At 42.9% G+C, this 288,358-nt stretch overlaps 2 protein-coding genes and 1 pseudogene across 3 annotated transcripts in view; 2 read left to right on the forward strand and 1 right to left on the reverse strand.

Moving 5' to 3' along the window:
• Positions 1 to 6,291, forward strand: part of DCTD (dCMP deaminase) — a 48,462-nt gene extending 42,171 nt beyond the window's left edge. Inside the window, exon 7 of one of the 2 annotated variants that reach the window (XM_039250694.1) lies at positions 6,131 to 6,161. In XM_039250694.1, coding sequence (XP_039106625.1) covers positions 6,131 to 6,146 — 16 coding nt within the window. In that variant the 3' untranslated portion in view covers positions 6,147 to 6,161. Of the gene's footprint in view, positions 1 to 6,130 lie in introns of both variants that reach the window. The other variant, XM_039250693.1, reaches the window with a different exon arrangement.
• A 38,588-nt stretch (positions 6,292 to 44,879) lies between these two features.
• Positions 44,880 to 239,223, reverse strand: TENM3 (teneurin transmembrane protein 3). Its single transcript, XM_039250689.1, has 26 exons — positions 239,160 to 239,223; positions 234,570 to 234,807; positions 208,711 to 208,949; positions 184,072 to 184,194; positions 164,193 to 164,407; positions 157,610 to 157,820; positions 157,083 to 157,184; positions 156,692 to 156,886; positions 155,347 to 155,547; positions 148,461 to 148,646; positions 123,774 to 123,920; positions 109,558 to 109,774; positions 108,426 to 108,545; positions 107,631 to 107,892; positions 101,867 to 102,134; positions 100,402 to 100,545; positions 95,791 to 96,040; positions 86,113 to 86,345; positions 84,663 to 84,817; positions 82,769 to 83,643; positions 65,173 to 65,348; positions 63,701 to 63,936; positions 56,797 to 57,093; positions 52,237 to 53,848; positions 49,530 to 49,660; positions 44,880 to 47,173 (listed from the first exon to the last, which is right to left on the reverse strand). The coding sequence occupies exons 1-26, from the start codon at positions 239,221 to 239,223 to the stop codon at positions 46,418 to 46,420; spliced, it is 7,653 nt and encodes a 2,550-aa protein (XP_039106620.1). The 3' UTR covers positions 44,880 to 46,417.
• Positions 239,224 to 250,798: 11,575 nt separating this feature from the next.
• On the forward strand, positions 250,799 to 252,367 carry LOC120244283 (annotated as a pseudogene).
• Positions 252,368 to 288,358: the final 35,991 nt, after the last annotated feature.

The raw sequence follows: 288,358 nt of genomic DNA on the forward strand, positions 1-288,358 counted from the left end.
GAGCTGAGCATTAGCGCACTTTACCGCTGCAAAGTGGCAGTGCCGTCCCCGGGAGCCTGCATGAAATGCAGGAGTGTCTTAAGAAAGTACTGGTTTAATTTTCCCTCACAACTGCACCAAAGCTGGAAATGCAGGAGTTTGGCCCAGGCGTTTGCAGGGGGCACAGAACACCCCCGTGCGGCCCAGAGCACAGGCCTTCCCGGCCCCGCCAGTCCAACCGGCCTCAGAGGCTGGCGCTTCTATTCTGTATAGCACCTGTCCTGTCTGTGAGGCCAGGAAATGGGCCTCTCTGGTCAACCGTGTACCCTCGGCATCTAGCACAGGTCTTGACACACAGGACATACATGGTGAGCTGAACCATTATGTTCGAGGCCCCACGGGAGCTACAACACAGAGTCAAGGTCCCTGCAGGTAACAGGCTAGAGGCTTGAGCCAGAGCGGGAAGTGCTGGCCTGAGCTCAGTGTAAATCTTAAGTTTCAGTGACTGGTCACAAGTTTTCAAAATTTACTTTTCTATCAACTGCTCTTAGCCTCCAATATTACCGCACGGCTCTATATAATTCAATAGAACTCCTTCAAGCCAGTTGCTACAAGCTTTACGGACTTTGTCATCGTGCGATTGCCGGACCAATCCTAGAAAGCAGGTGTCATTATTGTCATCTCATTCAGAGATGAGAAGGCAGCCTTGGGGAGATGTAAGAACTTGCCAGTTGTCACGTGATTGCTAAGTCAGACAGGTAGAATTGGGGTTCGCATTTGAATCTCAGCCCAGTTCCCTCTCATGTCTTCACCTGCTTCATGACTATTCACTGGACATCTGAGCCTGGCATCGTGCTGAATGGAGGTGGCGGTGGGGGTGTGTGTCACGGTACATTGACTCTGCCCTAAAGAAGCTCATAAACTATTAGGGAAAGCTCATTTGTACACACAAATTATCACCCAGAATACAAGCATTCTGAGAGTGGAGTAGACGGAAGTACCCTTAGCCACTCTAACCCACAGGGGAGGTAGTAGATGGAGGAAGGGTTTCCAGAGGAGGGATACTTCAACTAGTTCTTGGAACACGAACGCTTCTTGCCAGGACAACCACAGAAAGAGCAAGAGTGGAGGGTCTGTGCTCAGACAGCGAGGCTGTCCCGGAACCCCCTTCCACCATAAAGCTCAAACTCACTACCCCTTGTCCACAGCACTTTCAACCTCTTTTATTTTTTTGTTTTCCATAGAAGTCAACACATACAACATACGGCATGTGGATAGGCTGGTCCTCCCAAATGCCCACGTTCTAATCCTCAGAAGCCAGGAATATGTGAGCTCCTATGGCCAAACAGACTTTGCAGATGGGATTAAGTTAAGGATCTTGAGATGGGAAATTACCCTGGCTTATCTGGGTGTGCCTGATGCACTCAGGAAAGTCCTTGTAAGATGGATGAAGATACACGTATGTTCAGAGAGAAGAGAATGAGCTTCAAAGCTGCCTTTGAAAATGGAGAAAGCCACTAGAATACGAGAGGCCAGCAGTCACCACTAGATGCTAAAAAAGGCAAGGAAATGGACTCCCACCTGGAGCCTCGAGAAAGAACCAGTCCTGCTGATGCCTTGACTTTAGTCTTCGAAGACTTGTTTTGGATTTCTGACCTCCAGAACTGTAAGGGAATCAAGTGTGCGTTGCTGTAAGCTACTAAGTGTGGGGTGATTTGTTACAGCAGCAATAGGAAGCTGATCCAGCTCATCTCTGCGTGTGTTCATGTTTATTAACTGCTTCTACTGGAGATGAACTCCATGAGGCCTGGACTTTGTCTACTGTCTTCACTGTTACATTCTTAGTGCCTCGGACAGAGTGTTGAATGAACAAAGACGCAGAGGCAGTGCAGGAGGAGAGACCGCTGTGGGGCATAGGGCGAGGGGAGGCCCTGAGGTGTGAAGGTCAAGGCGTGCTCTGCAATAGCAGGTGAGCTGAAATGGGACAGGTGGGGGCCTTGGAGATGTTGGAGGAGTTGATTCTGCAGCATTTATTCTGCAAGGGAAGAGCTGGTGATGGGTTTTATGTAGAATGAGAGCACGATAATATTTGCTTATTGCTTTTTAAGTAATTTTTGAAGTCATTTTCCCTGTTTATTGTTAATAATTGGAGATACATAGAGACATGGGCAAAAAAATAAAAATCACCCATAATCTCATTTCCTAGAGAAAGCCATGCGTAACCTCCTAATTTTTTTTTTTTAATGTTTATTTGTTTTGAGAGAAAGAGACAGACAGAATGTAAGTAGGGGAGAGTCAGAGAGAGAGGGAGACACAGAATCTGAAGCAGGCTCCAAGCTCTGAGCTGTCAGCACAGAGCCCGATGTGGGGATCGAACCCACGAACCATGAGATCATTACCTGAGCCCAAGTCAGACGCTTCACCGACTGAGCCACCCAGGCACCCTAGCCATTGTTAACACATTAGTTAGTGTGTCTCTTCAAAATTGAGATTATATTTTATATACTATTTTGGAACTTGCTTTTTTCCTTTAATGTGAATTTTACCATGTCATTATTCTTCTAAAAATATGGCATTTAATGACTACATCGTATTCTCTCATACAAAAATAACTACATTTATTTAACTGATTGTCTCTAACTGGACAATTCATTTATTTCTCCAACAATTTGTTATTAAAAGTAATAACAGTCGTGCCTGGCATATAGGGGGCATGCAATATTTGTTGAATAAATGGATGGATGAATAATTTCAGGACACTGTCATGCATAAATCTATATGTCTCTGATTGTTTCTGTAGGAAAAAGATTCTTACAAGTGAGTGTCGGATCAAAGGATGTATTATTTTTTTAAAATGGCTTTCAATACATATGGCCAGATTGCCTTTCTAAAAGGTTACAAAAATTACAACCCCACTAGTAATATTTGAGTGCATAATTTCACTGCACTGATGGTGGTATTGTAATTTTTTAAGCCCTTACTTGTATGTTAGAAAAGTTACCATGGGGACAGGTAGGCAGTAGTTAAGGGGTCTTGTGAAGTTCAGGCAAACAATGGTAACAACCTTAACTGTAGCCATGGAGGTTATATGAGCAAGGAGATCTGAGCCCTGTGTAGGACGCGGAATAAATAGGACTTGAATGCAGAAGGTTGAAAGGATGTTAGAACGATTCTCAGGTTTCTGCCCGGGTAGAGTATTGGTTGGGATTTTCTGTTGCCAGTGACAAGAAACCACTCTGATTTAGTTCACAAGGCTTATTGTAAGGCTATGGAGCAAACCAGAGTCAGAGCTGAGGCAGAAGTCTCCAGAAACACCGGGATCCCAGCACCATTCAGGAATCCAAGAGGAAGAGAGGAATGCACAATACCTCCTCGGGCCCCCCGCCCCAGGATGTGTCTGCTCTTGAGTGTCACATTCCTTAAGCTTCCAATTCCACGGAGAAACGTTAATCTGGTCCACTTTGGGTCAATGATCTAGCCTGTGGCCAGAGGCAGAGGGACCTCTTCACAGACAGCCTACCAGAAGAGAGAAGGGTCTATGGTGTTACTGGCAGCAGACCATGTGAATCAATGCCCGGCACGTAAACATTCATGGCCCCGCTGGAATGGGGATGGAGCTAGTACAACGGAAAAATCTGGGGCAGTGTTTTTTTTTTTTTTAGAAGATGTGCCTTCTTCACTCCCTACATCCCTTTTCTTCAGCTCAAAGCAGAGGGGACATTTGAGGCACAAGATACAAGGAGCCTGGGACACAGAACTAGCGCGTGGAAAGGCTGGCTGTTGAAGTGGAGTGCTACATGAGTGAGAAATAAAGGTTGAGATCGCCACACCATTGAAATGTTGGGGTTTATTTCTTACTACTGCTAATTTAATGACCTCATAAACACCTCCGGATACTTGTTTCATAAAGGGCTGAGAAGAATTAAATGAGCAATGGGTGAAAGAGTAGCATGATTTTTTAAAAATGATTTTTAATGTTTATTTACTTTTGAAAGAGAGAAAGAGTGAATGAGCGGGGGGAGCAGAGAGAGAGGGAGACACAGAATCTGAAGCAGGCTCCAGGCTCCAGGCTCCAGGCTCAGTCAGCACAGAGCCAGATGCGGGGCCCGAACCCACGAACCGCGAGATCATGACCTAAGAGAAAGTCGGACGCTTAACCGACTAAGCCACCCAGGCGCCCCAAGAGTAGCATATTCTTAAAGACACCGGAAATAATCCTGCAATTCTACTTCTAGGTAACTGCCCAAGAGTAATAAAAACATATATTCACACAAAAACTTGGGTCTGTGGGTACATAGCAGCATCATACATAATAGCCCCAACAGGGAAACAACATAATGTCCATCCACTGATGACTGGATAAATAAAATGTGGCCTCTCTACATAATACAGTTCAGCAATAAAAAGAAATTAAGTATTGATCCATGCTATAATACGGATAAACCTTGAAGACACTATGCTAAGTAAGAGAAGCCAGTTACAGAAGACCACATAGTGGAGGAGTCTGTTTATAGGAATGTCCAAAAATAGACAAATCTACAGACAGAAATAGATTAGCTGCTGCCGGGGGTGGGAGTGGGGGGGTTAGGTTGAAGGAAATGGGGAAATGACCACTAATGGGTGTGGAGTTCTTTTTGGAGTAATGGGACCGTGATGAAAATGTTCGAAAATTGATGGTGGTGACGTTTGCGCTGCTCGGTGAATATACCAGACTGAATTGAACACTTGAAGTAGGTGGCTTGCATGGTATGTGACTCTTTCTCACTAAAGCTCTTGCTTTTGTAAAAAAGACAGCCACGCAGGGGATAATCACACAGTGAGGCCACGATGAAAACAAACAGCTCACCCGGCAGCTCTTCTCCCAAGTGCCCGTGTCCCGAGCACAGCAGCGGCTCTTGGGGCTCAGCTCTCCGAGACTAAGCCCAGTACTTGCTTTACGTAGAGGGCGAAGACTCTGGCTTCCAAGGAGAGCAGAGCTTTGTTTCCAGGCGATGTACGAATATGAAGGTCAAAGACGAGCTGACCGAAGGCCAATCCCCAAACAGTTCAAGGGGACTGTTGCTCTCTGCTGGCACAGGTTTTACAAATAATGCGACAGAACCGGAGACACTGGAATGGGGGGCGGTGGGGGGGGACTGCGAGGCACAGAATGAGTTTGGCAATATCCAATATCCAGGGCACAGAAGGGAGGTTTGTGTGGGCTCGCGGAGTGTGTAACCAGGTTAGGGACAGTTGAGCTGAGCGCAGGTCAGACGCCCGTCAGAGGCTCTGAATGCAAAACCGTTCTGAAAAGCATAAAGTGCTCTCCGATGTGAGCTGCTAACGGGATGTGCGGAAAAATTATTTTCATTTGAATGGAAGGAGAGAAATAAACAAACAAAAGGAAGCCAGAAGGCTTTTCAGGTATTTAACCGTGAATTTGTACTTTGAACGGAGAGGAAGAAAACAGAATCCATAATGACGATTAGAAACTTATCATTGGTTACCAGCAGAGACCAAAACCTGGCCTTAATCTCGGCGGGACTCTGCTTGCCCCAGTCAATGAATCAGGGACTCTTAAGCCCTCTGTTGTTGAGCACACTTGAACCCTGAGCCTCAGCCTCCCTCCTGGGCAGCCTGCCCCACCCTGGTTTCTGAAGCTCAGGGCAGAACCGTGCTGAAGACGAGCTTGTTTAAGAGATTTCCTTTTGCGGGGAGCACTTGGGTGGCTCAGTCAGTTAGATGTCCGACTTGGGTTCAGGTCATGATCTCTTGGTTCCTGAGTTCGAGCCCCACATCAGGCTCTGTGCTGACAGCTCAGAGCCTGGAACCTGCTTCGGATTCTGTGTCTGCCTCTCTCTCTGCTCCTCCGCTGCTCATACTCTGTCTCTGTCTCTGTCTCTCTCTCTCAAAAGTACATAAACATTAAAAATTGAGATTTCCTTTTTTTAGTTTTATTTATTTTTTGAGAGGGAGAGCAGACAGGGGAGGGGCAGAGAGAGGGGGACAGAGGACCCAAAGCGGGCTCGCCACAGGCTGACAGCAGCAAGCCTGACATGGGGCTCGAACTCATGAACCACAAGATCATGACCTGAGCCAAAGTCTGATGTTCCACCGACTGAGCCATCCAGGTGCCCTAAGAGATTTTCTGCTCTGTGGCTTTTGTCTTCAGGTGCTCCAGACTCTGATGGACTGCAGATAAGGAAACCTGAAAGATTTCTGCCAGAAGAGGGAGGCATACAGCATCGATAGGGAAGTTCAAGTTTGATGAAGAGAAGAAAGGCTGGCCTTGCTCCAGAAAGCACACGATTTTATTCGTTTTGTAGTCTTTTCTCTTGAAGAAACACTTCTTGCTGCCTTTCTTGGGGAAGAATTCCTCTATTTTATTATGAAAGAAGGAAAGAGCACAAGCCTGGTGGGCCTTCCCATATTCCTGCAATGTGTCAGGTCAGTATTATTTTATAGATGAGGACACTGGACATGGATGTTTATTAGCCCTCCGTGGGCCCATGTCAAACGCAGCTCTGACCTCCAAGTTCATTGTCTTTCCATCGCTCCCCACAGCCTCCCAAGAAAAATGGCTTCCCCTTGCCCCCCTTGTCCAGGAAAAAGGAGTTTCCTTGTTTCCTCTGGATGGGAAATGGCGGGAATAAAATTACCATGTTCTAACAGGTAGTTCGTTCATGCTCCTGGCTGCACTGAATTATTATTTATTTTTTTATTCTTTTTTAAAAACTGAGTCAGAGAGAAATATTTTATTTTATTTTAAGTTTATTTACTTACTTATTTATTTAGTGAGGGCACAGGCAGCGGAAGGGCAGGGAGAAGGAGAGACGACCTCAAGCAGGTTCCGTTCCATCAGTGCACGGGCTGACATGGGGACCGAACCCAAGAACTGTGAGATCATGAGCTGAGCCACAATCAAGAGCCAGACACTTAACAGACTCAGCCATCCAGGCGCCCCTGAATTATTATTTTTCAAAGTTAATTTATTTAATTTTTTAGTAATCTGTATACCCAACGTGGGGCTCAAACTCACACCCCTAGATCAAGAGTTGCCGGCTCTTCTGACTGAGCTGGCCGGTGCCCTGCCCTGAGTTGTTTGAATCCAGCTCCTCAGCCTCAGGCACCCTGACCTTCAGAACGCTTACTTATGGCTTATTTTCCGGTGCGAGCTGCGAGTAAGGCTGATGTCTCTCTTCTGCAGTGACCTCAAACCCTGAACCTGGCAAGAGCTGGAGGGAAGCTGTGGAATGGGATTCACGCTCAAGGTTTGCCATCCGAGGTCCCCACTGGGATAAAACGCCACGCGGGACTCCAGATTTTTGCAGGAAACCAGGGGCACTGACATCAGTTTGTTCCAGCGGCTTTTCTAGGACTCGAGTGTGTGTTAGAAGAACGTAAGGTGCTGTGTGCTTAGTCACCAGGTTTGAGCTGGTCCATTTGCTACATGGAGGAAAGGCTTCTCATTCACTGAGATTCAGAGTGTGACCAGGTCTTTCACGTGTTTACGGTCCCCAGCCTGCCCCCCACGGCGTTTCTCCAGTGTGGGTGCTTATTTTTGCTTCCCTAAGCCACTGCATAAACATTTCAAAACGTTTTTTTTGGAGTGTGGTTTTAAAATAAGTGTTCTTAAAATTTTTTGAGGGGGGGGGCCAAGGCACCCCTCTGAAAATCTATGGACCCTTTTTCAGCATTATATATATATAATAATATATATATATCAAATATATATATATTTGAGAGAGAGAGAGAACACGCATGCACAAGCAGCAGGGGGCAGAGAGAGAGGGAGAGAGAGAATCTCAAGCAGGCTACTCACTGTTGGCCCTGATGGGGGGTTTGATCTGACAAATTGTGAGATCATGACCTGAGCTGACACTAAGAGTCTGACATCTAATTGACTGAGCCACCCAGGCGCCCTCAGAATAATATTTTTAAATGCATAAAATAAAATACACAGGGTTACAATGGAAACCAATTATATTGTTATATAGTTATCAACATTTTTTTAAAAGCTCATTTGTGCTAGAGTAAATGCTGTTTTTTTAAATTAATGAGTTAGATAAGATCTCACATAGGTTTAATACTATAATTTTGAAGTAGTGATAAATATTTAAGGATAATAATATTTAAGGATAAATTAAGGATAAATATTTCAAGATACGTGTAGCAACTCACAACGGAATAAGAACATGTGATTTCTGGGGGGAACAAACCACAGCAACTGACACTGTGATTCAGCGTCCACACTGCTAGCGAAAGGAAAAGCTGTTTTAGCTGGAGGCTAGTGACAATGAAGATGTAATTGTCTTCCTACCTGAGCTGTGGGGTCCCCCTGAATTCACAGGCCTCCTTTCAGCAATGGGAAAGCTCAGCTTTTTCCACTCAAGAATTTTTAGGGAAACAACTAATTGAGTATTGCTGTTCCAGACCAGGTTGATTTCTCTTGTTCTGTGCAGCTTCAGAATTCTTTCCTTGGTCTTTTGAACACCTTTCCTTAAAAAACATTTTTTTTAATGTTTTATTTATTTCTAGGAGAGAGAGAGAGAGAGAGAGAGACAGCGTGGGCAGGGGAGGGTCAGAGAGAGAGGGAGTCACAGACTCTGAAACAGGCTCCAGGCTCTGAGCTGGCAGTCAGCACAGAGCCCGAAGCGGGGCTCGAACCCACGAACCGCGAGATCATGACCTAAGCGAAAGTCAGATGCTTAACCGACTAAGCCACCCAGGCGCCCCAAAAAACAATTTTTAAAAAATGTTTTAATGTTTATTTCTTTTTGAGAGAGAGAGCGAGAGAGAGAGCAAGAGAGCGTGAGCAGGGTAAGGGCAGAGAGAGAGGGAGACACAGAATCTGAAGCAGGCTCCAGGCTCTGAGCTGTCAGCACAGAGCCCTATGTGGGGCTTGAACCCACAAACTGTGAGATAGTGACCTGAACTGAAGTCAAACTCTTTAACTGACTGAACCACCCAGGTGCCCCTAAAAAATTTTTTTTTGATAAAAAAAAAACTTTTTAAAATGTTTTATTTATGAAAGAGAGAGAGAGAGAGAGATAGCATGAGCAGGGGAGGGGCAGAGAGAGGGAGACAAAGAATCCAAAGCAGGCTCCAGGCTCTGAGCTGTCAGCACAGAGCCCTATGTGGGGCTTGAACCCACAAACTGTGAGATAGTGACCTGAACTGAAGTCAAACTCTTTAACTGACTGAACCACCCAGGTGCCCCTAAAAAAATTTTTTTTGATAAAAAAAAAACTTTTTAAAATGTTTTATTTATGAAAGAGAGAGAGAGAGAGAGATAGCATGAGCAGGGGAGGGGCAGAGAGAGGGAGACAAAGAATCCAAAGCAGGCTCCAGGCTCTGAGCTGTCATCACAGAGCCCGACGTGGGGCTCAAACCCACAAACCGTGAGATCATGACCTGAGCCAAAGTCAGACGCTCAACCGACTGAGCCACCCAGCGCCCCTAAAATAATTTTTTAAAATTGAGGCATAATGGATATTTAGCATTGCATTAGTTTCAGATGCATAACATCATGAGTCGATAGTTAAATATCTTTCCTTTTTAAAAAAGCCTTTTACTTCTCTTGGTTCTGTAAATACAACAGGAAATCAGAAATATGCAATATGCAGAAAATGGGAGGGAGGGCAACCTAATATGTGTTGTAGATAATCTCTCGGGAATGGGGTGGCATGTGGTACCCGTTCACCTCTCACTCACGCGCCCCAGGGCTTTCAGCTGTGTATGGTTCCTCATTGTCACGGCCACCTGGACGGTGGGGCTCTCGTGCCCTCTTGAGCCCCTCACCTGCGACGCTACCAGCAGTAGCGTCAACATTTTGCCTGAAGAGCCTCTAGAAGAATTTTGAAACCCTAGATAATCTCTTTTTGGGATACACATTTTTAGATAAACAGCTCAGAACTTCAATTACGAGTTTAAGTCGTTCTAAAAGATTCATTTTCTTGCATATTGTATATTGCCTATCTGGTTTAAAGACATATTTTGTACAAACTTTGGAGTTGCACATTTTGTCTCGTTACATGAACTGGATGACAAAGCCCCTGCTCAAGGTTGCGGTCACACCAATCGGCTAAATCACACTTACTCTTATTAAAAAAATTTAACGTTTATTTACCTTTGAGACAGAGCGCATGCGCGCGTGCAAGAGAGAGAGCACGAGCAGGGGAGGGGCAGAGAGAGAGAGGGAGACACGGAGTCTGAAGCAGGCTCCAGGCTCTGAGCCGTCAGCACACAGCCCTACATGGGACTCCAGCTCAGGAACCCTGAGATCATAATGTGAGTGGAAGTCAGATGCTTAACTTACTGAGTCACCCAGGTGCCCCTGTTATTATTGATGACCATCTCAATTCTGAATTTGAATCCTGACATGGCCAGGGCTCAGATGGAGAGGGAAGCCGCTGGTAGAGACGGCAGGAGGCGATGGATTGTGGGTGGGAGGGGTTCTCGCACCCCCCCTCCTCCCTCCAAACTTCCTCGAAAGCTGTCCTTGCCACGCCCTCAGGGCGTCCTTGGGAGCATTGCATTCTACAATTGCCCCTTTCATGGTGTCCTAGAGATGTGTACATTCCAGGGCGACCCAGAAGAAGAGCGAGGAAGGCCTTACCTTTGTTGGCAGAAGGGACAACTGCAGGCGGGAAGGTCAGGTGAGCACAGTCTGGGACCCATCAAGCTTCGGAAGTGGAGGAAGGACCTGGAAATGCACTCCCTGGAAGCAGCCCACGGCCCCTGAAAGACTTGGCGGACCTTGGTTTCCTGGAAGACTCAGGAAGTGAAGGAAGGGCTTAGTCCCGCGGAGATTAACTCTTTAGACCAAGCAATCGTGATGCAAGCACTTGGCGCTTCGCGGGCGTCATCGGGAACGTCCTGTGTCCAGCACTGTCGCAGCTGCTGGGAGAGGCACGTGACGGGGTCTGCCCTGCCCGAAGGAGCCTTCCTCCCTGGGAGCTCAGCGCAGGTGTGCGGGGGGGGGGGGGGGGGGGGGGGTGTGGGGGGGAGCCACCCGGGGACACCGCGTCCGTGCTGAGACCCGAAGTGCAGAGCGCGGGGAAGGGCACCGCGGGCGGGGGAACCTGCGTGGCGAAGCGTCCCGGGGCCGCCCCGCCAAAGCGCGGGGGCTCGGGAGGCAGGGTCCGCTGCCCGCCTCGCGGGGGCACGGCCACATCCGGGCCACACGCTAAAATTAGCGGCAAGCCTTGAATGACGATCCAGACGTCTCAGCTGGAAGGGCGGACCTGTGACCTCTCCGCATGAGAGGCGCTTATTTATTCCAGCAGCTTTTGACTTTAAGGCGTGTAATCACTGTTGATTAACGAAGCCTCTGACCTTGCAAGAGTGCGAGGTAGGACTGTCTCCAGTTCAGGGAGGCGGAGAGTCAGGGTCCGAGGAGACAAAGCCGTCTGTTTGGTCTGTTTCGGGGGAGCTCCGCCTGGGGGCGTCAGGGGGTCCCGGGGCCCCGCCGCACGTTCCTGCCGCCTTCCAGGTCCTGTCTCGGAGAGTCACCCACCAGGCGCGGCGACAGCCTGTGGCCGACCACCTGCCTCCCCCCCCCCCCCCCCCCGCCCAAGCCCAGGCAGCTGCAGCCAGGCGCGGTTGCCTCTGGGTTTGCTTTTCCTTCCCGAACTTGGCACAATGCAGCCAGTCCCAGGAGGAGGACTCTTTCCCAAGAGGAGGTTAAGCTTTTCCGCTTTAGTTTTAAATAACGACTTGCTTTACTTTGATTCTTTCTTTCTTTTTTCCACTCTGCAGAAAGCAGTGAAAATCCCACAGGTGGGCTTAGCTCTTGCCAAAGGGACAGAGTGCCCAGGCCCTGCAGAGAAGGCGAGGAGGGAGCTGACCCAGCGGCCAGGGAGGTGGGGGGAGACCGCCCCAGACTGGGTCTCCGGTCAAGGGCACGGCACAGCCCCCAGGGAAGGTGGGGGTCGGTGGGGAACGTCAGGAGGGTACCTGGATTGCCGCTTGAACAGAGCACAGGCAGCAGCAATGGCTTTTGCCATTTTGTCTTCTAAAGGCTGTCAGCTGGTGCCCAGCACGCACCCACTTTAATTTCTGGTTTGCTGGAGCAGCTGCCTCTTGGACGAGGGCAAAGCTGAGATCGACCCAACTCCTGGTGGCTGTGCTCACCCGAGTGTGGCAGTCGGAGCCACGCTCTGCCAGGGCCCAGTAGTAGCTCGGGGGCCTGGGGAGGAGGCCTCCTTTGAGCCAGCTAGATGCATCTTTCTCCAGTTGGCTTTCAGGCTGCAGGAGAGCAGGCCTGCCTTGTGGTATCAGCCGGCCAGGTGGGCCACCTGCCGAGTCCTAATGGGGCTGTGGCAACAGACCTGCCGCAGGTGTGAGCCAGGGGTGGGGAAGAGAGATGGCTGGCTGGCGCTTCTGCCTGTCGCCTGCCCTTGATTAGCCACTGCCATGTGCATGCTCGCAAATGGCCCTTTACCCTGTGCCGTCCGGGAAACAGCGGGTCCTGAAATCAAATACGATATCAGTCTCCATTACGTGCCATTCTCTTTGCTCATTTTTAAGACTTAGACAAATATCTCACGGCCCATAATGCAGACCAGGTGCTCCATAACTATCCTTAAACAAATTAGCAAATTAAAAGAAATAGCGCTTGTGGTATCATCGTGCTGGCCTTGGACTCGGCGTCCCAGAAAATAAGGGCAATGTCTTTTTAATAGGCTTCATGAGCCCCTGGCACATTGGGATAGGAATTTTCTAATATTTTGGTGATGATTGTTGATATGCGCCTGTGTTTCTGATCTAAAGAATAATGGGATAGCGGAGCTTGGAAAGTATGAATTGTGTATATTCATAAGGAAAATCAGCACAGAAAATTTGAAGTCAGAGCATCCTGGGACATACACTCACCCGATACAATAGACCTCTCAACCTAGAAAGCCCTTAGGGGACACCTGATTTCTTTCTCTGCCCCAGTTTATGCCTTTATACATATATATATATATAAAGTGAGTGGGAATGTATATCAGCTTCCTAGGGCCGCCATAACAAAGTACCTCGACAGAGTGGCTGAAACAAAAGAAATGTATCGTCTCACAGTTCTGGAGGCCAGAAAGCGGAGAAGGCCCGAAACCTCTGGTAGCTTGGGTTTCTTCTGAGGGCTGTGAGGGAGACACAGTTCTGAGCCTTTCCCCTGGCTTCTGCTGAACTGGCCATCTTTGGTATTTCCTTGGCTTGTAGAAGCATCGTCGTGATCTCTGCCTTCATCTGCCCACGGTGCGTTGTCCGAGTGCCTGGCTGTGTCCAGATTGCCCCCTTTATAAGGTCACTGGTCGAACTGGATTGGGGGACCACCCCATCCACTTTGGTCTGATCTCAGCTTAACTAATTACATCTGCCAAGAGCTTATGCTTTCAAATCAGGTCACATTCTGAGGACTTCAGCATATGCATCTGGTGGGGGACACAGGTCATCCGGTAGCAGCCTTTCCATAACTTTGAGAAGGGAGAGCGAGAGAGACATCTAAGAGCAACTGCATGTGGGGGGTTAAGGGGGTAGGTGGGGGACAGGAAGGAAGTAGAGCAAAAGCGACAGCATTAAGAAGGCAGCCAGAGGCTGCAGTGTCAGAGCAGGGAGTTCGTCACAAGGTTGCCTGCCGCCTTATGTTTGGCTCATTCGTTCATTCATTCATTCATTCGTTCATTCATTCATTCATTCCTGAGCCCCTGCTGTTTGCCGGGCACTATACCAGATGGAGAGCAGGAAGTCTATTTCTTCAATGAGCTTCTCATTTAGCTCATTTATGTGGCTTTTACACTGGTTGGAATGCAATAAAACTACAAATCCAGTTCCTCAGGGCCGGGAGGGGCCTCGAGGCCTTTCTACAAGCCCCTGCCCTGCCTCGGGACTGGCCAGGTTCTGAGGACAGGAATAGAAGTCAACATAACCTAGTTAAGTTAGACAGACGTCTGATGAATCATAAGGTGTCTTTCAGTAACAACATGGGTAACATGCTTTTAAGGACTGAATACAAGCTACTTTACGCACATCCAGGCGGGAGACAGCAGAGCAGACAAAACCTCTGGTATGACAGGGTCTCAGAAGCAGGGTGTGATGGCCGATGCCACCCAGGTATTGACAGGCCAGGACGAACAGGGGGTGACCTGGGATCACCAGCGAGCAGTCCACAGGCTGCACGGACACAGCCGAGGTCAGGCTCAGTGACGGGTCCTCCTGGCGCGCTTTGCTCTCTGAATTTTAAGAGCAAGAAAGTCAAACTGCAGCAAACCCAAAGCAGAAATGAGCAGAGGTTACGAAGGAGTTGGAAGTCGTTTAACTTGTAAAAGAGAAAGGCAAGAAATGCAGAAGCTGGAGCCCATGTTCTCCTGCTCTGGAGGGAAGCTCTTGTAAGCCCAGACCCCCTTCACCTCCTCGGAGGACAGAAGAGGCTGAGACCCCCTCCCGCTCCCGCCCCAGCAGGCGTGTGGGGAGCATCTAGGAAGGTTGTTAGCTTTGTAATCAATAGCCATCTCCTTGGGGCAGTGGGGGCTGCAGGCTACCCCGGGGGCGGGGGCCTGGGCGGGCAGCACTGTGCCTGGCATACAGACTTCCCAGTCCCCAAATTATCCCAGGTTCTCTCGAGATGCTCTCGGGTTGTTACCAAAGCCTAGAACAGGCGCCCCAGCGCCTCTCACCTGGGTCGGCGGCGCCCCTCTCCTCGGAGGCTGGTGTTCCCTTGCATGTTGGGGAAGCCCGGGTATGCCTCCTGGCCCGTCCCCACCGTGGACCCCCTTCACCAGGTGGCACGGGCCGAGGGGGCAATTTGGGAAGCATGCACTGGGTGCGCTGAGCTCAGCCTTGCCTTTCTTTCTCGAGGGAGCGTCACATGCAGGGATGACTACTCCATCCTTCAAGGGGCCAGCTCTTCCCTCGCCTCGGGCCTGGGGACCCACCAGTTGTGGGGGTCAGTATTAGGAAGCCCTCCAGCTCTGATACCTCGCTTATCAGCAATAAGGATGATGGTTTATTCTCCAATTGCCTCTCCACTCTTCACGATCGAATGACTCAGAAATTAGGCAAGAAAGAGGAGTGCTAATTGAGGCAGCAAGAACCACAACGATCTCTCTACCTTTGCCCCCACCCCGTCCCGGAACGCATTCACACTACTGTGGGAGCTCCCCAAAGTACAAATCAGACCACGTTCCTTCCTGCCCCAAATCCCGCGCTGGTCTTTCCCTGCAAATGGAGCAAAACTAAACTCTTCTCCGTGACCCCAGCACCCGGCCTGGGCTTCCCTGCTCTGGCCCAGGTCACTCTCACCCTTGCATTCAGGGCTCCGACCGCAGGATTCCCAAGCCTCGTGGGGCCCTAGGGACTCGGCAGAGGCGTTTCCGCGGTCTGCGGGGATCTTTGTGACAAGCATTCCTCGGCAGGCCTCCCCAGAGAGCCTCCTCTCCCCTCCTGCCCCAGACTAGTCCCTGCCCCCACTTTCCACGGGCTCCTTTTGTTCTCTTGATTAGGGCGTGCACCCCTAATGCCTGCGTCATGCGTCCTCATGGGCTTCTCGCCGGCTCCCTCACCACCACCGGGAGCCTTCCGACCAGAACAGGGATCTGGTCCCTCTCCCTTCCCTTTGCAACTTTGGCGCCGCCAGGCACAGAGTAGTCGCTCATTAAATAGCCAGGTGGTGACTCAAAGAGGGGAGTGTCAGGGAGAAGCCGCAGGATCGCCCCCCGCTAGTGAGTGTGCGCCCTGGCGCTGCTCACTGGCCTCTCCTTTCCCCCTTCCTTCGTCTCTAACGAAGCAGCCTTCACTAGCTGCGCTGGGAGAGTCTTGGAAATCTCCCCCTGCTGCTTAGAGGAATGTGGGTTCCGGGCGGGGCTCCCCTCCAGCGGTCAAGGCCGCGGCTGAAATCCAGCCGCGCGCGCGCTGTGGGCCCGCATTTGATGGGCAGGTAACCTCACAGGTGAGGCAGCGCCGTGGCCTCGTCCTTGCGGCTGCGGGGCTGCATCGCGACGTCACCGACACAAAGAGTGAAACAAACCACAGGCACAGATCACCGCAGCGGCCCTGCGGAGCGGGAGCGAGTTTCAACCCGGGAGATTAAGGCCGGGCCTAATGCAGCCGGAGCGAGAAGCGCCTGGGCCGCGCCGCCAGCACCCGGCGCCCCTTATCACCCTCGGAGAGCGTATTATCTTAATGGGAAACACAGTGAATTGCAAACTAGTAAAGTCACATTCAGGCTTGGCCCCCCCCCCCCCCCCCCCCCCCCCCCCCCCCCCNCCCCCCCCCCCCGGGAGTCCGGTGACAGGCCTGCGCGTTAATAAGTTTCTCCTCATTGTGAGTTTTCTCTGCAGCCCGAGTGAGTTCTGAGTCCCGGTCTTCGGCAAGCCTTTATCTCCTTTGGTACCTTTCGCTGAACCGTGCAATAAAGTCTCCTTTTTAAAGTACAATAAGAACCCCCCCCCCACCCCCCGTCACCCTCCAGCCCTATTCTTCTGGGGCTTTTATGACTCACAATCGGCAAAGGCCTCCCTAATGGAAATGCAAATTTCCTACCTGTCACAAACTGACAGTGCTTTCTGAAAACACAGGCTGGCCTCGAAAGCCCATTAGCATCTGCATATTACCGAGGAAAACTGCTTCCAGCGCGTTTGTGGGAGGAACAGGTTTATTTGGTGCTGGGATTGAAGTCAAGCAGCAGTGGCTAGGTCTCCCACGCAGGCCGGACAATTCCTTGGGGGGGGGGGTTCAAATTCTGTTACCCCTTTGGTTTTAAAGCACCAGTTTTCTGCAGATCTGAAGAGCTCAAGACTGGTTTTGCAGAGTCTGTGACTCGGGGACCAGGAAAGTGGGGTGTCCTGGATCTCCCGGCTGCTTTGCTGAGTCAAACCCAGCAGACGTCCAGCTGAGGTATGGGCACCGTGAGACCCGTCGCTTCTGAAGGAGGTGTGCCTCTTCTTTGTCCTGCTCATCACTGCCCTTTCTCTTAGTTTTCGTCTACTGCTATTATTATTTTTTAAAAGTTTATTTATTTTTGAGAGAGAGAGAGAGGGAGACAGAGAGAATCCCAACCAGGCTCCACAGTGTCAGCACGGAGCCCGGAGCCTGACGCGAGGCTCCAACTCATGAACCTCGAGGCTCCAACTCAGGAACGTTGAGATCATGACCTGAGCATGTCAGAGGCTTAACTGACTGAGCCCCCCAGGCACCCCTCTTTCACTGTTATTATTACTTAACTCTCTCTCTGTGTGTGTGTGTGTGTGTGTGTGTGTGAGAAGAACAGCAAGTATGATAGTCTTTACCTGGGGTTTTAGCGGAGAGAGGGCCTTGGGGACGCGTCCTGAAAAGTAGGGAGGTGGCTGCCTGCGCTGGAGTGCTAGGGCTTCCGTAACAGGGTACCGCTGACCAGGCAGCTTAAACAGCAGAAATTCTGTCTCATCATTTTGGAGGCTGGAAGTGAACAAGGTATCCGTGGTGCTGATTTCTTCCGAGGTCTGTGGGAGAAGGGTCTATTCCAGACTTTTCTCTGGCTTGGAGATAACCATCTTTTCCCTGTATCTTCACATCATCTTCTTTTCCCTGTCTGTCCTAATTTCCACTTTTTTAAAAAAAAATTATGTATTTGAGAGAGAGCGAGCGAGCGAACAGGAGAGGGACAGAGAGAGGAGGAGAAAGAGAATCCCAAGCAGGCTCAGAGCTGTCAGCGCAGAGCCCAAGGAGGCTCGATCTCATGAACGGTGAGATCATGACCTGAGCTGAAATCAAGAGTCGGATGCTTAACTACCCGAGCCACCCAGGTGCTCCCAAATTTCCTCTTCTTATAAGGACACAGGTCATGTCACATCAGGGTCCCTTCAGGGACCTCATTTTGACTTAATTACCTCTGTAAAGACATCATCTGCACAGAAGGGCACTTTCTGCGGTAAGCGGGTTAGGACTTGAGCACAGGGATTAGGGGGCGTGGGGGAAACACGAGGTGACCCAGGAGTGCTGCGTGGAGAGGTGAGTGGCCCCTTTCAGCGGAGCTCTGCTGCAGGGAGAGTGTCTAGACATGGGACACGTGTGGGCCATCCCCCGCCCTTGGCCCGCCTCCCTCCCTGTCACTGCAGCCATTGAGGTGACAGGCTTTCCAAGGACTCAGTTATGGGCCTCTCCTCAGTGGCCCCGCAGAAGTCCCAACTTTCAGCACGACATTTTAATTACGTTTTAAATGCACCCTAATCACAAAGACATGGCTGCAGAGAGCCTGACCGACCTGACTTTCTCGGCAGAGGGCCCTTCTCTGTGGGAGAGCCCTGCTCTCGCTCAGGGGACACTGAGGGTCCAAAGCTCCGGCCCCTGCAGTGAGACCCGGGCAGGAAATCTCCGCACCCTCAGTCTCCCCAGTGTGAAGGGTGGCGGAGCTCCCTGCGGTGCTGCAGACAGCCAGGCCGGCTCTGGTGTGTTCTCGGTGCACGGGGTGCCTGGGGTATCTGACCCCTGTCCTGGTAGCGTCCTCGGAGGTACAGCGATTTGTCAAAAATTGAAAGCAATGGAATAACCTGATGGGAAAAATTAACTGTATCTCATTTCCTTGGCTGTGCCCTCATAGATGGGAAAGAGAAAGAGACTGCTCCCCGCCTTCAATGCCGAGGTTTCCCCAGTGCTGCATAACCAAAATTCAACCGCGTAGATTTTAAAGGTCTAATTGGCTTTATTAATCAGTTTGTGAATCAGGCGGTCGCTTATCTAGCGGGTAGAAGGGAGCTCCAAAGGGCGAGAGGAATGGACAAGTTTTTCAGGTAAGAGAGGGAGGGGAGAAAGGGAAGTCGTGAGCAATCAGTCCAATGTTTCAGGCAAGGTTGTCCTTCTAAGGGGGATGGGAGGGGTCTATCAGTCAGTTTCCTAGTGCTGACCCCAAACTTGCCGTGCTGACTGGGTAAGGGTTACATTTCTGTGGGGGAGAAACCGCAGTTAGGTTAGCTAGTAAGTCTTGGTTTATGACCTGGAGCCTTAACCTAAGTGACGCCATTTTGGGTGTGTGGGTTTTTTTTTTTTTTTAAACACTAGAAAGAGCTTTAGAGTATTATTATTATTAATTTGTATTAGTTATTTATTTAATAATATATATTGTTATATTGGCTTAAAACAACAGATATTTATGGTCTCGCAGTTCTGCGGCCTAGAAGTCTACATTCAAGGTTTCGACAGGGCCGTGTTGCCTTTGGACCTGGAAGGGAGGCCTTCCTCGCCTCTGCCAACTTCCGGTGGTTTGCGGGCAATCTGTGACGTTCCTTGGCCTATGGAAGCATCGCCCACACCCTCCATCTTTACATGGCAGTGTCTTTCTCTGTTTCTGTCTTTACCTGGACATTATTTAAAGGTGTCTGAAGCCAGAAGCTATAAAAACAAATACCTCTTTTATTTTTATGGCGAAGAGTCAAGTGCTTTCAGGGGCGGTGAGTCAGCTCCAGTTTGCCACAGTCACCACCGCTCCCTATTGCCACCTTTTAGCTGCCATCTGGTGCTGGATTTTGAGATTCTAACCTGTAAACTTTTGGGGGAAGGGACTGCAGTTTGGGTCGGAGAGAGTGAAGGAGGGGGGTGAGCGTATGCAGGGGGGGGGACAGTAAGCTGCAGGGTATGAGAATGGCAAAGATCTGGGTCCCTTCCGCCCAGAGCCTAAGGTTGGCAGGACTGCCCCGGGAGGGGGTGACCAAGACCTTGAGGGACTGAGTGCGAACAGTGGCCTCTGGGAAGACCTGGTGGGTGACCTGGCCGTGGCGGAGGGGACACACGGGCAGAGGAGCCACGGGCTTTCAGTTTATCAGTGAATCTCGACAAACCCAACGGTTCTAAAGACCCAAAGTCTTCTCCACGGTTCCTGGATTTCCAAAAGCTAAAGAAGGGCCCTCCGTTCCAGAAAATGACTGATAAAGGCGGAATGGGTAGGGCCTTAGCCAGATCTATCAATACGTGTTTCATTGATTTTTTTAATCTTAATATTTAGCTTGTAATGTAGATTTTATTATATACAATGTATATATTATATAATATGTTTATTAAATGATATTTTATTTCCATAGTTAGACTATAATAATAAAATAAACACGTGCCTATAGTTAAACAACATATTTATTTTGATTTTATGATATGACTCCCCCCGGTGTTTTTAACATGGGGAACTTTGAACCAGTGTGGAAGGAAACGGAACTGTCTGTGTGCGTTCCCAGCACATTGTGATGATGGCCCTTCCTTTCTGCCAGCGAGCTGCTCTTTGGCCTTCCCTAGACTCTCTGAGCAACGGGGTGGCCAGGCCTTCCCAGACTTTCCCCACTTGTGTCCCTGTCAGCCGAGGAGGGATCAAGTCTCCTCTTCTGGCTTGGAGGAGGCAGGCACAGCCCCCAATTCCTGCGCCCTCGGGTGTAGGGAGCATCTGCCGACCCCCCAAGCGTTCCTGGGTGTCACACCTGCCTCCCGGTCCAGACAGCACGTGAGGGGCATGAATGCTTGCTGGCCACACCGTTCCTGGCTCGGCTGGCCTCCGAGCCTCTAGCGGGGAGGTCTCCAAGCAAACCTAGAGCTTTGGCAAAAAGCAGGCATTTTATCTGCATACTTCTCTCCAGCTCCCCCTTGACTTGAAGGTGTGAGAGCAGAACCGTTTCTTCCTTGCCCACCTCTTGGATGCAGGTGAGGACAGGCCTAAACCAAGCGGTCCGTACTTTTTGGAACCTCTTGCTAGCACCTCCCATTGCAGGGCAATATATGTCCTCCTTCCTACTCCTCCCTTCGGGGTGGGGGTGGGGACGGCACCTCCAACATTGCCGGAATTCTAGCCCCGGGCTCGTGCCCAGACAGGAAGTCTGGGCGCTGCCGATCCGTGCGAGTCCAGGAGTCCTCTTTCCAGGCAACCCCACGGCCTCCGCACCAGCAACTGCAAACTGAAAATCCTTTCTAAGCCTCCAGTGCCAGCGACTGAACCCCATGGCGCAGACTTAACCAGAACATGGCGACTCTGCCCCAAAGGGGGGGGACCCCTGATTGTAGCTCTCTGAATGCTAACCACGCCCTCCTCAAGGACGGATTAGAGTTCATTCACACACGTACATCCGTACCATCTTTACGGAGTGGCTTTCGAGTGAATCCTGGGCACTCTAACACCAGTACTGTGCCCAGAGAGTGTTCGTTGAATGAATGAATCGTTTCCACCTCTTAAAATCCAAAAACCTCAGTCACAGGGCCACCGGATGTGCAGAGAAGGAAGTGTGCTGGGCCATGGGGACCCTTGGACCATGAAACAGGTGACAGGGCCTCTGAGTAGGCCAGACAGAGCCGCTTGATAATTAGTCATGTTTGCAGTGGGGAGGATGCTAGCTCTGTCCAGAAGACGACAGTTTTAGCCTCGCCTGGGGAACATTGCAGGAAACACCTGGAACTCACTTCTCCCTTCTCATATGTTTCCCTTGGGTAAGGTCTTTCTTCAACTCCTGGCCAGGGGTGGGGCTTTTTAAGGAGATATAACTGGCATATAACGTTGTGTAAGTTCAGGGTGTAAGAGGTATCAATTGGATGCATTTACGTACTGTAATATGATTGCCACTGTAGCGTTAGCTAACACCTGCACCATGTCACATCATTATCATTTCTTTTTTGCGGCGAGAAGGCGAGAACAATTAAGATCTAGTCTCTTAGCAACTTAGAAGTTTATAATACGGTATTGTCCATAGTCACTACACTGTGCGTTAGCTCTTCAGGGTTGTTAAGTTTATGTGTTTAAACAACATCTCTCCAAACCTTCCACCCCTTCAGCCCCTGGTAAACCACCATTCTACTCTCTTTTTTGTTTATTTGTTTTTTAAGTTTATTTATTTATTTTGAGAGAGCGTGAGCAGGGGAGGGGCAGAGAGAGGGAGAGAGAATCCCAAGCAGGCTCCATGCTGTCAGCGCAGAGCCCGACTCAGGGCTCGAACTCACAACTGTGAGATCATGTTGATCTGAGCCAAAATCAAGAGTCAGACGCTTGATCGACTGAGGTACCCAGATACCCCTCTACTCTCTGTTTTTATGAATTTGGCTTCTTCCCCCCTCCCCCAGCTCTGCATATAAGTGAGATCAGACACTCACTTGTCTTTCTCTGTCTGGCTTGTATCAACATGACACCCTCAAAGTGTATCCGTGTCACAAATGACATGTCCTTTGTCATGGCTGATATACACACACCACATCTTCTTTATCCACTCAGCCCCTTGGATTCCTATTTCCCTAGGACAGGAGAGGCCATTCCTCGACTTTGCTAAGAGAGGGTCTCAAGGCTCCCAACTTCTGAAACGGAGTCTCTTTCCCTCCCTTCCCTTGCTTACTGTCCCAACCTCATTTCCCCACCATTGTCCTCACTGTTTCTCTCTGCCCTTTCCTCCTTCCTCGGTCCTTCCTTGACTCGAGGACTAGCCAACGGGGTGGGGGTGGTCACCGACTCCCTTGCAGCCTCGTCATTGAGGACGGATGGTGAATGAGATGGGGAGGGAACAGGGCTTCGGTACCTCCAGTGTCTACGGTCGTGTGGATATTGATTTTATTGCTAAGTGTCACTTATGAGTAATGTGACTTTGGTGATGAACATGTTTTGAAGGAGAAACAAACAGGGGACAATTGACTGGTTACTGAAAATTAATTAAAACTGGATTCCAGCAGAGGAAAGAGGAAAAAGATGTCAGAATAATTTAGAGGCATGGTAAAGGTAAATCACAGAACACTCGGCTTAGCAGCGTGTTCAATCATCATCATAAAGGAGCAGCAACATGTCCTTGGTAATGATTTTCAGACACAGCTGACTTGGGCTTCTAAGACTTGGCGAGAATGGACTCTTCTGGACCCCTAAGATCTTTGAAATCAGATCAGATTTATCTGTTCTTGCAGGGGTACGGCATTTCCCCCCTTCCCAAATGAAAAAAAAAAGAGTGTCGTTTCTGTGTGGCCATTCAGCCTCCTCCTCACCTGGGATATAACGTGGGTTACTCTGGCCCACTTTCTCTATTCCTTAAAAAAGTCCTTTCTAGGAAGAGCTGAAGCACAAAGTCAGGTGAGACAAGATAAACATTTCTAATTTGGACTTGTCTTCTTTAGGTGATCTTTCAGAAGGCTCCAGGGCCCTTGATAAATTCCTTCTTTAGCTCCAATTCCAGGAGCGATCAGAAGGGAGAGAGAGAAAAACCATGGAGAGAAGAGGAATTTGGAGGAACATTTGCTTGTAAAGGCCAAGGCTCACAGCCTTTCCGAGCAAGGTGCCACTGGCCCAGCCTGTCCCCCCGGGGTGCATTCTGGGTGGCCTCTGAGTGGGTAGGGGCAGGGACAGACCCTGTTCTTGGAAAGGGGTCTTTCATGTCACAAGCCCTGGGCTCCATTTTCCACTTTCCCACTTTGGTGACATCTGCCCTCCGGCCCCCGACTTTACCTCTGAACTGTAGCGTGTCCTTGTGAATCAGGGATAATCACAGTATCTACATCCCAGGCTCATTAAGAGGTTAAGTGATAATATCTGTAGAAAGCATTTCAAACAGTAATCCTCTTATAATATGTGTTAACATAGGGGCGCCTGGGTGGCTTAGTCGGTTAAGCGTCCGACTTTCGCTTGGGTCATGATCTCGCGGTTCGTGGGTTCGAGCCCCGTGTCGGGCTCTGTGCTGACTGCCAGCTCAGAGCCTGGAGCCTGTTTCAGAGTCTGTGACTTCCTCTCTCTCTGACCCTCCCCTGCTCGCACTGTCTCTCTCTCTCTCTCTCCTAGAAATAAATAAAACATTAAAAAAATTTAAAAAATATGTGTTAACATAAATGCATTTCCTTTTTTTTTTTTAAATTTTTTAATGTTTTATTTATTTCTAGGAGAGAGAGAGAGAGAGACAGCGTGAGCAGGGGAGGGTCAGAGAGAGAGGGAGTCACAGATTAAAACAGGCTCCAGGCTCTGAGCCGGCAGTCAGCACAGAGCCCGACGCGGGGCTCGAACCCACGAACCGCGAGATCATGACCTAAGCGAAAGTCGGACGCTTAACCGACTAAGCCACCCAGGCGCCCCCATAAATGCATTTCCAGTCTTCACAGCGCTCGGCCCTTAGGCCCGAGGAGGCAGGATGTTGCCTTTTATTGTTTGATTTCTCCGTTCGGTGAAAGTTTTGAGCCCCCCCCCCCCATACATGCCACACACCGCTTCAGGTGTGAAGGCTGTAGTGGTGGCTTCCGTTGTGTGTCCTCCTACTGAGGAAATCAGTCACTGAATGAGGGGCCACCCCAATGTCCTTTTAATTGGATCACATCTGCAAAGACCCTGTTTCCAAAGGTCAGATTTGCAGGTTTTAGGATGATGTGGGGGGGACGCTATTCAACCCCTTACAGTGAACTATGCTATAGAGACAAGGAAACTGGATTCAGGGGTACTGAGTCGGGGTGGGGCTTATGGCTGCTGGAGGTGGGGGTCTGGGATGCAGATGGGGGAGAGCTCCCCGAGAAGGTGACCTTTACTGCTCACATAGAAGGGCAATTGGATAGCAGGTGTGGGAAGAATATTCACTCCTTAGTGTAAATTCACTTTTTAAAAATTGAGATATAATTGACATAATATGCATTGTATTGGTTTTAGATGTACAACATAATGATTATATGTAAATAGACATGTATATGTATCAAAATGATCTAATTAATATCCATCACCACACGTAGTTACACATCTGTTTTCTTGTGATGAACACTTGTGAGATGTACTGTCTTAGCAGCTTTCAGAGGATTTTTTTAATGTTTTATTTATTTTTGAGAGAGAGAGAGAGCCAGAGCAGGAGCAGAGGAGCGGCAAAGAGAGAGGGAGACACAGAATCCAAAGCAGGCTCCAGGCTCTGAGCTGTCAGCACAGAGCCCAACGTGGGCCTCGATCTCATCAACTACGAGTTCATGACCTGAGCCAAAGTCAGATGCTTAACTGACTGAGCCACCCAGGCGCCCCGCGTCTTTAGCTTTCAAGTACAAATGACAGTATTATTCACTATCATGCTGTTCGGTGTATCCTCTGGGCTGATTTTTCTTATAACTACAAGTTTGTGGCTTTCGACCACTTTCCCTCCTTACCCCCTCCCCCACTGGCATTTCTTTTCAGAACTTACAATACATTTCTTTGTAGATTTATTTCATCTTTCCCCCTGCCAGATAGTAGGTTTTCATTCTGAGCTGGGACAGCTCCACACAGACGATGTGCTACACTGGTAAGCCTCAAAATACATCCGCCAGTTCTCAGCGCCTTTCAAAGAGTGTCCCTGGACCAATGTAAACAGAAACTCTGGGGGTTGGGCCCAAACGCGGCTATTTTGCAGAGCTCCCCATGAGAACCCGGGACCCTCATGTAGCCACGGCTGCACAGTATAGTCCCCTAGGTGCGTCGTTTGAGGCTTATATGGATGCTCTCATGTCGCCTCGTCTGGGTCATGGGGGATTTGCCGCGTGGGCTCTGCTTTCTCCAGCTCCCCTGGTCCATCAGGGTGTTCGGGGCAAAGCATGCAGAGGAAGCTAGAAAATGGGTTGGAAAGGGTCCCCATGATTCTAGGAGCTTGACACTTCGGAGGCCAGGGGGCAGCTGAGGGTCCCGAACCCTGACACAGGAGCTGCTGAGGAAGGGGCTCAGAAGAGCAGCTGAGAGCCGTCGAGGGCGGTGTTTCGTGCGAGGCCGAGCATGGAGCTTGGCGTTGGGCTGGGCACTCCCTGCCACTCTGGGCAAGCTGACTGACCTCTTCCGCCTCGGTTTTGTTCATTTCTGAAAAGCGAATATGAACCACCCCGTACGGAGGGGGTTGTGAAGCTCAAATTCAAAAATGCACAGAAAGCAGTTTGCTCAGCCCCTGCCGGGCATCAGCGCTCTGTGAATGGCGGCCTGGCCTTCCCTGAGGGCTACGTGGCACCCTCCTTTTGAGTCCCTGCTAGCCACAGACCCTCGGGTGACCATAGCTCACCAACTCAGCCCAGCCTGCTGGGCCCCCAGGTTTGAGATCATGGGAGTGGCGGCATTTCCGACCTTGCCAATGTCAATGCGGGCCTCAAGGCCAAGGTCAGTCTTTGCTGCCCATCTACCACCGGGGTGATGAGCAGCACCTCGGCCAGAGGGGCCACCTTGAGGGGGGACAGTTCATCGTCGGTGAGCAGGCCAGCCCCAACCCTGGAGACATGGGGTGCCTGGGCTCTGGAGACTTCCTTCTCAGAGGCCCCCAGAGTGCGCGGGGGGCCACCGCAGGCCACGCCTTGGGGCTCCAGGCGGGGAGGGCCGGGCTGCATCCCCGCGCCGGCTCCAGCAATGTTAATAGAGTCCAGCTGTCTCTTCCCACAGCACGTCCCATCTGTCTTCATTGAAGCATGCGCTCGGTAATTTCATTGTGGGGTTTTCCATTAAAAAGTTTGATTAATTCCATAAATATTAAAATAAGACAGATAATTAGAATCCAGGTACTCTATGTTACACAAAGCGGTAAAGTCTGCACTAAATTATTATTATTAATAATAAGCACTCACATAGCACTAGTAATAAGCACACAGAAAGAAACCACAAGGCCCGATCACTGTTATTAATATTGTCCCCCAGCCAGTCCAGGACTGGAGGCTGCAGGTCCCTGCTTGGGGGTGGGGGTGTGTGGAGGGGGTGAGGCAAGCCTGGCCAGGCAGGGGTGGGGGGTGGGGGGGTCTCGAGGATGCATTTCCTCTGCAGCTGCAGGGTGGGAACCCTGGGTTTGCCCGGGTTTCCGTGCTCGCCCCGCAACAGGCTGCTGCCTCTAATCCCCGGGGACAGGTGCTCGCACCTGCTCCTGACCCGCCTCCCCCGACATCTGCTGGCAGTGTCCCCGGCTCCCCTACTCATGGGACGGTGGCGGTGCAGAGACCGGGTCCCCTGGGTGCTTCCCTGAGAGCCGGAGCCAAACAATAGGTGTCTCCGAGCCTATCTATAAATCATGTAGACAAGTTTAAACTGTGCATCATTAAGGTCGAAGGGAGGGAAACGCCGAATTGATAAACAGCAAGGCAAGGGGACGACTCCGGGCACGCGGGAGCCCAGCGCCTCTCTCCGGGCGTCCTGTCACCGCCGTGCTGGTCTCACTGAGCGCCTGGTGCCTCACCCCTGAAGCTGTCCCCTCCGAAGCCGCACAAGGGGACTGCTCTGGTCTCCCCTCAGAGGAGCAAGCTAGCCCTCCACAACACCTTTCCTTTCTCCTTCTCAAGCAGTTGTTAAAGCAAAACCAGACCAAACCCCAACCCCACAGAAAAGCTTCCACAGCAGCTGAGGAACCAGCCCGACTTTGCTCCCTGGGCTTCACCGTCGGCGCCTCAGGGGACGGCTGTCGTGGACGGAGTGTCGCTAAGGCACAGTTGAGGCTCAGGAAGGGCCCCCCAGGGGAAGATGAGGGACCCCATCTGCACAGACAGCTGCTGTGCATTTCATCGGGCAGAGGCAGAGGCCCCGGCTGATCCGCCTCTTCTCAGAAGGTTCCAGAACAGTGCAGGAAGCCACTACTCCGTTTCTGACCAGGCCAGAGCGGAGTGGACGTGATGGCAGGCTTGAGAGACAGCGCGGATCTGCAGTGAGACGTCCTGGTAGGCAGGGGGAGGTGTCACCGGAATGAGGAAGGCGGATTGTGACAGGGCCCGGGGCCGGGGTCACCCATGGCTGGGCTTCAGGAAGGAAGGCGGGTGAAGGGGGATGTCAGCAAGGTGAGCGAGTGGTGGAGCACATCAAGACTGAGCCCCTGCTTTGGAGGGTGTGGCTGGAGCGTGGCAGCCTGTCCCTGCCTGCTTGCTTCTTTTCTTGTCTTTTTTTTTTTTTTTTTGAGAGAGAGGATGCAAGTGAGTGAGGCGCAGAGAAAGAGAGAGAATCCCAGGAGAGAAGGGCGGGGGGAGAGAAGCGGGGCTCACCCAAAGAGGGACTCGTGCTCACCCAGTGTGGTATTCGAACTCAGGAACCCTGAGATCATGACCTGAGCTGGAGTCAGATGGTTTCTATCTAGGAGGAGGATCTGCAGGTGGAAACAGGAGGAAGGCACCTTGGGAAGAGGAAAATCAGCTCCTAGAGAGGGGAGGGAGGCGAAGGAGAGCTCTCGAGAGCCTCACATGTGCTCTCCCCCTCCCCGGATGCTGGGAGGGAGGACCACATCCAGAGCCCCGAGAGAGCCTGGGGGAACATTCTGGAAGTCTGGGCGGGACTGTGGGCGGTTCTCTCACGTTGGGAGAAAGAGAGGAAAATGCCACAACCTTGGGGGTCCCCGTAAACTACGAGGCCGTACCAACCCAGGTCTGTGATCATCCAGAAAGGAATGTGGTAATGGTCAGCATGAGGTCACCAAGGACACATCAGGTCGTACAACCCTGTGTAGTTCTAGGGCCATTAGCCTGGTCGGTCAGTGGCAGGTGTCACACATCAGCGCCATCACTAGAATGCCCTCATTCATCCCCAGTTTCCACATCTGCTCCTGCCACAATCCAGGTCACTTTATTTACTTTAGGGCACTCTGTGAATCATCTCATTAATGTGTTTACTTTTTTAAGTGCTCTGTCTCTCCCCCGCCCCAACCCCCCATCAATTTAAACTCCCTAAGAGGAGGGACATCATCCCTCTTGTTCGATACAGTATCTCCACCCCTTGGAATAGTCCTTAGGACGTACGAAGAGTTCAGTATTTTTTGAATGAATGAATGCATGAATAAGAATGTGAGTTTCAGCAAGGCTTTTGGCCAATCCGTGTGTACAAGATGGAGAAGGTAAACTGGCACATGTAGGTGGACAGGTAACTGGGAGAGTGAATAAGGAGTGTGGCCTAATGGATCGCAGGGCTCTTGGCACTACCCACCCAACGACTTGTGTTTAGCATCTTAGGATGCCCTCCGAGTGTGGAATTCAGGGCTGAACTAGTCCCACCACACTTAGGTTAGTGGGTTAAGTTTAACCGAGATTGATGAGCCTTTTAAACGGGTAGATGTCCGGAGGAGAGTAGCTGGCTGGGGACAGTGGCTGGAGCAAGTGGTAGCGGGTGGCCAGGATCGCCCAGATCCTCTTGTGGAGGGGGGGGTTAGACTTGTTCTGTGGGGCACCTGTGCAAGCCACAGGTGTTCTGGGCCAGTACGGGTCAGATGTCCCTTACCTTTGAGGCTGGCCGGCAGTGGATTAGCCCTCATGAGGATTGAGAGTGTCCTTGTCGCTGGGGACATCCAAACTGGGGCTCTCTGGCTGGGGGCCATCCCTCTGTGCCAGGTAGGGGGCTGTCCAGAACCCGTGGAGGTTACCTGCTGAATAGGCGTGGCTAGCGCCACATCACCTGGCCCTGTCTGTCTGCAGAGGAAGTCTCCTTGAACCTTAGGCCTCGCACCTGCTGTGCAAGGTGCTTCTGGAGGGGTGGGGAGGTGACCTGACACGTGAGCAGCCTGTTTCAGATCAGAAACACAGCACAGGGCGGAGAGCCCCGTGTGCACCCGTTTTGTGCATTTTACTCTCTACTTCCTGGCAAAGTAGGCAAGTAAGATGGGGAGATGGAAAACAGAACCCTCACCTCTTTCTCCCCCATCCTTCTTCCTTCCCCCTCCCCTTTCCCTTCCCTCCTTTCCTTTGTTTTGTTTGCTCATTCTTCTCTTAACAAACTAGGTATTTTAAAAACACAAATATCTGACCCAGGAACATTAGGGCCTTTCACACATGGATTTAAATCTCTCCAACAGGAGAGCTTTCTTTTTCAAGTTTATTTGTTTATTTTGAGAGAGAGAAAGTGAGAGCGTGAGCAGGTGAGGGGCAGAGGGAGAGTGTGAGAGAGAATCCCAAGCAGGCTCCTTACTGTCAGCCTAGAGCCCAATGCAGGGCTCGAACTCACAAACTGTGAGATCATGACCTGAGCTGAAATTAAGAGTCAGATGCTTAACTGACTGAGCTGCCCCAGTGCCCCCCCCCACCCCGAGAGTTTTCTAGATTAAGTATTCTGAGAATCTGAATGTTGGAGCGGGCAGGGAAATTTGGGGGGTGTGAGTGGCATGAAGGGATTTATAAGGGAAAAAGTAAAATTATTTTTGATGTCAGTGGTTAGGGTTTTATACACCCATAGCCTAGGAACCCAGATCTTGACACTCGGGGCCCCACAGCCGAGCGCCAGGCTGAGCTACAACAGTGTCACTTTACTGCCCACAGAGCTGAAGGACTCAGGTGTGAGAGACACAGGGGTGGGTGGCCTTACAGTCACAGGCTGCGCAGGCAGGACCCTGAGCCACTGACCCATTATTCCCCCAAGTGAGAAGATCAGTGTGTTCACGGTCTTCAGCTTCTTTAAGACTCAATGCCTCCATCTGCAAATTGGAACTGATAAGAGCACCTCCCTTCTAGGGTTGTGGGGATTAAAGGAGATAAGGGAAGTAAAGGGTTCAGTTTCAGGGCCATAGGTGTTGAGTAAATGCTGACTTAAGCTTTTCTCCAGGAAGGTAATTTCAGCAGTTTCGTTGGCCGCCACTAGGGGGAGCGCCGGCCCAGTTCCTGCCTCAGGTCCTAGGGATGCAAAAGGGTGAGGGTGAGAAGGTGGTGGTGGAGGTCTGGGGAGTAAATGTTGATGCGTCGGGGTGTGTGTGTGTGTGTGTGTGTGTGTGGAGTCCGGTGTATTTACAGAAACAGCTGTTAGTGCTGAAGGATGAGTGAAGCCGGTATCCCTGCAGCCCTGCAGAGGAAGCGGGTCTCTGGAGCCCAGCCAGCCCCCTGGGACCGGGGACCAAGGGGTGTCCTCACTGAGGACCTCCTAAGACAGCAGAGTTTTGTAATGACCTCACTCTAGAGATCGGATTTGAAATACATGTCTCCTGTGACATACCTTTTTCTAGGACTGTGGCTTCTCCAGCTTCTGGCAGAAGGAAGCCCTCGGCTCTGGCAGATGATGCCAAATGTTGGAATCGGGGGCCATTGCAAATGCAGCAGATGCTCTGGGTGTTTACTTCTCGCGCCCCAAAGCCAGGCTCCTGTTGTCAGCTCTGTGCTTCTGGGGCTGCGGCTGCAAACCCACCTCTCTTTTGCAGGCTGAGTTGGCCAAAAGGACCCCAAGGAGCCAGGAGCGGGGAAGGGGGAGGGAGCGGGGACTTGCTGTTTCTTGTTTGCTCGCTGTCCCTGTGACTTTGTTCCATCCCAGTGGCAGGGGCAGATCTTTCTGCTGCGGGCTTCCTTGTTGCTCCTGGAAGCAGCCTCGTGATGCCTTAGAGTCTCCAGCCTGCAGCCCGCTGGGTATCACCCTATCCGGGGGGTCTGTGTCCCCGCTCTGTCCAGACCCTTACATTGTCTCCCAACACGAGGGATAATAGTGGCTTCCTAGTATTATTATCTTCTCTACTCCCATCTTTTTCCTTTCAGCCCCGCCATCACCTATGTGACCAATTCCCTTGTTAAATTCCCTCTGTTGAAATAACTTGTCCCGACTGGAGCCTTCAGGGGTTTTCAGCTGTAAATGGAAGTGGTTGGCCCCAGAGGTTACCATCTAAAGATCCGGAGAAGCCACTGGGCGTGTGGAGAGTTAGAGGATGGCGAGGAGGCCAGGGGAGAGGTTCAGAGGGGGAGAAGGGCACAGACACAGACTTGGCTAAGATTTGTAACGTTGTCCTGAGACAGAGTGGGGAAGTGGTGCATGTGCTCCTATCAGGGTTCCAGGAGCTGGTTTTAAACGTTGTACAATCTACATCACCTGAACAAAGAGATGAGCCAGACAGCAAGAAAGGAGGAGAAGAAGAAATAGAGAATTATCTACCCTTCCTTTCTTTGTTATCAATAAAGCAAGGGAAAATATTGGGAGGCTTCCTAGCTGGGGGTCACCTTCAGGGAAAGGGGGAGAGAGAAGTGGTTCAGGGTCAAAGGGCTCTGTGCTGGTGGCAAGGGCCCAGTGGGGGCTGTGAGGGGTCTGGACGCAGGGTGACACGGAAGACCTGTATCCCCAAGAGGCAGACCAAAGAAGATGCCAAAGTTTAGGGGGTCTAAATGCCGGGGAGGAGTGCTGTAAGCACAACTTAATTTTGAAATTTTGCTATGGAACTGACCTCTCCCCTTCTGGCTATAATAGATAAAAAAAATAGATTTTTTTTTAAAGGCCAGATATGAAATAATTTCTACCACACATTTCCTGCCATCTACCTTCTGGGATGTGTCTGCATTTGTGTGAACAAATAAATGGTGCTGGGGAAGGCTGGGACATGGAATCATTCTTGGCTCAGCCCTAGGTGCTGGGCAAGCAGTTTGATTAAACAGATTCTTTGAGGGCAGTCGAGGTTTTGAATGGTGGACAGAAGGTCTTCCCTTGATTCATATTTTCTTGCTTGGTGTTAAGGGACATCCTGGAAAAGAAGCAAAGAGGGATGATAGCTTTTAGTTTTAGTTCTGGGCGTTCCTGTGCTCAAAAAGCAGAAAGGCCTGGGCTCCCTTTCAACAGCCCCTAGAGATGTTCAGTGTGCCCGTCGAAAGGGCGACATTGATTGCAGTCATTTAGGCAAAGTGATGAGCATTCGGAGCTGAGTGCCAAAAGTGCAGTAGTGATCCCGCCTACCATGACATGTGTCAGAACAGGTTGACTGTGGGGCTTTCTCTGATGGCAACGATGGATTGCCTTCTGTCTCTGGCTTTGTAAACTCAGGCTTTGGCTACATTTTGTTCTGATGGTTGGCTCGTCACCAACACGCAGGAAGGCCCTGCGCAGAGGAGTAAAGGACTCCCCGAGTGGCCCACCCAGTGGCCTTTGCTGCGGGGTCCTCTTCCTCACTCCACCCCATATGTGGCTTGTGACAAAGCTCCCTTCTGGGCTTTGGAACTTCCCTTCAGTCAGGGACGCTGCCTCCTTTGTGCTTTTTTCTTCCTGGCCCCAGATAGGGAACTATAATACTCAAGGATCCTCTGTTGTTGTTTTTTAAGAGAGAGAGAGAGAGAGAGAGAGCGAGCGCACAAGCAGGGAATGCGGAGAGGGAGAGAGAGAATCTTAAACAGACTCCACACCCAGCGCCCAGCACGGAGCCCTACACGGGGCTCCATCTCACGCACTGTGAGATCATGACCTGAGCCGAAGTCAAGAGTCAGACACTTAATGGACTGAGCCACTCAGGTGCCCCAAGGATCCTTTGTCTTCTTTCCAGCGGTTCCTGGAGTTGCTCGTTTCCTGTGCAGGTGTCTCCGGGCTCAGGCCCTCCCCCTGGCCTCTGTCACTTCCCCATGAGAGGAAGACAGCCTGCCTCTGAACAAAGTATCCCGACTGAAGATGAGGTGTGAGAGCAGATTGTGCTCAGACACGAGTTACTCCTCTTTACATCAAAATATTCTGTTAATTATGTCAGGGCCCATCATGTTCACGTTACGCCGCGTTACGAAAGACACCCAGATCCTGGCACAGTAGGCTCTGGAGGCCACTGTACACAGAATGCACAGAGCAACGTGAGGGCTTCAAAGAACTCCCCCTTTGAATCTTTTAACGCCAGACGATGCCATTTACAGAGGCCACAGAATGGAGGATCCAAGGCTTTGAATTCCTGCTTCTCTGAAGAATCCCACAGGTATGTGAGGGTGCGTGACTCAGGCCGAGGATGGGGGGGAAGGATGTTTTGGGCCTTTACCTGATAGAAGCTGCCATCGGCCCAGAGAATCAAATATTCCCCTGCAGACCCAGCTGATGGGGACAGAGCCCCAGAACGACCACTGTCACCCCTAAGAGAGGTCGCCAGGGGCCCTGGGCAAGAATGCCGCCACCTCCCCATGGCAGGTACGGTGGGGATCCAGATGGCATGGCCCAGCTGCCTGTCAGGCTGCCTGGGGGCACGGGGGACATGTCAGATAGAGGGACGCAAATGAGAGTTGTCCACGAGTTGTCCATGAGCTGTCCACAGTGTGTGCACATGCCTCTGTGTGCCTGTGCACCTCTGTCTACGTGTGTGTGTGTGTGTGTGTGTGTGTGTGTGTGTGTGTGGTGGTTTTAATGCAGTAAGTCACAGACGACTCTCTTCTCTGTTACTATTTAGTACGGCTGTCCAGACGGTGAGCTCTGTTAATGAATTATTCTAGAAACTGAAGTGAGGCCTTCTCCACTCAGAAAGGCTCCAAATAATAAGGGAAGCACCCCAGGTCCGTGTCAGCTCTGAGGTTTTGTGGATTTTCACAACACAGGCCAAGCCCAGAGCCCCAGACGCCGGGGCTGGAGCCCCCACTGTGGTGGGCCCGGTGGGCCAGGGGCCTGGGACTTTGGGGGGCTCAGTGGGCTCACAGCCTGAGGGGACAGTCCAGGAAGCTCTTTAGGACCCTAAGTTGCTCAGTCCTCTATCTGAACCTCTTCCTGTTTCCTGCTGCCGCCATTTCACCGGCCAGGCCCCAGGCCCTAGTCACAGTAAAAGCCATGCTGAGCCAGCCACAACCCCCCTCCCCCCACCAGGGCCCACACAGCCTGTACTCAGGTCAAGAGGCAATTTTCACCTCCGAGATCTTCCGTCTCCCTCTGCAGGAGCTCAGCCTCACACAGACATTCAGGGGCGACTCAGCTCATGGGCCCGGGTGCATGAGGCCAGGGTTCTCCTGGGGCGGCACCGTGGGCGGTAGGCGGGTTTCTCGGGCCCACGGGGGGGTCCCTTCTGCTGGGCTCTCAGCAGGAACTGGAGAAAGGAAGCTCTGGGCCTCCTCCCTCAGGCCCAAGGTGACCCAGAGAAGGGTGGGCTCGGTGTCGCGGACTCTGCGAGCAGATAGCGGATGTCTCTTCTTGTGGTTGATTTTATGACCATCTGGATCTGAAAGTTTTCAGTGGGGTGGATGTGAGCGAATACAGACTGAATTTCTACTGTGTTGAACAGCGTCCCCTCAGATTCACGTGCACCAGGAACCTCGGATGTGGCCGTGTTTGGAGACGGGGCCTTTGCGGATGTATTTAAGAGGAGGTCATCCCCGATGAGGGTGGGCTGTGTTTACTCCAGAGAGTGGTGACCTGATAAGCGGAGACAACTGACCCACTGGGAGAGCACCGTGTGACGATGGAGGCAGGGATTGGGACGATGCTACCGCAGGTCAGGGACAGCTGGGAGCCTCCAGAAGCTGGAGGAGGGGAAGCAAGATTCTCCCCGAGCCTTCAGAGAGAGCAGGCCTCTGCCCATGCCCGGATGGCAGACCTGTGGCCTCCACAACTGTGAGGTGATGACAGTCTGTTATCGAAGCCATCCAGTTGGGGCAATGCTGGGGCCGCCATCCAGCGCACCCTCACACCCACCTCTCTTTCCTTCATGGAGCTGGAGGGCAGGTGGCTCTGAGGGGGAGACACCTCCTTAGGGCTGCCCTCCTCTCGCACACACGCAAAACAGAACAGGACAGAACAAAACAGGAGGCCCTGTCAAATGTGAATTTTGGATCAACAGCAAACAAAGCGTTGTGTTACTTAGTGTAAGTATATCCCAAATGTGTCATGGGATATACTTATACCGACAGTTATTCCTTGTTGATCTGAAACTCCTGTTGAGCTGGGAGGCCTGCATTTTATCGACCCCTCCCAGCCCGCCGCCCCCGCCGCTGCCTCCCCACCCTGCCGATTCTGTCCTCTAGGACCTGGCTCTGACTGCGTCCACGAAATTCGAGACGGCGGCTGAAGAGACCAATCCAGAGCTGCTCCTAAACCTGCTTGGTGCTGCTCTCCCCGGGCTCCCTGAGGCCTCCCGGCAGCCTGCAGTGTGAACATCATCTCCAGCAGCTGGGTGTAAGTGTAAGTGTAAGTGTGGCAGGGCTGGAACACACGGGGAGGGGCGGGGAAGGCTCAGCGGGAGCACGGAGCCCGCCCAGGGGAGGCCGTCTAGCAGGAGGCAGCCAGCTTCCCAGTCATTCCTGCTGGGCCGCCCTTGGCATCCGCCTCTGCACTTTGATTTGCTCTATTTTAAACGGTCTTCAATTTCCCTCCTGGGGGAAGGGAGGAGGGGGGTGGGGGACGGAGGTGGGTGCAGGGAGTGAATCAGGGGCGCTCGGGAGAAACTGGCTGGCGGAGTGGTGTGGAAATCTCAGGAACAGAGGTGGGGGCGCCGGCAGGGGGAGAGCAGGCAGTCAGTCTGGCCAGAGCAAGGGTCTTGGGGGGGTGGGGTGGGGGAGGGGAAGGTGGCTGGGAGGACACTGCCTGGGCTGGTGGCCACTCAGTTTGGGAGGGACCTGGAGGACTTGGGAACTGATTTGGATATGGGGTCAAGGTGCTGTTGAGAACACAAGTCTGCATTCTAGGAGGGCTGTGGTGCCATTTCCCAAAAACGGATCCCAGGAGCAGGGGCAGCTTGAAGGAGAGGCTCCAAACCAGCAGCGTGGTGGGGCGTCCACGGGCGTCGGGGGGTGGCCAGGCAGCAGCGTGGTGGGGCGTCCACCGGCGGGGAGGGACGCTAAAGCTCATTGCGCCTCGGGGCGCTTGGGTGGCTCAGTAGGTTAGGCGCCCGACTTCCTCTCACATCAGGATCTTTGCGATTCCTGAGTTCGAGCCCAGATTCAGGCTCTGTGCTGAAGGTGTGAGGCCTGCTGGGGATATCTTCTCTCTTCCTCGTCTCCCCACACCGCTGCCCCCCCCCCCCGCCTCCCTCTTCCACCACTTGTGCTTTCTCTCAGAATAAAACAATTGAAGCTCTTTGAGCTTCAGTTTCCTCATCTGTAAGATGGGGAGACAATCCAACCTACCTTGGGTTTCTGAGGACTTTCTTGTTACAAAACAAGGCCCAGAGGAAAGGGACCAAGGGCCTGGTGTGTGACCTGTCCAGTCAGGATACTTCTTGAGTATTTACTATTGAGTCATATTTAACCTTTATATTAAACCTAGTTTAGGTTTTCTGTCAGAGCTGCTTAGGTTCAAATTCTAGTTTTGACATCTGTGAGCTGTGTGATTTTCGGTAAGTTACTTTACCTTTCTGGGCTTCCGATTCTGCAGCTTAAAGAGGGGGATAATAATGTATCTATTGTGTAGGGATTTCTTTTCTTTTAAGAAAGAGAGAGAGGGAGCGAGGGAATCCCAAGCCGACTCCCCGCTGACAGCACAGAGCCTGACGTGGGGCGTGAACTCACGAACCGTGAGATCGTGCCCTGAGTGGAAACCAGGAGGGGGACACTTAACGAGCCGAGCCCGCGGCGCTCCTGCTGTGTCGGGGCTTCCGTGGGGGTGAGGAGGACCCTGGGCGGCGTGCGCCAGGCACTGCGACGTCTCTGTGAGTGTCCGGGAAGCCGTGCTGGCCGGCAGGACTCCCTAAGGTAGCCACAGCCTGCAGGGGGCGACGGGCGCCGTCAGGGCCGCGCCTCAAAACTGCCCTCTCCCTTCCTGGGACCACAGGGTGCCAGAGAAAACCCCCACCTCTACAGAGATCCACGGCCAGCGCTGCTGTATGGGTGAAATGTGGGGAAACAGGAGGAAAGGGAAGGTGTCCCCACCTGGTAACCCCAATTCCGAGCGGAAAGGCCACAAGCACAGGGAGGCCGAGGACACGTCCCGGGAAAGCCCCCCCTGGGGACAGCAGCCAATGGAGGGGGACCCCCACAGAGGCAGGGGATGGGGGGGCAGAAGGTCCGGGTGCCAGAGCAAATGAAGGGCTGGAGGAGGAGGAGCTGACGGAGTGAACCTGCGTGGTGGCGAGGGCGAGCGAGGAGGAGGGGCCAGGAAGGCAATGACCTTGAGGACCAGGATGTGAATCAGACGTGGGCGCAGCCGCAGAAGTGAGATTGTTTAGGAGCCGAGGGGGCCTGGTGAGGGGTTGAGAGCAAGACTCCTCCCGGGAGCTCGCCCCGAGGGGACTGGAGGTGTGAGGGCGAGGTGCCAGTGTGATGGGGTGCCGGAATGGCGCGCCCTGGGGGGGGGGGTCCTTATTTAAGTGGACGCCAGCTCCTTCCCGCCAGCTCCCCCCCGACAGCGATCTGCCCAGCTAGCAAGACGCTCCGTCGTGGCCGCAAAACCTGGAGAGCAGAGGACCCACAGCACGGACATCTCGGGGGACCCGATGCTTTCCTGTCTGCGCCCCAGGGGTCTGTCTCCAGTCTTCACGGCGAGAAACCAAGGTATTTGTCTAGTATGGACTGTTGCGCGCCGACGCTGGAGAGGAGCGCTCTGGCTCTCTCCAACAGCCCGGGGCACGGGAGGAAGGGAGGGGGTGGCTCAGGGGCAGAGGTCTAGGCCCACTTTAGAGATGGGGAAGACTGAGGAGCAGAGACGGCGGTGGTGGCCTCGCTCGGGCCAGGCCGAGTCGGGGATAAGGGCGGTTCTCCGCGCTTCCAGGCTGCTCCCCGCTGTGCTGCGTCACGAGGGAATTGCTAAGTTTGATTAACCGGAGCACTAATTGGCGGAGGCCGCAGAAAGAGCCCTGAGTCGTGGCAAGGCTGGTCCCGTTTCCCGGTGATTTACAAGAGCGAGGCGAGCGTGCGCCCCCATCTTAACAAGCGGCGGAACAATTGGGGAGTCACTGCTTTCTAAGAAGCCAGCGCCCTGGCTCTTCTCCCCCGGAGAGAACCGCGGTTCCCTCGGATGTGGCCGTGGCCGTGGGGCGACGGGGGTTGGGAGTGTGCCATGAAGCGGGGTCTCCTTGTCCGGAGGGCGGGGTCCGCCGGCGGGCGAGGGCTTGTGTTTTGGGCCTGGCTCCCCAGGTGGCGGGCAGGTACCCCCACTGGCGTGGGCGCAGGGAGGAGAGCTGGCCAGAGGCCCCGGGGGTGGAAAACCCTGGCTGGAGGCCGCGCGAGCCATGGGAAGCGTGGGTGGCACTGTCGGGTGGACCCAAGGGTCCTGAGATGTGGTACGAGATTCCTCCTCCCCGGCGCCTCTCAGGGCGCGTGGGCACCCTTGGGTGGCTGTGTGTGAGATCCCATGCCCGGTTTCCGCTGTCCCCATCACTCCAGCCCCGCAGAGGGCAGGAGGGGAGCTTACCCTCGCTGGGGGGCTGGGGAGGGTGATCTAGGTGTCCTTGGCCTGTGGGGGAGAGCAGGCCTCACTCCCCCACGAGTGGGGGGCCAGTACTGCCAGTGACGGGGGGGGGGGTGAGGGGGAGGGGCGTGGGCCTCTGGTTGGCAGGCTGTTTCACTGTTCACGTGAAGCCACATTCTTCAATTTGGTCTTCCTCTAAGAGGATGGTTTGGCTTTAACGTGCCAGCTTTGGTCTTTTCACTCCCACGGCGACTTGGGGAGGGGGTGAGGGCTGTTGGTTTCACGCGGGGGGCTCCGGAAATGACAATGGGCAGCGCGGGCCACCAGACTTCAGGCCGCCATTGCAACGTGTCATCCCCTGAGGGCGCCCCCGGGGGGGGGGGCAAAGGGTGAAGCCTCCGACTCTTGGTTTGGGCTCAGGTCAGGATCTCGTAGTTCATGAGTTCGAGCCCCGTGTCGGGCTCTGCGCTGACAGCTATGGAGCCTGCTTGGGATTCTGCGTCTCCCCTCTCTCTCTCTCTCTCTCTCAAAAATAAGTAAACATGTAAAACCAGTGGCACCCATTGGCTTCTCCGGGTGACGAGGGAGTAGAAGGGTGAAGCCCCTTCTTTCCTGCCGTGGCAGCTGCGGGGCTGGTCGGGAGAGGGGGACGGAGGCCGCCTCCACCGCGAAGGCCAAGATGGCCCCGGCGGCCCAGGGAGTCCGGCGGGAGCTCGCCTTCCGGGATGTCACTCCAGCACTTCCGGCGAGCGCCAGGCTCGCTCAGAATTCAGGTACTCGGTCCTTCTGGGAGATTCTTCAGGCAGCCGGACAGGCCAAACACACGGAGTTCGGGGTGGTGGGCGCTGCAGGGGCCGGAGAGCCGGCGGACGCTCCCCGCGAGGAAGGGCCTTCTTCCATCCGCCCGGCAAGAAGGACGTGGTTTGACCACGGCTCTGCCTGGCGTGAGCCGAACTCTTCCGGGAGCCATTTTTGCAAGGACCAGGCCTCAGTGAGGAGGTGCCTGAAGCGGATAGAATGTTTTCTGTGTGAAACTGGGGGCGGGGCAGGGACGGGGAGACACAGGCTAATTGGAATCGGGGTAACTGGGGTGGGGGTGGGGGCGGATGCTTTTTCCTTTCTGCTCTGGGCGCCGCTGCTCTGCTTGGGTCACGTTCTTCACCAACGACGCGCATCACTAGGGGGCGCTAGAGCCCTTCCCGAAAGTTCCTGGGGAAGCCGCACTCCCCTGGAGGGCTGGTGCGGGAGGCCTTGGCCCCGGGTCCTGCCTACCCCGGACTCGCCTTGGGATTTTAGGAGAAGGAGAAGGCGGCATCCCAAAGGCCCTCCCCGCGGAGCCCCCAATGTTGGGGTGGCTTTTCATTTCCGCAGGAGCCCGAGCCCTGGGGGTTGGGGGAAAGACCAGAGAACAGAGGGGGGCCGCCCCGCCCTGACCACTTCTCTCGGGGTTGTGCCTGCATCGTCTCTGTGGAATACAGCCTGCGCCCCAGCCCCTAGCGATAACGTCACAGCCGAAGTGGGGGGCGGGGGGGCTGCTCACATCTGCCTGCTTATAACCTTTCGTGAAGTCAGGTGGGGACAAGCGATTCCAATTTGCTGTGATGTCCTGGGTAATTATTTCAAGTCCATGTGATCTGGCCCAGGGCCGTGTAGGGTTTTCCTGCTAAGCCTTGGTAAGATACCCGTGTAGGTACAAGGTGAAGGGTTGCGGCCCAGAGAGCTTCTATGAGGGAGGGAGGAAAGGAGAGAGAGTCAGTCAGTCAGTCAGTCCTGGGAACCATGTTTTTTATAGACTAGAATCTTCCTGGCGTCAATCCTGAAGGGGCAGTTTCTTCACTTGGGTGAAGGTCACTAATCACTTCTGTGATGGGAAGTCCAGGTTGAAAGGGGCCTGTGGTGCGTCCTCACAGACCGCCACCGAGAGGCTCCATTGTCAGCCTTTCCACCACACAGACCTTGTCATTTTACCTCCGTGGTATTTATGCTCCCTTCCCACCCGCACCCACGAGTTAACTCGAGAGAATTTTAAGGAATCCCTTTTGACCCAGTCAGTGGACAACGTGTAAATCCTGTCTGCTCTATGCAGTGAGGGTTGCCCTGGACAGAAAGAGCCGTTGTGGGTGGAATTCAGGAACTCTGTGGACACGTGTAAACGGAGGCCATTTCCCCTCCTAAATGCACGCTGCACGCCTGCAGCCCGGGCCCAGCTCACAATTCACTCTGGAAGCAGTAAGCGCGAGGGTGTAACCAAGCCGCTGTCTCGCCCTGGAAGTCACAATTTATGCTCCTCATTTTAATTTTCCTCAGCGTAGGTCCCAAAAGGATTGATTAAATTTGCTTTGTGGAACCCATTAACGCTAAACTGAATCATGGTGTGGCCCTAGGTTTAGAATCCGTTTCTAGTAAATTCTCTGCACACGGGACCCTAGGAGTCCTGTATTCCTCTGTGATAGGATTTTAAGACCGTTCATAAATGAAAAGGCTTATTTACTCAATTTACCTAAAAGGTATTAGTAATTAACCGACATCAAGAGACCACCGCATGCAGAGGCGACGCATAGGCAATGGGAGCTTTTGCAAGAGAGGCTATTTGTTAAGTGGTTTGAATGAGAAGCTGGAAAACTCCAGTGGCTTATCAGTACGTCTTTGGTACTCTGGCTTAACTGTGTGTTAAAATGGGTAATCATGACTTATGACTAATTTTTATTTTATTGTTTCTTTAAAAAATGTTTAAAAAAGTTTTAACTTATTTTGAGAGACAGAGAGAACAAGCAGGGGAGGGGCAGAGAGAGAGGGAGAGAGAGAATCCAGAGCAGGGTCCACATGGTTAGTGTGGAGCCCGATGTGGGGCTCGAACTCAGGAACCCTGAGATCGTAAGCCAAGCCCAAACCAAGAGTCAGCTAATTAATAGAACCACCCAGGCGCCCCAAGATTTTCTTTGGTCATCGGACCGAGCCAGTTGCATAGCTTATGGAAAATCTAGATAAATAGCCTGACACAGGCATATATGCAAATTAATGGCCATTCTGTTTAGAAATCTTTTTAGAAATTATGAAATCATTAACAACGTACGGCAGACTTCCTTCCCTAAGACGAGGGGGAGGAGGAACCAGAAATACTGGCAGATGGAGGGGAATTCAAGACACATGGCCTGTGAGTGGGCCTGGGCGCATTTTCATATGATGAAAAACGTGTTCAGGCTCTAAAGTGTGGCAGCTTTGGAAAGAGTAAGTGCCCTGTGGGCATCAGGGCGCTAAGGGACATGGCAGTGCCTTCCCCAGCAGGGTTATCAGGAGCCCAGCCCTTGCAGTGGAGGGCGCGGACAGGGAATCTGGGCTCACCTTGGCCCGAGCCGCTTCTGTGAACTTGAATGACACACTCAAACTTTTCTAAGCCCCTTCCGGCTCCATTTCTAGAATGGGATGCCTTGGCTGGCCTGGGGTGCTGGACGTCAGCCCACTGGATGAAATCTGGGTATTTGTGAAGGAAGTTAAGGGCGAAGCCCTTCATGGCCTACCGGGGGTGGGCTGGCTCTGGTGGGTGGACCCCGTTCTCATTCCGGGCCGAGTTCCTCCTCTGCTTTACAGCAAGGCAGCTGCCGTGCGCGCCGCCCGGGTGGTTTGCCCCAGATGGAATGCGACGTGGGTCACTGCCTTCGCCTTCCACGTTTGGACTCCTCCATTTCAAAGGCCCTGCACACAGCCGATTTGCTGTTCAGCAGGTGAGAGAAATGGCTTCATTCGCGAGCAGCGCAAGATAAAAGAGAGAAAAGGCAGGGGGCACGGCTAGTGGGCATCGCTGGCAGCGCTCTCTTGTCGTCTTTTAAAGTGTTTGGGGGCTGATGGCACTCGGAGGAGTTTATAATCAGGCGGTGTGCAGTTGTGCAGGCCAGGCACTTAAAACCGCATGCGACTGTCAGGTAACGTGCGATGCACGTAAATGGGTGGATGGGAAAGTCACAGAGGTGCCGGCAGCCCATACCCAGAACATTCTTTTCGAAGGTGCCCTTTTTACCTGCAGTACCTTTCCTGGTGTTCGTTCAGACACTGCTTTTAAGGAAGGGAGAGTAGCAAACATTTTTCTGGATTTCCCTGGTTGGAGCGGGTTAAACTCCAGTTTCGAGGAGGGAAAAAACCGAGCGCCTTGCCAAGCAGGGTGAGCTGGTTCTTGTTGGATCAACATGTTGTCAGTACAAAGCAAGTGTGATGAAGCCCGCCTTTTCACACTAAAACCAAAGCCCTGGCCCGCCAGCCTGGAATTGCTGAACTAACCATCCTCTCCCATCAGCCGGTCTGTATGCAGATTTAGACCTCTCCCGGAGGCCGGGAGCCTATCAGGCCTCAACTGATTATTCTAATCAAGTGTTTTAATTAAGCACTTATTGCCAGGATCACAGGAACGAGGCCTGTTTCCTAGCAGTAATGGGCAGTATTTTTTTTTTTTTTTTAAGATTCTTCTTTACGGTGATAATGTTTGGCTTTGTGGGGGTGGCGTTAATGTTTGTCTCAAGTAGGCCATGGGAAGAGTCCCCTGTGAAGTCTGTAGTGCTGAGCTGGTAGTCTGGCCAGTGGTCGGAAAAATAAAAGAAATTCAAAGAAAAGATATTACCAACTAGGCTGCAGATATAGGAGTAACCCCAACTGCATCGGTTTGCACCCTCCCCCTAAAACACATGCTGGCTAGCCCCAGACTTAAAAAAATTATATATATATATAAACACGCACACATTGGGTTGGCTTTTATTGGAATGCCTAGATGCAATCTATAGTCAAGTTATGGAAAATTCAGGTCACATATAAAGTTAAGAAGGCAAATGAAAAGAACAATACAAATCAGACAAAATTTACATCTCAAAATATCATGAAAGCATTTTGACTGGCTTTGCCTAAAATACTTTGAATATCAATTTCTTTTTTTCTGTAAGCTAATTCTTTTCAGTATACAGTTCCCCCACCCCCGCAACTCTTAGAAAAAGGTCTTTTGTTTACATATTCCCCAAGGTCACTATTTAAAAGCATGTCCAGATCACAAGTCTTTTTAGAAAGAAATAGGCTCATTATATCTACTAACAAGACACTAATTGGGTTGATTTGACTTCATCTAAAAAGAAGCACCATGAGAGATTCCAAATTTTATTTATCGGTGCCAGTGCAAAGGACCAGTCCATGTTGAGAAGAGGGTAAGATTATGATTTCATTTCTGTCCTGTGGAACAAGCTTTTCATGGTCAATACATCAGAGACACTTCTGAGAATTTCGACTCAGAGCCTATTTCAACCAAAAGTACTTACAGCATGCTAAATACAGTCCAGCAGAAATTCCATCGGACAGAACTGCAAACACCTAAGTTAACAGGTAAAAAAGAAAACGTAAAACAGAGCCATGGTTATGTGGTCTGAAATCTCATAGTTTTTCTAAATCGGGGCTTCGGAATACTTGCCAAAGGATTTCCAGGATAAAAAATATTAATGCTAATCTGTGCTTTCATTCTAATAAAATATCAGCATTCATTAGAAGATTAATTACTTCGGTATGCTCTACCAAATACACAAAGACAGTAATAGCACTGATACTGTAAATTCAGTAGCTATTTTGAAACTTTCCCAGCCAATCTGTTTAATAAACACGCCTACTGTGCAATTTAGAGTATGTGATACACACAAAGCAGTTAGAAAATTATTTTCAATACATCACTTGAACCTTTATATTTATGACATGTTCACTTGCTATATTTTATCACCATTATACATAGAAGAAAACAGTGTGTACTATAGCTCAATGAACTGAGAAATCTTTTCTAAAAATATTTTTGTGGCTGAATTTAGTGCTCACGAAAGAGATTTGCGAGAGCGGTGGGCCGACTCAGAAGGGCAGGTGGCGGCCACGTGCGGTGTCACTCGCACGCGCCCGAGAGGGCACGGCTGTCCGTTAGCTTCCAGCTGGGTGTGGGCCCCCCCCCCCCCCCCCCCCCCCCCCCCCCCCCCCCCCCCCCCCCCCCCCCCCCCCCCCCCCCCCCCCCCCCCCCCCCCCCCCCCCCCCCCCCNCCCCCCCCCCCCCCCCCCCCCCCCCCCCCCGAGACAGAGCAGGGGCTGCCTTTCAGACCAGCTCCCAGCATGGTTGGGTCGTGGGGGGCTTATGGGAGCTTCTGTCTCCCTTTGGCATCTCTATTGGTGACCTGATGGTCCAAACCCAAGAGTAGCGGAGTGACCCTGACCACCTCCATCTGGCCCTCTCAGCGCTGCTCGGCTTCTGCTCTTTCCTAGATCTTAAGACACATGTTTATGGGCATGACTACATCAGATCCTTTCCTCCTCCCAAATGTTGTTTCCCGGAGCATCTGATGTGGTCTCTTGCGTCCATTGTGAAATGGGAGCTTCAAGGAATGGTAACAGTAAAAACCCTATGGTTAATTATATCAACTCCCCTCCACTGTTAGGGACGAGACAGGGCCTCTCCGGCCCAGGTTTTGTTTTTTCTGTTTTTTACCCCCATATCTTCCGCTACATTCCACCAGCCTTAGTTTTCTACGGTGCCTCTTAGTTGGTAATGGTTGAGGACACTGGCCTGATGAAAAAGAGAAGAAAGAGAAAGGAGTTCTCTGATTAGCCACCCACTTAGGATTGCTGTCCTATCCATCTAGTGATAGAAAGTTGCACATTTTTTTTCAACCTAATACAAAAATATTAACACTTCTGGACATTATAGGCATAAGTCGTTATATCTCTACAATATAATAATTTATACTGTACAGCTATAACAGATAACAAAAGGTGCAATCCTTTTAAAAAAATCACACAGTTCACATGTTTTTATCGTTTTATTTTTAAGTATAAACTTTTTAAACACTTTACATAAATTAACTCCTCTGAGACTAATATTTGATGTACAGTAAATTGTAATTCATATAAAAATCCATAAACAACTTGTCTCACATAATTTACAAAAAAATCAGGGTTTCCTTTGCTTATCAGTGACATGGATTCTATTTGCCAGTTTTTTTTCCCCCAAGGCAAACCACGTTAGCATTGTAAAATCCATTATGAAATCCCCGCGGTGGCGGAAGTCACTTGAGCCAACGTCCTTTTTACAAAGCAGCACAGGGAAAGCTGTTGGGTTGACTATAAACAGTAATTTTGCCCCACATTTGAAAATTAACAGATATAGATCACATCCTATGCAGACAGACTACTTCTTGTAAGCAAAGGTCGACAATTCGGTAATATCTGGAAACACTGTACGCATGTTTACCTTAAATACAGTGCCTCGAAGGAACCGGTGGCCTAGCACAAAATGTTTAGGCCTTTTTTTCCTCTCTTTCACTTATTTATTTCTCCTTTCAATACTTTCAGTCCAACTGAGTGCAGCGATATGCATATGTAAACATATTCTTTAAAGCCGATCACCTTTAAGGTCATTCAGAAAAAAAGTTTTTTTTTTGTGGATTTTATTATTATTTTTTTAATAGCAGTATCATTCTCCTGGAAGGCTCTTCTGTGTCGGAGAGTCCGATTCGGATTGTGCTACAGAGAAATCCGAGCAAAGGTGTGGTGTAGGCTCAAGAGAAAGCGCGCGGCGCACCCCGCCGGGTCCGTCCCCACCCCGGCAGCCGGGCCCGGGGCGTTACCTCTTGCCGATCTCGCTTTGTCGGAGGAACTGGATGTTGTTGGCGCTGTCGGCCAGCTCGGGGTACTGCTCCACCGAGAGTACGTAGTACCCGTCGTAGCCCTGCACCTTGCCGGCGCTCAGCAGCTGCCGCTTCTCGCCCTCGGTCCAGAGGCGCGCGCCCTCCTCGCCGTCGCGCACGCGCTGCTGCTCGCGCGCCCAGGCGCGGGCGAGTGCGCGCTGCCGCGCCTGCTCCAGGATGCGCGCCTTCTCCTCGTCCAGCGTCATGCCGTAGCGCACGTGCAGCGCCAGCGCGCCGAACTGCATCTCCACGTCGGCGAACCTGCGAGTCCTGCCGTTGACCACGGTCGTGGACTGCGACACGGTCACGTTGATGCCGTTCTCCAGGGCCTTGCGGCCGCTCGTCAGCCGCAGCGTGCCCAGGTCGCTCTCGGGCGTGGTGGTCTTGATGAAGTAGTGCGTGTCCTTGCCCTCGATGGTGAAGTGCAGGTTCTCCAGGTAGAAGGCGTTGTTGAGCACGGCCGCCACCTTGATGCAGTCCTCGTTGGCGATGTTGAGCACGTTGGTCTGCACGCGGCCCTGGCTGACGGCCAGCATGACGCCCTTGCCGATCAGCGACTTGACCGTGGCGAACCACAGCCACGAGGGCGCGCCGCCGCCCTTGCGTCTGCTCACCTGGACCTCTGCCATCTTCCCCAGGGAAAGGAAGGCCTTGGCCTGCCTCGCCACTTGTTGCTGAACTCCGAAGATGGGCTGAAAGGCGAAACAGAATGGGGGGGGGGGTCGGTTTAGAGAACGTCTGTAGCTCTCGGTTGCCAGGGAGCCAGGCTGAAAAGAGGTGAGCCAGGCTGAACAGAAAAGAGGTGGTCACGTGTGTGTGCCTGTGTGTGTGCTGGGGGGGGGGGGGAGGAGAGGAGGGAGTGGTACTTGTGTGGAGAGCTCCCAGGCATTTATTAAAACCTCAGTCAGTTCTTTAGCGATGAAAAAGCTTAAAAACCCTCCGGGCAGAGCAATTCGCTCAGGGTCCCGTCCCCTCAAGTTGATCCAAATGTATTCTGAAACGTAAATAGAGGTGACACCATCATGTAGTACTTAAGAGGTTTGTAGTTTCTAACGTGGGCAAAATATGGTTTTAGCTTTTCTCTTTCAATTTCTAGATGCTCTTTCCCGTGCCCATTCCATCTGGGGAGCCGAGCTTATGGGTGCCTCCATCACAGATGCTTTCTGCGTGGGAGCCCGAGGAATCGGCAGCCCGCGCAGGCAAGGCTGGAAAGGCTGCGGTGCTCGCTGCGGGATGACCGCGTCCCACTTCGCAGGCTTTGAAACGGGCGCGCTTTAATTTAGGTATACTCTGTACTCCCTCCTGGCGAACGCAGTTTTCGGCTGCATTTTCCGCCAGCGTAATGGTAGGAGTGTATGGGATGGGTGCACAGTGGGACCGTTAGAGGGGAGTTTTTATTACTTTAGGAAAACGCTTTTGGTGGACTTAGGGGCCGTGGACCATCTACACTGGCAACTGCTTTAAGCTGGGGGCGTCTTAACTCCGCCATGTCTTCTACTACCAGATGTTTGTCTGGCCAGTGTTTCCCAAACGGAAACATCTGTTTCATTTGCCGCAGTGAAAGAGACATTTGTTTTCCTGCACTTGGGGCAAGCCTCAGTGTCTTTGGCGGGGATTCCCTAAGCTGTCCTTATGGTGTGCTTCTCTTGACAGAGAACTTGAACCATATTTACAAGGCCGCCTCGGAAAAAACAGTTGGCAAGTCCATTTGTACAGTAAGACTTAAGTGTTTTCAGGCATGTTGGAAAGTCATACGCAGTTAGGACACGCCTGTTCAAAGGCCCTAGGAAACCTCAGTGTGCCTGGTCTTCGTGACGTTCGATCAGCGCAGACACGTTTGCAATTAGAAATGTTAAAATGGTTCCCAGACCTTGGGAACTCGATGGGCTTTGCTGCTTAAAATGTGAAGGTGACATCTTGAAGAAGGAATTGTTTCATTTTTATTTTAAAAAGAATTTTTTAAAGTTTATTTTGAGGGGCAGAGAGAGAGGGAAAGAGTGAGAATCCTTGTGCTGTGGGCACACAGAGCCCCACAAAGGGCTCGATCTCAGAAACCGTGGTATCATGACCTGAGCTGGAATCAAAAATCGGACAGTTAAGCGACTGAGCCACTCAGGCATCCCGAAGAGGGAATTGTTTTCTGGACCAGAAAACAGAGGTATTGGGTTTGCATATACTCGTGTCTGTGTGCGCGCGTGTGTGTTCTAGCCAGGATTGCCTTTTCTCTTTGTCTTCACTGAAATTATAGGAAATTGCTCAAGGGGGGGGGAATTAATCTTTCTAAGAAACTCTGCACTCTCTCCTCCTTATCATTATGGGGTAACCCAATTTCTTGATCTTTAATTATTCTTGCTTTAAGCTAGAAACTCTAGTTTCTAGTTTTCTTGTACATGCCTTTCTGATCTCTGAATGAGGGGAATTAAAAGTGCCATTTTCTGAAATGGCAGCTCTGACTTTCCAATTTTCCATTCTTTTTCTTTGGTTCTCAGGCCAATTATAGGCCTCCTGAAATGTTATTTTCAGGAAATTCTATAAACACCTAGCTGCAGCTGGAGCTTTACCAGAGGACATTTTATTTTTACTTTCAATCCTTCCCCATGAAACGCGGTTTGGATCTGAAAGAAGTGGAACTTCGTGGCATTGTTTGTGGGCTGCTAATTTGTAATACGAATTCCCCGCCCTCTTGTTAATTGTATCTTTGCCAAAAGGTCCCAAGTGCTATAAATGTGCTTTCATGGGGGTTCTCTGTAGAAACCCTGCACTCAAAAACGAGCGCCCTCATTTTATCACCTTCTGATAAGGTCTTTTTATGTTTTTATCAGCATCACTAAGAGCAGAGTTAAGCCTGTTTAACAGGCCCCTGCTTTGCTGAACAGAGACTTGGAGGGAAGTGAGGTTTTAAAAAAAAAAAAAAAAAAAAAAAAAAAAAAAAAAAAAAAAATTAGTGTCTTTGGTGCACTTTGACAAGGGGAGTCTGATTAAAGGGGGCAATAAGATGCAGATAAGCCATCTCTCCCCCTTTTCATAGTTTTGCTTTTTGTTTCTTACCGGCACATCATCCCACTGCTGACTCTTCACAAGTTCGTAAGAAGGCTCCGTCAAATCAAATTTGGGAACGGGGAATCCAGGAATAGCATTGTGCAGATGGAAGCCAAATGTCACCAGCCAGCTGTTAACATCTAGGAGAAGAATGTTCCGCAGGAAAGGTATTAGAGTTATTCTGTGCTTTCGTACATGTAAATCCTTACCTTAAAAAGAAAACACACCCAACTTCACCAGCAATAACTGACACATTTGCCTTCAGCTTACAATTCAAAACCCACCCTCTATTTTTAGGCACGAAGACAATAGCCTCGGTAATGAAACCGTGGCCAGGGCTACAGAAAACACAGTCTACTAGGTGCTCAAGGAGACTAGATAAACTGTCACAAGTGCGAAGTCGCATCCTGTGTGGGTAATAAGTGGTAACAAAGGGTAGTAACAATGCACAGCAGCACAAAAGAGATACAGATGAGGTAAACAAAGGGATTCTGTACTTAGCAAAGACTGGTCTTAACAAGAAGTTGTGTGTTAATGGCTTTCAAAAGCGACTGCCCAAGGATATGCAGCTTCCACAACCCATTTTCTATTAATAAAACCCCTAAATTGAGGGAATTAAAATCGAGAGTTGATTCTTAATCAAAGATGAATGCTGAAGGCTGGCAGAACGGGCCAAGGGCACACAAGTTTGATTACCATCAGCTATGACTTCAAAGGCTCACCGTGCACAGGTGGGGGCGAACTTTTTTGGGGAGAGAACCTGGAAACCTTTAAAACGGTATTTTAAAATATTTCCATGTGACCCCAAAAGCCATTAAGCTCAGAATCAGGCTTTTATTCTGTTCTGGAGGTTATAATGTTACAGAACTACTCAGCAGGCTTGCAGCTTTATGAGTACAGTTGGGTGTAGATTATTTTATATATTAAGCACATTGCTGGAAAATTTGAAATTGCATTTCACCTAATATATTTTATGCTATTCCATCTCTCTTTTGATGTTTTTCAGAAAATGCTGCTACGGCATTCCCTGTAGTCCACGTTGCTAGGAGAGGATGAATTCAGGAGCTGCGGGCTTTCCGGTGTTTCAGCGGGCCCCTGTCAACACCTCCTCCACAACCTGTGGTAAACTGCTTGTCAGGATGATGGAGAGCCACCTGCTTTCCTCTTTCCTTCTCTGGGGCACAAACTCTCACCTCATCACCAGGCTGGCAGACCCTCTGTCCAAGCATCACGTGGCTATCAAACCAGTGGGTTTCTCCCTCTTTTAGGAGGGGTGGTGGTAGAGAGAAATCCCAAGTTGATCATGTAGAATAGAAAGTGACGCTGTGTGTGTGTGCACACGTGTGTGTGTGCACACGTGTGCGCGTGTGTGAGAGAGAATGAGTGTGTATAAGATTACAAGGGATTTTCTCCTACTATGAATGATGTCTGTGTAACAGTAAAACAAAAAAAAAAAACCCACCAAAAAACACAGGGCCTTAAGTACTGAAAACTATTGCCCACATAGTGGGGACTCGGATGCACATGTGTACACAGACACCTGGAGAATACCATGAGGGTGTTGCTGAATCAGGATTCTGAAGGAAGGGAGCTTCAGCTGGTTCACGCGGAGGAGAGCTATGGCAAGCTTGCAGGAGGCAGATGTGAAATGAACAGAGGGCAGCATTTTGAGAGCTGTACCAAGAACTGAGAAAATAGGCATCTCAGCATGCCTCCAATGTTGAGCAAGAAAAGAGCCAGCCTGGAGAAGCATCTAACACAAGCCAAAACAGAAAGCCTTAAGCCGAACGGAAAACAAAAAGAGGAAACAGGAAAGAAGCTTCTTCCAGGAAACATAAGTGCAGCAGGGAGGTTGATTATGGTCGCGTAATTCAGGGGAGGAAGGGGGAGCCAGAGTGGTGCTTGCAAAGCCCTGGTCTCTCTCATCCTGGTGGCTTTGTGGGGACAGAAGTAGGAACAGAGGTTTTCAACTGGGTCACGCGCTCAACTTGGAAAGATCTCAGTGTCCCCACGTTGGCATAACAGTGAGTGCCAATCTTGCCACCAGGCAGGAGCTGTACCAAATGGCACAAAGGCCGTAGTGAGGACGGAAACAGGACCTACTTGCTAAGCAAGTGGTGGGAGAAGCTGTTCCTTTATTGTCCTGAGGTGGTGGTGGTGGAGGGGGACATGGTGAGGCACTCTGTGCTGTGTGTCACCTCGCTTCCTCCATTAGAGCTTCACACGTGTGTTAAGAGGAAAATCAGCATGGTACGTTTGCAAAGTAGTTACTGTTTGCAGCAGAATAGCGTACATTTTGTTAGGTCTTCTACCACAAGGTAGGCATTATTTTCCCCAGTTCACAGTTAAGGGAACAGACTTTAAAAATGACGTGACTTGTCTATAAAGCCACACCACTTTACAGACACGGGTTGGAACTGGAACTCTGACTTGGGGACTCCAAGTTCACCCCGTATCATCTCCCTTCCTTCAGCAGCACTTCAGAAAATTGTGGCCTTGGGCACTGTAGACAGACTAGGAAGTGACAAAGCGTGTCTCAGTTTGCCTTTCCCTTTTCCTTCTAAGGAACTATAGAGAAACAAATACATTTAAAGGTCAGGCGTTTGATTTTGCGCGAGTAAAATGTGAGGTCCGAGAGAGAAACTCCAGTTGCTTTGCGTATTCATGTAAGGATTAAAGTTACTCAGCACTTGGAAAGGAAAAAAAAAATGCTTACCTGTGATGTAATCTTTCACATCATGGATTTTGCTTGCAGGGTTGTTATTCCTAAACATGTAGAGGTTAAAAGGAGCTGGGTCCTTCCCAATTCTCTTCCAGATTTCTATGTCCGGCGTCGTCCATCGTCCTGCCAAAATATCATAATCTCTTTCTCCAAAGTGGATTAATTTTGTGAGTGGGTCATATAAGCCACCATGAAATCCAATTACCAGCTGAAAGTCAATATTGGAATCAAAGTAGATTTCACCATAGGCAGTATACTGAATCTGTTTCAGCATAAGCCCATTGCTACTGAACACAGCCAACGGTGTCCCTGTGTTATCCGACGCGATGTAGAATTCATCCCCGCTGCTGATTTCCATGGCAAAAAGGTGTCCTTGGAGATCATAATAGAGAGAGGTAATTTCTGAACTGGAATGGTTGTAGACATGAGTAATCCTTGTGGGGTAGGTTAAGTCAGCGTAAAAAAACTGCAGGTGCTGTCCGAGGCTGGTTTTGCTCGACACCCGCCTGCCCAGGCCGTCGTAACGATAGATCACTGTCCAGCCACTGCCTTTGCTATAAACTCGAGTCAGAAGCCCCTTGGAGCTGTACTCGAAGATCTCTGTGCCTCTTTGACGCAGGAAGCCGTCTTCATCCAGCCGATACTGAACATCCCCTAGTCGAGTGATTCGGTCTCGCAGGTCATAGCGAAGGGGGGTCAGACGCGCGCTGCTGCTCGGGTTCAGCAGGTGGAGGTTTCCGTTCAGGTCATAGTTGTAACGCCACATGATCTTCTCATTCAGGTAAACCGTCTGGAGCTGCCCATCGACGTCATATTCATAAGCGTATTTGGTCGTGTTGGCAAAGGGCCCTATTTTAATCTCTCTTTTGGTTACCCGACCCATGTTATCGTATTGAATTGTAATCCAGTACATGAGCGACCTGAAGATCTCATACTGAATTTCCTTGATGCGGCCGTGAGCATCAAAGTGCTTTGTGTACGTCATTACGGCTGTGGAGATGATCTGGTTAATGTCGTAATATATAACTCCAAATTTTCCAAACTGTTCAACTTTGCCAGAAATGTCATCAAACTGATAGAGGTCAATGGGCAGTGGCGTCTCGTTGATGACACCCTGCATGCTGGTCACTCGAAAGCTGTTGTCATAGCTATAGTCAAATCTCGCATTTACCATTCCATCCTCACTAAAGCGGAAAATCTGCCTGTCAATCAGGGGACCAATCTGCCTGTATCTAATGGTGCAAATAAAACCATCGCTCTGGAGGTTTACGGTTTTCAGGACGCCCGCAGTTTCATCGTAGGTAAAGCTGACCCTCGTGCTATCGTATAAAATTTCCGAGAGCCGGGTCTGCCTTCTGTACTTGAACAAGACCCTCCGGCTTGTACCCAAGAAGGCCGTTTGCAGAAGGAGACCTTCCTCGTTGTAGTCTGTGATGACGGAAGCGTTGCTTTCCGGGGGGTTGTATATGTTGCGGTAGTAGCCAATGGACCGGATGGTCTGCATGGTGTGGCGGGCCACGCTGGGCATGGTGATGGCCGACAGCCGGTCCCACATGTCATATTCGAAGATGTACTGCCTCTGGCTGTGAAGCAGGAGGACCATGGACTGCAATGACAGAACATCCCGTTACTCAATATTTTTGTGAAGGTGGGGGAGCAAAAGCAGATTCCGTGACCGCATATACACAAACATCCCACTGGAGTAAATGATTTTCATTTTAATTGAGTTATCCTTGACCTTACACGTTGTTAACGATCCCCTGCCTAATTTGCCTGGATGCTTAATTGTGAGGGGTTCTGCAATTAGTGGCTCAAGATTCATAATGTGCCACTTGTCACGATTGTACCATTCTTTTTCCAGGCACTCACAGCCAAGCGGCAGATTGTCGATGGATTTGGAGAAGTCATAATACAGGCACGCGCAAAGCTGCTTTAAAGACAATATTTCAAGGAGAAAACAGCATATGGGAGATGTGAGCCTATTCATAATTAGCAATTATTTAGTAAGGTGGCTTTTCCCCCTCATTTGATTGAAGAGCCACTCAGATCATGTCTTAATTTCCAGTGCATCTGGGGGAGGAACAAAGCATTCAAAATATTACTTTATGAAGAAGAGACCTAAAATTAGCCCCAAATGGATAATGTGTGTAGAAAGCATCAACGTCAACAAACTCCACTAACTCACATGGTGAATGAGAGGCATGATAGGGGTCCAGATATGGTTTCTGTTTGTGTGCAAATTCTTGCCTGTCATCTGGAGTGACAATGAAACCTGCATTTTAAAATTTCCTTTTGTGAGTATCGAGTCTGATTCGAATCCCAGGTGCTGTAAGAACGGCTTCTGGGCTACATTCTACTTGGGTGCTAAATGAGGGAGTGAATAGATACAGAAGTTAAAGTGAGCTCTGCTCATCTGCAGAAAGACAAAAGGCAATCGTTTCCTAGGCCGGCCTGGGAGAAGCTCAACCCTGAGGCTCAGGAGTAAACAGTAGAGCTCAGTAGTCATGCAGAGCCTGGGCGATTCTCTCCTTCGAGGAAGCTGCCGCCAAACCCCGTGAGGCCAAACGGAATGACGGCAGATCTATGGGTGTGTGCGTGTTAGGAGCTCTCCGGGGACTTCCGCTCAGCCCTTGCCAGAGAGGGACACGTGATCCCTTGTCCAAGGCTCGTTCCCTTTCTCGTTACTGTCCACTGTCTTGAGGACTATTCCCGACAGTCTGCCTTGTGCTAAGGAAGGCTTGGATTGCTGCTAAAGTCATAGATTTAGTACCTAGCTGTGTGGTCATTTAAAATCCCATCTGATGGTAGCTAATCACATATTACCTGTCTTTCTGTGAGTAAGTTTTGGCCTAGTGCGCCTGTCCTTGCAAGGAAATGGAAAAGGTCTGGGTGGAACTTAGGGATTGCGAGAGAGGAGGAAAGCACGCTTTGGCTTTTTGGATCCCCACTGATAATGAGAATGTGATCTCAGTTACTGCTCCTATCATTTCATGGCAGTGGCTCTTATCAATGACATGCTCCTTGTCTCCTTTGAAACATTTTTCAGCGACATTTACGATCATTACTATCAATTCTCAAGGTGTGGGTGTTTCTGTTACGCTTCTCTGTAATGTACTTAATTGGGAAAAACGTTCCAGGATATGAAATGGGGATCTATTCCCAATTTCTTCAGGAGGAAGCCGTCTTGGGGTTTGTTAGGTTGGAGAGTGACGGGTTTTCCAGGCCTGGGGATCTGCTCCCTGGGTAGTGGGGCTTACTCCGGGTCTCTCAACAGATCACCGGTCGAGTAGCTAACGAGTGTGACAATTAGTGTGGAGGGAAACCTGTCATCTAGTGGGCATGGGCCCTTGTCTCAAGGGGGAGTCTCTTAGAAGAAGAGCAGGTAAGCAGGCTGCGGGAGAACAGACTGGCAAGTAGGGTCCTGGCTGGAAGCCTTCCACGCTGGGAGGCGTCCAGTGCCGAACCTGCAGCTGACACTGGCTCCCTGGACGGGCAGTGTGGACCCCTCGCTGTCTACAAGTAGAAGGGATGACTCCCCTGCAGCAGGGTTAGGGTTAGACTGAGGAGAGCACCTCCAGTGAACAAGACCACGTGACGTGAGCACAAGAGGACACGGACGTGAGTTTCGGGTGACAGGTTACTGTGTGTGACCCACGTCAGGCCGGAGGCGGTCACCATAGAGAGCTGAGCTGAGCTTGTAACTTGGGCTGCTGCACGCTCAGAGGCGTGACAGGCATTGGAACGCAAAACGGGACCGTTTCCTGGCACCAACGTTCATCTCCAAGGCAAATGAAACCCTCCATGAACGCGCTCTTTGATGGGTTATGTTTTTTAAGAAGGGAATTGCAGGGAGGTGGCTGGTTCCCTGTTCTTTTTCTTCCGCTTTCATCTCTCCGGACCACAGTCCCTGTGCTCACACCTCTCAGAGTGCGACTTAGCATCCTGCACGTGGGTAACCTTTTTGGTGTTGTGCCAGTGCTTACGAATGGGCAAACACCTGAAGGCAGGATGCTTACCCCTTTCCCGTGCAGAACATGGGAGGGATGCCACAGAGTTCCTGAGACGTGGCTTTCCATAAAATAGCCTCTCTTGGTTAATAGTGCATAAACAGGACCTACGTGCCTTTTCTAGTTACGTTGAAGTGTTGCCAGCAACAACACAAAACCGACAGCTTCAACTGTGCTAATGTAAGGCTCTTTCTTAAATGAAAGAGGCAGCGCGGAGATTATTTACAAACGACTTCCATGCTCAAGGTCTAATTTGTGGATGTTGCCGACGTATAAACTTGGCAGGTGGACAGTATGATTGCGTGCTTGTTTGCGGCATCAATCACTTAAAAGGGTCTCAGGTAGTAGAACTTAACTAAGGAAAAAGTACTTTGCTAATGCAGAAATTCATCACCGCGGTCCCATGGTGACTTATATATTGATACTTAGAATAATAAATGGAGCTCGGTCCCACGCCACTGTTTTTCTTGCCCACAGAGCCCCCAGGTGATCGCTGAAAAATACTCATCATCACTTCCCTCTTCTGACCCTTGCGGCGCAGGCATACCTTTTCTAAGTAGGTGTAACTCCACGTTTTGCCATCAGCAAAGACTCGGGATACAATCCTCCCCTGGCTGTCATAATCTACTTTCTCGCTAGTGGTGCCCCGCTGGACGCTGGCGATTTGACCGGTGGATGAATAGGTGACATTTACGGCTATCAGTTTGCTGCTGGGCAGCCAGAGAGTTGGGTGCCCTGACGTGTCGTAGGCGATCCTCAGCAGGAATTTGCGGTGGTCGTCGTAGATCTTTTCTGTCTTTGTTGTTCGATCAAAGTCAACGGAAAGGAGGTTTCTGCCATTAACCTGTTACAACACAAACAGCGTGATAACATAAATCGTGCTAGCCCAACGCCAGCCCCTTATTACTCTTCAGAGTCCCTGCTATTGTTTAAACACCATTTATGATGATTGATTCTCTTCTGTCAGTAAATTAATTTAGCAACTTCTTGGGTACAAGTGCAAGGCAGTAGATTAACAGCTCTTTTAAGAGGTTTCATTAAGCAGAAAGACAGCCTGGCGTTTGTTCAAAACCTTTTCAATTAAATGTTGTAAACTTAAGCAACTGATAAGAACAAAATACCAAAATGTACTTGCTTTAAAGTCTGCTCAGAAGCTATGAAGGTGGTAAACATGACCTCTCTGTAAATTACTCAATGCCCCTCCCTCCAGAAGATACCGGAAAATAATTGCTTAGGAGATGAATCACGGCTACATTAAATAAAAGTGGTAAATGTGACTCCGGCCCTTTGAAGAACAGTTCAGTAGAAGTTGGAGCCCACGTTACTGTAAATTATTAATGAGTTTAAATAGCAGGAGGTTACAAACATGATCATTGCTTTTGGCCCAGTGCTGAAATGTCACAAGTTTTTAGAATGCCTTTTCCTTTGATAACATCTGGTTAACTGGCAGGGACTTCAGATGATTTGCTCCCACATCTATGTGGTCTGAGTCCTGTGGTAAGTTTACAAATCCAGCACCGTGTTGTTGTAAGAGGGTCTCTGTGTGGCTCTGTGCCACGTCTCTTACAGTCTGTGATCCAAGGCACACACAAACCAGCATTCGTTCCGGCAATGGAAACGTGGCCTTGGTTAAACTCTACTCTAATGGGGTGCTGGGTGGCTCAGCTGGTTAAGCATCCAACTTCAGCTCAGGTCATGATCTCACGGTTCATGAGTTCGAGCCCCACGTCGGGCTCTGTGCTGACAGCTCAGAGCCTGGAGCCTGCTTCGGATTCTGTGTCTCCCTCTCTCTCTGTCCCTCCCCTGCTTGTGCGCTCTCTCAAAAATAAATATTAAAAAAAATTTAAACTCTAAGAATGGTCTGCCACATACTGAGGACCCCCCTAAGAGTGGACTTTCAATAGCAAGATAGAAGCTTTGGGGTGGTGACAGCTTGTACATACCAAAATGTGCATTGACTATTGGACTGTTAAAAATTAAATGGGAAAATCTTAATCTTCCATGGGAATGTCTTAGCTAGAACTTTTAAGACAGACAGCTGCCGCTGATCGGTTATACACACCTACACACATATATATGCACTCCACATTCACACTTGCAATATATGTGAATATAGCTGTGTATGTACCTATGTAATGTACGTGCATATTTATGTAAAATCTGGGCTAAACCTAATTTGAGCAGTCTATCATCGACATTCAAGCCCCATGAAAAAATACTCTTTAGGCTTAAAATGTTCCAATCAGTGGTCCAAGGGGAGTATTGTAATGTCCATGGAAAGGTACGCGTAGAGAAGACAAGACATAAACTAGTAAGTTCATGGTTTATAGGGGAAGTGATGTTGGGGGCACCAAAGCACCCAGACAGGCGAGTCACAGGCAACGAGCAGGGTAGAGCCCCCGACGGAAATCAGGACATGTTCATCTTCCAGTTCGATCCTTGCAGATCCGGCTGTGGTGGGGAAAAGGCCCGCTGTGCCTTAGCAGCAACTGGTGTGTGAGGTGCGTGTGCGTGTGGGTGTGCCAGGGGGAAGAACCAGGGTCCAGAGTCTGCATAACTCTGGGCTCTCGCCTCTTTGAAGCTGTCTGTCCATCTGTCGAGCGCTTGCACAAGACGCTTGAGGCTCAGTCAGCGACTCTGATTTGATTCTACTCTCCAACGTGGAAATGTCTGCATGCTCATCCTCGCCTCCCGTGAATTTTGCGAAATATTTACGTTTGCAGAATGCTTTGTGGACCTTAGAAAGAAGCTGCTAGCTAATATTAACAAATATATATTTTAAAGCCTGTAGGAGGATTTGATTTGTGATCAAATTAACTCAATACCGAACCGGCAGAATCCAGCCTTCAGCTTATATTTGCCCCAAATTTTTGATGCCTTGGGAAGAGATTTTGCACAATTTAAATGGTTTCCTGTGGTTCTCATATTTCTGATTGTGATTTAAAAGAAATAAAAAAACCCAAAACAAAACGCCGAATGTTTCGATTTGCCTCCTCTTCTCCTTTCTTGGGTTCTCCCAGGCTGTGAGCCCAACTGAGTAGTTTCCACGGACCCGCCGCCCACAGGACCACCCCGTTTGTATTTTACTTTGTATTCGGTTCCATTTGTATTCCATTTCTTCACTGCCTGCCTTAACCGCCCTGCATCTCTGCAGCGCTGCTTCTGGTTAGAGCATCGGCAATCTGGACGGCAGGCCTGCTCGGAGGGCGCAGGCACCAGAAGGAGCCGGGCAGGGGGAGGCCCGGAGCCCTCCTTTTCCCCGCCCGCACCCTGATGCGGTGCCAGGTGGTGCCTCGCTCGCTTCTCTGGTTAGCGGATATGGCTACGCAGCACCAAAGCACCCAGGTGACAGGCGAGGGGTGTCACTAGGATAGCCATTGTGTGCGCCACCGTACCAAACACGTCACCATATGGAAACGTCTAGAAGCACTGCGAGACCCAACATCTGGGTACAAGTTTAAATCTTCCTTGTCCAGACGAACGCTGCATCTGCAACGCCTTCCCCATGTCCTCTAACTGAAGCAACGGGGGGGAAAGATCAGAAGGGGCTGTGTTTTTCCCAACATTCCCAGCAGGCACCAAGGTTTCAGCCACCCTTACTGTTTCCAGGCACCAGTCAATATTATTCAGTAGGCAAAACTTCAGAAGATACTAACAGATCTTTTGTTTTCTCTATTCTTCCCATACACAGTAGGCTAAACAACAGGCAGTGGTCAAGGGACATTTCCATCCTAGGACATGGTCCTGCTTTAACTATACCTTTTTGAAATTATGGCAACTTCCCAACCTTTTTTTTTTTTCTTTTCTTTTGACAATCATAAATGACTGGTGTTGTTCCATGCCCCAGTGGCCTTCTAATAAAGTTTTAATATAAAAAATATCAGTTTAAATGGAATAGTTCATCTAAGATGAAAACCCTTAGATCAGATCATCACTATCCCTCCAGCTACATAAAAATGAATCCAAATGTTGTGTTTGGATAAGAGATCCCATGAAGTCCTTTGTGATCTATAGCGTTGCTTTCAAGCAAGCATGGAAAATCCCCCATTTTCAAAGATCACGTCCAGCATGACTGTAATGAATCACAGCGTCCCTTTGAAATTGGCACGGGGGAAGTTACCATCTTCCCTGTAGAATGCTTGGAAAACTAAGGCGTAAAGATGTGACACCATGTCTGTGTGTTTAAAGACATACAGCACAATCGGATTATATTCACGGAGCTGGAATGTTATGGAGAGAAGCGAGGGAGGGCTGGCTCATTACTGAGGATATTTGGTGACAACGTCACGGCTCCCTTGTATCCCTGCTGGAACGTCAACTGGCTGCAGATTGTTTTGCGTGTCTCTCCGCATGTCAGCAAGTGCTAACTGCACTGTACAACCTGGTCGTAGGCTGCGCCCCTCAGCTTCAAGTGAGAAACAGCACATCACGCGAATGTGACTCGCAGAGTAAGATTTAAGTACGTGATCATATTTTAAACACAGTTTTGGCTTTCAAATTTTGAGGATTTCTTTCTGAAACGATTCACCAATTCTTGCCCTTTAAGCATCTGAATTCTGGGCCAGTTTAGAAGACGGTTTTTCTTTTCAGAAGGCCATAGCAGTTTTTTTTGTAACAGATTAAAGGCTGCTTCCAGTGCCCAGCACTGACAAAAGGCTGGGAATATTTACCAAACGTGATACGAGAAAGACAAGCAATTTTTATACCTGTGTCTTTTTTTTTTTTTTTAAACTGAGCAAGCAAGTTAAAAAAGCAAGCAAGTCATGGAAATGTCTGATCATATTTTGCACTGCTTTTCCACATCTCTCGACCTCATTTGCTTGTTATTTCCTACTGTATTTCCCTTTCCCCTTAATGCATGTTTCACAGAAAATGCTTTCCACGTTGCTGGTTTCTTATTAATTTTCCTTTTCAACTCCTTTTTAAAAAAAACTTTTAAAACTATAATATCTGGTGTTCTATCCATTATATCTATGCAGTCTACTCAGGTTTGTTTACAGCAGTCAAACATTTGCAAGGATGTGTTATTCATACAGCTTCTCTCTTAGATGTGGATGCAGAGAAATTATAAGGCTGGCTTTTTTCCTCATTCATTCATGGAATAAATATTTGAGCGCCCACTCTGTGTCAGGCACTTGGTTGAATGCAGGCATATACCTTATAAAACGAATGGATGTTTCTGCTAGGAGATAATGGAAGGTAAGAGAGATGTTCTCTGCTTCAGGAAAGTGTGGGATATAGATGGGTCGCTTTCCAGGCTGATTCAGTGTGCTGTGACGACCTTTGAATCTTTTCTCTTTTCCCTGTTTGGGCAGACTCCAGGTCGAGTCCTTAAACCAGATTTTCATATCATCACTTTCTCCCCAGAATTTCTCCCTTAGAACCACAGACGAACGGAATTAGCAGTCAGAGCTGGCACATCCAATCTTATCTTGAAAGTAAGAAACCCTCCCTTGTGATCTCGGCATTGGCTCTATGAGAGCAATCACACGTATCAGCTGGAAATCTGCTTCCAGGGTGACTGAACAGGCCACTCTAAATAACGTATTCTCTGGAATATCTTGCCAAGGCATTGTGGTTCCGCTATTTAGAAGAAACTAACACCCGTGCCTGCGTGCACTCTCTTTTCTTCCCCCAGAGAAAGTATTTGCTTCATTGTGAATCAGGCAGAGACCCAGAGACAGAAGACAGGATTTCCTCTACTCTTCCAAAATTTCTTTTCATGCCCAGAAAAGCCATGTTACAAAGAAACAGAGGATACACTTAGACATAGCTTGTCTCAAAGAAGAGAAGGCAACACGTTACGTGGTCAGTTTCTGGGCAAAGTATTTCCCATACTCTTTCTTTCCTCCTGTGTTCTGTGTTCCTAACCAGGGTGCTGAATGGCTTTTTTTTTTTTTTTAATTTTTTAAAATTTATTTATTTCTGAGAGAGAAAGACAGCAAGAGCAGGGGAGGGGCAGAAAGAGAGGGAGACACAGAATCCAAAGCAGGCTCCAGGCTCCAAGCTGTCAGCAAAGAGCCCGACGCAGGGCTCGAACTCACAAACCATGAGATCATGACCTAAGCCAAAGTCAGATGCTTAACCGACTGAGCCACTCAGGTGCCCCACTCTCTCCTTGAGTTTTTAAGCACGTTTTTTTTTTTCTAAATGGCAAGGGGAAGTAATTTTAGGAATAGTTATCTACATTTATCTACTCAACTAAAATCTGTTTGCTAATAGAAAGGATGAATCAGGTTCTGTTTATAGTGGTCTGAAGGCGGTTCCTTATAACTTGTGTTTTAGTGCCTAATCTGTGTTGTGTCTACCAAATAGCTGTCATAAATCACAGCCTGCTTTCTAGTTATATTTGGCCCATGATGTGAGAGGAGGAAAACAACAACACCCAACAAGGCAACACAGAGAAGATTCTGCAAAGATCAATTACATTAGCATAATCAGAAGTATCATTGTATTTCTCATAAAAACAATACAAATCAATAGTGAGGAGGCAGCTGTTAGGTTCTGCCATTGATCCTCTCCCATGCATCCAAACTATACTTTAAAGATATTGAGAATACATAGAAAGGATCCACCTTTCAATTGCCAGCTCATCTCTTTTCTTTTCAACGTTTATTTCTGAGAGACAGAGAGAGACAGCATGAGCAGGGGAGGGGCAGAGAGCGAGCGAGACACAGAAGCAGGCTCCAGGCTCTGAGCTAGCTGTCAGCACACAGCCCGATGTGGGGCTCGAGCCCATGAACTGTGAGACTGTGACCTGAGCCGAAGTCAGACGCTTAAATGACTGAACCACCCAGGCGCCCCAAGCCCATTTCTTTCAATGTACATATTTATGATCGGGGAAAACTTTCACTTTACACCAACACTTACCCTCATCCCCACATTAGAGAGCCATCACTCCTAACTGAGTGCATAAAGGAAAAGTCTAAGATTATTAAAATAATATTAATAAAACAATGGTTGGGAATGTCCTCCACGCATTTCCTGGTTTCTTAGGAAAAAGCTGATTTTTTTTTTTTTTATTTTTAGGTTTCTTTATTTTGAGGGAGAGAGAGAGAAAGCGCACAACTGGGGGAGGAACAGACAGAGAGCGGGGGAGAATCCCAAGTAGATCTCTGCACTTTCGGCACAGAGCCCTATGTGGGGCTCAAACCCGTGAACCGTGAGATCATGACCTGAGCCGAAATCAACAGCTAGACGCTCACCTGACTGAGCCATCCAGGCGCCCCAGGGAAGAAGTGATTTTTAATCACAGATATATTGAGGAAAAAAAGCTTTGTTCAAGGAGCCAGCTGTTACTACGTATGATCTAACGGCTCCGACGGCTGGAGAGACCTTATCCTCTGGAGGAAGGCGCTGTGCCGAGGGCCACACTGGATTGAGCACCATGCTAGAGTCCCCCGCAGGGACAGCTCATCCCCCCTCCCACCTGCCCTCCAACACCAGCTTACCCTGAGCTTCCGGCCAAAGACGTTGACTTTTCCTTGGGCTTGCTCTTTTCGGAACCTCCACTCCACCAAATTTTGCCCGTTTTCCCCAGGAAGACTCATGTTTCTCTTGGCAACTGTAGGATTCGCCGTGCCGGCCAGGACATGCGGCTCGGTCTGGTAGTGTGAGTCCAGGCCACTGGCGTAGAGGATCCGAAGCGAGCCGTCGTACCCAATCTGGTAGCTGTTGCGTAACTGATCTGAAGCACAAGGAGCGGAAAACATGAACTGTGAATCTGGACTGAATGTGGCTGGTTGTGCGGTGAGAAGGGCTCCACATTTCTCAAATGTTGACTGAGCTCCGCTTATAGGGAAATAAAAAGTACTTAATGTTGTCCTCTTAGAACATATCAGAACAACTTTGATTTCTGGCGTTTTATGCTGTGACAGAACTGGCTTAATATTAAAGGCAGACTTCAGGGGAATTTAAAAATCCTTCTCCACAGATGTGCAGAGAATGTTCTGCAAAGAGCCACCTCTGTGCTCTCTCAGGAGGCTGGCGTGTCACTGCCAGGATGTCCGAAGACTCCGCTCCCCTAAAACCCATCTATCATGTATTAAAAAAGATCTTTTGAAGAGATTTCAGGTCTACACGTTGTATATAAAAAACATAAGGTAATATTCCCCCCAAACGGACTTCTAAAAAAGGAATCCATCTTGTATCTTGTATAAAAATGCCTCTCATCTTATAGCCTTCTGCCTCAATTTAAAATTTTTGACTAGTATAGGACCATTTGGGGAAGGAAGGAATTCAAGCAATATTAATATTTGATGACTGTAGAGGTTACTTGGGAGAACTGGTAGAAATAATGAGTCAAAGAAGTTTAACTCAGATTTAGTAATTATTCTTCGAGCTATGACCTCAAAACTGCAATTGTCATTGTAAATAGGCTTTTCCAAGATTATGTCAAAAAGGAATATCGTGGGCGGCTCCATCATGAATATACTGGATACATGTGTCTATAGAATGAATGGAAAAAAAAGAAAATAAGGTCCAGATATTACATAAGCGGGCACTGAGAATTTGGTATCAAATGTCCAGTGCTCACATCGTACGTGGACTGAAATGCCACATGGTGTGCAGATTCAGAAAGGGCTCTGTCTGAAACGACTATACTCCGTGCCTATGAAGAGGTCCCGCTCCCAAAAACTGCAGACGGTCGCTTAGAAAGTGACTCAAAAAGGGTCTGAGGATACACACAAAAAGTTGGAATGAAGTTGTTTTTGGAAGTTGGAGTAGATACTGGGCGATCTAACATATGTACGTATCATGAAATAAACACTATCTGTAGATGATGGATGATTTCAGCTTACCTCTAGAAGTTTGTATTTTCACCTTCCCTTTTCTGTCTCATCTTACCAAATGGGGTAGCCACGTTCTGTGGGGATGTTAGTGGCATTTAAGATATCAGTTTAAACTTAGCTTTCGTGCTTACCTTGAACCATGGTGTAGAAAGAGTCGATTGAAGACAGATTTGAAGTGATGCTGACGTCTTCTTCGCGGCTGGATGACTCAATGTCCACTGTGATAGCCTTGTCCATGTCTCCATGAAGGCTTGTGACCACTCCAGTTGGAAATGTAACATTTGTCAGACGACCTTCGCTGTCATAGCTAAAAAAGAAAAGAGGCATTGACTCGGTGTTAGATAGCAAACCTCAGGGTCTTCTTCCTTGTAAACACAGAGTGCGACAATTTTAGCTGCACAAATTTGGAAGAATATTTGTCTTTCTGCATGAGCCACGCAGAGTGAGGACTTCAAACGTGCTTTGAAGTAATCAAAAGCCTGTTTAACACAGAAAAACCTCACCGGTGAGAGCGAGAGTAAACAGAGTAACCCTCTACCTCAGCATATTATTCTTTGAAGTGTGAACAAAATCCTCTTGCACGTCCAATTTGCTGTTTCAAAGGGAAGGTGTTTATCGATACTAAATGCCTTCGTATTCTTCCTATTTTCTATAATGTAGATTTAATTCACCGTTATATCTGGTTTTAAAGTTTTACTAACTTATGCTCTCTACAGCAGTGCAATATGAACATACAAAAAAAACTTAGTGAAACAGTGATGTGTACCCATGTGTACGTATGTGCATATGTAAAAATATCCTTTTAGTATCTTGAGACACCTTCAACAAATTAAGAGAATAAAGCCTTTAAAAAAAACTTTCCTATTTCTCAGTGTTGACATTCTTTATAATGGTAAGTCTGAGGGTCAGCATTTGAGAACTCACCCCTTGCTACAAGGGTCAGCATAGATGAGACAGATTGTCACCACCCCTGTCTACACTTAAGTCCAAATCTCACCATTATAATAATTTTTTTTAGTGTTTATTTATTTTTAAGAGCGAGAGAGAGACAGAGCATGAGCAGGGGAGGGGCAGAGAGAGAGGGAGACACAGAATCTGAAGCAGACTCCAGGCTCTGAGCTGTCAGCACAGAGCCCGAGACACGGCTTCAACTCATGGACCGCAAGATCATGACCTGAGCCAAAATCAGATGCTTAATGGACTGAGCCACCCAGGCGCCCCAGGATATATTATTAAAAAGCTGTCCTATAATCATAAATATGCATTGTAGAAACAGCCTTTCACCAAAGAATTGATTTTTCGGTGACTTTACACTTTATGGTGGCACCAGAGAAAATTTCAAAAATGACAATGTGGTTTGAAGAAAGAGAAAAAATAGCAAATTCCAGATGGAAAATGAGGAACCTCCTTGGGATACCAGCACACGTAAGCCTGGATGTCAGATGGGTACTAAGGCTGATTTGTTAAGAAAAGGTGTAACTGACATGGAGATTTGAACCACACCCCAATTACAATTAGCCCAGATACAGAAGAGCAGAGATGGAATCTTCCTAGAGGAAGAGAGAAGTTCTCAGGGGAGGACAGGATCCTGAAAACAGGTGTAAATATGGGCAACAGGGAATAGGGGTAGAAAAACGTACCTAAGTGATGCTTTGGAATAAAAGGATAGGGGGTTATAGAGGGTAAAAAAGCAGCTTTGAAAACGGTGGTTGGTAACTAAGAAGAAGATTCTAGGTAAGAGAAGTAGAGAAGATGAGGTAGAGGCAATGCCATGGCAGAGACGGGAGGGAGGGGAGAATGAATGCAAGAGAGACGATGAGGTGATCCCATTAATCCAGTGGGGACAGCATCAGTCACATGGAGGGGACGACTGACCCGATGTGACAATGTGCCATGCCACTTAGCCACCGGCCTGCAGTGGTACTCAGGAGAGACAAGTAAGCCACAGAGAAGCAAAGAGGAAGAAAATGTGCCGTTAAGTGCAATCATTGTTTGGGCCCATAAAAGGCAGAGCTGAGATAAAAAAGGCAGACTCCTTCCCCTCCCCACCATCAGAAATGCCCCGAGCTGATGAAGACATCGCTGAAAGAAATCCAACATGGCTTACTGCTGTCATTGCTTTCTTAAAAGAAATTACTGCTCTTGAAGAAGCAAACAAGGCATGGCTTCATTTATAGGGAATTATTGACAAAACCCAGCCTGAGGTTCGATCGCAACCCGAACATAATTCTTGCATCTCTTTGTAATTCTCACTTGCTACTGCGTTTTTAAGAAATGAACATCCGTTTGAATGCTCCTACATAGGAGAGAATTCAGCCCTGCAGCCCACCCAACTCCCATTTTACAGATGGAAGCATGAAAAGATGATGTGCTCAGGTGACTCGATCAGGCTCTCACGACATCCAGTGACTGGGCCATAGTGGGGGTTCCGTGCACCAGGACCCCAGATCCATGACCCTCCTGTAAATCACAGAGCCTGCTGGAAAGAGGCAAACTACAGCTTTATATGGATGATGCACCCGCAGACACTTGGCTGATTTGTTCTCGCTGCTGTCACTCACCTGCCCTTTTTTGTCCCCTTTGCTGGTAGATGCTTTCTAGCCTCCTTCAATCTAAGCGGGAACGTCCCTTTCTCCCGCAGAAAGCATTTCTCCAACCTTCGCCTCTGCTCTCTCGCTGGCTCCCCACACGCTCCGCGTCCCTGGGAAGGCATTTCCTATCACAGGCTGTGAGCACATGGCCGCCGACCACGGGATGCCGCACATTCAGACTCTAACCTACCGGCCTTTGGTTCTTTGGAAAATGAAGATACAAGTAACCTTTGTGGGTAACGGGAGTCAGAGTGGCACAGGGTTAAGCTGGGATCTTAGTGGCCCAGCTTCCCAGTGGAGCCCGGGAATTTGTGCCGTCGGAGCAGGGGCGAGATCAACGTTAAGGTGCGGGTGGGGGGCACGTGCTTGCACCAGACAGCTGCTCAGGGGTCCTGCCTCAGCAGTCACGTCGCTGTTCTGAACAAGCTCTCTGTGCAGGTTACAAGGCTGGGGAGCCGTGGGTACAAAGGGCACATGACATGTGGCCGGGGAGAGGGTACGCGTGTGAAAACTGGACACGGCAGCCACGGGAGGGGTACGGGCCAGAGTGCACGAGGAGGGGACGAGGTCGTGCTGCTGTGACACGGGAAGGGCCCCATCAAGGTGGGGACCTAAGCCCAGGCTTGAAAGAGATGCACGGCTTGGACAGGCAGATGCGGGGCGGGGGGGGGGGGGGGGGGGGGGGGGGGGGGGGCAGTGAGCGGAAGAGGGTCCACAGAGGGCCTGTTATTAGGTAGGGGCGGCCCAGACTTGCCGATGTTACAAACCGGGGGAAAAATCGGGGATCAGCATAGAAGTCTTGTCTAAAAAACCTATTACCCGTTACCCTCCATCATCTCATAAAGGCAGGCCACTCAAACAAACCAATGGGACAAAGGACCTAACTTCAGCGTGACAGACCATTGTTTCAAAGGAAGAAGTAAAGCTTTGTGGGGAAAAAAAAAACTTTCTCCACGTGCATTTATTAATTTTTCCTTTCAGTGTGGATCAGGGAAAACGCCTTCGTTATTAGCACCCACGTGAAGAGAAATAAAGACAAGATGGAGGAGAGACAGTAAGGTGAGCAGGAGACTGTGGATAAGGGAAGGAGAGAAGATTAAGTCATCAAGGATGACTTCCGGGTACTTTCACAAATGGCAGGCAAACCCTTTCCTCACCTCCACGGGAGAGAAGTGACGCACCGACAAATGTCCAATTGTCCTCTGAGATGCTCTGACCCACGTACTACAAGAAGCCTTCCCAGCAAATACATGCCTCCGGACATCATCTCTGCTTATGTGCAGCTCCATGGCTCTACTTAATGTTGCTTGGCCTTGGTGCTGAACCAGCCTGTACATCTGAGCCAGCTTTCTTTTATTAGCCCTTTTGAATTTACAATGCAATAGGCTCTAGGGAATTTGAATAGAACATCAACTTCACGCTCTCCGTTCACTCGTCTGGTCTTAGCCTCACAGCTTCAGATTCATAACACAGCACATTCTTTTCGCTCCCGATTGACCCTCTTCATAAAGGAACTCCCCGGCAAAGACAAACTCCCTGAGGCTCTTCGTGACCTTGTGCTCTTTCACTGATGGGATGCCCTTATTTGATGTTTATCTATTTGTCCGGCTTTAATTTTGATTGCATTTTTTTGCCTACACTTGCTGTTTTAGCCTTTGCGGTATATTTTTAAATCTCTTTTTAAGGTTCCTGAGCAGCGAGATTATCGACAAATGCCCCAGAGAGTCAGAGCCTCAGCCCTCCTCCGCTGAAATGCCGTGTGCATCCTGACGTGAGATCTCCCCCCACCCCCTCATGGAAGTTCTTGCTCTTCCTTCTTCCTTCTTAATCTCTCCGATCCCTGTGTTCCCATCCCCACAGCCCTCCCCACCCAGATGCAAAACCCCTCTTCTTGCCTCTCCCCACAGTCACTGATACCCGGTTAAGCTTCCGAAACACCACTGTTAGAATATTCCCTGCCTACTCATCTTCAGTAGCTCCTCAACTGAGGGAAAAATGGCCTGCGTCAGACTTTTCCCAACAAATGCCAACAGACTCCTGATACTGCCGATTTATCCAAGCGGGGACACTGTGCAGTTCTCGAACACTTTCTTTAAAACCCAACAACATGGGGCGCCTGGGTGGCTCAGGTGGTTGAGCGTCTGATTTTGGCTCAGGTCATGATCTCACAGTTCGTGGGTTTGAGCCCCACGTCGAGCTCTGTGCTGACAGCTAGCTTAGAACCTGGAGCCTGTTTCTGATTCTGTGTCTCCCTTTCTCTCTGACCCTCCCTTGCTCACGCTGTCTCCCTTTCTCTCTCTCTCAGAAATAAAAAATTAAAAAAATTAAAACCCAACAACAGGATTATCTGTGGTCTTCAGTGTTTTCCCCCAAAATGGCCTCTTAACTCAAATGTTTGTTTTAAAGATGATTTCCTTTTTTTTTTTCCTTGAGAAAAATCCATATAAATTAGAGTAGGGCTTTAGAGAAGCAAGCAAACCAGAGAAGAGAGGCGATTATCACTCTGGCGAGGCTAACGTGACATGGTCTCTTACTTTACCCCTGATTGTGGTCTTATAATACAGTCTGACAGTTGGTCTGTCTCAAAAAGGAGGCCAACTATTATATTTACTCAGAGAGCTGGCAGTGCCTCTCTCTCAAACCCTCATTCTCTTCACCTACAGAAGAGCGAAGCCACTGAATGTATGTTCTGGACGGACTTGTTTTCTCCAACCCAAACTCGGCCTGCTCTGAGAAGGAGAGACAGCAGGAAGTGTTGGTTTGGGTACATTCTGGAGACCCCTGGATGGGATAAATGTTTGAGCGAAGTCCTAACTGGCCTCTGCTTGTCTTCCCCAGGCCATTCCAGAATAAGCTTACTGTGAGAGCTGCTTATAAGCTTTAGGCTTCCATCCCAGCAAAGGACGCCTATGCGGGACTTACCTAACCTGCCTTTCTCCCCCTGTCCCTCTGCTACAGAGGAAGAATGTTCTCTTCCAATGGCATTCCTTAGGTTCAGACTTCCTTCCACAGTAACAGCCAGCAAACCCCAAACAGTTCCCCTAAATCTCGCCATCTGTTATGGCCATGCTTTCTCCCCCACAATGCTAATGTGAAACCACCTCTTACCTGTCATTGCAGTAAAGGAGAACAAAATGACTAACCCCCTCCTAACAAAACTATGCACACGTGGCTCCTCGATCCTCATTCCTGATGAAGCACGTGCACAGACAGCGAAAACAGAGGAGAAGAGCCTGATTTAAACTTCTAATGGTGGACTGACTGGAAATCGTAACAGCAAGGCTGTGATGAGTAACATTGGCACCACAAGAATTGACATTAACCAATTCTAGAAATGAACCCGAGGTCGATTTTTTAACAATTATCTCATAGGTAAATCATAATTTCTTTGAATTCAGTAGCAATATTATCAGTTAAGAAATCCTCAAAAATCAGGTTCTGGATAGAAAATGCAAAATACTTCCATTACCAAGGAAGCCAGGGTAATCAGCTGACTTAGAAATCAGAGGCCTGTCTGGGACTGAGTTGACGTCTACCTGCATATTACCAAAGATGACAGGGGAAATGCAAAAGAAGGTAGACCCAAGAAAGTATTAATTTCCATGATTTTTGTCTCATGCTAAGAGGTTCTTTTCTTGATTGATGAGCAGGGCGACCACAGCATGGGGGTGGGGAGGTGGCCAGCACCTATTTAAATTTCTCTGCAGCAGTTTAATCTCATTCACAGGTTTGCTGGTGGGGCCAGTTCTGAGGAGTGCTCTGCTCCCTAAAACCAGAAAAGGCAGTCGTCTGTGAACTTGAGCCACTACACCCTTATTCTAACACCCTGGGCCGCGAGTTCAGAAAGCCAAAGAACCGGTGGATCTTTCCTTCCTCATGTCTCTGGTCCACCCCTCCCTTTGAACATGGAGCCTAGCAACCGACGGTCACAGATGGGGCAAAATTTTGAAAGATCGAATTCAAGAAAAGTGACCCAATGCCTCTTTCCTTACACAGTCACGACCACACCAGACACAAGTGATGGGGAGAAAATGTCCAGCTCTGAAATTCTTCCTCCTCGAGACAAAGGCATCCAAGTCAGGGCATTCCAGGATCAGTTGGGATTTGAAACATTCTAGATTGGCCATTATTAAGAGGAGGATCATATTTAAGTCATTCTTCTTTTAAGAAAAAAAAAACCGGTTTATTGGCTGAGGAAGGCTGATATAAGGAGGACTCAATTGTTTGGATAACAGGTGATAGGCAGGTCTTAGCTTGTTAGATAGCCAATGTCAAGGGACATTTGGGCTTCAGAGAATCTGCAGGAAAGAACTGTGTTCTTCCCCAGTCTCCAGGATCTACGATTCCACAGGCCCTGGTAGTGTTCACAGGAGAAACCCATGCTTGTCCTTTGTCTCTGTGTTTTGGTATTTGTTCCGCCAAACACAGACGCCCACCGTGGAAAGGGCAGTCCCTTGCGTGATGACAAGGTGCCTTGTGGTCGGGTGGGACAGGCTACACAAACAGCAGGGAGCCTGTTAGGAAAGATAAACTGTACTTCTTAGTATAAACTGCCATCGCTAACATCAGCATGATACACAGGAGACCAGGTCTGATGGAAATGCCACGTGCCTTAGGGTCTTGGCAAAGGAGATCCGGTACCTTTTGAAATGTTTCTTTCCGAATAAGCCTTGAAAGGGGCCCCTGTGAAAAGCTGGGGGGAAATTTCGGAATCAGAGAGTTTTTAGGACAGGGGGGAAGTTGTGACTATTAAAAAGCCTTTCACTTCACGGGTGAGGGCGCCTGTGGAGGGGTGCTGGGACTTGCCCAAAGTCACAGAGCTCGGAGGAGGGGGCAAAGTCAGTGTGGGGACCCATAGTTTTCCTTCCCAAGTGCCCTGTCTTTTCCAGGCAGCCTCTGCTGCCTCCTAGGAGAGACAGCACGCGGACAATGGAAGGCGGCGACATCGAGGGACTCAGGAAGCATCAGCAACTTGGAAAAAGGAGGTGAACACGGAATACTCGGAAGGAAAAATGAGAGCAGCCATGGATCGATCTGGAATCTGGGATGAAACCATATCTGGACTAAAGCGCTGTTTACTCACAAGCTTTGAGACAAGCTGAGCATCACAGGGGCGAGGAGGGAGGGAAAGCAGAGGTATGGTCCCACTTGGGTCCTTCAGGTGCAAAAGGGGCTAAAGAAAGGCTTGATCCCAAGGGGAGGCTGACGCACAAGGGGGAGGCACAGGTTTGAAGGTTTCCAAGATCTAGGGCAAGAGTGGTGGAAAGTGGGCCCGGAAGGATGAACACAGGCACTGTCTTTATTACGAAGCCGCAGGAAAGCCAGTCTGTAAACCCACGTCCTCACACAGTTTGCTGCCTCGTGACTAGACTTTCCACCTTCTTTTCCCATGTGATTCCACTCAGCTCTTCCCAGGGCTCCCGTGCCCACGTCTCCAGAATTGGTTTCTCCTGGTGCTAGCCAGGCACTCGGACCACAGGCTGTAGACTGCACTGCGGTAACCTCGAATTTCCAAATCTGAGCTTGTTGCTGGTCTACAGCCTGCTACTTGCCTGCATTTCCCTACAGCCCAGCCAGCTCAGCTGGGAGAACTTTCTCCTCCTCCCCTTGCATTCAGTCACCAAGTTCTGTTTCATTTCAGAGTAACGAGTCCATCCCTTTCCCTGTACTTTCTGTGCCCAATGCTGGTCAGATCTTCATTTCTTTTTTAATAATTTTTTTATATTTATTTATTTTTGAGAGAGAGAGAGAGAGCGCGCGAGAGAGAACATGAGCAGGGGAGGGGCAGAGAGAGACACACAGAATCCCAATCAGGCTCCAGGCTCTGAGCTGTCAGCACAGAGCCCGACGTGGGGCTCGAACTCATGAACCGTGAGATCATGACCTCAGCCGAAGTCGGACGCTTAACCAACTGAGACACCCCAGTGCCCCCAGGCCTTCATTTCTTAACTACATTGACTGTCTCCTACCTAACTGCTCCTCCCTCCCCCTTGAGCCCTCTTTCTTCATTAAAGCCACCTTCACATTGTCACCAGCTCGATCACAGTCCCTCCTGTTAAACTCCTTTATAAGAGCCCTCTCAACACCCCCCACCCCCAACCATGTCACCACAAGCCCTGCCTGAGCAGAATTGCCATTTCCCTGGGTCCCATCTTCCTCCCTCCCCCTCCCCCGACCACAGGCCACACAGTCTTTCCAAAAGCTGACATGCTTCCTCTGGAAGACTCTAGAACGGCCTAGAACACACTAGCTCTTGTGGCTAGCTCTCATTCATAATCTTCAAGACGAAGCTTAAAAACAACCCCCCTTGGGAAGTGCTTCTCCCCATGCTTGTCATGCCTGTCCCCAGTCCCCGACCCGATGGAGAGGGTCCTCTTCGTATTCTCACAGCACGACTCACACTCTACCTTGGGGCTCATCACCCTTACAATGACCCCTTCTCTGGCTCCCTTTGGGGACCCTGAGCCCCTCGAAAAGGACGAATGTGCCCTTCCGCTCTGCACCCTCCGAGCGTGTAACGCTGGTGGCCGCCCACGCTGTGTTCTTACTGAGCGACGGTGTGCGAGTCAACAGAGGGATGCCAGGCAACCGGCCACATAGGAGACGCTGGATGTTCAAAGGGGCACAGAATCCCCGACTTTAGTGACACCTGGGAGGTTTGAAATAAGTGAGATTCTAATCCAAGTGCCTCTCCAGTGTTGCACTTAAAGAATTCCAGTTTCTTTATAGACTTTGTCTTGAAAGACTTTTATTTACTTTTAGACGGCACGACCGCGTGTGGGCAAACTGCCTCCCTCTGGGCTGCTGTTGCCTGGACCAGTCCCAAATGGGACTAACCGTGCCCGCGGGAACACCTCTGGGTGAAGGAGAAGGAAAGTCGCTTTACAAATTAAGTTAAAAAAGCGGAGCTCTTTATTAAATTAATAAGGCATCAATAAACGAGCTAATCTTGAAGGGAATATGCATATCCAGACGTGGATGTGAAGATAAGCTGCAGAGTGTAACCTTTCTCTAAGTTACAACTCATTCCTCTAGGTCTTAAACTTCTTAAAAAAAAAAAGGTTTATTTTTGAGAGACAGAGAAAGAGAGGCAGGCAAGAAGAGAGAGAATAGCAAGCAGGTTCCACAGTGTCAGCGCAGAGCCCTGATGTGGGGCTCAAACTCATGAACCGTGAGATCATAACCTGAGCCGAAATCAAAAGTCGGATGCTTAACCACACTGAGCCAAGCAGGCGCCGCTAGGTCTTTGACTTTTAAGATTCAGTCACCCTATTTCTTGATTCATGTAAGAACTGTCTGATGCTTCTGAGTACTCAGCCATTTTGTTTCCCCAGATTAAAATGCTCATGTCATCTTTCTTTTGTTACTTCGACACTAAGGATCCACTTTAAAAACATCATCTGTTGGGGCGCCTGGGTGGCTTAGTCGGTTAAGCGTCCGACTTTCGCTTGGGTCATGATCTCGCGGTTCGTGGGTTCGGGCCCCGCGTTGGGCTCTGTGCTGACTGCCAGCTCAAAGCCTGGAGCCTGTTTCAGTCTATGACTCCCTCTCTCTCTGACCCTCCCCTGCTCACGCTGTCTCTCTCTCTCTCCTAGAAATAAATAAAACATTTAAAAAATATTTTAAAAACATCATCTGTGACTAAAGCCTTTGCTTGCCTTTACTAGAATTGGGCTCTTTTTTCTCTCCTTTCCTAGAGGTGGATATAGAATCAAGTCTTCGTGCTAGCTGATGTTTGCCTTCTATCTATTAAGTACTTAAAAATGAACTACTCCTTCAGATAAACTACAGTGTTTTCCGTCTTTGCTCTGGATACCCCACCTTTCATGAAAATTTTCATAAAATTTTATATACCGCTTTTCGTTTTACCAGAGACGGGAAAGAACTTATAGAAGACTTACATTCTTCAAACAGGTTTAAAGAGAACAAAACCTAGTTTTCAGCCACAGATCAGAAGTGGGATTTCCTTACATTAACATTTCTCTGAAGGATTTTTATTTTCCTGGAGGGGGAGGTCTTACTTTACAAACTGCAGATTTACCAAGCTTTGGGATGAACCCAGGTCTGAGAAGGCTGTTTGGAAGTGGGTGAGTGCATAGTGATGGATGGGAGGGGTGCTGAGTGAGGTGCTGGGGTAAGCTGAAGCACGTGGACGGTACCCCAATCATCTCCTCTTCACGGATCGCCTTCCTCAACCCTGTGAGAGAGTTCTCCGCATTAGCTCTGCCTTTAAGCCTCAAGACATTCTGAAAACATTCCAGAACCCTGGAATATAGGCAAGGGGCTTTTTCTGGGAGGCTGAGGCACTAGGGTAGCCAGGAGCGAGGGCTGCTAAAGGTGATTTTATTTTGGAGGAAATTTTGGACGAGCCAGTCTCTGGAAAATACCCAACTTGGGATCTTCAGTTCTGTGATTGTTAAAAAACAAGAAGTTCCCTTTCACTGGTTTTCAGTGTGCAGTTTCTGGTCCTGTTATCAGATGATCGTTCAAAAGTGGTTGATGGCTAGAACTCAGAGTAAATTACTGGATAATCACTGTGGAAGGGGAGTTGTGGATGTGTGCAGATACGAGGCCATCAGATTTAGACAGTCACATAATTAGTTTAAGGAGGGAACTCAACACTTTCGGAAGCTGCACATACTCACTGTTCAACCATTATAAAGCCTTCAGCACATCTACCACATTAATTTGCCAAACGGAACCTACGGGAAGGGGTTAATGTAGCCTTATAATTATCGATACGATGCAAATGATACTGAGAAAAATGATACTGAGAAAATGATACTGAGAAATTTCGTATTTTCTTACCGAGATATACTGAGAAAATATGACTACTCCATTTTTATTTTTTCTGGGATTCTTTTCAAGTCAGATGAGTAACATACAGTATCTCCATTTCCCTTTCTCCTTTCAAATCTAGACAGAACTAACTATATCTTAAAACTAGACTGTGGAAGAAAACTGGATTCAATCAAGTAGTAATAAAGGCACTGCCTTAGTAGAGTTCAGGTTAATGTCTGAAATGTACAACGGCCACTTTATCCAATTGTCTACAGACCTTTTTTGTTTTTGTAAACTAATGTCCCTGGGAATATACATTCTAATTAAAAATTTAAAGCAGAATTATTAAACAATTAAACAAAACAGCAAAAACGGGAATCAACCGTAGCATTTCCCCATGATTTTAAGTGATCTGCTGATAAAAATCTCTTAAAAATCATTCTTAATGTCTCAAATGCTCTTTTTCATGAAGAAAGTAAGAAGAGAACAGGCTGAGGGCTGCCAGAGGGGAGGTGGGCAGGGGGGATGGGGAAACAGGTGATGGGGATTCACAAGGCACCTGTCATGATGAGCCCCAGGTGATGGCACTGAAGTGTCCTGTACACCTGAAACTAATATTACACTGCATGTCAACTAACCGGAGTTAAAAGAAAAAAAAAAAGTAAGTTTTGAGCGCCGTTTTTGGCCACAGCAACAAACCTGGATTTGGTGTTTGGGTTTCCAGGCGTGGATGTCAGATGCCAATCAGAACAAAGCCTATTTATCCTCTGCATTTTGGCCCGTGGAAGATGCCTGCACAGTGTTCCTAACATCGCAGGCAACTGCAGTTAACACGCACAGAAGGAGAACACGACGCGGCACACCGATGTCAGGTTACTGAGACGATTCCGTGTCAACAGGAGCAGATGACATCTTTCCTCATTTGGAGTCACTGTCACTGAGTTTCCCAAATTACCTGCACTTTCTGCGCACTGGTTTGGGTTTGGAGCATAGGCCCTCTTGACACTGCCTGTCCTTCCTCCTCCGGGACCCTCTCTTTGATACTGTCCCCGAGCATCAGAACTGATGTCCGTGGGAGTCACGGGTTTGCCACCGGCACAGAGTTAAGTTCATTATAAAGACATGGTTCAGAGGCTCATTCTGAAATTGCTAAGCTTGAATGAGGGACAATAAAACACGCAAATGAGAAGCTGGAGACCCATATATTCCTACATAAATGTGGAAAAGCTGAAGCCCGTTATTTACTCTGTAAATCTGAATATCGCTCACAAAAGATCACAGAGTCAGCTCCACAAATATAAAGCTCTAAATACCCAAAGTTCCAAGACAGAAAGACTGCCACCAGCCTGGTGGTGTGTCTGTTCGTATCACTCAGAACTCAGAGCATGAAACAACAAAAGAAAACACCCTCTTTAACAAGACAGAAGAGCTTTAGAAAGATATGCTCAAACGGTTTGTATTTTATGGGGGTAAGCAAGCAGAGAACGGTAAGATGCCATCAACTATCAAGTAATTTATTCTACTGCCCCATTCAATACACTGGGTTTGCTCTTGTGTGCATTTGAGTGTAAGAACTGTGGTTTCGCTTTGGGTCTGAACTAGCAGGTGAGGTTTTTTTGGCCACCCAGAAATTATTCTAGTTAAGGACTTTTAACGTGTGATAATTGTTTTTATATGGTACAAAGACCAGCGTGAAACATCCCCTACTACTAAGCAAAGGGAGTAACGAGTCTTATCACACTGTCCTCACACAAGGGACCCCATTAGCTGGCCAGACGTCCTTTGTACTGCCTGCCAAGTCAATGGAAGAGGAGGTCTTGGACGAGATGGCTTATTCAATCGGTAATAGATGTTCAGTTCATGAAACATATTAGTCTAACTCAAAGAGTTCAAAGCTGAGTTATAAACCCTGTGCTGCCTACTGATGTCTTCCTATCATTCCATCCAGGACCATGTCTAAGAACATTGGCCACCTCTCTCTCAAAACCATAGGAGGGACATAATCATTATAAGTAACACAGACAGCACCTGCTGTTGAGGAGAAAATGCTATCTCTAGGTTTTGAAATGAAGGTTCTTGTACTTTGGAAACCACCTAAAAAACCTTTTTTTGAAGAAAAAAAGTCACCGTCTTTTATTGGTGACTGATAGGAATCTCAATTTCTTTTCCTACAATCATCCTTTCTGATTCCAGGTACAACAATATACTTCGATGGCACTTACAATGGACGTGTCTTCTGTCTGGACTCCAAGCTAACTCCTTAACATCAACGTTTCAGAAGACAGTGCTATCAATAGGAAGTCATTTTTTTTTGTTGTTGTTGTTACTTATTTCACTAACAACACCAACTGAGGAAAGCCTGATTGCATAAAGCCAAAAGAAATGGAGTAAGCAGGTACTATTGGGTAGCTATATTTACAAATACCAACAACTAAGAACGAGATTAGGTAGTATTTTCAGTGTCCGTTATTGGTACAGAGAAGTGCAAACCAGTTCAGAAAGCAAGTGAGCAAAATTTACACGGTGCTTTTTCAATGGAGCCCGGGCCAGAGCCAGATATGGGTTCTGTGAGGCTCTTCTCTATGAATAATATACACTTGTCTACATCTTTGGCTTATCGCTCTAGTCCTTCAACCAACAGTTACTGGAAGAATTCTGTATGCTTTCTGGGAACCACAATTAGTTTGCATCTTATAACATATTTCCACATTTTATTCTGTACCCATAGCAACACTGTGGCACATTAATGGTAAACTAAAGATTGTACTATGAGAAAAGTAATACAAAGAAAACATATAAGGTAGGTAATTGAGCTACTTCGCTTTTAAAATTTCTTTGGTGGAAACTATGGCGACTTTACTTTTATCAGGAGGCAAATTTATTGATTCTGGGTCTCTGCCGTCTGTTTCTATCCTATAAAGCTTTTAATCTCAAGGCTTTTAAGGCACGAGGCTAGATAGAGAGCTAGACATGTAAGATTGGGAATCTGGGCTAAAAAGTATAATTTCTCTTCACGTGATATTTGTGCAGAAAGATGTTTATAAAGCCCGTGTCAACTCTAGGGACTGCTGTCATGAACGTCACAGAAAACAGGTGTTTTTCAGTTGGGGCTGGTGATTCCCTCCCCCACTGCCCAATCTCCTTATGGTTTTCATAGAACTCTGGCCATTGTCAAACCTCCCCACATTCCCTCTTTATGAAATCATCAAACGTTCCTATAAGGTCTAAATTAGATACGGAGTATTGCAAAAATCTGAGGGGGAATATTACAGATATTTCTAGTATCCTGGGAGAGTTCCCCCCCCCCACCCCCCACGAGCACCATCACCAGTCACATGTCCAAGGCACAACGTAATAAGCAGAACCTCTTGTCAAGGCTCTGACGAGCAGGGATGGGGGTAAGTCTACCCGTCAGCACAGGCAAGTTTACGCAGACAGGATGTGCTCGTCTGTCAGAACAGGGATGACCATGGGAGGGGCGGCCTGGTAAGGACACTCCCGTCCCTTCTTCTGCGCACTTGCTTTTGAATGTGTTTAAAGTTTCTGAAGCTTAGAAGAGGTGGGCCCTTGCTCTTCACAGCCAAAGTATAAAAATGTACAGAAAGAAAGAAAAAAAAGATCACTTGTTATTTGGACACGATGATTCTGAGTTACTTGGGTTAAGTGCCCGATGTTTCTCAGGCAGTTTTTAGTCATGCCTTTGCTGCAGGCATCTAGAGGAAAAGTAAAAGCATGGTTTTTAAAAAGCAGTATTTCTGTTAATTTTATTAGAAAAAAGATTTTTGAAGCACGGGTTTATTAAACTACTATATTCTTAAATGATAACCCAAACATACATGTGTGTATATTTAAGTATATACATATACACACAATGGTGGGGTTCATATTTGGTAAAATATTTTAATAACACTTTTGGTATTAGTTGCCCTAGCTTATTTAGATATGATTTAATACTTTAAATTTTATACTTTAAATATGATGTTTCATGAATCTGTACTAGTGAAGAAATGACTGTGATGCATTTAAGTCCGTTACAAACTTTTATTCTTTCTTTCTTTTTAAAAAAATGGTTAGTTATTTTTGAGTGGGGAGGGGACAGAAGATCTGAAGCAGGTTCTCTGCTGACAGCAGCAAGCCTGACGTGGGGCTCGAACCCACAAACTGAGATCATGACCTGAGTCGAAGTCAGATGCTTAACCGATGGAGCCCACCCCCTCGCCCCCCACCGCGCTCCAAATGTCTATTCTTTAAAACAATGCTTGCCCTTTATAGTCACGAGCTTGGCTTGCCAACTCAACCTCTACTTTAGCTGCTGCTTTGAATCTTAACCAAGTTTGAGGTTCTAAGTCTGTGTATCTGTATTTAGAGAAATATGCCCTCTTGGTGCACATCCTTTTTTTTTTTTTTTTTAAAAAGGTCAAAAATCCCAAATTTGTTTATACTATTCCAGATCAACTCCACCAATATGGCATATCCCTTTCTCTAACTTTCCAAACTTGATTAAAATCCATTTGTGGGTCCTAAGTAAACCACGGTATCTGCTGCAAGAAGTTCATGTGTCAGCAGTAACCTACACAATGAACTTCTATGCAATGTCAGTTTCTGGGACCAAATAAGGACACATTCAAAGGTGGCCCAGAGAGCAGAGCTTGAGTCCCAGACTGGACTGAAAACTTATTTTTTTTTCCTCCCTGGCTTTTAACTAAACTGAAGCCTGCCAATGCCACCATCATTTCCTGAAGGTCTTATAATCAGAGCAGCTCTCCTGCCCAGTCTCATCTGATGGGAGCACTTTTCCTGGACTCTTTTCTGCCTCTCTGGAAATGCAGCCCGCTATCACTTTGAACACGGTGCAAAGGAAGTGCTTTCCATTAACTTCCAATTTATTCCTTTCCTATTGCGATCCTAAAATGAGCCAAAGGAATGCTAAGAACAGAATTTTAATGTAATTCAATTGAAAAGGTTTGTTCCTCTGTCAAAACCATGCTGCTGGGTACCATTCATTTTATTAAAAGGAAATCTATCAAAAAAGAAAAGCAATTTAAGCGACAGGAGAACTCAGCTTTCTGGAGAAGCTACATTCCAGAAAAGTTGTACGGAAAATATTTGTACATTGGATCATTTTTTCTACTGACTTGCACCATCATGTTAGAGGTGCACTCCCACCTAAAACACTTCCGCCTCTGCCTATCGTCAAAATCACACTCAGGAACTCAATATTCATTCCGAGGACTATTCTGCATAGGTCAACACGCCATCTCGGGACATCTAATTTCCCCTTACGGTCGGTGCGACGTTTGTGAAGTGAACAGTAATCGAAAATGATTTTACATGTGCGTTCGCTGCAAAGCACATCTCCCATAAAACACACAATGGCTGATTCTCATTTCATTCCGACTGACCTCACAAAATGGAACTGTTCAAACAGCAAAGTGCCTGGGCCACTACTCCACACAGGAGTATACCCAGCGGCCTGAACCGCATACTTTTTCATCTGCTTCCCCAGCGACTGGCACTTGCTGATTTGCATTTCGTAGGAACGTCCCTTTAAGTACAGTTCTGATTTCCAATACCTGCTTATAAAGAGTGAAGGCTTTCTATTTGATAAGAATGACATGAGTAGCATTGACATATACAGCCGGCTTCATTGTAAATGTTTAAAAAAATTTTAACGCTTATTTATTTTGGAGGGAGGGAGAGAGAGGGAGGGAGGGAAAAACAGAGGGAAGGGGAGAGGGAGGAAGTGAGAGTGAGAGTGAGAGAGAGAGAGATACCGAGCACGAGTCATGGAGGGGCAGAGAGAGAGGGAGACACAGAATCGGAAGCAGGCTCCAGGCTCTGAGCTGTCAGCAGAGCCCGACGAATGGCTTAAACCCACAAGCTATGAGATTATGACCTTAACCGAAGTCGGAGGCCTCACCGACTGAGCCCCCCAGGCGCCCGTCATTAAAGTTCTTCTTCAGTGACAGCTCCCAACATAGTCAGCTTTATCACCTGGGCTAACGCAGACCTGAAGGGTTTATGCTCAACACCAAAACTGTAGAAGATTTCTCCAAACGTTTGCTGTGAATATACTAGGTTCCCTAAGAAGCAAAATGTTAACCCTTCAGCAGAGGCACTGATCATGACGCCAATGGCATGTAAGCCTCAGAACTTCCCAGTGCGTGGGTCCCTTCCAAGGCTCTGAGTCTAAGTTTGTCTTTTTCAGAGAGACAGAGAGAGAGAGATCAAAAAATTATAAAAGCTCCAGGGCCTCCCAAACCTGTACCCCACCGGCCCTTAAGAATATATGATATGTTGTTTAGATTCTATATCACAGCATTTTATAATCAGAGGGGGATGTGGCTATACTCACTCAAAAAATGTCGTCCATCCGGTTTCATCGCTCTTGGTGGCTAACAGCCCGCTATTGCCATGGTACGTGAACAAAACTAGTTCCAGTCCTTGGGCGGTCATGCTTTTCAAACATCCATTGGTCCCTATTGTCAACCATATCACTTGGTTGTCCGGCGATACCACTCGAACTGGCATCCGATTCGGGTCCCGTCTAATTCTAAGGGTATTGCCGTTGCTGTCTGTCACAGCGGTAATATCGTTGTCATTGCTGTAGCTAAAATTGTACAGGTAATCGCCAGTGACCAAACTTACAGTATACTGGTGGGTGCCGTTGATGTCAAAGATATAGAGTTCCTGGTCAGTTGGAGAGGCGACTTCATAAAAGTTCATAGAGTTCAGGAAGGGCTTGTTCTTCGACACGGCCCGGATCCGGATATTCCCCAGGTCCGCAATGTACAGGGTGCCATCTGGGGAAGCAGCCAGGGAGGACGGCGCGCTGAGCTTGGCGTCTTTGGCATAGCCGTCTCCACTCTGGTAACAGTCACAGTTGGCATCGTTTTTGCAGTCACACTCTGAAGGTATTCCTGCCACCAGGGAGATCTCCCCGTCTGTGGTGACCTGCCGTATTCGGTTAATTTTCTTTTCATCGGTCTCAGTGATGTACAGGACCCCACTGTATGACACCGCGATGGCAGTGGCGGATTCCAGAGTTGTCTGAACCGCGTGCTTTCCCACAGAATATTCCACCCCTGGAACTTGGCAATGCATGGGCCGTCCTGCAGCAATGCGCACTTGGCGGTTCTCGGTGATCTGCAGAACCACGTTATTATCCAGGACATAAATGGAGTTATCCATGGGGTTAATGGCGAGGTCAGTGGGCCATTCCAGACGTACCTTAATGAAAAAGAAACGGTCTGGTTAGTCAGTTACTACACGGCAGTTCATTTGCCAGAAGAGTAAATTAGACCATTCAAGGAAATTACCCTTAATTTGATAAACTGTTTTAAAATTGTCTTTTGAAGAGCTACTGTAAAATAAACTTAAAACTTTGGAGTGGAGACAAATGCGGGAAATAACACGTTAGTTAAAAATGCCGCTTGCTGAAAGATCTGCAAGTTATAGCCAAATAGCAAATGAACCTTTAAGCAGTGAGTTAACAGACATCAATATGAACACATATGTTCCTTTAGCAGTAATAACCACCCAACATCGAGGCTTTCTGGGTTATGAATACATTAGTGTTCTATTGTGTTTTCAATCAGGCCAACAGTTAAGTTTCTAATTCTAAATGGAAGTCCCTCGGGACTAATCATAGTGGGTTCTCTCTACTACTTAAAGAGCTCATGCAATCAGAAGATTAGAGATTTAAGCTGTTTTGTTCTTTCTGGAATATCTGCACGCTGCTACTTTACTGGTATTTTATTACAAATGCTTTAGCATTTATTAATGCTAATTGTTTGTAATCTCACTGAATTCATCAAACGCAGAACTGTAGAAGAAAATAACTTTTTAAAAAAAGTATATTTATTTACTTTTGAGAGAGAGAGAGAGAGAGAGAGAGAGAGAGAGAGATAGCATGAGCCGGGGACGGGCAGAGAAAGAGGGAGAAAAAGAATCCCAACCAGGCTCTGCGCTATCAGCACAGAGCCTGAGGTAGGGCTCGAACTCACGAAACTGTGAGATCATGACCTGAGCAGAAACCAAGAGTTGGATGCTTAACCGACTGAGCCACCCAGCCACCTCCAAAATAACCTATTACCTCCTGAGATACACTTGAATGGAACAGCCTATTATAACTAACATCGCACATGATATATCCAGTTTAATATGAGGCCATCACAGACTACTGACCTAGGAAATCAAGACAGTTAGGAAAAAAAAAACAAACAAGGCAGCGTGAATATTTTAACTACCTGACTGATGTGCATGCTGGTGTCACAAGTTAAGGGTCTGGCTGAAGTCAGATCGTTAGAGCCCAGGAGAGTTGATATGATCCCATTCTGATCAACTTTTCTGATCATGGTTCCATCAACAAAGTAGATCAATCCATTCTTATCAATTGCCATTCCTTTTCCAAGAGAAGCAAGTGTTACCAATCTTTCAAATGTGATTCATTTTTAGGCCCTTCATTAAATTCAAACGTTCAACCCCAGGGATAACATGGTGACGTGTAGATTGCAAGTACATTAGGAAAAGCCCAACAGAGGCATTTCTTTCCTTCCTTCCTCCCTCCCTTTCTATAATTTAATGTCAAATTGGTTTCCATACAACACCCAGTGCTCATCCCAAGCGCCCTCCTCAATGCTCATCACCCACTTTCCCCCTCTCCTCCACCGCCTATAAACCCTCAGTTTGTTCTCAGTATTTAAGAGTCTCTTACGGTTTGCCTCCCTCCCTCTCTGTAACTTTTCCCCCTTCCCCTCCCCCATGGTCTTAACAGAGGCATTTACGACAAAAATCAACATAAAATGTAATAAACAACCCAAATTTGTAAGAGTCTCCACTTAGTGTATGAATCATACAGGCTGTACCTGAGTTTTAACTGTAAAATGATAACATCTGTATAAGGCTGTTGTCTATCAATGATAGAAACAGGTCAAACTCTGTTACTCTGAATTTAAGAGTAACTATATTCTAACAAAAATAGATCTAAGCCAAGGTTAGTGTTCTGTTGACCTTGTTACAATGAAATTTGCTATTATGAATAATTCAGTACGACAAATGCTTTTTTCCAGTCCTCGTTCACATAACAGTTGCTGGCTGTAATGAAAAAGAAAAAGCCCCAAACGAAAAAAAACATCGTAATGAATGGGATAATACATGAGCAAGGAGTCAGTCCCAACTGGCTTAAAAGCTAGAAACCTTTATCACACAGAATCGTAGCCCTTGTTACCTCTAGAAATTCCTCACAGCAAGCATTTTTTCCCATGGCATAGAAACAAAAGTTTAATAGCTCCAAACTGGGTGAGGGCTAATATGGTTGCTTAGTGATGGTTTTTAAAGAGGCCTGGGACTCATTCATGACAAAGAAATTCCAGGACAATGAAAGAATGTGGACACTTCCCTGAAGTTTAACAGGATGTGACCTGAATAATACGGACTAGTTGCTTTATTCTTTGAAAAGGTGAAAAAATGGTATGATAAAATGCCAAGAACCCAGTATTTACTGTAAAATCAACTTAGGATTGTAGCAGTTCCATGCCAAATGGCTTTTAAAAAACTAGACGTGAAACAGCTTTCTAGAACACAGTTGAGGGTAAAACGTTAGACTCAGCATTAAACACAATCAGGCACTAACTGGATTTTGTTTGTTTCTTTTTTTTTTTAATAAAAGGAAATCTTCAAATTGATACATGCCAGTACCTTTGGGACTCATGAGTGTGGCTTCCAAAGCCTTCCCTCCGTCTCCACATCTGGCTTCATCAAATGGAAGGCACTGCTCCCCTGTCCCCGCTACCACTTCAGCATTTTTCGTCAAATCTTTTGTCCCCGTCAGTGACTTTGGGCGATAGATTCTGCGGGTGTTAGTGTCAGAAACATACAAATTTCCTGTGACCGGATCAGTCGCGAGGTAGTATCTATGAGCTGGATTGCTGCTGTAAAAAAAGGATCACGTGTAAACATCACAAGGCAGTTACTCCTGATGCACGGGGGCCGGGGGCGGGGGGGGGGAACGAAAGGCAAAATAAAACAGATTATGGGAAACTGACTATACACTGAAATCCATTATTAAAGACTGGAAAATGAACAGCATATTTAATAATGACTTCAAAGAAGGGCGGAAAAGAATTGGAGGCAAGCTCTGAAAGGACTGCTTTCTTTCTTTGCTGGTTGCTGAGCATTTAATTTATTAAATTTATTAAAAGAGCCATCTTGGAAAATAATTCCCTTTAGAAGGCAATGCTTCTAGCTTAAAACAAAGAAGCCAGTTCTCTAAACTCTTTTGGATCAATGAAAAGCCATTAATAAACTGCTCTTGAGTGAGAGACATAAAGTTTATTCCAGGGGAAGGGTGTCTATATCAAACTCCAGTGAAGTACAACATAATACTGTTTTCATGCACACCTCAACGTAGGGAATTCTGTTTTGCCACAAATGCAAATTACACGAATATCTGCCCCTGACAAAATGCAGTGTCATGTCGGTCTTGGTTGCTCTATCATAATCCGGGAGGGCGATGGGATGCACTTACAATGTCTGTCTCGAGCTACTGGGGTTAAATACTAAAATGAGGTCATTCACATGTATGGGGCTGTCCCAGACGCTGGCCTATTGCAGTGAGCCAGACTGGTCGATCTGTCAGTTTTACTTCAAAAGTTGTAAATTAAGCTGCCTTAAAACCGGTCTATGAATTTGGTGAGATGTAGGCTTTTCTTCACAAAACACAGTGCCTCAATTTGACACCTTAAAGTAATGCAATGTAAGCTCTTCTGTGTCCCATTACCTGTGAAAAATGGGAAGACCGACATTACCAAGGAATGGACAAATCACGACACTTGGTGGGAATTAAAAAGTTCATCTCCTCATCAACACTCAACACTACATTCTTAGGATTAATGAGATTTTGTACCATGTGCAAATACTGCCTTCTGGAAAAAAAAAATCCTAAAAAGAGTTTAAACAATTTAGTGTCCTGCCAAGATGTCAACAGGCAAATGGATTCTACATTATCTTCATGACAAACTTGGTTTTTTACAATTGATTTTCATTCTTTCCCTCTCTTTCTTTCTCTTTCCTCCTCCCCCTCTTTTATTCTTGTTTCCATTTGTTTTATATGTGAATAGCTAAAAGATGTAATATGAATCTAACCATATGAAAATATGTGTTTTAAATAATGGTCTAGTGGTTTTCTCATGACTATTAGGTTCTAATGACACAATTCTCACTACTTAATGCTCTTCCTTTTGAAGTGGTGAAGACATGTACTTCATGGCTCCTGTGAGTCTCCTGTTAAAATAGCAAGTTCTTGGTTTCATGAGCGTGTCTCACGTCGGGTGCACACGTGGACACAGAGCTGGCCACACGTAGAGTCTGTGGAGACCTTCTGGAGCCCTGAAGCTTCTGGCTGCGAAATGGAGTCACATGGAACAGCGAGACACGCAAAAGCTTGAACACCTCCAGGTTTCGGTCTCCTTTCTACGCTTCCGTATCTTTTAATGACAAGTGACATATTTGAGCAAGGGGTCTTGAGTGTGTAAGTAAGGGTGAGAGGGCGAACAGTGAAACAAAGGACTCAGAGAGACGCAAGTCACTTGAGACAAAGACACTTTCAGAATGCCTGGGCTATGAACCACTGGCCGTGTGACGTGTCATTACATCACTTTTCTAAGCTGATGCCTGAAATTTTACATGCACAGATATATCACGTTCCTTACTGTGGTAGTTTATTACTTTGTAATGAAGTGATATAATCTTCAGAGTAATTTTAAGAGCTTCCCCCCCACCCTCCATGAACAGCTTGATAGTGACAGAGCTGGTCTTTAGGTATACAGTTGGTGACTCTAATGCAACTCAATCAAACTGGGTCTATTCTGAAATACCATTGGGGAAAGACTTCTTTTATCTTTCCTAGCTCCCCAATTATGTACTAATTAGAACTAGTCGTACAGCTAGTTATGAAAGCGCGTGTGTGCATACACACACACACACACACACACACACACACACACACACACAACTTCATTTTCCTGTCCGTTGTGTATCAATGAGCATGACCTCTGGACCAGACCTCCTGGGTCTGAATCCTACCTCCCTCACTAAACTGTGTGACCTTGAGCAAGTTATTTAACTTATCTGTGCCTCAGATTCCTTATCTGGAAAGGTGATGATAATAATACATATTTCATAGGATGCTGAGAGGGTGACATGAGCTAATACAGATAAAATGCTTACAAAAGTGCCTAGTACATGATACATATGCAACAAGCATTAGCTGTTCTTAATATCTGCTTCCTTCCTGCCTCCTCTTGGGTTGCAGTGTATCTTTAGCCTTGTAATTCTACAGAGTATAGGGGTGCGATGATTACTGTTAGCTAACTAGCATACAACTAGCTTTCTGAAAAGGTTCGTAAGAAAAAAAATGGAGAGTTTCAAATTTGTTTCCTCAGTCTTGCTCTTAGGCGAGAGCATCCTAAACTATTAAAACAATGCAGACCCTTCTTTAAACATGCACTTTGTTTCCAGGGTAATGATGATAACGGTAAATGAATAATGCAATCCAATGTAAATTCAGCTGGAGTTAGGTATTCATATGAAATACCCTTTGTGAAGCCGCAAGGTCACTTTTAAGAACATAGTATCAAGAAGTCTCTCTTTCTTTCACATGTACAAAGGGTGGAAAGGTACCGTATCCATGAGATCATGCCAGGGTCTTTTTGTTTCTCAGGGCTGTAGTACTAGAATCAATTATTCCTCTGAATTTTCAAAGCAAGAAGACTTGGTCTTCAAATACATATGGTTTGGCTCAAGGACAAAGACCTTTGTTTGGGGGTACTTTGGGAATATTCAGTAATTTTTCAAGTGGAGGGTCATACGCAGAATTATTCATTTAAGTGACATCCTTTATCAGAAGCCCGGGATAGTGGGACTTAATCATGAAGTCCTTTTCACCCTCTTTACCCTCTTTACAGATCTTTTCTAAAATATCTGCTGAAAAGGCTATTTGTGGAAAGAAATCCTTCAAGAGCAGCTGCTAGGAGATAGTTTTAAAAATAAAGAATTTTAATGTGAATTTTCAATACAAAGATGTACAAGAACAACCCAAAACTTGGATCATGATCTTCCTGTCCACTTAACCCACTTATAACTAACTATAAACTGTCCAGACCTGTGCAAGATGAATAGTGGATTCTCCCTCACCTCTTATCTCCAATATTCCGCGATAAAAAAGCATATGCCCTAAAAGAAGTCTCTATTTACAGACACACACATCTTTCTGCACAAAAGCCATTATGCTGTTCTGTACCTTGCTTTTTTCATTTAAAAGTGTACAAGGGAGAGTTTGAATACTGAGCAGTTCTAACTATATAAATCATAACTTTACAATAAAGGAGAATAGAAGCTTTAGGATCCTGATGAAAAATGATGCACAAAAATAATACATAATTTTGAGGTGCCTCGTTCTGAGGATAAACCAACGGAGTTTTGACGTGGCCCCTTGAGCTACAGGACATGAGTTGTCTTGGTGCAAAAATAATGGACATTAAAGTCCTAAGTGTTGCCTTTACTGACATCAGCTTTATTACAGAGGGACAGTAATGACAGAGGGTCCAAAGTGGTGCTTATATTTGTGACTTCCTCTTCCAAACTACTTCTTTGAAGACACAGGAATTTCTAAACCGAGCAACATATGTTGATGGTTTTACAAATGTCTGCCAAATGAAAGCTCTAATTTTGCACACAACTCCATTGTCCAGAATAACAAATGTGGCGGAGGAGTATGTGGCCCCGGAGAAGAGAATATACCTCTGGAAATATTCCCCACAGGATGGGAGGAAATGAGAACTGGATGAATTCTTTGCAGTGCAGCCTAGCATGGCAAATTAGAGCTGGTTCCGGGAGCCCAACCCCTTTTAAAGGAAAAGAGGGATCAGGACCAAACACTAAAAGAAAAAGATAAAGTAAGCTTGGAACGTTTCAGGTGACTGACTAGAGCCAGAGAAGCTCTGAACAATATGCCGGATGGGTCTGGGATTCAAGGACACCTGACAGAATTTTCTGGCAGAGTTTCCTGACAGAGTGAGTTGGCACTTGTGCTCCAACTTCCTGAAAAGCCAGAGCCCTGGGGAGGCTGGTGTGTGGGCGCAAAATGAGTGGTGAGTTTTTAGGTCAATAATGTGGAAATGTAGGGCTACAGAGACTGAGTGCGGTCGGCTGCTGGTAGCTAGAGTGCGAGGATTTACAAAATGCATGGTTTGGAGTGCGCTCTCTCTATCACTCGCTCCCTCAAAAAATAGATAGATATTAAAAAAACCCAAAATGCATGGTCTGAGGAAATCTCTGTTCACCAGGAGAGGTACAATGGCTTTCGTGTACAAGTGATCAAGGTTTTCATTTCAGGAAGGCTGAAAATAACATTACGATTTTGACTAATAGCAGCAAAATCAAAGCAAGTTGAGAACGTTTAGTATATTGCCCCTTGATGAACTCCTCCTGCATTGCCTAGATCACCACAGTCCCCAAGGCGACTTCCCCAAGGTCCTATCCCATGGACACGGAGACTGAATTTGCTTATTCATTTTGTCATAACTCAACTTCTTAGACTGCAGAAATATTTGCAATGAGCAAGCTATAGAATAGAGATCATGAGGACTTTAATCTCTTTATTGGAAATTGAGCCAGAGCCCTCAGGACACAGAAAAGCATAAATTATATTTACGTAAAACAATAAAGTACCTCTTTTCTGGCAACGTAGATTTTGCAAGCAGGGCTCTGGGATGTGGTATTTCCATGCCTGTTTGATTTTTAAATATTAAGCTAAGAAATGCTGAATCAAGCTTTTATAATTTTGTATCTGGACGTTAATTGGTTCAAGTTCACAAGACCTGTGATTGGCACCTTCTTTGATCTTTTAATTGGTAATATAAAATTCACAAAGTTGATTTTTAGTCCTGCATGTTTTATTGCCTTTTGGCTGGTATTAAATAATTTAAGTTCTTTTATTTTGTAATTTTGAAGACAGAGAACAGGGATGAGCTAAAATTTACACACAAAAGGCATTTGTTATGAATCTCATACTATAAACATCATAGGGGGAAATGTTTAGCTAAGAGAAACTTAACGTTTTAAGACTTTCAGAAGCTTTCATTTGTGTAAAAAATTTAATATGTTGATTGAGCAGTATATATATCTATTCATTCATTAGAGTCCAGCCAGAGACTTTTATTTGATATACTATCCTGACAGTACTTATAAAATTTGGTATGATGGAATACCTCGAATTTTAAAATAAAAAAAAAAAAACCTATGTTTTTTGACATTGATTTTGTTATTCACTATGTTCATTAATTATTTCCTCCATCAGTCCAGTTAATGAGTATTGGAAACAAACTAAGAGGACCGGAAGCATGCATTTTTATATATTACTTAATCATTAACTGACTACACAGTTCATTTTTGTGTATTTAGAGACATTTTTCAATTTTTTTCCTCCTATTATCTGTTCCTAAGCCCTTCATGACTTTTATGCCAGCCATGAGAGTGCAGATAAGGAGAAAGCCAGCATGATCCTACCATTTAGGATGTGCAAGATAACATCAGTAGGCAAATAGAAAGAGGCATCTAAAAAGAGTTTTAATTTTTTGAGCTACATAGAAAAGCTCCAGTAAGTCAAAATATCTTGCTTTTATGAAGTCAGTTTTGATTAGTTATTAAACAAATGGAATCTCTATATTTGTCATTTCATTGGTGACTTGGGCTCAAAGACCTTGGGTATTATCTACATCTTCTTCCTTACCACCCACATACAGTGTGCTCGTTCTCTGCCTTCCTTTATTTTATGGGCTGATTTCCTTCAGTGCTAGCCAGGCTAATTTAGGTACCTAGCATCTCATGATTTTAGGCAACAGCTTTCTAACTGATCCTCAAGTCATCCTAAACACTGATATCAGATTCATCTTCCCAAAAGGCCATGTTGAGTATGACGCCATCTTGTTCAACATCAGAAAATGGTTCCCCACTGTCTCTGTTGTCCTATACGACAGAAGAGTAATTCCTTAGAGCACTGAAGGCTCTAAGCAGTCTGACCCTACCCTGGCTTTCTACCTGTATCTCTCGTTATTACCAATACGGATCCCTTGCTCCGTCCAGGTAAATCTGATTCCTCTTAGAACATGTCTTACTCACGCCTTTCATAAACAATTCACTTGTTCTAGATTCCTTCTTCATGACTGTCTTCCTTTCTTCCTGTTGTTCTGTTTAAATAGACTTCATTTTTAGATGCAGGTCAAATATCAACCTTCCAGGGAACTCTCCCTTACCATACCCATAGCTCCCAGCAATCTCTTCCTCTATAGAACCACTCTCACAGTACAGGCCATAAATATGATGAAGCATCAAAGAATGATACCGAGGACATTACTTAGTCTGTTACATACATATCTTGTTTCCCCTACTAGACTGTGAGTTCTGAGAGCCTGGATTTTCTAATATTCCTATTTGTCAAAGTGCCGAGTACATGGTGAGTGATCAGTCAACACTGACTTAGCAAGGCTGAATATCAATATAAAACCCAGTGTCTTTTCCATGCAGGGTCAGAAAGGAAATGCAGAAGCTCAAATTTAGCCAGGATAACATACAGAGGAGAAAGGTTAAGGAGGATCATGAGAGAGGGATTACAATGAGTACCACTGCCAAACACCATGAGTTAGCACGTAATGAGCTCATATTATAAAGTACTGTTAATAATAATGTAGCTTTCATCTGTAATCAATGTGGTTTTTCTTCCAGAGAAAGAGATTATAGCTCTAAGTAATTTATCAAATGACTGTGAAATAAATTTAGCTTTTTATATAGCTTTTATAATTATCCCATAGAAACCTAGCCATTTGAACACACAAACACTAGCTGGGTGGTGTTGTGGAATGAACACACTGTTCAGAGTGGTTCAAATCTCTGCTCCCCAGCCCTCAGTTATGTTTCTTAGGGAAGAAAAGTAACCTTCTTGAGCCTCAAGGACCTCATCTGTAATCCTAAAGGTCTACTGTGTGGACCTGCAATAAAGTACTTAAAATATCTGGCCACGTGTCTGGCATGGAATAGAGGCTGGTTGGTTAGAAAGTAGCCTCTTTGGTAGTTTTTTCTGTCCTGACTGCAGCATTTTCACATTGAGTTGGTGTCTACACTTTGTCCTTCTTCTCTTCTCCAGTTACCGAGAAGGCGAGGCCAGAAACATTTTGATGTTCTGCCGTGGTTTCTAACAGCAGAGCTATGCATGCGCAATAGTCTGGAGATATGTAGTGTTAATCGTAGCATGTGACTGAGCTATTAGCTGATAGCACAAGATCAATAGGGGATCTTGGGAAAAGGTCATGAGACCATCCATGCCTGGTCATACTGATATTTAACAGCTACTCCTCTTCCAGCAGAGCTTTGTTTTTTATTTCCTAGTTGTCACTCTCTACAACACAGTTTAAAGGGCTTATGTTGATTTATTCATCTCAAGGACCTCACATAGACTATCGCTTCTTTTTCCATCTCATTTATCATCTCATTAGATATTATATTGGCCAAACATGATGCGGCGTGGCCAAAATGGCTTCCTTTTTTTGGCGAGCTTCACTTCAACATATATTGTTCTTTTCCTTTTTTGTTGTTCTGAAGGGAGTTTTCGGTCAGAAGTGTCCATGTACAAACCTTTACCTTCTCTAGTTAAGTAAGTACCTTTTAGCAAATAGCATCTGAAAAACATCTGAGCTGACATACTTGCTTCAACTATACTCATCCTTAGCTGTGAAGAAAGTCTTTTCCTTCACAATAATGTCAATGAAAACATGACTTCTTAAAACTCAAATCTAGTAACTCTCTCAGCTTGGGAAAATATAAACTACAGCAGTGATGAATTTATCAGAACGTTAACCAAGTGTAAGCGTTAGGGTTCCTTTGTATGGGTTCCTTCGAAGCCCAGCGAGGGCCCGGGGAACACATGATCTTATGTTTGTCAACATTCATCGAAGTAAACTATGTTGAGATTCCTTTTCTTAGAATTCCCCAAAATGAATAAGCGTTGAGCCCAATAAACTGGGATCTGCCCTGACTACCGGTCAAACTAAACTTGCCCGAGCCTTTCCTACTTGTGTTTCAAATTTTCTTCTGTTCAATAATGGCTTAGATTATGTGAGCCCGTAACTGAAACTGAGAAGTAGGTTTCTTATACAGAGATGTGTGTTATGGTATTTTTTTGTGACGGAATTTATTTTACTAACTAACTTGAAAACAGCTTTTCAGATGATATTGCATAATATAATCTGCAATATAATTTGCAAGACAGTGGCTCATTTGAGTAGTTTTAATTCCTTCGATGTTGTGTGATACGGAGTATCCTCTCTCATGATGACATATTCTTAGAAAACAATGTCAGAGAGTCACATCAAAGTGGAAAAAGGACATTTGAAAATATACAGTAACCTTTCCGCAAGTTGCTTACCTATGTCTAAAATCTTTATTTCTTGGTGGAAGCAGATAAAAAAAAAGGTGGGAAAAAAAAGCACAGTTAGAAAAAGTTTCTAAAATATAAAAATGAGTTGCATACTGAGATTTTAATCATTTGTATGGAAAATTGGCAACTTAAGCAGAAAAAACACTGGAAATGAATTCTGGAGGCCAAGGCTTAAATAATTTACAGAATAGGATGATTTTCATAGTCACACTTCAATGAACAACTCACAGCAACAATTTACTACTTTAACTACTGGGATTATAGGTAATGGGTTCACCAATTTGTGAAGATCCACTATCCAATTGGGAAGTTATAGCATTTACTATTATGTCCGCATACTGCAGGGAAATATTTTCTCTCTTAAATTTCAACAGATGTGAAATAAAAGACTGACGACAATGACCTATATCATGAGGTTATTCTAAAGATTTAAAAATCATAGTTCTATCTAACTGGAGCAAATAAAATGCCCTGGAATCAGTGAGACATTTTATATCTTGGGTGACTTTATACTCTATGCTCTTTTATACACTAAGGCATAGTGTGTATGTATGTATATACTATATATATATAGTATATACATACATACACATATATGCTTTTCCCAATGTAACCAAGAGTCTAAATTCTTTCTATGGAGAATTTTAAACATTGGGAATGTATACTTAACTAAATACACTGGTACATTAAACACTTTAGAAAAACAATAAAGGCACACTTGGCTTTGGTTAAAATCCCAAATGAAGCGGGTGCCCGGCTGGTTCAGTCAGCAGAGCACGTGACTCTTGATCTCAGGGTTTTAAGTTTGAGCCCCATGCTGGGTGTAGAGATCACTTAAAAATACAATCTTAAGAAAAACAACAGCCCCCAATTAAGTAAAGACATACCTGAGTTCTAAAACGCTTGTTACATTTCCGGAAGGGAATATGCGGCGAACATAGTTGAAGTCCCCTACATACAGGCTGCCATCGATCCCACAAGCTAATGCAACCGGGGCCAACAGTTTATTACCATCGGCTTGACCGTTGCAGCTCGGGCACGAGATGCTGCGCCTTCGGCCGTTGCCCATGATGCTACTGACGACTGGAGGCTGCTGGGAGATAAACTGATTTTCCCCGTTTCCCTTGTACAGGATACCTGGAAGACATAAAATGCATTTTTCCTGGGATAAAAAGTAGGAAGATGGAAAGTAACCATGCCCACTCTAGATCTAGATGTAACTATACTTCACTGCTCTGTACATACAGACCGGGAAAACTCTTCCTTAAACTTCTAGAGCAAAATACAAAACAAGAACTCAATTACCTCGTGTCCAATATCATCTGACAAAATACATAGGATATATATGAAAAATGCTGGCTGTCACGAATTTAAGGAAGGGGCTGGTAAAAGAAACAGAGGATTAACCAGGGAAATGAAGAGCCCAAATTGTCAACATCGGTGCTTCTCAAACTTCGTTACACACTGGAACTGACCAGGGACCTAAGAAAAAATACTGATGCATGGATCTCGTCTCCAGAGACTCTGATTTCATTGGCCTGGGGGAAGGAGGTGCGGTCTTTGAAAAAACCCTCCAGACGATTCTAATGTGCAACCAAGTTCTTCAGGGTATAACAAGTTTGCCTAACTGCTGAATCATGTTCAAAATATTATGTATTAATCCAATAAAAAATGTGTACCACAAATAGGAATTTTTCCTATGAGTTTATCACTGATTTTGAAAGAGTTAAAAATATTTTATGGAAGATAAAGTTAGAAAATATATATTAAACCTCGCATATACTGCTATACTTTCAAAGGATATCATTCCTGGCTATACTCTGATCTGACATGACAATGCCTATGGATGCAGTTAATCCCAAATTCCGAACATAACAAAACTATTATGGAAGGACAATTTATTAAAGAGAGTTCTGCTTTTAAGGCATGGAAGTGCCTACAATTTTAAGAAGGCAAAATGCCAGTCTGCTCCATTACGGTCTTCAGTGAAAATGTGAAGCAAAATCCCAAATGAATATTAAACATTTTCATAGTTAGAAACTAGATTTGAGTTGGGATTCTTATCTTACTCATTTACCATTATTATATACAGATCAGATCAATGGTTTCATTTTGGTCTGATGCATATTGGATGGTCAGCTGTTACCACTCCATACATATTTCATGATGCCTCACAGGGTGTTATTATCTGTATGAACCACCCGCTACTTTGACTTTGGAAGTTGTACCTATTATATATTTATTGATCGTTCTCTATTTCAAAGCAGTTCTCCAAGCCAATGCTTATACTTTTTAGCAGAGACACTGTTAAAAGACTCAATCTCCTGAAAGTATAAACAGGAAACATGAGAAAGTTTTCTCCTCCCACTTTGGGATAATTTTAAAGCAAAGAAGAGATCAGAATACTTATGTTCCTCTTATAGCTCGGCAAGCTTTTAGGTGGATTCCATGATTACTTTTGGAATGCTCTGCTATCTGAGTGATGTAATAATCACAGAACATTCACATCGAGAAATCAGGAAAGATAAAACAGGTTTATTCAATTTAAAAAAAAAAGGCCTAAATAAGGCTTGCTCATAACAACATATGGAAAGCTTTCTGCCTTGAATACTCAAAGCATTGCATTAATGATACCTAAGATCTTTCTTTCTGTGATCACGTTTTCTGACAATTAGGGAACTATAATTTCCTGTATGAGCCAGGTCGGTAATTTTCACCCAAAGAATCCTACCAGTCAGCCTAATGCTTTGCTGAGCCTGATCTATTCAGTCATTACTTTATAAACAACTGGTCCTTCGTGATTCTCCATTATTATGACAGAAGAAAAAGACGAACATTAGGATATTTACTTTCCTGTTCCAGGCCTGCGCAAACACCTGTCACAGTCTGTATTTTTGCCTTCTCTTCTCCTTCAAGATGTGTTCAGAGCTCATTCACCTTGTCATGATTACAAATCACTTTGTTTATTCAATGAGACACATGTCACTTTGAAAAGCCACTACTTGTCAAACTGTTCTTGGGTAAAATTTGAAATCATCATCGGTTTACCCCATGAATTAGGTTACCGCACATTTTAACACACCATGTCTTTTATAATTTATAGCATTTTTTGGAGGGCAGAATTTTGGGCAGTCCGGTTTTTACATTTGACCTGACATTTTAATAAAAGCGAACTATGTATTATTCTGGTAGAGAGAGAGAGAGAAAGAGAGAGTATGAATTATTATTCTACATACATATATAGAATATCCACGAGTTTCTCAAATCCACCTGAATCCTGTACTTAATGTTACATTATACTTTTATGACACAGACTTTATGGTGTGGGCTCTCCTGGAGCACTCTGCCTATAGACCCTTACTGGTTCATAATCTCTTGGTGAAATCCTGGGGCTAACTGGTTGTGAATTGTACCTTATATTCTCATGATCACTGAAGTGCTTCTAGAGAGGCGCTCCCCGCCCCCCCAGCTTTGTTTACAAAGAACTTCTGAAGGAATCCAGCAATCTGCCAAACTCCGTGAAATATAATTTCACATATTTTAATCAAGAGCAGCCACATTTGGCATGTGGCTTTGCACCCTGCAAGACTACGATTAAGCCTTGTGTCACTACCAGGACAGCCCGAAATACCACCGCTCCAGGCACCACTGATGATTAGAGGTAACATACGGAGCGTCCTTCTTGGTTGGGGTCTCACTTTCCACACACGAGTGCTGCACTTGGCACTCGCCGTCTGCTCTGCCCCTGTCAAACTTCTGTGGTGCTAACCGAAAGGCAACCTGATGCCCAGGACACAGCTGGAATGGGTGCAGAGCTCAAAAGTGTAGGTGCTGAGTAGGAAAGGTGTGGAGGGTTTTTCTATCTTGGTTATGCTCTTGCTATCGATTTGCTCAGTATGAGATCCTTCTACAGGTAAGGCACTGGCGTTCTCAACTACTTGGAAACTAAGTCTAGTACATCTGGAAGTTTAAAACACACCCTCTCTGGCTCCAACACATATATTTTTTTGTAAATAAAAAGAACAACTATCAAAGTAACGTTAATCTGAAAAACTGACCCTTAATCACAAACATGTAGTTGTATTACATGCTCTGTTCAAAATTCTGAACCTTTCTAAAACCTCTGCCATATCAAAACTCGATGATTTTGCCAAGACTGTGACATCTCCTTCTCTGGCTATTTGCAAAGGGAGGGCAGAGAGTTCTTAGCACGACATGGTTTAGGACAGGCGGCTAGGTTGCATTAAGGGTCCGCTTTTCTAGAAAAGTACCTATAAGTTATTGGAGATGTAGCTGGCGTGTGGGCAAAACGTTAGACACACCGCGAGGACAACAGAAATTATTTAATATCAATAAAATTCTTTAGGAGATTAAGCTAGTCTAATTTCGTTAAATAATTGGGCTTTTGGTTGTGATATCTGAAGCCTATTTCTCCAGGGAACAGTCACATACAGTGTAAGGTCCACTATACGTAGTACTCTCAACCTTTGCTCTTTTCTCAGGGTATTCATGTAGTTTTCCCTCATATTTACAAAGTTATATAAGAGTACAGGAACCCAGTTTGAGCAGGAGAACAATTTTTTTCTCACCAAGAATTTAAGAACTGAAAACAAAAATCTACATACTCTGACTACTTAAGGATTAAGATCTATTAGAAATATTCTTGTGGGGCACCTGGGTGGCTCAGTCAGCTAAGAGTCTGACTTCGGCTAAGGGCATGATCTCATGGTCCGTGAGTTTGAGCCCCGTGTCAGGCTCTGTGCTGACAGCTCAGAGCCTGGAGCCTGCTTCTGATTCTGTGTCTCCCTCTCTCTCTGCCCCTTCCCCGACTCACACTCTGTTTCTCTCTCTCTCTCAAAAATAAACATTAAAAAAATTATCAAAAAAAAAAATCTGTAGGGGCGCCTGGGTGGCTTAGTCAGTTAAGCGTCCGACTTTCGCTTAGGTCATGATCTCGCGGTTTGTGGGTTCGAGCCCCGCGTCGGGCTCTGTGCTGACTGCCAGCTCAGAGCCTGGAGCCTGTTTCAGTCTGTGACACCCTCTCTCTCTGACCCTCCCCTGCTCACGCTGTCTCTCTCTCTCTCTCTCCTAGAAATAAATAAAAATATTAAAAAAAAAAATATCTGTAAAGGACACAGATTTTTATTTTTTCTTTACTTTTAAAAAGGTTCCCTCCCACCCCATGTTTGGTCAACTTTCTTAAAACACTATGGATCAACTCATGGCCTTCCTATAGAATTAGACCCTCCATGGATCTGTGGTAGAGAATACCACACACTTTCAGTGCAGCACTGAAGTCACTTACAGTCAAATGGGAAAACTATTTTGGTGATGAACATATGAATGTTTCAAATGTGAGGTAGTTTCTACTTGAGACTTCTACAGTCTTTGAAAATACATATTTTTCCTCTTCTAATCCTACACTATGTACAGGATGCAGTGTTGCCACAATCTAACCCATTCGAGGGAAAGCAGTATCACTGTGAACAAGATCTTACCGTTCTGAACATCCAGCACGTGATGTTTATCTAATGTCCAACCACCCATGTTGGAAGCGTCTAATTCATAGCCTTGTAAAATGGCGGTCCTCTTTTCCCACAGAGTCAAGTCCAAACAGGACTCGTATTCATATCCAACAGACACTGGAATCAAGACAAATCACCGTTCATCTTAACTACAGGCAGAAATGCAATTTGCTGGTTTTCATTAAACAGCTTTCCTCACAGCTGTGTTCTAACACTACATGTCTCATTTATGAGTAGCGTTAATTTTCATATGAGAGGATTTGGCCACATAAAAGGTGTTTCTCTAAAAAAACATCTTCAGGTATTATTTTTCTATTGATGTGACAGGAAATTAGTATTTACCCCCCCGCCCCCAACCACTTTTTCACAGGGGGTTCCCAGCACAACATGAAGACCAGACTGGGCACCTGGTTAAGTAATTAGATTAGATAAATCAGCCCCAGGTGGTGATCAGATGGTAACAACTAAAAATTATATTTGCCACTTGAATAATTAGAGTGGTTTAGTTTCTAAGAGTATTAAGTTGTGGAAAATATTTATGATAAGTAAGGTTCAATACAGCAAAAAAAAGAGTCTGCTTCTGACATCATATTCATGTTACTGTCAGAAATGAACAAACACCAGCAGTAAATTAATGCAAACAAATCACAAATGAGAAGCTTCAGAGTCACAGTGAAACACGGGTTTTAAAATTTGGAACAAAGCAAAGGAAGAAGTGGTAATTATCTGGCTGATTAGAACTAATTCAAGCCCAAGGCATATATTAATTTCAGAATAAGAGGTCTATGATACTCGCAGGTAAAAACTGCTAGAACAAAAAGCATCCATTGGTTTTTGCTGTTCTCAGGTTGAGTGTGAAGCTCTACCGTATGTATCTCTTCAAGCCAATCTTTGATCGCACGGTCCCATCATTCAGTGAAAACAACTGGTTTACCCGATGTTTTAAGAATGTCATTCCACTGAATTGACTCCTTCTAAGTGAAAAGAGCTGAAATACGTTTTGAACACAAATACTGTCTATATCCTTTTGAATACCATTGTGAGTTGAAACCACCCTAATTGTTAGATATGGAAAACATAAAAAAGGATAAGGACAGCTATGGAGATAAAATTATAAAGAAAAAAATGAGAAAAAAAAGGAGAACAATAAGGAAGGAGAACATGAAGAAAAGGACAGGACACCTTTGAATCTCAAGAAGGACATTTTCTAACATATAATTTCAGCCAGAAAAAAGGGCTAGTGTCTCCTCATCATATGGAAATGCATTCCCTTTTCCCATGGTAAGTCTCAACCGACCAGTTAAGAACTTCCCACGGATAATCTTACGGCTTTCCCATCTGTTTATCCACTGGGTTTCACGGGTACCATTCATTTCATGCTAGTTCAAACTTCAAGATAATGTTTTTTGGATGAAGAATATACTGATCTGGAACTTACCAACAGCTTCAGATAAACCATAGACCTTTTGGTTATATGCATCTGTTTTATCCCATATGAAAGTATAGGCCAAGTTGGGCGAGGCAGGAAACCACTTCTGAAAGAGTCTTCCGACCACAGCCACCATAAGGTGAACCTTCATTAAATTAAATGGTATCACGGACTGGGTCATGGTGATCTTCAGAACCGACTTATAGCCTGCAGCTCTGGAACTCAAGTAGGAAAGTTTCAGATCTGTTCCTGGAATTGTAGTTTCTTCATGGAGTACCTAGGTTTGAAAAAGGCAGAAGCTTCAAACTGTGATCGTGGAGGTCCATTTGGGAGAAGAGATTTCAAAGAATTGAGTAGAGCATCTAAAATAAGACGCCAAAGAGTCACAATTCACAAATACACACTCAAGCTGTTACTTTCTTCAATAATTAAAAATAACTCTGCTGCCAGCCCAATTTTTCTTCTCCTAAAAGCTTCTTGTCATTTATTGTGAGTTAACAGTACCTCGGGTGCTGCTCCTCATACAGCAGGCACTGTGACTGCTCCATCAGGCTGACACACGCTGACTTGTTAGCTCACAGTCACAGTGGATTCTCACTAACCCATCTTTCACCCCCCCTCACCCTGGAGAATTAGAGCAGACATTTGTGAGCCGGTTGGCTTAGAGTGGGGATGTGGCCGAGGCCAAAGATCCGGCCTACGCCAGCTGGCTCATTTAGGGATGAAACCTGGGCCTGTAGCCTCAGCAGCTGACTGGTCACAGCCTAGAAAGATGGGAGTGATAACAGAAAAGACCAATTCATTTGGGTTAAATTGTGTCAAATTCCATATCCGCACTGAAAGGACAGAAAAATAGCATGTTTTCATAACTGGTTAAACACTGAGGACTCACCACTGATGTCTGATAGAATACTAGAGGGACTAGTATTTCAGAGCTGTAGACATTTTCAAGAACAACTACTGCGTTACTGAATGCACACGCAAGACATTCAATGTATACTTTCTGAGTTGAAACTGGACTGTAAAAAGTTAAAATAATTACCTGCCTAAGAACGATCTCCTTTATGAATTTGTAAAATTCACATTCTTAACTTAACCCTACAATTTACCCATCAATGTGACTGGCTCCATGAATGCTAACAAATTCATGCTGACATATGCCAAAACATGAATTATTTTGAAAATACATTTTATGTCATGTATAAGATCTTTCCAGAGAGTTCAGATGCAAATTAGTAAGCACCTATTAGTTTGGTTACTAAGGATAGCTCTTCATAGGTTTACCGCAATACGTTTCCTGCAAAGTCCACAAGGTCATTTATGCTCAAGGATCTGCACCAGGAAGTCACCACTTTCTCTACTAAGAATTAAATAACATTCTCAGAGCTTTCCTCACTATCCTACCGAGTTTCCTTGTTCTGATTTCAAGGACTACCTGATTGTGTTAGAAATATTTTAGAATTGTGATCTAGTGGTCAGGGGCATTTAGCTCTTCTTGCACGGAGCAGTTAGGATCGAGGCTTATCTGTCAGCTCCAAGTGTTGATGACTTAAGTAGAACCTGTGACAGTGAGGTTGTAGTGGTCAGTTTCTGTATAAACAAGTGGCAGAAACGAGCAGGCTGAGCAAACTTCCGTTCTGGCCTGTGAGGCAGTGTTGACACGAAGAGAGATGTGATGCCATTTGGTGGATTAAGAAGGCACTGCCATGCTCTCATAGATATAATACCTACTTATGGCAGGTGGGGTTTTCCTTACCAACCATGCTAACTGATTTCCGCCACAGACTGTCTCAGGCAAAATAGTCTATGAACATCTAGAAACTTTCCAGGGGTCTGTTAGGCTCGGGAGACCACTGCACTTAAGACTGACAGCACTGGTGTGTGGCTGTAGGCTATAGGATGAAAAATCTAAATAGAACTCATTGTTCTTCTATCACTGGGGTGAAATATCAATGGGTTAGCTTGAAAAATAGATTCTGTGACCCCTGAATGGCTCTGAAAATGTAAGTGATCGAACTCTGAGGCATGTAATTTGTTTCCTCTTATTCCCAAAATAATTTCTCATAAATCTGATAGGTTTTCTATATGGAAGCCAGTCTTTCATTAATTAATATATATTTCTTGTGAGCTTCTAGAGGCTGCTTCTCTAGTTCAAAATATCATGTATTATTCCTATTTTAATAACTGATTATTGTCTTTGTCATCATTAACCCACTGCCATAACAAGTATCTTCAATTCAGTCCATTAAAACATGCGTTTCTCCTATGTAATTCAACTTGACCATGTTATTTTGCCTTAGGGGGAAAAGTAAATCTGGCCACAGTGGAAAAAATAAACCATTCTGCCTATTTTTTACCAGCTGCCTGATCTGTAAGCCCCATTCTTCACTCCATTACATATTCAGTTAGAAAATACAACAAAACTAAAAAACTTTCTAAAATTAGAAGCGCAAAGGCTTACTTTCTCTAATTTTGTTATTATTTTGTTTTATAACAAATTAAGGAGTATTTTATTTTATAATACATAAATAAAATTATATATCCAGTAAAAAAAATAAAGTGGTAGCCTGTCACTTCTACCTTCCAAATCTCAGTCTAATCTGGTTCCTCTTCTCCACTACCATTCTGAGTGCTGGGCACCTCTCCATTTTGATGCCAGATATGCACGGAAATACAGCAAACACACATGGAAATACAGCAAACACCAGCCAGGTAACTGATTCATGTGTCTCCTATCAATTACACATTTTGCCACTTGAGTTAGCTTTAGAGAAATCTGAAAAAATGCCATTGGCCCCGGGTTCCATATTGCCTAAAGAATTCAGGGTCTCCATTGTATGATATTTCAGGGCTATTCATAACCTGGCCCCACGCTTTCCCCTTATATGCCCTACATTTAAAAAGTTCATCAATTTTAATACATTTGTTTTTTTACCACCATGTGGCTGTATCCACATTTTCTTCAATCTGGACCATCCTTTTGCTCCTTTGAAGGCCAACCTCCTTAGTGATGCTTCTTTTTGGCTTCCTTAGGAATGGACCCCTTTTTTGAACTTTCTGAGTTCTTCTTTCAAATCTTGATCATATTTAGAATGGCAAGAGCCATGCCTTATTATTATTCTTTTTATCCCAATAGAGTACCTTATACATAATAGGGTCTCAGTGAATTTCTACTAAATGTCTGTTGACTGTTTGATGGACTGAGAAAAAAAGCTTCCTGTATTCCTGCAACTGTTGACTACCTGAAACCCATTCCAATGACTCAGTTTGCTAAAAATGTGCCACCAACAGACAGACACTGCTTCAAGGTTAAATCTCCTTAAGGGCTGGCTAAGAAGCTCCGTGTGACTACCCAATGACCCCTGGGGAGGAAGTACTACATTGCCTAAGGCTACAATGAATTTCCATAAGCTTCAGCTCAAAGTTGGCTTGACCGTTATGCAGCATATCATCTGGGTGTCTCTTCTGCACCATATTTGCCTGTGAGAGTTCTCCTTACCTGTTATCCTAGCTTGTCTCCTCTGTTCTCTATCTGTACTCCCTCCCTGGGCTTCTTTCTCATCCTATGGTTTATGTTTATCCGTAACAATAATGATTCCCAAGTTTAAGATCTTTACTTCCAACCTCTCTCCTGGACGTCCACTCCTCATCACTTCTGCCCCACCACCTTTGTCCAAGCCACCATCATTTCCCCTACTTACTGAGACTGTCTCCTACCTGGTCTCCCTGTTTCAACCCTTGCCCAGTATAGAATATTCTTGGTGTAGCAACTACACTGTAGTAACTGTAGGAAATCAGTAACTGTTACTGCTCAACTTAAAGGTCTCCAACAGTTTCCAATCACTCAAAGTACAAAGTCCTTGACCTTGCCATGGTCTGCAAGGACTCGAGGTTTGTGTGTCACTCCTTCACTCAAGCCCTACCTGCTGGCCTCTGCCATTCGATGCACAAGCCAGGCATGCTTTTCCCTCAGAGCGTCTGAACTTGGTCCTTACGCCGTCTAGAAGACCCTTCCATTGACTCTTTCACTTTCTTAAAGTTTCTGCTGAAATATCAACTTATCAAAGAGATCTTCTTGGACCGCCTTTATAAAATGGAACCCCCTTCCATTTTACCGTTTTGTCTTTGAAAAATTAGTCTTGTTCCTAACCTGACATATATTTGTACATTTGTGGTCTCTCTCCCCTGTTTGCTGGTAAGCTCCTAGACAGCAGGCACTTCATGTGATTGACTTACTGCTTGAGTCCACTCTACCACTGCCTGGTGCAGAATAGGCATTCAACAAATCCTTGAAGAATGAATATGCCAAAGCAGCTATGTGCTGCTATATTTTACAGACCACATGTTTTAACTTGGCTATTTATGAATTAAAGTCCATTATCATCATTCCTAATGTCCTAACTTTAAGACCTCAAAATTATTTCTTTTTAAAAAATGTTTATTTATTTTTGAGAGAGGGAGGGAGAGAGAGAGAGAGAGAGAGAGAGAGAGAAAGAAAGAGATAATGAATATTCCAAGCAGGCTCCACACTGTCAGTGCAGAGCCCTACATGGAACTCAATCCTGCAAACTTGGGATCATGACCGGAGCCGAAATCAAGAGTTAGAAGCTCAAACAACTGAGTCACCCAGGTACCCCAACCTCAAAATTATTAAATTCTTTTTAATGTTTATTCATTTTTGAGAGACAGAGAAAGACAGGTGCAAGCAGAGGAGGGGTAGAGAGAGAGGGGGACACAGAATCTGAAGCAGGCTCCAGGCTCTGAGCTGTCAGCCCAGAGCCTGACGTGGGGCTTGAACCCATGAGCCATGAGATCATGACCTGAGCCAAAGTCAGATGCTTAACTGACTGAGCCATCCAGGCGCCCCTCAAAATTACTTTTAATTAGAAACAAACAGGCAGGAAAAAAAAAATCTCCAAATATTTCAGTAGATAAAAGGAATAGTGAAAGTATGATTATTTTTTTAAAATGTTAGTTTTCTTTTTTTCTTGAGGAGATAGGCTTTATTATCAATTATTAGAACTTAAGTCATAATACCAAACTTTTTAGGTAAAAATATCTTGCAAAAATTAATGAACATTTGCTGCTAAAATCATCTTTCCTGAAACATTTTTACTTAGAATTATAAACAGTAAGTTATTGGGAGTAATGACCATAATGAAGTGTTCTCATGCCCATCAGGAGGTCAGGTACCAAAAGCTTTTTCCCAGTGACTGTATGAGCAAAGCCATTACGGGCTGTTGAGTTTAAGTTGTTTTTCCATTTGGCTACAACTAATAAATATATACAGATACAGTATAGCCTGAACAAAAAAGTATTATGAATAGATCTTTAAGAAATAACTAGAGGGGCACCTGGGTGGCTCAGTCGGTTAAGCGTCCGACTTTGGCTTGGATCATGATCTCACGGTCCATGGGTTCGAGCCCTGCGTCGGGCTCTGTGCTGAGAGCTCAGAGCCTGGAGCCTGCTTCAAATTCTGCATCTCCCTTTCTCTCTGCCCCTGCTTCACTCACACTCTGTCTCTCTCTCTCTCAAAAGTAAGTAAACGTTAAAAAAATTAAAAAAAAGAAATAGCTATTCTACTACAGCATTATTTATTCTAGCACACACACGCGCGCGCGCACCCACACATACACCCCACATTCTATGTTTCGTTCTGCAGAAGTATTTACGACAGCACTGGAATTCTGCAATCCTTTTTAAAGATTCTTTGGAAACCACACAATCTGAAAACGAGTTTCCTTAAAAAGTACTGCCTGCTAGAATTTTCTACCTGTGTTTCAGGAATAATAGGGCTGTCTTCAGGAGAAGATCTGAAAAAGGTGGATAAAGGAGAAGACACGATGATAGGATTTGGCCTCACAAATCCACTCAGATCACAGCTGGGAATGTCATTCTCTTCCTTCTTCATGACGAGGGTGTCCATCACATAAAAGACATTCCATGGAATCCACACCGTATGATATTGAGTCAGAAACGGGGATCGCTCAAATACCAAAGTCAGAGAAGCCCCACCGTTTGCCACCAAATCAAACCTAAGAAAAAAACAAGATGACTCAGTGAATTACCTGGACCCCATACAGCTTCCAATAACACTTAGCTCCTTAAATAAATATGCTTTATAAAGATAACCTACGCTCCTTCCAACTTTTATATGACAGAGTTACAAATCTACAGGAACATTAAAATAATTATACAGCGAACCCCCAAATACCCTTGACTTAGATTTACCAATTTGTTCACATTTTCCCAAATTTGCTTTATCTGTCTACCCATATCTACTCATTTTTTCAGAACCACCTGAGCTTATGAAATATCACCTCCGAATATTTCAACACGGACCTTCTAAGACAAAGAAAATTCTACAAAATCACACCATTGTCACTGTGTCGTGGCACATGAGCTCAACTTTTAAAGCACCGTGTGACCACATGCCACGTGCACTGTCACAGATTTCTGGAGTCTAAAAGTTGTTGGAGTTCGATATTAAAGGGGATAATAAAACATACTGGGTGATACAAGAATGCCTGGTTTTTATACTGCAAATAGTGCAGTGCGACTGACTCACATTCCATCCTGGCGGGTAATAGTATATCCATAGTCCGGGTAATGGAAAAATGAGACATTCACGCCAATAAGTGGAGTTCCATCAGCAGTTAGTACTTGGCCTCTAATGACAGATGCAAGGCTGTGGGAAAAGAAAGAGAATTGGAATGGGCATTTGTCTGCTCCAGGCAGCGGTCTCATGATTTAGAGCTAATTCATCCTAAGGATAAAATAACACTATCACACACACTAGTTAGTCTCCAAAACCAGACCTGAAAGAGTCCCAAGACAATGTCCCTTTTAATTCGGTGCAATTCACATTCTCTAAACGCCTGGTGTTTACCCTGGGTTTTAATTTGTTGCAATCTGGGTTTTGGAGAGTTATCAAGACCAATAATTTAGAGACGTATTTTTAAAATTATCAACTGCGCTTTTTCGTAAGTCATGTATCTGACGCTTACATGAAGAAAAGTATACCTTCCAATTAATTCCAAGGCAATCCGTAAATCTGCAGGGACCAAGAAGTGCAAGATTTAAAGGGGCAATAAGACACATTTGTGGAACAACTTTTAATCAACTGCTGGGTCTAACTGCATTAATGCTGTTAAATTACTGCAGATCCAGGAGTTCCTGTGTAAATCATCTTCTTTTACTCAGTGAGACACAAGACACCTGCTTTCACTTACTGGTTTATTTTCAGGTCATTACTGCTCTGTGAAACACCAGTCGAACAGCTTATGCAATCTTACTGTGATGCCGTTAGCAGTTCCATTACATTAATTCATAATTTATATTATTTAGCGAGCTCAGCTTAAAAAAAAAGCTCACTTCTGTTTTGCCTTTTGGGGTCTTCTCACTGCTTCTTTGGAAACATTTCCAACTGTGCTAACAAAATCAACTCGTTAAATGAAGATTTATTGACTCCTTAATGGGATGTCCTGTTAGGTCTTAGATACTGAAATTGACAAAGTATGTGAACTGTGTCAAAAATGCTGGAAACACGAAGTTTGGTGAGGAATTTGCGGAAAGAGGAAAAACTGCCTTAAAAGAAAAAACACTCCCCTCAAATACACCGTCATCAGTATTTATATAAAGTGCATGTAACCACTGATAACATCACTACACGTCTATGTAAGAAAAAAAAATGCATTAACCTCTTATTGAAAGGACTTTCTCCGGGAATGACATGGGTGCTGTCGGACCCTATAAGAAAACTGATTCGATCATAGAAGGATTTGGCGGCCTGCTGTGAGGGGGACTGTAAGCTTTGGCTGATCACATCCTGAGGGTCAGGCAGCCCACGGCAGTAAGGTTGGTTTTGGCAGGAACTCTGTAAACAGCAGTCAGGGTCCATACAGTCAACGAGCCCATCTGCAGAGAGAAGCGTAAGCTGGTGAGAGCATTCCTCTTGTTAATCTGTGATTACTGTTTTGTGCACTATGTTTTGTTTGGTGGTTCCTTTTCGTTGATATCAAATAAGTGTCCTCCCTACCCCTACCCTGAGAGTAATTTCTATGAGGCATACTTTTTGGAAAAGGATGAAGTATTAATACAATATTTGCAGCTGCTTTCATGTAGAGTAAATGTTTGGATTGGAGATGGTGGATTCTGATTAAGAAATTAAAAATTACTGATTAGAACAATCTATTAGTAGTTTGAAGGAATATAGACTAGTTTTAAGTATAATTATTAAAGTGTTCTATATTTTAGAAAAAAACGTGCTAGGAGTTAACACAGTGAGCGTGATTGGTTAATGGATCGGAAACTGCATAGGGAGAAGTTCTAAAATTTGGGAAAGGGTCAGAAAATGAAAGGGTGTGAAATGAAGCAAATACAAATCCAACATAAAATGGATGAGATCAGCCAACCAACTTTCAAGGAAATAGCTTTCCCGAGGAGGGTAAAGTGTGTTCCAAATAAAAATAAGGCAACTCTTAAATTTTAAACAGGATCCTGGGCCCCTAGAGTTTATTTAGCCTCTGCTAAAATAGAGGTGTTACTTTAAAATGTGGCAATTGTAAATAAGCCATAATATTGAAAAAGCTAAGAAGCCTATCACAAAAAATACCCCCAAAACCCAAAACTGACCCACAGTATTGGTGACATGAAATGTGTAATGGGTAGAAAGAATTTGCCAGTGTCTTCTCCGGGAACATCAAAAGGAAATTACATTCAATGCCCCATGTAAGTATTTTGCTCTAAACACAAAAACCGACTCACTGGTGGAGACAAGTGTCGGGTTATGATGATTTGGTGACATTACCCCTTAATATCTTTCTTTCACTGACCAGCCAACACACGAATTTTGATCTGCTTGGCAATTACACTTCTGAGTACAGAGTAATATTAGTTTCTGAAGACTTTAAATCATTCTTGGGAGATCAGAAAAATGGTTTTAAAATCTTTAAACCCAACTATCAAGTCTTCATGTGACCCTATGATGGCAATGTCAGTTGAAAATAACTAGTTGACCTATATTATTTACACGAGTGTTTTTTAGTAACTTTGATTTTTAAAAACACCACACTAGCCATTTGTTTTTGCTTGAGGACACTCTTATTAATAGAATGTAAGTTTGCTCCTCCGTTATCTGATAGCAGACTGAGACGCAAGAAAATAGACTAAATTGAGTCATGTTGCCCAGTCTAAGAGTAGGTCAAGAGCAACACAGGTAAGGTAGGAAACTGAAGATCAGGGGTCCTGGATCAATGTCCTTTTTTCTTTTTTAAATTTATTTATTTATTTTGAGAGGGAGAGAGCAAAAGTGAACAGAGGAAGGGCAGAGAGAGAGAGAGGGAGAGAGAGAATCCCAAGCAGACTCTGCGCTGTCAGCAGACAGACACGGGGCTCCATCTCACAAATAGTGAGATCATGACCTGAGCTGAAACCAAGTCAGTCGCTTAGCCAACCAAGCCGCCCAAGGACCCCCTGATCAATGTCCTTTAGTCGTTTTGCGCAGAATGTAGGGGACGCTTGTGATTTCTCCCAATACTCATTTCCTTTCTTTGGGCAACAGCTCTACGTTTTCCTTTAGGTATCCCTCCCTCCCCACCTCTCTGTCCATGCACATTTCCCCCTTCATGTGTGGTTCCGGAATGTCTATTGGACCGAACTCGTGGAGCTACGGGGCATTTCAGGAAGTGTCTGCAGGCCCCATCCCCATGCCCCCAGGCTGGGTGCTATAAGGCTGTGAGGTTGGGGTTGCTGCATCCCTCCTGCGTCACTCCAGGAGAAGCTGGCTGGGAACGCAGCCCTTCAAGGAGCAGAGCCAAGAGCTGGAGACAGAAACCATGGGTTGCCGTGGCATCTAGGTTTTCACAACAAGCTGCATGGGAGGGAGTGCCTGGGTTTTCCAGTGTAGACGTGAAGCTATTATATTCTTTATGCCTGTTCCGGTTAGATTTTCTGTCGCTTAAAACTGAGAGAGATTTTGTTTCTCTAGAGCCGCTAACTAAAAATTCGTTCACTATTTTCCTTGTAGTTGAAAATCATGCTTACTACAAGAATACACGAATTAAATTTATAGTGTTGGGCTCCCTTCACATTAATTTTTAATTGTTTTGTTGCCACAATGAGTCAGAATTTCTGACAGGCAGATCTTACCCATTGTTTTCTTGTGCTAGTTACATTTTTATGCAGATATCCGTTACATTTTTTAAAGATGAATTAATTACTTGAAAGTGCAGTTTTAAATGACATTTTAAGTTTTAAATCACATTTTAAGAAAGTCAGGTGAAACTGAGCTTTGAAATTTTACATAAATTTATCAAAATACTACTTTCTTGGCCAAAAGGCCATGAAGATGAAAAATGCCTAAATATTTCTCCATATTTCTGGAAGAAAGATACAACTATGCTATAGGCTTACTTTTCATGAAGTTATAACAATGTAATATGTTGTATACATATTTTCTCTCAAAGAAAGAGAAACAGATTTTTTAAATTTTTAAATTTTTTTAACATTTACTATTGGGAGACAGAGACAGAACATGAGTGGGGGAGGGGCAGAGAGAGAGGGAGATACAGATCTGAAGCAGGCTTCAGGCTCTGAGCTGTCAGCACAGAACCTGACGCGGACTTAAACCCAGAGACTGCGCTATCATGATCTGAGTCAAAGTCAGACGCTTAAGAGACTGAGCCACCCACGTGCCCCGACTCAAGATTTTTATAGTACACTATTGAACTATTGCCTCAGTATCATTTCTGGCTTCAAAAAAAAAACCAAAAAATAAAACCCTTTCAGTAACAATCTGTGACTATATATTGAGACTTTATAAGGAATCTTACTTTGTAAATCTTTTTTAATGTTTGTTTATTTTTGAAAGACAGAGAAGACACAATGTGAGTGGGAGTGAGGGAGACACAGAATCTCAAGAAGACTCCAGGCTCCGAGCTGTCAGCATGATGCAGGGCTTGAACCCACAGACTGCAAGATCATGACGTGCGTTGAAGTCAGACGCTCAACCGACTGAGGCACACAGGCCCCTCTTATAAGGAATCTTTATGTATGTGTTTTATGACCTATTTAAGAGTTCTTACTCCATGACTTTTGAACGGATGTGGATATGCTTGGGAGATCATTTTACACAAATATTTTATATTCTTGCAAATCTTCCCCTAACATTCATCCTTTAACTAAAGAAGAGATTACTCAATTGGAAGAGAAAGTACTTCCAATTATTGTATTTTATCTCCATTAATCTTGTAAATTAAAGGCTAAATGCCCCTCATCCTTTCTCCCCTCATGCTACTCCCACAGTGTCTTCCTTCAGGCACTATCTCTACAATTGCCAGAAAGGAATACTCAGATTTAGCTATTCATCTTTGTTAGTTTATAAAAAGCAAATGTACATCTGGCATGTAGTCCGCGGGTCATAAAACTGCACGAGACTGACACTTTCTGAACTAATCAGTTGGAAATGCATTTTTACAAGCCTCTCTGCTAACATCAATCAGAGAAAGAATCTCATTTTCAACAGCCAAGATGCAGGGACGCACAGTTTGTTATTCTTCTGCAGAGTTGATCAGTCACTTGCCCAAGCAAGTGGCCGGTGGTTATGAATCTGGGTCCCTGTAACTTGGGAAAATGTCCTTCATTCTTTGAATTTACACAGCTAGGGCTATCTAGTACAACTAAGTTGATTACCCACTTGCCCAAATGTACACGGTACTAAAACTGTCTTTGTGAAATACCTTCTCAAAATCATTGAGATTCTGTTTAGTACCAGGAATATTAGGTCGGTTTAAATTTATATAAGTGTAGACATCGTGTCTAATACAATTAATCATAAAAAATCTAAAGAAAATCCAAAGTGCTCAAAAACCACCGAATAATAACTTCAATTATCTGCTTTAATAATGTAAAGCAGATAATTTAGTTTATGCTTCTGTCCACTGAATCCTGAAAAGTCTTCCCTCTAGTTATCATTTTAAAACATGTTCTCATCTCACCTTAGGCTTCCGCTAAGGTGGGTGGCAAACTTACTTTGTAAAGGGGCAGAGAGTAAGTAATTTAGGCTCTGCGGACCATGCAGTGTCCCATACTGTTCAACCCCACCATTATAGAGCGAAAGCAGCCAAGGACATCATGGAAATGAACGGGAGCGTTCCAATAAAACTTTATTGACAAAAACAGTCTTTGGCCCAGAGGTCATAGTCTGCCAGCCTCTGGTCTTGCTTTAATGTTTCTACCCACCCTATTTCCTTGTGTTCTTCAAATCGTTCTTGACATTGTTTTGGGCAACTACAGACAATACATTTTGTCAGATTATCAAAGCTTCTGACTCCAAGTCTCTTCCTAGGTTACTCCTATGCGGGCTTTCACCTGCTGTCAAAACTCACTTTCTTCTTTCAGCAGCGATGGACAGCTGAACTCGTTGTTTTGAAACCTTGAATTACTGACTGGATAAAAAGTCATTAATTTCCTTTTGATGAATTTTCTTTTTTTACTCATAAGATAATCAGTGTCCATTGCCCTTCCCGCCCTCTTAGGAAGTCCCTTTCCCTCATTCTAAGTTAGAGACAGAGACAGAAATTATAAATTAGGATATGAATTATTCCGAGGGAAAAATTTATCTGTAGACTTCAGAATTTTCGAAGTGTACAGGTCTATCTTTCATTACTTTTTTAAGTCGCCATTCTGTGAGATGCATGAAATTCATTCGTGACGGAACTAGGATCACAGCTGGGTTTCTGTCTACTCTTGTTCTTTTTCTGTATCAGGGGTCTCTTCGTGGGTTTGGTCTCTATGTCAACATAGGTCTCCAGGCTGGTCATGCTTCTGCACTTCAAATCCACAAACTGCCTTCTAGATATTTCCATTTGGATACTACACAGGCATCAAAAACTCAGTGCATCTAAAGCACATTTAATCTTCTCTAGACATGCTGTCGTCTTCTGTATTTCCCATCCAGAAGGGTTCCACCAGCTACCCGTCCAGTCTCTCCAAGTAGAAACCTGAATGTCAGCCTTGACTCTTCTCTTCCTTTTTCTCTGCACGGAGTCAAGTAGCAGGTCCTTCTTTTCTCCACCCCAACTCTCTCTTGAATTGGTCTCTGTCTTACCACTTCACAGAATCCACCCTTCAGCCACCACGGGCACCCCTTGACAAGATCTCCGCAACGTTTTTGGGTCCCAGGCTTGTCCCAACCCCCCGTTCTCTACATTTCAGCCTGACTATTTCCTCTGCATGGAGACCTCTGACCTGCTGTCCACACCCTGACCCCTAGGCCCCTCTCCCAACCACTTCAGTCAGCAGATCAGACAGTGGCTCGGGGAGCTCCTCAAGAGCTGTGTCCCTAGTACCAAGTAGGCATCCTGGCACCAAGTCAGCACATGACGTATCTCTGGAAGGAAGGGAAGAATGGATTCAGTTCCTACGGGTAATTAGATTGAAACAGGTCAAGATGAGGTCTTAAAGGGGCAGCAGGGACACCTTCGGGTTTTCTTTTCTCACCCTTCTCCAGCCCTCAGTACCAGGCTAATCCTTGAATTCTGATTTCTTTCTTACCCCAACAGTTATCATGTTAACAGGTTCTTGATTACTTAGACATTAACCACTCCACACAGTTATAAAAAGCATTAGAAGAAACTGCACCGGGGGGCGCCTGGGTGGCTCAGTCAGTTGAACGTCTGACTTTGGCTCAGGTCATGATCTCACGGTTCATGGGTTCGAGCCCTGTGTCGGGCTCAGTGCTGACAGCTCAGAGCCTGGAGCTTGTTTCAGATTCTCTGTCTCCCTCTCTCTCTGACCCTCCCCTGCTCATGCTGTCTCTCTGCCAGAAATAAATTAAAAACATTAAAAAAAGAAGAAGAAAATGTACTGAACACTATGTATAATCTTACAAAGGAAAAGGCCCTATTTACTTTTGAAGACACACACAACCCAGAATTCATAACAAGGTTAACCTTACAAAAATCGACCTCCTATCAATGAAAACTTTTGCATGATGAAAGACACCTGATATCGCAACACACCTAACAAAAATTCATTAAATAGCATCTACTAAGAACTACTGAAGATTAAAAAAAAAAAGTCAAACAACTAATAGGAAGAAAATGGGCTAGAGAAATAAATAAATAATTAGCAAAAGAAGAAATTCAAATGGCTGAGAAGCACAGATAAGGATCATCATTCTAGCCAGGAATTAGAGTGATGCCAATTAAAACAATAAATGAGAATTATTTATGGGAGTCATTTGCACCTGTCAGACAACATTCCTGGTTTTCCCTTGGTGGACGGTTTGGTTTCTGTCCGATGATCAAGTGCAGGCCATGAGCAGGGAGAAATGAGAGCCCTCGTACCGATGAAGTGTACAGTGGCGAAACCCACCCGCAGGGCAATCGGGCTACAAAAATTAAAAAGTTTAAATACGCCTCCACCTAGAAATTTCACTTCTTAACATCCGTCCAAGAGAAATATTTGTACATTTACACAAGGATTCATAGGAAGGTGCACACACGCAGAGACACTGAGATTCCCTACAGATCTGTCTTTATACTAAGAGTGAAAGAGAGAGAGAGCAACACCAAGTTATTGTTAATACTTATTTACGAACACAGTAGTGGTAACATTAGTGACTACGGCTCTGTGTCCCTTACAAAGAATAAGGTGCGCCTATATGTACTTCCTGGCCAGAAAAAAAAAATCTCTAAGATAGATTCCTGGGCAGAATCAAATTTAGAACAGCCGGAATCCCACTTAATTTTAAAAACATAAATATGCCTATACATTCACGGAAGGAGGAGGAGAAATATGCACAGCAAGTTGCTGACAGCAGTTAACCCTTCTGACAATGACAAAGCACTGTTTGTACTCTATGGCTTCGATACATAATTAATTCATTAATGCAGAGGTTTTTTTTTTTAAAGTTTATTATTTATTTTGAGAGAGACAGAGACAGCATCAGGGGAGGAGGGGCAGAGAGAGAGGGAGAGAGAGAATCCCAAGCAGGCTCCGCACTGTCAGCACAGAGCCCAACGTGGGGCTCGAACCCAAGAAGGTGTGAGATCATAACCTCAACTGAAAACCAAGAGTGGATGCTTAACTGACTGAGCTGCTCAGGCGCCTCTATGGAGAGGTTCTTAAGATGGAGATCCCGTGTAACAAAGAGAGATGTTTCTGAAGAGGTCCTGGGCACTGCTCAGTTCTATATTCCAAAGCTTGACCTGGCTGCCACTGGTAATGGCCGTGAAACGTCGGCAGGAATTTTAGTTTCAGGCTGTGTGGCTCTGGTTTTCCTTCCCTTCTCAAACTTCTTCAGTGATGGGGCGCCTGGGTGGCTTAGTCGGTTAAGCGTCCGACTTTTGCTTAGGTCATGATCTCGCGGTTGGTGGGTTCGAGCCCCGCGTCGGGCTCTGTGCTGACTGCCAGCTCAGAGCCTGGAGTCTGTTTCAGAGTCTGTGACTCCCTCTCTCTCCGACCCTCCCCTGCTCATGCTGTCTCTCTCTCTCTCCTAGAAATAAATAAAACATTAAAAAAAACTTAAACAAACAAACAAAAAAAACCTTCTTCAGTGATAGTGGGAAAAGCTCATGTTCCTTGTGTGCGATCGGGAAGCTACTGGGGGACTTTGTTTCGGACGGTACAAGCTGGACTTCTCTTTCCTTGAATGCGATTTACCTTCCTCTAAAAATTCTTTCGGGAGGAAAGGGTTTGGATGAACCAGTCTCTCCCCTACAGTGGGAGCCAGTAGAGTCTTTTAAACTCATATTGATTTGTTCCCCAATTGTGATCTACCAGGAAAATATATTTTAAAGTTTTTTAAAAATGTTTTATTTCTTTTTGACAGAGAGAGAGAGGGAGACAGTATGAGCAGGAGAGGGTCAGAGAGAGAGGGAGACACAGAATCTGAAACAGGCTCTAGGATCTGAGCTGGCAGTCAGCACAGGGCCCGACGCGGGGCTCGAACCCACCAACTGCGAGATCATGACCTGAGCTGAAGTTGGGACGCTTAACCGACTGAGCCCCCCAGGTGCCCCTAGGAAAATAAATTTTAAAGCTCTGAGACTCTGAATGCCATTCTGGGTTCTGATATCTGGAATCTTTCCAGGAAGTACTTGATTTCCTATAATCCTTTTTTTTCTTTTCCCTTTTCTTTCCTCCCTTTTTCTTCTTCTTCGTCTCCTTTTTTCACAGCTATAGATCTTTTTTTCTTGTTTATTATTTTGAGAGAGAGCAGGAGCAGGGGTGGGGAAAAGAGAGGAGAGAAAGAGAATCCCAAGCAGCCTCCACACTGAGCATAGCCCGATGGGCTCGAACTCATGAACCGTAAGATCATGACCCGAGTAGAAACCCAGTCAGATGCTTAACCAACTGAGCCACCTGGGCGCCCCTCTTCTTCACTATTAAAGCTATTTTCCGTCTTTCTTCCCACTTCTGTTACTCCTCTCTTATTTATTTTTTATTTCAATATGTGTTTGGAGAACACAACAGCCTCATCTTCCGGCTAGAAGTCTTTCAGATTCTATTTTCAAACATTTCCTATTTTCATGTGGTGAGCTCCACACTTAGACTCCGGCCCATTCAGCACACTCCTGCTGCTTACATTAACATTTCATTCATGCTTCTACTTCTGTTCTTTACCGCTTGCTCACTCCTACATTTTCTCCAGTCTGAGCCTTTCATTTGTATTCTCTCTCCCTCTCTCTCATTCCTGGTTTTATCTTTCTAATTTCTGAATAACCTCTCCTGAATTGTGATTTCCTCTCTATTATCATCAGCCTTCACTTAAAAAAAAAAAAAAAAAAAAGAAAAACCACAATAAGCCTATTCTAGGTACATCTTCCTGACATATCCCTACAAAGTCATACTTCTGAAAGACACACACACATAAAACAACGCTATCTCATAAGTAAGCTGTATCGCTCCTGGCACTGTATTTTGGCATGTCACTATTCTTGCATAAAGTTCAGTAGTTTTGTGCCTAATCTCTAAGAGAAGGCTTAAGTCCCATGCCATTAAGAACCCACAGGGGACTTATCCAACCACAAGAACAGACAGGGAAGCAAGATGTCAAAAGGTGCTCTCATTAGATAAAAAACCTGGGAACTGCCAGAGAGAATGTATTTTGGAGAAACCATCTTGTGCCTAAGTATCTTGAGTTTCTACCAAGGTAGAGAGAATTGCCTTAGGCAAACTGTTGCCTTCTGACACTTACACAGTGGGCTCACCCTATAGGGAGCTACTGAAAATCAAGAAACCAGGGCTGCCTGGGTGGCTCAGTCGGTTGAGTGTCTGTGGGTGGCTCTGGTCATGATCTCACCATTCGTGAGTTTGAGTCCCACATTGGGCTCGCTGCTGTCAGCTCACAGCCTGCTTCGGATCCTCTGTCCACTTCTCCCTCTGCCCCTCCCTCGCTCTTCCTCTCAACAATGAATAAACATGAAAAAAAATCAAATCAAATCAAGAAACCCTCTCCTGAATGCGATTTTCAGTGGGGACACTAGTTAAGGGCGACGATGTTTATCAAAGTATGCAGGGGGTGCCGGAGAGCTACTTGGCAATCTTGGGCATGGAAAGCACCGATTTTCTTGTTCTCAAAGTGAGAAGGCTGTAATTCAGGAGGCAGGGGGCGGGGGAAAGAGACCAAGAGGAAAGGAGAAGAGGGTTCCCCTCCGAGATTAAGGAGACTATTAGGCATATGAAACAGTTATTGGAGCACATTCCCTGGTTAAACTAAAATGAAACGCTACGGACAGCTACTCACATTCCTGGCGTGGAGACTGTTCTTTCCGTCTCTCCAGCACTCATACCCCTTCCGGTGACAAAATTTCAACTTGGCTTTGCGCAGGGTACATACTTCAGGCCGAGGAGGGTCAGGCTCGCACCCAGGCCACCTGTAACCACTGAGCAAGGCTGTCTCCCTGGACTGGGGTTATTACACCGTGGAAGGCACTAGAGCTGCCGGGGGGGTCATTCTGGGGAAGAGACAGTCACATGGTGGTGTGGCCACGGCGGAGAGCAGAGCTGACAGGTGAATGAGCCCAGATTTTCGTTATCATTGTTTAAACACGCAGGTGCGGCTATCTCTGAGTTCTTCTGTTACGGAGACTAATAAGTTTTTCTATTTTTTAAAGCTTAAGGCCGTTTGAGTGGAATTTCTATCATGTGCAAGCAGAGTCTTTCCTGGTGAGAATAACAAATACAAAGGCTATCACAGTGGAGGGGACGGGAAAGCCTGGGGTACAGCACAGCCGGGCCATTTCACATGCTGATGGAGGACCTAGGGAATGAGGCGGAACAGGGTCCGGGTCTGGCACCCCAGCTGAAGTCACGCTGCACCTCATGGCGACCAGTTCCCGCTCTTCACCTGCCCTCTCTCTGATCTTAGCAGCTTTACCATCAGAGTGCATTCTGGGATACAAATTGGCTGAGCCCAGAGGGAGGTTAACTTTGCACGTGAAGGAAGAGCTGAAGAAGAAGTATTTGTCAGCCAAGGCCAGCCGTGCACTGCCGATCCTTTGCTGGGAAAGCTTGCTCTACGAGGGCACGATACGGTATAGCCATTTCCGAAGTTGTTTTCTGTGCGCTCTGTTAGGAGATGCTATGCACATGGCCTGGTCCAGTGACCATTCGTTTCTCATTTCTGTTGGGTGATTGAAAAATCTTCTATTCCATTGCCTGCCTTTGTCCAGACGATCTTCCCTAACAGCCTGTTTGAAACCTGGAGCTAGATTTGAGAAACATTTTGGGGGAGGAACTGGTTGATTCCATACATAGTCAGGATCTGTGTCAGGGCCTTTACTGTAGGCAAAGCACTGCCCTTAGTTGTGAAAGGCTGGTGACCTTATGTGCACGACAAGTGTTTATTTGAATCTTAAAGAAACAAGGTCCAGTTGAACAGGAGGTGTACCTCCTGGGACCCTGTGGCTGTTCAGGGAGTGGCTACAGATAAATCCCTGTAAGCCACGTCCTTCCGGGCCTCCTAAAGAATTCCCTTGTAAGGCTGCCGTTTCTTATGCATTTTAGACACATAAAGGGGCAGTGGGGCTCGGTGGGCAAAGGGGAACCTATTTCGTGTTCGTGAGACGCTAATTTTGAGGATCTGCAGGCTTAGACAGTGGAAACGGGGCGAGCCGGGTGTGGTAAAGAAAAACACATTTTAGAGGGGAAGGAAGCTGCTTGGTCTGAGAAAAAAAGTCACTAGCTCCCCAAATGTGTTGTGTTTTCTAAAAAACAAAATTAAGTTTCTTTATTTAGTTTGAGAGAGACAGAGTCAGTGTGCATGGGGAGGGGCAGAGAGAGGGGAGAGAGACAGAGAATCCCAAGCAAGCTCCATGCTGTCAGCACAGAGCCTGACACAGGGCTTGAACCAACGAACTGTGAGATCATGACCTGAGCCGAAACCAAGAGTTGGACCCTTAACTGACTGAGCCACCTAAGGCATCCCTCTAAAATTTTTTTTAATGTATCTTCCTTCTTCAGTTCTGGAGACAGTAAGCAACCTTCTTTGCTGTATAATGTTGCACGGGCTGAACTCGTAGCTATTTGTATGACACGCAAGTTGGGGCCAAATCAGCCTCTTCATTCATTCTTCCTGAGTCGCTTAGTATGTTAACTCAAACTACCTAGCTACTTTCTGGCTAATTCGCCACTTGACCAACAGACTTACTTTGAACAACAGATCCACAGCAGCACGAGTTAGCCTAAGTCGTGGAATTTCAGGTACGGTCTTATTTTACACATTCTGCTGTACTGAGCTCACGTAATGATAATGACAGCCCAGCTAATGGCCAGTGGATGTCTCTGGACGCCTATCTCTATTCCCGTAGTCTGTGCTTCCGTTCAATCAACCCTCTGGCTTCGGTTGTAAGGCACCCGGGTTAAGATCCCCGGGTATAAGACAGCTGGCATTGAGATTCCTTCTCCCACGACCAACAAAATTAGGTTAGGGACAGGAATACAAATTATAGGAGATAAGTAAAGAATCCACCGGAGGTCTTCTATCGGCTCAGTTTCTCCTTGGAGAGGGACGCCGAGAGGTAGCACAGTTTTGTGCTAATAAGAACAAACAAAGGGGGAATGGAAGGGCCAATTCACCTCCTTGGCTGATAACACTGGAGAGCTGATTAGCCCCTAACTTACTCTGCCACGTCTCTGCAGGCCTGGCCTTGCTGTCTGCTTCCCTCTGAGAGAGTCTAACCTCCTCAGTGTCATCTCCTTTGGGAAGACCAAATCTGGAACGTGCGATCAAGGAGGAAAAGGCGTGCCCTTCCTCCCCAGGCAGTGGAGAACAAGGGGGCAGGGGCTTCGTGGGGAAGGCAGGGGGAGCTGCCAGCTGGGGATGGACCCTGCCGTTTCTACAAAGCGTGCGGTTAAGGGGGGGTCGAGGTGATAAGGTAGAATCAGGCAGCAAGGGCTCTGGGGGCTGAGGACCATCGCATCTATCTGCAGCAAAAGGAAAGGAAGCTTTGGCTCAAATTGGTGGCTCAAGTTTCTTGACGGTCCTGGTTAAAGAAAAATACAGAAAACTGAAGAGTCTGCTGGCAACCACGTGGAGAGCAGCAGCCCGCAGCCAGGAAGGTGAGGCACAAATAACATCTGGCTTGAGAACGATGGTAGGGGCAGGCTAGCGCGTGCGTGCGTGCATGTACGTGTGTGTGTGCACGCGTGTCTGTGTGGGTGTGCGTGTCCGCACATGTCCACATGCCTGTGTGTGCGTGCACTGCCTGTGCCTGTATTTATGTGCGCACGTGCTTGCGTGTGTATGCCTGTGTGTGTGAGTGTGCCTGTGTGTACGTGTGCGTGTGCCTGTGCATTAGGGGACTGGAATGGGGGGTTGAGGATTGGTTGTGGTCACTCTGTCTCTGAGAGAACGGGAATCAGGTCCACTCTATGCAGAGAAAAGGCTGTGAAACCTGCCTTGACAATCTCCTGTGAATTCCAGGGACGCCAGAGGAGAGTGAGAGGAAGACTGAGTCACAGCAGCTGCTACTTAGGCCAGAACACGTGCTTGCAGACATGCTCAGTACTCTCCGTGCATACTATGTGCCCACAACATGCTAAGTACTTTCTGTACATGCCTGCAGCAGGCTAAGTACTTTCCCTACATGCTATGTGCCCGCAGCAGGCTAAGTACTTTCCGCACAGGCTCTCCCTTAGCCCTTTCCCAAACTCTTCTGCTGCTATTCTACAGATGGAGCAATCGTAAAGTCTCGTAGGTTCCAGGCAGAGTGAAGATCTGTCTCCCAAACCTGTACCCTTGCCCACACTCTGCCGCCCACGTGGACATTCCCCAAAGAGCGGGTGGAACGAAGCAGCGGGTACGCAACACACCCTAACGCACAGAGTGAGGGACCACAGCGGCCCCGAGAGGAAGTGGGTCCCTTCTGAAACTCAGTCCTGGAGGTGTGCCCAGACTCAGCAGCTAGGAGGGGCACCTGTTTTATCACTGAAGTAACCCCCGCTCTCCCTCCTTACTGTCTGCAAAGAGCGCAGCATGGCGGACAGCACAACAGGAGACAGAATGATCTCTCACCCAAGGGTCTACACTCGGTGGGGACTATCGCGATTTCATTCTCTAGTTGAATGTGTGAGATGCCCCGCGTGGTTTGGAATGTTTAGTTATTAGAACAGCGTTAGAGCTCCCAATTCGCAGGGCCCGACGCCCCGGGGTGAGGACACCCGTCGCCTGGAGGTCAGGCAGAGCAATGGAGGACAACGCTTGGCTTGGCTACCTTGCCTTTTCCCTGAATGATAATCCCCTTGCATTTGTTTCAGGGAAAACGGAGAAAAATCACTCCACAGGCACCCGTACGGGTCTCAATTGAGCTCCCATGTGGGGATCGGATGGTCTTTGCATGAGGCCACCATGTGACTTACAGACCTGCACTCCGGCACATGCTTGTTTTCCACACTCGGCATGTCTTACCTCCTTCGTTGTCCTTGCTGTCTGTGCAGAGGGTCTCCATGGCCACGTCACACCCCGCTCCTCTCCAGCCCGGCTGGCAAACGCAGTGCCAGCCGTTCTGGTCCAGCGTGCATCTCCCGTTGCTGTTGCACAGGCCGGGGCAGCCCTCTGTCAGAGGAGACACAGAAGGAAAACACAAGCGATTTGAGGATGGAAAGTTTTTGCCCCTCAAAGAAACAGATAAGGGACACTTAGTGGGAACAGGCCTTTGAAAACAGCACAGATACTGTAATTGCACACGGATAGAAACAGCAACAGTCTCTAAGGAATCTAATTCTTATCCAAGTGGCATCTTTGATTGGCCTGACCCTTGAGACACCACTTACCTGTGCAGGACAGAAATATATGCAACGACCCACTAACTAGCTGCAGGCCAGACAAAATTAACTTAATTTTCTTTTTTTCCCTTTAGCAAAGCAGCAAGGTTGATTGTATGGTGCGAAAAAGCATCTCGACCGGATAATTTGAGAATTCCTGGCACAGATTTTCAATCTGTTGTAAACAAGAGCAGTCACTCGTCGGGACGTGCCTTCGTAACACACCTTGTTGCTTCAAAAAACTCCCTCTAGATTCAAAAGCACGAGAGCGAGGATGCGGATGCGAGCGATGTTAACAAGAGAACATTAATTTTGTCTGGCCTCCGAGTTGCCGTACATTCATGTGAAATTACAGTGCGTTAAATAACCGCACAAAGTATAGGCCAGGAGTGATGACTATACTTTATGCCAGAGGTACATTCCTTTTCACAGAATAAGCAAAGCCCAGGAAATAGTGAAGCAACTTCAGCGTCTATTCTAACAAACATCAGGTCTCAGGCTGCATACGGATGGGACAGGACCGACAGAATTTCCAACTCAATGTAATAGCTGTGCATATCTGATTACTCAGGACGGACAAAATGAAATACCATAAGGACCACAATAAAACATCGATAGACTGAACAAAAACACGGTAGTGACGTGCTTCAAGACAGATAGCGAAGAGTGATATTTTGTGACAATCTCCCTAAGGCTTTTATGCTGTTACCTTTATATCCTATCTTGTCTGCTTTTATGGGCAAGGAGGGAAAATTTGGGAAACAATTAAAATAATTTCATATATCCAAAATCTATAATTGTTTCAGTCTAACATGACATTTAAAAAAACAATTTCTGCCACTTGCTACTGATGATATCTGGCATGCAGCCAACATGACCTGTTTATGAGGATGATACCTACATAGATTCTGGTGTTTGGGTCTATGAGTGTGATGGGTCACGGACAGAAACAAGGCTACAAATTTATAAGAATAGTTGGCTATTAATCAGATCTCTTTGGACAGATTAATTTATAATGTGGTATAAAATACATATTGGCCCAAAGTACTTGGTATAACCACTGGGGTTTGTTACCCGGGCTTCTTATAATTAGAATGCTACTCTTGTTTCAGTGATGAAATTTAAGGGAATAATCTGTTGAAAGATGTTTGTTTTATGTCCGTATTAAAAGAATTATTCATATATCGGCTTCCCCTCCTCCACGGTGGCACTTGAAATGAAAATATCTCCAAGAGACATTCTGTCTCTTAAGATTAGAGCTAACAGAGAGTCTTCTGACAGTCTCATGTGGCAGGGGAAATGAAATTAAATTTAAAGGATACCATCAGGTAGGATAGGATTAATTCTGCTGCTGCTTTTCTTTTAGACAATTACCATCTGTATTTATGGAGTTTCAATACCTACAAGGTGAATTTTCCTTCCGGATGTTTTTGTTTTGTTTTTAACATCCTACTGATAGGTGCGGCAGTAGACTGCGCACACATGAATTATTATATGAAAGCCCGGATATTGCCATGAATATTGTCATATTCTAATGAAAAGCACAAACAAGGAATAGAAAATAGGTAATCTGAGGAGAAAGGGAGAGGGACTTTTCTCTTCTGAGAAAAATATTTTCCACCTCTTTCTACGAGAACTGAAGAGACGAGAATCTGCTGTTTTCTGCTGAGCCATGTTATTGTTTCTGTTTTACAGAAGGCACGGTAATTTGGGAGTTTTTCAGAAAATAACAGAACATAAATTATGGTATCATGTATATTTTGAAACATATAGAAGATGCCAAAGAAGTTTCCATGTAAGGATAAATGAGATTGCTCTCAATATATATTATCCAGAATCGTCTTTACATTGGCAATTTCTTATTCTGTGATAAGAGAGCAAGCGTTTGTGATTCTTCAAGGTAAATTTAAAGCTCATCTGCTGAATCGCCAACAGTGAAGCTCTTAAGGCAAAAAAAAAAAAAAAAGAAAAAAAGAAATAGAAACAAAAAACAGCAAATATACTGTTATCTTCAGTTTTGGGTTCCATTAAAAACTAATGTTCTTACATCGGAATGAAATCTGTGATAACCCAAAATTATAAAAATGAGACACAGACACTGAAGTCTCAGTACTTTAAATCCAAGGCATTTCACATAATGTAAGCCTGATTTTTAATTTACAAAAATATGCATGAGAAACAGTCTATTTTTGTACCTCGTATGACCTGATACACAGTTATATATAGATATATATGTAGATATGTCAACAAAGAGCAAGTATACAGTACCTTTAACTATCTTATCCAAATAGTGAGCTTGAGAAATTAAAAAGGAAAAAAAAGAACAGACAGACATTTCAGAAGTGTCACATGGGACAAGAAAATTTTCAGAATTTACATGCAAATTGAGTAGCTGCAGCTGACATAAGATTCACACCACACGACAGAGATGCACTTCATTATCTTTTAACACTACAGCACATTCACGTTTCAGCTCATGTGGCCATGACTCCAGGAAATACCCCGCATTTACAAGGACAGTATGCAGGCAACACTACCTTTCCCAGATGAGTAGGAACCCACCCACCCTGCTCTGTCTTGAGATTATACTTTAAAGCCTACGTAGAACGCATGGAATCAATTCTTTGTGCTAAAGAAGGTGGGAAATTTACAATGATGAGGGCTACAAAGAAACTTTTGGGGCAGGGTAGAAAATAGTTGTAATTTTTGAAAATTTGTTTTTCACAAAGCAGTTTTGTGAGGGTTGTGCAATTAAGGGCAAAAAGGACCACACGGGAGCCTAGGAGGAACCGTTTATGTGTGTTCTGATGTTGTCTTTCTTCTACCTGAGAGACGAACCCACAGAACTGTTTCCCTCACCTTCAGTCTTGAATCACTTGTGGATTTACAGAGTATCCAACTTTAATGTTTAATAAATAAGCAAAAAAGGGAGGTGACGGAGAACCCTTGAGCAAACGGAGCAAACTTACTATACTATGAAAAAGGCATGGGTACGCTGTGCAGAGAATGACTGCCCAGTAGCCCTTGACCACACAGCAGATGGACAGTGACGTGTCACGTACGTGGTCAGTCCGTGGGGAAGCACAGACTGTTCTAAGGTCCTGTTTCTTTTCAGGATTCAGCCTGGAATAAGCTGTTTCTCACAACCGCTCTATAGAAACAGTCAGGATGGGGAGTCATTCACTGTACCTGTCCATTTCCTCTTTCATGAGGTTACAACCAGGCGACACCTTTTCTCTTGAACAGAGGCAGAAATTCCTCTCTCCCTCCACCAGCAGAGAGGCATAATATATTCTTAATAAGCCTGAAATCTGCCAGCTTTGTCAAAATTCATACATCTTTAATGATCTGAAATTGCTTTTCAAAGATGCTTATGTTGATTATTTTTCACTACTGACACACGCAAGTGACGACAGAACTCACAGAATGATTTAAACTCTAACGTCCAGTTGAGCCTCTCAGATTTGGTAGTTCTGTCATGTGCATAAACAAAACAATAAACGCGTTTGACACGTGTGCTGCGGATGTTAAAAGGATTCTTCATGTTGCCACAGGACTCTATTAGAGGCTTCTGAATCTCATTTAAAAATAAGTGTTTTCACAATTGACTGACAACATACAGTGGGGGAAATTAAGGTGCGGCAACACTCTTAGTACTCTGAAATTATAACTTAATAAAAACATTCTACTTTCAAACATTAAAAGAGAAATGTACCATTGGATAACATCGTGGATATAATTCCTCAAGAACCCCTTCCGAACATTATATAATCTAGGAGAGCCTCCTAATAGCCCCACTGGTGACCTAAACAGAAACAGAGTGCCTAGAAAAATTCAGGAATTTCTGATTCAGATAGGGTAGTCCTTTTCAATTTATAAAAAGTAATCACACTGACTTTGTTGGAGTCTTTTGCTTTTACATTGGGTCCATTTCAGTTAATGCAACCAAATGAGGAATGTAATTAATTGCGATCTGGATTAGTAGTTTTAAAGGAGGAATGAACTATTTCTAATCCAGCCAATTCCATTATTTTAGCAAACAATCAATTACGCAAAGCAGTGGTTTGATTCAACGTAAAGGTAGGTTTGCCATCAGGTCAAGAGAACAACAAAAGTGGAGATGAAATTAGAAAATATATTTAAAATATACAGTCGGTCAAAATTCATATGCCATGTTAAATACGAGCAATGCTTAACATAAATTTTGCAAACGGTTAAAACCCAACCAAAAGAATAATATCTGTACTGAGAAAGAGACACTAAGCTTTGTCATTTGCATTTTATATCACAGGGAATAGCTGTGAGGCTGGTAGTTTAAAACTAATAGAGAAAAGAGGTAAAAACCACCATGTGCATTTTGTCCTCGAAGATTAAAATTTCTGACACTGCCACAAAAGCTTCGTGCTAAAGAATTAAGATGTTAAAAAGAGATGTCGATAGATGAGGTTTCAAATGATTATTAAAAATAATAATTGTGACAATAAAAACATCATTAGATAAGCTACTACAGGAAATAATCAGAAAAATGCAGGCACATTGTACGAAGCCATTAGGAACAATAACTGTAAAAATAATACAGTATATTTAAAAATTAATATACCTAACAATTGCTGAAATGCACATTAAGTTGCAAAAAAAAATTTCTTTGAAAATGAATGAGCATATTCTGACACCAAAACAAAGCCCTTCCTATTGGATCTACTCACCAAAAGTTTTAAATTTGCTTTATAGAAGAAAACTCTTATAAAAATGAGCGCTAGACATATAAAATGGAGCCCTTTTTAAAAACTATTCTCCAGTAAAATGTATTCATAAAACACTTCCCCAGGAGTTTCAATGATTTATCTTTTAAAAAGACCCACGTGGGACATAGGGGGGTGGGTATTACTGTATTTCCTGTAAGACAGTGATTCTTAATCTTTCTGGGGTCTCGGATCAGTGAGAAAAGTAGCAAGAATTACAGACTCTCCCCCCAGAAACAATGCGCACATGCTCACAGACACAAAATGCTATGATTCTAGCTCTTCCCTGGGCTCTGGTTCTGTAAGTTGTAGACTGAACGCTTGTGTGATGTATTAATGATTCCCAAATTTCTAGGTGCGCTCCCGGTCTCTGTCCTGGTTCATAATAATTCAGGGGACACACGTGAAGTACTCTGACCCCAGCTCTCCTCCCTGAAGATGATAACAGAGGCTGACTTTGTGCAAGATACTGCTCTAAGCACTTTCTATCTCTCATCTGATCTTTCCCCCAACCTTACGATATAAACACAGCTGATACAGTAAGTGCAGATGGAGAGACTGAGGAGGGAGAGACAGTGTGTGCAAGGTCACAGCCTAGCAATCTCGGTCAGAATGCCTCTTCTTGCTCACAGGTACTTTGCAATTATTCCTGACCTAACATGAACTGAAATAGGTACTACTCTCCCATTAGCCACAGGGCGGTTCTACTGTCTCTTAGCGGCCTCCTACGTGAATTCCTTGGGAAATGGCCCGGTGGGTCTAACTTAAATGACAGAATGCAGATGAGTGTCTTTTAGGTGTCAGAGCTAATTCTTGGTCTTTATTGTCTATTGTCTCTCTTCCAAAATACATTAGATCTCTAGAACGTAACACATGAAATGACTAGCTGGGTTTCGAGCCCATGCGCTGGAGGTCTTTGGTCTCTTGCAGGATCAGGTGGGCAAAGACTCTGAAATTGTAGATGTGGAAGAAACGTTTGGGTCATCACAAATATTTTTATTATGGGATCAGCCCATAAGCCTTCAGAATCACCAAAGCAAATGAGTGGTCCTGTATCTTTTTCAAGCACACCCCTCTAGATACTTCTTTTTAAAAAGGATGGTTTCTCTTTTCAAAGCCCCCAGTGACCCTATTTTCCTACTTCATGTTTTGGGGAAGATGGGCGGAAGTGGACACAAAACGATCTACTCTTGTGTATACCCCTTTGTAATGGATATGGAGTCTAAGGCCCCCTTAGGAGGGACCATGACCTTGCTCATATTTAGTCTCGTACAGCCTTTAATTCCTAACATGTAGACCTGAAATGAATAGCAACTTTTTGGAAATTCTACCTATATGTTGTCGCCTCATCTGCTTATCTATCAAAATTATGGGTACCCTCCTCCCTCCATTTCTTTCTGCTTTCTGATTCTTCCTGGTTTTTCTCACTGAGTGCTTCTAATGGAAGAAGTCCGGGGGTATGAACACAAGGGTAAATGTAAGAGGAGAAGGGTTGAATCAAGAACTATCTGTGATCAATTCATGAAGAGATTCCATAAAAATACAAGGCTTTATTGATACATAGACATATGAGACTGAATGTGTAAATCTCCATTACTGTCAACTCCAAGGCCACACTAATTCCCATATTCCTGTTGCCTGGCTCACGAGGGATTCTTAGTATCTGCTGAACAAAATGATTAAATGTACTTATTATGGTGGTTCTAGTGGGTCTTACACAGATTTGCAGTGTTTGAAGAAATTCTATGAATAATACAGATATACTATTAATAATAATAATACTTCTTGAGAAAGAACCATGTGAGCAATACCTCATTTCCAAAATCCGTCCCCCTCCTTCACCCACCTGTTCCTCCCCCTTTGTGCAATCCATCCACACCAATTACATACAGTAGTAGTAACAATAAATACCATCTACTACTCTTACTAAGTGCTGAAAACTGTGCTAAGCCCCATACATGGGATGGCTGACTTAAGTGTCAACACCTACGGGGCAACAGGTACTTTTATTATCTTTCCTGTTTCACAGATGAAGAAACTGAGGTACAGTGAAATGACTTCCTCAAGGTCAAAATGCTAGCAAGTGGCAAAGTCAAAAGACCAACCAGGCAGTCTGTGGCTACAGACTTAATAAATAAGCAATATTTACAACGCAGAAGAATCAGAACTGCATACCTATCTAAGGTAGGTTAGAAGAATTATCTGCCCATGGAATGGTTAATAAGTTTACTTGAATGAAAATACAGGACGAAAAAATGTGGAAATCCTTAATTCAACACTTGAATTAAAAGGGAGGACCTAGGAAGTAAGACTAGAATCCAAACTAATTTGAAATATTAATCTATTGACACAGTTTTGTAAGTGAGAGTACCTTATGTAGACTGAAGACAGCTTTAGGATAGAAACTGCTAGAGCCTTTATGAAAATCCAAAATTTGGAAAACCAATGGACAAGTTGTTAAAACGAAGGGATAAAACAAGGAAAAAAATCAAAACGAGTGAGTTTGAACAACAAAAAGACAGAAGCAGTTCAGTTAAGGTAAAATGCTGTACAAAAAAGATGTTTTGAATGGTAATCCGAAGATGGATGCCATTTAAAAATGAGGTCAAAGGAATATATGTCTGCTCTGAGGGAAGAACTGGGATATTTGGAGGTCCACACAGAATACGATTAATGCCAAGTTTGCTTTCCTTTTACTGTCACAAGAATTCTTCAGAGCACAAAGAAGAAACAAAGACAAACCAAGTTGGTTGTATATGCGCTAGACAGCTCACGGGGAAAGATAAAAATAGTTTGTGTACACATAGTTGCTGATGTATATAGTTATGAACTACTCACACTGTTTTCACTGTCCACAACAGGCTTGACTGGAGGATATTAAACAATACAGTATTTTCACCAGGCCACTGAATTGACTCCTGGGTGGAGCCCAGACACAGGCACATAACACAGAACCCAGAAGCTGGAAATATTTCTCAATTTAATTACAACAATAAAATCTTAAGGGCCCGCCTTCCAAAGAGGACAATTCAATCAGCTGGGTACCTAATAAAATACAGATATATTCCTCACTATGGAGGTACTTCAATGTCCTTGGAATTGAGGACAAATTTTTATCTAGCATTGTGTGCTGCCTCATTCTTTTTAACAGACCTAAAAAATGATTTGCATTAGGATCTCATTAAAGTTGTAAGTAGGTATCATTCTTAGATTATTCACTACCAGCTCCTGGAGGAAGACAGAAAAGCAACAATCTGCAAATAAGTACATATTAAATCCATTTATTCCAACCTGTAACGGTTTAAATCAGTGTGCAAGCTGTACCCCCATGGGTTCATTGTCCTTAAGTGTTGCCCACTGCCAGCTACTGATTAACTTGTCATAAAGGATTATGGCAGTGATAGAATTATAAGTCTCCTAAAACAATTTATTCAGACCCCTTCCGGTATGTTCTTTCTCACCACAAAATTCTCAATTTAACATCAAGAAAAAACATCATAAATACTTTATCTTGTTTAGAAGAGTCACTTAATTTGAACTTTAACAACTAGAAAGTAAGGCTGTGCCAGTCAGGAAACACAGTTTGTGTGAGTATGTGTGTGTCTGCACACACGTATGCGTGTTGTCTGAAAGATCTCTCGTGCCCCTAAAATTGGCAACACATTTTTGAAAAAAAAACAAAAAAACAAAAAAACCTGTTTCAAATAAATTGTCTTTGAAACTTTACCTGTTCTTTCTGTGGGTTGGAAATGTGATGAACAAATGATCTGTACAAATACACTGCTTCTCCCATGCACCTGCCCAAGCGAAATACCGTTTTTCAGTTTGCAACACTCATCGAAGACCTTCCAGAAGAGTGAAATAATATATCTATATATTTATTTAAATCAGTCCAGAGAACAAAATAGGCCCTATGGAAAAGGTGCTCTGAGAGAAACCAAATTTTATAAAGTCGGCATTGTCGGAAAAGTGCTATTAGAAGCTGCAGAGCTCTGTAGAGATAACCGATAGAAAAATATTCGGTATTTTCCTTTAGCGAAGAATTCCGTGCCTGGCTGTGGACTACTTAGCACGTCAGTAGCACATGTGTGTACTTCCTGTCTGAGTTCACTGCATGACATAAGCAACACCACACTTTCTGAGGATTTCCTAGACTTAAAAATACTCAGGTATGTTTTAGCACCCTGACTGGGGACCGAAACTAGCCAGAGACAGCTCTTAACATTAGTCAACACAAACTGTAACGCAAATATTTTTTACACTAGATGAATACTTAGATCTTTAACAGATACGATGAACTTGGTTTTGTCAATTAATACAGTAATATTTGTATAGTAGAAGCAAGTCCAGTGGCAGGAAACCATAAAAATAACCTATTGATCTGATCCATTGTAATGAATATAATTTCTTGGCCGCATTATTATTTTTGCCTCTGCATAAAATTTAATATTTAAGAAAAATGCATAGACTAAGACTTACAAATAATTGCGTCAAATATATCAGATCTTCTTCTAACTGGTTTTCTTGAATGGATCAGGAAAAACAATAAACAAAACTGAACAATCTTTACCTTACCTAAGATAAATGGTAATTTATTTTGGAAAAGTCATAGGTAAATCATAGATACATCGGGGCGCCTGGGTGGCTCAGTTGGTTAAGCATCTGTCTGGCGCAGGTCATGATCTCACGGTTCGTGGGTTCGAGGCCCGCATCGGGCTCTGTGCTGACTGCTAGCTCAGAGCCTGGAGCTTGCTTCAGATTCTGTGCCTTCCTCTCTCTGCCCCTCCCCAGCTCGCACTGTCTCTCTCTCAAACACACACACACACACACACACACACACACACACACACACACACACACGTTAAAAAAAAAAGTTATGAAACCTCACCAAGCCTGGGTGCCCTCAATGGAGATTTTAAAAGCTTCTACCTGTTGAGAGATTAACTAAGTAATGTATGCAGAGAACTCTATACTGTGCCTTAGTACATTGTAAAAACTCAATAAATTTCAGCCATTAATTCATCTTGTTAATAAAGACAGTTTAGAAGGGGGGAATTCAGGAAGCTACTGAAGCCACTGGTATCTTTTAAGAGACTAGGAAGAACAAAAGAAATCTGTCTTTAATCAAAGGAGCTTGGAACTGCCAATGATTTGTTTCCAAAGCTATGAGATCCACTCACCCCAGTGATGGCAGGACAAGCCCCTTATTCTCTGCCTCCCCCAAACAGTCTCCCTTTAATGGGAACATTCACTACAGGAAGTAGCTAATTCCCAGGGTGGGGATCACTCCACTTCTCTGTCAGCGGTTTTCTGACTCCTGGTCTCCCCTTTGTTGGTGTAGGCGCACAATCCCCAAGGAAAACAGGATATGGCCTTTTGGAATAAAGAGCACATCGCAACTTGTCCTCATATACTTTGTGTTCCCTCATCTGTAATTATATCCGAGCCAGGTAAGCCAACAGCTTCTAAAGGCATAGCAGTATCTGTATAAATACAAGATACAAGTCACATTTCCAGTAACCACCCAGAAGCAAAGACATTTAAATACCCTATTTTACATGCATACCTCTGTCCTTAGACTGCAATTTTGCTGAAAACTTTTCATTTTGTTTTTCATTATGAAATGGACCGAGCAGACAAGATGGAAAACACTTCTGTAGCAGAGTGAGGTACGTCTGTGCATCACCCTTCCTAAATGCAGGGGGGAGCTCACTCTCGGTTAAGCAAGCTTTCCCAACGGCTTGGGGTATTTCCTGTGGGTGCCGCATGGGGAGACGCAATCATCGCTGACATACCTCTAGGCTCTCCCTACGTGGGCTGTACTCACACTGGTCACAATTCAGAGGATGAAGCTTCTCGGGACAGGAAAGAGTTAGCATATGGGTGATAACCATATAGATAACTATATGATATAACTATCATATAGCTATATGATGTAACTATAGATAGGCTTCTCTCCGTTGTTAATGGCAGCTCTCTGGTGATTTTTTTCCCTTGCTTACACCAGTGTATTTGGAGTGGATTCCTCACATGCATAATAATCACTCCTGGGGACGCGTCTTAAAAGCCAAGAGTTGGAGTGTCTGTGAAAGGCATTATTTTACCCTTCACTGTTCATGGGGGGACTAATGAGCGAATACCTGATGCCATTAATTCACAATTAGATCACTTATGTTTAACCACATGCTTTCTATGCACACAAATATAAATATTAATTTTGAATAGAAGGATAATCATTCAGCACCGTAACAATTAAACAGCTGTAACCTGTCTCATGTGTGAAGTGTTGGAGCTACAGGCAAACTCTGCAAGCAGATGGTCTTACCCACCCGTGCTGGATGTTAAGGACTTTTTAAAAAAAGAGGTGTTGACAAATCAGAACAAGTAGGCATAGTTCTAATGCAAATCGGCCAATTTGCAATGTAGATTACCCTCAAAACTAATTTGGTGTACAGGAAAAAATTAAGCTCTGTTGTTAAAGGAAGACATTATATTACATTTGGATATAGTAGATTCCCCACCAACATAATTATTTGCTAATTTCATTCAACCAACAGAGTTTAATGGAAAAGCAGCTGGCAAAGTATTCATATTTATGGACTTCCTTTGGCTGCTCCTTAATTTATCCAAGGCACATGTCGGCGGAACCCTAGAAATAATGGCCATATTTCAGACAGCTGTTTTCCAGCTTCACTAAAGAGGCACTCAAAAAGGAGAGGGTCAATGAACCCATCATGAAGAGGAGGGATAGGAAAAAAAAACAAAAACCCGGCTCTAATCACACCATAATCTGTGAAGATAATGTTAAATTTGAAAAAGGAGAGGAGGCACGGCTTCTGTATGGACTAGCACCATTAACAAACATGTATTTTAAAAGCTGGTGGGTGGAAAAGGAACAGATTTAGGAAGAATAAAGGCACTTCTCAACTGGTCATATTCGTCAAATGACAGAGATAAATTCTGCCATTGTTAGCACACCCGTGGGCCATTGTGGGAAGGAATCCTACCCCTTCGAATTGGGGGCTTCGTTCTTCCACCCCTACATCAAACTGAGTGCAAAGTGCTGACTTTTTCCTTACTCCACTGGGGTAAGAAGAATCTCTCTATACAATGAAAATTACTTAAATTCACATTGACACCCCTCAGTTATCTGGCTCGAGTTTTAGGGGGAGAATGGACCTATTTGTAATCCGACACTGCTTCCAGCCCTCTCTTCCCCGCTACCATTGTACAGCAGCGGACACCATCTTGTTTTGCATCTGATTTTGCTCCCAAATCCCTTGGACCTAAACCTCTCATACAAGCCTTCTGATGAACTTGTCAAGAATTGAAAGGAGTGTTTTTCATTTTTATTTCTAGTTATACTGTATATCCAGTCAACTGAACTTTAAAACCACCTGTATACTAGATTTTGGTGGAAATTAAAGTCTTAGATGGCTTTTAAGAGATGCGAATCAATGAAGGGTTCCAAGTGGAAAAAGATACTGCAGTGTATCAGTAAAGGAACAAAGTGGTAGGCTGTTAATAAAACAATATAAATCTGACATATAACTGGTGTGTATTCAGACACCATGTCTCTCCATAAACTTTTAAAAGACAGTTTAAATTGACTTCAGATGAGAAATGAGGTTTAAAAAAGCCAAAGGGAACTCCTATGTTTGGACAAATTCATACTTAAAAATCTGTATGGCATCCAACATTTTTTTAATGTTTATTTGTTTAGACACACACACACACACACACACACACACACACACACACACACACACACGAGAGCGGGGGAGGGGCAGAGAGAGACAGAATCCGAAGCAGGCTCCAGGCTCTGAGCAGTCAGCACAGAGCCCAATGCGGGGCTTGAACTCACAAACCACGAGATCATGATCTGAGCCGAAGGTGGACCCTCACCTGACTGAGCCATCCAGGTGCTCCTAACATTTTAATTCAAATTAACAGACTCAAAAATTTCCTTAATAATTACGACTTATAAACTATTTCCCTAAGCACCTGCACAATAAAATAGTTTTTTTCTGAACACGCTGTCTTTATAGCCGGGGGCACTTACAGTAAGTTCAGTAAGAATAAGATCAATTTATAGCAGTTACTGAGACCCAAGTAATAGCACAGGAGGCAGATGGGAGGCAGATTCTGTCCACAAGTAACAATCATCGTATAGAGTTCATTATTGTAGGACTCCAAAGTATGTGAAGGATATTTCTTCTAAAGAACTCAACATTCTTGGGGTGCCTGGGTGGCTCAGTCGGTTAAGTATCTGACTTCAGCTTAGGTCATGATCTCACGGTTCGTGGGTTCGAGCCCTGCATCGGGCTCTGTGCTGACAGCCAGCTCAGAGCCTATAGCCTGCTTCAGATTCTGTGTCTCCCTCTCTCTCTGACCCTCCCCTGCTCATGCTTTCTCTCACTCTCTCTCAAAAATAAATAAAATATTAAAAAAAAAAAAAGAACTCAACATTCTTATGCATGTAGGCCATGTGTAAATTACCTACATGGAAAGATACAGGTTATACCCAAATACATCCACCCACAAAACAGATATTGCATTCAGAACTGTGTGTCAGAAACCCTAAAAAAAAAGCCCCTTTTCTGAAGTAGAGAACACATTTAACATTTTCCCAAAACAATATAACCGTCACTGAAGTTTACCTCTCGGGGACACTGTTACCCTGTGATGGAAAGCTCTGACTTGGCTTTAGGCCACTGCCTCTCTTTAAGTGAGGACAGATTACGGCATGGAAGACAGGACAGAGCAAAAGGGACACGCAAGTGCCTGATGTCAATAGTAAAAGTTGTTTATGTCTACAGCTACTCCCATTCTTAGGGGTAAAGAAACTGATGTCTTGGGAAATAAATCACCAGCATGATGAGAGAACATTTATCAAGATGGCCCTTGGGACCATGATTTTCCTGACGGTCACACAGGAAATGAGGTGCCAGAGTTCTGTGAAGATTCGATTTCAAATTTTCTTGAGGATTTGTCAGACAGAGGATGTAATTCTAGAGTTTTTTAAGCGTTTATTTAAACACTTAAAAGAGAGAAAAAGCACACAAGTGCGAGCAGGGAGGGACAGAGAGAGAGGGAGACACAGAATCCGAAGCAGGCTCCAGGCTCTGAGCTGTCAGTACAGAGCCCAATTCAGGGCTCGAACTCACAAACCAGGAGATCGCAACCTGAGCCAAAGTTGGACAGTTAACCCACTGAGCCACCCAGGTTGCCCCCGGGAGGACATAATTCTACTGGGGCTCCTGAGACATTACTTGACTTGCGCAGGAAGGTTAACAAAATAAGGGAGGAAGGGATGCTACGAAAAGTTAAAAGTTGCAAGACCCTTCACAAAAAGTCAGCGGAGTCCAATTTTGACACCTCGGGAGTTTTACAAGAGATGGGGTTGCTAAAGTGAGCAGACATGAAGAGTGATTCAAAAACCTAACATGCAAGAGGTAAGACTAAAATATGACAGAAACACAGTTCAGACATCCTCGGGCTTCAGATTTAGACCATTAAATTCATTTCTGTTGGCGGAGGACTGTCTCCTGCACCAGGCTACCCAGCTCTCCGTGAGAGACGACTCCAGACAGAAGCTCAGGGCCACCATGGCTTGGTGGCTGGAACTACACTGAACCCACGATTTCGCATCTTTTTGTGCTGAAACTGTTAGGTGCGACGGAAAACAAACTGATATGAAAGAACAACTTACACCCGGAAGAGAAAAACCACCTGAAGGCTACAGGAATCAAAACATCAAAATAACCACAAAAACACGCCACCCACTGCCCAAGTACTTCTTTGTCAAAACGATGCAAGACGGAACACTGTTCAATTCATTGGTAAAATTAGCATGATCTTTGTGACCATTTTATAAAGACTGAAACCGAGTAGAGAGAGCACTGACCAAAGAATAGGGCCTCCGCCATTGAAAAAGGGCAAGGAACTAGTTTTGCATCTTTACAAACGAGGAGACTAAAGGGTCTCGTTAAAAAAAAAATACTCAGGGGTGCCTGCCTGGCTCAATCTGTAGGGCACATGATTCCTGATCTTGGGGTTGTGAGTTCGAGCCCCACACTAGGTGTAGAGATTACTTAACAAAGAAATAAAACTGGGGCTCCTGGGTGGCTCAGTCTTTAAAGCGTCCGCCTTTCTTTGGCTCAGGTCACGATCACGTGGTTTGGGGGTTGGAGCCCCACGTTGGGTTCTGTGCTGACAGCTCAGAGCCTGCAGCCTGTGTTTCGGATTCTGTGTCTCCCTCCCCAACTCACATTGTTTTTTTGTTTTTGTTTTCTCTCTGTCTCAAAAATAAATGAACTTAAAAAAAAAAATACCCAACGCATTCTGAGGGGAATACAGAGGATATAGTACTACATCTAAATAAGACTTGGGGCACCTGGGCGGTGCAGTTGGTCAAGCATCCAACTTCGGCTCAGGTCATGGTCTCACAGTTCATGGGTTTAAGTCGTGCATCAGGCTCTGTGCTGACAGCTCAGAGCATGGAGCCTACTTCGGATTCTGTGTCTCCCTCTCTCTCTGCCCCTCGCCTGCTCGCACTGTGTCTCTCTCAAAAATAAACAAACATTAAAAATTTAAAAAAATAAGACTAAAATGAAAAAATTCTGTATTGGGAAGCCCCAAATGCGTACTAGAATTATCTCAAGGGAAAAAACAGACATCTAAAAATCAGCCTGGTTCTCAGAACACGGGTGGTACTCAATGAGCTCTAAGGGGCTTCCAAGGTTCTCTGAGGAATCACTAACGTCTTTGTCACATCAAATTACTTAGAGTCGCTGGGAGAGCAGAACAGAGGATCCTAAAACCGATCTCTTTTTCGCACAGCGCACAGGAGACTTTCTGGCTTCTCTGGATTTTTACTGAGAATTTCCTTCCACTCAACTCCATGTCTACTGACCCACCCTGCACCATGTTTGACAGACTGAGAGGCATCCACCATGGAGGGAGAAGCAGTTCTCCTAACCAGCGCACGCTCTTGCTTTTCCGTCGGCTAATTTCTCTGCGTGTACACAGGTCTCGGCAGGGAAGACTCAGTCACTGCCAACTTCATGGATTTCAGTCCCCAAACTCTAACAATAACTACAGTAACAATAAGTCACATCTCTATGGTGTTTATTTTGGGCCAGGAACTGTTCTAAATGCTCTTCTCCATGTTTGAAGTCATTTAATATTCTCAATGACTCTCTGAGGCCATGGTATTTTCATCCCCACTTTGCAGATGAGGAAAATGTTAACGCAGGGAGCTTAAGTGACTTCTCTGAGATCACACAGTTATCAGGTTGTGGAGCTAGAAACAGAGGCAGAAGAAGCAGGTTTTGTGGGGTCTGAAATTATACCTCGTGGGGGTTTCTCATTAAGAAAGAGAACACCAAGAGCGTCTCAGTGGCTCAGCTGGTTAAGCATCCAACTTTTAATTTCGGCTCAGGTCATGATCTCATGGTTCATGGGATTTAGCCTCAAGTTGGGCTCTGAGCTGAAAATGAGAAAGCTATTTGGGATTCTCTCTCTCTCTCTCTCCCCCCCTCCCTGGCTTGTGCATGCTCTCTCTCTCTCATTCCCCCTCTCAAAATAAATAAATGAATTAAAAAAAAAAGAAAAAGGATACCAAATTATAAATATGAAATTAGATATAAAATGAGTAGTTATTTAGAATAAGACATCAAAGGAAATTATTTTTGAGCTGAAAAACACCATAAATATCAGAAAAGCATGAAAGGTTTTTTTATTAAGTATCTGTCATGTCTCTAATAAACATTTTTCTTTCTGTATTTTTGGGCTGTGCTTACTCTTTCAATGCTTCTTTATAAGACAATGATTTTGTAATATCTTCTATAAATTGAACAGAAAGATAATTCAGTCTTTATTCAATATGATTGTTTAATATCATTTTCATTATTGATAGTTAAGACAAATTTCATTTGGCTTCAAAATCTGTTATTGTTAATGTCATTAAATTTTTGGAATTATTGCTAAAAGGGAAGACTATTATATAATAAACAAATCTTAACTACTCTTTGAATTGATGACATTTATTAACCACTTTGTTGTGATATCCTCACAGAATATTATGAGTTTACCTTACCTTTGTCAATATCAGTATTTCATGTGACATAAACAAGAATTGTTTTTTGGAAGGCTCATAAGATTCAGGGACACACTGCAATGCACGACACGTGTGACTTCACACCCTGATGAACTCAATTTTGCAACATCACTGACACATTTGTGCCCTAAAAATGCTGATAAGACGCTCAAAAAAGAACTATTCATCAAATGAGAAAATGATGGCAAGTTTTATAATTACAGACGTTCCATGATCAAGTGTATTTCTGACGGGAGAAAACTTTCCTTTTGGTTAGGCATTTTTGGTTAGGCATTCCTCTGACGACAAGAGGAATTTTCCACAGACTAACATCTGTTTCCATACATTTCGAACCTTATTTCTCCTCCACTACCTATTTACTTCTGGTGCAGGGCTCCACAGGACTAATTCACAGCTTCATATAATCTCTGACCCTGTGCTTTCATGTCACTAGGTGAGGCAGCGGGTGGTAGGAATATTCCTGGATGGCTAGCAATAACAACCGCAGACAGCAACGATTTCACACCTCATAAATATATCCAATTAAATCTAAACTAAATGTATCCCCAGCTCAGAGCCTCTTTAGCTGAATCCTCAAAGTGCTCATAGTCATGCCAGTGTCATCCTATACATGGAAAAGAGTGATGGAAAGGAAGTGGAAACAGAAAAAGATTAAGGCCTTAACTGATTTGCAAGTTTCAGACAGACACGTGACCAGAGAACCCCGCGGCCCTCTTGCAAGGTCTCAGAAAGGACTGCACAGCGCCATGCTCTGCTTCTCTCTGAGGCTTCAGCTTTACCAGCTGCATGATAAATATGTAGCTGGCACTGCCAGGGACTCAGGCGGGGGGTACTGGAGACCCTTTTGAAACTACTCCATCACCCTGACAGAGGTGTAGCCAAATGTCTCCCAGAGCGCTCATCAGCAGGTATGACGGGGTCCCCCCATCCACTGAAGGGGGACTTACGAAGTTTCAGTAAAAATGGAGAAAGACACTTTAAGAATGTCCACATTCTGTATTATTATAAATCTGATTCCCCACTCGGGAACATTGCAAAAGTAACAAAGAATATTGATTTTGTAATCTAAGTGAAGTATATATCAGAGTGGTCACTTGTGAAACCGTATCGTCACCTATTTTTAAATTTAACACCTAAAATACTATTCTTTCGGCGTTATCCAGAGATAAGAATTAGAACAAGGCTAAGCTTTGTCAACAATAGTACGGACAAAGTTTTCATCTTTCTCTCTTTTACCCCCATACTGTTTCGTAGATCACTCCCTAGCTGTGTGCATTTCATTTTCAATTTCTGAACTTCAGTATCCCAAAGCCCAGAGCAACCATAGTATTTAATAGAGGGATGCGGAGTACTGTCTGTCTAAGTTTTGTCTGAACAAACAAAGCATGTCTTTGTGATCATTAATGATCCTGTTTCACAATGTACTAAAGAATTAGAATAAAAACAAATAGCTGGTCTTTTGTAGCTTAAAGGAATTAGGATTTCCCCTAGGCCAAATTTCCATTTGAATTGCCTGAAAGTACATGAAAATCAATGTAGCTCAATAAACAACTCTCTGTTTCAGACATCATCACAATAGACTCCTCCTTTCTTTCGCTTTCTTTTTCTTCCTTCCTTTTCTCTTTCCTTCCTTCCTCTCCTTCTCTCTCCCTCATTCCCTCCCTCTTTGAAAGCAACACCTCTCAAAATCCTCAACTCAGACATATTAACTTCTTGTTAAGCCATATCCATTCTGAGACTAGGTTACATTTTACAACAATGAAATGAAAATTTCATGTCGGACACCAATTTTGTTTTATGTATTTAGTTTTGGAAGCGTCAATATCCAAAACATTGTCTGGGGTGCAGTTTGTCTCATTTGTACTTAACCACAAAATAAGAACTCTAGTGTATTGGACACTATTTGCCTCAGATCCTTTGTCCCCCTCTCTCTGCCCCTCCTCTGCTTGTGCTCTCTCAAAAATAAATAAACATTAAAAGAAAAAAACCCGACTGCCTAAGGTCACACTGATATAGTAGGCAGTCAGAGATGAGCAGGAAACAATGCTTTCCTACTGATCAAAGGGCTGAAACCAAGGTCTACACAGCAGGGACAGACCACAGGGGACTCACATGCATTCTCCCCTCTGACCACTGCCCTACAGTAACCTACAGCTTCATTATAGTACATGTGCATCGTGGTTTTAGCCCCTCACAGTGGACGGAGGCTGCCATGACAGTTCGGACAAGGGTCAAATACGGGGCCCCAGACTCTCCCTCCTGAGAGAGTCCTCCTCATAGCAGGAATCCCTTAGATGACTGGCTGCAACCCTAGTAGGGAAGCACCCCAGCCATGACCTGTAACCTATTCAAACATAAGGAGGAAGGACAAGCCTGCCCCCCATGCAGCCACCACATCTGGGCTTGACAGCAATCTCATCTCGAGAGTATACTTTTGCTTGAACTATTATTAAACCCTTGCTTAAGAGTTTGCCTCTGGATTCTTTCTAGGTTGAACTCAAGAACGAAGGCCAGGGAACAGGACTTGCCACTGACAACACCCGACACAAACAATGGTGTAGCAAGGATTCAAATCCCAAAAGTGTGTGCATGTGCTCTCCCTTTCTCTGTCTCTTTTTCTCTCTCTTCTCTTTCTCATTCTTTCCTTCCCCAAAGCTCCAGAACACTGGAGTATTCTGCTTCAAAATCCCGTATGACATGTATTATAGTCTTTTTATGTTTAGGAAAAAAAAACCCAACTGGGGGTAAGAACAGATATGATACAAGTTATAGTGAAAAAATCACAGAGCTGATTTGAAAAAACACTTTTTCATTTCAGAGCCCATGCTTTTTTTTTTTCCATTTATGTTATCACTAACTTGCATAAAAAATATTAGAAGATTACAGATGAGATGATCAATAATTGCTTAATGGATAAAGAAATAAATGAACAAATGAAAGATAACAAAGGCATGCAAATGCCACAGGAAAAATAAAAAGCTAAATGAAACTGAGGACAAAAAAAGGAATCCCGTGTTTAAATCTCGTAATTTTCCAAATAACGCAGAAATCAATAAATTCTAGAACTGTAAGAGACCTCAAGGGGTCCTTCAGATAGGACACTACTCAAGAGACCTAACGAATGGAAAAAAGTTACCAAAAAATTCCCCTCTTAAGAACACTTCTTAAACTAAGAAAAAGAACCAAACAAACCCCTCAGGATTACAGAAATGAGATTAACACATTTCTTTGGGATCTTGTTTCAGAATTTAAATATGTCTTCCAACATGAGGTTCTTCATTGTATCTAACCAACAACTTAACAACCGATGCCCATTTTCTCCATTTCTGTCTGTGGGGAAATGGGACATGCCAATGGGAAATAACAGTGGGACATGCCAATGAGCCTCCAGGAGATAATTCACCCATCTACAGACAGATCTGGGTCTTCCCTACCTTCCTAACCACAGTTCATTGTAGATAAAAATCAAATGTGTTACTCAGTCTCTAGCCCGGCTCCCCTTACTCTTCCATGTCATAATTGCATCTATAACCTCCAGTGCTTTTTTACTCAGCAACTGCTACAAAGAATAGCTCTTGGGGGAAGAAGTTACAGGTTAGTAACACTCAAGATGTGGTAACTCAGGATTTATCACTGCCCAGAATATTCAGCTGTATTGCACTTAAAAGTTACGTGGGTTCTGCTTACAAATATCTGTTCAGCAGAGGCTAGCATGGCATTTGCATTGCTTCTATGGCCCATTAACTGCAGCCACAGGCCAGAAGAGTAGTTTTCCAGTCTTCCTAAGGAAGAATAGGGAGAGCCAAAGCAAAGGAGTCACCTTTATGTGGTTATAGATTCTGGTTTCAGTTAAATACATCAACAGTGAACTTACTGAATTAAGGTCAAGACAAGTATCTCCCAGTTCACAGATTTGACCTTGATCGATACAGAACTGTTTTGGCTTGTTTATATAGAGATAGCCATGTGATATTTCATTTATGTCAACTCTTATTTATAAACCACTTAATTATATTTATTTTATCTTGCTTCTGGGTCCTCTAAATATTCTTCCATCTTTCCTATCTTGTTAGAAACAAGAGTAGGAACATGAGTATGATAATCATTCGACCTTCCTGTGGAATGGTCACATAAAAAGGATATTATGGTAGTTGAGCATCTACACCAGGGCTATTACGGTTAAACTATGTTAGTAATACTTGCTAGTAACATTTGATGTGGTTCACTCATATCACTAACTTCTCTTTATTTATGAAAGGGTCCAACAATCATAAATGCTTTTATGGGGAGGAAGGGAAAATATTTATTTTAATCATAGTATCGCTAAAAGTAGATTTCCCTTTGTTTCATTTGCCATCCGCATGCATCACTTTCCAAAGTCTAACCCCGGAAAGGAGAAGGACTTGGGAAAATGAACCTGAGGATTAATATGCCTAATTTGCTGAACACATGATTCACCACGAGAGGAAAATACGAACACACTAATAAAAATAGCAAGGTAGATAGGGTGTTCAGTGAACACTCTAAATTCATAACATATTTTGCTATCAAAATGCCTATGGTTTTATGAAAGCATGAACAGTTTATGAAGACCGTAAGATGACGGATGAAGAATATTCTTTGCTTTCTGTTGGGAACTTTTGTTTGCTTCTAACTGTTTAATTTCTCCTCCGTCTCTCTTTCAATTAACCTCCCTGTTTGTATTCAATGAGATGGCACATAATGTGGAGAAAGAAAAAAATCTTGCTGATTTATGAGTATTCTTTCATAAACTGGCAGCTTCTTTTCGCCAGATGTGTAAGTGTTGAAAAAGAGAGGAAAGGCCCGGCACAGTAACATAGCCCAAAGGAGAAAATGGACTGTGGTTTCCTGGGTTCTTTAAATCAGTGGCTCACAAAGGCCCCCTTTTCAACGGCCCCTTAGGCTTCACTGTGGCCATACACACAGGTAAGAAGGAGATGGAAAAAAGTTAATTGGATCTTTGCTCGGCAAAATCTGCAATAAGTAGCTCTACCAGCATAGAAAAACAAAACAGTGATCTGGGGTTCTCTGCGTCTTTTAAAAGGCTCACTTTGAAGATTCATTTTCAAATGAAGCAGGTCCTTAATTTCCACATTGTTACTCATGTGGAGTATAAAGGCAACAAAATAATAACAAAACAAGAGAAAATGGAATTGTCAACAACCACAACAAGATATGCTACATTATAATAAACAGACCTGCTACTGACAAAAACCGTTAAAGAGCGGCTCATCTGTGGGAAACTAACCATGTACTACGACCAAAGTCAGTGAGGACACCAATAGCAAGATTTATTTAGTGACTGTTGATTAGCAAGTTAGATTTGCCTACGGAAAACTTTAGCATATACTCTTAGGTTTTCCAAGCTATATATTCATGTCTTTGCTGTACTTCCTGGGATATATTCAGTCAAATGTATAACCTTTCACCACCAGCTGGAATTATTTTACTTCTGATGGGTATGGGGGTAGTGGAGTCATAAAATCTGATGGACCGTGATCAGAGGTCTATTTTTCCTGCCCTGCCTCTGGTAGATGGGCATTCTGCGATTTGGTCTCAGGGGGTACAGCCGTATCCTCTATATGTCCACAGAAATATCCACAAATTGTGGTTGTCAACTTTGCTGCTCTAACGTAGTTCACAAATGTGGTTTATGTAAACAACAGGGAGTCATTGCCCCAGAAGCCTCGCTTAAAGAGCAGAGGAGGGGAAAGCCATATCAAAATGGCGGGGATGAGCACTTTGCAAGTGTGAACGTGTGCACCTGCAGATTTCCTCAGTGGGGACCCTGTGCTTACTGGGATGTGGGTAGGAAGCTCACGTTCAACAGGTGAGACGCTGAGGATGTTTTCCAGGTAAAAGTTAACACAACAGGCTTGATCTGGAGAAGTCTGCAGGGCTGGTCCTTGGCAGGCATCTGGAAAACTGGATGTTTTCTCCAGAGATTTCACCTAGAGATTTTGGTGACTGCGGCGGACAGAGGCTACCTCTCAGCGTGGCCTGAATAAAAACTCTCAGTCTCAAGTGGGCTACCCTCAGCAGAGGCACGTGGTCCTTGTACACACACTGGTGTAGTTCAGTGCCGGAGTATGCACTGTGTGTGCTGGAGTAGGTGCTCCATGTGACCTCTCCTGGTGGGAGACAGAAGACTCAGGAAGCCTGTCCATGGATTTCTCCAGACACCACCTGAGGACGGGTCATTTCCCTTTCGGATAACTATTACGGTCATGAGCCACAAGTGCTGTGAGCCCTGGGAGCCCTTCTGTGGCTCATCGCCTGTGGGGGTGGGGGGATCACTACCCTCAAAACAGATGACAGGAATGTCAGTAAGACTGGAAAGAACCTTACATGAAGTTCTGTAAAGATACAATTGTGACAATTCATAAAACGGTGTAACTGCCACTTTTCCATGAAAAACTTCCTACCTAGCCAACTCCTGTGAGCAAGAAAATGAAGTATATAATATGTATAGCTGCTCTGGAAGAAGAAAATTTTTAAGATATTGAGACTCCCTCCAATTAGCAAATTACACCCCGTGCACATAAAACACCGTATCTCAAGTGACACAAATCAGGAAATTTTTGTAGGACTGTGTCATTTATAGCTAATATGGTGCACTTCCACTGAAGGGAGGCAGATATCTACTACTTGCGTTTGTTATATTTTCTTTAATTAAATGTTTGAATTTCAGTGGCTCAAACAGTAAAAAGCAAAGGCACTTCAGACCTTGAAAATAAGGTACTACGTACGTTTTGGACTTTCTTGCATCCATCCTAGCTATCATTTATGTACCAACATTTCGATCTTAAACACCTCTTTGCTTTATTTAAGCTACAGAGGTTCACGAACATCATCATATTTGAAATATCTGCACCTAACTTTAAGAACAGCTAGCCTTGTGCATTTCCTTCTACTGTATTTCTTGCATTGCTACAAAATAAAGCCATAGGCAGTCAGTCCTCTTTTTGAGAGACTCAAGTATTATCGACAGGTGCTAAAATGTGTGGGGCAGGAATCTATACAAGACAAAAAGGCCCCATATTTTTTGGCATCTTTCTTAAAGTAACAACGATTGCTGTTATGCAATCCACCATGGAACAGTGAGAAGGAATATTCAATAGCGGCGTATTTATAAGAAATAAATGAAATCATCTGCAGGAGAGTCAATTTTTGTAGCCATCAACAAACCACCAAATTCTGATACTTCACACTTGAGACAGCTGCTTTAAAGAGAACCGAATTGCCGTGGTAACATGAGGGCATTATTTGGAAAGGCAATTCTTTTTCATTTTTTTAAAGAAAGATGGGTGAAAATAACTAATTAGAGGAAATCAGCTTTTCCAAGCGGGGAAACCTAGCCAGCAACGGGGCGCTCCCCGCGCAGGGGAGGCGGGGCGGTAGGGGGCGGGGCGAGGGCGGCGGGGGCGGGGCGAGGGGCGGGGCCTACCGATGGTGCAGTGCTCGCCGTTCCAGCCCTGGCTGCATTCGCACTTGCCTTCGTTGCAAGTGCCGTGCTCCGCGCAGCGCGGGTGGCAGGCTCTCTGGCTGCAAGCGGCGCCGGTCCAGCCCTCTTCACAGCGACAGGTGCCCCCCATGCACACCCCGTGCGAGCCGCAGTCCACGGAACAGATTTCTGTATGGAAAAGAGGAAAGAGAGCAGAAGAGAAGGGCGGCAGGGAGGAGAATGAATAAGCAAGGCATCGTCTGAAACTCAGAAACAAAACCACTGAAAATAAATAAAAAGGATTTATATACTGAGCACATTTTAGCATCGACTAGGAAGCATTAGAAGTGGTAAAAGTTTACTTTTTTAATTCATCATTTACTTTAATCCGCTGCTGTAATTCGCTGCATAAAATACACATGACAATTTTGTTATAAATCATTTCCTGTATTATGTGTATGTGTGAACACAGAGGCTACTAACAAAACAGAACATGTGATTCATAATGAGAGGAAAATACCACATGTCATACACATACATACAACAACTTACATCAAATGAACATAAAATTAATGAAATATTTCGGTGTCTCTGCATGTCAGGTATCTCACAGGAGCTGGGTTCCCCCTACAGCAAGAACTGCAAAGGGGTTATTTCTAACCCTATGGTTTAAATTTCTAAAATATTCAGAACATTTTATTAAAAAGAATCCTTTGTAGTATGCACATAGGCTTGCTTTTGACACACATACACACACACATGCTGGTTGTGTAAAAGAAATTGTTGTTTTTTCCTATTCAGCAAATTCCTACTGTCAACAGACATGAACTATAGTAGAAAACCCAGTTTACAAATATATGTAACTGCTGACTCTATCACTGCGAAACTTCAGTTTTTCAGATACGGGATAACTGAAAGTTACCCAAGGACTTCAAAACCATAATAGGCTCAGTCGTTAAAAAAAAGAATTGTGTCTAAAGTAATTTTCTTCTTCAAAACCTTTCTTTAAAGCTTTATTTCATTAGAAAGATGTCTACACACACACAGAAAGAAAACTTTGAAGGGTATTTTATAGTCTACTTTTTACATATAAAGTTCAATAAACTCAACTACCTCTTTTTTCTATGATTGTAAGACCATCGTTTGGTTTTGGTTTTCTTGCAAAAATCAAAATGCTGAACAATAAAAATGCAATCATTTCTAACAACGAGAAAACAGGCTACAGCCTTATTTTTAAAGTAAAAACCACTAACTGTTTATGTGGTCACATCTTCCTATTTCCCCCACTCATTGCCCAATTAAGATTTCTCAGACATGGTAATTCTGTCTCTCAGTCCTGCAAAATCTTAAAACAGCCTATCAGAGCTCTGTGAGAGTTGTAACATTTCTTATAAACAACCGCCAGGACTGTTAACTGGAGGAGAGTGGTGTATGTTTTTTCATCTCGTTTGAATTAAATTTTTGATTAAGAGATCCAAGATGGTTTGATTAACTTCAGACGAACAGAGCATCAACTGTGCTCCAGAAGAGAGGTTTCTTTCTGAGGTACCCCTTTTATTCAATCTAATCAATTTTTCATTAGGGCGAAGGTGTTTATCAGCGTTTAGCACACTAGCTTTGAGCAAGGTGCGTCAATCTTTGTAATGAACTTATTAATTAGAGTTAATTTAATTGAAGTGGAATTGAAGGGCTAATTAATGGACAAACTGCTGATGGAGATAGAGGAAAACTCTGTTGCTTTCGAACCTATACATTTTCTGATGGAAATAATTCATTTCTCCTCTTGTAGCGGCTTAACCAAATGTTTGTGCAGCTGTGGAATCTATTCATTGAATTTAGAGATCCGAAGGTCATTTCCACAACAACGAAAGAAGTAGCAGGTAAAGTGGTCTGCTTTGGGATTCGGTTAGTTAGAAATTCCCAATAATGCAGCTGGTAAACTTTCAGCCACAGATTGAAGTGACCTACGTATTTGTAAACTTTAGCAACTGTGGAATATTGAGATAGATTTCAGGCACATGAGCCAGGATGTTTTCACAGGATGAATAAATGCATGTTTGATTACTTTTAAGTCTTTCTGTCTTTTTGCAGCTAATAGCAAAGTTTAATAAAGTCTTTTTTTTTTCGTGTGCTTAATTTATTCCAAAGAAGAATACCACATTCATTATTCAACTCTCTATATTGAGAGCTTAGTATGTTTTTTTCAGTTTTTCAAGGGGGTGTAAAGACGGAATGGGGCAAAGATCTTCACCCACTATGTCTCATCAGCTACTTTGTGTAGGGATAACATTAGATTTTCAACTGGCAAAATGCTTGTATCAGCATGAAAAAAATTAGTCTAAATATGTAAAACAATGACAGGTGCTTTTGGCAGCCAATTTAATCTCTTAATTAACATCTACTCCCACCGCCGCCCCCCCCCCCGCTTTTATGCTATTCACGGCAATATCACTGAATTATTTTATTTTTTAAACTTTTCTAAAGTAATCTTTCCACCCAATGTGGGACTTGAACTCACAACCCCAAGATCTACAGTCACATGCTTCTCTGACAGCCAGCCGGGGCCAAAGACTGAATGATCTTTTGAGCTGTAGCATCACTTACAAACTATCCTTTGTAAAATAATTCCGGAAATGTATTAAATAACATCATATGAAACAAAAAGGGCTGTTTCGCATTCCTTTCCTATTTGGATAATTGTGGGAGACAAATTAGAATGACAGTGTTTCAAACAAGTATTATTTTATAGCTAGTATTATTACGCTCATTTACTGATGGCGGCATAAGAGACCTGAACCAAGCAGCTTTACTATACAAATAATTGTATCTATAAACTTTAATTGGATTTTTTTGTGTGTGGGATGCATTTTTCAGTACAGAAGCCAGAAAGGGAAATAAAAACTGAATAGAAATAATTAAATGCCTATTTGGATTCTTATGATTATAAACTATGTTTTTAAGCACAGAGGACAGAACAGGTTAATGTGTTATTTAAATAATGCCTTGTACCTCTGCTTCATACTGCTGGGTGGTGAAGTTTCCTGAAGCTCTTCAGTGAGGCACTGACGGGTCCTCTACAGTCCCACCCCCCAGGTGATCAGGTTACCCTCATTTGTCCTGTGTGTGTTATTTGCTCTTGCGGGTCATGAATTTTCTAACCAGTTCTCCCAGCTATCTGAATCAACTCCTATTTCTACAAAGCAGTAATGAACGTAAATCTCCGTCTGCCTCCAAAAATGTATGGCCCAAAGATGAGAGAGGTAGAGGAAGAGGAAGGAAGAGAGAGGAAGAGGGGAGGGAGGAGGAGTATGGGAGCTGAAGGAGGGAAGGGTGGGGGGAAATGAGAGAGAGACAGTACAAGCAAGAACAGGCAGTAAGTTGTCCCTCTGCCCTTTACCCTGGGTATCTACTTAGGGCTTCAATGGAAGTTTTGCATCAGGATCGCAACTTAGCCTGTACACAACTTTGTTTAGCGTGGGCTTCCCGGATTCAATCTGTAGTAGGTGAGGAATGGCGCACAAGAGTGTCGCGTGTCGCTGAGGAGTCACAGGGTAGCAGCCATGTCACCCAGGTTTCTCAAAGTGTCAAGAAAGAGTGATCTGTAAAGACAGCTTGTCTTTTTTTTTCTTCTTAAAATAAGCATGTTAATCGCTGTGTAGTGGGATTTCTCTTAGGTTAATGCCCTTAGGTTAGGATAAGAGATGAAATAATTTGCATTTCACAAATTTCACATTTGGGGAACTGTACCCAAGCATTACTTTTTTTAAGTTTATTTATTTATTTTGAGAGAGAGAGAGAGAGAGAGAGAGAGAGAGAGAGAGAGAGAGAGAACACAGGCAGGGGAGGGGCACAGAGAGAGAGAATTCCACACAGGCTCTGTGTTAACAGCACAGAGCCCGATGTGGGGCTCGATCTCATGAACTGTGAGATCATGACTGAGCTGAACTCAAGAGTCAGATGCTTAATCGACTGAGCCCCCGGGGCGCCCCTCCAAGCGGTACTTTTTTGTGGAAGCTCCTCTGAATTGATCAAGAATTAAGGATGACAAACTACAATTAGCCTTTAGAACTCTACCACCAAAACTATGACCCCCCCTCACACCGCCACTGCCTCTATTAATGGTTAATCCTTACAAGTACTCATTTCCATCTTATGACAATCGTTTAAGGTTGAAACTTAACTGTATAAGGTAGTACTCTGCTTGTCCTCAGGTCATAGGTAAAGAAACTGAGGCACAGAGAAGCTAACTAGCTGATGAACGTCCCAAACCTAGGGAATGGCCCACTCAACCCAACCCCAGGCATTCAGCTCCAGGTTTCCGGCTCTTAAACACTCACTGTGACAAGAGGCCTTCAGAGAAGGCGATCCGTGTGGGCAGGGTGAACGGCAGACAGACCCCTTCCCCGAAGCCTAGCCTTACACAGACTGTATTACTCAACAGCATGACTAAGTCCTCTCTTCTCGCTCGCTCCCCCTTCCTCCTCCTCCCTCTTCTTCCTGTTTCTCCTCCTCCTCCTCTTTAGCAGTATTTATTTTGGCTAACTTTGGGTATAGCAAAGACTGAAGCCTCCTCCATATCTCACCTGTCTCTCCTCGTCGCCTCCCCTGCATCCTGCCTCGCCCCTCACCCCTCACCCCTTCCCAGCTTCCTGTCTTCTCCAGAGACGTGGCCATTACCCCAGCCCACCCTGGTTGCAGACGTTCGGCTCTTCTTGCCAACCTCTGTACTGTCTCTTCAGCAAGCTCTGTCTAGTTTTCCTTTAAAATGGCCCTCAGATTCATCCTTTTCATTTCTACGGTCTCCAAAAGAATTCATGCGCTTAGCACTTCACACTCTGGGAGAGCTCTCAAACCTGCCTTCGGGCCGTCAAAGTCTGACTAGTCATGTTCTCTGACATATAATCGATCGGGGAGTTCCAACACGCTGTTCTCATCATACTGGTGGGCACACATCGTCATGACTAGCGAATTCTCCATTGTCTAAGCCATCATTCTAAGCTGTGTCCCTCAAAATTGGACCCCACCCAACCTTTACCTCCAAATACAGTTTCTTACTCTCCCATCTAATAACGATATTCTCACAGGTGCATATTTGTTAATGGTAGTGGTTGTGGTAGCAGTAATAGTAATTGTGGTGGAGGTGGTAGCTATATTTAGATTTTATCCTGGACTAAGCACTATACTAAGTACTTTATATACATTAATTCAAGTAATTCCAAAGCATCTCTGTGAAGAATTTCTTTTCTTTTTTTCTTTAGAGAGAGTGAGAGTGAGCAGGAGAGGAGCAGAGAGAGAGAGAGAGAGAGAGAGAGAGAGAGAGAGACAGAATCTTAAGCAGGCTTCATGCCCATCATGGAGCCAGACCCAGGGCTTGATCCCACAACTGTGAGATCATGACCTGAGCCGAAATCAAGAGCTGGATGCTCAATCAATTGAGCCACGCAGGTGCCCCAAGAATTTCTTGGTTAAATTCACTTCATAGACGGGTAAATAAAGCATATCCTAGACTGCCTAAGGTTATGTAGCTAATAAGTAGCAGAGGTTGGATATGAACCCAAGGTTCTGATCTCAGGGTCTATGCTCTTAAGTACTTTCTAGTACCATTCCCCTACTCCAAAAATACCTCCTCCCATTTCCATGCTAGCTGCCATCTTTAGAAGAAGGCAAGACATGTTTATAAAAATCTCCTTGAAAACCTCCCATGCGTGTCAAGGCAGAACCACTCCTCTGAATGGCGCTTGTACATAGCATACTGGTCCGTGTAATATTCAATATAATACTAAACTGGGAGGTTCTGGTTTCTAAGTCTTTCGATGTGTGTTCACCTCATCTCCCCAAATAAATGGTAACTTTCTACCTTAAAATAGTACCTTTTCATATGGTGTTAGTCAACATGGTCATGGATTAATTCATGAGACACAACCAGCATTAAAAAAATAGAGCAGACTTGGGGAGAAGTCTCAGGGTGTTTCACTCTGTAAAGCTTTGTTTCAGTCATGTCAGTCTATGTATGTACATGGCACAGCAGAAAACTGAGGCTCTGGGTCATTGAGGTCATGGCCAACAGTTTGAAAGTCACTATCCTAGAGGGCAGGAACGATTCACTATTTATTCCTACAGGGCCCATCACCAGGCCATGCACACAGCTGTTGTTCAGTGACAACCAGACTGACGGGAAAAAATTACTACCTACCATTTCTATTACAATCATATTATTATATCAAAAAACTCAATGTTGGACCATTATGCACATCATAATATCTATCTATACATATTCTTTATGGAGATCAGGTTTCACCTTATGTTGTCAATAATTTTTAAACTCAGGCTTCTCTGTTGATGAGATAAAATGTTTAAGTTCCCAAACTATACACAGACCTTGAGGGTTTATAAGAAGAGGGAGTTTTTCACACAAAGTATGCTTCACGATGCTACTAACAGAAATTTTCATGACAAATTGACTAAGTCTGTTTCTTTTTCTAATGTGACTAAATGTCATCACTTTTAACACTTATGTCTAGAAACAACCGCTTTAATAAACCTGTATTACATGTAAGACGTGGGTTTTTTTTGTTTTTTTTTTTTTTAAGATTTTTTATTTATTTCTAGGAGAGAGAGAGAGAGAGAGACAGTGTGAGCAGGGGAGGGTCAGAAAGAGAGGGAGACACAGACTCTGAAACAGGCTCCAGGCTCTGAGCTGGCAGTCAGCACAGAGCCCGACGCGGGGCTCGAACCCACAAACCGCGAGATCATAACCTAAGTGAAAGTTGGACGCTTAACCGACTAAGTCACCCAGGCGCCCCTTAAGACGTGTGTTTTAAAAATGAAAACGTCTTAATCTTTAGTTAGCTACACAATAGCTCAATTGTGCTGCGTTTTCCCCCCTTACCATTTGAGCAGTCTGGGCCAGTCCAGTTAGGGTCACAGGTACAAGAGCCGCTTTCTTGAAGATATGTTCCGTGCCCAGAGCACTGGTCCGGACACATGCTCTTCAGGATCTCACAGTTGTTACCTCCCCATCCCGGATGGCAGTGACACTCCCCATGGATACACACACCGTGGTTGGAACATCCAGGGTCTAGACAGTCAGCTACAGTAGAGAAAAGAGAGCAATTTTATAATTAAATCTAGAAGCTATCATATGTGCCTAATACCCGGAGAACAAAAAATTAAATCCCATTCTAATTTATTTGAAAATTTTGGATACGCAGATATTTAACTGCCATTTTCAAGCACGGGTTTCTGAAAATGCAAAAAAGTATACAATTTGGCATTAAGAATTAGGCCATTTGGGTAATCGAGACTCTTGGAGGGACTTGTAATATTCATGAATTACACACATATACGCTCCTGAGATTTCAGACTATTGCTCTCTGTTCTGATTAATCAGACAGTAATAAGTATTGGCTTTTCTAGAACGAAATTGTATCAGCTGACCTAATCCACGACCACTGAGCAGTGACAGCTGTATGGGACTCTCAAACTGTTTGAGAAACAAATGAGTTGCATACGCTCTATCCTTCTTAATTCACTTTAATGTGCTTTAGATGACGAGATTTAATTTAGCAATTTGACTCAATAAAACTTTACACTTGTAGGGTCAATGGCCTGAAAATTTAATTCCAGAGACTTAATTGCATTACTTTGTGTGTGTGGATCAATAAAATCAATTTGATTGAAGAACAGAAATGATGCTTTTCTGCCTTTTGAAAAAAACAATTCAAATGCACTTTACAGTATAGCATCCTGACTCTCATCATTACATACAGTTATGGAACAAGCCCAGGATGTACTTTTTTCCACTAGTATATTATGTGCAACAGCCTGTCTTTCTAGAGATGCCAAAATGCTAGATTAAAAGCTGGCTTCTATGCGAAAAATTGTAAAAAACAAAAACAAAACCAAAAAACCCCCAAAAACCCATAAAGCAAAGATAAAACCCAAGAAAACAAAACAACAGTCCATGGCTGGTTTCGAGTCACAAACGGTTTTTTACTTTCTCAGATTGAAAAAAAAAAATTATTCACACGACCGAAAGCAAAGGGGCTCTTCAGGATCAGTGCTTTCTTCTTAGTTAAAATGTTAATAAAATGATGCCACTATAGGCATGGAGATCAAAATTACTTTCATGAGGAGGCACATAAAAAGCTCCATTGGCCAAACTAAAGATGACAGATACAATCTCTTCCTTTAGGACAGTTGCAACAGACTTCTATAAATTTGAGCATGTTTACCTTCCTCACAGTTTTCTCCTTTGTAGCCCGAGTTGCAGGCACAAGAGCCCATGATGCAAATCCCATGCCCCCCACACTGCGGGTCAATGCACTGCGTGGTCGGCACATCGCACTCCGTGCCCTTCCAGCCACTGAAACATAGGCAGCGGCCCTTGGAGTACTGTCCATTCCCACTGCACAACACCGGACACGCTGCTATGAAATAAAACACGACAGAAGAGTTATCAGCCACATCTGCGGTCCAGATCCTGAAAGACAAGCAAATCGCTGGGACAAGGAGTCGGCTGGTCCTCCCCCCACCCCTTTCTTTCCTGTCCTGGTCGTTTTCTGACATACGCATGTTTCTACAGCTTCTTTCTATTGGCTTAAGAAAAGGCCCTAACTCGCGTACCTCTTGAACAATCCGGACCTAAAAATCCTGGAAAACAATGGCAAGTTCCAGAAACACACTCTCCATTTCCATGGCAATTTCGGGGGCATTCCACCACAGATTCTGAAGAAAAGACAAAGAGGGATGTTTACTGTGTAGCCTGCTTCCCCAAAGAAGGTAAACTCTGTCACCTGGATCATTTTAGCTGCACATAAAGGAATTACGGATGGCTTGCTCCATTAAAAAAAAGAAAAAAGAATTCATACACACCAGATTATTCAAATAGTAAAGCAAAACATTGCCATTTCAAATGCAGATGCTATGAAGTGTTTTCAAGATGCACCACCTTCCTCGAAGATCCTTCCAGATGAAACTCAGTGCTTCATGGTTTGCCACGTATTCGTAAATAAACAATTTAAAAAGATTTTGTGTACTTCAGGCTTTAACACCCTAGGTATCACTTCAAATTGGTGCAGACAATTTAGTTTCTGCTCAACACACTGTTTGGGCAGTAGCCCGGAAAAAGATGCTTTGAAGACTGCTCTTACCTATGACGATGGTATTAAAAGACACCTGCTCCGCATTCTTCCCATCGTTGTAAAAAGCCAGATGCCAGATTCCAGAGTCCAAGTACTGGATGAAGCCAGCCTCGTGCAGACTGACGGATCTCGCCTGTCTCCCTGCTCTTTCGGGCTCCAGCAAGTTCCGCTGCTCTCTTGCAATCAGTCTGCTGCCGTCCAGGAGCTCAACAAAGTCATACTGGGGGTGAGGACAAGGACACCTGTTTAGTGGTCAGAAGTATTTCGGTCGTGGCTGCTTCTCTTCCTTTTTTTCTTTTTGTTTTTCCAACCTTTCCCCTCTGCTCTCATAAATACAACGTCAGAAAAAGGGTCCCGATGGACTGGCTTCCTACGTGGGACCCTGAAATCTACGCACTGCACACTGCTGTTGCATGTACACTTCACAAATCATTTCCCCCTTGCTGGCCAATCGGCTTCCAGAGTTATCTGACTCTTGCAAACGATAAAAAGTCCGAAGAGTTCAGGTGGTGTGCAGATGCAGCCATAAACCTGTAGCATTTCAAACCCAGCAGCCTTATTTTGGACCATTAGGCAATCTCTTACCGTCTTCTCTTTAGTACCCATGTGGTAACAAGAGTTACTGGATACGTACTCCATGCCGGGATTATATTTAATCCTTGTCGCAACTGTTCTCCTAGGAAGGCACTATTTACACTGTAAAGACGAAGGAAACCAAACCTCCAGAAGCTCCAGGAATATGAGCGACCTGGTGAGCCGGGGAGTTGGTTTGTGAAAAAACTCAGGCCTTTGCCCTCCCCCCCCAGGACTGTACTCCTCTGTGCGCCCCTGAACTAACCTCCCCAGGTACCATGGGGCCACCCGTGGGTGTGTACTGAGGTACGGCTAAATTAAAAACGTAAATCAAGAGGCCTTTACGTCTCTGACCAAAAGCCTAAAAAATTAAATGGGGGAGGGGTTCTGAAGGATGGCAGTTAACAGTAAGCGCGCCCAAGTACCATTATGAAGTCAGTCGTCATTAAGCCTGATTTCTGGTTTAGTAACATGGATCATGAACACGGGGTGGCTGGAGGAGTTCAACTGGGGAATTCCAAGCTAAGGAAAAATATGGAATGTGATTGGTAACGGTAAGGCTTTGTAACCAGACAGAATGCAGCGAACTTGGAAGACATGGCAAAGATTTTGCAATACCGTTTTAATAAACTTGTCAGAGAAGAGTTTCCTAAAAGGGGAGTGATTCAGTTTCTATGGACTCCTATCCAGTTTCCTTTTATTCCCAAGGCCTGCAGTTATGTTAACAAAAACATTATAGTACAATATATGTAATGTAACAGTACATATATATATATGTGTGTGTGTGTGTGTGTATACACACACACACACGTATATATATATGCGAATCATTGATATTCTACTTTTGGATAGATTTCTTTTTTTAAATGTTTTAAAATGTTTTTGTTTATTTTTGAGAGAGCGAGAGACAGCACGAGCGGCAGGTTTTGGGGGGGTGGTCAGAGAGAGAGGGAGACACAGAATCGGAAGCAGGCTCCGGGCTCTGAGCCAGCTGTCAGCACAGAGCCCGACGTAGGGCTCGAACCCACGAACTGCGAGATCATGACCTGAGCTGAAGCTGGACGCTTAACCGACTGAGCCGCCCAGGTGCCCCTAGGATAGATTTCTTAAACGGAATTTCATCAGAGGTGTATTTAAAGAAAAGTTTATGATAAGAATGCCTTAAAAACTGGAGTAAAATCAGCTGCCAGGGTGCTGAGATTCCTGATTAAATGTGCTGCCCCTGTACTGATCACAGACCCCTAATGTTACTCTTGGAGAGGATTTAGAATATCTAATTCAGTCTCCAACAAATTAACATTTTAATTTAAATATAAAAGCATATTTTGCCATTTTTGCATGTGTAGTAAAACTACCTTATAACATCACGCAGCTGTGAGAAACACACCAAAAAGCTGTAACTTGGTGAGCATTTGATAACTTTTTTCATCTGTATATTACAAGGATAAAAATAATGACCGATTGTGGACATTTCACGCACCGCATTTTCATCTGGAACTATATCCCAAAATTATCAGAGGCAAATTAATCACTTCTGAAAGGCGCCAGTGCCTCAAATAAGTCATCCACTTTCCCATCAGATTTAAATATTTATATAAGCAGGACAAAGAGGCAGAGGGAGCGTTTCTTTTAAGGCTCCTTTGCCCGTAAACGTTTTTCTCCCCCAACATTCAAAACAGTAGGGAAAACACTGAAAGGGAGGACATTTTGAGTTTTAACTGGCCTTTGAAGCTCACACTGGGAATCACCACCTTTACCGTTGAAATCGTCATCTGTATCACATAGTGACCGATAAAATAGGGCTGGGGTGGTGGTCACTGTGATGTGCGGCAGCCGGCCACCCCCTCTGTAGGGGTACCTCCCACACGCCTTTGGAGGGCTTATTCAAATACCTACAGACAAGTTCCCTGCTTTACGCTAAACCCATCTCTACAAAAAGTAAGCAAATTATATTTAATAGCCTTTGTTCTCAGGGTGTAAAGTATAAAGCAATCAGTTAGGGACAAGCTGGTTTTACTTTGTAATACCTATTCCTCAGATGGAGATGTGGATTTTTGGTGGGGGCAAGTCTTACGGTCCTTTGCTATTTTGGGATAAAATTCAGTCTTACCACTCTGCAGAAGCGATCACGAGACAAAGGTCATATTCTGCTTGGTAGTTCATTTCTCAGAAGTTAGTTAGACTGTCCATGTGCCTAACGCAAGTCAGTTATTAGAAGGATGAGGGGCATCCGGGTGGCTCAGTCAGTTAAGCGTCCAACTCTTGGTTTCGGTTCAGGTCATGATCTCACAGTTCGTAAGTTCAAGCCCTGCATCAGGCTCCATTCTCACATTGTGGAGCCTGCTTAGGATTCTCTCTTTGCCCCTCTCTGCCCCTCCCCTTCTCACTCTCTCTGTCTCTGTCTCTTTTTTTTATTTTTATCAATATTTTTTATTTCTTTCTGAGAGAGAGGGAAACAGACAGCGTGAACAGGGGAGGGTCAGAGAGAGAGGGAGACACAGATTCTGAAACAGGCTCCAGGCTCTGAGCTGGCTGTCAGCACAGAGCACAACATGGGGCACAAACCCATGAGCAGTGAGATCATGACCTGAGCTGAAGTCGGACACTTAACCGACTGAGCCACCCAGGCGCCCCTATCTCTTTTTCAAATAAAATAAACTTAAAAAAGATTTTAAAGGATGTGAATCTATGCATCCATCTCCGAATCTATGAACATTTAGCTCTATTTTTTAATCAACTATTTGGTGGTAGTACTGAGCTTGCTGTAAATCACTGGCACACAGGCGGAAGAGATTTTAGCCATCATCGGATTCAACTGCTTCTGGACAGACACAGGCACAGAGAAGTGTGCTCAAGGTCACAAGGTCAGAGAGTCATGGGGTGCATGCTTACAAAACTCGGGTTTCCAGCTACCATTCTGAAACAGCCCTCACGCACACACACTTAAATGATACAGGACACTGTTAACTGTAAAGCGTTAAATTGCTTCCTTAGGCTTCTAACTGTCCAGGAGAATAAATGCGACATCGGGGAAAAGAAAGTCAATAGATTCCTTGGCAACAATCAAACGGACAGTTTTATAAAGGGTCACAAAGACTTTCAAAACTCAAGTTGACTATTCTGAATGGCTGGCCAATTTTAATTATTTCAGGTTGATTTATTTAACGTTCCCCAGAAGCAGAGAAATGTTCAGTTTGGGTTGCTTTACAGCATATTTCATGTCTAAACACTGAACTCAGTAACAGTTGTTTGCTCTGCTGATCTTGAATAAACCAGAGGAAAGGACTCTAATAACTGCGGAGCTTAAGAAAAATGCATAATCAATTTAAACACATACATTGTGGCTGGAAGGAAAAGTGGATGTGATGTATATTGTATTTAAATACCACAAGAATGGGAAAATCTGAAACTGCACTTTTTATTTCTCTAATCTTACATGGTATATATAACTAGGAAAGAGTCAACTCTGAATCTTTAAATAAATCAGTAAAACACATAACAAATTTCATTGGAATTATTTTCTGGAGGTTACAGGTTATATGTTCACTGTTGTGCTTAGCTTTAGAGGTAGATTTCCTCAGTTACAGAAAAGTGATATAATCATGCATATGGTTCCAATGAAAAAAATACTCTTTCCTGTGTCCCTGGACTACTGATATAAACACAGTCTCTCTGCCATAACTAAACAGACATCCACTACTGTTTAAGATCTGGCTAAAATCAGAGAAAGAGCCTAAATGCCCATCAATTGGCAAATGGATAAAGAAGATGTGGTTTATACGTACGATGGACTATTACTTGGTCATGAGAAAGAATGAAATCCTGTCATTTGCAGCAACATGGATGGGACGGGAGAGTATTATGCTGAGTGAAGTAAGTCAGGCAGAGAAGGACAGATACCATATGTTTTCACTCATATGTGGATCTTGAGAAACTTAACAGAAGACCATGGGGGAGGGGAAGGGGAAAAAAAGTTACAGAGAAGGAGGGAGGCAAACCATAAGAGACTCTGAGAACAACTGAGGGTTGATGGGGGTGGGGGAGAGGGGAAAGTGGGTGATGGGGATTGAGAAGGGCACTTGTTGGGATGAGCACTGGGTGTTCTATGGAAGCCAATTTGACAATAAATTAGATTAAAAAAAAAAAGAAAGAAAATCTGGCTATTGCATCCTAGCCACTGTCACCTATAGCAGGAATGGGAGTCAAATATAAATGTAATTAAACATTTAAAATGGTTGGGGCACCTGGCTGGCTCAGTCAGTTTAGTGCCTGACTTTGGCTCAGGTCATGATCTCATGGTTCATGAGTAAGATCAAGCTCCACACTGGGCTCTGTGCTGACAGCTCAGAGCCTGGAGCCTGCTTTAGATTCGGTGTCTCCCTCTCTCTCTGCCCCTCCCCCACTCACACTCTGTCTCTCTCAAAAATAAAGATTAAAAAAAATTAAACTGGACACTAGTACACATTGAGAAGTATGTAATGCGCAAAGATTAAATGTGTTTATGTTAATAATGTAGACATGAAAGACACTATCAGAAAAATGATATACCAAAGCATGATATTCAAAAATTTCACTGCTATATAATTTATGTATGTATAGGAAACTTTTCCTGATCCACAGTGACTATAAGAGAAAGCATGGTTCAAAGTTTCTGACTCATCTTTCTATTAATCTTTAAATTATTTTATTAAAAACATTAAAAAAATATTTGTTTATTTTTGAGAGCGAGAAGAGAGTACGTAAGCAGGAGAGGGGTAGACAGGGAGGGGAGAGAGGATCCCAAGCAGGCTCAGCACCGGCAGTGCAGAGCCTGATGTGGGGCTTGAACCCACGAACTGTGAGATCATGACCTGAGCCGAAACCAACAGCTAGACCCTTAACCGACTGAGCAACCCAGGCTCTGCCTTATTCATCTTTCTTTAAAGACATGATTCTTTTACTAGTATTTGATCAATATTTCTTTATAATTTATATTCCTAGGTTATAGAAAAAGCATATCTCTCAGAATTACATACTATAAAGCATACATGCAAATCCTCCTGTCCTCAGTTTATAAATCAAATGAAAATCTGCGTGAAAATTCTATGGGTAAACAAATGGATTATCAACTATAACTTTTAGGCTCATCCAACTGTCAATGTTAATGAACCATCTATTATATTTCTGGTAATCCTGTACTGACAAACATACTAGTTGATACCAGAAAAGTCTGAGCTCCAAACTTATGGTAGGTAATTTAAATAATTTCTCTTAGACATAATGGGACCTCTTTTAAACCACAATTTCCAATCTACGTATCCTGACCCAGTATCAGATTATGAAAAAACTTGTAGAATTACTGCTAGCAACTGTCTCTACCTGTGAGTGGTACTATGAAGTAATTTTCATGCAAGCGAACGGACTTTAAAGTCCCATGAGTCTATGACTGAAGAATATTTGAACTGTTTTGAGTGTCACACTAAGGTTATCTGTGGAAGCTCTTTCTCCTCTTCATTTGAGGAATCTTGGCTTGCATCGATAAAGTTCATGTCATCATATTTACGATATTGTTTCCAAAATTTCTTCACTAACAGTAAGGCTGCCACGAAGTAGAAAAAATACAATATATTTCCAACAGCACAAACACAAACACAATGTTTAAGATGAAAGTTCTATGCACCTATCACATGAAAGGAATAAGATCATCTGCAAGTCTCACAGAATCTTCGTCAAACACTTGGAAAATCCACGAGGTCTTCCTGGGTGCTCAGATGATGCTCAATATTCATTCAGCTACTCACAAATTTTAGTACATTTCTATCAATGGATAACGATTAGCGCAAGTCAGGAAGAAAATGCCGTTCTTCCTACTAATTCAAAAACCTCACGGTAAGTGTAACCTACATTCAAAATTCTTTGCACCGTAAACAATCAATACGAAAGACGTCCAAGAGTTAAACAGCTGAACTCAAGAAACAGAATAACTTTAAAAATGCAAACTAGCAGTTTCCATTTTATTGACAATAAAGCCTACTTTTACCTGAGTATGGGAAGGTGGTAAGCCTTTTCGGCCATATACTCCAATCAATGCATCCTTCTGAAGAGAGATATTGAATTTCAGAAACTGGGGCTGATCAATAAAGAGCTGTGATCTCCAGAAGATCCCGGGAGGAACCTCTTGGATTGCCCTTCGGCCAATATCAAGTTCTCCAGAATCTATAGTGTTATTTTCTTGTGTAAATCCACCTAATTTTCCTGCATGAAAGAGATCCACGGAAAAACAATGAAAAATTAAAAACAACGAGCCTCCCCCCACCCCTGCCAAAGCCTCAAACAACAAAAGAGCTTTCCTTTCCAAAAGTTCTTTTCAATAAATGCTGAGGCATTTTACCTTCTGATAAATGAAATGCGCTCATATATTTTTCACTTTAAAAGCTTTTTTGTTAGTTACTGTTGTTCACAGAATTGATTTAGCATATTCTTTAAGATACTGAAGTCAAAAGCCTTTGACTCCCTCCCTCCCCCAAGGTATGTCAATTACTGCAATTCTTTTCGCACCTACAGTCTTTCTTGATCACTTGAAACATGATTATCTTACAAATATATGTCTTGTTATTTCTTGGGAGAGATTAAGTCTGTTACTAATCAGTCCTTCTAAATGTACCATAGCACTGCGAAGTGTAAATTAAGGCAGGATGGATTATGGAGATTTCCAAATCAATCCTCAAGCAAACAACAAAACCAATCAATGGTAGGTCCCTCTGAACTAAACATCAGAATGAATAAAGACTCAGATGCTGGAAGGGAGGTAGAGATGGGGTGAGGGGGATTGTGTTGGGGAGAGAGGAAGGAGTATAAATTCTCATAGAGATACTGGAGTAGGGCTGCCACAAGCTTCCTGCTTTCTTTTGACCCTCATCTCAAATTCATTTCCAGCCTCACCAGCCATACCTAAATGACCCCTATCAATGACCTTCAACGATAGGAATAAAAACTCTCTGCTCCCTCAGTCTCGACAGTCTCCTGGTTTTAGGAAACAGATGCAAGACCCAGACTGTTTGGTTATGGTTTTCTCCTCTTCCCTCTTTGTTAATGTTCTTTTTCAGTTATCCTGAAAGAATGAGTGATAGAGCAAGTTTTACAGATTTACCTTTAAGAGAAATAAAACCACATAGTCTCTTTTTCAGAAAAGGTCCGTGAAGGCTAAGGCACAGAATGAAACTGGAAAATTATGCTCTATTAATTTAAACTTTTCAGTCACCAAGTTGACTTACTGTAATTTTTTCTTTTGAAAATATTAATCTGAATATTAATTCAGGTATTACATAACATTATATAATAGCTATTGCATAAGAGCCTCCAGAGAAGTTGGCCATTCAAAATTTAGAGGGTTTAATTTCAAATTACAGTGTTGTGAACTATCGTACTCTAATGACAAGAGGAGAAGGCCTTCTCTCTATGAGAAGTTATCAGTATGAGTCCATTTTTTGAGCATTTAATAAGGGACAGAGAACCGTAGGCAACAGAAAGAAATATAAACCAAAGGATAGAATCGTCGAGATTATCTACTTATCTACTAGGACTTCCACGGCTTCTGCCATCAAGCAACTAATTACAGGGTCGGGAAGACAACACCTTCAACCTGATCAATTAAATGACAATCTAAAGCCACGTATGGTTAAGGGTCGGAGGAAGGTGATGTCAACTGTAGGCTGGTGGTTGAAAGATTTCATAGAAGGGTGACGTTCTGAGGTGAACTCTGAAAGGCAGGCAGGATAAGGTTTCTGAGTTGGAGTCAACATTACAATGAAACACATGGAAGCACATTCGGACATGTGTTACAGTGATGGTGAGCAGAGAGATCTGTGTGACTAGAAAGGAAGTTAAGAAAATCGGCTTTGGCTTCAGTTGAACTGGGTTTGAACTTTGTCATTAACTGGCTCTGTGATCTCAAAGAAGATATTAAGTCTCTAGTTCTAAACCTCATCTGTAAAATGGGAACGTAATAATGCAATCACAGAACTCATGTAAAGATTACATGAGGCATTATATATAAAGCATTTGGCTCTCAGTCTGTACTAAACGAATCAAAGACAGTATCGGGTTTGTTAGGAGAGTAATGGAAAATAGGGTTAGAAAGGGTGAATGATATCAGTTGGTGGAAGGCCCTGAATGCCAGCTTAAAGAGTTTGGTCCCTAATATGAACAGACAGTTCTCCAGGAAGACATCCAGATGGCCGACAGACACATGAAAAGATGCTCAACATCGCTCCCCATCAGGGAAATGCAAATCAAAACCATGATGCGATACCACCTTACACCTGTCAGAAAGGCTAAAATCAACAACACAAGAAACAACGGATGTTGGTAAGGATGTGGAGAAAGGGGAACCCTTCTGCACTGTTGGTGGGAATGCAAACTGGTACAGCCACTTTGGAAAACAGTGTGGAGGTTCCTCACAAAGTTAAAAATAGACCTACCCTATGATCCAGCCGTCACACTACCCAAAGAATATATAACAGTATATTTTCCCAAAGAATATGAAAATAGCGATTCAAAGGGATACATGCACCCCTACGTTCACTGCAGCATTATTTATAATAGTCATGATATGGGAGTAGTCCAAGTATCTATCGACTGGTGCATGGATAAAGTAGATATGGTATGTGGGTCTATATCTATCTCTACCTCGGTCTCTATCTCTATCTCTTCAGTGGAATATTACTCAGCCATAAAAGGAATGACACCTTGCCATTTGCAACCAAGTGGATGGAGCTAGGGAGTATTTTGCTCAGCAAAATGAGTCAGTCAGAGGGAGACAAATACCATACGATTTCACCCAGATGTGGAATTTAAGCAACAAAACAAATAAGCAAATTAGAAAAAAGGTAGAGAGAGAGGCAAACCAAGAAACAGACTCCTAACTATAGAGAACAAACTGACGGCTACCAGAAGGGAGGTGGGTGGGGGCATGGGGCAGTAGGTGATGGGGATTAAGGAGTACTTGTTGTGATAAATGCTGGGTGTCATGTGAAAGTGTTAAATCAATATATTCTATACCTGAAATTAACATAACACTGTATGTTAACTAATTGGAATTTATTTATCATTTTAATTTTACCATAATTTATTGTTGAACTGGCTAACATGCAGTGTACAGTGTGCTCTTGGTTTTGGGGGCAGATTCCCATGACTCATCGCTTATGTACAACACCCAGTGCTCGTCCCAACAAGTGCCCTCAATGCCCATCACCCATTTCCCCCTCCCCCCATCAACCCTCAGTTTGTTCTCTGTATTTAAGAGTCTCTTATGGTTTGCCCCCTCCCTCTCTGTAACTATTTTTTTCCACTACCCTTCCCCCATGGTCTTCTGTTAAGTTTCTTAAGCTCCACATATGAGTGAAAAAAAAATCTGTCTCTTACTTCACTTAGCATATACCCTCCACTTCTATCCACGTTGCTGCAAATGGTAGGATTTCATTTTCTCATTGCCAAGTAGGATTCCATTGTATATATGTACCACATCTTCTTGATCCATTCATCAGCTGATGGACATTGGGGCTCTTTACATAATTTGGCTGTTGTTGAAAGTGCTGCTATGAACATTGGGGTACATGTGCCCATATACCTCAGCACTCTTGTATCACTTGGGTAAATTCCCAGTAGTGCTACTGCCAGGTCACAGGGGAGTTCTATTTTTAATTTTTTGAGAAACCTCCACACTGTTTTCTAGAGCGACTGCACCAGTTTGCATTCCCACCAACTGTGCAAGAGGGTTCCCATTTCTCCACATCCTCTCCAGCATCTGTTGCCTGATTAACTAACTAGAATTTAAATAAAAACCTAAAAAAATAGATACCTGAAGTAGACTTCATATGGGTAAGTTGTATTTCCATACCATAAAAGCACTTACTTTTCCTACTTTGTGTGTATACGTGTGTGTGTGTGTGTGTGTGTGTGTGTGTGTGTGTGTGTGTTTTATAATCAGGAGAAACAATTCTAGATTCATAAGGAATGTGTTTTGTGATCACAGATGAGTATGGTCTAGATATCCAAGTTATGCCCATCGGGGTCTAGAGGAATTCACAGTAAGTTCACACTTACAGATAAACATGAAGTTGGAATATATTACTAGTAAATGCTGGCTCTTCTACCTGGCCTATCACATCCCTGCAATGACACATGTACCATCATTTGCAAAGCACACCTATAGCTAAAGGGAGACCGTCTGGCTGATGGGCTAAAGGTGACACGAAGTCATGTTCAAGGACATGAAAGTGCATACAGTAGTCCCCTTTATCCCTGGTTTCACTTGCCACTGTTTCAGTTACCCGTGGCCATCACGTGTGGTGTGAAGGCAGAAGATGATGTATCTTCAGAAGGTAAACAGCAGCCTAATGCTAGGTCACGATGCCTCCGCCATTCACCTCCTTTCATCCCCTCACACAGGCATTTACTCACCCCACGGTGTAGCACAGAAGGGTGTAGTACAGGGCAACGAGATACTTTGAGACAGAGACCCAATTCCCATAACTTTTATTACGGTCTACTGTAGCAACTGTTCTAGCTCATAGTAGTTATTGTTCATCTCTTACTGGGTCTGATCTATAAATTAAACTTCACAGGAAAACATACAGCATAAAGAAGGTTTGGTACTATCTGTGGTGTCGGGCGTCTATGGGGGGACCTGGCACACATACCCTGCAGATAAGGTGGGGGCGACTTGGAGACACGCTAGGAAACAGTTGCAGTAACCTAGAGGCAACGCAATAACCTAGCAGCGACGTGGGAGAGGGCTGTACAAGAGAAAGCTTAACAAGTCATTATCTAGAATCCCACTTCTCTTTTCTCTGATGCCCATAATCAGGGTAGTTACCACTTCAGCTACCGCATCTATTTTTCCTTAATTTAGTAGTATACTATGCTCTAGGGAATAAAAACTAAAATTGGGTTATAGTAATCCTTGTTAATTTTTTATGTATCAACTCAGAGTATAAACTTCATCATTCATTGAAATATTAAATATTGGGGTGCCTGGGTGGCTTAGTTGGTTGAGTGTCCGACTTCGGCTCAGGTCATGATCTCATGGTTTGTGGATTTGAGCCCTGCATCGGGCTCTGTGCTGACAGCTAGCTCAGAGCCTGGAGCCTATTTCAGATTCTGTGTCTCCTGGTCTCTCTGACCCTCCCCTGCTCACGCTGTCTCTCTTTCTCATTCTCAGAAATAAAAAAAAAAGAAATATTAAAGATTTTATGATAGTAATACATACTCATTTTTAGCAAAATTAGAACATACAGCTAAATACAAAGATAAAAATATAATCCTACCACTATGGTCATCCTACCCTAATCCAAGATTATGTCTGCTTCCTTTAACCAGACATCTTGATTTATGGAAATTTTTAAATTTTTTTAATGTTTATTAATTTTTGAGACAGAGAGAGACACAGTGTGAATGGGGGAGGAGTAGAGAGAGAGGGAGAAACAGAATCTGAAGCAGGCTCCAGGCTCTGAGCTGTCAGCACACAGCCTGATATGGGTCTTGAACTCACGAACTGTGAGATCATGACCTGAGCCCAAGTTAGACACTTAACCATCTGAGTCACCCAGGTGCCCCTAGGGCATAAATTAGTTTTTAATGAAAAGATGAAGAAGGGTGTAGAGAGAAATGGAACTTGTACTGAGAGCCAGTGATAGGTCAGCCAGCTTCACCGATACTATCTGTTTTGAATTAAAAAAATAACTCCATGAAGTCAATAGTATTTTGAGATGAAGAAACCAAGGCTCAGAGAAGTGAATTACCTGCCCAAAGCGAGCGGTAGAGTGAAGACTCACATGGAGGTGTGCAGAATTCCAAAGCTATGTGTTTTACATAGTCAGCAGTGAGATCTTTGCTTTTTATTAAAAAACATTGTTTTAAATTACTAAGTTTTGGATCTATTTCATATCAAATCAGGTGTGGTAACTCACTGAACCACATTAGAAAATCTGCTTAGCTTTCAATTTTAGGATATAAAGGTATAGGCTTTGTTAATACTTATTTTTATTGGGAAGAAATGACCAGTTCTTATTACATAAAAACTGCCATAGATATTCTTTTAAAATTTTTTTAATGTTTATTTATTTTTGAGAGAGAGACAGAGTGTGAACCGGGGAGGGTCAGAGAGAGAGGAAGACACAGAATCCAAAGGAGGTTGCAGGCTCTGAGCTGTCAGCACAGAGTCCGATGTGGGGCTCGAATCCATGAACTGTGAGATCATGACCTGAACTGAAGATGGATACTTAACTGACTGAGCCACCCAGGTTCCCCATTAAACTGCCATAGATACTCTAATGTGATATTCCTTGTGTTATAATTTATACTGAATTCCTAAGAGGTTTTTTGTCTTTTGGTTGACTTCCACATGAAACTATTAAAAAATATTTTTTAAACCCAAAAGGAAATGCCACATGTTAATCCTTGAGAATAGGATTTTATTATTCTTATGCTTTTCTATTTTTTAAATTAAAAAACACCTTCTTATAAAATCTAAAAATACAATAAAATGCATTTGTTTTTTTAAAATTTTATTCATAATGGTTACAAAAAATGAATATTAGAAATCTTTTTATTATAAAAGGCATAAGACGTAAAAAACTATAAAGTTAACATCAGCTAACACTTGTTGCTTAGTTCAAGATACTATGTCAATATCAATCTTTGTTTCAAACATATCAGTTTACTGCATTGTTTGCAACAATGATAAGATGTGTTTAATTTGGAATTTGGATAGTGTTATCTTAAAAGAGAGACAATGAATAAAGAAAGGACTAACATCTTGCTTTGCTGTAAAATTCAAGAGATGTGTGTAAAACAGTAAACTCTATTAAAGAGGGTTAAACCAAAAAACATTTTTTTTTAACGTTTACTTATTTTTGAGAGAGAGAGAGAGACTGCACATGCATGCGCATGTGCAGGGGAGGGGCAGAGAGAGACACACACAGAATCCAAAGCAGGCTCCAGGCTCTGAGCTGTCAGTACAGAGCCTGATGTGGGGCTCAAACCCACGGCACCCCCACGGACTGTGAGATCATGACCTGAACCGAAGTCGGACACTTAATCGACTGAGCCACCCTGGCACCCCTAAAATACTGAGAAGACTGGTTTGCACACGTCATATTAAAATATGGAAATGGTTCATAGGTGGATTCATTCATCAAATTCATACATCACTGAGGCTATCATTATAATTTGTTATTAACAAGTTCTATTGTTACTTTGTGAAGTCTGTGATTGAATCTACTCAGTGGTGTTGATCCTATGCACTGCTGCTCTAAATGGTTTTTCGGTCCCTTTAATCGCACACTTGTGCTTTGAATGCCGGTAAGCTTAAAATGGTACAAATCGGAACTTTTTTTCCAAACCATCACTTTGCCCAAGAGCATTAGCTTTGGAAATAGTAATCAAGTTGCGACTTCTAGGGTTTTAGGTTTTGCTCAGTTGCTTTCTCCACATACTGATTTCGAGGGGTTAAGATTTTTCCTACAGAAATGACAGGGGTGGGTACTGTTGTGCCAGTAAGTGTGGTGTCAGTGATTACTTATCAGTGCCACCTCAATTTTAAGGGTGGCTCTTTTTCAGAAAGAAGCTTCTTTCATTTGTAAAACAAAAAACCCAAGGTTGACTGGATAGGCTAGAGGGGAGGGGGCAGTAGTACTTGAGATAATTGTTTTCTTGTGTCTCTGTGAGTAATCATAACATCACAGCATCTCAGAGTTCAAGTGCCCATGGGCGTCATTTAGTCCAGGAGTCTTCAAGTAAGAGTAGTCGTACCCTGAGGTATGAAGACTACGTGAAGACCCCTCCTCCCTCCCTCCCTCCCTGTCCCTCTTTCCTTCTTTTCTTTTTTTTCATGAAGACTTTTCAATGAGGAAAGGAGTAGTCTGTTTTAAGGGAATTAATTTCTATTTTTAAAAAATATTTATTTATTTTTGAGACAGAGAGAGACAGAGCATGAGCATGGGAGGGGCAGAGAGATAGGGAGACAAAGCATCCAAAACAGGCTCTGAGCTGTCAGCACAGAGCCCAATGTGGGGCTCGAACCCACAAGTGGAGAGATCATGACCCGAACCGAAGTCAGATGCCCAACCGACTGAGCCACCCAGGCGTCCCCTGAGGGAATTAATTGCTAGAGCTTCAAGAACTCCTATGTGTAGACTCTCTTTACAACAGAAGGGCGTACCTCTCACGTACTCAGAATCTTACCGTGACACCCAGTCTTGAGCTTAAAGCTTCCAATGTGCCAAACAAAGGAAAAATCTAAAGCTTTCTTGTTGACGAAGCCTCCTTTAGTTGAGATACCATAAACCCAAGGTAGGGCTTTAGCGTCTTTCCTTGTCTTACACGTGTTTCTATCAAGGACAAAGTGTGGCATTAAGAATTGGAATACTTAAGACTGTTAGTTTTGAAATCTGACAGACCAAGAGGGAGGGAGAATTTTTTGTTTAATGACCTTATCATCCAGCCCAACCACTGATAAAGAACGCTCTTCGTGGGGCGCCTGGGTGGCTCAGTCGGTTAAGCATCTGACTTTGGCTCAGGTCATGATCTCTCCACTTGTGGGTTCGAGCCCCACGATGGGCTCTGTGCTGACAGCTCAGAGCCTAGAGCCTGCTTCGGATTCTGTGTCTCCCTCTCTCTCAGCCCCTTCCCCACTCACACTCTATCTCTCTCTCAAAAAATGAATAAATGTTAAAAAAAAATAAAAAAAAGAATGCTCTTTGCTATTGCAAAAGTTTCATGATTGCAAAGAGAACATCCATGAGGTAATAAAGGCATTGATGCCTTCTTCAGTCAAACTGCCAAACTCATGGCAAAGATTTGTGTTTTATCTGTCTCTCTACTATCTCCCTTGAGTAGGAGTGAAGAATTGTGAGGGCTGTGACAAAATGGATATTAATGTACTTGAACTGAAAAAATCAGTCAGAGTTTTTCTGACAGAAAGTTTGATTTTAATGGGTACTAGCTCTGCTAGTAAATTATATAGTATTTCCCATAAATTAAATGAGCTAATTAGACATTTAAAGCATATGATACAAGAAAAGCATTAAAAAATATCATCATAACAAAGAAGTAGTAAAATGAACAGAGATTTCGTTTTCCATCCCATTCTGCACATACCAAATTAAACAAAGCCACAAAGTAAAAGAGTAATGGGTATGATTAGTAGTATCATGTTTTCTTTTTTGGGGGGGTGTTACACCTCATAGAAGCTGAGAAACGGGTGGATGTTGAAAACCCAGTAACAAATACGTGTGAAAGCAGATGGCTCTCAATTTTGTGCTTCCAATGAAATTGAAGAAGAAATGTGACAGACCCGATAGCTTGCAGACCGCTAAACACGCCTTTTAGAAATACATCACAGGGGCACTTGGGTGGCTCAGTCAGTTGAGTGTCTGACTCTTGATTTAGGCTCAGGTCATGATCTCATGGTTCATGGGACTGAGTCCAGATGCTCTGTGCTGGCCGTGTAAAGCCTGCTCAGGATTCATTCTCTCTCTCTCTCTCTCTCTCTCTCTCCCTCTTTCTGCCCCTCCCTAGTTCTCTCTCAAAATAAATAAATAAACAGGTAACAGAAAGAAGTGGCTGGGTGGCTCAGTCGGTTAAGCGTCAGACTTCAGCTCAGGTCATGATCTCACAGTCTGTGAGTTCGAGCTCCGCTTTGGGCTCTGTGCTGACAGCTCAGAGCCTGGAGCCTGCTTCAGATTCTATGTCTCCTCTCTCTCTGCCCCTCCCCCACTAGCACTCTATTTCTCTCTCTCCAAAATAAAATAAACATTAAAAAAATTTTAAGAAGTAGATCACAAATGTTTGCCATATGAATAAGGATTTCAAATAGTTGAAATCACTCTAAAATAATCCTTTCTTTCCCATCTGCTTATTTTGTGGTTAAGATTTCTTATGTTTATATTCATAAAAAAGGAAAAACGGGTATAAAACTGATACTGAATCTTGCTTTGCTTCTGTAATAATTAATATCCACCCACTGGGGGGCTCAGGCGGGTAAGCGTCCCACTTGGGCTCAGGTCATGATCTCGCGGTTCATGAGTTCGAGCCCCACATCGGGTTCTGTGCTTACAGCTCAGAGCCTGGGGCCTACTTCAGATTCTGTGTCTCCTTCTCTACTCTTCCCCTGCTCGCTCTCGTGCTCACTCTCTCTCTCTCAAAAATAAATAAACATTAATATCCATCCATGAATACATGAACTATTTGGAAAAGTCCCCATTCATCTCATTCAGAGAGGTTTTTTGATACATTTTTGCCTTTTATATTTAATAATTATAAAAACGTTTAACATATTTTGATTAGGTTGACTTCAGTCAAATGTGTACAAATAATAATTAGAAGCCTAATTTGGTATAAGAGGAAACAGGTTTTTTTTTTTTTTTAACATTTATGAACACTATGGTGGTAGGACATACGATTTAATTAAAATTTATATGTATAGTTTGTTTTAAGGCATAAGAACCAAACAGTTCGAAGGTCACGCATCTATTTCAGCTTTTCCTATGAAATACGAACCTAAAGTCTAAAGGGGCCATCCACTTCTGTTTGCTTCCGATTATTACGCTATTTAGAATGAATTTATTTTGAATCCAAGTCTTAGAACGTGTCTTTTCTGAAAGGCAGATGGAGAGCTGACCTCTCGTTATAATCAGGGACGTAGAGATACAGGGACATCACTAACTTCCTGCTGCTTAAATCTACTGAACCGGCAGCTTAGTATGACATTCCTGCTAGAGCCTCTAGTCTGAATGTCAGGGGACCATAGTTTTGTGAAGGGGCTTTGTCTGTTCAATTCTGCACTCTCGCTTTTCAAGTCCCGGCCCCTCTCTCATTTGGCCAAGTCAAGTGTGGTCATTCCTGTTAGCCTTTCCGAATACGCTTTATTGATTGGAAACGCACCTGGGAGTCAGCGAGCCGCTGATAAACGGCTTGATAAACTTGTAAATACTTGAACACCCTTTTCCTCTGAAGCTCATCAGTCCTCTCAGATAAAAGCCTGGACACAGATGTCTTTCATCCTGTCCTGAATTCCAGAAAATTTTGGCTTCAGAGGAAATAAAAGGAGGGTCGGTTCGGGCGCGCTCTCTCCTCCCTTACTGAGATCACTCCATCCTTAAGCCCCTGGAGCCTGAACCTGGGAATGATCATAGGAATCAGTAAGGGTGTTTGTAGGTTGGACTAAGAGAATAAAGGAGGGAGAATGGAGGAAAAAATAGACAGGGCCACAGAGTGCCCCGTATTATTCTAAACGCAAAGCTTGTAGGTTAGGAATCAAACCAATTAAAGCCTTCACAGTAAGAGGGAGGCGTACTGTGTCTTCAAACACAATAGGGTATCATCTTGAAGGGTTTTTTTTCAACGTATCCTGTCGTGCCCGAATGTGGGAGCCACTAGGAGTCTTTTTACCTACGAACTGTGATTTTCCCTTTCATCAGTAACTATGTGTCCCAACAGTCCACGTCTTAAAATACGGTTGTCAGAGTGTGAAAACGTAAAGAGGCCACGTCCCCAAAGCTATTGTTACTCCTCACCCTCTTAGGTGATCCACGGTTTATAGGCAACGCATCAGTAAATGGCATTTTTTCAGATAACTCATTAACAATGCCTTGACCCCTTGGATACTGTACAAATAATAGTGTACCAACCCCAGATGTTACAAGGATAAAGCGCAATATTTAAATCACACTGGTAATTAGTAGGCTTGGTATCTAAAAATTAGTTTGTGATGTCAGAAAAACCACCCGAAGATGCAAAAGACCAACTACTGAATATTTTGCCACCCATCTCATGAATCTGCTGCCTGCCTATGATGGGAATAAATGAGCCTTTAATTATTAAAATGGAAAGGCAGAAAGAAGTCCAATTGTAAAAGTCTAAGTCAGTTGTTGAGGAGGGTAAGTGATAATATCATCTGAAGTCACACAAACACTAATAATTAAGATGTCAGGAAGCAAGGTTAGCCATTTACAATCAATAGCCCGCCCTCCAATTCTGTGACCTAACCTTGGATTCATACCCTGACTTTGAGATCTTGGAGAAAACATCTCTCTTTATAAACAACCACACGCCGTCACTTTCCGTTGCGGACACAGAGCGTTTCCTCATGAGCCAAGTGAATTAAAACATTAACTACCTTGCAAACATAGTTTACTGAACAGAATCAATGTGGCACCTAATTAAGGAACTATTACACACTGCAACAAATATACCATAAACAATACTGAGGAAAACTCAAGGCAACTGCAGCCCTGTTAGTACATTTCTTCCAATCACAGGCAGTCTTTAAATTGCTCTAAGATGTAATCCTCTGAAATTGTCCAGTAGTTGAGAAATGTCATGCATGATGACCAATAATGTAAAATTTAAAACCATCTGAATAATTTTGTTTAAACAGGATGAATCCTATATATACGTATATATATACATACACACATATGTCGTTTTTAGATTTGTACTCGAAAAGGAGTTTGACATTTTTCGTGTGTAGATCTAATTGACATAAAACATTATATGAGTTTCCTAAGTACAATATAATGATTAGACTTTTGTGCACAATGCGAAGTGACCACCGCAGTACGTCTTGTTAACAGTCATCACCTCGCAGGTACGATCAAAATCGCAGGTACGATTTTTTGTATGTAAATCTTTTTTATGATGAGAACTTCTCAGATCTGCTCTTTTAGGGAAGACTCCATAATTTACTTGTTTTATAACTGGAAGTTTGTACAAAAGGAATGCTTTTTGTTTTGTTTTTGTTTGATTGGCAAAGTAATCTGCCAGAGTTATATTAGCCAAAATTCATGACCTTTCATTTCTCTTACATTATCCCTAACTATTCTACTTTAAATTTTAGCATTTGTCTTATTGTTCCTTTTAAAGGTCGCATTGAAGTATCCTGCCTCGGGGCCCTCTATTTTCTCCTATGTATGCATTTGCTAACTCATTGTAATTGTCTGCCTGATTTCCTTTTTATTTTTAAATCACTGCTATATTCTCAGAGCCTTGCTCTGTGCATGCACATAAAACCTGCTCAATAAATAAATGTGCAGTACTATGCATTCAAAGGAATCTTAAGGATAAGATTCCTTCCTAAAATCCAAATAACTAAAAATACTAAGCCAGAGGGGGTTGGCTAATAATAAGTAACTAATAATAAGGATTTCTATTATTGCTTTAGAGAATCTTCCTGATGATGATTTAAAGATGTGTCTTCTTAAAAATTTAGCTACGGATTACAAGCGCACCATCTAGAGTGGCATTAAAAAGCGTGAATTAATAATTACTGACGTGTATCAAATGCTTGTCTTGTTCCAATCACTCTCGGCAGCCTCCACGTGTTATTGACTGAAAATCTCAGTAGCGCCCATCAGACGCGGGAGGTTAGGGAAGGCTATTTATGTACAGCCACCCAGTAAGTGCCAGAGCTTCAGTTCTTTTTGTTTTTTATTATTTATTTTGAGAGAGAGTGTGTGCCCATGCAGATGAGTGAGAGGGGGAGGAACTGAGAGAGGGAGAGAGAGAATCCTAAGCAGCCTTTGAACTGTCAGCACAGAACCTGACGTGGGGCTTGAACCCACGAACTGTTGAGATCATGACCTGAGCCGAAACCAAAGGCCAGATGCTCCACCCAGGTGCCCTGACTAAGCTTCAGTTCTTAACCACGAGGCCATACCAGCAGCTGGGTTGTGTATACTTTGCAAGGCACTGCGCTGGGCTCTTTACACACTTTATATCATTTAGTCGTACTATTTTCATACATTCATTTGACAAATACTTGAGCACCTTTTGCATGTCCGTAACTGCTGAGACCTTGGGACAGGGCAGTGGGAAACAGATAAAACCTGTGCCTCATACTCTAGCAAAGAAGACTCATTAAGTAGTAACAGTGACAGGCATGAACATTTTTCAAGCATCTGTTATATACTATACACCAGTTTCAGTATTTCCGCTGAATACGTAAGTCTGTTCCAATGATGAGAAAACTTACGGCCAGAGAAGCTATCTCCTTTGTCCCATGTAACAAAGCCATCAATGATCAGAACTAGGATGTGAAGCCAGAGGCGGTGGGCTTAAGAACCTAGACTCTATCTCCTTCCTGTACTGTTCCTATATTAGAGTATGATGTGATCAAGAGCCCCAGTGTGGAGAGCCTTGAAAGTCATTTAAAGGCATTTGACCAGAATCTAGGTCACTGTAGGGGACCAGGCAGGGTCCTGAGAGCTCAAATTTGTGTCTGAAGACTCTGGGAGCAAGACTAGAGACATGACATCCCAGACCGAAAGTGGCCTTTGTCATCCGAGTGACAGATGACGGATCCAAGAGACACCGTGGAGACGGAGTTGACAGGACCAGATGACTGACTGAATATGGAGGTGACAGAAGAGGAGGGGATAGGCATAACTCTTAACCTCCGGCCCAGGTAACTAGCTGAATCATGATGCCGTTTCCTGATACAAAAAGCGCTGGAAGAGAGACAGGTTTGCAAAGAGCAACGATAAGCAAATGTGTTTTCCAAAGATGGCAACCATAGTACCTTCCATCCCACATGCTCTTATGAAATGAATCCCTGCCACTTCCTCGCACAAGAGGGGGAGTTTAATTCTCCTTCCCATGAATCTGGGCTGATTGGACTGACTTTCTGGACCAACGGGATGTGATGAAAGGGACATCCTCAAACGTCCAATATCTTAGGATGTGAGAAGGCTTGTAACGTCTGCGCTGGTCTCTTGGAATGCTCCTGCTTGGGATACGACTCTTCAGCACCAGCTGCTATGTTCTGAGAAGTCCAAGCCACACGGAACTCCCTGTTAGATGCTCTGGTCAACAGCCACAGTTGAGCATCAGCTAACACACAGCACCAACTGCCAGCCATCGTGGACTTCCAGCTCAGTGGAGCTTTCAAACAGCCCCAGCTGACACTGGAGAGCAACTGCATGAAAGGCCCAAAGCACAAACACAAGAATTTCCCAGTCGGTCTGCGGAATCGAGAGAGATGATTAACAGTTTTTCTTTTAGCAAATGACTCCTGGTGTGGCTGGTTAGGCAGTAACAGAGGAGCAAAGCAGTCAGTGGGTTCGGTTTTAGACGTGTGATGTTTGGGGTGCTTGGAAGACACCCAGGTGGAGAAGTTCCCAAGGTACTTGGAGAGATTTTACATAGCTGGTGTCTGGAGCCCATAGAGAAAGAAATATCTATGCTGCACATACTGATTTGGGAACACAGAGAATGTCACACAGAGTAAAGTACATAACATGTGACCCAAGCGAGGAGAGCGGATAAGGGAACGCAGAGGAATTATACTCTGAGAAGAGCAGAGTCCTGAGCAGCAGCAATGCTGATGGGTCTGGCAGAGACAGATGAGCCAACTAAACAGACGGAGAAGTCACTGCCAAAAAGTCAGGAAGAAAGCCCAGGTTAATGTGGTATCACAGAAGCTAAGGGAAAAAAGCATTTCAATCAGGAGGGATAGATTAACTATTCAATGCTACCAAGAACTCAAACATGATAACGACTGAAGACTATTCAATGATGCAATGGATTAATGCAGGAAGACATCAGTTTCAGTGCATGGTGGGTAGGAAGAGCCATGGGAAAGGGATACACGAATCGTGAAGAAATAAATGTGGTGCATTCAGAGATACTACGCTCAACAGGGCTGGCTTTAGGGGCACCCAGGTGGCTCAGTCGGTGAGTGTCTGACTCCTGATTTCTGCTCAGGTCCTGACCTTGCAGTCTGTGAGATCGAGCCCCACGTCAGCCTCTGCACTGACAGTATAGTATCTGCTTGGGATTCTCTCTTCCTCTCTCTCTCTGCTACTCCCCCGCTAGTGCGCTTGCTCTCTCTTTCAAAATAAATAAATAATTCCTCCCATCCCCCGACTTTTTTTAAGAAGGCTGGCTATAAAGGGAGAAAAGAAAAATAGGGTGGAGCTGGAGTGGGAGGCAGTTAGGGATTTTTTTTTTTAACCTCAACAGTTTCAAATGTTGACTAGAAGGTGTCAATATTGGGGATATTTTAAAGATACAGAATGGCATCAAGAGTCCTCACGGAAAGAGGAGTCTTAAGGATGGGGCAAAAAAAGTGAAAGTATAGATCCAGACACACAGACGCATGGAGATTTGCTTACAGGGAATTGAGAGAATTTCCTCTGAAGGTTTCTGTTTGTTGTTGACTGGAAAGGTCCATCAGCTGAGAGCTGGGCTTCTGAGGCCCATAGGAAGATCTGGAGTAATTGTTGACACATATGGAAAAGAGGTGGAAAGGGCCGAGAGGCTGTTGGAGTCAGTGAGCCAGGAGATAGCTATTACCATTCCCTCTTTACACGTGAGGAAAATTAAGCTCAAAGAGGCTAAGTAACTTGCTCAAGGTTAAAAAGTAAGTAAATGAGGGAGCTAGGATCTGAATATAGACCTAGGTGATTATTTTCCAGTACATTAGACTAAATGAATTCCTTGGTCCAGGGGAACAATTTTAGCTCTGGAAGGAGATTGGTAATGGAGGTTCAAACACCTCATTCTTATCTCTTCATTCACAGTGTCCACTTCTACCGATCTTGCCTGAGACCCCACACTTCTGACATCTCATCTCCAAAATCTGGAGTCAAAGACAGTCTCAGGAACAATCACTAAAGGACCATTGCATAGAATAGAAATTCTTCTTTTACCTACTAAATACTGCTTAGAAAGTTCCATTCAAATGAGCTTATGAGCAAGCAGAGGGCTGACACAAACTCTAGCACCATGACTGTTCCTTAGAATTATATTCATAAAATAATAGTGTAGGACTGTATGAACACAAGTACTGTGTTTAGAAGCTACCAAGAATCAACTGCCTCATTATGTTTAGCACAGTTACTCTCCCAGTGAGCCTTGTTCAGAATTCTAAGGCTTTCTTAAGGGTTGTGATTTAGAATTTTTGAAGAGCTGATGTGATAGATTTCTCTGGATAGTTTATAACACTGAAAGAGCAGATGATGGTGTATAGACACTGAAGGATCATGACAAAGGCCATGATTTTAAGGTACTTCTCCTTCTTGTGAATACAGTCCTGTCACACTTCCCTGAGCCCAATGTCTATAAGTATTTAAGAGATGCATCCCAAGAAGCTTTACTTGGAAAAATGGAAATATGAATTCCTTATAATTTAGGTGGTTTTTTTTTTGGGGGGGAGAGGGTGCTATTCGAGAAATAATAAAGAAGACAAGCGACTACTATGTAGGTCACACTTTGGACAAGGTCTGAGCCCAGAGATGGCCTTCTTTCCATAAGGAAACATTCCTATGAATTCCCGGTCCAGTTGGCTTGCTGGAGTATGAGCTTTTCTCCAGAGAACCCAACTCATCCTAGGACGTCTGCTGACTGTTCCTTGTGTAGGGGGCTCCTTGACAAGGCTCGCAAGAAGGTACGTTACTTCCAGGGCTATTCACTTGTTCCACAGACACACAATGACTGTGCACAATGTATTCTGGGGTCACGTGGGGAACGTCAGTCTCTTCGAGAACGGGACTTTCAGAACACTGTTTTTGAAACTGTGGACCACAGTCTTTTGTACACTGTGAAATTATCTGAGTGAGTTTCAACCAGCACTTGTATAAATGGGAGACACAGTAAAACAGAGAAAAACAAATCCCCACCAAAACCAAAAACCAAAAAGCAAAGCAAAACAAAACAAAAAAACCAAAAGGCAAAACAAAAAAACCAGATGTGTTTCACACAATGAGGATAAGCGCTATTTTGGGAAACAGATTTCAGATGGATGGGCATATGGGTATGTGGATGCTGACATCATGTGGATTTCCTACTGCAGTCACAGAGGAGAGTTTACAACTGGAACTGATAGGATCCCAGACAGCTCATTCCACGGTTGTCCTAAAATCGTGCAGATCTGAGCTACTGAGTACCTTGACCAACGCTACAAAGGAAACAGGTGAAGAAGCTAAAACTTGAATTGAGGTTGCTGCGAGCTGAGGAATGCTGATTCAGTCAGAGGAGGGATTTCGGGGCCCAACACCAGGGACCAGCACGTGACTGTGGGAACACCTCTCAGTCAGCAGCCTTCTGAGTATAATGGTTTCTGAGTACTGTGAAACTCATTAGCCCGACTCTATTCTCATTTTAAGCACAACAAAAGGTCAGGATGTAGTAAAATAAAACACGTCTATAATAAGCCTTTTCCTCTTTCTTCTAATTTCTTGAGTCTGTAAAAAAAATTTCTCTATATGTGCGGTTCCTAAGTGCTATCAGGCCATTTTTATAGAAACCATCGACTTTAGGAAGCAGGCTACATTTCAATCTACATAAACCAAAAACAAACACTCTTAATTTCTGTGCAGTCGCTTGATCATTTCATACGTGTGTTATCAAAATATGAAAAAAATCACACGATTGTTTACATAACTGAAATTTCCCCCACTGCCAGTTTTAATTACTTCAGGTATGGTGACAGATTAGTCACCAGCTTCTGGTTTCTTGAAACATGGAGAGCTTCGTATCAAAAGGCTCCATACAGGTGTGGGGCCAAGAGTATTTATTATTACGATGAAAACCTGACATCTTATAAATTCCCCTCCATCTCCCCAAGAAGGAAGAGAAACGTCATAAAGTGTTATTGTTCAAATCAAACAAAAGATGAGAAAACAGAGAGCAACAACAAAATGACAAAAGCGTTAGTCCTGGTGAATGGGTACGTGTAAAATTGTAGCATATACATAAATATAAACAAATATATATCATGTTCTATATAAATCTACAATAGCTTCCTTCTAGTTTTGCAAAGAAACTAGCTGCGTGAGGATGAAGAGAATTGATGCCAAAACAGAATACAAATACATTAGATCAGAAGAAACAAGGGGAAAGACAAACTTGGGAATTGCTTAAAGGCAGATTTTATATTTACAGGACCAAAAAAAAGGTCTCTTGATCCGGTTGTTTTGAGATATGGAGAGACATTTTGCAAACAGTCAGAGGATGCCAAATGTCCAAATGTCACAACATATATGCATGTGCACACGTGCATCGAAATAATAGACAGGTATATACAACATAAATCTACACATGTATATATACATTTTCCTGGGTGTTTATAAGGAAACATGAAATAAAGCATGCTTAAGCCTCTAAAACTCCATTTTTAACTCAGAACAAAATGCTCTGAAAGTCTGTTAGCCCAAGGTGCAAACTGTTTTTTTAATGTTTGATTATTTTTGAGAGCGAGACAGAGAGAAAGAGTGCAAACAGGGGAGGGGCAGAGAGACGGGGAGACATACAATCTGAAGCAGGCTCCAGGCTCTGAGCTGTCAGCACACAGCCTGATGCAGGACTCGAACTTACGAACCATGAGATCATGATCTGAGCCAAAGTCGGATGCTTAATGGACTGAGCCACCTATGTGCCCCCAAAGGGCAAACTTTTGAAGGTTTATAGAAAGGGCAAGCAGAGGAACGGTCAGTAAATTCTAATCCTTTAATATGTTTTGTATTTGAGAGCTTTTATAACAAAATTAAAACAGTATTCTAACTCCATAAGATAGCTGAATAAAAAAAGCTTAATATGCCCAAGATAATATAAGAGATGATATACTGAATTATAGCCTATTTACAGACTTAAAATAACATCCAATACACAACTGCAGGAGGGAAAGCGAGAAAAGCCCAGTCATCAAATCAGAAGGCAGAAAATCATATTATTCCTATAATAAAAATGTGAACTCCCAATCTTTCGAGTGAATGAATAAAAACTCCTCATTAAAAGATGACATCCTCATTTCAAAATCTTTTCCCTCTCCCAGATATAAGTGGATGTGACATGGATAAAAATACATTTCTGGGAAACAAGTAGGAAAAGAAACACGCGCGACCCGTAGCGCTGTCTCTTACCGTTGTCGCCAGAAGGTAAGGACACAGTATTTGTCGGGGCAGTACCAGAATTCACCTTCCCATTCTCAAATGTGTCGTTTTCAGGCTGCTGCAGCTGCCAGTTGAGGCCAAAGAGATGCATCGCTGGGGGTAAAGAATGCAAGTTGTTGAAAGGTCTGCTGTTTATAGCGAGGATAGCCCACGGGAAGCATGTTTATAACAAGATTCACATGGAACATTAACATCTCCATGTTCTGAAACACTGAAGAAAACTGTACAACAAAAACTACAAAGTAAACAGCCCTGCACACAACTGCAATTTAGGTAGCAACGCAGTACAATATTGGTGCCAGGAAACTCTTAGGAGTCAATCACTATTTGCTCTGCTTTGTCTGAGTTCCATTCCTCGCCATCGCTGAGCAAAGGGGTAAGGTGCTCTGCAATGGCATCTGCCAAACTTGCTTGACCCCAGGCCATTTGCACATGTGCAATACTTAGTTGCAACATCTGTATATTCTCCAGAAACAGGATGCTATTCAGTTGGATTAAGGTAAAAAGTAGCAATTGGTCTCCCAGATACATTTGCTGGCCTATGAATTGATCAGAATGGATTTCGATTCACACAATAGAGGAATGCTTAAATACTCTAAATTTGAGTTTATGACATTCCCTTAACAATGGCACAGATCAGCCAACATGTTATGTATCAGGTAATTTCATGGAGAGTTTCTGATGTGGGTATGATAAGCTTATAAATTTATAAAGATGTTGTAAATGTGTTTACTAATTTTATTTAAAATATTTAGAAAGTAGATGATGAGAAGACCTTATAATTATAAATTTAAAATGTAATAGAACTTGAAAATTTTTCTATTGTTTCTCTTAATACATTTGAAATATTTAGCAAAACAGTCCCTGTAATACTGATCACCAATACTCAATTAAACCTTCATTTGTGTCCACAGAATAGAGTTTCAGAATTAATCCCTAAGGAGGCTAAATATCCACAGGGAGAACACAGCTGTAGCCCTATTACCATACCATGGAAGAATTTTTTTGACATTACTTGACATTTACTCACGATACATATTCGAATTTACCAGAGAGGCAAAGACAGACAGTGTTTAAGAAGCATTGTTAGAGAGCGTGACAGCTACCACGGTCAAAAGGCAGGTCCTTATTAAATATGCAATATATGCAGTAACGCAATTAAACCGGCATGGTGGAAAGAAGAGGGGTTCAGATATCGTTAGATTTTGGTTTAACCTCAACTTGGGATTTAACCTTGGACAAATGAGGTAATACTGTTGACATGAGTTTTACTTAGAAAATGAGGCTGGTTGATAAAACCCACCTTACTTAACAGATACGAACTTTCTAGATAGTACAGGTCTTTGATGGCATATGATGGACCATTAATATACAACAGAGGGCTCTGAGGACGTATTTCTTTATTCTGTACTCTTCTGAACTCTATGAAGTAACCCGACCAGCCCACGGTAGCTCTAAGCATATAGTTCCTTCTGTCTGTCATGCTCTCCATCCACTGTAAGATACCCATTCATCACTCAGATGGTAGGCGCCAAGGCCGGCGGGAAGCCATCTCTGATTGGGCCAACCATCTCTTCCAAGACTGTTTTCATTCACTTTTGTATCTCATTTACCTTATACAGCGCCCAATACATAAGAGGTCTTAATAAGCGTCTGTCAGATAAATGAAATCTATGTTCCGAGATTTCAATATCTAAGAAGACACTGTCGTGGATGAAAATATAAACAAACATAAAACAAATAAATAAATGGCTAAGAATAGGGTGGCATATTATTAATAAGTGATTGACTACATTAGCATAATAGTATATGAAAAGTATATAGTATATGACAGTATATGAAAATAGTACTTCAAAGTCCATGAGTACCATATGTAATTCAAGTTAAAAGATTCAAAAGTCTGAGGGAACTCTACAAGTTTCACATTCATTCATTAACAATCCCTGAAATGAAATTATGCTATAGTAAGAAACACAGCAAACTCAGATACACACATAGCTATATCCACCCTGTATATCTGTAACAAATGTATATACCCCCCTCCCCCCGCCGAATTATAATCTGCAGGCAATTCCTTTCAAACTCTGGTTTTTCAAGGATTAAGATATACATTATAGAATTCTTGAATTCAGAAACTGTCAACTTGTAAGGAGGTATAGCTTCATATGTCATTTTGCATTAAATTGCATAGTGTTTGAATGGCAAAATGTCAGGAGCTTTCTAAACATTTATCACTTTGTACATTTTTCAAGGTTTCAGATATTTCAGCAATTTTTGAATAAAATAATGTGGACTAGCTCTGCATTCAGGAAAAGGTTTGACAGACATCCTTTGGCATACCAATGATAAATATTCCAAAAGGGTCAAAGTTTCTACACAAAATAATTTATTATTGTGAGCTTTTATGTAACAGAAAAAGTCTTCCCGAATGATAGATTTGCTTATATTACTGGTTTTAATAGACTCTGAAGAAGAGAGAAAATGCACAGAATCTTCACAGATGTCCAATATTAGAAAGCAATCTTATGTTTGTGTTTGGAGAGCTATTTTATTTTTTGCCAGATGGACAATAGCTCTATTATATCTAGTTTTCTTACAGAAAATCTCAATAAAAGGAAATTCTAACTCTACTTAAGATGTTGTATCATGAGAACCATACCCAATAATATTATATATTGGTTAACATCACGTTAAAAACAGAGACCCACAAGTTGTTTGGTCTTGGGGTCTTATGTACTTTGAAAATCTCGGGTGTTTAGTAGTTAGTGATGTTCTTGACACTCATTATGGGCAATTTGAGATTTTTAAACAAATACAGGGTGTTCGTAAGACTAACTAAAAATGAGAGAGGCGAAGAAGGAGGCAGCAAACTCACAAAACTTAAGAACGCTATAGAAGTTACCGAGCACTAGTGAATAAAACTATGGGGGAAGTCTTGGCAGGCAAAGAAAGGGAAAGTCAGTGCAATCCAATACATAGGCAAATAAGAAGGATGAGCCAATCCTTCAATGCCTGAGCTGGAAAGCAGGTCTGAAACCATAGGAAGGCGTCTGGTGCCACTACTCACGAATGGTAAAATCAATCCTTGGTTTACGCATGACCTGGTCAGGGGGAGTGTGTCAAGAAGCGGCTGGGAACTGTGCTCTGCTGAGTCCCTCGCCTGCTGGGCAGATAGCTTAGGGGAGGAGGTGTCTGCCGCCACCGATACCGCAGACAGTGTTATCTGTGTTGGGGTGAGAACATTGGAATGCAGTATAGAGCAAACATTCATGGAAAATGTATTACGTATCAAATGTGTGCTACTGCTTCACCTGCTTTGTCTCACTTAATCTTCACAAAGATTCCCTGAATACTATTTTTTCATTTTAAATCTGAGAAAATTGAGGCTTTTAAAAAAAAAGTTCATTTTTGAGAGAGTGAGCGAGCAGGGTAGGGCAGATGGAGAGGGAGAGAGGGAGAGAGAGAATCGCAAGCAGGGTCCACACCATCAGCACAGAGCATGATGTGGGGCTTGATCTCATAAACTGCACTGTGAGATCATGACCTGAGCTGAAATCGAGAGTCTGATGCTTCAAGGACTGAGCCACCCAGGCACTCTGATCATTGAAGCTTTTGGGGAGTTTAAGGTTTCAAGCAGGTCAACAGTGCACTTTTCCCTTAAACCCAGACCTTCTGGTAATGGGCATCCTGCAACACACCTGTCCTCTCTTCTACCAGGGAGCAGTGGAACGTGAAAATCCACATAAAAGGTGGTGAAATGTGATTTCGGTGGAGGCTGCAAGCTAGATAATATTTTCTACTAGATCTAGAAAACTGAAGGCAGAGATAGTATGCGGCGGGAGAGGACGGGCAAGGCTATAATAAGGAACATTATTTTATTCCAGGCATAGTTCTTCCATATGAATACTTTCCCACTGTACTCTATTCTCTTTTTGAGAAGAAAAATTTATAGTAATAGGAAAATGATGGAATTAACAACAGGCGATTTGGGTTAACTCTAAAAATCTTAAAAACAACAATTTACAAATTACAACATGTAAACACTATATGTATTTCAAAGTTACAGAAAGAGAATTCATGTAGACTTAATCTTAAAAAATGTGTTTCTGAGATCATGTTTCACAGTTTTATGTTGCTATTTCCATATATTTTTGGGGGGCTTTAATGAGGGGTGGGGGCTGGATTCATATCTAAAATGTTATTCAAGGAAGAATATAATCTGTGAATGGCAGCAGTAACTATATGTCTGCTCAAGTGTGTGTTTTATATTTTAAAATACTTTGATGTCTATTATCTTCTAATAATGTACTGCCTGATGGGGGTCATTATCTCTGTTGTTAGTGAAACACAGGCAGAAAGAGGGTTAGTGACTTACCCAATGTCTTTTAAAAAGTTTGCGTATAAAGAGAACTCATGATACGAGATCTCTTGACCCAATTTCAGGACTCTTCTTATACTGTGCTGTTTTCCTTCTTGTTTGAATTGTTCTGAATGAGAACTGAGCATTCACATTAAAGAAATTTTAAAGAACTGCAACACAAACTGTTAATTTATTTCTTTTTTGACAGCACATATAGTCAGAGGTTGTCCATTTGTTGAAATTGGCTTCTAAGTATAAGATGCTTACCCACCGAAAATGGTAGCATTTTGCAAAAACCATTTATACATTGCTTGTTCGGAATTAGAATGTATTTTCTTTGTATTAAAAATCTTAGAAATGATGGGTAAGTCCCCAGTTGGTCTACAAAAGTCTGTCCTTGTATCCAACAGAAATATGTATACACATAGCACCAAAAGGCATGAACAAGAATGTTCTCAGAAGCATTATTTGTAATAGCCGTAAACTGGAAACCCAGATGTCGGTCTGCAGGAAAGACAATAAACAAATTACAGTGTAGGCATACAAGGAATTCTACAGACCAATGTAAATGAATAAGGCATTGCCAGATGCAAATATATGAATGACTCTCACAAACATAGTACTGAGCAAGAGAACCCATTCACACACACACATACAAAAAGTGAATACTGTGTAAGTCAATGTGTACAAAGTTCAGAAGCAGGTAAAATTAACTGGTAGGAACAAAAGTCACCAGAGGGATGACCTCTAGGGACAGGGGCTGGGCAATGACTAGGAAAAAGCCGTAGGGTACTACATCTGGAATGCCAGGAATATTCTATTTTTCTATCTGGGTGGTGGTTCCACTTGTGTGTTCATTTATGATCTGTACACTTTTCTAAGTGTATATTCCACTTAAGTTAAAATTTTTATCCTGGGACACCTGGGCGGCTCAGTCAGTTGAGCGTCTGACTTTGGCTCAGGTCATGATCTCGTGGTTCATGAGTTCGAGCCCCGCACTGGGCTCTGTGCTGACAGCTCAGAGCATGGAGCCTGCTTTGGATTCTGTCTCCCTCTCTCTCTGACCCTCCCCACTCACACTCTGTGTCTCCTTGTGTTAAAAATAAACATTAAAAAAATTAAAAAATTTTTTAAAAGCAGTCCATCTAACCCAGAGCAAAAGTAACGAATGTATGTTTTTCACCTTCCCCAAATTGTCTCTGGGGCAGGGGGGGGGCTTATCTCTACAAGGCTCCATGTTCATTTAGGAAAGACAGCAGTGCAGAAGGAGAAGTGACTCCACCAGATAAGAGGTAGAGGGAAGAGTGAGGAAAGGCTTCTTTAGTGCAAGTCTAGGGTGTCAGAAGGAAAGCCATTTGAGTAAACAAATTCATGTCCTGGGTTAATGACTGTCAGCTCATGGCTGTCCGAGATGGATTTGTAGTTTAAAACCATTACCACCTGTCTCGGTGAGGAGGCGGAGAAACTGGGGCCCTTGTGCACGGCTGCTGAGATTGTGAAATGGTTCAACTGTTCTGGAAAACGCTATGGTGGCTCCTCAAAAACATGAAAACAGGATCCCATTCGTGGGTAAACAACTCAAAAGAACAGAAAGCAGGGTCTCGAAGAGCTATGTGCACATTCACGTTCATAGCAGCGCTATTCACAGCAGTCCAGAGGCAGAAGCGTCCCAAACGCCCATCAGCAGAAGACTGGATAAAGAGCATGTGGTAGATACATGCCATGGAACGTTACTCAGTCTCAAAAAGGAAGGAAATCTTGCCACATGGTATAACATGGATGGACCTTGAGGACATTATGGTAAGTGAAATAAGCCAGTCGTGAAAAGATAAATACTGTTTGATTTCACTTAAAAATGGTATCTAAAGCGGTCAAACTTATATGGTGGTTACCAGGGGCGAGGGGTAAGGGAAAATGGGGAGTTGTGGTTTAAAAGGTGCAGAATTTAAGTTCTGTAAGATGCAAAAGTTCTGGAGATCTGTCGCACAACAGTGTGGATATATCACAGAGCCCATGAACTGGCCAGGTCGGCTTGTCTACCATTTAAATCACGCCCTTCGTTTCCCTGCCTCCATGTCTTTGTTCCCATCATTCCTTGCTTCTGGGATGCCACCCCCAAGTTCTGTCTGATGAACTCTCGACCGACACCCTGAGGTCTAGCTGAAACGTTATTTCTTCACGTAGCCTTCCTGGAATTGAGAAGTATTCTGCACATCCAAAACACTTTGTAGTATTTTACCTGAAACATCTCACTTTGTGTTTCAATAGACTTTTTTACTTTCTACAGCGTGAGAAGAGGGGAGTTCCAGAAGAACATGAAGCTTTGCAGCTAGGGGGTGAAACAAGCACTCTGAGAGGAAAGAGAGAGATGAGTCTGGGAAGAGAGGGAATAAATGATAGGATTTTAGCTATGAAAAAATAAGAGGGGATCGTTGAGGGAAAAGTTTTCTATATAATTCAGCATTTTCAACATTTTGCTTAAAGTTGATCTTAGAGCCCTGGATCTCTGTGGCTGAACTTGTTCCTGAGAAATAGGGGCGACAGAGCCTCTGAGATTGTTAACAGTAGGAAGAAGCCTTGGGGGCACCGAGTATAATTCCTCCCTTTTTCTCAGGGCAGGAGAACACAGATTTCCAAGATGACTTCCCAGTCTTTTTAAATTAGTTGTATTTCTCATCCTCAAACATAATGAGCATATTTAAAAAGATTTTTTTAATGTTTATTTATTATTTTTGAGAGAGAGAGAGACAGAGTGTGAGCGGGGGAGGGGCAGAGAGAGAGGGAGACAGAACCGGAAGCAGGTTCCAGGCTCTGAGCTGTCAGCACAGAGCCCGATGTGGGGCTCAAGCCTACAAAATGTGAGATCGTGACCTGAGCAGAAGTCGGATGCCCAACTGATGGAGCCATCCAGGCGCTCCAATAATGAGCATATTTTTAATAACATCACTTGAGTTGATGATAAAAAAAATTATCATGATTATCCACCGTAGGAGTCACTCCTATGGGTGGTAAGCTATCAATCTCTAAAGCAACCTATGTTACCAATAGCCAAATAGTCTGCTTAGACCATATGGTTTTAGGATGTCTCTTGGTATTATTAGATTATAACCAATTTGAAGATGCTTAAAATGAAATGCTTCTTATATAATTAAAAATCGAGTCTAGACTCTCTCAGTCTTTTTTTTTCTTCCTGTACGCTTTCCCAGATAATGTGAAGAAAAAAATCTCCTTGGGGCACCTAGGGGGGCTCAGTGGGCTAACCGTCTGACTTCAGCTCAGGTCTCATCTCACTGTTTGTGGGATGGAGCCCCACATCAGGCTCTGTGCTGACAGCTCTGAGCCTGGAGTCTGCTTTGGATTCTGGGTCTCCCTCACTCTCTGCCCCTCCCCTGCTTGCTTTCTGTCTCTCTCAAAAATAAACATTTAAAAAAAAAAAAAAGAAAGAAAAAACCCTCATTAATTGAAATAATTGAGACAATACTCTAGTGAAGAATTATCAGAGAAATTTTATGAAGACATTTTCTTTCAGACTCAAAGGCTATTTGAGCGAACTAAATTATAGCATATGTTCCTTCTACCTTTTACGGCTGATGGAGATGAAAGGAATCCATATTATAGTTATTTTACCTCTTCCCCATAGAAAAAAAGGGCATGCCATTGTTTTTAACCAATATATGTTGGTTTGATCCTTAAAAGCCAGCATGTGGAACACACTTGAAACCAAAATGTGTAATTACAGGAAATTATATATCACCACGCAGCAAGTTCACGGCCATTTTTAGTTCCATGTTGAGAGAGAAGGTGCCAAATTTTGATCTTGTCTCTGGGGACGGTGCCACTGAAGTTGTTATCACAGCTACTATTATTTCTACTGGCAGGACTGTGTCCTCGGGTATTGCCAAATATGGGTGGGAAGGAGGGAGGGTGACAGCTGGTGACATGGTCCAGCTATCTGCCAGGACCTTGAAGTGAATTACAGGGGACTTTGTGAAGGGAACACAGAAGCCGGCACCCTTGCCATCGGAAAGCCGAATGTAGTTTATACCACCAGCACCCTGAAGGGTAACACTCTGAGGTTTTGGCAACTTAAGGTATATCTCTTAGCATGGCTGCCATTATTGGCTAAATGCTGTTTACTATTACAAGATCAAGCAAACATTCTCACCAAGACCAAAAAAAAAAAAAAAAAAAAAAAAAAGGCAATATGAGAACCAGAATCTGGTAAGAAAAAAATGGACTTAAAAAAGTTTATCCTGAATGTCTGCAATTCAGGTTCCTTTAGGTTTGAAAGTTCATCTAAGCAGGCTGAGATCTGAAGTTCCCCTTTGTAACTTGACCCACATCTATCATGGTGCGTTTTCCTCCAAAAACTCTGAGAAAGATTCATTAAGAACGTGTTATCAGAAGTTGCAGGAAAAGGAAATCAGTATCTGACCTTCTGTAGTCAAGAACACAGTTTTCAAAAGATTGCCTGTGGCGTCTCGTGGAGCCTTGGTTTGTATTAATAGAGAACTGGGTCCCCTTCTCAATTCGGGCTTTACCTCCCTGTGGGACCTCGGCAAGTCACTGGGCTTCTCTGAGGCGTGTATCTCCTGTTTATGTAAATATCCGAAGGGCTCGCACAAAATGATCTCTAAGGTCTCTTCCAGATTGAAACTCTTTGACAGGTCAATATGTTTTAAAATAGAAATATTTAGGCTACCTCACTGAATAGAGGCAAAAACATCTGGCTTCAATAAGATGTCAACATACTAGAATACCAAAGCTGTTGTTCCTTTTTTAATTGTGACAATAAAATGGCAGAAGGTCAAACTACGTCATGCATACAATTCCCTCGCTTTCTTGGGTTCTGAAGGCAACATTTCATCATTTTTGGTTCCTATTTCATGAATACATAAATACACACAACGCGCACATGCGCTGATTAGATGTTACAGGAGAAGACAAGAAAAATCCAGTTCGGTATAGGGTGATGATTTGATTTGATCCACGCTTACAGGATACAGCCTGGTTTTCGACATGAAATGAAAGCATCGCATGTAACGATGCAGTTTGTAACTTGGACCCCTACCGGTCTGAATGGTCATTAGGAATACACAGCTTTCCATAAATTAGCTTCTGTTTTGGATTTCCTGCTGTGTTCATATACATGTTGAGGGAGTGTGTTAGGCAACGTTTTGGCATTCTAATCCGTTATTATTTGCTATTAGCGTTCTAAGTCTAATATTATTCCAACAGTCTGTATCTTGTGGCCCAAACATGGTTGTATACATTTATCTATCCATCCACCCCAAATATGGTCACTTAAAAAATCAGTATTTTTGGAAAGCTTTCATATTAATATGTATTCAAGCTGTCATTAAGAAGAAGGGAATGATCCCAAATGTAGACTATTTTGATATTCAAAGGAACTAATAACCCTTGAGGTAGTAAGTTCCTCTGAGTATCAGAAGATAACATAACTACAATCACAGATTTTACGTCAACTAACAGCTTTTTGGGGAGGGAGGGGGAAGGAGACAAGGAATGGTTGCTGATATTTTACACGTCCATGCTGTGTCTTCTTCCTTTCTATTCTGTTTTTGGCATTACATCATCAATGGGAAGGTAGACTCACTTTGGTGATCAACATACCTTGATGAGATAGTGATTTAGTTATGTAGATGTGCTGGAATATTTGACTCATGTTCTTTTACAAATGAGGTAGATATTAAAAATTTCACTTCTAAATTTTCACGGCACTGTTTTTCTTGTTTAACTATGTCGATTCAGTGTGACACATTGAAGGGTGCCATTGAGCGGACAGTTAACTGGAGCCGTCCACTGACGACCAGTGATGAATCTGACGGGGCTTATGAAAACCAAGCTGTTGTGTCTGTCGCCAAGGGAATTAAATCAGGACTTCGTTTTCTCTCACGTACAGGTTCCGTTTTCTGAATGAAAGAAGCGTTCGGTCTCCAATCTCATGGAGAGAACAATGTACTCACCATTATGGTTCGGTGTCCAAAGGGGCCACTCATTATCAGTCAGCTGGATAATCTTTGAGGAGACTGTTGTCCGCATTAAGGAAAATGGCAAGAGGACCAATTTCAAGAGCATTCAAAACACACAATGAAATCGTTTACATGATTTATGGACCATTCCCTGCATGCCAATATACTGACCTTGCTGTTATGATGAAATGCATGTAACAGAGGATTCATTAGTGATAGCAGTTAACAGCTTTGCCATTGAAACCCATGGATCTACTCAGTATTCAAAAGCCTGTTGTACCGCCTTGATTTTCATCCGGATTCTTTTCTTCTGTAATAGCTTTAAGAGCTACATCCTATTTTTATGTAACCAATGTGTACGTATGGTAATAATCTGCTTAAACATAAATCTTTTTTCTTGGCTTGCTTTGACTTTTTGGTAAAGGGGGTAGAACAGACCTGAAAATTACAATTCTTTGAAAGTGTAAAACATTTTAATCCTCATTATTAAAAGACCTGACTATTTGGGACATGCACATTCCTAGAGGAAAGCTGTTTAATAAAAAACATGGCAAAATCCAGGGGTGGCTGGGTGGCTCAGTTGGTTAAGCGTCCAACTTCAGCTCAGGTCATGATCTCATGGTTTGTGAGTTCGCACCACGATTCCGGCTCTGTGCTGAGAACTTGGAGCCTGGAGCCTGCTTCCAATTTTGTGTCTCCTTCTCTCCCTGTCTCTCCCCTGCTCACACTCTGTCTCGTTCTCAAAAATAAATAAACACTAAAAATTTTTTTTAAAATACGGCAAAATCCAGAAAAACATCCCCTCTAAGAGTCCACCTCTCCAAAAGAGGAAAAATGTGATGTGTGTGTGTGTGCACGTGCATGACTGTCGAGTGGCAACCTGAAACAAAATCAATGACCCTTCAGAAATCTAGGTACAACGAGCTCATGTAGCGTGCTGTTTATCAATTGTTCATCAACAAAAATGTAGTCACCGGGCACCTATCAAGTTCTGCTGAGTGACGTGGAGTCTACTTCAGCCCTTCTGGCACCTGGTACATGATGGTGACTGTGATGGATTGTATCAGTCTTCCTTGACCGACTCACGTCATCATGCAGGTGGGGACAGATCCTAAGAAGCCAGTGTTCAGATGCTCCCCACTAATCTGGGCTGACTTGGAGAGCAGGTTTCCTTAGTTACGAACTTATCTTAATGATTACTAATGGATATTTATGAAGCATTTGTGGACATTTCCTTCAAAGCGAAACACAAAGGAAGTTGTCATCTCTGAGCCCCAGGATACCGGCCCACACTGTCAACCCGCCTTTGTGTCTGGAGGGCTCACACTCCTTTCCTAAAAATAAGTGGCCCACTTTCCCACTTGAAACATGCGTTGCTTCTCGCTCTCTGATGCTTTTCTAAGATTATAAAGAATTTCTCGGAAGAAGTAAAAAGCATCTAAAAATAGCGTGATTCTAAAAATAGAAAAAAAGGGTAGAATTTGTGATGCTCTGAAATGACTGAAATAACATGGTTAGGTTTTATGTGCAAATGCTACATACCTCATACAGACTCACTAACCCCATCATGCAGTTACGTTGTTAAACTACAAATGTTGTCAGTGAAAAGATGTAGGATCTAGAATGAAATTAAAGGGCAGAACCAATGGGTGTGCCTGGGTGGCTCAGTCAGTTAAGCATCTGATTTTGGCTCAGGTCACAGTCTCATGGTTTACGTGTTCGAGCCCTGGGTCAGGCTCTGTGCTGACAGCTCGGAGCCTGGAGCCTGCTTCGGATTCTATGTTTCCCTCTCTCAGCCCCTCCCCCACTCGCACTCTGTCTCTCAAAAATAAATAAACCCGAAAAAAAATTTTTAAAAAAAGGCACAATCAATGAAGGGGACCTACAGCATTATTAATCTCCTCGGCAATGATTCCTATACATTCTTAAAAAATGTGCTTATCACCGTGATCACTGTCAACCATCTATACCTTTTTATTTTACAACTGAATAGTTTTACACTTACATATTTATTTCTTCCATGAGAATATTAGCTTAAAAATTTTAATACATTTATTTTAAGAAAATATTTTATAGCATCACCTTAAAGGAAAAATCAGTATCTCCTGATACAAATAGAAGACAACAATAAGAATAAATGAAATAAAGCGTAAGCGGTGCTATTAAAATCTATGTAGAAATGATAGCCAGCAAAAGTGTTCCTTATTTGGGAAAGAAGTATTACAGATATGTGTCATGATACACTAACATCTGCAGAGAGCTTCCTCATGACACAATCAGATACAATGGGGTAAGAATACAAAAGGGAATACATTCCTTATTTTGTAATTCAGTCTGATATATTATCTCCTGTCCGTGTACCACCTTTAAATTCTTAAATCCTTTTAAGAAACGATACCCTGCAATATGGTGGGGAAAAGTCCCCGATTCAAAGACCTGGACTATGGACCTTCTTTAAATACACACTGTCTCTGCCACCGGAGAAGCCACTGATTCTCTGGGCCTACTGCTTTTCTTTCTAAAAAGTGTGGATAATAGTATCTGATTTACTACGTTGCTATCAGAAACCATAACTGTAGCTAAAGTTAACTGAGCACCTACATTTTATCAGGCAGATTCATTATTTTATTAAAGATCTCCAAGAGCTGTACTATTACTCATCCTACCTACACTGATGAGGAAATTCAAGTTTATGGAGGGTAAGTTCCCTGCTCAAGATTATACACCTAGTAAGTGACAGAGGTGGTTACAAAACTCACATCTTCCTGCTTTGAGAGTCTACACTGAAACAGCGTTTTTGAAAGAATGTCGTAATGGGATAATTCAAATTCGACATTACAGTTTTCCACAAAAGACTGTGAGATTGTCGTGGTAAAGATTACGTCTTACTCATCTTTGTGAATTCAGTGTTTCGGAGAGAAATTCAATAATTGCTAAACTTAGTGGAATTAAGTTGTCTGTGATATTTGGTAATAATTACAAGGAAATGCCTATAAAAAACAAATTTCAATATACAAGATGCAAGAGTACTTGCATCATTTTCTTTCACAGTGAAGGAATTCATATTCTAGAACCACATGCGGTGAGCTTCAAGGTACTCTTGGATAGCTTTCTATAGTTCTGGGAAATGTAGGGAAGTGTCTGGTAGGCTTTTTCTGCTTTAAGGGAAGAGGGCCTATTAAAAGTGATGAAGGGGATGGGGCACCTGGGCGACTCTGGTGGTTAAGGATCCCACTCCAGCTCAGGTTCTGATCTCACAGTCTCTGAGTTTGAGCCCCATGTTGGGCTCTGTGCTGATAGCTCAGAGCCTGGAGCCTGCTTCCGATTCTGTGTCTCCCTCTCTCTCTGCCTCTTCCCTGCTTGCTCTCTCTCTCTCTCTCTCAAAAATAAAATAAAAACATGAAAAAATTTTTAAAAAGTGATGAAGGGGAGGAAGAGCTTCTAAAAGATCAGTCTGTGGGTCAGGTTACAGGGAGAAAGGACGATTTTGGGAGGGAGTGAGCCAAGGTCTTGTCACCCTCCTGATGAAGACCACTGGGAGAAGAGCTCTAAGTTCTGCCTTTGAAACCGAACACATCACCAGTGATGAAATCCAACAGGCAGAGGAAAGACTGGAAGTTCTTATCCTTCAAAACACTGAATTTTATCACAAAAACCATCTTAGTATTAAACAGAAGTGGGTCTAGATAAAAATACAATTGTTTGTTGATTCCGTTTGATATGTACTTAAAATGCACAATACAAGGGTCTCGATGTAGAGACTGTTAGATCCAACTCAAAAATAGTCACTGCAGAGGCTGACCTCTATGGTTATCAAAAGCAGAGCGATGTTACTTTCATTTCCCAACAGCGTTTGACATACAGCAAACACATATGTTTCTTAAATTTCTTCAAAAGAGATTAATGGAGTATGCAGGGATGTTTAGAAAGAACTCACAGATACCATTTCTTTTAACAGGGTTAAAACTATATCCTGGGTATACTTGACAAACAAAACTCTTCAAGTATGTATATCTGTTCAAAAACTAAGGAACTGGGGCACCTGGGTGGCTCAATCAGTTGAGCATCTGAATTCGGCTAAGGTCAAAATCACAGATCATGGGTTCGAGCTCCTCATCGGGCTCTGTGCTGACAGCTCAGAGCCTGGAGTCTGCTTTGAATTCTGTGCCTTCCTCTCTCTCTGCCCCTCTCCTGCTCACTCTCACTCTCTCTCTCTCAAATAAACAAACATTAAAAAATAATAAAAACATAAAACATAAAATAAAGGGGGGGAACTTAAACAGACCATAAATTTTTGTGGCAACTTTTTTACTTAAAAAAAATTTTAAGGTGTTTATTTTTGAGAGAGCGCATGCACATGTGTACTGGCAGAGGAAGGAGACACAGAATCGGAAGCAGGCTCCAGATTCTGAGCTGTCAGCACAGAGCCCGACGTGGGGCTCGAACTCACAAGCTGGGAGATTGTGACCTGAGCTGAAGTCGGAGGCTTCACTGACTGAGCCACCCAGGCACCCATCTGTGGCAATTTTAAATCAGGTTGCCTCAGCTTTTCAAGGTAACATTTCTTTCCCCCTTCTAGATGGTTACCTACAAGATGGGTTCCTAGCTGCACTAAGTCAACAAAGAAAGCAAATGAGTATCATCACTTTATGGTCTTCAGACACATCTCAATTTTATCTTTATTATACCACAAAAGATTGCTGTTAATATTCCTGGAAAAGTGATTTTCAGGGCTACACTTAGGTTATGTGGCAACACTTCCAACTTGTCTGCGCATCAGTGTATGTCCAAACCCGTAATCCTACTTATTATTCGGGCTTTAGCAGGAAAACCTTTCTCTAATGCTCAGATTCCATAACTTCCATCTTTTATGAGATCTCTAGTCTCCTACACGTTTCTCCTTTTTAAATAGTCCTCGTGATGCTACATAAGTGCTCCTGGTTTGCACGCCCTGAGATACAACCTCAAAGAGAGCAAGGACCCTGTGTGATCTTGTTTGCTTCTGTATCTGTCCCAGTGTCTCAATAAATAAATATTGAATGAGTGACGGATGGACGAGCGAATGGTCACCTCCTTCCCTGGCGTTCCATTATAAAACACTAACAAAGAAACCGCGGAACCTTAATTTTAAGGAAGAAAGACGAGGTGTGAGGAGTCAGTACACATTCTAAGAATACGTAGAGACAATAAATTGAGAGTCTGTATGTATTTGCGTTTTATTTTACCTGTTATACTATAGGATGAGACCTTTGTTTGAATATAGATTCAATAGAACGTAAAGGTTTTTATGATGAATTCCTTCCTCAAACTCCCAGCAATCTATCAAGTTTAAAAAAAAAAATCGCATCTGTGTCAGGTACCTTTTTGTTCACCTCTCCGCGTGTAGATATTCCTTTCAGAATACACTGCTCTCAGTAGCTCTAATGTAAAAGCAAATGACATTTGCAACACCAATTAAATATTTATGCAATGTAGCACTGAAATGGTAAATATTGTATTATGCTTTCCACTTGTCATTAGTCAGGAGATGTTGCTACATTCTACAAAAATGATAGCCTAACACAGAGAAAACAGCACCGTATTTCACCGAGAAGATATTTATGTCTGGCGGAAACTGGAGTTTAGCTGACTTTAAAGGTATTTCTTATTGTTGTCGTCAGGGAGATCTTTATATTTGAATGGGAAAAACAGTCCGTCTAAATAAGAGTATTTCTCATGGATTATTTACTTTCACTGACCTCGTATCAAGCTGAGAGGAAAATAAATGATTTGGGGGGAGGAGAGAAGGAGCGTACTTCCTATATTCGTATTAATTTCTTGAAATTGGTTGTGATTTCTTTTTTACATGTGATAATAAATATAAGGATAAACTCAACACTGGACATTTTTATGCTGTGCTAATAAAAAGCAACACAAAATTTACAGTGTCCAAAAGGAGAGTGTGCAGTATACATCTCTTCCCTGCTTTGGATTCGATTCAGAAGCCACTTAGGCAATTATACGGAGGTACTATAAAGGCACTGAATTTTAAATGACTCCTCAGCCTCTGTGAGGCTTCTATAGGATATGCAGGCATAGAAGACTAACATTTTCTATACATTTCTATAGTTTATAGCGAAAGGACAGAGTACAAACATGGCAAAATAGCTAAACTTTCTGTGGATGCTGAGGATGGACACACACACACACACTTCACCCCCCCAACAAAGTGCTGTTTTCAATAAGGAAAAGACACAACTATCTCGAACGGGTCCGTAGTAGATCTTCTCCTTTCTGAATTTATAGACTCACTGCAGAGATTATTTCCTTCTTCTTCTAGAGGTGAACTGTTTCATTTTCATCTTGCATTCACCACTGAATCGGGTTTAAATCTGTCCTTCATTTCATGTATCCAAGGATAATATAAAATATTGATACAATGATTTAAAATTTTTAGGGTATAAGCTTCAAACCTCTACAATACAGGTAATACGTTTTTTTCTCCAATGTGAGGAAATCACATTAGTATTATTAAAAAGGCACCATTCCATCCCAGGCAAAATGCATTTTGCAAAACGTGGTGCCAGCAGGAGTTAAGGGAAGAACCCGTCGTGAAAAATGGCATGTACTTCATTGGTTGGCCGTGTTCTATCACCTAATAAAACAGCATTTTTATTACAAAGGTCCAAAAAGAAAAAAGAATGTCACAACACATTTTATTTTGCCGTATATATTTAAATGGTTGATTTTTCATGAAGCATAAAGGGCTGGCATATTTTTCCTTCTGACCCTGAGTTGCACATATATAGCCGGTACCATAATCAATTTCAAGGTACACCGAGAGGTAAAAATGTTCATGAAATGCAAATCGACACAGAAGTAGGACAGATAACTGCCAAGGAGTCGTCCCTGCAACGAACCTAAATTCGACAGGTTATGTTTTGCTGGATGCAGGGAGCGCTCATGTTGTTAAACAGCCTTTTTAGCAGACATGTGACAACATCTATTTTAGGACTCGGTTGGTAGCAGCTGTTCAAAGGAAATAAATAACTAAACGTGTATTTTTTAAACGAAAAGGGATATTGAAAATGCAGCGTCGTTCTCCGGTTAGCAGCAGCCATCGGGAGTCCAGAAGAGACGGGAGGTCAGGTTATTTGTCGTTATTAGGAAATGAGTTAACCAATCTGTCCCTTAAAAGTTGACATGTTTGGGGGCACCTGGGTGGCTTAGTCGGTTAGGCGTCCGACTTTCGCTTAGGTCATGATCTCGCGGTTCGTGGGTTCGAGCCCCGCATCGGGCTCTGTGCTGACTGCCAGCTCAGAGCCTGGAGCCTGTTTCAGTCTGTGACTTCCTCTCTCTCTGACCCTCCCCTGCTCACGCTGTGTCTCTCTCTCTCCTAGAAATAAATAAAACATTTAAAAAAATTTTTTAAAAAATAAATAAAGTTGACATGTTTGTAGGGGTGAAAAAAACCATGGGGGGTTTGGAGGGAAACTGTTCATGGAATAGGGTTTCTTTTTTGGGGGGTGATAGAAATGTTCTAAAATTGAGTGTGGCTGAAGGTTGCAAATTGTGCAAATAAGTGAACCACCGAGTGAATTGGACATTTTCGATAGGTAAACTGTATGGTATGTGAATTATACCTCAATAAAGCAGTTACTGGGGAAAAAAACCCTGCTGTCAAATGAATTACGGGCTGGGATAACTGAGCCAAACATTGAGAAAATAGGCTAGCAGAATATAATTTGGTTAAGGTTTTTGTTTTCTCTCATTTTCCTTAAATTTAAAGACCATGTACCGACACTTTTACTGCTCCTCTACTTGGGAAATTATTTGAATTTTCAGACTCTGCCTAAGAGTGTATGGAAATGTCAATGAGGTTAAATGTCAATCATGATGTCACTGGAAGTCTGACTTGATTTTGCTGTAGTTTTAAAGGGTGTTAACATAATGATTCCAACATTTATTTGGACTAACGTTTCAATAATGCTTACGATTTATGACAAGATTTCTGGTCATTTTCTACGTGTGTAGCATCAACATTTCGAGTTAGCTCCCACCCAGGAGAAAGAGCCTTCTGTGAGGAAAGAATAATCAAGCCTCCTCACTCATTTATAATGGAACAGAAGGAAAATCCACAGTAACCAACAGACCATCCCTTTTTCTTTTTAAATCCATTCTTTGGTGAACAAACGCTGGATATTTGCCCTTCTTTATAATTTTAGAACAGGAAAAGGAAGGAAGAAGAATGGGTAAATTCAGGCTCGGAAAAAGTGGGGCAGGTAGTTTTTTATAGGTCATTATCACAAAGTATTCTCACGGTGCTGCCCCATTTGTGTTCCGTAGAATTTTCATTGTGTAAAGACACACCGATGTAAAGATTAGGGCATTAATGGGGACTGTAACTGGGCACTCAGTCATCTAAAGTACATCATGTGACTCTGCCGAAAAGAAGTCTGCCATGGGGACACATCTGGACATCTGACTTTTAAAATCGCAGTATGGCGGTGCTTAGGTGGCTCAGTTGGTTAAGCGTCTGACTTGAGCTCAGGTCATGGTCTCACAGTCTGAGTTTGAGCCCCATAACAGGTTCTATGCTGATGACTCAGAGCCTGGAGCCTGCTTCGGATTCTGTGTCTCCCTTTCTCTGTCCCTGAGTTGCCCTCTGTCTCTCAAAAATGAATAAGCATTAAAAAATATATACACAAATAAAGTCTCACTACGGTTAGTCATGGCACAGCCAGTCTGTGACGTATCAGCTCTAGCTTCTCAATTCGGCCCATTCCTCTATCCCCACAGGGCCCTCCCACCTACACTAGGTGTCTAACAGGAGGTCTATACTTGTGCTGTTGATGTGGTGGCCACCAGCCACGTGGGGCTGTCTGAGTGTAAATTACTCAACAACAAAATTTAAACCCCAATTCTGGAGTTCACGAGCGCATTTTGAATGCTCAATAGTCGCGTGTGTCTAGTGGCTACTGAACTGGACGGGGCAGAAACAGGCTACTTCCATCACTAAAAGTAACAGTTGACAGAGCTGGCCTACAGCTTCCTATTCAAGTGTGGTCTACGGGCCCCGGCAGCACCACCTGGGAGCCTGTTTGAGCTACACGCCTTTTCTTTTCACTTCAGAGCTCCTGAGTCATAATATGCATTTTAATAAGATCCCCAAGGGGCACTCATGTTTGAGAAGCACAAGTCTGTCACCAGATTCCATGTTCTGGAATGCCACCAAACAATTTTATTAAAAAAGAAAAACATAGATGATTCCTTTTCATTGTTATGTTTTGGTATCTGCAATTTCTTCCCTATTTTTGGTTCTTCAAAAACCTCAGGGAAGGGAATATAGGGGGTCCTTGACATGGTTCAGTCCAGCTCCCATCACTGATGGCTGTGGGACTCTAGGTGAGATGTCCTACAAGCGACAGAGTCTTCTTGTTAAATGGCTGACTGTCTTCCTGTTAAACTCATACTGTTGCTGTGAAAATTCAATAAGGCAATTCATATTCATGCCGCTTCAAACGCCATGTCGGGCACACTACGAGGGCTTCCCATGTACCACTGTGGAGGTGGCACGCTTCTCTGGATGACATCTCCTCAAGGTGATCTCCCGCTAACCACTCTGCATCAAACCTAGTGAACCAAACCCTTCTTCATCTTTCGGCCATCACCTGCTGGATTGAGTCTTTCTGCAACATCTTCAGCCAGAGATAGGTGTTTTCCTTTTCTTTTCTCTTTTCTTTTCTTTTCTCTTCTTTTCTTGTTGTTTTTAATGACTTCTTTATGAAAGCTTCTTTATGAAAGTATGTACTATTCTTTATGAAAGTATGTACTATTAAAAGTGTGTCTGCAAACACCGCTTGACCATGAGCTTCTGGAAGAAAGAGCTAATTTGAACGTTTAACATCTACCAGAGTTCCCAGAAAAATGTTGACCTTAAAAATAACTGTTGAAAACTGAAGGCAGATGGGGTGGGGGGGATGGGAAGGGGGGCGGTGGGCATGGAGGAAGGCACTTGTGGGGATGAGCACTGGGTGTTATGTGGAAACCAACTTGATAATAAACTATTAAAAAAATTAAAAAAAATAACTTCTTCAAGGAAAAAAAATAACTGTTGAAAAGCTATCAAAGTACTTGAAAATTTAAGTGATTTATTTAGTTACGTAAAGTTTTTTTCCTTTATTATGGAGGGGCTTAAGGGCAGAGAGAGAGGGAGAGAGAGAATCCCAAGCAGGGTCTATGCTGTCAGTGTGGAGCCCAACACCAGGCTTGATCCCGCAACCCGGGGATCATGACCTGAGCCAAAGTCTGCAGTCAGACGGTCAATGGAATGAGCCACCCAGGTGCACCAATGTAAGTGAATTAAAAAAACAAAAAACCTCTTTATAGAGTGAATACTTTATAGTTATAACATGACCATCTGATATTGTAGAGAAAAATTCTATGCAATATATGGCAACACAATTATAAGAAAAGTTAAATTAGAAAACATATAACACATGTGACAAATAACTGATATCCTTAATAAACACTTGTAAATGAAGGGAGGAAAGAAAAGGAGAAAAGTCCGAATAGAAAAGGAGCAGGAAACTAGACACACATAAAGAAATAGAAACGGTCCACGAGTCTGCGAACAGGTATTCAGTGGTAAATGAAAACAACAAGATGTTTTAACCTAAGAGACTGCAAGGGTTAAAAGTACTGATAATGAGTAGCATTGGGAGTTGTTCAACAGGGTAATTTGGCCATGGTTTGCAAAACGTAGTATGTGTCCACCATTTTGGCATCCCCTTTCAAAGAATTTATTCTGATAAAAAATTTGAATGCATACGCACACTCACACACTAACACACATGACTTCTACGCATAAGAAAACAGCCACGGCACTTTTTGGGTACTAGTGAAACGGAGCCACTAAATAAAATCATACACATATGGTGTTTAATAAATGGTAAGTGAGAAAGCCTAGGACCAAATGCGTTAAAGGTATGGAACTTTAGTGTACGTAGGCACAGGAAAAACCTCTGGAAGGGTCTACACCGAGAAGTTAACACGGGCCTACCTGTGCACAAAGTTCACAGCGACCTATGGGAATGTATTTCTGCTCTCTTTTCCAGCCTTTCCTTATTCTCTGAAATGTTGACATGAACAGGAAAAACAAACACAAAGTCCGGTCTCCTCCCCTACTCTCTCCCTTCACAAAGCTCTTCACCTTGACTCTCCCGAGATAACTTTATTGTAAAGAAAAGACATGCTACTACCACATTCTCCTAACTTCTCATGACCTTACTGGAAGGGGACATAGAAAATTCTAGGATAGAGGAAATTCCTCAAGCTTCTTATTTTATGTTTTTCTTAAGTCTTGAATTTTATTTATATTGATAGTCCATGCGAGAAAAGAGACCTCTAAGGGTGGGGGTGGGGGATGTTGAAAGATGGCAGCGCTTTTGTTAAAGGTTGTAAGGCCAATTTGATGATGACTTTGGTCTCCCCCTTGATTCTGGAGTTTATCAGACCGATCTAAGCTGGACGCAAAGGTTCCTATTCTCTCCATCTCTGCTCTACATGCACACTCAACAGAAAAAGACAACCTTCTCTGACAGGAATGTCCTACCCTTCTTTTCAAGGGTACAGGAGCATCTTCAGTCTGGAAAGATTTATTATGCTAGCCGATGAACAAGCCCTTTACCCGATTTAAAAAACAAAAATCACTGCAACAGTGTAGTCACTGACGCACAGGAAGACCGGTGACAATCCTAAGGACATCTGTGCCTAATTAAAGCAAGAAGAGAAGGAGATGATTCTTCAATGATGACAGTAATTTCTGCCAGATAACACTTGGCTGGCATCGCCTTAATGTCTAACACGATAACTAGATCTTAACAACTATTCAATAAATATCTGTTATACAGAGCGTAGAGACTATTCAATAAATATATTAATGATATTTGCATGTGGGGAAAGAGAAAATCACAGGGACAAGTTTATGACAGTGGTCCTGGCAGGAATAAAGGGTGACACTAACCGCCAACCAGGAAAAACGGGCAATCTGAAGAAAAGGAACATTCTGAGTTTTACTTAGAAGTCCGATACTCTACTATGTTCACGAAGGGAGCCCTGAGAGGAGTCCAACTCTGACAAATAATAGGGAGCTAATGTCACATTAAAATGCTGTTTTTCCTGCTAGTCACACATTGTAAATCAAACTAAATGGTATCAGAACCGATATCCAAAATACGGAACAGCTGGTAAGGCACCAGCGTTTACAATCAGAAAGTATGTCTAACAACACAGCACTGGCATGGACCCTGACTTCCAGCCCCACAGAGGAGTCATCTAACTGTCTGGCATGTACTGTGGTTAAAAAAAAAAAAAAAAGTCCCCTACAAATATGTATGTTTAATTTATCACATCCCATTTGTGCCTGGTGCATTTCAGAACCATTTAAAATTCCTTAGCAGCATGCTGTTGACAGATACAGATAATTTACACAGGTAACTAGAAGAGATTCTCTTAATGGCTAGGTATTTTCTAGCGGAATTCTAGAAATCTGTTTCTGAATACCGATTTCTGTTGTGCTAGTTCACATTTACCTCGAGGGTCATGACACAGCATGATGCTGTTTCATTAGGGTGTGATCTTGACCAAGAGATGGCCTCTTTGGTATGAGGTTTGAGCACGTTCACAAGGAGGGAGTTAACTCAGATTGTAAAGTAACAAAAACGGTCAGTCTTGCTTTCATTTCGGATGGACGGTGGCTCTCTGAGGTGCTGTATGAATCGTGGTCATGAAGATAATGAGGGTGTATCCAGGTTTAGTGGGAAAGAACTCCCTGATTCATTAGTGATGCCTGTCACCGTCAGAGCACTGGAAGTGACAGCACCCAAGGTGGCTGCTCCTTGCTGTCTCTGATTCAATTCTCTCTGAGGCTCCTTCATGCTTTGTTATGTTGTATTTCTTTTTTTTTTTTTTAACTTTTTTTTAAGCAATAAGAAAATGTTTAATTGTATCTAACTAGAAATACAAGCAAATTTTTTAAACTTTTAAAAAATGTTGCTATTTATCTTTGAGAGAGAGAGAGAGAGAGAGAAAGACAGACAGACAGACACAGGATCTGAAGCAGGCTCCAGGCTCTGAGCTGTCAGCACAGAGCCTGACGTGCAGCTCAATCTCACGAACTACAAGATCAGGACCTGAGCCGGAGTTGGATTTTCAACCGACTGAGACACCAGGCACCCCATTCTGTGTTTCTTTTAAATGTCGTGACTCACAATGGTTATTTCACGTTCCGAAATATATAATTTACAAGTGAGGGGTACTGTAGCCAATAATAGAAACTGGTCCACTGCAAAAGCATCATACTATTGTATATACAGCTCTGTAATACTCTTCCTCAGTTCTAGAATTTCATGGGCTTCACAGATCGCTTGGGAAACCGGAGGGTGCATTCCTGGCTGCCGTTCTTGTTGGATAAACCATACATATACCCGGTGACTAATCTCAGTGGACACCATTAGCCTTTCGATGTGGTGTGCCTTTTCTACACTCACAAACAGATCAAAATCCGATGGGGTCATTTCTGACATTGAAAAAGAAAAAAAAAAGCCATTTCCAACAGTTTGAATGCTCACACCTGCTATGAAACAGTTAAATAAAAGGAATATTTACGATTTCTACTAGCAGCTGCCATCACTTGGGTTACTATTAAATGAAAAACACGATCAATACTACATCAGAAGAGATGAAAACTCCACATGTATGAATGAGTATGTAATCCATTCATTGTTTTACAGATGCGCGGCTCTCTGGAGAGGGTTGCTGAGCGTGAGACGACAGTCCTGAGTGATGAGTTTTACATTCAGAGAGCGGAGTCAGCCACAAGAGGTGTAATCTCACAAGGGGGAGACAGCTCCCCACTGACATGCATCAAAGGGGCCTCCTGTGTACAGTGCCGTCGTGCAGATGCACGGATGATTCTGTGCACACGAATGTCACAGTTCTCCGCGCTTCGCGAGGGGTACGTCAAACATAAGTTCACACTCTAGTCTGCGTCTAAGAACATCCCTCCTCCTGTCTGCAAATGCAGCTTTTCTCTTGATCGAAACTTGCCGAAAACGGCTTAAGATGTTCCACGGACTATAAGATATTAACGCATCCCCCCTTCCGAACATACACCTTGTAACGCACTGCCGGGCCACCTCCACAGATAAACCCAACAGCACGACGACGTAACAGCCCACCGTACAGACAGAGTCCCCGCTACACACTTGTCCTTACCTATGAAATACGACAGGAGGACCGCCAGGAGCACGGAGACGCCTACGGCGCACAGGGCGGTACATTTCCAGCTGCAGTACTTTGAAGACTTCTTGAATTTAAAAGCACTTCTTGATAGGGTGTTTCTAGGCAGTGGCCGGGTAGGCGGCGAATAAACAGAGCCAGATGCCATTGTGTATCCTGGGGTGGCAGTGCTGAACAGCGGCGTCGTCCCTGTTCCTGTTTTGAATAGGAAATGCCTGCGGAATAGGAGAACATCAGCGTGAGATACAAATACGCTAAAACGTGGGCAACAGACGCGGCCATCCATTAGCGCTTCTCTGCCTCTCTTAACTGTGTACCTCGTATGATTTAAAAACACATTAGAAATTATGGAAAAATGTTAGCCAACTGCTGATGGTGAGTCTGATCAAAGAAACCGATGTGAAATGTATATGGCTGTATTGATGCACACACAGTATTCCTGTCCCTTCAAAGAGATATCTTGAGATACTATAAAGTTATTCCAATCACACCATTTCCTGCACAAAACCATTCTGGGACCTCCCCGTAGGAACTGCATTAAGAACATACTCACATTTCACTTAAGAACATGACATCTTATTTTGTTATCGCTACATGTGTGTTTGCTGCTCTATGGGACCAGGTTCTCATATTAACACAACAATGCATGACCGCGTTGATGCTCTGCGGGCTGATTTATATTCTGGATGTCCAAGGAAACACTCTAACCCCAGCCTGCTCTCCCACTAACAAGCACCGTCAAGCTTGGCCACAGGCAGCTGGTCAGGTCTCGAGGGATGCAAACTAATTTTATTTTTAGCTGATGTCAAACATAGCCAGGAAGGGAGAGAAAAGGAAGGAATCACAGAACACTTCTAAAACCAACCTAAATAAATGAAGGGGTCAGTGAAGCAGGTTTTAGATCAAATACAGAAAGATTCGCTAACAATGGAGCTGGACGGTGGGGGAGCAAAGTACTTGTGAAAGTTGTGCATTCTCTTACTTTGAAGACGCGTAAGCAGAAATTAAATGATCATGTGACAAGGGTGCTGTCTAAGAAATTCTTTAGCAGGGGCGCCTGGGTGGCTCAGTCGGTTAAGCGTCTGACTTTGGCTCAGGTCATGATCTCATGGTTCGTGAATTTGAGCCTCACGTCGGGCTCTGTGCGGACAGCTCAGGGCCTGGAGCCCGTTTCGGATTCTGTCTCTCTTTCTCTCTGCCCTCACCCCACTCATGCTCTGTCTCAGTTTCTCAAAAAATAAATAAAAGTTAAATTTTTTTTTTAATAAAAAATAATTCTTTAAGATGGCTAATTTAAGATTCCTATTAACAATAAAGGTCTCCAAATTAAAGAAAAAGCACCATGTTTTTCATGGTTTGTATTTCACATGATATCAGTAATTTATTGTGTACTCACTTTGTATCCTAACCTAACATTTATTATTATTTTCCTTGATAACATGTTCAGTGAAGTCAACAGACTGTGTGCTCTCTTACATACTCAGGAGGTTTTAGGGATTCTGGAATATTCCACCATGGTACAATACAGTTTCTATGAAATATTTTGGATGGTACACAGGTGAATCTTTTAAATTTTACTACTGATGGACTTATTTTAATGTATTAGAAAATAAACTGAATTTTATCAAGAAGTGAAGGGGTTAAAAGGACAGAACTTGAAAGTTAGATGGCGGAGGCTCAAATCCTGGCTCGCTATTTACCAGGAATGAGTCTTTGGATGAATTACTTAATCCCTCTCTGTGTTTTGGTTTCTTAATGTATAAAATGGGGACAGTAGTAACATCTACCCTTCAAGAGTTGCAATGAGGCTCAAAGGAGTTAATATTTACTGTAAAGTGCTTAAAATATTGTAAGCAGAGAAGAAATACTTGATAAATACAAGAGGAATCAAAGTCATGATTTTATGTATATTACTGCTAAGGCTAATCAGGTACTTAAGTCACAGAGAACCCATTTCCAGAAAATTACTACGTGAATAGTAGTGTAGCTGGTATAACGATTATGGCAAAAGTCATGAAAGTCGGCCCGGGTACAGCAGGCCAAATTCTGGACTAGAAATCAGAGGTGAGTTTAAGTTCCTGGTTTATCATTTCCTAGATTCGTGATCCTGGAGGTGCTTAGCTTTGTTCTGTTTTCCATCTGTGAAATGGAGCTGAGGATTTATTTACTGCACAGGGTTGTAAACCAATTACTGTATCTAAAAATGCTTAGGATGGATGCAAATGATAAGTTACTACATCTATAAATTAAACTAGCAACTGTTTTGCGAATCCGTTTTCCCCCATGGAAGTTCTCTGTAAGGCAAATTCCAAAGTCTATAGCCAAAATTAAATGTTAGGTTGGAAACAGCATTTTTTGACTCTCTTACCATATTCCCATTCAGTGTGGTTATTAAGAATGTGGGGTCGGACCAAGGCTGTCTAGGTTCAAATTCAGACTTTACCCATCAATAGGCTCGATGGTATAAACCACTCTGTGTCTTGGTTTTCTCATCTATAAAATGGGAATAATAGTAGCTACTGTATACGCATTTTATGAGGATTAAATGAAGTAACATATATGATGTGCTTATATTAGCATCTAAACACAAGGGAAGTGCTTGCCCATTAAGCATTCGCCATTTTTCTTTCCAAAGTCACACTGTGAAACCTAGATCATCAAAGACCAAAAATTATCACTTGAAGACTTTAAATCTCAATTCAAACGTAACACCCTCAAAACCAACATTTACAAAATTAATTCCCCAGTTTACAAATTTAATACTGGCAAGTACTCTGGATGATAAGATGGTTACATGCCAAGCAGTAACCTGATCATTTAGATGAGCTTCAAGCAACCTCTTTTGGTAAAGGACCAAACTGTAAATATTTTTTTTTTAATGTTTTTTTAAAAATTTATTTCTAGGATAGAGAGAGAGAGACAGCGTGAGCAGGGGAGGGTCAGAGAGAGAGGGAGTCACAGACTCTGAAACAGGCTCCAGGCTCTGAGCTGGCAGTCAGCACAGAGCCCAACGCGGGGCTCGAACCCACGAACCGCGAGATCATGACTTAAGTGAAAGTCGGACGCTTAACCGACTAAGCCACCCAGGCGCCCCCCAAACTAAATATTTTAGCCTCGTCTGGCTATACTCGTTCATGGGAGCAGCCATAGATAACGTGAGTGCGGCTGCATTCAAATAAGACTTTATTACGGACACTGAAATATTAATTTCACGTAATTTCCCCATGTCTTGAAATACTCTTTTCATTCCTTTTTTCAGTCACTGAAAGACACAGAAACCATTCCGAGCTCCTGATCAAGACAAAAACAGGTGACAGGCTGGATAAGACCTGTGAGTTGTCACTGGTGCCCTGGTCTGAATTCTCACTTTTTTAAGGATGGTCTGTGAAGAGTGAACGAGCTGTTCACCAGCCCATAGGAACAGACTCTTTCCTCAACGCCACGGGAAGCAATCGGAAGGCTGTGTATGCACTGCTCATACAGAAGGTGATGGACAGATAGGCGCAACTGGACGCTATGTGGTGACCCTCTGGCTCTCCATGCTATTACCATGCTATTTCCTTCAAAGTGCTTATGACAATCAGTTCTTACTTATTGACTCGTGTGGTAGGTTAAAATTTTAAAATGTGTTTTTTCCCCTGAAACAACCCCCACTCTTTGGGATATAACCAAAATGTGTGAAAGACATGAAAGATACAGAAATTAAGAGATAAAATTTCCCCTTCTATCAGAAAAATTTTAATTTCATTATTTAGGAAGAGGAAAATAGGGAAGGGATGGACGAAGGCAGAGGATTTGCGATGTCCCTCAGACAGAGGCCCTGTGCCCGGCCTCCCCTGTGCTAGAGAAGCAGAGATTGCATGGTGTATCAGCAGAACCCGAGAGAAGACGAAACCTGGGCCTTCAATGTCAAATGAAGGCCTGAGGAGGGATCAGGATCCCAAAGAGAATGCACGGAGCGTGTAGGCGTTTCAGCTGTAGGGAGCCTCGCCAAGATTTCTGTGCCTCAGCTTCATTTCTAAGAAGCAGAATTACTCCTACTGCTTCAAGAGTAGCTTGGAAATAGCAGAGTGTGACATTGGACCTGAAGAGGCCACGTGGAACAGAATGAAGGCCGTGTCAGCAATGACATGGCCGTCAACATTGAAGGAAGACACAGCACGAAAACTTCTTGTCTTGGTGGAGAAGACTTAAACACGAGATGTTCCTGCTCTGCCCATGGTATCACGTGTAAGAAGGAAGGGGTAGGACAGGGAGAGACACAAACTATCTGAGTGAAGTTTCTAGGCCTTAGGGCTATAAATAAAATACAGACAAAAACACTTAAAAGGCTGAGTAGCTAAGGTACTAAGTTGAGGAATAAGGACCATACAGTCATGGCACAAATCACGTTCTCCCATGAGCACCGGGAAATCTTACTCACCTCTGTATTTTCAGACCTTAGAATGTTCCTGGCACAGGGGAGCCTGGGTAGCTCAGTCGGTTAAACATCCAACTTGGGCTCAGATCATGATCTCATGGTTCTTTAGTTCGAGCCCTGCATTGGGCAGTGTAGACACTGGTTGGGATTCTTCCTCTTTCTCTGGTCCTTCCTCCCATGCATTCTCTCTCTCTCAAAGCAAATAAATAGACTTAAAAAAAAAAAGGTTCCCTGGCACATAGTCGTTGCTCAACAAATACTGTAAAATAAATAAAATGGAGACCACTGTGCCGATGGAGAAAGTGAGTCTCAGAGAAACTAACTACGTTGGCCAAAGACCTATAGCTAGTAAATTAATAATAAATGTAAATAAAAGTTGGAACTTATAGGCACCAAAATAAAAATCATCCCTGGAAAATGTGTTATAGCTTAAAAAATTTTTTCCTTCTTTTTTTAATGTTTATTTATTTTGAGAGACAGTGAGCAGGAGGTGCAGAGAGAGGGCAACAGAGAATTCCAACCAGGTTCTATGCTATCAGCACAGAACTGTGAGATTGTGACCTGAGCTGAAACCAAGAGCTGGACGCTCAACCGAGCCACCCAGGCACCCCCCACCACACACCAATTTTTTTTAAATGTTTATTTATATTTGAGAGAGAGAGTGCGAGCGAGCACCAGCGTTGGGGGTGGGGAGGGAGAGAGGGAGACACAGGATCTGAAGCAGGCTCCAGGCTTTGGGCTGTCAGCACAGAGCCCGACGCAGGGCTTGAACTCACGAACTGGGATATCATAGCCTGAGCCCAAGTCGGACACTTTACCAACTGAGACACGCAGACACCCCCAAAAATGTGTCATAGCTCTATGCAAAGTGGTTTGGGTCATTTGAATGGGAAATGGATTTTCAACCTGCCCTCATGTGGCCCTGAAGATAAGGATTATAGTCCCAACTCTGAAAACATGTATCCACGCCTTGTATTTAAGACAATGAGCTAGATACATGCCAGCCTTCAATTAGGCATCTTGCTTTCAGTTTCCAAAATCTGAAATATCAAGACTTGATGTCCATTTCCTTTGGTAACTGTGGCAAAGAACTCTTTCATGAAACACTATGCCTGAATTGCTATGAAATTATTATTTTTCGTAAAGCAAAATACAGCTTTGAGATATTGTTGAAAACCAAGGTGTAATATTCAAAAATACACTATCCATCAATATCAATGGAGCTGGAGATCTCTACTTTGAAAGAGTTTCTAATTTACTTAATACGTACATTTATTTTTGTTGCTGCAGGAGAAAAGAGAATTTAACTTTATTTTTTGACCATGACTTTAAAACTCAGAAGTACACTTCCCCTTCCTCTGCCTAAATGATTGTCCATATCAAATGAGTGCCCTGGAAATTTGTAAAAACTGCTTAAACGGATGAACTTAGAAACTGTTTAAAACAAATGGTATCAGGGCGCCTGGGTGGCTCAGTCAGTTGAGCGTCTGACTTTGGTTTAGGTCATGATCTCGCAGTTTGTGGGTTCGAGCCCCATGTCGACAGCCAGCTCAGAGCCTAGGGCCTGTCTTTGGATTCTGTGACTCCCTCTCTCACTGACCCTCCCTGCTCATGCGGTCTCTCTCTCTAATGAATTAAAAAAAAAAATACAAAATTTAAAAAAATAAAACAAATGGTATCGTCTGTTTGAAGACGATTCCTTTAGGTAAAATTAGACCTCCAAGTGGATGTATTAAAACACATGGAAAAACTTCTTGGACACTAACCAGGTCTAGCAGAAAAGGTCTTGGTCAACCTATTTTGTATAGAGTGGAACACGTGCTCTCAGATCTGGTAAAAATCTCATTTTTAGGTTCAGAGAAGATGCCTTCTTTCATCAACAATGTCATTTCCACAGCAGTACAGAGAAAATAAAATGCCCAGGAGACTATACGGGCAGGGCACCAATGTATGTATCTTTAGGCCCAGAATTTCTTTCTGCCTGGGTCAAGGTCCAACGCCAGGCTTAGTTTTAGAGCAGACTTCCCCCCAAGATGAAATGGACCAACTGATCAATGCACGCCGAAATTCAGCCGCATGCAAGTATACGGTGAGTTTTCTTCTGAGAGAATTATTTTTTTTCCATCCGATTCTCCTGAATCATTCCATCATGATTCACACGTCTCTGTGAGTCATTCCAGTCTCTCCCCATCCTATGACTCTTCACCAGGTCACACAGCCTTGGGAATATGCTTCGCACGTAGAGAAGATTCTGCAAAAATTACCATCAAAACCATGCGGTTCTGACCTGGCAACTGCATGAGGCTTGCAGAATAAAGGGAGAAATTTTCTTGACTTTGCAGACCATATTTGGGAACGAACAAAGTGGATCCTGTGAGAATATTCCCCATTGTATTGGGCAATGAAGCAGCGGCCGCAGCTTTTTAGCACAGAGCACACCAGGGCAGGCCGGCTCTGTTCTGAGGTTTCTAATGACGCCCTGCGTGACGCCTGCTTCCAGTTCCTGGGCTATCTGTGTCACTGTTCTCACTCTGGTGATGAACTAGAGAGGTGCACTTGAAGAGAGACTGTCACAGACTGAGATGAGGAAAATCAATTTCAAAGCCCAGAAGACGGCTGGGGCAAGAAGGTCACCGAACACTAACAGTTGCTTTGTGGCTCTGGAATCTCGAAGGGGGATTCTATTTAACAACAACAACAACTCAGACGGGGACCGCGGAACGGCACCCCATCATTAACCGAGACGCGCGCAGCGACTCACACTTAAATGGACACAATCACTCTACGTGAAGCACAATTAATAAACTGCTCGTTTTGCTTCTCGAGTTGAAGGATCTGTTTCTTTGCTGATCTGCCTTCGGGCCAACCTTCTCATTTCAGCTTCCGCCTCCTGTCCTGGCTTGTATTTCTAACCCATCCTGCGAGGTATTTCTATGGGTCATGTCACAAGTTTAAAATTAGTAGGGACACAGACTGAATCGCCTCATCTTTCCTGGTGTCCCCGTTCAGGCCTTTGGGTCGCCGTTGGTAACTCTATCCTGTAGGGGTCTCTGAGGGGCTCAGGGGTAATTTTCAATTATTCTTCTAGCGGGCCTGGGCTGCCTCCTTCCCCCAACCCCCTCTAGTATCCAGCCTGCCAGAGAATCTTGCATTCTTTCCTTTATGGTCTGGTCTTTCTTTCCTTTCCTCTCCTCCCTCCCTCCCTTCCTTCCTTCTTCCTTCCCTTTTCCTCTCTCCCTCCCTCCCTTCCCTGTCTGCTGGCCTGTCTTTTTTGCTGTGGTTGAAAAGTTCTTCTGAGTTCTAACACCTCAGCTTCCTCTTTTAAATTGATTCGGCAGCTTCCTCTTTTGAACTGATTCGGCAGAGGCAAAGAGGAGACAAAAGTAACATTTTCACTTAAAATTTTCTAGTCTCAAATGAAAGGTCATGTTTTAAACGCTAGATCTGCACGGGATGCTGAAATGCTGCTACACATCCAGTCATAATTCTTCCTGGCCCTTATCTAAGCCACTTACAACTGCTCATCAATTGTTTCGTTCGTTTTTACTCCATGTCTTAGCAGGTGTGCTCTGTTCCCTAGAAACGGTTCACTTTTGATTGTGTTGTTCAAAGTAATAAACTACAAAAAACTATCATAGATGTTTAATGGCAAAAAAGGCAGTTTTTAAGGTAAATTTAAATGTGTTTTTAATTACATTATATTATGTTATAATTTATACCATGTTATATATCACAGCATATTGGTGCTTACGGAAAAGAGGCTGACATCAGGCCCAAAAAGAAGTCAGTTACAATACATAACTAAATCATAAGGTTACAAGAGTCACTAGGAAATAGATGGGTTCCTACTCGTCTTGTGCAGGAGATTAACACAATCATGTTATTCCTCTAGTAACGAGAGGAATAACAAGAGCATGTTTTTAGAAGTTGGAATGTACAGGGACCAAAACGAAAAGCATCCTTGGAAAACATGTTACAGCGTTACTCAAAGTGGTTTGAGTCATTTCCTCAGTGGGACACGGAGATAGCAAATAAAAGTCAGAAAGAAAGTGTACACCCTCGGAATGAAATTTTAATTAGATCAACCTCATTAGTGGTTGTCGTCAGAGAGAAGAAGTTTCTTCAATATTTCACACGGCGTTAAAAACCTTTTTAGAGAGATGAACCCACAAAGCAAATGACGAGGATACAGTGTTGTAGTGTTTGGTTCTGTCGCTAAGGCATAGTTGAAACCTTTATTAGTGACATCCACACATCTGGAAAACGATTTCTGTTGCATCCAATCCATTCTATCTTATGGGGGAAAGACACTACGGCCCAGCAGATGTTCACGCCTCCTTCCTCACTTTATATTCTTCGTTGAACAAAGAGAGTAACTGACATCAAACTTAACGGGAGCTGCTTACATAAAATGTCTTGATGTCTTGCTGTCTACTTATGTTTCTAGACAAATCAGTAAAAAGCTTTTACCTAGAAAAACAGATTGCTTACTTCAAATTAGACGCTCGGAGTCAAAGACGATGCGCCAACAAGAAGACAGATTGGCTGTATTTGGTCACATTTACCACCTTTTCAGAATCCAAAGTTCTCACTCAAGAGCTAAGGGAATTTTAAGGCATAGGTTCCTCTTCCTTCAGGCAAAATATAACTTTCTGGATTTAAGAGGCTTATTAAAGGTCTCACAAGATTTCCTCCACATCAAACGACTCTTCCAAAATGACATTTTCAGATCTAAAGCAAATGAATCCCACACTTACGGATTAAATTTACCTGGAAACGTATGAAGGCTAAAATTAACTAGTGAGTTCAAAATAGTTTGAGTCACTTGATGATGTCAAAACAATGGGCGCATGGCCTAGAATTCATTTTAAGATAAAATATTTTTTAAAACCTGTCAGAATATATAAAATTTAATTGTTGTTTATTATCTTCCTTCCATATTGCCCATTACCACTTACTTAACTGCTTGTCGTCTGTAACTGAGAAAAATATTTATTAAATGCCGCTGGAGTTTTCAAGCAGCCGCCACTATTTACTAGTCTATATTTGCAAGAGATGGTATAACTGAACAATGATATTAACTACCATCTGAGCACGCTCAATACTTAAAAATAACCTGTGCTTCATTATCACAGTCTTGAGAATTTTCAGTACCAAATCCTGAATTTTAAGTTCCAAAGCCAGCCGGATTATCTGTTAAGTGTATATTTAGCATTGTGTTTATCACTAATTAAAAGGCTGAGAAGGCGGTTTTACTTAAATGATATGCTTTAGATAATAATGCAGTGAGATACCAAATTTCTGGCAGCTATTTAAACAGAAACCTAAAGAAAACAAGAGCCCAGATAGAAAATTACCTGTTCTTATTCAAGGCTGGGTTCCTGCTTGTATTTCTTACCTTTCAGCGACTGATTCTCAATAGTATCCAAAGACAGCTAGAGCAATGACTTACTGTGGCTCAATACCTAGCTATTGGGAAACAAATCACCACCAGTCGAGGAGGCTGGCCCTCGGAAGCTCTGTGAGATTCCTGAGCTAAGAGATTGCAGAGGCTGGGAGTTTTCAGCGAGAAGCTCGCCCCCACTAGTGTCTGAGTAAGTCTGTAAGAGGTGTTCTGCAGTCTCCAATCTTTCCTAAGAGAACAGTTCGATTGGACTGATTACGAAGCCATAGGTTTCAGTAGGGGCTGGTTAACCTGGGTAGCCAAGGGCTGGTCCACTATTAAGAATAAAATGTGCGCAGAGACCATATCATACATTAAAGCAGTGGTCCTCAAACATCCGCTTGCATCAGAGTCCCTTGGAGGGCTGGTTCCTGGTGGAACCCTAAGAGTGGATGTTGCCAGCCCAGGGGCCACACTGTGAGAACCACTACAGTAATATATGGGTGTGTTGGTTGTTTTTTTTCTTTTTTTAGCTTCGGTGTAACTGAAGACTCCCATTAAGGCTCTATAACAAATCAGAAATCCACTCAAAAGACTCCTGTTTAGAAAGTTACTGCTGGTAGCTCCCATTAAGCAGTCAGCTGAGGACAAATGGAATTCTTACAATACAAGGCTCAAGCCATCGGACCCCGGAATCAAACGGCGTCAACAGTTTTCATTGTTCTAGGTCACCTCACTCTTAAATGGTTACTTCCAACATCCCCTTTCATTGTACTTCCCTTTCAAATTCATCTATTTGGTAGGAAATCAGGTCTTTCATGCCCTCTTATGTCACTGTTACTTTTACGGATCTATCATGATTATTGAACTTCATCTCTAAATGATACTAGTTTCTGTTCTCGTTCTCTTCTTGTCTCCTGTACTGTGTTTCCATGTGTCTATGAAACACTCACCAACACACTATCTTATTTCACAAGCACCTTCTCGTGGGGATCCGTCTCTCTTTGAACTTAATACTTGGGTTTGTGACCCACGTAGGAGTCGAGCATATAATTCACTGTGGGTATTTACAACATCATAGAGAGTTCCTATGTTCTTCATACAGATAATACTCTTTCTCTACCCTTAACCTCTCTAGCTAGAATAGTTTTTATATATTCTTTTTTCCTCTAAAATCTTGGCTTCAATTTATTACCTGTATTAAAAAGTATAGGGGAAAACCACCTCCCATCCTTTATCTTTTAACAGAGACTTCTGGAACACTCAGCTCTACATATTTTTAAGGCACTGTGCACACACATAGATACACGTAACTACAACCTCTTTACTCCTTTACACAGCTGCTGTATCGAGAGAAGGAAAAGAAGAACGATTTCCTACATAAATGCCTTCTCCTTAACTCTGCTCCTTCTTTGAAGCTGCTGTGGACAGCAGGGACAGTCAAGGTGGGGTTCCTAGTAGCGGCCACACTGGACGCGCCACCCACTCTGACAAAGGTCGTAGCAGGGGTAGCCTCAGATCTGCCAGCCAAAGTGACCAAAAAGTCCTCTTACTGAGGCTCCAGGGGAACAGGATTCTAGCATATTTGAAATGAATCTTCATTATTATAGTTAAATGTAAAGTTTCTTTCTCTTAGCCTTTCGATATTTTATTTTACTTATTTATTTTTTAAATGTTTTATTTATTTTTGAGAGAGAGAAAGAGACAGCATAAACAGGGGAGGGTCAGAGAGAGAGGGAGATACAGAGTCTGATACAGTCTCCAGGCTCTGAGATGGCTGTCAGCACAGAGCCCGACGCGGCGCTCAAACCCACGACCCATGAGATCATGACCTGAGCTGAAGTCGGACACTTAACCGACTGAGTCACCCAGGCGCCCCAGCCTTTCAATATTTTAAAACATGCTTTCAAGGGCAGGTGCGGGAGATACTGGGAGAGGATGCACCTAGATGAGGGAAGGAGAAAGTACTTAGAGGACTAGGTTTTAATGAACTTCAACAACCACTGTACTTGACAAGAGCTATCACTAAAAATAAAAACTAGCAAATGAGATCTAAAAGCTGAAAAGGCTTGCCTCAAGGATTGATACAAAGGGAAACGGGGAAGAAATGATAAAATTTACCTAGAATGAGTCAATAATAGACGGACCTTCATTATTTTTCTTTTTGTGTTTTGGTAATTTAATCTGATAGTTTTTAAACAGGGTGAGTTCAGAGTAGATGTATATGCACGTGTGTGTGTACATGTGTATACACTTTCTACGAAGTGGCCAGAGCTGGTTCACAATGGATTATTTTGCCTCTAATATAAAGGTACTGATACTATACACTTAATTGGAAATGTTTTATAGTAAGTAATATGCTATGCATCCTTGGATTATAAAATGAAAATGCTTTAGGGTCCTACTAATTAAAATGCCTCTTCCTTTATTACCTTCAAATTAATTATGGTATGCATTTTAAAGAAAAATATTTTAAATAAGAAAATGAAACACCCCCCCAAGTGAGTAATCAACATTAGAATGTAAATCATATATTTTGATGTGAAAACAAAGGAGCAAATATGGTATGATTCTAGCTGTGACATAGCGAGTCAGTGAGACTGATAAACTACTTCATGCTGATAGCATGTTGTGGCCTCAAATCTATTACACTTTTGAATTGATGTGCTATTATCTTTGGACAACTTTCACACCAGGAGGTGATCCCGGCAAGAAAAACGTCTTAAACGAAAAGCTTATAAACAAGATACATTTCACCGCTGTTAGCTGAATTATATGAGCTATTAGTGTTTGTACAAGACGCGGTTTGAGACAAAAACTGTTTTTAATATTTTACCAAAAGATTCTGCAACATGAATGCGTAAATAATAATAAATTTCAGCAATGGCCACTTTATCAATCTGTACTTACATTGAATACGCAAACACGTTCGTGGGAAATACAACATTATGTGTTCATTGATCTCTGAAAATTGGGAAGAAAAGTTCTAGAATATTGGGATGATTTGTGCGAAATGTATTTCAGTGAATTCTTTCATATTTACTTTTAGGTCTGAATTAAGTGAGAAACTAATATAAAGTTCAAATATAACCACAGCTCTATAAAAATATATAGGATTATAATAGGAAGCAAAAATGTTTATTATGACTTATTTTAACGTAGACATTGTCTATAATTATGCAGAAAATCATGTTACAGTTTGTTGGGGAGGATCAGAAACAGAACAGGTCAAATATGCAGATTGTTTTTTTTTCTTTTTATCGTGATCAAGAAGGCTCAACAGTCCTTGTTTCCAATTTTAGTTATTACAATGGTGTGGCCATACCATCAAAAACACAAACTATATTAGGTATTTTCCTACATGTTTTAAGATTATCAATTAAAACTACCCAAAGTAGGATGCTCACCGACTGAGTCACCCAGGCTCCCTTAAATTCTACTTTTTTAAAGATGAGTAAACTAAGCCTTAATTTGCCAAAGTTTATACAGAGGCAAAACCTGATCTTTTTTTGGCCCTAAAGTTCATGTTTTTTACCAGTTACATAATAGACTAGCAGTTTCTATAGGAGCTATGTTATAGTAACTTGTGTATAAAACACACTTCAATTTAGGGGTACCTGGGTGGCTCAGTTGGTTAGGCGCCCGACTTTGGCTCAGGTCATGATCTTGCAGTTCACAAGTTTGAGCCTCCGTTGGGCTCTATGCTGACAGCTCGGAGCCTAGAACCTTCTACCAATTCTGTGTCTCCTTTCTCTCTGCCCCTCCCCTGCTCGCACTCGCTCTCTCTCTCTCTCTCTCTCTCAAGAATAAACCTTAAAAAAAATTAAAAACACACTTCAACTCGTATTTACCTCTTGTCTAAAGAATAAGAAAGATACTAAACTCTAATAATGTAATAGGGTGATGACCGTGGAGCTAGATTTCAGTTCTGTGGTGGGAAAGTCACTAACATCAACGATGCATCCAGACAGAAGCGTTCTCCAAGTAGAGGACTTGACAGTAACGCTCTCACCGTTCAACTCTTGCTGCTCGTGTGTGATGGGTTAAATACAAAAGTCTTGATGATATTTTGAAACAAGCTGTGGAGTGATCCTGAAAATCTTTTTTATCCACATAAAGGCTAACCAGCTAGTTCATGGCAAAGTACCGCAAAAGAGTTATAAACCTTACAAATGAATTAAACATATAAAAAGGAGAAGGGTCCAAATTTGCTGACTTCTTCTGGGACAAGTGGCTATCAGTGACATGCTACCAAGAATATATTTTTGGGAAAATTATTAATCTGCCCTTCAAGGTAAAGTAGTATTCAAGAATGAATAAGAAAATAATGCTCCTCTAAACAAACTCTTAGTTCAGATAGGATATTTTTAAACCTCGCTTTTGGAAATATTCCCATAAACATATTATTTTGTTGCCAAGAACAATGACTACCATCTATAACAATTTTTAATTTTCTAAACTGTTTAAAAGTCTGCAAAACATGTATCTTGTGAGCTTGGTCCTTATTTAAAGATGTAAAAATGGAACAACTACTAATTAGTTTGCTAGAACATCAGAGAAATTAGCCACATTGCAACAGAGACTGTATGATCCCGGTTGTATGTGGAATCTAATGAAGCCGAACTCCTAGAACCAGAGAGGAGAATGGTGGCTGCTAGGGGCTGGGGCTGGAGGTGCGGGGGGTAGGGGGGAGATGTTTGTTAAAGTGTAAATTTTTTATAACGTTTATATTTATTTTTGAGAACAGAGAGAGAGAGCGAGAGAAGAGTGTGAGTGGGAGAGGGCCAGCGAGAGGAGACACAGAGTCTAAAGCAGGCTCCAGGTTCTGAGCTGTCAGCACAGAGCCCAATGTGGGGCTCAAACTCAGGAACCGTGAGATCATGACCTCAGCCAAAGACAGATGCTTAACCTACTGAGCCACCCAGATGCCCAAAGTGTAAAACTTTTAGTTATAAGATGAGTAAGTACTGATGATCTAATGTACAGCCAGGTGGGTATAGCTAATAATATTGCACTGGATACTTGAAATTTGTTAAGGGAATAGATCTTGAGAGCTCTACACACACATACACACACACACACACACACACCCCACAGTAACTATGCAAAGTGATAGATATGTTAATCATTTCAGTGTGTGTGTGTGTGTGTGTGTGTGTGTGCGCGCGCGTGCGCGCTTGTGTAGATACACTTAATGATAAGGAAGTTTATATAGTTGTTAGGGTCAAAAAAGGTTTAAGGTATGATTAATATTTGATATGTAATTATCTTATTAGTGTACAAAACTAAATAATTGAAAGAAAACAGAATTATTTTAAAATGTTATTTATTTTGGGATGTCTGGGTGGCTCAGTCATTAAGCATCCGACTCCTGATTTCCACTCAGGTCATGATCTTGCAGTTCATGAGTTCTAGCCCCACATCGGGCTCTGCACTGACAATGTAGAGCCTGCTTGGAACTCTTTCTCTCTCTTCCTCTCTCTGACTCTTTACTGCTCTCGCTCTCTCTCAAAATAAATTAACTTTAAAATGTTGGGGCGCCTTGGTGGCTCAGTTGGTTAAGTGTCCGACTTCAGCTCAGGCTATGATCTCACAGTTCATGAGTTGGAGCCCCATGTTGAGCTCCGTGCTGATGGCTCGGAGCCTGGAGCCTGGAGCCTGCTTTGGATTTTGTGTCTCCCTCTCTTTCTGCCCTTCTCCCATGCCTCCTCTCTCTCAAAAATAAATAAATAAACATTTAAAAAATAGAATAAAATGTTATTTATATAATTTCATCCTTTCAATTTTTAGTTTTATATGTGTATGATAACATGCGTAAGATTAGTACATTGCTGGTTCTGTAGAATTAATGATTTAATCAATACATGTTTTCTTGGTTGAGGGCTTTTATTTTCTTTCATATGCAATTTATAAAACAACTGGGAGACACTACAAGAGGAAAAGGAATACATTTAGAATCTGGGATATGGCTGAGAGTTGCTGCTAATTAGTCATATGACCTTGAGCTGATTACTAAATCTCAATAGGCTTTAAAAGATGGCAAGATAAGGTAATCTGCAAGATTAACCCCAATTGTGAAATCTGTTCTGGAATACAGTTCATCTTTCTCAAAAGCAGTCCTAACTTCTCCAGGTCTTTCTAACAACCTTGAGTTTTTCAAACTGGTACATGGTAAGACTTTCGTAAATACTGGCTGAGGGAGTGAACTCACCCAGGACTCATTTCATGAACTATCCCTGCCCGACCACCACCTCAGATCGTTTCTTGACCAATGATTCACTGTTACTTTCTTCTAAAGCAAATTCTGTCTTTGAAAATTTACTTCATAGTTTAATTCCTGTAGGAAGTCACCCCAATTAAATAGGGACTATACTGACCAGTCTCACAATCAAAAAATACCTATCTCCAAAGACGAAAAGGCTATCTAACTGTTCACAAACTTTATCGACATGTCCCTTCTTATTAGCTGTCACGGCCTTTCCCTCACCAAGCCATTACTGCCTTTGTCGATGTCACTTACCTGTGTAAATATGGAGTCAATTACTTTTCTCTTCAGTGATGGTGTAAGAAAATAAAGAAAAGCAAAGAAACTAAAGTGCCAGGTACTTTGCAATGACAATGCAATGAATCCTTATAAAATCTTTGAGAAGTACATCAGAACCCATTTTATGAAAAAATAAACAACATAGAAATATAGGAGTAATCTGCCCAAGGTGACCATAGAGAGCTGGATGGTAAGATTTTAACACAGATTCCGTCTGTCCCCAAACCCATGCTTTTCCCACAGCGCCATGACCACCAGGAAGGAGCGTGGTTATGTCAGTGCAGGGCATGACCGAAACACGATGACTTCTGGTGGTAGTATTTTAAGTGGTTCAGATGCTAAGAAATCCTACAGAGGGTCATGGCAGAATCAGAGGGGTTAGCCAAAAGAAGTTATTAAGCTTAGCTGGTTAATTACATGTCTAAAAATGTAATCTTGTGGGCTCTGAAGAAAGGGTTCTGAGAATGGTGTAATGGCAAACAGACCTGGGGCGCCGGAGTGGCTCAGGTGGTTAACCGTCTTGCTTCATCTCAGGGCATGATCTCACATTCTGTCAGTTCGAGGCCCACATCGGGCTCTGTGTGGACAGCTCAGAGCCTGGAGCCTGCTTCGGATTCTGTGTCTCCTCTCTCTCTCTCTGTGCCCTCTCGCTCACACACTGTCTCCTCTCTCTCAAAAATAAATAAACATTAAAAGAAATTTAGAAAGAAAAAAGAAAACAGACTCGATATCAGGTCTGAAGAAAAGAAGAAGACAAAACTCTGTCAAGGGGAAAATGAAGAAACACTAGCACGACGAGCAATTCTCTTTGAAACGGTGTTTACTAACCACTGATGAAACCAAAGGATGAAACTTTAGAGAGCGGCAGTTTTAAAACTGGACAGAAATTAATTCTAGGAAAAAGATCAAAGCCCCATGCAGTAGTGATGTAGGGCAGAGATAAAACCCACAAGTGTACACACACGCACACGAGGAAGAGATGTGCCTCAAAATGAGTAAGTCAGATTCAGAGAAAGATAAGGATTAAATTGCAGTCATTAGCTATGACCAGAGTAACGGACTGGGTGACTTTTTACTCTGATCGTGTTCAGAAGTGGCTAGAAATGTGTCAGAAGTAATTAAGAATTCCTAGGTACTATAGAAATTAAAGTTATCACGTATGAATATTTTATACAGATTGCTGCTTCTCCAAAACCAAACATTATCAGAGGCTACAGTAATTGCCATTTGTTGGAAATTATGCTTTCAAAAATCACTTAAGGCCTATAGCAAATAATTAATGCATACTTTCTTGGTGTTTTAATTGCAATTATAAAGAGACTGGTTCACCTCAATTAAACAAAATAACACGCCTTCTCTATTGTACAGTATCTTCATCGTGCTTGAATGACACGTAAAGCTTTAAATACCTTAAGACCGAGGTCTAACTTCTGACAGATGTGAAGACAATGCATCCATCAATGCTTTTACTGATTCCTTCCAAACATTTACTATTTTACTTAATTAAACGCTTCAAGAAGATGAATAGTTGCCTTTCATTATAATTTAAAGATTTTTCTTCTTCCCAAGAATGAAATTAACAGACTTGGGGTTCCATCTTGCAAAAATTCACCCACTTTTGGTTGAATGACAGGGATGATGAAAAAGAGAAGAGATTTTACTCTGATAGAAGTATGGCTGTAGGCTTGAGCCACCTACCACATGAAGATAGATTCGACAAACCTATTCAGGTTAAGTTAAATACTTTGCTTATCCATTGGAGAGAAGAGAGATACTCGTGATAAATGGTATTTGTTCAAGTGTCAACTAATCAGGTTATCTTATCCTATGCAGTGCTTGCTATTATTATTACTTGATCATACTAAAAATTTTTAAGATTTATTTATTTTTGAGAGAGAGCATGAGAGAGTGGGGGAGGGACAGAGAGAGAGGGAGACACAGAATCTGAAACCGGCTCCAGGCCCTGAGCTGTCAGCACAGAGCCCGATGCAGGGCTTGAATTCACGAACCATAAGATCATGACTTGGGCTGAAGTTGGACACTTACCTGACTGAGCCACCCGGGCATATTTTAACAACATTTACAGAGCACCTGTCACTTGCCAGGTATTTTACTTACAGTATTTCATTTATAAGTTACAACACTCTTTTTAGCAAGTATTATTATACCATTGGCAATGGACCTAAGGTTTAAATGATTTGTAGATGATTATACAGACCATTTAAATGATGGAACTCGGATTCAACACCCAGCCTGACTGAAAAGCAGTCAGTTATGATGTTAAACTGTGTTTGTCTCTGGGTTTGTGGATACAGCTGGACGAGACTGACAGGTTAGATCACCATCCTATCTGCAGATATATTCTTTTTTTTTTTTTTTTGCAGATATATTCTTAATTTGCTTTTCTCTTTGAGTCCTGCATCTTTTGAAACTGTGCAAACGTCCAGACGCGTGACACCGGGGTCCCAACACTCCCATCCTCCCGGTGGCGCTACACCTGATCTTAGGGCTGATAAAGATACGACTGAGAAACTGGAGGAGGAGCTGACCCCCCCCCCCCCTTCAGGGTTTAGCAGAGCGCTGGGCTCTCACCCAGTGAGGTATCACGGGGGGTGATGAAGCTGTGAGAGCAGTTCTCGGCCCACCTCCCAACAAGAGGAGGAAGAGAACATGCCAGCGGTTGTAAATGTCGGAGCCCCTCTCCTATCCCGTCTCCTCGGAGCCTCTGTATGCTCTGCTCAAAAATGATGGAGCCTTCATACTCAATGCCAAGTTTTGGCTACAGATTAGTTTTTCGTAAACCATTTTGAGCCAAAAAAAAAAAAAAAAAGATTTTTAAAAATAAAACGAATAGGTTATATTCAGGAATAGACATCAATATTGACTTCTGGGAATGACTTTCGCTTTAGAGCTAACAGTCCCCAGCCTTACTTTTCCACTGTAATTACTGGCACGATGTGTGGTAAGCAGGCAAGTCGAGGCAGCAGCATTACAATCAGTTAATAATAATCACATTTTAAAAATCATGCTTTTGCTTTCACTTATTTTCATAATCGCCTCCTAACTCTTACTTTATTTTAGAATGAGGTTGTTATTTCAGTACAGAAGAAAGAAGAGCTTCGGAAACCAAATTATAACCGTGCTGGAGACACAGTAGTTCATTTTATTTTTAAGACACTCTCTAGAGAGAGAGCGAGAGAGCGAGAGAGAGAGAGCGCGTGAGCGCACGCGCAAGTGTGTGAGCTGGGGAGAGGGGCGGGGAGGAGGAGAGAGAAAGAATCTTGTTTTTTTAAATGTTTATTCATTTTTGAGACAGAGAGAAAGAGAGAGCGAGCATGAGTGGGGGAGGGGCAGAGACAGAGACGGGGGACAGAGGATCCGAAGCAGGCTCTGCGCTGATAGCAGCATAGAGCCCAATGTGGGGTTTGAACTCCTGAACTACGAGATCATGATGGGAGCAGAAATCAGACATTCAAGTGACGAAGCCACCCGGGTGCCCCTGAGAGAGAATGTTAAGCAGACTCCATGCTCAGTGCAGAGCCTGAGGCAGGGCTTGAACCCATGACTCTGGGATCAAGACCTGAGCTGAAATCAACAGCCAGTTGCTCAACTGACTGAGCCACCCAGGTGCGCCCCCAACTGTTCATTCTTTAAGTAAATCCAGGGCCAAATTTTATCTGTGCTTAACATTTTTAGTGAATGTATGATTTACCTTTAAATCTAACATTTAAAATATTACATGTGAACTTCTTGAACAAAACCTCCTTCAATATGCTGCCTTCAATATATGCTCCTTCTTGTTCTCTTGATGTTGTGAGAAGAAAACAGAAACAAGTATTTTATGTATTATTTTAAGAACTGCCTATTTGAAGGACAACAGACGCCTGTCCTGGGAAGGGGTTGACAAAGGGTTAACTAGCTGCTACAAGTTGGTACAGAAACCAGAAAAGTTCAAGTTGAGAGTCAACCAACGACTGCTTTCCCACTACCTCCCTCATTTGGTCTCTTGTTCTTATCTAAGGTAGAAGATAATACGGGCTTCCAAGCAACTTTGCTCTTGGCAGTAAAATTTCGTTGGGCAACAGCGTCCAGGACAGTCAGTTCACAGCTGTAAAATTTCTAGTGCAATTGTTCTTAAGACCCTTTCCCTCTCAAACTGTCTGGTTTGATGATAAACTGTATGGCCACCATGGAGCTTAGACCCCGAGTTAGGGCAAGAGCTTCCCGAACTGCCCTCCTCTCGCGGTGACAAAAATTTTTTATGCTGCAAATTGAAATAAGCCTCAAATATAAACACCACCTGGAAAATTCTTTTACACGATCCCTCCTTCTTCCTATTATGCTCAGAAACACACACATGTTCCCTTTACAGGCGTTTTAAGAAATACTGTAAGCTGGGGCACCTGGATGGTTCAGTTGCTTAAGTGTCCAACTCTTGGTATCGGCTCAGGTTGGGATCTCCGTTTTTGTGAGTTTAAGCCCCGCCTGGGGTTCTGTGCTGACAGCGTGGAGCCTACTTGGGATTCTCTCGCTCCCCTAACCCGGTCCTTCCCCTGCTCGCACTGTCTCCCTCTCTCAAAATAAAACAAAAAACTTAAAAAAAAAAAAAAAAGGGATACTGTAGGTTAGTAAAGGTGAAATATTTCAAGAGATCTAGAATCTGGCTGACTTTTACTATTCATTAGTATATAATTTTAGATGAGTTTTTTTTTAATAGGTTTTATTGTTGTTTGTTTTTAACAAACAGAGATGGTGAGCCTCTGCATCAAAGATAAAAGAATTTCTCAGCCTAGGCCCAGAGCCAATAACGAGGTTGGTGTTCAGTAACCCTAGCTTCTTCATTTCTGTATCTCTTTGAAAGTTCTGTGATGGTCTCCTTTTCCCCACAGGTGTCTGGGGGTGACCCCAGACTATCTTTAACAAAAGGATATGGTATCATTCCATAATCTTAAGTCAGTGGAGTATCCCTATCCCAGGAATATATTACTTAAAGCTGTATCCATAGTTACGGAGCATTTAACCACTGACTATCTTGCTGAAGGTAGTTGGTTACAAGCATGCTGTGACGGTACCATTTTTCACCTGGGGAAGCTTTCCCTGGTACGTGAGCCCATGATGTGTAGACTGCTGCCTGGATTTCTAATAGGAAAGGCCAACTGATACACGATGCTTGTAGGAGTGTCCTGCCTTTCCCTAGAACCATTTGGCGTGAAGATAAAAGAGGGAAAAAAGGGAGACTATCCTAATTTAGTAATACTTCTGCTTAGTTATTTCTTTGTAAAGACATAGCAACTGATCTCATATTAAAGCAGCCCAGGACACTTCAAAATTTAAATAAAAAATGCAATAAGAAAGAGGTAATTTAATACACAATTTCATACATTAATAATCAGCAAAGCATTACTGAACTACAAGGTAAAGAGCTATGGGAACATAACTAATGAACTATCAATGCCAAAGCAGACTTCATAATAAAACAAGACTTTAATAAATCTTTTATTAAATAGCTACCAATGAACCATTTTGTTAACATCTAATAGGTACCTACTAAGCCACTTAATTCACATATATAAATGAAGAACCTGCAGGCAATTAACTTCACAACTGCTGAAGGTCAGAGCTCCCGATGAAAGTTACTGTACTACACCTTTCAGGGCTGCTGCTGTACTGGGTCGAGTCCTAGCTTTTCCTCTGCTGCCCTACAATGTCCTACCTGCTATGATTATGTACTGAGGCTGCTAAAATATAAAATAAGCAAGGGGTGGGGCGCCTGGGTGGCTTAGTCGGTTAAGCGTCCGACTTTCGCTTAGGTCATGATCTCGCGGTTCATGGGTTCGAGCCCCNCCTCAAAGACATCCATAAGGGTTGGAATCAACTTTTTCCAGACTCCTGTTAATGCTGAAATTTTCACCTCTTCCCATGAATCACAAATGTTCTTCATAGCATCTAGAATAGTGAATCCTTGGGGCGCCTGTGTGGCTTAGTCAGTTAAGCGTCCGACTTTCACTTGGGTCATGATCTCACAGTTCATGGGTTCGAGCCCTGCGTCAGGCTCTGTGCTGACTGCCAACTCAGAGCCTGGAGCCTGTTTCAGAGTCTGTGACTCCCCCTCTCTCTGACCCTCCCCTGCTCACGCTGTCTCTCTCTCTCTCCTAGAAATAAATAAAAAACATTAAAAAAAATAAAATAAAATAAAATAAGCAAGGGATGAGTGACAGGCTAGCAAATGCCCTAAACCTAAATCCTACAAAGTGTAAGAAAGAGTGAGTGCAAAGAAAAGGAACCCTAAAGGAAAATTCTAAGCAAGGATTGGTATTATACGTAGGCGCTGATTGCTTTTTATTGGAGACGAGGAGAAACTAAGGAAATGCCTGTAAATTGCCAATATTTGTCTGGGTCTAGATGTGACTCTAGGAGTTCTGAAACTCACAGGAGATTATAGACCAGAACTGCTCTATTTACTGAGTAGAAATGTACAGTACACAGTGATATTGATCGTCTCCAACAGCAGCAAATGTTAAATTCATTAGAGAAAGGAAATAAACATTGTTATGGAAGCAAGAAACTGCTGGTAAAAAAATACATGCTTTTGAATAAATCAGTGTGGAACCTGCATGGAAACAGGACAAGGTGCGGAATCTTTGACACCTTCTCTACCAACTCACAGAGGCCGAGTCTACAAATGACCGAGAGCTTCGTGGATTATTACATGCCAACGTGCAGGTGGTAATTATCAATGTTTGCTGGATGGAGAAAAGGGGAGGAGACAAAACAGAGAGATTCTTAAACAAATGCAACTGAATTCCATACTCTGTAACTTCCATCCTTTAAATGACAGTTCCAGAAAAGTGAGACTCTGTAAAATGAGTATACGTGTAAACAGAAATAATTGCCAAAGACGGAACTGTGCACTAGATTAAAAACGAGTCCCTGGCAGACCCAAATCTGGATGAAGCTGTTAATATAGCTGAGACTGAACCTGAGAATCATACTCAATAGGGAACCTTAACTAAAAAAGGAAAAATCAATGACAAATAAGACTGATTCTTCACCTCAAGAGCTCCAACCAAGTGAGACTATTAAAGAAAGCACAGTCGCGCTGTGTCAGGACAGTGTGAGATTTTCACACTGCTGTAAATAGGTAGATACACTGAGTATGTGCAAAGCTGAAACACCGTTTTCTTTTGATTAGCAACAGTATAAGATGTGGACCTTGGAAAATGAGAAGATGACAAAACTCACTGACCGACATTTTTCAATATAATTTTTAGATTCTATATGTATCTATGTTAGTGAGATGCTATCAACTGGTAGATTTTCTTCCTATGTCAATTCACAAAAGTATATAATGCCATTTGAGGGTTCACTCATGGCATTGCTCCGAAATGGAATTTCAAATGGTATTGCTCCGAGAGCACCCTGAGATAGCTTTCTTATATGGTCTGAAGATGGAGAAAATGGCTACGATGGGTTGTCCTCGAAACAGCTATTTTCTTTCATAACTTCCCGCCAACCAAAAGTCATTAGCACAATACAAGGAATAACAAGAACACACCTCATCTTCCCTACCCCCAAATTATTCCAAATATCTTCACGAGAAGACATGGCTTCAAGAAATACCAACTCTCCTACTGACACAGTTTCTGAGGCTTCCATGCTACACGACATCCCTAAAACGAAACACGCTCTGCTGACTTCACTTGACATATTTCATACATATTTGTCAAAACAATTATTGTCAACTACAATGAAATTATCCATATTCAATTTGATGACTCAACTGGAAAATTACTATTTTCCTAATAAAAATTTTCCAAATGACAGTAGTGAATCAGCGTTGATTAGTTGCTCAGTGTGTGCTAATTAATTACATGGGGAAATTTAGTTCTGTGCTAATAACCTCAGGGAAAAAAAAGGTTTGTAGACATGACTCTTGTTTTAAGTGAAGAAATTTCCTATTTGCCTGCTTCTTCTGTACTTTCTCTTTCTAATCTCTCCCAGATGATCATTCAATAATACAAAATGAACAATAAAAGCCAACTACTCTTGTCTGACACTACAGGTAAAAAGATGAGAGTTCTTTGGAACCTTGTTCTTTGGTCAAGAGTGAAAGAAAAGTAAAAGGTTTGTATTGTTAACTTATTTGACTGTGAGGACCTCCTGAGAGTGCATTCTCATGGCAGACTTGGTTTAGATCATGCATTCAATGCCCCCCCCCCCCCCAAAACCTTCCAATTTATTCACTGTGAAACCTTTTTCTTTATCCAGAAGCTAATTTAAATGCTGACATTAACCAGGGGCTCTATGGGGCAAGGCATTTTGGGGAGACATTCCTGGGGGTCTGGAGTCCTCCATTTTCCGGCTGTCATGTGGTGATGATTCTTTTTCTCTGAGCCTGATGTAAGCTTACGGTAGAAAAGAAATAAATCCTGATAGGAATGATGGGGGAACTTTGTCACAAAGCTGTCAACAGGAGGCCAATGAAGGACAGCATACTCTCTTGTGTAAACACACGGTGTAAAGAAGACATGAGCAGTTGGGGTTCTGTGCAAAGAAGGTACACGTGTTTGTGCCTGGAGACATTTCCAAAGTCAATGGATTAATTCAAAACTGCTCTTCCTTTTTATACACTTTTGGGTGGGCAGTTTGCTACCTGTGGGCTGACCTGTGTGAAGTAATAATTTCAGAACCTCACTGAACACCTGTGTATGTGTCCAGAAAGGGCAGTAAGCTGGTAAAGTCTCTGGAAGACAAACCGGAGAGTAGCCCACTGGCCATCAAACAGAAATGGGGCAAAGTTATTTCAGGACTCAGAGACTTCAGTTCATGGTAAGGAAAAATCTTACTGTAGAATATTAACTGTCTAAGAATGAATGGAATGTCTTAGGCAAAAATGCTGGAAGGAACTTTGGAAACTAGGTCCCATCCTCTCTCTGTTGCAAGAGACTAAACTATCCTCAACACATGGCCATCTGACGATTGTACCTAGGAATCCACTATAATTTTATGATGTCATGGACGCAACGTAGCCTGTAAAAGTCGGGATGTCCAGAACGAAGTATACGCTACCCATGTTCATTGAATCACCCTACGCGTGGGACCGAGGCTCACATTTTATATCTCTGACTTTGTCTCGACATGCCTGCTAACTTAGAGCTGAGAGGGAAAAAAACAAAACCCAGCAGTAAGGAGGGGTTTTGTAGAAGCCATTTACTCTCGTCTCTCGTACCCTGACCTGATGTGTGAAAAGGACAGGAGATTTCACGGGCCCAGCAACTAAACAATGTCAGCCAACCTGCCCCTGCTCCCACACAGCATAGAAGTATGCTAGCGTTTTTAGTGAGAAAGGGTTAGACTCATTTGTCTGTGAATGTTAGATGCTGAAACAACACGGTCCGTTGGCTACTGTAGAATATCTATTCTCCACGCGGCTAAGCCAGGCGGCCCGAACGGTCGGGTGTTCGGAGGGTGGCCCGCAGATAAGTTACCTGCTTTCCAGTGGTACATTACTGCCAAGGACCCAGCTGTCCTGCAGCTGGACGGACTCGGGTGTGGTTTGCAGCTCGGCGGGCAAAGCAGCCGGCGGGGCCGGACTCGGGTTCCTTCTATTGGTCAGGGAGTTTCTGTTGAGAGAAGTGATGGACGGATGGTGCTGTGCGGGGTGCTGCTGATGGGGCGGAGGCAGAGGAGGAAGGGCGGGCTGGCCTTGGCTGTTTGCAGGTTGCTCTGAAAAACAGAAAAGGAAACTCGTTCTATGTATGCGTACATGTATGTACATATGTGTGTATGCACACGCGCGTCTACACACACCACCACCGTCTTGAGGATCCACTACAGATGAGCTAGGGTGAAAAAGTGCATTTAAATCAGTAACCTAATAAATTTGCATAGTATTCTATTAAGCGGGAGTTCAGTGATATTCTCTAAGAGTGAGTTTACCCTTGATACACGGAGTCCTAATTAATATACAACAGATGGTAAAATTGGTTTTGGGTTTTAATTTGTTTCAGATTTTTTTCATCTGGTTTTATTAACACCTACAGAAAACAATGTCTGACAGCTCCCCTAATGTGCCTTTAGACTTGAGCTTTTTTTAACAAACCAACCCTGAAATTAAATGGGTAATTTCGGTTGAACACAAAGGTTTTCGAAATGCATATAATCCCTATAATTATTTAATGGAGGTTTTTTTAAGCTTTATTTAACTGCAATAAATTATTACAAGCTAGTTGTGAAACAGCAGTAGACTACTCTAGTTTAGTGCATTTCAAATAAGGCAGATCTGCATTATGATCCGCTAATAGACGCTAAGTATTCTTTAGCAGAAGGTCACTCTGTGAAGCAGATGTTGTTTCATGGATATTTAACAGACTGAATCACATCTGATTACAATGTCAGAAGACTCATATACTTAATGACCGTTACATCCATTAGAACACACACAGAACAGATTTGCCAATTTCAAACTATGCCGTATAACTACATTTTGGAGTAAGTCATAGATGACCAGAGCAACTCATGCCACCATGGCAGTGGAACAAATATTTTGTTCTCAACCACAATAGTAAGGGATCCAGGAACTTCCAAGTATAAACACAATGGTAGGTTGTAGCCATAGAAACATCCCCTAAAACTAGTAAGCCGTGAGTTAAAATTTACAAAGTAATGTAACATGAGACTGACTTTCCGATCTCATTACCTGCCTTCGGACACGCTAGAATTCACAAATACTGCATTTTAACAAACAGACAGATGACTTCTTAATTTAATGATAAACTTATTATGGTTCCATACGTATAAGATGTCAATTTTTGACTAAATGCAATTCAAAGTACATTATAATTTTAAAGTGATACATTAAATCACGCTATTAATACAAATGCATGTATTAAAAAAGAATGGGAAACACAGGGACTATCTTTCATTTGCAGTGAGAACTCCAGCAGTAATTGTTATGCCAAACAGAGTCTAACACTGTAATTCTGAATGCATAAAATGAATTCTTGCTATGTAATAGCTTGAAAATATACCATCAAACCTCTTTCCAGTGTACGAGAATTAAAATAACTCCTCCAAGGCATATAATATCAGTAAATACTGCATATTTCTAATGGTCTCTAACAACTCATATAATATCATTTAACAATGAATAATTTCTTCTTCTTGATATGAAGGAGAGAGAAAACCCCTAAATACATGAAATAAAGTTTGTTCTTGTGCAATCTCTATTCCTAAGGACCCCCCCTCCTAGAACCTACATAAACCCTGCCTGGTCCATTGCTTTGCTGCTCATGAAAAATTAAGAGTATCTATATCTCAGTTAAATTGAAAGTACTCTTGGAGGAAGGGCGCCTGGGTGGCACAGTTGGTTGAGCATCGGACTCTTGATTTCAGCTGAGGTATCCCAGAGTCGTGGGATCGAGCCCCATGTTGGATAAATGTGTGTGTGTGTGTGTGTGTGTGTGTATGTATACATACACATTTATATATATATATACATATATATTACAACATACATATATATATATATATATATTACAACAAGCCAAGGGCCTTAACTAGGTGGGTGTCAATACAATGGAGACAAAAGAGGAAACATTTCAAAGAGAAACTTATTAAGACTGTCTAGGGGCGCCTGGGTGGCTTAGTTGGTTAAGTGTCCGACTTTTGCTTATGTCATGATCTCGCGGTTCGTGGGTTTGAGTCCCATGTCGGGCTCTGTGCTGACTGCCAGCTCAGAGCCTGGAGCCTGTTTCAGTCTGTGACTCCCAATCTCTCTGACCCTTCCCTGCTCACGCTGTCTCTCTCTCTCTCTCTCTTCCAGAAATTAAAAAAAAAAAAAAAAAGACTGTGTCTAGAAAGAAGAGGATGTGCCAAAAGACTCCATGTTTTTCAACATGGCTCCACGCAAGAATGGAATTATATTACACATATGAAATACAAATTATATATTGGATATTATGCTAACTAGAAGAGAGAACAGTGTATGTAGCAGTCAATACCAAATTTAACTTCTAACTCTTTCAGGAAGCATCAGAGTGAGCCTCAGTTTTCTCACCTGTAATGTGGGGAAATAGTACTGTCCCATCTAGCTATGAATCTAAGGATTCAGTGAAATGCACTCATTCATTCATTTATTCACCCGCCTAGCCATTCAGCCCACAAACATTTATCAAGCCTCTTTGTTCCAAAGATACGCTAAGTCAATAACAAGTGAAAGTACTGTCTAATGGTAAAGCATGATGGATATTAAGATTGTTTTTGAAAATTACATGACTTTAAGATCTGTTATCATCATCATGTATTTAAATAGGTTGAATTTAAGATTCTTATTCTTTTTTTTTTTTAATGTTTTATTTATTTCTGAGAGAGAGACACAGAGACAGTGTGAGCAGGTGAGGGTCAGAGAAAGAGGGAGACACAGAATCTGAAGCAGGCTCTAGGCTCTGAGCTAGCAGGCTCTGAGCTAGCTGTCAGCACAGAGCCCGACATGGGACTAAAACCCACGAACTGTGAGATCATGACCTGAGCCAAAGTTGGACGTTTAAACGACTAGGCCACCCAGGTGCCCCTAAGATTCTTATTCTTAACCAGTGGGTGGAGGGGGGAAACTTCCATTTGAAGCTTCAAAATAATTAGTACTGGCTTTTTCTAGATTCACGCATTCATTTGGCAAGTATTTATCAGGAACTTACAACGAAGAGGACATCATGCAAAGATCCGCACCCTTTTCAATGGTCTATCCAGGTTATTTCAGCCAAGTGTGTTCTGTCTGTTGGGACCTCCTTCGATCTGACTACATAATCATGAGGCCTACCTATAAAACAAATCCAAGTCATGAAAGCTGGGCTCAAATCTGAAATATGCTGCAACAGAACAAATGCGGAGCCTGAGTGGGAGAGGATGCATGGCCAGACATTTACATTTCTGCAGCAGTCCCCAAAGTGAGGCAAAATCCAAGGATTCGCTTGGAGGTGAATACTACCTCCAGAGATTTGGGCTTACGGGATGCAAGAAATAGCCCAAGTATGAGTCTACACAAACTTCTTCAAGACAGAACAAATTTATAAAGTCTAACAGGGTAAAAAAGAATTTAACATACCCAGAAAGGAAGAGAGAATAAAAGAAAATCAAATAGGAAAGACAAAATAAAGCCAATCTACAGCTAGTGCACAAAACGCCTGCTGTATAGTTCTGGACATTTTTAGAGTGGGATACAAATCTGGCTCTCAATTATTTATCTAGTTGACAACACAAAAGAGGGAAACGTGGTCACTTACATGATTTGGAGCATTTTTATTTTTATTTTATTTTATTTTTAAATATTTTTATTTATTTCTAGGAGAGAGAGAGAGAGAGACAGCGTGAGCAGGGGAAGGTCAGAGAGAGAGGGAGATACAGACTCTGAAACAGGCTCCAGGTTCTGAGCTGGCAGTCAGCACAGAGCCCGATGCGGGGCTCGAACCCACGAACCGCGAGATTATGACCTAAGCGAAAGTCGGACGCTTAACTGACTAAGCCACCCAGGCGCCCCTGGAGCGTTTTTAAAACCACAGAGTTAGTTTAAGGAAAGCATAACTATTACTGAAAATAGAGAAAATGTTCTTTTTAAGCACTCATGGGAAGAAAAACTGAATATCCATGGAAAATCTGATGACCTGGATTCAAAATGGACACAAGGAAGGAACAGGGTCTAGATTTGGAGATGAGTGCTTAGAATCTAACACAGCTAGTCAGATCCACATAGAACAACCACAATGTCAAGTGTACCGTTTGCTTTAAGCGGATCCATTGATATAGGCTTTGCATTGATTTGAGAACGTTTTGGACAGAATGACTCTGGAATCACAGAAGGGACAACAGGACCTCCCAAAGGGACCAGGCTTAACGGTCCTGAGACACAGCTCTGAACATGTCATCTTCCTTCCTGGAAACTCCAAATGTATCTGTAAAGCATACAATGAACTCTCGAGGCATATGTCCTATTTCTCTAGTTAATCCTCAAAATATTTTTGCAAGTGATTCCCCCATGAGTCCTCTTCATGTATCTTTATTCTAGCCACATTTGCTGTACCCACTGAATGCCCCACAGCCATCCACGGAAGCATCCATGGTTCTAACTGGAAAGCCTTCTTCCTCCATCTTTCTACATCCAAATCCTACACATTTCAAGCTCTAGCAAAGACGGCACCCCTTCTGTTTTCTTCAAATAGAGATCAGTTATTTCTTCTCTGAGTCTTATTTTGTCTGTGCCTTTTTCATGGCTTGTTTTCAAATCCCCTCCCTATTATGATTGACTTAAGAGGTTTTGTGTCTCTTGTTAAGACTTTCCATGGGCAGGATTCACACCGAATTCACCTTGGAACCCCTAAGGACCACATGGGGATAGATGTGTGGTCAACAAATATTTATTCACTCAAGTACATATTTTCTGAATGAATGACTACTTGTGAAGAATTCAATGAAGAGAATGTCGAAGTGGTAAAAAGTTGAGCCTGCCCATAGCGTCTTTAACTGCGAGGTAATTTGCAACCTGTCTTATTTCCTTAACTCAATTCTTAGATCCTGAAAGGCAGGGACTCTAACTTAAATTTCTTTGGACTTTTCAAAATCCCCACTCAGTCTGTTACTTCAAAGAGTCCTAGAAATGTGCGGACTGATTGGCAACAATTATGCAATCACAGCCCTTTGGGGGTTCAGGTCAGGGAGCCACGTTACCCTCCCCGGACATCAGGTTTTAGGAATATTTCTTTGGAACCATAGCAGATGTTGCAATATTCAAAATCTACCTTGTAAGGTGTGGAAAATAATGGAAAGATTACATAAAACATACACAAATATATTAAATATAGACACGTAAGATATGAAAGAATCTAGAAGATATTTTTTCCCAGCTTACCAAACACAGTTATGTTTTCCTTATATCTTAAAGCTTTTGATTAGAAATGTTCCAAATTAGGTGTTTTAGAAAAGGCGTAGGTTATTCTTTCAAAATATTCTTCCCGGCTTAAAAAAGGAAAATCCTTTGCATTATGCTTACTAGAAATTCTGTCTTATATCCAAAGTGTGCCTTCACTCATTTTATTCCTTTTTTCTGCCTGGCTTTTTTCAAGTTGTTATTGCTCATGTAACTTCAGGGTGGCCTAGCAGCTGTTTGTTTTCATTTGATAAAGATAACTTACAGCAGATATTTTATCATAGGTAGGTCCAACTGGTCATTTTGCTCAGCCCTTTGTCACCAAAGAATTTAGTCCAACAGTGTCATTCCAGGCTGTCCCATTAACCTGGGGTTACAACCTGGGTCATGGTACACACTGAAGAAGGTATGTTGGCAAACCATGAAAGTGTTAGGACCCCCTGAGAAGATCTGATTACGGGGCAGATTCCTGTTTAGGCAGCTACAAAACCCCAGTTCCAAGCAAATGTAAGGCATATGAACTGTGCCCTGCGTGGGCAAGAGAGTAACATTTTTGCTTTTTTTGTTTTGTTTTGTTTTTTTATTTTTGAGAGAGAGATAGAGACAGTGTGATCAGGGGAGGGTCAGAGAGAGAGAGGGAGAGACAGAATCCGAAGACAGGCTCCAGGCTCTGAGCTAGCTGTCAGCACAGAGCCCGACGCAGGGCTAGAACCCGCGTAACGTGAGATCATGACCCGAGCCAAAGTCAGACACTTAACCGACTGAGCCACCCAGGCGCCCTAAGAGAGTAATGTTTTAACAACTTTTCCTAAATAGTAACTATGCTATTGTGATCGGTGACGTAAAAGGTACCATCAAGACCAGTAATGATAAAATGGACTTTTCTTTTTCAGTGGGATATCTTCTTGAATATGTATCTCTCTCTGAGCTTCATGTATTTTGTAGTGCTTAGTTAAATAATCTAAAAGATACAGCACCTGATGTACCGGAAGTGCGAAATAGTAACTTACTAATGAGGGTAATGAACACTCTCTTTATGTAAGAACATTAGAGGGAAAATGGTACAGCTGACCCAGGAACAACGCAAAGGTTAGAGGTACTGAGCCTATGTGCAGTAGAAAATCTGAGTATAACTTCTGATTCCCCCAAAACTTAGCTACAAATAGCCTACTGGCGACCAGATCTCACCAATAACACAAACAGATGATTGACAGACAACTTTCTTACAACAGAGTAAGTTAGAGAAAAGAAAATACTAAGAAAATCATAAGGAAGAGAAAATGTACAATACTGTAGGGTATTTATGAGGAAAAATCCAAGTAGAAAGGGACCCATGTTGTCCAAGGACCACTTGTAACTGAGAAGCCCTGTCAGTAATCAATGCCATTATTACAAGACACCAGGACATACAATCAAGTATGTCTGAACAGGAAAAGTTGTTCCTTTAACAGGCACCAAAACAAGAATCCGAAATGTCACAGGAATCAGAAATCAACAAACGTCTTGCCAGAAGAGGAATTTTAACCTCACAGTCATGAAGTGAACCTGAGTCTCTTTTCCCAGGTAGTATGACCACAGAATCAAGTCGAGAATTTTAAAAAGGTGGGGGAGGGAGACACCCAGTTTTTAAAAACATCTGATGTTTACTGGTTCGATTTTTTTTTTTTTTTTAAATTAAAAGCAGCTTCTAGACTGCTATGTGCAATTCGGCCCCAGTTCTTCTCTGCCTTACAGCCTTGGGCTGCGGTCTTTGGGGAACACTGGAAATGAACTCGCAAACAGGAAAGCCAAGGGACCGAAATATCTGTGTGTGTGTGTGTGTGTGTGTGTGTGTGTGTGTGCGCGCGCGCGCATGTGTGTGGGCCTCTCTTCACGTGGGAGGGACTGAAAGGTAAGTGTTAGGAGAGAGGCGAAGAGGAAACTGATCAGGTGTCACCAAAGTCACCCCAACTAGTCTGTCCTCTTCCTTCCCTGGACCTCGGCTGGGCAGCACACAGGTCCCTAGAGAAGAAATACCCTGCTTAGAAGGGGGACAGGAGCCCAGGGCTGACAGCTGTGCTGTATTAAAACAACTGTTTGCCAACTGAGTAAAGTCTGCTAACAAAAGACAAATGGTGGGGGGGGGGGGAGGGGCCGGGGAGGAGAGGAGGGAAGAAGGCAGAGACACACACACACGGAAAAGAACAAACATGGTTTTCACTTTACTGAACGCAGAGAAGGGCTTTTAGGTAGAACACATTCTAGACATTCTGTTGCCTGTGGCTTGTATACTCCCGGGCACTACCAGCTGCAGGTTGAATAAACCAATAAACTCTGGTTCTGGTCTCCTAACAGTTTATAATATGATTCATAGACCAGGTTGAGCTACACAAACACTTAGAAGGAGCCAAACCCATTTACGGATGCTTAGCCAACATGGGGCTGAAGCCCTTATTTCTGGATCATAAAACGTGTTCCTTCTCACTTCGCTCCCTGGCTATATTCTTAACTTTCTCCTACCTGTTACAAATGAAACCTGACTTTTCTCCCAAACTGACCTTTTTTTTTTTTTTTTTTTAAATGTTTACGTATTTATTTTTGAGAGAAAAAGAGAGTGAGTGAGCCAGCACGCAAGCAGGGGAGGGGCAGAGAGAGAAGCAGAAGCAGGCTCCGGGCTCGGGGCTGTTGGCGGGACTCGAACCCACCAATTGTGAGATCATGACCTGAGCAAAGGTCAGACAGTTAAGTGACTGAGCCACCCAGGCGCCCCCAAACCAATCTCTTTCTTAAAACAGATCACCCACCAGAACAAAACATACACTGCTTTTGGTGGTTTACATTTTATTACCACATTAAATTGGAGAGGATGTTCTAAGCTCAGAGTTAGCTTTTGAGTTTTGAGATCTCAGCCTCATTCTTGGATTTAGCTTAATCCTGTGTCCCATTATCAACTAACTCTGTGTCCTTGTGGAAACTGCTTTCCCTTTCTTCTCTTTTCATGTTTGTTTATTTTTGAGAGAGTGTGCACGCAAGTGTGCACGCAAGTGAGCACGTAAGTGAGCAGGAGAGAGGCAGAGAGAAAGGGAGACACAGAATCTGATGGAGGCTCCAGGCACTGAGCTGGCAGCACAGAGCCCTATGCGGGGCTCGAACTCACAAACCTCAAGATCATGACCTGAGTGGAAGTTGGAAGCTTACCCGACTCAGCGCCCTCAGGTGCCCCGTTCCCTTGCATTCCTAGTGGCAAATGTAGGTAATACCTCCTTCCTCTGGCCACATTTCAGGAGCTATGAGGATGGGTGTCATATAAATTCAAAATGTTTTCTGACACTGAAAGTAGTAAATTATACATAAAAATGTCTCTTTTGCACAGAAAAATCCCATGTCCATTATAGACATTTCGCGGTCTTTATTTCCCTATGAGGAAAAAACAATGGAAGTAGCAAGACTTTTCCTTATAAATAACGAAAATCTGAGTTGAGGAAATACATCTTTTTAGTCAGACCACACCTCCGCAGAGCTCATATTAGAACAAAAGTTACTTAGATCTTCAGGGTGACTTCTAATCCTCTCCTTTCCCTCCGATAACGCTGTATTTAATAAGATAATGACCCAAACAAGTAAAGTAGAAACTGGAAACAAAAGGTCTCATCTGACTCAGAAAATTACTTGACATAAACTTGCTCGTCTGGCTCAAGTCTTTGAAAGCTCACTGTTCATGGATGGACCTCTGCAAGCCTTTGCTTAAAATGTGGTATCGTGTGAACATTTGTACCGCAAATCATGTCATGTAAACATTTCACACAGCTGCATGCAAATCAAACACAAATTTTAAACGTGCTTTACAAACCATACAAGTACATAATCTTGTTCTTACCACCTTCATTACCAGACAGCTGATTGCAAGAAAATTTATATAAAGGCGTTTTGGTACAAAAACCTTGGAGATAAATGAGAAGATACAAAAGAGAGACTCGTACTGACTACAGGGTATAACTTCAGTGAGCAGAGATGAACTCATTTACTACTGTACTTACTGAGTTGGTGAGAATTTGGTTTTGGTTCCTTGGGGTCATACCTTAAAATGAGGAATAAAAGACTTAAAGAGTTTATAGATCTATTTATTATTTAAAAGTTTTGAGCAAGAACGCATATGAGTGCATGAGCAAGGGAAGCAGGGAGAGGGAGAGAGAGTCCCAAGCAGGATCCAAGCCCACCCCAGAGCTGGATGCATGGCTCAATCTCACATACTATGAGATCGTGACCTGAGCTAAAATTAAGAGTCCAATGCTTAGCCAACTGGGCCACCCACATGCCCCAAAGCTTAAAGACTTTAAATCTTTGGATTCGTTTTTCTATGAGAGTTCACTGTACTTTCTATTTCAAACCATGTGACCAACCAGATCACCTGTAAACTCCCTTGCAAGAAAATGCTAGAACTGCTGGGTAAGATACACTAAATGCCTGTTGGACTGATTCACTTAGCGTGCTTACTGAGTGTCTAACAGTTGCAAAGACTCTGTTTCAGGCATTGAGGATTTAACAGTAAACAAAACAGCCGAAAGTCAGCTCACCAGCTGAAATTTTATTTTAGGGTAATTTAACTGAATTGAAAGAAAGAATGGGCCAGAAACCACGGGGAGAGAAAAATTGTTGAGAGCATGTGAGATGACACGGTAGCTTCTCTGAGGAGACCTGCCTGTCTCTGTGGCCATTCTAGTGTCCAAAGAAGAAACAAGAGATAATACATTAGTTGTTACTGAGACCCCTACATATATGAATCTTGATCCTTGAAGTGTTATACTTTCAGTCCAAAAGTAGACTTAAAATATCTCATTGCAAATGGAACAGTATGGAATCTTGCTGTGTTGTCTTGAGCTCTATATGAGAGAGAAAACAACTCCTGAAAATTTTAACCACTAGCCTGGGCTTCTGTGGGGTTGGCATATGAGACTGAGACTTAATCAGTCCAGGAACTTCCAGCCAAAAAAATAATGTTAAAAGTGATCCTAGATCTGCAATGCTCCTCCCTGAGGCACCTTGCAGAAACAAACAGAAAACTTCTTTAGAAGACTATGCTCTGAACCCAAGTTACAAAGAATTTCCACAAACAAAATACAGGTTTCAATGAATTTACAGTCTAAAATTACAAAGTTTAAATGGGAACAATCTACCTTGAGCCAAATTCTACAAACAAAAGAGCACAATTGATCTCCTCCAAAATTCCAGATAATACAATCATTAGATAAAATGTAAGTATGTTTAGAATGTTAATGACAAATTAAAACCATAAGAATAACAGAGTATTAAAAAATGCAGTTAAAAAAGTAAGAAGTATGTAAGAAATATGTAGCCACTGAAATGAGAAACTTACTGGATGGTTTAAACAGTATATTAGATACCACTGTAGAGAGTACTAGTGAATTGGAAAAGAGATTTGGGGAAATCACTTCGATGGCATCAGAAAAATCACGAGTGCTTAAATATTAAAGAGTAGTTCTAAGACAAAAAGATAGGATAATGGAGCCCAGTATACATCCAGACAGAATTGCAGAAGGCAAGAACGGAGCTTTCTTTAGATTTGCCTGAAAAGCTTTCTCCAAAGTTCCTAATATCATGCTTATGGCTGTCAAATTATATAGAACCTGAACTTACTCATCTCTTTCTCATTTCATATGAATTATCTCTGCTATTCTCTTTTTTATTATTGGGTAAGAGCTTCTGGGGGGTGATATTTTATTTAAAAGGTAACTTCTCCTAAATTGTAGTATCTTTGAAGATACTCTGACTTCAGTGGTTGTTGTTCAAGAGTATGAAGCACATCTAAAATGTCAAGCACCATCACTTTTATCAGTGGCTGGAAACAAATATAGATGGCTATCTTCTGTTTGTGAAAGTAGTTCATTGTTTAGTATACTTAACCCTAGTAATGCCATGGGCTTATACTCCATGGAATTCTTAGTTTTGCAAAATCATTTCTTATAGAAACATACATAAAATGTATCTGTTACACACGCATAGAAAACTGGATAAAAATAGCTTTAAAATGCCTCACTCTATGTTTCAGGATATTCTTCTACCCATTTTAAAATACTTTACCTGAGAGAATAAGCAAAAAGGGAAGAAGGTGTTCTACTCCTGACAATAAAGAAATGTTGGCATACTATCAATCAATACTTCTCTCTCATTACCTGAGGAGCATTTGATTTTAGTGTAATTAAACTTTATGGACTTTCAATGGCGAATATAACATGATATAAATAAAGCACATATTTGTAATATGGATCAGGATAGGCTAAAAGCTATTACTATGTAGCAAATGGCTTTAAAGAATAAACAAACAGAATAATCCAAATGACGTGCATTTGCTATGTTTTTTAGTTAATATAGTCTTTATCACAAAGACGATGTCTTGTATAGAAGAAGATGTCTTTTATAAAAGGAAACAAGGCACAGGGTTTAGTGCTGGCTTTAACTAAGGCACACATATAAATGGATTAACTTCTGGAGCTCAGTTCCTCTCTGTAAAAAAAAAAAAAATGGTGTGGGGGTAGGGTGGGCTCAGGCCTGATATTTCGAATATTTATTCAAATATTTATTTGAATTCAAATATTTATTTGAATAAATGTTCAAAATTTAAGGTAATTAAAAGCCCCATATTATCTTTAATTATACATATAAAACATTTAAGGAACATACAGTTAAACATTACTTTATTTCAATCGTCAGTATCATGAAAACTCTACCACATTAATTCATGGCACAGCAAGTTACCAAATCATCTTGTAATAAATATTAAAAATAATATTTTGATTTTAAAATAAACCACTCTAAACTACATATGTTGTAAACTCATAACATCTTAAGGAACAGATAATCACAATCATTCTGTCTCAAACTTAAATTTACTTCAGATTTCAAAATTAAAATTTCTTGTGTAAACAATTAATACAAAAAAAAGCCACCATGGAACTTTCAGGCCTAAAAGAAAACTAATGAGTCTCTTCAAAGTTATGACCGTTACAATTCATTTTAAAAATTAAAAATCAATTTTAGGGAAAAGAGATTCAGTTTACTTTCTCCAAACCCTTTCTTGATTTTTATTTTTTAAATATCTCAGCAACCATAGGAAAACTAAGTGATCAGAAAACACACACAGAATATCCAACAACACTGTTGATCTTGTTTCCCCCAAATACTAACTCTGCCATTGACAGTTCCCTAGCATATTATCTGATTTCGTATCTGTGATCTGCAATTTATTGAGTCCACATCGTCTATAAATGTCTTAACTTTGAAACAGAATAAAATCTTTGACGTTCCCTTCTAATCACGCGATGGCCTCTAGGCAGGGAAGCGTGTCACCACAGACACTGAATATTGTGTCGATGCAAAAAACTTAACAGAACCCACTGGATCCTTCCATTCTTGGCATTTTCAATGAAGGTGGTTTCCTAAGTGGAAACCATGCAATGATGCTCTTTGACTAAAAGGGAAACAGTCTCAGTTTAAGCTGATATTTGCATCCTTGCTGAATGCCCTTCTGTGTCAATAATTTTGGGATAACATTTTGTGTGTATGCAACAGTAATAGCCTCTTCCCAGTATATATTTTTTCTGTTGCTTTAATGACTTAGCCCCAACAGAAAGGATGGTGCTGTGAAAAGAATTGCAAGGTACTATAGAAATATGAGTTACTATTGTTTAGGAGATTAATGATCTGGATTTTCTAAGGCTTTGTTGTGCCTTTTAAAGTAGTAGTAAGCATGATTTGTCGAAGCTGGAAGTCTGGGGCTTTCTAGAGGATGCTAATTGCCATTAGAAACCTTCTTCTCAAAACAGAGGTTCAAATAAAGCAGGTGACTAAGATATCCTTTTGCAGATCTTCTGATCTTTTCTTTCATGAGCCCACAAGCTTTTTCATGCCGGTGTATTAAAATTTTCCATTGAAGAGATAAACGGATTTACAGTAGAGGAGAGTAAAGATCTGGTAGGCTGCTCCGGCTGCCATAATAAAACACCACAGACCAGGGGACAGGAACAAAAGATGTTAATTTTCCCACAGTTCTGGAGGCAGGGAGTCCAAGATCAAGGTCCAGCAGAATGACTTTCCAATGCGGGATTTTTCCTGGCCTGCAGGTGGCTGCCTTCCTCGTGTCCTCACTTAGTGGAGAGAGCAAGCTAGCTCGCTGGCCTTTCTTTTTACAAGAATAGCAATTCCTATGGGACCAAGGCCCCACCCTTATGGTCTCTCTTAACCTTAGTTATGACTTTAGAGTTCCCATCTCCAGGGGCGCCTAGGTGGCTCAGTGGGTTAAGCATCCGACTTCAGCTCAGGTCATGATCTCATGGTTCATGGGTTCGAGCCCTGAGTCGGGCTCTGTGCTGACAGCCAGCTGCAAATAAAGTTCCCATCTGCAAATAAAGTCCCATGGGGGGATGGGGCTTTAACATATCAATTTGGGGAGAAACACACATTCAGTCTGTAACCCTTGGATGCAAGCTCCCCGTCTAAAATTTAGTAATTGTGTAACTTGGGCAAATCAGTTTCATATTCTAAATTCTCCAATGCCTCATCTGTACAACAGGTTAATAAACACTCCTATACAGCGAATTAAAGGGGATACTGCATAGTTTAAAGTATTTTTATAAACTGTGAAGTATTATTTTAAGGTCTTATTTTTTAGACTTTCCCCATTTATTCAAATCAAGCAATATTTTTTTACTATACATATATAGTAAAAAAATTTTTTTAGTAAAATTTTTTCAGTAAAAAATGTTTCTATAGTAAAAATAATTTTTTTGGCTAAAAAAGATGTTTAAATATGAGTATGCTCATAAGACAATTTCTTAAACTATTTTTAAAAATATTTTATTTTACTTTTGAAACAGTGAAAGCAGGGGAGGGGCAGAGAGAGAGGGGGACAGAGGATCTGAAGAGGGCTCCATGCTAGAGCCCCATGCGGGACTCAAACCCACAAACTGTGAGATTGTGACCTGAGCTGAAGTCAAATGCTCAACTGACTTGAGCCACCCAGGTGCCCCAATAACTTCTTCACTTCTTTCTACAAAGTTTTAAGTTGTTTTCAAATGTTTTTATTTATTTTGAGAGTGAGAAAGCATGAGCAGGAGAGGGGCAGAGAGAGAAGGAGAGAGAGAACCCCAAGAAGGCTCTATGCTGTCAGTGCAGAGCCTGACATGGGGCCTGATGTCCCAAACCGTGAGACCAGGACCTGAGGTGAGATCAATAGTCAGACCAAATGAGCCACCCAGGAGCACGAGAAAGTCTTTAAAAACATTCCGTCTTCATCTCAAAATTTATAAAGGCAAATATATACCAAAATAGTTTTAAAAGGATCTCTTAATATCATTTAGAGTGTTTATGAAGGATAACGTATCACTAGCATCAAAGGTGGAAAGAATGTACGTTATTACGGAGATAATTCCATGTGTGTGGTAAAATTTGCTTCAATCTTATATAATGAACTCATACTTTAGAGGCCCTGAATTTGTACCCTTTGCATTTAAAGCAACACACTAGAAACCAAGCTTGCATTGAAACATGGGAAAACGTAAAAGTGAATGAAACAACTTGGCTTTCTATGGCATTGACTTTGAAAATCTGATTAAGACAGATGTCTTTAGCTGATGGTTCTTCAATGTCACGTTGTCATAGTTCCCATCAGCAAGATGTTTTAAAGGCGTTCGATTAATATTGCATGCCAGAACTGAAATTACATCCTTTGTCGTTCAGTTCCTAATGGTGCAAGTGATATCTATCAAGTAGTGTTTTATGAAGCGTGCGTGATTTTTATTGCAGGCTGTTTTCACAAATCTTTTCTAGGTTTCAGAAAGACTGCTTACAATAAATAGGCCCTTCTGCTGAAAATCAGGATGATTCTTAAAACTGAGGTGAAGTCTGGAGAATTAGAATTTACTTATCAATAAAAAGAATCTTCTGCCTGAGTCTGTTGCATTCCCATTTGCACGGTCTTGAATAGACCTGCTTTTATCTGAATGTTTTACTAAATCACTTGTTATAATATATGCAAAATATGTGCTAAGCACACATCACTCACAAAACCTTCGTTGGTATGCACGTGCATTATCTGCTGAGTAAGGAAAACATGTGGGATGTGGATGGAGTTTACACTAACTATTGTACGCTCGCTGGGTTTGTGCTAGAGGAGTATATATTTTATTTTTTCAATATAATTGCTAGTTTGTTTTTTCACCTTCATTTATTTTGAGAGAGAGCGTGTGTGCATACAAGTGGGGGATGGACAGAGAGAGAGGGAGAGAAAGAATCTCAGGCAGGCTCTGCACTGTCAGCACAGAGCCTGACCTAGGGCTTAATCCTGTGAGGTATGAGATCATGACCTGAGTTGAAATCAAGAGTTGGATGCTGAAAGACTGAGCCACCCAGGTACCCCAATGACTAATTTATTTTTAAGAGAAATTAGTGTCCTGCCATTAATTTCACAATTTTGGAAACTCAGTCATATCAAACACACCATTTTCATTTATTAAAGACCCAGAGACCTAATATAGTTGTACATATATATAAATTAGAAGATTACAAATGAAAAAAAGATTTTTAAATCTTATATATAAATATATTTATGTAAACTGACTCTAACATATTCTATTGTCTTCGGTTACCTTTATGAAATTAGGGAGATAGATTATGATTTCTAATATCTTTTCCCAGTTAAAAAAATTCCACAATTCTCTAGTGTTTTTTTACGTGTATGCATCTGCATGTGTGCACAGACACACAGTTCAAAGCTTTGACTGCTGATTTTAAGTATCACATGCTGTTATGCTATATCATTTGTATCTTACAAAATATAAGTGTACTCAAGGGTCTGGGCATTCTGCGTGCCTGGTCTCTTTCTCTTCCTCTGCTGTGTGGAACTACAGTGGCTGTGAAGACCCTGAACCCCAAGGGCTGCAGGATGCTCTGAGGACCAGCTTGCGGCCTAAGGGCACTATAAAAATCATTGCTTCTGCAGACATCAAGCTTACTTGATGTATCTATATAGCAACATGCTGCTTCATCAAATGCAAATTCAACAAACCAACAGCCCCCTTAATAGCCAAAGTAGCCCGGGACGACATGACTGGTGGTAATACCATTTCCAATGTTCTAACTAGAGCGTGGATCAAACAGGGGGCTGTCTACATTTCTGAAGTTCTTTATCCCAGAATAACAACAGTCAAGGGTTGATTCTGCAAAGGAAAAGGTACTTCGGTTTTTGGAACAAGTCAAAGTGAGCAAAGAGATGGACAGGGTAACACGGGGTCTTGGCCAGACTATCTGTCTATACCAAAGCTCATGCTTAAAGTGCTAATGCCCTAAGAGATGCTGTGGTGGACTCCATTTGGGCCGTTACGAAACAAGATGAACCTACTGACTTCTTCATGGCTGAGGTTAAGGAGATGAAGCATAGGTCTGTGACCAATACAAGCTGCATCAGAGGTCCTGTTCTGGAGCAAAGGGCATGGCAACCGGATGTGAAAAAAAAGAGAAGATTCATAATCCCCTTATGTGCGATGTGTCATAAGAATATGAAAAAAATAAGCAAATTCTTTTCTTTTACAAGAGTGCAGAAGACAGAAAGTAGTAAAGGCTGAAAGAAAATTCACTGAAGATATAATTGGAAAAAATGATAGAACTGAAAACGAAAGTCCGTGCTGATTCAGAGAGAAGATCTGTTGTTATTTAATCAAGGGCATGGACAGTTTTCCTCAGATGCTCTTGAAAAAGAAAGCATAGTGGCTCTGCACAGAGCTAAAGAGAGAAATACGGAAAGGCTGACTCTTGCCTGTGGGAGGGTAGCTTTACATTCTTTGGATGACCCAAATCCTGACTGTTTGGGACATGCTGGTCTTGTCTATGAGCATACATGGGAAGAAGAGAGGTTCACCTTTATTGAGAATTGTTAACAGTATTGGTCCAAGGACCAAATAAGCACATACTCAAATCAAGGATGCAGTAAGAGACGGCTAGAAGGCTGTTGAAAATTCTACGGCTGATGGCTGCGTCATTCTAGGGGCTGCTGCAGGGGTGGTGGCATTGGCAGAAGCCCTGATTATAAGCCCGCTGTCAAAGGGAAGCCCAACTTGGCGTTCAAGCATTTGCTCACGCGCTGCTCATGACTGCTGCAGCTCCTGCCCAGGGCTCTGACTTTGACTTTTAATTAAAATTAAGGCTAGAGCAGAACAATCAGAATCAGGAGGACTTAAACACAGGTGGGCCAACAGAATTGGCCCGGGGGATAACTAGTGTGAGGAGAAATAGATTTTTCATGCCTGCCCTGTGACAGCCACCAACGTTCTCCTGGTTGATGAGATTACAGGAGCTGCAAGGTCTTCTCTAGGAGGTTGAATTTCCTGAATCATCAGAATCATGAAGATCTTAAGAACAGAGCTATGGAATTCTAGTCCAAACTCCAAATGATTTGCAAAAGAATTTCCCATACGAAGGGGAGAACGCTGGCACCCACCCAGATTCTGAAGTCTTGGAATTCTAAGTACTGCATTTTTTCAACTGCACTGCAGGGTACATACATCAAGCAGGCCATTTTTACCAACGCACATGACGTTTACCTTAGCTTCTGTGATCCAAAAAGTGCCCATTAGAAAAGCATATGTGATCTACCTTGTTACTAAATATTCCTTCAAAACTGAAACAAAAACACCTACTCAAGATGAAATAGTTGATCAAAGACGTTATAAAGGACAATAGCAAAGGGGTTATTCTGGGGTGCGTCTCCCTTGGGCTGGATCTCCACAGCTGATGGAAGATAAAGCTGGCTACATCTCTCCTGAGTTAGCTGTGGTCCTCAGGAATCTCACAGACATGTGGCTACTGCCAACTATATGTCTGTTATAAAGGAGAATAAAAATATTAACATTAAGATCGACAGTCTTAGCCGGCGTTGCCCTGCACATTCATCTTGTTTGGATAATTGCACATTTAAAATTAGAGTCTACTTATCTGGTTCTAGACATTAGGGAATAATGTGCATGGAAAAGGGTTTTCAAATTCTAACTCCCCATGGCAGATCGCTGCAATGCTCATTAATTCTATAAGGAAGAACTTGCCTCTCTTTCAATGTTTACTTGAATTTTTTTCTGCTGTATGTGGTTCACTGAAGGCATGGCAAGAGTTCACTTTAAGAACATTCTCTCCATTAGCGGGAATCGATTTTCTAAAGCATTCTGACACGTCCACATCCAGTCTATAACAATCCCTTTAACCCCTAACGCTCAAAACCACCCCCCAAAAAAACCACAAAACCCTGTGTGCTTAAAAGATAATGCTCTCCCTACAAGAGACACAAAAAAAAGAAAAAAATAAAAAAAGAAAAAGGGAAGGAACTACATATTTTTTCTCTATTTGATTTATTTATTTTTTGCTAGCCATGAGTAAATTACTTTACCCAGTAATTCTAGAAAGGAGTTACTACAAGTCTAAAAGGGAGTTTCTAAACATCTAGGCTTAATGTAACTTTATACATCCTAGATGCAAAAAGTGGGAGGCACTATGGGAGGGAGAAATCTACAGAGGAAATTTACACTCATTAAAGTTTATTAAATTCATTAGGCTGTGTACTCAACATACATTATTTTACTTAATTTCACAGCCATTATAAACTGTCGCTACCTATTCCCATTTCATAAGCAAGAAAAGAAAGTTCTGAGAAATTAAGAAGTCTGGCAATGACTAGTCACAGGATAGGACTCCAAAGCTGTTCAGACTAATTTAAACGGGAAGAATTATTTTTGTCAGTTTTGATTTAGACATGTGTCAAGAAGAAAATGAAGATGAAAGATCAGCTTTAGGATTGTACTGCAGACTCTGGAAACACGGGCCTTAAACAATACATTATAGCACATGTACGTAACAGATATATACAGAACATTCCATCCAGAAACTGCAGAATGCACACTGTTCTCAGGGCATATGTGACATTCTCCAGGATAGATCACAGGCTAGGTTATAAACCAAGTCTCAATAAGCTCAAGAAAACTGAAATCCTATCAAGCTTCCTCTTTAACCATAATGGTACAAAACTAGAAATCAATTACAAGAAGAAAACTGAAAAACCCACAAAAATGTAAAAATTAACAAATATGTTATTGAACAACCAATGGATCAATGAAGAAATCAAACACAAAGTGAATACCTAGAGACAAATGAAAACAGATATGCAACATACCAAAATTTTGGGATGTAGCAAAAGTGGTTTTTGAGAAGGAAGAGCTAGTGTATTACTAGGTATTACTAGTCTGTATTAGGCTTACCTCAAAACAAACAAATCAAACCCAACTTAAACAATCTAACTTTACACCTAAACGAGCTACAAAAAGAACAAAGCCCAAAGTCAATAGAAAAAAGGAAATAATAAAGATTAATGAAACTAAACCCTGGTTCTTTGAAAAGATAAAACTGACAAACCATTAGATCAACCAAGAAAAAGAAAAGAGAGAGGGTTCTAATAAACAAAGTCAGAAATGAAAGAGAAGTTACAAACGACACCACTGAATCAGAAATGATCACACGAGATGCCTCTGAATAACTCGTCACCAACCAACTGGACAAACTAGAAGAAATGAATTTCTAAAAACATACAGCAGTCCTCTGAGTCATGAAGAAATAAAAAATCTGAATAGACTGATTAACAGTAAAAAGACTAACTCAGTAATCAAAAACCTCCTGACAGACAAAAAGTTGAGGACCAGATGGCTTCACCAGTAAATCCTACCAAACATTCAAAGGAAATTTAATATCTATCCTTCTAAATTCTTTGAAAATATTGAAGAAGAGGGAACACTTCCAAATTCCTTTGATGAGGCCAGTGTCACCCAGATATCAAAGCCAGACAAGAAAGCCACACACACAAACACACACAAAAGAAAATTATAGGCCAATATTACTGATGAACATAGATGGAAAATTCTCAACAAAATATTAGCAAATTTAATTCAATAATACATTAAAAGGATTATACACCATGATCAAGTGGAATTTATTCCAGGAATGCAAGCTGGTTCAACATCATATCCATACACCAATCAATATGATATAGCACAATAACAAAATGAAAAAAACAAAAATCATATGGTTATCTCGATTAGATAGCAGAAAAAGTATGTGATGAAATTTAACATCCACATATGATAAAAATTCTTAACCAAGTGGGTATAAAGGGAATCCACCTCCACATAACACAGGCCACATGTGACAGAAGCACAGGTGACACTACATTCAACGGTCAAAAGCTGAAAGCTCTCTCCCTAAGATCAAGAACAAGACAAGGAGTCCCACTCTTATCATTTTTAAATGCAGTACTGGAATTCCTATCCACAGTAATTAGGCAAGAAAAAGAAATAAAAGGGATCCAAATTGGAAAGACAATAGTAAAAATGTCACTTTTTGCAGATGACATGATACTACACATGGAAAATCCTTAAGACTCCACCAAAAATATATCAGAATAAATGAACTCAGTAAAGTAGCAGGGTTCAAAATCAACAGCCAGGAATCTGTAGCATTTACATAACTAATAATGTATTATCAGAAAGAGAAATAAAAAATTCCATTTGTAAGTGCAACAAAAAGAATAAAATACCTAGGAATAAATTTAACCAAGGAGGTGAAATGCCTGTACAATAAAAATAAGACACTGATGAAAGAAACTGAAAACATAAATAAATGAAAAGATTCTATGCTTATCACTGGAAGAATACTGTTAAAATGTCCATACTACAGAGGTCCATAATCTACGGGTTCAATGCAGTCCTCATCAAAATTCTAAAGGCGTTTCTCACAGAACCAGAAGAAATAATTCAAAAATTTTTATGGAACCATGAAAGATCCTGAATAGCCAAAGCAATCTTGAGAGAGCAGAACAAAATTGGAGGTATTAAGCTCCCTGATTTACAACTATACCATGAAGTCATGGTATTGAAATAAAAACAGACAGGCAGACCATGGGAACAGAACTCAATTAAACTCCCACTTATATGGACAATTAATTTACGACAAAGAAGCCAACAAGGTACAATGGAGAAAGGATAGTCTTTTCAGTAACGGTGTTGAAAAACATGGACAGCCACATGCGAAAGAATGAAAGTGGACCACTATCTTATCCCATACCCAAAAATTAATTCAAATGGATTAAATACTTAAATGAACTAAAACCACAGAATTCCTAATAGAAAATACTCAACATCGTTCTTAGCAATATTTGGGGGATGTGACTCCAAAGGCAGGGAAACAAAAGCAAAAGTAAATATGGGATTACATCAAACCAAGAAGCTTCTCCACGATGAAAATCACCATCAAAATGAAAAGGCAGCCTGAATGGGAGATTTTTGCAAATCATATACCTGACAAGGGATTGATATCCAAAATATACAAAAAATTCATACCACTTAACAACAACAGATCAACCCGATTTAAAGATGGACAGAGGAAATAAACAGACATTTTCCCAAAGAAGACGTACTCAAGTATTAGCAAGGATGGAGAGAAAAGGGAACCTCGTATGCTGCGGGTGGGAACGGAAACGGCTGCACACACTGTGGAAAACAATACAGAGGGCCTTCAAAACATTAAGAATAGAACTACCATATGACCCAGCAATTTCACTTCTGGGTATTTATCTGAAGAATATTAAAATGCTGATTTAAAAAGATGTATGTAGCCCTACACGTTCACTGTATTATTTACAAGAGGCAAGAAATAGAAACAATGTAAACATCCATCAATGGATGATATATATTATAATAACATAACAACACTATATTATTATATATTATAATTATGTTGCATATTATATATTATTATGTATATATTATAAATAGAATACCACTCGGCCATAAAAAAGAATGAACTCTTACCATCTGCAACATGCAGACCTTCAAGAGATATGATAAGTGAAATAAGTCAGATGGAGAAAGACAAATACAGTAAGATTTTACTCATGTGTAATCTGAAAACTACAAATGAACAAACAAAACAAAAACTTGTAGACTGGTGGCCACAGTTGGGGAAGGGGAAAGGGTGAATGGAATGGGTGAAGTGATCTACTCTAGCAATGATGGTAACTAGACTGTGAGTGCTGATCAGCTTGTACTGCATGTAGATGTCAAATTAGAATACTGAACCCCTGAAATGTACGTAATGTTATATAGCAGTTTTACCCCCCTTACAAAATAGTACTGCAGAAATTTAGTTTTAACTTTTTAGAAATTCAACTTAAAAAAATTTTAATGTTTATTTTTGAGTGATAGAGAGAGAGAGAGAGAGAGAGACAGAGACAGAGACAGAGCACAAGTTGGGGAGGGTCAGAGAGAAAGGGAGACACAATCCGAAGCAGGCTGTCGGCACAGAGCCCAATGCGGGGCTCAAACTTACAAACTGTGAGATCATCACCTGAGCCAAGGTCAGCTGCTCAGCTGACTGAGCCACCCAGGTGCCACAAAAATTCAACTCTGAACTGAAGAAACGCTTGCCTTATGTTGAGTCTGTGGTCAGAGTGGCATCTCATTAAGACCAATGTGGAGACCACAACCTAGCAGCGATAGCAAAAGCATTATTTGATTACAGGGAAACTACACAGAATTAAAAACATTTTTTTAACTTTCTTTCTTTCTTTCTTTTTTTCTTTCTCTCTCTCTCTCTCTCTCTCCCTCCCTCCCTCCCTCTCTTTCTTTTTGAGAGAAAGAGAGAGACAGACAGACAGACAGAATCCGAAGCAAGCTCCAGGCTCTGAGCTGTCAGCACAGAGCCCGACACAGGGCTGGAACTCAGTAACAGCGTGACTTGAGCCAAAGTCGGATGCTTAACAGACTGAGCCACCCAGGCGCCCCGAAACTACACAGCATTTTCAATGAGGAGCACAGATAAAAAAAATAATGTGGATGTTATCCTCCAGTGTTATAAAGACAACGTTTTTTAGTATTAGACACTATTTTGCCTCATTTTGAAATTTTCTGAAGCCAGTTCATCTCATTCACACGGTAAGAAACCAAAAATGTATTAGGTTACAAAATTTTTGTAAAAGCAATCATTCAAGAAACAAAGCAGAACAAAAACACACAAGATCCAAGACAGAATTTCTTTTCTTCTTGTCCTTACAATACATCTCGGGGTTGGCAGGTTATTTTACAAATTCACAATAGTTGCTAATGTAAGCATAAAATATTTTTCCTGACGTGCTTAAGGGATTACCAGAGTTATCAAATCAAACAATACTACAAAGCACAATCCCATAGGCTCATCTTTGATTATCACCACAATTTACAGACAAATATTTGAGACAGCATTATTAAAAGTTAATGGCCTTCTGGTTATTAAGAACTGTTAACTCTTTAATTTCTCCCATCTGAGTACCAACCAGACCTGATGCTGCTTAGCTTCCGAGACCAGATGAGATGGGGCGCATTGGGGGTGGCAGGGCCCAGAGACTTAATTCTTTAGCTTCTAACCTTCATTATATACTGCCATGTGTACATTTTAGTGCGGACATCAAGATAGGGTCAAGTTCATAGGCTACATTCAAAAACAAATAGTATCTGCTTCCCTTATAATTTCTTGCTTCTTACCTACCATGTGAAAACACAGGGTAATTCTAATTTTTAAAATCTTATGCATGTAATAAATAAAAACAGTAGGAGAATGGGATCAAAGTCCAATTTACATGATCATGTGTAATAACTGTCTTTTTGGCACGATAGTGCAATTAGAATATATCATCTGACTTAAAAAGTATTCACCAGAATCAACTGACAAAGACACGTGCAATTAAACGATTACTCGGGCAAATCAGAAGGTACTGTAACAAAGAATACTAATTAACGTTCAAGGAACCAAAATCCTGAAATCCAAGTTAGAGGGAACACACTATTGGTACAGAAATGAAGAGTGACCTCAGACACACTCTTTAAAGTCAAACGTGTCCCACGCATAATTAGCATTCAATGCGAGATCATCAGATTCAAGCGGCAAATAAGCTGCCCCAGTGATGAGTTACAAAGGGGGGTAAGTTGGGCGATGAGGCTGTGGTGTCTGCAGGCTTTCACTCATGCTCCTTGCTCATGAGGACCAGCATGATGAAAATGCTTTCCGATTTCATAGAAATATGAAGATTTCTAACTGGCTAGACCTAACGGAGCTGTCAAGAAGGAAAGTTACACTCACAATGAAATGGTCACATAATGATCTAGTTTTCATCCTAATTGGGGGAAAAAAATTCTTTGTGAAGAACTGGGCCAATGTTGTTGGTAAAAGAGGCTCACAACAAAAGAGGAAGGGAAAGAAAAAAATTAGTGCTCGCAGGGGTTATTTCTTCAAAGAATTACAGCGGAGGTTGGAGATGATGCAGGGCATAAGGAGATGGCGAATTTGGTAGAGCACCTTCCTGTAAGTGCTTTATTCCCCTTTCATTTAGAATATAGAAAAGAGTCTGAACAAGACAATAGACAAGTAAAGACCCAAACTTCCAAAATAACATTACACGACATTATTAATAGTGGCACATGAAGAGAAATGACGACTCTCAAAAGAGTACTTCTGTCTCTACTTACTTTAATTAAACTCCCTAGGCTTTAAAGCAAATTTGAAACTTTCTTTTAAACAGAAAAAAAAAACCCATCATGACTGATTAAGATTTGATTTCTGTCCTCTAAAACAGCAGCAGCAAACACAAACCTCATCATGCAATTTTCTCAAAACAACGATGTCAGCCTCTGCCTCTCCACCTTCTCACAGGTAAATTAGTGCCTAGTGTGCCAACTTCTTTCTAGCAGGCACCGATCCATTAAATTTGAAATGAGAATTACAACAAAATTATACTATTATGAGTGTTTCGATTAACTTTCTCTATACCAGATTACCATAACAACTTTGCTTCAAAATAAACCAATGTGATTTAAAAAAAAAAAAAAAAATCAGGGCAAAGTACGATCTCTGAAAATAAACACAGAGAGCACATCTATATTGCGTGGATATGATCTGAAAAATCCATTGTAGCCAATGTAAGGTCATTAACCTTGACCTAACACACCTTAAAGGAATCATATTTCTTGTCTTCTCCATGTACATTGCTCATGTGCACAAAACTAAATTCATCCCCCGCCCCTGCCCAAATCATCATTTCCTCCTCAAGCATTTCACTTTCCACTGAAATCACCACTTTCTACTTGAGAGTTTGGTGATTTTTTGACTCTTACCCTCTTTGATCCTTTGTATTTACCCTCTTTGATCCTTTGTATTTACCCTCTTTGATCCTTTGTATTTAATCATCAGCAAGTTTGTTGTTAGCTGATTAAAAATGTATCTTGATTATCTATCCTCCACTAATTCCCATTGCCCCACTGTTATCTAGACCCCCTTGCCATCCCCCCCACCTCTCATTTATTAAATAAAAACCCTTGTCTGCTAAGTATAAACCCTGTGAAAAACTGTATACTGACATCTTTGTCTACTGACTCTCTCTGTGCCAGTCTATCCCGCATACAACAGTCAGCTTCGTTTCCGTAAATGTATTCTTCTCGAATCAACAAGGACTCGTTGCTGCCAAACCACAAGTCCAAATTTTATTTCCCCAATAACGTTCAAGTACTGCAGACAAACAGAAGACAGGCTGACTGGACTAAAGGAGCTTGTGCTGTTTTTGGAGACAGGACTTACATCCTTGAAGCAGCTAGAGCACAAATCTCAGGCAGGTGCAAAAAATAATTTAAAAAACCCAACAATCCAAACTACAGGAGGAAAGCAAATATGGAAGTCTTTGCTCTGTGCTGGGGTTAACTTCAGGCAAACTGAAGGCAGAAGCAAAGATACAGGCAAGTCAAATTGGCCGTGATGAAGATGACCTGGAGGTGAGTAGCACCTCTCCTATGACAGTTTTTGCTGCTGCTGTTTTAGAGGAAAGAAATCAAATCTTAGTTTGGCAAATAAGTGAAGAGCGAGTTCTGGATGATCAGAGTGGGACCAACTGGTGACTTTAAAATCCAAGCAGGAGAATTTTTACTCAATACGCTGAGGACATGTAGAGGTTCCTTGGAAGAGACTGATCATGAGGACAGAAGTGGAAGGAAGATGAACCCGGGTGCTTGTCTAGGGTCCAAAGGTCTTGGGACAGCCTTTGACTGTGAAGTGATGACTGGCATTATACGTGTGGGAGTGCAGTAGACTCATTTGGTAATGGTTCCTTCATTCATTCCACACAGACTTAGTAGGCACTTCCCACAGTAGGAGGGATATATTAGTTCAAAAAATTAGGTTTTAGCTAGACTGATAATGGCTTAGAAATGTTTACATATTAGGATGCTTTGTTGAGATGTATCTTACAGGCTGCCGAGTATTTGAGAAATTGTAAGGATAGCTGGAACTGGAAAAAAAGATGTGCATTACTACATGCCTGATACGCATTGGTATTAGTGTTTAAAACAGATTACAGTCCCCAAATTTATATATATTTTCTTTCAGATTCATTATATGTTCTATGTTGTTAAGGCAGTGGATCCTCTTGATGATGGCGCCATTGCTATTTCTGAAATTAACTATTAGAGTTTCCTATGTAACCTACTGATCGCTTAGAAATTCCTTTTAGATATTCATTCCTTCATTATAGCAATGCTACAGAAGGGGGGGTGTCTTCATTTAAATGCTTAAATTCCATCCAATTCCAATGAGTAAGATACAAATTATCTCCTTCATTTATTGATTGCTTGCTTCATTTCATAATTCCTACAAAGACATATACATTGAATGCCTATAGTATTTCAGTTACTTGCCAGGTACCAGTGATTCAGTGTTCAGTTACACAGATACTTTCATGCTCTCCTGCAGCAGCTCACACAGTGTCTGACTCCAAAGCATTTTTCCTACTATCTATACTGCCCTTCCACTCCTGGGTATAAACATACAAAGAGGTCAAACATTATCTGGTAAATTATCTAAGAGATGAAATACGCTCACTTCTGAAAGATTGAACAAGGCTTTTCTGATAAAATAATGCTGGAGCTACCCCAAGGCATGCATATTTCGAGCAGAAAAGCAGACAGACAAGCTTTCGGGACAAGTGGGAAAGAAACAAAAGAGGAAGACGATGTAAAGTAAGAGGTCAGATTGGCGAGGGCCTAAGGCATGGGGGAGACGCTGGGAGAGGGCTGGAGAGAGGGGAAAGGAATCTTGAAATGAAGCTGGAAACATAGGAAGGAAAGATTTTGATGAGCCTTGCCTTGTGTATTGACTACAGAATTCACACACACACACACACAAACACACACACACACACACACACACTGCACTGGCACCAGGAAGCTGCTAAATGCTTTTAAGCAAATGAATGACAAGGTCTGGGATCACTCTGGCACCAGCGTGGGGGATGCATGTGGCGTGGGTGGGTGAGTGAGTAAGTGAGTGTGTATTATGTTTGCATGAGTGGTGAGTGACAAAGGTTAGTAATATTTGCACTACTGCATGAAGTACATACACACAAGCCCTCGACAGGGATAACGATGTAGGGCCACATTCAAAAGATAATTAAGAGGCAGAATAAACCGATTACCTTAGCAACAGATTAAATCCAGAGTAGGCTAAAAGAGACAGCTGTGCAGGGAATTTTTTTTTAGAAATATCTTTCATCTTTTGGGGCACCTGGGTGGCTCAGTTGGTTAGGCATCTGATTCTTGACTTTGGCTCAGGTCATGCATGATCTCAGGGTTCCTGGGTTTGAGCCCTGCTTCGCTTTGGGCTCCTGAGCTGAAAGCAGGGAGCCTGCTAGGGATTCTGTCTTTCCCTCTCTCTCTGTTCCTCCCCTACTTGTGCTCTCTCTCAAGACAAATAAACTTAAAAAAAACAAGATATTATGTTTCTTCTTTTAAAATTACTTAAAAACATTCAGGAATCTACTCTTGAAATCATTGTTACACTGTATGCTAACTTGGATATAAATTTAAAAAATTTGAAAAATAAACAAAAATAACATAAAAACACACAATCTCATCATGTTAACCCTATTTGGATCTCCCTGCTCTAATCATTCTGAAAAATCTATCCAGAACTGGTTCATGTTTCCGCTAAATTGTGGGTATTACAGTTTTTTTCCTCACCAGTGCATTGTAGCATTTATATTGCCTCTTCTTTGAAACTGCAAACTCTATCTTTGTAACCCTCCATGGCACTGAGGAAAACTTAATACACAAGTGTCTGTAAACCAAATTCTTTTCTTTTTTCTCCCACATTCAAGTGGCGTGCCTTTCCACACGCCACTCCCATCAAAAGCAGATGAAGCAGCAGAAGGAAAAAGAATCACGGGAAGGAAGCAAATGGAATCAATGGGAACTATACCCGATTTCTTAAAATGATGTGACAGAGCGGAGAGAAAGAAAAAGGTAACACAAAAATCTACAGAATACATGTCAGAACCTTGGACAGTGGGTTTTCTGGGAAACTGTCTGAAACCTAGGCCTGAGCGCACTCTTATTTGAAGCTGGATTGTGCCGATGGTAAAGCTTTACTGCATCCCGAAACTGAAAGGAAGGAACACTGCCTAGCGTGTTGCAGAGGGTGCCCAAACCTGGGGAGCAGTGGACGAAAAGAAAGGAAGGCACAGAAAGTGGCAATTTTTACACTGAGACTCTTACTGCTTAACTGATTACTACTCGTGTGTGTTGGATGAAGATCTGAGGACAGAAAATCCAGGTCCTATCTTACTTTAACACAGTGCTCTGTCTAAAAAGGATTTCTTACTTTTCTAAATCAAATGCCTCTAGCTTTTGGACTTCCCAAAATACAGAAACACAGAACCCAAGAAGTGCTTTATAGAATATTTAAAATAAATGTAAGGTACATGTATACTTTATGTATAAATGTTTATGCAAATTAAGGCAAAGATAGAGATAAGCTGCAAAGTAAAGCATTATAAATATATAAATTACTTTTGTTGCCATTTTTTTCTGGAAGGGAGTAGCATACAGAATATTAAAAGTGCCTATCTTGTTTAATTTTTATTATTTAAAATTTGTAATGTTTACTTTTGGGAGAGAGAGAGAGAGACAAAGCACGTACAGGGGCGGGGCAGAGAGTGAGAGACACACACACTGAACTGGAAGCGGGCTCCAGGCTCTGGGCTCTCAGCACAGAGCCCCACACGGGGATTGAACTCACGAGCCCTGAGATCATGACCTGATCTAAAGTCAGAGGCTTAACCGGCTGAGCCACCCAGGTGCCCCAGGCCAGTCCTTTTTTAAACCAGAGACTTCTGTCAACTACAAGACTGCTGCTGTATATAAAGTTTTCAAAGAACACAGTCACACCCACTTGTTTCTGTTTGAAGGCTTTCACACTACAATGAATTTGAGCAATTACCGCCTCTTGCCCCTCAAAAGGCTAAAATATTTGCCATCCGGTGCTTTAAAGTTATTAGCCAGTTTTTTAACTGAAAATTTTGAGACAACTGTAGATTCGTATGCAGTTTGAAGAAACAATACAGAGAGGTGTGTCCACATTGCTTGGTTCCCCTCAATGGGAATTTGCCAAACTTATACCAGGATATTCACATGGATACAATGCACTTTTCTTATTTAGATTTCCTTACTTTTACTTGAAATCCTGGGGGTGTGGGGGGAAGGGGGGTGAGAGTGTGTGTGTGTGTGTGTGTGTGTACTTTACACAATTTTACTACATGTCTGTGGTGACTAGTTTTAAACATAAGCTTGTTAATTGCTTCCTCAATAATTAGAACCTTTTCTTATCGTTTGTTTGTAAGATAAAAATAGCATTTGTGAAACCACAAATTGTAGAGTTCATGTTATCTTTAAGTTTAGCAGAAGTTGGTGTGATAATTGTAAAGATAGCCAGATTTAAGGCCAATCTAAAAAGTTATTTTAAAAAATGGAAACATATGCTCTCTATCTATGAGCAGAATAAACTGTTTTGCCATATGCAAGTGCATTGTAAAGACTTTCCTTTTTGAAATAAGTTTATTTCAAACTTATTACTACCCAGTCCTGTGGGCATGATGGGTAGAGGAGTGGAATTTGCAGGGCAGTGTGGCTGGGAAGAGACAAAGAAGAAGAAAATGTAACCAAATTTAGGTGAATTAATTGATTACTTGTCAATTACAATTAAAGCTTTATCTACATGTATCATTTGAAATTATTTACCAAGAAGGCAAAAATAATAGATTCTACTCTGTTTCATGTGAGTTCAAGGGTACAATAGATAGCATCTATGAAGGGCTCAACGAGGTGCTTTAACATTTCAAATAATTCTTTACACAGTAGCCCAGAAAAATTTCTTCCCTTAAAGATGTTTCCTTCCTTTCTAAAGCAAGGAACTTTCAGAAATTTCATAAATACAATTTAGTCAAGATGGCAATAAATAAATGCATGAAGTAATGCATACCAAATGAAAACATACTTCTTAGGAGTATCCTTTCTGGAAAAAAGCGAAGGAGAAATTAATGAATAGATAAATAATAAATAATAAAGCTGTGGTAAGTTGCAGTTCTGATAAGGTAGAAATCTACATGGTATGAGAATCAATTTGATATTACTGGTCATTTTTTTAAAAGTTTATTTATTTATTTTGAGAGAGAGAGAGAGAGAGAGAGCGCAAGCACACAGGTGGGGAAGGGGTGGAGAGAGAGGGATAGAATCCCAAGCAGGCCCTGTGCAGTCAGTGCTGAGCCTGACACAGGGCTCGAGCTCACAAATGCTGACATCATGACCTTGGCCGAGATCAAGAGTTAGACACTTAACCGATGAAGCCAGTCAGGTGCCCCTGGACTGGTCATTTTTAAAAGATTAAAAAATGGAAAAGATTAAAAAAGGAAAGAACATCAATGTCTAGCCTCACATAACAAACCTAAATTTCGAAGTGTATGGGACTTTGGGTCAACTGTGAGAGAGGCAGAAGGAAGCACGTTCAAGAATTAAGTTTTTGTGAATTAGGATATTTTTCTGTGCTTGAAATGAATTGGAAAAAACTCTGAGCTAAAGGTCTTTAAGAAGTCATTTTAGCTGTTGGTATTTTATTAGAGCTAATTACTTTTATTCCCGAAAAACAAAATAAATGTTTTCGGCTGTCTAAAAATAAGTAGTAATAAATTATGACAAATGTGAAAAGAATTTCTGCTTAAGTACAACAATTTTAATGATGTGCAAAATATGAATCTCAATATTTTTCTTTAGTAGTAAATAAAACATTATAACATTTGGGAATATCTAGAAGTAAACTGTGAACTCTCCTTTAAATATGCAATCACACAAAAAATCCAATTCTAACATAAAGCTTCAGTACTCCATTTTCCTGTATCTGTTTCTCTACAACCCATCTCAAATTCTTGAGAAAATCTTCATAAATTTCAACAGATTCCTAGCTTTGAAGCCATCAACATCAGTGGGATTCATTCAATATGGGAAAACAAGGCTGAAGCACAAATATACTGGATTTTCAATATTTCATTTCACTTCTATTATTTTCCTGTTTCTTCTTATAGTTATTCATGATGGTGTTACAGAATTTCACCAATGTGTTCCTGTACCCCTTTCCCTAAAACAGAACTACAGACTTGATTCCCATGTCAAATAACTCACTTAAATATCTATTCAGAGGAATATACCTGAAAATTTACAACAACTTTACAGAAATTTCTTCGGGGTACCTCGGTGGCTCAGTCAGGTAAGCATCCAACTCTTGGTTTCTGCTGAGGTCATGATCTCGTGGATCATGGGTCTGGGCCCCGCATCGGGCTCTGAGCTGACACTCTGAGCCTTCCTGGGTTCTCTCTCTCTCTCCCTCTCTCTTTGCGACTACCCCATTAGCTCGCTCATGCGCATGTGCTCTCTCTCAAAATAAATACAACTGAAAAAAAGAAATGTCTTCAAAATGAACATTTTCAATTGATTTGATAAATTTATGTTGTCAATCTCCGAAAGACAGTTCGCCCCTGAATATCTGTGCACCTTATTGGCTAGATTCCAAGAAATCTTCTTATTCAGGTGGGTCCTTCTACTCCAATCTCAACAGTACGGATGTAAAAAACTATGCAATGTCTTTGGTAACTGGTCAACTTGGGTTTGAATCTCTGGGTCTCACTTCTCTAAGGCAGAAAATGTGGCTTAACAGCTACTACTCTGGAGGTGCAAGGAGAATGAAACTCAGTGAGATAGTATCTGTCACAGCTTGTAACTGATAGTAGATAATCAATAAATAATAGCTTTTTAATTACTGTTTGACCCAAGCAGAATCAGCAAAGCTATGGCCTAGAATAGAGGTGAACTGTATGAAGCCCTCATAACTTCCTGCTTATTCCCTCATGCCATCCCAGATTTGTGACCTTAACAGCTATTATTAATATATGTGGCACTTTTGGTCCCCCTTGAGGTCCTAAACATTTGTGAAAACCCTGAATCAGAAAGTTACCAACAATGTTTGAGTTAGTATGTGAATTTGAGCCTCATTATCAAACTTCGGGACAATTTCTAGCCTCTTTTACAGCCACTAACAGAAGACTCTTCAACTTGACTACTTTTTGGGGTTTCTACCTACCTCTTGAGATACCAGTTTGGTTAAATGCAGCAAGAGTCACAGGTCACTGAACATAGGTACACCCAGATGGAAGTATGTAGGTTCCTCAATGCTGACTATGCCACACAATTTTATTGCTGAAATGATTCCAGGCTACTGGGTTTCTGAATGTACTATTAAGGAAGTGCAGACCTGTGCCCAAGATCACCAGGCGGCACTGTGCTAAGTGACTGAGAGCACTAACATGTTCTGTTGCTATCCTTGGCATTTAAACATATTCCCCTCCAGAGGCGCCTGGGGGGCTCAGGTGGTTACGCGTCCAACTCTTGATTTCAGTTCAGGTCATGGTCTCACAGTCTGTAAGATGGACCCCCGTGTCTAACTCTGCGCTGACAGCATGGAGCCTGCTTGAGACCTTCCCCCTCCCTCTCTCTCTGCCCCTCTTGCTCGCTCATTTAAACATTCAAAATAAAAAAAAAAAAATGAATACATGCTCCTCCAGACTGACAGCTACTTAAGGGTGCCTGAAAAGAGTGATCTGATAGATAAGCAAATGTCTTTACAACAATGTTCTCATTTTGAGACCAATCTTTAGTTTGTGGCTGTACATACAATAACCTGCTGTGTGCAACTTCACCTCTCACTCCAGAGTCAGTCCAAAGTCTTTGTTTTAAAACAGTTTATACCAATCTTAACTGCTATGTGCCAATGCACTTAGTTTTTCTTTTGTAGTGGTGTATAAGTGTATCACATTGCTTGAAAAGTTGTAGTCCTGTGTATTAATTATATTCATGGAGGGGGGAAATATGCATTTTTTAATGTTTATTTACTTTGAGAGGCAGGGGAGGAGCAGAGAGAGAGAGAGAGAGAGAGAGAGAGAGAGAGAGAGATGCAGAATTTGAAGCAGGTTCCAGGCTCTGAGCCATCAGCACAGAGTCCAATGCGGGGCTCGAACTCACGAGCCATGAGATCACGACATGAGCCGAAGTCAGACACTCGACCGACTGAGGCACCAGGTGCCCCAAAATACGCATTCTTAAAATGCTCATACCAACAGTTTCTTATATAGTTACTGTATAGTGAAAATTGATATTATCTAAAACACAGGCCAGATTACCAAAATGTATCACCAGGAAAAACTAACTAAAATAACTAGAATGCATAGTTAACTGGTATTCTTCCTGTCCTTCCATTTTTGAAAGACAAGAAAACATAAGAGAATACAAACTATAATGTATAAATGTAAAAAGCCTGATTAGGGCCTGTCTTTGTGATAACACAGATTCATCTTCATAGCGTGTGCCTTTACCTCTAAGACAGTAATAAAGTTATTATTTATTGGGTGTTTACTATAGGCATTGTTCCTTATCGGCATTTGCAACTGTCTGTATAAAATGGTATGGGTTTTGTCTTCTCGCACTTAGTTAAAAATCACCTGCCCCAATCATCTGCCCCAAATGGTTCTTGCCATTTCTGACGGCTATATTCTGGGGTAGTCCGTCAGTTATTACAGCAAGCTCTAATTCTGGTACATGGCATTCTTGCAATGTCACTGAGAATGAACCCACCTATCACTACTTACAGAAGCCAAACTATCATTTGCTTCCCAAATTTTGAAATAATTCAGAACCACTAATGGGTGGGTTCGAATCCTAGTTCTGTCATGTCCAGCTGACTGATCCTTGGGTAAGTTAACCTTTCTGGGTCTTAATTTCTTACCTATTTGCAGACATTGAAATGATTCATTATAGGACAAGGGCTTGGAACTCAATATGGGGTTATTAGTCTCCCTCTTCCTCAGCTTATAACTCTGATTCTTTTTTGCCCTTCTGTGTTCCCTAATGTCAAATGTGGTATTCCATCCCAGCCAATATTATCCAAGTTAGAAATCTTAGAGCAATCTCTGATTTATCCCACTCCATAACCTGGGTCCTGCCAAGTGCAATCACTAACCAAGGCTGTCAACTCTGTCCTAAGAAATATCTCTTGAATTTCACTGCTCCTCTTTCTCCATGGTCCTAGGCCAGACATCCATCATAATTTGCTTCGATTATGGAAATAGTTTAACATCTCTCCATGCCTCAAGGCCAGCACTGTCCAAAAGAAATATAATGTGAGCTATATATATAATTTTAGATTTTCTATTAGTTAAAGAAAGCAAAGGGAAGCAAGTGGAGTTAATTTCAATAAAACATCCTGCTTAACCCAACAGAGCCTATGAGCACCTTCTCTGCTGGGTAAAATTCAACTCACTCGTTCAGGCAGATTCAAACCTCACCTCACCAAGAGGATTTCCAGAAAGACATGAACACCCTCAACTCCAACTGTCCCCCTGCCTTCCTAACTAGCATTTCACTAATTTATTCACCTCAAATCACAAAATTACACTGACTGGGTCCCCAAAAGTCCAGTCATCCTATCTGCTTCAGCACCTCACTCCCTTCTGCTTATTAATACTGTGTTTTCTCTTGTCGACTTCCCATCATATTCCTTAAAGTAGCCAGCCACACAAGCATTTTTGAATCCCCCAAACCTAATCACTCTAAGCTCAGGAAATGACTTTGGTATCTTACTTTCTAAGATTTAAGCCATAGTATTTTTCTACCTTCCTCCTTCCTATTCGTCTCAGAATCTCACGATATGTGTTCATACAGTTTTATTATGTTGTTATTCAGGTAGAAATAATAAAAGAAAGTGCACAGACCTTAAGTGTTTGGTTCGACAAGTCTGGTGATGAGGTACATCCATCTATTGCCACCACCCAGAACAAGATGGTAAACATTTCCTTCATCCAGAAAGTTCCCATGTGCTCTCTTTTCAGATAGTTTCCTTCCTCCTCCCCACCCCTTACCCCACTCCAGGGAAGCCCTAAGATCTGTCATCATCTGTATATTCTGTGTGCTTTTAGATTTCATATATATTCATGTAATTGGAATCATACAACATGTTCTTTTTCATGCCTGGCTTCTTTCACTTAACATGTTTTCGAGATGCATTCATCGCATTTGTTCTTTTAGATTTTTTAATGTTTATTTTTGAGAGAGAGGGAGAGAGAGAGAGAGGGAGAGAGAGCAAGTTTGGGAGGGGCAGAGAGAGAAGGAGACACAGAATCTGAAGCAGGCTCCAGGCTCCAAGCTGTCAGCACAAAGCCAGACAAGGGACTCAAACTCATGAACCATGAGATCATGACCTGAGCCGAAGTCAGATGCTTAACCAACTGAGCCACCTAGGTGCCCCCTTTTCATTATTTAATGGTACTCTATTGTATGACCATACTGCATCCTGTCTCCTTTGATGGATACCAGATGTATTTGCAGTCTTAGGCTATTACGGATGAGGCTGCTATAAACATTTTCGTACGAGCCTTTTAAAACACATGATTTCATCTCTTTTTTGGTAAATATCTCAGAGTGCACTTGCTGGGTCGCAGAGTAGACGTTTAACTCCCAAATGGCTGTCAAACAGTCTCTACGGTGTTTGTATCATATGCGATCCTCGACGGCGGTGTACGCGAGCTCCAGCTGCTTTATGTGCGTCCTGATGTTTGGTGTCCTTAGTCGCTGTGACTATGCTGGGGTGACACTACTCAAGCTTTCTTGATGTTCTGGAGAGCTTGTTTGGAGGTTCTAGCAGGGGAGTATAGTTATTTGTATACTCTTGACCGAAGAACGGTCCTCCACTATCGGGGAAGGTCATCCTCTTCGACTGAGCGCGCAGCTTCGGGAGGGATGCACATGGAGCGGTGAGGGAGGAAGGGGACACCCGCCTAGCCAGCCAGATCAGCAGAATCAACCCTGGAGATCAATGGGGTGACAGATGTCGCAGCCAGATCGCCCTCACATCCTTTCTTGATCTTCTTAAGCCCCTCCCCAGTAGGAGGACAGGCTGCCCTGCTCCTCCTTGCTCTACTTTTATTCTTAACCTGACCTTCTCCAGCCTCCTTTCCGACACCTCGTCACAAATTATTCCCTCATGAATTATTCCCTCTTTTCTTCAGCTTCTGGTGTTCTTCTTCCCTGGATCCTTACCTTCCAATTCACTGTGTTGAACGTAAAAGATGGAGGGTGTCAGGGCCGAATCCAGGCGGCCTGTTATGGGAGGCTGTTGCCAGAATCCAGGCCAGACATGATGGTGGCCTATAGGAGTGTGAGAGCAGCAGAAGCCACAGAAAGTGGGAAATTCTAACTGGAGTCGGAAGGGAGGGCTGACGGGATCTGCTGGTGAACAAGATGTGCAGCTGCTCCCATAACCACAACTGTAGTTATCACTGCTCCAAAGCTCTGCTGACTGCTCAGACTCGAGGACAACAGTCAATTCACAGCTTTCTCTGAAAACCAATTCTCCTACCTTACTAGTTCTTTTGGTTGAACTTATTCTCTCAATAAATATTTTATTTAAAGTTTGTTTATTCTGAGAGAGAGAGAGAGAGAGAGAGAGAGAGAGAGCGAGAGCGTGTGCAAGGGGCAGAGGGAGGGCCAGAGAGAGAGAGAATCCCAAGCAGGCTCTGCACCATCAGCACAGAGCCCAGTGCGGGCCTCAAACTCACGAACCACGAGACAGTGACCTGAGCTGAAATCAAGAGTCACACACTTAACCGACTGAGCTACCCGGGCATGCCTTCTCCATAAATATGTTTAAGCACTTACTATGTACGTGCCAGGCACCGTTCTAGGCATTTAGGTTACTTCTGTGAACAAAACAAGAGTAAATCTCTTTTTTGAGGATTATATTCTCTGGAGGGAAGACCGTAAATAATAATTATTAATACAAAGCAAAATGCATGGTAGGCACACAGTACGCAACCGGTGCTTTGGAAAAACAGAAGCAGGGTGGTGTGAGGGGCAAGGCCGTCATTCTGAACAGGAAGGGCAGGGTAAGCCTCACTGAGCAAAGACTGCAAGAAGGGAGATGAGAGAGTTAAACAGGAGGAAATCTGGTTGAAGGGGGTTCTAGGTAAGGGCTAAATGGTACAAAGGCGTGCCTGGTGTGTTCCAGAAATAAGAGAAAGGTCCACATGTCTATAGTGGTACAGTTACGGGGGCAGAAGAATAAGAGGGAAGGTTCGGAGATGACAGGAGCCAGATGACATGGGACCTTGTAAGCCATCACGAAGGCGAGCTTTTAATCTGCGTGAAATGGGGAACCAGGGGGGAGTTTTGAGATTAGTGACATAACCGAACTTACATGTTAAAAGTGGTCTCTCTGGCCACTGTGTTGACAACAGATGGCAAGCGGGTGTCAAGGGTAAAGGCAGAAGAAGGACCAGAGAGGGAACTTCTGCATAAATCCAGATGAGAGATGTTTCTGGCTGAGGCTAACATGGTAGCAGCAGAGAGCATAGGAAATTGCTGGATTCTGAACACAACTGGCCAACAGAGCCAACCTACTCAAATGTTAATGTACAAGTCATTCCATCACAAAAAAGGCAAATCTTTCAAAGCAACCTCCATTTTGAATTTCACTGCCGAAATTTAGATTTCAAGGGCAAAGACTCTATTGTGTCTCTTATATTTACCTCTTTATTAAAAGCTGGGGTGCCTGGGTGGCTCAGTGGTTAAGTGTCCGACTTCGGCTCAGGTTATGATCTTGCAGCTCATGGGTTCAAGCCCCGCATCAGGCTCTGTGCCAACAGCTCAGAGTCTGGAGCCTGCTTCCGATTCTGCTTCTCCCTCTCTCTCCGCCTCTCCCTACTCGCACTCTATCTCTCTCTCTCTCTCAAAAATAAACATTTTAAAAACTAAAAGTTATGATTATTTCCCTTTCCATGCATTCTTTGCAGTACGAAGTAGTAACACGGCTCCATCTCATTCATCCATCGTTAGCAGAAAAAAGCTTTCATCACAGTTAGAAGCCTATGGTCTTTCTAAGTCTTAAAATACATCACCAGAGATACCAACGAACTTAATCTTGAAAGCAGTGAAATACTACAGAAAGGAACCATGTCCAGGTAAGCAGTTTATTGTACATCTGCTATAAAGGGATTCTGAAAAACTTTTTGACATCCACTATTCGGAAAATAAGTTTGGATCCAAAATGTGTTCATTGTGCAGACACGAGAGCATCTTCCAAACAGAACCTATCTTTGTAAATCTAAGTCACAGTCCGTCCACAGGCTACCGACAAAGGAGAGCGACCTTTTACGCCAAATGCAAGAGTTCACGGGCCAGCTATAGTTTGCCGATTCGACACAGTACATTTTGCTCTGGGAGAAAGAAACCATAAACATAACACCAGCATGTGTGAACTCAGAACTCAGAATAGTGAGCTATTTGGAAGTAGTCAAGGTTTGATTTTCATATTCAATCACTCATACAGTGTTTCCTGTGGAAGGCCAAAGCTCTATGCATTGGGCTAGTTTTTTGTACATTCCCCGAGCCGTGGGTTATGTCCGGAGAGGATTTAATTCCATGTTTACAAAAAGTCATGAAGCCAACCGCCATGAGGAAAGCTTCAACATCGTTAAAGCCCTTGATGAGGACGCACGGCTCATGGCAAATACGTCTCTAGCAACACAACCAAACCATGTCACAAACAGAAAAAATCTGTCCGCCTGTCTGAGTTTGTTTTTCATGGACTCCAAATATCATACGGACATTAAAACATCTTTGACTCGGCGATATAAGGGACAAAAGCAAACATGTACTGAGGCCAAGAAAAAGAAGCCCTGGGGTATCCTAGCACCCATCCAAGTAACACATAATTGGTAGCAGAGGTTACTCTCAGAGGCATGATGAAATCAGAGAAGGACACCCTGCCTGACCTTTTACAGAACATTGCAGAAGCAACACAATCACACAAGGAATGCTTTCAGTAACAATGGTGTACCAAATAGCTGAGCTCCTTTGATCGGAGTGGCGGAAAGGATAACAGAACCCCCAAAAGCTATTGAAATATGCAATAATTAAGGGGCCCTTCAAGTTTACTTCAACAGCTGGTCGTAAGTTGAAAAAGAAGATAGGGTTTCTATCCTCCATGCTAATGATTATTTAACAGATGTGAAAATCCCACTGTTCCCTCTCTCCCTTCCTTCTTAAAGAATGCCAAGAAGAAATTTCTGTTAAAGCAAAATACTCTAGATGTCTAATCCATTTATGTATGCAAGCAGGAGATGTGTTTTTTCTGGTATCTTAGCTGGATGCTTCCAGGGGCACTATAACAAAAAGACACTAGGATTTCAGACAGAAAGTTTAAAACTGTCCCCCTAAATGACAACGGGTGGGAGGGGGTGAGGATTTCGAAGGTGATAGTAAGTTAAAATCATTTCTGGAGATATGTGGCTTCATCTTTTTCTGTAGGGAATTCTGTTGTTGAACTAACAACACAGGCTGCAACCCTACCTCGTGGTCTCGGGGAGGGTTTGAAGGAGTTGCTTCTGGATAACTGTAAGACACTCCCCTGCAGAAAATTCTTGATGACCTGTGATCACTGGGTGTGGCTAGGCTTAAAAGTCACGTATCAGTCCGTTTGGTGCTTCTCTCTTTACAGCCAGTACCCCCACACCAACACAAGAATGAACCAATTTCTTACTTTCTCAACTCTTCTGGTTTTATCATCATGGAGGTTAAAAAAAAAAAGTCTAGACAGTAGGATAAATAAGCAAAAGTAAGTGGTAATCAAGACTGTGATTTCACCAAGAATACCTCTTATAATTTGGTCCTATTCCTTTAGGATGTGCGCTTTATAAATTGCGCAGCACAGTGTCTGCACTAATGATATAACTGCACAGATTAATAAAACGGCACCATTTCATTCTAGTGATGGCCTAATTATATACGAATAACAAGGAAAATTGGAACTTTTCACACACAGAGGGGAAGAACTCAAACTGCGCGGGATGCATTTCCAATGGAGTAGGTAAATAAGACTGCACGTAGTCTTCCAAGATACTTATACTCTCGTGCTGGAATGTGCTGTTCGAAAAAAAACAATAGACACAAAAGCAAAAGAGGAAATACATGTATGGATTTCAAAATCATCCTGGCATAGAAAGATCTGACATTTCTGCGGAGCTGAAAGAAGAAACAGATGTTGTATCAATGCAGGAGTTACTACAGATCACCTACCAGATGGAGGAGATGCACTGAAGGTTTCCTTTAGAGATAATAAAGCGGGAACCAAAGCAACGCTGGAATCATGGGGCATTTTAACCATTTATCATTAGCCCACGGAGCGAGCAGTGAGTGTGCGTTCCCTGTGGGTCAAGAACCATGGTGGCCTCAGGCAGACAGCAACAAAAATAAACAGGGAAGGAACTGGGGACACCTAAGCTGGTGAACTGAGCCAGGAAGACAGACATTCTAATTTTTGTCGAAAGACAGTCATTTAAAGGAAAGACTGAACTCATTCCGTGCAGAAGGTAAAGGGAGACATTCAGTACAGCAGTAAGAAGGGACTTTCCCACACCTTAAGCTTGTCCAAAAAAATAGGACAGGCTGCCTTGTAGAGTGGTTACTCCCTATCGGATGGTTGAAGGAAAGGTTGGAAAATCACATACCAGGGATCTTCCAGAAAGGTTCCTGAGCTCTCTGAGGACTGGGCTGTGAGGCTCTTTCAAATCTAAGGCCCTTATGATCCTATGACCTAAGCAATGTTTTAGTAAAACCAATTGGTGTGAAGAACGTATCAGAACAGGGAAGGATATGGCCATAGCTGAAACACAACACCATGAAGACCAGAACGAAGGCAATACCTCTGGGAGCACAGAATGGACGAAGCTATTTCAATGGAAAAATCAATCAGAACAGTAACTTTGGAAATGCTTTCAAATCAATAAGGACTTAGAGAAAGACGATGCATTAAGACATTTTTAACAGCTTCTTTCCTCGCACATGCGCTACACACTGAGGATACTCATTACATGTTTGCCTCTCATCCTTTTTACTTGTCCGAGATTAAAGAGGTTTATAATTTGTGTGGACAACTTTGTTTCTTCATCTGTTAAGATGGGGATAACAGGAGCTGTCCTGGGGGGCACCTGCGCGGCTCAGTGGGTTCAGCTTCCAACTCTTGATTTCGGTTCAGGTCATGATCTCACAGTTCCTGAGACTGAGCCCTGCGCTGGGCTCTGTGCTGATAGTGTGGGGCTGGTTCGGGATTCTCTCCCTCCCTCTTGCTGCCCCTCCCCTACTCACTCTCTCTTTCTCAAAATAAATAAAGACACATTAAAAAGAAAAAAAAAAAGGAACTGCCCAGGCTAGGTGATGTATTGTAGAAAGGATCAAGATAGGCAGCTTATGGAAGTGGTTAAGTTTTTAATTCAAAAGGGATGACTACTATTTTTAAATATTACAGAATTATGTAAAGCAAAAAGTGAACATGTTCCCTCCCCTCTCTAATCCTAAATTCCAAAGATAACCAGTTGTACCAGAGTAGTACTTTGAAACGTTAATCACCACTGCCTTTTCCCCTGGATCTTTCTCCATATTCCGTGAATACACGGTACATCAGAAAAAAGGTTGTTAAAGCAGAAGGAGAGTACGTAGAAATAAATACACTCTCAATATATGAGTTTTGAAAGAGTAGACCGATGCCAGAAATAAAAAGGTTCTAGAAGCATCCTGGATATGCAGAGACAATTTTTCCAGCACCAAACCCCGTACACCCCCAGAGTCCCTGACTAAGATTGTGTGACTGGAGGAAAAGAAAATTTGTGGGGTGCCTGGGTGGCTTAGTTGGTTAAGCGTCCGACTTTCACTTAGGTCATGATCTCACGGTTCGTGGGTTCGAGCCCCGCGTCCGGCTCTGTGCTGACTGCCAGCACAGAGCCTGGAGTCTGTTTCAGAGTCTGTGTCTCCCTCTCTCTCTGACCCTCCCCTGCTCACACTGTCTCTCTCTCTCTCTCCTAGAAATAAATAAAAATATTAAAAAAAAAAAAAAAGAAAATTTGTCACACAGGGCAGCCATATATTTTCTATAAACCAAAAGGGTCATGGAAACTACCAAGAGAGGGTCAGAAATTTTATTTTTAATGTTTATTTACTTAAGTCGTCCCTCTACTCAACAGGGGTCTCGAACTCACGACTGCAAGATCAAGAGTCACATGCTCTTCCAACTGCATCAGCCAGGTGCTCTAAAGGGTCAGAAATTTTAAAGGTGTAGCGATGAGGACGGACTGACAAGGGAGCACTGTCTGTAACAGACTCGTGAGCAAAGACATTGCGAGACTTCAGTCAATCAAGGGTGAAAGAAGATGTTCAGAACTGAATTGGCTGGCTCAGGCTGGTCTGACAAAATGTCACAGATGAGTGGCTTACCCAGCGGTTCTGGAGGCCGATGTCCAAGATCAAAGTGCTGGCCAACTGGGCTCTCAGTGAGAGCCATATACTTGGCTCCATCTTGCAGGTCATCCAATGCCAGAGCTCTCATATCTCTTCTTGGTAGGGAACTAATCCCAACATGAGACTTCCACCTGCACGGCCCCAACTAAACCTAAGCATCATCCAAAACGAAGATACCATGCAGATACCTCCAAATGCCATGGTACTGGGATTAGGGCTTCAACATGTGAATTTCACAGACACAATTCAATCCACAGCACCCACAATGATGTGACCTAAATATAATCCTACTCCTAAAATGGCATTAGGAAATTGAGAAGAAACCTTAATTTGACTATCTCTGTCTGAAGAGTTTCTACCACCTGGTGGGATGGACGCTCAAAATGAAAACTTATTATTTAAAAGAATAAAGAGAGTTTTGTTTCTTATGTACCTTAAGTGTGCCCGGACACACTACACACATATATTCTTTAAAAATGCAATCAATCTTCATATTTAGTTTGACAAATTGTTTTTTTATTCTACAACAGACTATCTGTGTCTTTGCAAGTTACTGTATATACACACACACACACACACACACACACACAAATACACACACTTGTTTATCTACATTCATATACACAAAAGATCACATCTACTTTCTAATATTCTTTTTTCATAACTGAGCAGTATTATTAACAACATGCATTCTCTTTTGGCGGGCAGTAGCTTGCTTCTACAGTCTTTCTGGTACTTCCATAATCACGTCTATAACTATTTCTATAGGATTCACCCAGACAAATAAGATACTGAGTTGATAGTTAACAGCCACATAAACCATTTTGATAGCTACTGGCAAAATACTTCCTCATTAACTTAATTTTTCATCATAAAAGTGTCACATGCTCATTATAAAAACTAAGAAAATCAAAGAAAACAGAAAAGTAGAAAAAGGAAACAAAAATCATCTGTAATCCACACACTCAGAGGCAGTCTTGTTTCTTTCTTTCCTGCCCTTTCTTCCTTCTACAAATATAGTCACGACTGAGATCATACTATATAGTTCTGTTTTGCTATTTCCCACGTAGCATCATGTTGTAAGCATTTTCCTATGTCATTAAATGTTTGGAAGAGTTTTTAAAATGGTCATGGACCATGAAGCAATGAGCCAGTTTTTTTTTTTTAATTAAAAAAAATTTTTTTTAAAAATTTATTTCTGAGAGAGAGAGAGAGAGCGAGCGAGCATGAGCAGGGGAGGGTCAGAGAGAGAGGGAGACAGAGAATCAGAAACAGACTCCAGGCTCTGAGCTAGCCGTCAGCACAGAGCCCAATGTAGGGCTCGAATCCACGAACCGTGAGATCATGACCTGAGCCGAAGTTGGAAGCTTAACCGACTGAGCCACCCAGGTGCTGCAGAGCCAGTTTTTTAAACACTTTTGTTTATGTATCATTGATGTACTGTAAAATTTGTAATTGTGAAATCTGAACTAATAGATTCAACAATTTTCAAGAAACTCATAGAATTTTATACCCATCAGCCAACCCAGTTTTTGAACATTTCCATCGATACTGTTTTGAGCCAATCTCCTGATGTACCACTTGTTCAATTACTCATGTAAATCCTCTCTGGCTCTTAAATATGCCTACCACTTCTCTTCCCACTTGTAAACAGTGATAGCAAAGGCCAGGTTACAACTAGGTAGAAATATCACTCAGATCAAACCACAATTTCTTTCTATAGGACCAGACCTTTGCACATAAATGGGGAGAGAGAAGCGTCCTATCTTATAGTACTTAAAAAATGAGGATTTTCTGGGGTGCCTGGCTCAGTTAGTTGTCTGACTCTTGGTTTTGGCTCAGGTCATGATCTCACTGTTTCGTGAGTTGGAGCCCCCCCGCTGGGCTCTGCGCTGGCAGCTCGGAGCCTGCTTGGGATTCTCTCTCTCTCTCTCTCTCTCTCCCTCCCTCTCTGCCCCTTCCCCACTCGTGCTGTCTCTGTCTCTCTCAAAAATAAACTTTTTTTTAAAAAAAAATTATCATTTTATACCAAAGGGAGAGACCATCTCCAAAACAGTCTTCTCTGATGAGCTGTTTCTGTCCGTTTTTTTTCCTTTGCAACGCTGTTTTTTATGTGGTTGTTGTGTTAAGACTTTCTTTCCCCTCCCTTTTCCACTCAAGCAGGCTATGTTCACTTCTGATGCCCTAATGCCTTTTTCGCTCATGGTCCCACCACAACTGGTGCTGAATGTGTGGTGCTGGCCCTCGGGAACTGGGGGAGCAGCCTGAAACAGATGTGATACTTTCCTGCTGCTCCCGAGAAGCAAGTCTTTTGTTCAAGAACAGAGCAGGCATGACCACCCACTGAAGGCATTAACCGGTAGGAAAGAAGGAGTGAAAACGCCTTCGCTTCTCTCAAAAATCTCTCTTCACTAGCAGAGCCACTGCATTCGCTTCACTCTGGTGCTTCCGAGGGCATTACTAGGAAATCACGGTTTGCAGAAGCAACAAAGGAAGGGAACTCTAGGGAACAACCCAAGTTCTGAAATATGAAATGGTTGAATCGCCTTCAAATTGAATCCATTCTCAAATGAATGATTAGAGATGAAATTTTTTAAAAAAATTATTGTAGCATATGAATTAGGATATCAACTGCTTTTTATATTCTCCAGTCTTTGAGCTTTCCTAGTGGGTTTGTAACAAATAGAAGCGTGTGGGGCTACATCGGAGTGTTTGTGTTTGCATTAAAATGCTTTTGAAATTGTAATTCTAATAACTTGGCCTTGTGCGCTGCAATGTGGCCAGGATTAAGGAGAGTGTTTGTGTGTGTATATGTGCACATGCGTGCAGTGTATTGTACTGTGGAGCACAGATACTGTTGAGATACTGTGTGAGGAATCTCAGTTCTTCATTTCTCAAATTAAATGTCCACAAAAGCATGTGCTTTAAAGTAAATCTGAATGAACTACACTTTAAAGTGACCAGTGAAGTGAAAAATATTTTATGGAAAGAATACAGCAAAGCTTGCACATTAGAAGATCAATAGAAAACCTTAAAGTGTGCTATAGGGGTACTCGAATGAGGTATGCATTTTTCTTCTCCATTTAGGCTATCACGTGAGCATTTTCTGACTTTGCTCTGAGAAGGTAATCCTGAGGATCTTTTGATCAGTGGTTAGTATTTTATTGTAATTAAGCAAAAGTAGTGTGATCTGAGTAAGGCCCGAACAACAAGGAACTCCTCATTTCTGTGGTTCAGAGGTTTTAGGGATCTCTTTGCATTACACCCCTTTGGACTAATTTAAATAATTCAATCCTGGGGACCACGTTATACTTGGGAATAATTAATATACACACAGAAACTGCTTTTAAGATACAAGTTAACGTAAGCACCATGAAAACTTTGCGCTGGTTTGAACACAGAGTGCTGATTTTCAGAAACCAAACCTAAGATGTGAAGAAGAAAACCGAGAATGAAACAGAAAATGCAGGGAGGGACGTTAAAGGATTACCTAACTTGATGGCAGACTCAGTGGTCGCAGCTGACACCCTGGGGAATTAGAAAGCCAACTGAATTGCATTAAGTTCCAAGCCTCACTGATTATGCCTTAAATAACCCTAAGGGTGGGTGGTGTGGACATCTGGATTATTCTTATACATTATAATTTTGGATATGATACTTTTCTCTAGTGAAAACTATCAATTTTACCCTCTTTAGAATTATAATGTCTCCAAGAAGAAAAACATTAGGCTTTAAAGCTTATCTGGAAGAAGCATAAAAAGTGATTTATATCTAATGACAAATCAGGACTAGGGGTCTGCAGGCCGACGCTATGGAAATACAGTTATTGTTTACATTAGGAGAAACACTTTAATGTGTGCCATTTTGTACCATATTATAATAAGATTAAAACTATTAGCTTCCTCGTTTTGTTGTGTGGATGAGATTAATATCAACTGTACCAAAGAAGTAAAGGCCTCGGAAAGGAGTAAATGCTTCAGAGACTTTTTATACGTTTACATCTCCAATTGACTTCCTCTTTCTCAACTGATATATACTATCTTTTAAGGAACAACATCTTTTAGCTTTGCCATTTTTATCACCTTCATGTAGAGTGCCTGCTGGCAAATCAGCAGCATGTCAGAAATGGGTGAGGAACATGAAGATATACAAGTGTGAATTTCATGGAGGTCTGGTGCTCCAACCACGCCATACATTTTTGGCCACGAAAACACTGTGACTACTTAGCTTCCACACCCCGCGTTGTGCATCTCATCCCAGGAGCAATTACAGCTAGAGTCTAGGAGACTCTAGGAGTCTCTAGCAATCTAGGAGATGCTACGTGGATTCAAAGACCCACTCCGAGGGCAGTCCACTGACAAGGGGCCCCAAAACTCAGGATTCCCTCCAAGGCCATGAGGCCACGTAATCCTTTCCTTAATACATTAACCAGAAATCAGATTGTAGCCATAGGTGAAGATGCTGCAAGGTCAACAGGCAAAACCTACCACGTCTACCTGCGAGTTCTATGTTTCTAATTACTCTAAAAAAAAAAAAAAAAAAAGAATCAATCCAATCAAGATAGAAGTCAACTAGAATTGCAGTTTAGCAACCGGCAGGTTAACTAACGACTGGAAAGTTTGATAGTTACATAGGTTTAGTCAGAAAAAATCAAGTAGATATGTGTTGGGAAGGTGCAGACATCTAGGTAACAATGTTTCTGATGCACATGCAGCAGCTTTATGGCCAAGCATACTGGAGGGACCACAGTGGTGTCCTGACCAGGAGGGGACAGTGCAGCAGCTGGAGGCTGGTGGGGAGAGCAGAGGCGGGTGTGGGGTGGGGAGAAGATGGTGTATGCATCTGTCTGCCCTGAGGTGTGATTCAAATCTGCAAAGTAGGATAAGGGAGACCATGGAGTCAGAACTCTCATAATTTTGTGCCCTCCGGCTTCTCTTTGAATATCAGTGGTTGGTGACGATGGGCAGATTTATATAGAGCAGGAGACAGATGCATCCATAAGGAAAACTAGTCACATGTGGATTAATAAGGTCTTGGCTTAGGGTTCTGTGTGAATGATGGCTCATTTGTTAGTTACAATGAGGCACTAATCTTTGAGGAAAGGAGATGAGTGTTTGAAAATACCGCTTAGGAATGAACCCTAGTTAATTCAACAAAATGTGAAAAAAGACACAACTGCAGAAATTCAGATACATATTATTTACTTACAGACAATAACGAAGCTCAGACTGCTTGGTTCACCCAAACAAGTGATTAGAGTTGGCATCTGAACAGTAAATAAGATCCCAGTTAATAAATGTGTTGATCATTTTGTACAGTTTGGATAATCTCTTTTTGAAATTGGCGAATTTGATCTCGCCAGTACAAACAACTAATTTATAAACAGATCATCACAGGAGATAATGCTGAATGGAAATGAGAAAAGTCCTTTCATTTTACAATTACGTGACATTTTATAATTTTCAGGTCTCCCTCCTCCCCCCCAAAACCCTACAAAAGCAAATGCAGAAGCTAGGAATCCTATAGAAAGGAGGCAGAGTCTGGTAACCGTATTTAGCAACTCATTCTTAACACACATTCGATGGATGATACAATTTGGCAGTAGGAATGAATCATTCATTCTTGATTACATTAATGCTTGATTCTAGGCTCCCCTAAGGGACAGTGCTTTTGCCTTTCCTTGCCTATCTACTGGGGACTTTCCACAACATGTATGCGATTTTACCGAACTAGGTAAACTAAGCAGAAGTCAGGATATTTAAATGTTTCTGTAGGTCTACCAGTTAAACCTTTCTCTGCTTATTCTTTATACAATGACACGGGGCTATTGTGGTCGACACTTCATCCCACAGGAGTGAATCATCCTTATTTTAGGTGTTTGCCTTGCAATGTCATGTGCATGCTTAGGAGTCCCCAAATTACTTCCACGAAGTGTTGGCTACAGGGCGGAGTACGGAAAGGGGAAGGACACATGTGTACGCGGAGGCCTGTCAACTTAAACACTTGAAAAGTAACAACTTTTAGGTCATCCTTCTCTAAATAGAAAACTTTTAGCGATTCTTTTAGAAGAGAAAAACTTCACTTTATTAAATAGGACAAATTCATGCTTATGAATTCTAATGACCAAATGATTTCACTAATCACTTTGTTGCATTCAATTTGGAATAGTTTGCAGAGCTGAGTGTGGAGTGCAATAAACTATGCCTGAAACGGTCTGTTTACTCCAGCCCGAGTTACAAGGAAAACTCTCTCCTTAAAGGACTTGTCTCTTTGAAATGCACAAAGTGGCAAAAAGCCAAGGGAAGCTGGTGCTTAAGCGACCAAGACTGAGCAGTGACTGTGTGCATTTCAATCTCAGCCAAGCGAAGTAAATGTTATTGGAGCTTTTGTGCTGTAAAATTGCTGCTTTCATGCCCACTGCATCCGACAATAGGAATCCTAGGTCGGCTAGAAAGGAGGGAGGTGGTGGTACTTTACTGCCAGATTTCTACATTCCTAAGAAGACGGTGGAGAAGAGGGGTGAAACAGGCTGCTATGAATGGGCGAGGGACACTGAGAGTGACCTCCGTGACGCAACCAGACAGAGACAGAGACGACACAGAAAAGAGAATTACTATTATTTTTTGCATTAAATGTTTCTAGAGAAATTAACAGAGAGAGACTACACAGGAACAAAAATTACTATTATATTTTTGCATTAGATGTTTCCAAAGAAATTAATTCAGGAGTGTACTGAAATTGGTAAATTAAAATTTAAAGTCTGTTTTCAGACAATTATATAAAACGGTTGATATTTTACAGGTAAAGACCAAAATCAATGAAAATATCATTGAATTCTGAAGGGTAACAATTTAAAATGTGTATCATGCCGTTAAAGTAATATCTGCATTTGTTTTCTTGACATACTAAACGTTCCTCGACATGCTATTTAGTTGTATGGCTGTTGAGTTTATATTTATATTTTATTTAGAAAATTCAATGCTTACTTACTGAGCAGCTACTATGAATGAGGCATGAAATTTCATTTCTAATGTTGCAGTTTTAAACATACTGTGAGCCCCCCACTCTATGTTTCCGCCCCAAGCCATACAGATAATTGTTTTTTCTTTAAAAATAATGAAAATAATTTTTAAAAAGGATCCAGTACTGCAGCCAGGTAACTACATTTTTTTAACCAGATTTATACTAACAGAATGTCTACAACATAAGGGTGATATATGAAATAAGTTTTAAATAGCAGTACAGCTCATGGGGGTACAAGAGTGAAACAGTGTTTCATGATTTAAAAAAAAAAAAACAAAAAAAAAACACCCAAAGCAGATAGCTTGTCAATAGTGACAACACATAGTTAAAATGTATACCTCCTATCAAAAGGGAATTGCACTAAACAATACGGAATGATTTGGAATCACCTGTCTCATTCAAAGACTGACTCTATTAGAATGGTTTGTTATGTTAATTATGGCCTCACTTTGCAAATATCCTATATTTTCAGCATGTACTCGCATTTCCATCATTGTGAGCTACAGAACCACATTCTCTGCTGTTTTTGGAAGACCCGGGATATTAGAGCATTACACGCTTGAGGCATAAACAACAAAGAGGACCACGACAATCCGGCCTCCCTAGGCTCACTTTTCCTTAACCTTTTAAGCTGTTCACGGCTTTGGCTGTAGGAAACATGAAGAAAAAGAGATGCGTAAAATCACGACAAAGGAAAAAGGAAAGCTTAAAATGAAACGCGTGGTAGAAACAGAACTCAAGCTGCAAAAAAGACAAATCAGACAACACTTCCTGGTCCCCCGAGGACTCATGATATAACGAAGTGGGTTTTGTTTCAGAATTCTTTTGATTATTTTTTCTGCCATGGCTTTTAGACAGGTCTGCATTTTAACGGCCACTTAAGAATCTATGACCTTGAGCAAGTTATTTAACCTTTCCATGCCACACATTCTCGTCTGTGAAACAGGGTTAATGACACCACCTCCTCAGGGCTATGAAAATTAAATTAAATCTCCCGCCCCCACCCCCACCCCCCCAACGGCCTGGCATACTGGCTTGCTCACAGTAGGCACCCAATAAATCTTGGTTGCCTTTCCCTTTTTCTTGGAGCATTCATATGGAAAGTCACCAAAGCTAAATAAAAATGTAGACACACACATACAATATAGTAAGTCTTCCAATTCTCAAATCGATAATGGTTTAAAAATAACTCCTGTTTGAAAAAGTAAAGAAACATTAAAATTAATCATCATTTTGGGAGTTTAAATGTTAGATTACGAATGAAGCCTGGCTTTCTGAACCACCCCTCGAATTGCGGAGATTTCTGAATTCTATTTTTTGCTGCACATCATTTTTTTTTTAACCGCACATTTCAGCGTAGCTCAAATAGAACATGAAGGGGTTGGAAGAGTTGTGCAGATACACGCACTTAGCATCAACTGTGTAGAGCTATCTGGGATCACTGTAAGCCAGCTGATTATTTGGAGATAATGCAATGCTGTCCTTTAGTTCAAATGTTGCTCTTCAAAACTTTAAGGAGGCATCACTTCCACCACAGAATCAATTATGCCCTTTCTAGATTCTTTGGGATCTCAGAGTCTCTTATTACATGTTAATGGGCCTGTATCTTTGGATATCATCATGTCGCCCATGTGTTATACTTTTGGCAAGTTATCCCATCTGGGAGGTAGTCTCCCTGTGGAAAGGATCATTTGTTATTCCAAACCTCTTGATCTGTGAATAGGGTGAAATCATTCTTAGAAAAGACATGCGGTTAATGATAGGAGGTATAGAGAACATTTTTTCTCTGAAAGCGGAGAAGCCCACATTCATAGCTGGGGGAGAGAAATCATCCTGTGTCTATCCTAAAGAAAAAAAAGTAGAAAACTATCATTCTTGGGAAAAATAGAAATTACAAAGATAAGGTAGTTCAACTAATTGTTCCATCACCCTAAAATTTTTTTTTGCTCTTTGCAAGTAAGTCAGTGGTTAGATGTGTGGAGGGCAGTAACTGCCTCTGGACAAGTTAGAATACGTACTAAAACTGAGCAACTATGTATTTATCATATATTAGAGTAAGAGTACAAACAGCACTGACACTGTGACTAAGGAATAAAAACGCAAAAGAAAAGATCAATCAAATCAAGGATCAAGAAGAGCTTTTTAAAAATTGCCTAGTCATTAGAAAATCTTTGTTATGTTTACAAGTGTCTGTCTACACTCCCAAAGCACAGGAGAAAAATGAATAGGTTTTTACTCTAAGGGCTCCTCACGGCCCCCAGGCTAATTTTTTTGTCAAGCACCATGGAGGTACAAATATTAGTGTTGAAGATTGGCCATAAGTAATACAATATAGAAGGTTTTCAGGATGAAAAAAACAAAACAAAACAAAACAAAAACCTGAGACACCTTCCTAAGCATAACATTGGATATTAGATGCCAGTGGCTGTATGGTAAGGGAGTAGACACAAAATGGTTTGTTTGGCAAAGAGGAAAGGTTGAGTTAAGGAGTCTCCTGCTTTGTGGGAATTTGGCACCTGAAGTAACAGGGCTTAAAATCAGAAGTTTTGGAAGAAGTCAAATCACGAAGCAGACTGACTCTAACTCTCCATTTTTTTTTTTTTTTTGAAGTCTGAGATCCTAACCCAAGTTACCAAGTGTTACAATCTGAAAAAATGCTCTTATAAAAGCCAACAGCAAGAACGACTTTCAATTCTAAATGAGAGGCATTACCTCTTTGGTACACAACTTCCCAAGGAATAGGCATTCTGAGCAAGAAATGAGAAATCGTCTGAAAATTAACTGTAATCATTAAGAGGATCTTGTCCTTATGTTTACCGAGAGTAAACGGGTTTCAATTTTCTTAACAATTTATTAAGATGACAGAAGTGAAGATGTATTATAACAGGGCTGCCAGTGATGTGACCATTTGTTTTCATTGATACAATGACATACGTATCTTAGAACTAAGTGTTCACTTTCTTCCTGGTTAGGCTCTATAATTTTCTGGAGGACTGTGGAGAACTTCTTCTGTAGTGGATCCTCCAACACCGTCAAGATTCAACTTAAGGAAACAACACGTTTATAATTTTAAAATATCTTTTAAAAATGTCCAGAGTAGGAATGTCATTAGTAGGAACCATATTAAATTAATTCACTTGGTCTTAAACTACCCAAGTCTAACCTAAATCATTTCACAGTTTAATTCACTTCTTCCTTTTCCTGTCCTTGGCCAGCACTATACCAGATGGCCATCATCCGTTACATCTCCAAAAGCGATTAATACATTTCCCATTAGCTTTCTCTCCTCGCTACTAAATAATTCAAGTATTGAGTTTTTTTTTTCCCAGTATGAGTTTCATTTTCTATTCCTCTCATTAGCTCCGTGGCCCTCAGAACACTCGTCAAGTTTCAGAATGGTGTGGCAAAACTGAATTTTGATAATGGTCCGACCAAAGCAAAATGAAATGGTTGAAATATTGAACTGCTTGCCTGAGAGAGCCTTGAGAGTAGAAACCCAGTCCTGTGTGCTCCTGCAGTGTCG

This window comes from Hyaena hyaena, unplaced genomic scaffold (genome assembly GCF_003009895.1).
Source record: "Hyaena hyaena isolate Hyena2069 unplaced genomic scaffold, ASM300989v1 scaffold_377, whole genome shotgun sequence".
Lineage (NCBI taxonomy): Eukaryota > Metazoa > Chordata > Mammalia > Carnivora > Hyaenidae > Hyaena > Hyaena hyaena.

Excerpts from the sequence above, each read along its gene's own strand:
- TENM3 (XM_039250689.1), bottom strand. The coding sequence starts at position 239,223 with ATGGAGGAAGAAGGCTTTCCAGTTAGAACCATGGATGCTTCCGTGGAT. Across the intron at positions 234,808-239,159 it reads GGATGGCTGTGGGGCATTCA|AGCAACCTGCAAACAGCCAA; the intron begins GTGGGTACAGCA and ends TCTGTTTTTCAG. Across the intron at positions 102,135-107,630 it reads CTATTATTCCTGAAACACAG|GTACTCCATGAAGAAACTAC; the intron begins GTAGAAAATTCT and ends TTTCAAACCTAG.